Source organism: Canis aureus, chromosome 23 (genome assembly GCF_053574225.1).
Source record: "Canis aureus isolate CA01 chromosome 23, VMU_Caureus_v.1.0, whole genome shotgun sequence".
In the NCBI taxonomy this organism is placed as follows: domain Eukaryota; kingdom Metazoa; phylum Chordata; class Mammalia; order Carnivora; family Canidae; genus Canis; species Canis aureus.
Genome location: NC_135633.1, coordinates 15798595 through 16086952, shown reverse-complemented (window position 1 = coordinate 16086952; position 288358 = coordinate 15798595). Strand labels below are relative to the sequence as shown.

Genomic DNA, 288358 nt, shown 5'->3' with positions numbered 1-288358 from the left:
CATAACTACAGAGAAAGATGTGTGTGTGTGTGTGTGTGTGTGTGTGTGTGTGTGTGTGTGTGATGAGTTACAGAATTGTTTATAATAGGGAATCCCTGGGTGGCTCAGCAGTTTGGTGCCTGCCTTCGGCCCAGACATGATCTGGAGTCCTGGGATCGAGTCCCACATCAGGCTCCTTGCACGGAGCCTACTTCTCCCTCTGCCTGTGTGTGTGTGTGTGTGTGTGTGTGTGTGTGTGTGTGTATCTCTCTCTCTCATGAATAAATGAATAAAATCCTTTTAAAAAAGAATTGTTTATAATAGTAGGAAATGGGAAACAACCTATATATCCATCAAAAGAAGAATGGTTTGGATGCAGAGAAAGCATTTGACAAAATACAGCATCCATTCCTGATCAAAACTCTTCAGAGTGTAGGGATAGAGGGAACATTCCTCGACATCTTAAAAGCCATCTATGAAAAGCCCACAGCAAATATCATTCTCAATGGGGAAGCACTGGGAGCCTTTCCCCTAAGATCAGGAACAAGACAGGGATGTCCACTCTCACCACTGCTATTCAACAAAGTACTGGAAGTCCTAGCCTCAGCAATCAGACAACAAAAAGACATTAAAGGCATTCAAATTGGCAAAGAAGAAGTCAAACTCTCCCTCTTCGCCGATGACATGATACTCTACATAGAAAACCCAAAAGTCTCCACCCCAAGATTGCTAGAACTCATACAGCAATTCGGTAGCGTGGCAGGATACAAAATCAATGCCCAGAAGTCAGTGGCATTTCTATACACAAACAATGAGACTGAAGAAAGAGAAATTAAGGAGTCAATCCCATTTACAATTGCACCCAAAAGCATAAGATACCTAGGAATAAACCTCACCAAAGATGTAAAGGATCTATACCCTCAAAACTATAGAACACTTCTGAAAGAAATTGAGGAAGACACAAAGAGATGGAAAAATATTCCATGCTCATGGATTGGCAGAATTAATATTGTGAAAATGTCAATGTTACCCAGGGCAATATACACGTTTAATGCAATCCCTATCAAAATACCATGGACTTTCTTCAGAGAGTTAGAACAAATTATTTTAAGATTTGTGTGGAATCAGAAAAGACCCCGAATAGCCAGGGGAATTTTAAAAAAGAAAACCATATCTGGGGGCATCACAATGCCAGATTTCAGGTTCTACTACAAAGCTGTGGTCATCAAGACAGTGTGGTACTGGCACAAAAACAGACACATAGATCAGTGGAACAGAATAGAGAATCCAGAAGTGGACCCTGAACTTTATGGGCAGCTAATATTCGATAAAGGAGGAAAGACTATCCATTGGAAGAAAGACAGTCTCTTCAATAAATGGTGCTGGGAAAATTGGACATCCACATGCAGAAGAATGAAACTAGACCACTCTCTTTCACCATACACAAAGATAAACTCAAAATGGATGAAAGATCTAAATGTGAGACAAGATTCCATCAAAATCCTAGAGGAGAACACAGGCAACACCCTTTTTGAACTCGGCCATAGTAACTTCTTGCAAGATACATCCACGAAGGCAAAAGAAACAAAAGCAAAAATGAACTATTGGGACTTCATCAAGATAAGAAGCTTTTGCACAGCAAAGGATACAGTCAACAAAACTCAAAGACAACCTACAGAATGGGAGAAGATATTTGCAAATGACATATCAGATAAAGGGCTAGTTTCCAAGATCTATAAAGAACTTATTAAACTCAACACCAAAGAAACAAACAATCCAATCATGAAATGGGCAAAAGACATGAACAGAAATCTCACAGAGGAAGACATAGACATGGCCAACATGCATATGAGAAAATGCTCTGCATCACTTGCCATCAGGGAAATACAAATCAAAACTACAATGAGATACCACCTCACACCAGTGAGAATGGGGAAAATTAACAAGGCAGGAAACAACAAATGTTGGAGAGGATGCGGAGAAAAGGGAACCCTCTTACACTGTTGGTGGGAATGTGAACTGGTGCAGCCACTCTGGAAAACTGTGTGGAGGTTCCTCAAAGAGTTAAAAATAGACCTGCCCTACGACCCAGCAATTGCACTGTTGGGGATTTACCCCAAAGATACAAATGCAATGAAACGCCGGGACACCTGCACCCCGATGTTTCTAGCAGCAATGGCCACGATAGCCAAACTGTGGAAGGAGCCTCGGTGTCCAACGAAAGATGAATGGATAAAGAAGATGTGGTTTATGTATACAATGGAATATTACTCAGCTATTAGAAATGACAAATACCCACCATTTGCTTCAACATGGATGGAACTGGAGGGTATTATGCTGAGTGAAGTAAGTCAGTCGGAGAAGGACAAACATTATATGTTCTCATTCATTTGGGGAATATAAATAATAGTGAAAGGGAAAATAAGGGAAGGGAGAAGAAATGTGTGGGAAATATCAGAAAGGGAGACAGAACGTAAAGACTGCTAACTCTGGGAAACGAACTAGGGGTGGTAGAAGGGGAGGAGGGCGGGGGGTGGGAGTGAATGGGTGACGGGCACTGGGTGTTATTCTGTATGTTAGTAAATTGAACACCAATAAAATATAAAAAAAAAAAAAAGAAGAATGGTTAAATAAATGATGATTTATCTATATAAGGACAAACTTCTCCTGTAAAGAGCTTGAGAGCAAATATTTTCAGTCTTTGTGGGCCATGCAGCCTATGTGACAATTACTCAGGGCTGCTGTTGTAGCACTAAATCAGCCGCCGACAATATGTAAAATAATAGACCTAGATATTTCTCAAAAAAACAAATAGAACTGTATTTAGAAAAATAGATGGAAGGCCACATTTGGCCTCAGTGTTTTCCAACCCCTGATATATATGGCTGAATACTACACAGCTGTTAAAATAATAATAATAATAATAATAATAATAATAATAATAAAGTAGACCCTCATGTATTAAGACAGAAAGATATCCACAAGACCTCCTACAAGTCATAAGAAAAAGGTAAATAGCACAATAAAAATTGGAGAGAAAATACGAACAGGCAATTCATAAAAGAAAATTCAAATAGCCAGTTTGAAAAGTTGCTCAACTAATTAACTTTCCAAATGCAAACTAAAACAAGAAGATCCTAGATGCACTCATGACATCTGCAAAAATTAAAACACTGACAAAATCAAGGGTTGGTGACACTGTAAAGAAAAGAGTACTATCATACACTTTTAGAACAAATATAAAGTAAGACAATCACTTTGAAATTTTCTTTGGCAGAATCTATTCAAACTGTAAATGTGCATATCTTATGACCCATCATTTCCTCTTCTAGGTCTATACCCCAGAGAATCATGTTCACATGTGTTCAAAAAGATTGAATAAGAAAACTGACTGAAGCATTATAATAGCAAGAAAATGAAAATGACCAAAGATCCCCAATAATGGAATGGACAACTATAATCCAAAATATTCATGTGGCAAAGTACAATTCAGCAGTTAAGAGGTGTAAACTCAATCTATATTCATAGATACTTCTCAGAAATATGATACCAACTTTCAGAACAATCCTTACAGTATGACACAATGTAGGTAAGAATATGGACACAATTAAAAAAAAAGAATATGGACACAAACTACAAATCATACACTTGTTACAGGAAATGTACATGTGTATAAAGGTATTTATTTATTTTTATTTAAGTTTAATTTAGTTAACATATAGTGTATTATTAGCTTCAGGAGTAGAATATAGTGATTCATTATTTGCATTTAACACCCAGTGCTCATCACAACAAGTGCCATCCTTAATGCCCCTCACCCAGTTATCCCGTCCCCCCACCCACCTTTCCTCCAGAAACCTTCAGGTTGTTCCCTATAGTTAAGTCTCTTATGGTTTGCCTCCCTCTCTGTTTTCATCTTATTTTATTTTTCCTTCCTTTCCCCTTGCTCATGTGTTGTTTCTTAAATTCCACATATGAGTGAAATTATATGGTATTTGTCTTTCTCTGACTTATTTCCCTTAGCATACTACCCTCTAGTTCCATCCACATTGTTGCAAATGGCAAGATTTTATTCTCTTTGACGGGTAATATTTTATTTTATATATATATATATATATGCACTCATGACATCTGCAAAAATTAAAACACTGCTGAAATCAAGGGTTGGTGATACTGTAGAGAAAAGAGTATTATCATACACTAATACTATATATATGTATATGTATATATATATATATCAAATCCATATATAATCACATCTTTATTTATCTGCCAGTGGACATCTTGGCTCTTTCCATATTTTGGCTAATGTGGACCTTGCTTCTATAAAGATTGGAGTATTTAAAGAAAGATCTGGAAGGTTATGCAGCAAACGCAAACAATAGTTATCTTGAGACATAGGAGAGAAGATGAGAATTAGAAATGGTGGCCCAAGGAGACTTTAGATTTAACCATAATGTTTTACTTTTTAAAAATGAAATAACTATGTAATATCTCATAATTGAAATAAATATTTTTAAAATTTTCATGATATATTAAATGAATAGCCAAGTTACAAAACCATATATGTTGAATGATGGTATTTTACTTTTAAATTTTTACATCTTGTTTTTGTGTGTGTTTGTGTCTGTCTGTCTGTCTGTCTGTCTGTCAGGGTGATTACCACATAGTTAACAGGATTTTTTTTTAAGATTTTATTTATTCATTCATGAGAGACACAGAGAGAGAAAGGCAGAGACACAGGCAGAGGGAGAAGCAGGCTTCATGCAGGAAGCCTGATGTGGGACTCGATCCCGGGTCTCCAGGATCACGCCCTGGGCCCAAAGCGGCACAACTGCTGAGCCACTCGGGCTGCCCAGTTAACAGGATTATACAGTAGTGGAAAGGGAATTAGAGCCTCGGAAAGAATAATATATTAGTCTGCTCAGGCTGTCATAACAAAATACCACCAATTAAGTGGCTTAAACAACAGAGATTTATTTCTCACAGTTCTGGTGGCTATAAATTCTAAGATCCAGGTATTTACATATTTGATATCTGGTAAGGGCTCTCTTCCTGGCTTATAGATGGCCACCTCCTTGCTGTGTCCTCACATAGCCTTTTGCTCCTCCCTGTTTCCCAGGGAGGAAGAAGAGAAGGGGGAGGATCAAGGGGAGTAAGCCCTAAGAACTCTAATCCTATCTGATCAGGAGTCCACCCTTATGACCTCATTTTAACCTTAATTAACCTTGGAGGCCCATTTCCAAATACAGCTACACTGGGATTTGGGGCTTCAACATAGGAATTTTGAGGCAACACAAACATTCAGTTCATAAGATATACTTTCCTCTGTTGATGAGAAAGTATGGTGTGGAAACCATGCCGCAGTTGGAGTTGGCTAGATTCTAACCCTACCTGTGCCACTTCAGAGCAGCATGGCCATGTGAAAGTCAACCTCTGTTTCTTCATCTGAAAAGTTAGGATAATATTGTTGTTTAATATGGTACTTACTGTGTCTCAGGTATCCCTGGCATATATGTATGTATGTGTGCGTGTGTGTATATATATATATGCATATATATACATATACATATATACACACATATACAACGTATACAAATATACATATATACATACATGTATATACACACACACACACACACATATATATTCCTCAGTTCAACCTGTGAGGTAGGATCATATTCCCATTTTAGAGATGAGAAAACTGAGGTGCAAAGAAGTTCAGTGACTTGCCTAAGTCCTAATGCTAGAATGTGATAGACCTGGTTCCAGAGATGACAGTCTTAAGTCATAACTAGCCCTCTAAATGTAAGTTTTTGTTATTTTCACTTTAAATAATACATATAAATATGTATTTCTATAATCCTTGAATTTTATAACTTAGAATATATGTGTGTATACGTGTATATATATATACACATATATGTATGTATATGTGTATGTGTGTATATATGTAGTCTTAGTTTCTTATTGCTGCCAACAAAGTCATGCTTAAGACAATAAAAATGTATTTTTAACAGTTACAGAGGTCAGAAGTCTAAAACCAAGATGGTGCCAGGGCTATATTCCTCTTGGAGGCTTCAGAGAAAAACCTGTTTCCTTGCCCCTTCTGGCTCCTAGAGGCTACCTATAGTCCTGACTCATGCTGTCTTTCTGAATCTTCAAAGTGCATCATTCCCACCTCTGGCTACATCACCACATCTCCTTTTTCTAACTCTGACTCCTTCTACACCCTTCTCACAAGGACTTCATCCTTATGTTGAGCCCACCCAGATAAATTCAAGGTACTCCCCCTATCTCAAGATCTTTAAATTAATCATATCTGCAAAAGACTTTTTGCTATAAAAGGTAAACATATTCACAGCTTCTTGGGATGAGGATATCGTCATCTTTAGAGGCCATATATTAGACAGAATGTACATATACACATCTATCAATATAGTTTAATAGAGGAAATTTGACACTTTAACCACATGTTAAACATACATAAAGTATACTGATTAATAGCACATTTGCCTTCACAGCACATTAGACACAAATTATATTTCCATTTATATTTTTTTTAATGCAAGAAATGAGCTAAAGACAAGGAAATCTGGCTGAGCCTCCTATTCAGGAGATGAGGGCCCCAGGAGGTCAGGTCTCATGTTTGCCACAGTTGAGGAATCACTGATCTAGTCCAGCACAGCAGGTTAGAAAAAAAGTGGTGACTAACTGGACACACAAGTGTTCTGAGCCCCAGAGCATTGAAGATACTTGCTTTGGGACAGCAGGACAACTTGAAGAGCCCACCTCCAGCAGTGGGTCAGAAAGATCCAGACAGAATCAAAGGGCCACTTGTCTCAACTGGTCCCAGGGTCTGAATCAGTTTTGATACAGCTCTCTGACACCTCCTTGCTCAGGCTTTGACAATGTCTCCTAAAATAGCTTCACTCTAACCAACCTAAGCGCTAAACCTTCTGCTCCAGGAAAGAAGAGAGCTTTGTGGTTTCCTTGAAAAATCCTTGCATCTGGTGTTCAGCTCTAAGAGCCTCAGTGCTACCACTAAGTTGATTCTGTTTCTTCTTGAAAAGACTCCCCACACAATTCCATGCATTTTAATTTCCAATCGGCAATGCTTTGTCACGGTAACCACAGTGCCGCTGAGTCTCAGCAGCTGCTGTATGGATCTTCAATGATCTCCTGGCCGAGTCTGTTTCAAGGGACCATCTGTAGTTCTGAGTTACACACACTTCCCCCCAACCCCACAGGGCAGCTAGTCTGACCAACCTCCCGTCATGTGTGAGCCCCACCAGGATGTTCCTTTGCTTTGACTTTGGTCTGTGCTAGACCCTTTCCCAGTAGTTAGATATAAATATGGTAGCTTGGTAGATATGGTCAACTCTCAAACTATCACTCGCTGCACTCACAGGTGAATCTAGACCACGATAGGAAGGCATGAGGGGAAGGTCAGAGGTCAGAGGATCTGGTCTCTCTGCATGCCCTACTACTGCCAATTGGTCAAGGGAAAGGCAGGTTACCTCCAAGTGTCATATGAAGAGTAACAGATTGATACAATGTCCCTGTCACTAACCCTGTCACATCTTATGTAAGCCACTCCTACTCACTTATCAGAGTCTGAGTGTCCTTTATCAGATCAGTTTATGGGTCAACTAACATCTCTGATAACAGCCCATGGCACTATCATTTGCATTTATTTCAGATCATCATTAAGATTTCTTCCAGCTCAAAAAAATCTACATTTTATTGAGGTAGCTCTAAATTATATATGGAAAAAAATAAACTTAGACCATGATTTTTTAATGAAATTATTCAAAATTAAAAGTTTAAAAAAAAAAAAAAAGTTTTTACAACTTAAGATTGATCAAGAAGAATGTGATTGTTTAAATATGTCTTCCATTCCTTCATTCTTACACACAACTTTGAAATCGGTGTTAAAAACTGACACATGGTGTCTTCTACTGTAGTCAACTTGGAATCCTGTCTTATAAGACATACACACCTCTTGACACCATGGGCCATATGGCTGAGGGTTTTTCCCCCATATTTTTTTTTTACCACCAACCAATATGGAACCTTTATTTTTAAGGTAATTTCTGTACATCTGGAGCATGAGAGTAATCCTTTTACAAATGGAACTGATTACTAGAATAAACGATGACAAAACCAAACTGGAATTTGATGTGAATCCAGAGGAGTTTAAGCTTCAAATCCAGCCAAGAAGTTTGTGTTACAATCTCTTTCAGCTTAGCATCTGATTGTTCTGAGATCTTTCCATCGGTCCTTATATTGCCTAAGAGGGCTTGGTGATAACATGAGCCAAAAAATCATGCTCAAACTTTGTGATCTTGCTGGACTCCAAACTATCAAGATATCCTCTGACACCAGCATAAATAACAGCCACTTGTTCTTCAACAGCCATGGAAGAACACTGTCCTTGCTTCAGCAACCCAGTCAGTCGCACGCCGTGACTCAAGGGTTGTTGACACCATCAAGGTCAGAACTGAACTGGGCAAAAGCAGCAACTTCATGATACTGAGCCAATCCCAGCTTCATGGTACCTGCCACCTGCTTTATGGCACTCGTTTGGGCAACAGATCCAATACAGGACACAGACAAACCGACATTAATAGCAGGGTGGATACCTTTGTAGAACAATTCTGTTTACAAGATCTGTCCATCAGTGATGGAAATGACATTTGTTGGAATGTAAGCAGACACATCACCAGCTTGCGTTTCTGACTGCTAAAGCAGTCAAGGAGCCACCACCAAAAGAATTGTTCATTTTGGCTGCTCTCTAGCAGACGGGAGTGTAGGTAAAACACATCATCAGGATAGGCCTCACGACCAGGGGCCCGGAGGAGCAGCAGAGACATCTGACGATAAGCAACAGCCTGTTTGGATAAGTCATCATAGATGATCAAAGCATGTTTGCTGTTATCTCTAAAATATTCTCCCTAAAATCATGAATGAGAAAGAAAAGATCACTACCAACACCAAGGAAATACAAATGATTTTAAAAACATATTATGAACAGCTATACGCCAATAAATTAGGCAATCTAGAAGAAATGGACACATTCCTGGAAAGCCACAAACTACCAAAACTGGAACAGGAAGAAATAGAAAACCTGAACAGGCCAATAACCAGGGAGGAAATTGAAGCAATCATCAAAAACCTCCCAAGACACGAGTCCAGGGCCAGATGGCTTCCCAGGGGGATTCTATCAAACGTTTAAAGAAGAAATCATACCTATTCTACTAAAGCTGTTTGGAAAGATAGAAAGAGATGGAGTACTTCCAAATTCGTTCTATGAGACCAGCATCACCTTAATTCCAAAACCAGACAAAGACCCCGCCAAAAAGGAGAATTACAGACCAATATCCCTGATGAACATGGATGCAAAAATTCTCAACAAGATACTAGCCAATAGGATCCAACAGTACATTAAGAAAATTATTCACCAAGACCAAGTAGGATTTATCCCCGGGACACAAGGCTGGTTCAACACTCGTAAAACAATCAATGTGATTCATCATATCAGCAAGAGAAAAACCAAGAACCATATGATCCTCTCATTAGATGCAGAGAAAGCATTTGACAAAATACAGCATCCATTCCTGATCAAAACTCTTCAGAGTGTAGGGATAGAGGGAACTTTCCTCGACATCTTAAAAGCCATCTACGAAAAGCCCACAGCAAATATCATTCTCAATGGGAAAGCACTGGGAGCCTTTCCCCTAAGATCAGGAACAAGACAGGGATGTCCACTCTCACCACTGCTATTCAACATAGTATTGGAAGTCCTAGCCTCAGCAATCAGGCAACAAAAATACATTAAAGGCATTCAAATTAGCAAAGAAGTCAAACTCTCCCTCTTTGCCGATGACATGATACTCTACATAGAAAACCCAAAAGCCTCCACCCCAAGATTGCTAGAACTCATACAGCAATTTGGTAGCGTGGCAGGATACAAAATCAATGCCCAGAAATCAATGGCATTTCTATACACTAACAATGAGACTGAAGAAAGAGAAATTAAGGAGTCAATCCCATTTACAATTGCACCCAAAAGCATAAGATACCTAGGAATAAAGCTCACCAGAGGTAAAGGATCTATACCCTAAAAACTATACAACACTTCTGAAAGAAATTGAGGAAGACACAAAGAGACGGAAGAATAATCCATGCTCATGGATTGGCAGAATTAATATTGTGAAAATGTCAATGATACCCAGGGCAATGTACACGTTTAATGCAATCCCTATCAAAATACCATGGACTTTCTTCAGAGAGTTAGAACAAATTATTTTAAGATTTCTGTGGAAGCAGAAAAGACCCCGAATAGCCAGGGGAATTTGAAAAAAGAAAACCATAGCTGGGGGCATCACAATGCCAGATTTCAGGTTGTACTACAAAGCTGTGGTCATCAAGACAGTGTGGTACTGGCACAAAAACAGACACATAGATCAATGGAACAGAATAGAGAACCCAGAAGTGGACCCTGAACTTTATGGTCAACTAATATTCGATAAAGGAGGAAAGACTATCCATTGGAAGAAAGACAGTCTCTTCAATAAATGGTGCTGGGAAAATTGGACATCCACATGCAGAAGAATGAAACTAGACCACTCTCTTGCACCATACACAAAGATAAACTCGAAATGGATGAAAGATCTAAATGTGAGACAAGATTCCATCAAAATCCTAGAGGAGAACACAGGCAACACCCTTTTTGAACTCAGCCACAGTAACTTCTTGCAAGATACATCCACGAAGGCAAAAGAAACAAAAGCAAAAATGAACTATTGGGACTTCATCAAGATAAGAAGCTTTTGCACAGCAAAGGATACAGTCAGCAAAACTAAAAGACAACCTACAGAATGGGAGAAGATATTTGCAAATGACGTATCAGATAAGGGCTAGTTTCCAAGATCTATAAAGAACTTATTTTTTTAATTTTTATTTATTTATGATAGTCACACAGAGAGAGAGAGAGGCAGAGACATAGGCAGAGGGAGAAGCAGGCTCCATGCACTGGGAGCCCGACATGGGACTCGATCCCGGGTCTCCAGGATCGCGCCCTGGGCCAAAGGCAGGCGCCAAACCGCTGCGCCACCCAGGGATCCCCTCTATAAAGAACTTATTCAACTCAACAGCAAAGAAACAAACAATCCAATCATGAAATGGGCAAAAGACATGAAGAGAAATCTCACAGAGGAAGACATAGACATGGCCAACATGCACATGAGAAAATGCTCCGCATCACTTGCCATCACTTGGGGTGGTATCTCATCACCACAATGAGATACCACCCCACACCAGTGAGAATGGGGAAAATTAACAAGACAGGAAACAACAAATGTTGGAGAGGATGCGGAGAAAAGGGAACCCTCTTACACTGTTGGTGGGAATGTGAACTGGTGCAGCCACTCTGGAAAACTGTGTGGAGGTTCCTCAAAGAGTTAAAAATAGACCTGCCCTACGACCCAGCAATTGCACTGTTGGGGATTTACGCCAAAGATACAGATGCAATGAAACGCCGGGACACCTGCACCCCGATGTTTATAGCAGCAATGTCCACAATAGCCAAACTGTGGAAGGAGCCTCGGTGTCCATCGAAAGATGAATGGATAAAGAAGATGTGGTCTATGTATACAATGGAATATTCCTCAGCCATTAGAAACGACAAATACCCATCATCTGCTTCAACGTGGATGGAACTGGAGGGTATTATGCTGAGTGAAGTAAGTCAATCGGAGAAGGACAAACAGTGTATGTTCTCATTCATTTGGGGAATATAAATAATAGTGAAGGGAAGGGAGAAGAAATGTGTGGGAAATATCAGAAAGGGAGACAGAACATAAAGACTCCTAACTCTGGGAAACGAACTAGGGGTGGTGGAAGGGGAGGAGGGCGGGGGGTGGGGGTGAATGGGTGACGGGCACTGAGAAGGACACTTGACGGGATGAGCACTGGGTGTTACTCTGTATGTTGGTAAATTGAACACCAATAAAAAATTAATTTATTAAAAAAATATTCTCCCATAGAACATCCAGAGCAAGGAGCCAGGTAGTTAAGTGGAGCAGCATCAGAAGCAGTAGCTGACACCACAATGGTGTACTTCATGGCATCTGCATCTGTAAGCCTCTTCACCAACTGGGCAACAGTAGACCTCTTCTGACCAATAACAACGTAGATACAGTATAACTTCTTCTTTTCATCAGTTCCATCATTGAGATGTTTCTGATTAATGATTGTGTCAATAGCAATTGATGTTTTGCCAGTTTGCCAGTCACTGATAATCAGCTCACGCTGACCACGACCAATTGGCACCAAGCTATCCACAGCCTTAATGCCAGTCTTCATTGGTTCACGCACAGAGATTGGAGGAATGATCCCAGGGCCTTTCAGGCCAACTCGCCTATGGGTCTTGGAACCAATGGGACCCTTTCCATCAATGGCATTACCAAGGGCATCTACAACATGGCCCAGTAGCTCCTCGCCAACTGGAACGTCCACAGTGGCTTCTGTTCTTTTCACAATATCTCCTTCCTTAATTAGTTTATCATTTCCAAACACAACAACACCAACCTTGTCAGGTCCCAAGTTCAGAGACATACCCTTTAAGCCTGAAGAAAAAAAAAATAAGCCTGAAGAAAACACTACCATTTCTTTGGCCTGACCATTTCATGTACATGGGCAATACCATCACTGCTGTTTAGGACATGCCCAGTCTCTCCAAGGTCAACAGAGGTATCAGCTCCACGAATACGCTCTTCAAAGACAGAGGACACTTGGGCAGTGCCAGTCTTCTGAAGATGAGTGTCAGAGGCATGGAGGTTCCTTGCAGCAATGAAGGATGATCTCAAAGCCTTTTTGGAGACCAGCCCAGCCCACCGAGGGAGGACACAGGCCACAACCGGGGTGACGCGCTCAGACAGCATCTCTGCAGTTTCTCTTGGGTGGTTCCTCTGCAGCCACAGCCTCCAGACTGACTGGGCTTCCTCCATATTTTAAATATGACTTATGTCTACCAAATGTAGCAAAGATCACATGGCTAAGACAGCACAGAAAAGAAAAGGGAGGACTGTGCACTAATACTGAGCCTATTATGTATCAGGTATTGTAACAGACATTTTCTGTGAGACAGATGTTGCCCCTAAATTTCAAATGAGGAAACACATTCAGAAATGTTACATAAGTGACCTATGTCACACTGCTAATTATGTAGATGTTGGGATTCATAATCTGTCACTAAATTCCATGCTAATGTTTCTATACCGTGCTGCCTCTCCAGCATGTTAAAGCAGGCTAAGTTTTCAAACAACCACAGAGAGGAAGGTGTTGGACTTGGCCATAAAATCTGCAAGTGAGCAATATAAAAGATTATGACAAAGTTAGTTAATCACAAGCCTGAGCTTCAGTTCTCTCAACATTTCACTAGGTATTTATGAATGTATTACTCCAGAGAAAGACTCTATACTTGTAAGTATATTCTTGGAATGTGTGTGGAAACCAAGTCAAGATTCCATTTCTTCCTCCCAAATGCCCTAAGGTTTTTTTTTTTTTTTTGCCCTAAGGTCTTTCATGCCTCCCATTAATTTGTTTCTTATTTTCTATCCCTTTCTCTCATAAAATTCAGAATTGACTCTATATCAGGGTTTCTTCACCTTGGCACAGGCTCACCCTATGCCTTTCAGAGTCCTGATAGTTTGGAGGATAGAGGTATCACAGGGGCCAGTGAGAAGGAGCTTTGCAATGACTCATGATTAGATGGTATCATCTCCAACGAGTACCAGGCAGTAGGACAGGATGGGTTTCTGTGTGTTATTGGTCATGGATACATTTCATGGCATCCTCCACTTGTACCACTGCTGTCACAGAACTTACAGGATTACAAAGAACTGAGTATTACAAAGAACGGCCCTACTCTCTTTTCTACACTGCTATGTCTTTGACCCTGTCAAAAATTGTTACATTTGATGAATATAGAGCATATTTTAAAAGAAAAAGAAAAAACCTCATTCGAATAGCTAATAGTGTCAAGAGACATGCCATCTCTCACACGATAGGAATTCAGAATTGACTCTAGATCAAGGTTTCTTCACCTTGACACTATTGACATTTTGAACAGATGATTCTCAGTAAGAATTACAAAGTGGGTGGTCTGTATCCCCCAACCCCAACCCTCCTCCTCTAGCTAAGTTCTACTCATCTTTCAGGTTCCTGCTTAAACGTCATTTTCTCTGAGTAGTCTTCCCAGCCTTCCTGCACCTTAGTTGACATATCCCCTCCAATTGGCTTCCAAGGCACTCTGAGCTTTCCCCACTGAATACCGTTGTAATGGTCCATTTATTTAGAGGATGAGGCAGAGAATTCGCATAAAACTCTATTTTATCTAATTCCTCATTCATTGTTTTTCTCCTCCTACAGCATCTTTGCTAAACTGTTATCAAATCTCTACCTTCACATCTTCAGTAATGAACCCACTATGTTTTAAGACCTTCATCTTATTGCTGAAGAGGTAAAAGTGTGTCCGAATAGTAAATCCCAATCTTTCTTCTTATAATTTTCTCTTGGCCCTGGCTTTACCTCTAGGGGCCACTTTCAGAATAACAGGTAGACGTAGCAACTTAGAATTGTTCAACATTCTCAACCCAAACAGACCTCTGCCAACCACCCAATCTTTCCTGCTTTCATATCTCCTTGACTGGTCAGCCGTGTACTTTCAGAGAATACAGAGTCTTGCTTTCTGAATGAGAGATGTGTGATAAGAAAAGCAAACCACAAAAAAGAAGGAAAGAAAGAAAGGAGAAAAAATGAGTGGGAAATATCAGAAAGGGAGACAAAACATGAGAGACTCCTAACTCTGGGAAACAAACTAGGGCTGGTGGAAGTGGAGGTGGGTGGGGGGTGGGGGTGACTGAGTGACGGGCACTGAGGGGGGCACTTGACGGGATGAGCACTGGGTGTTATTCTATATGTTGGCAAATTGAACACCAATAAAAAATAAATTTATAAAAAATAATAATAAATAAATAAACCTCACCCACAATAGAAACAAAAAGAAAAAGAAAGGAAAGAAAAGAAAGAAAAGAAAAGAAGAAAAAAGAAAAGAAAAGAAAAGAAAAGAAAAGAAAAGAAAAGAAAAGAAAAGAAAAAGAAAAAGAAAACCACAGGAAGGATACATAAGTCTCTTCCAGGCCCTGCCTAGAAAATTAAGCTCTAGGTCCCAGGGATACTCAGGAGCAAAGTATCAACTATGCAACTTCTGGAATCAGCAGCCCCTCTCCTCCTACACAGGGTTTTGTGAATGCTCTTGAGATACCAAGTAGAGGCAAACCCTGCATATACGTTGGGAAGTCCAAATGTATATACCAAGCCTCAAACCTGGTCATTTACCCAACATGGGTGTCACAGCCTGAATGTGTCCCCCTCCAAATTCACAGGTCGAATGCCAACCCCCCAACATGATGCCAATTGGAAATGGAGCCTTTGGGAGGTAACTAGGGCTAACGTAGGTTGTGAATGTGGAGCCCTCCTGAGGGGAATAGTGGCTTTATAAGGAGAGGAAGAGGAGCGAGATCTAAATATGCTTACACTGAGGAAAGGCTGTGTGTGGACATAGTGAGAAGATGGGCACCTGTGAGCCAGGACAAGAGCTCTCACCAAGAACCAAACTGACCAGCACCTTGATCATGGACTTCCCAGCCTCCAAAACTACTAGAAATAAATTTCTGTTGTGTAAGTCACCCAGAGTCCGGTATCTTGTTATGGCAGCCTGAGCAGACTACTATAGCAGGCAACCCAGAAAGAGGTTCACACACTCATCGAGGAAAGTGAGCAGCAAAGTGCTTGCCTCAGCTTTCTCACCTCCAGGCTCTCCCCTCGCTCAGGCTACCAGCAGCCCTCCCTCACACACCAGGCTGCTCAAGGAAACACGTTTCTCTCCCCAGAGGGTGGTTCCCCGGGTACCATGCCAGGCTCTTCACTCTCCCCAAAGCCAACTTCAGGCCTCCCAGCACCTGCACCCCAGATGGTCCCACCATTTCTCAGAAAGGAGCAGTTACATTTGTATCTAGCCAGCACCACTAATTAACTGTGATTTCAGGGTCTCTCATGGAAGAGAAGCTTGTCTTCCTCAGGGGTTTCTGTCTCCAATCTTACTTCCCCTAAATCATTCTCCACACTGCTGCCAGAAGGGTCTTTCTAGAACACAAATATAATCTTGTTACTCCCCTGCTTAAAGCTTTTTGAATGACTGCCCACTACCTTTAGGGTGAAATCTGAACTCCTTCACCAAACTCCTCAGTACTGCCCCTGACCTCTTCCTGTGAGTCATGGCTGACCACTCACCACTTGGCCCCTAAGTTAGAGATCCCACACATCTGGAAGTTCCCCTAGGGTCCACACTCCCTAGGACTGTTGCACCCTTCCCTGAGCCAGTCCCCCACCTTCATCCCCTCTCTGGGGGCTATTCCATGACCTGCCCACTCCACTCCATATCTACCAGCTGAATTAAGTTATCCCTTCTCTATATTTCTACACCTCATATGTTTGCCTCTAATATACACAACAACTCACAAACTGTATCTGTCCTTTAATCTGTTTATTTTCCCCCTCATCCATAAGCCAAGACAATCATTAGTCTTTATTTGTAGCCCTCCTGCTCAGTACAGAGGCTGGCACATAGTTGGTGCTCATGTATGGTTTTTGAATGAATGAGTGAAGGAATAAGTGGCCTGTGATGACTGAAATAAGGAGTAATCTCGCCATTATGACAATTTCTAAGACCTGCAAGTGGCCCATGACCTGGTTAATGCTATATTAACCTCTCTTGTATATCCACTTCCATTTCACAGCAAGTTTCCAAATCCATGAAACACTGTCACTGTCCAAGTTGGTGACTGTTAGCCGCATGTGGTATTTAAGTCATATTAAAATTAAGTGAAATGTTAGTTCTTTGGTCACACCAACCTCTAATAGCTATCACGCTAGACAGTGTGGATATAGAACATTTTTACCATCACAGAAATTTCTACTGGACAATGCAAGTCTAGAATAAAGCACACGAATTGGGATTACAAAGAGAATATATACATTTTTGCCCTCAGGAAGAACAAAATCTAACCTAGTTAATTCTGGCTTGTCAGAAATTAGACAAGCATTTTTGTCTTACCTATGGTTCTGAATATTCATATGTAAATTATTTCTCTGTTATGATAAAGTAAACAATTATTTTAAAATTCCTTGCTCCTTAAAATTATCCTTTTTTTATAATTGCCATATGGCTCACTGATTTACAAGGGTATTAAGAGACTTAATTAATGTTTATTTGGAGCTTTGCCTGTCAAGGTTGTTATTAGAGGATCCACGGAGATTCTGCTAGTAACAAAAAGTTTGGTGGAAAACCCTAGCTTATTTGAATAGAGGCATGCAAACAGTGGGAAGAATTCTCTAGTTGGATTTAATTTATCATCTTCCTTTATCAACTATTTATTGAGCATGTACCATGTGTTTCGCAGTAAATAGCAGAAGGAAAATGTGGCTCCTGCTGGAAACTTGTCATTACTTCCTAGTAATGTAATCCCTGGCATCCATCAAAATTCCTATCACTGGGAGTGAAGCTATAAGGAGATGAAATGGAGATGTAGAGGGTACTGGCTCGTGGCTCAGGCTACCCCTGCCTTGATGGAGTCACCATAACCCTGGTTGTTAGCTTTGTGGTTCTAGAACTGAATTATGCCCATATACTCAAAAGGGATGGATCATGATCATGATCATCATTATCATCAACATCATCATCATGATAATCACTAACACTTAGATAATACTATTATGTGCCAGTCACTGTGCTAAGCCATAAGTCATGGATATATGACTTATTAATCAATTACTTGCCAAATGTGATAGCATGTCCCACTGACCTAACACTAGTATTTGCATCTGGGAACCTGCTTTAGAAGTCCAGAGGTTGCTTGGTGGGCTTTGACTACTGTAGAATGCATAAGGTATCTAGCACCCCCAACTTACCCTACCCAGTTTACATAGTCCCTAGAGCAGCTGCAGAGCTCTTTCACTTAATCCACCTTCTAGACATGCCTGATTGGTCAAGGTAGACGCTTAACCCAAACAGGCCATAAGCCTCCTCCTCAGGATATATAACTTGGGACAGAAGAAAGGACAGTGAGTCCCCTTGCAGTGGTGAAGACTATAAGGCAAAACCCAGAAGCCATTGGGATCTATTTTCTCTACCATTTGGAGATAGTGTGTAGAGGGAGGCAGAAGCCAGCCCATAAGAGAAGCAAGGAAAGTCCTAGCCATATTCAAGCTCCTGATCCCCTAGGGCCCTGAGTCCAACCTCATCTCTGATCCTCCTTCACAGCATTCATCTCTTCCTTGGATCCCAAGCCAATAAATCTCTCTTTTGATTTCAGGTTATTTACGTTGAATTCCTTTCACTTGCAACCAAAACAGTTTTAACACAGATGCCCTCAAAATAGGGTCTAAGTCCCTTAGCACAGAGCAAAGGCCCTGCCTGACCTGGACCCCACCTTCTTCACCAAGGTCATGTCCTGCCACTCTCCCTCTCTCAGTGCCCAGGATACACCATGCTCACTCTCTCCTCATGATTTTCTTGCCTCTCAACTAGAAGCTCAAAGATGATAGGGGCTGTATCCGTTTTGTTTACTTCTTTATTCCTAGGGACTAGCAAAGTGTCTTTCATACAGCTGGGACCCAATAAATATTTATGGAATGACTTCATGGGTCACTATATCAATGGAAAGTGAATAGTCCTGAACAACTTTCACCCAACCACTGTGAGCGCCTGAGGAACATCCCTGCCTGCAACAAGAGCACTTCTCTAGGTCAAGAACACTGTCTCCCCGACTTTCAGAGCCTCTACCCTGGACAATGTTGGACACTCAATGACAAGTCTGGCCCTAAGGAATTCCCTGTAAACCCTCACTGCAGACTAGCCTTCTCTATCAGCAAACCTCCCTCAAATGTTGACCCGCAGTTGAGTTTCAGCTGCAGCCAAGTTAACACACATAATGATGGGAGATGCTCCAGTTTGACTGAGGCTTGATAGACTTGGTACTCCTACACAGCTTTTTACTGACTATCTTTTACTAACTTCCCATTTTATGAACTCTTGGGACATTTCTATAGAGAGTTGATCTCATTTTATGACATTTTTATTCTTCCTAATTTCACTCATAGGAGGAAAGTAAACTTGACTTAAGGCTCTAGGGTTTCTATGCCTGTTATCACTCATCACTGGGATCCCTGTCATTGAAATTACTACAGCAGCACTACAGTAACCACAGCACAGAGAGGAGGCTGGCTCCACCAGCACCATCACCACAGCGTCAGTTAGCAACAGCAAACTCCAGGCAGGGTGAACAATAACAGTTTATTGAGGTTTTTTTCTTCATCATCATTAAATCCATGCAGACCTCTTCTTTTTTTTTAATCCAAATTTAACTTGCCAACACACAGTGTAACACCCAGGGTTCATCACATCCTATGCCCTCCTTATTGCCTGTCATCCAGTTACCCCATCCCCCTACCCACCTCTCCTTCTGCAACCCTTTGTTTCCCAGAGTTAGGAGTCTCTCATGGTTTATCTTCCTTTCTAATTTTTCCACACTCAGTTTCCTCCTCCCCCTTCCCTTATGGTCCCTTTCACTATTTCTTATATTCCACACATGAGTGAAACCATATGATAATTGTCTTTCTCCACTTGACTTACTTCACTTAGCGTAATACCCTCCAGCTCCATCCACATGAATGTAAATAATACATATTCATCCTTTCTGATGGCTAAGTAATATTCCATACATATGCCACAACTTCTTTATCCATTTATCTGTCAAAGAACATCTCAGCTCCTTCCACAATTTGGCTGTGGTGGACATTGCTGCTGTGAACATTGGGGTGCAGGTGCCCATCGTTTCACTACATCTGTATCTTTGGGGAGGTGCAATTACTGGATCATAAGGTAGTCTATTTTTAACTTTTTGAGGAACCTCCACACGGTTTTCCAGAGTGGCTTCACAGCTTGCGTTCCCACCAATAGTGCAAGAGGGTTCCCCTTTCTCCACATCCTCACCAACATTTGTTGTTTCTTGTCTGGTTAATTTTAGCCATTCTCACCGGTGTAAAGTGGTATCTCATTGTGATTTTGATTTGTATTTCCCTGGTGCCAATGATGTGGAGCATTTTTTTCATGTGCTCATTGACCACGTGTAGCCCTTCTTTGGAAAAATGTCTACTCATGTCTTCTGGCCATTTCTTGACTGTACTGTTTGGTAAGTTCTTTATAGATGTTGAGTTTGGTAAGTTCTTTATAGATCTTAGATACTAGCCCTTTATCTGATATGTCATTTGCAAATATCTTCTCCCATTCTGTAGGTTGTCTTTTAGTTTTGTTGACTCTTTCCTTTGCTGTGCAGAAGCTTTTTATCTTGATGAGGTCCCAATAGTTCATTATTGCTTTTGTTTCCCTTGCCTACAGGACGTGTCTTGCTAGAAGTTGCTCTGGCTGAGGTCAAAAAGGCTGCTGTCTGTGTTCTCCTCTAGGATTTTGATAGATTCCTGTCTCACATTTACATCCTTCATCCATTTTGAGTTTATCTTTGTGTATGGTTTAAGAGAATGGTTCAGTTTCATTCTTCTGCATGTCCAATTTTCCCAGCACCATCTATTGAAGAGACTGGATATTCTTTCCTGCTTTGTCAAAGATAGGTTGACCACAGAGTTGAGGGTCTATTTCTGGATTCTCTATTCTGTTCCATTGACCTATGTATCTTTTTTTTTTTTTTTTTTTGCTGGTACCATACAGTCTTGGTGATCACAGCTCTGTAATCCAGCTTGAATTCAGGCATTGTGATGCCCCCAGCTTTAGTTTTCTTTTTTTTTAATATTTTATTTATTTATTCATGAGAAACACAGAGAGAGAAAGAGAGAGAGAGAGGCAGAGACACAGGCAGAGGGAGAAGCAGGCTCCATGCAGGGAGCCCGACGTGGGACTTGATCCTGGGTCTCCAGGATCAGGCCCTGGGCCAAAGGCAGCGCTAAACTGCTGAGCCACCGGGCTGCCCCCCAGATTTGGTTTTCTTTTTCAACATTCCTCTGGCTATTTGGGATCTTTTCTGGTTCCATACAAATCTTAGGATTATTTGTTCCAACTGTGTGAAGAAAGCCCATGGTATTTTGATAGGGATTGCATTGAATGTGTAAATTGCTCTGGGTAGCATAGACATTTTCAAAATATTTATTCTTCCAATGTTTCCCATCTCTTTGTGTCTTCCTCAATTTCTTTCCCAAGTGTTCTGTAGTTTTTAGAGTACAGATCCTTTACCTCTTTGGTTAGGTTTATTCCTAGGTATCTTATGGTTTTTGGTGCAATTGTGAATGGGATTGATTCCTTAATTTCTCTTTCTTCAGTCCCTTGTTGGTGTATAGAAATGCAACTGACTTCTGTGCATGGATTTTGTATCCTACCACATTGCTGAATTGCTGTATGAGTTCTAGCAATTTTGAGGTGGAGTCTTTTGGGTTCTCCATATACAGTATCATGTCATCTGCAAAGAGTGAGAGTTTGACTTCTTCTTTGCCAATTTGAATGCCTTTTATTTCTTTTTGTTGCATGCAGACCTCTTTTATCCATTCCTTTCCTCTTTGTTCCCTGCCCTGCCCTCTCTTCACTTCCCTATGTTCTCAAGATCACTGCATTAGAGGCTACTGTGGATCAGAAAACAGGAGAAGAACAAAAAGAGGAAGGAGAGATGACAAGAGAAGGTACTCCAACCTCTCGTCCACTCTCCCTCAGGTGCTTCCTTTTCCTGAACCCTAACCCCCTTCTCTTGCCCCTACTGTCCCCCTTATGCAGATTGGCACCTGGCCCCAGCCTGCCCTCCAGTGCCCTGCCTTGATTGCAGATTCCTGGGCTGTGCAGCTAACAGTTTGAATCCCTGGGCTGGCTGCCAGGGTGTTCCACTTCTCATTACTTTTCTCACTGCAATTCATTTCCCTATGATTGGAGACAATTAGGATGCCAAGAAATGGTTGTCCCAGCCTGTTTGGCAGTTACATAACTACAAACAAGTGTGCACTGCCCCATCAGAAGCAAGTGAGCTGCTAATGAGGAGGATTAATTACAAAGTGAAGGTCACCCCAGAATGACCCTTCACCACATTTCACCTACTGTGGGAGAGAGGCCAGGCACCAAAGTCTTGGCTGCAAGGACCAAAATAACTGCACAGGGGCCCTTTTGGAGAGTGGATTGCTGAGCCCTATTTATGGGAGCAGAAAGGGGATAGGGAGGGGTACAGTTCTCCCATCCCTGAGGACCTTATAGCATGATCCCCCAAGGTTGTCCCAACATCAAAAGAATTATATACTCTAGACCCCTTGACCTATTTGCCATATTCTTCCTCCTTATGTCCCCTTGAATGACCCATGGCTTCGAGTCCTTACTTATGTTTCCTGCTTCAACATACTGAAATACATCCAGTGGTGGGGGATGAGGGGAGTCTTCAATGTTAGTCAATTCCCCCACACCTCTTAGTGGACTGTGCCCTAATGGACCACCTACCAGCTACACTGAGGGTCCTGGGAAAAAGCAACATGGAGGAACCCATCCAGCACCATCTGTGGATCCTAACCAGACCTTTTCAACAAGCCATATCTGTGCTACCTTAAAGTTTTCTCTTTTATACCTTTCTATGAAAACCTAAGCAAACTTCTTTGATACTTTCTCCCTCTTCAAGCTGCCACAAGTTATGGCAAACATGACTTTTTATGTCATGAATGGGAAGACAAGTCCCAAACCAGAAAATGGAAGAATTAGGAGAAAATCTTTATTCTGAGCATGAGGTAATTGGGTATGTGGCTCAGAATTAAAGCTAAAACATATGAATTGACTGGAAGTCCACTTGGTTGCGGTCCGACTGGTTGCAGGTATCTACCCAGGCCTTAGCTCCTATAGAGCTATAGAGTTTTCCTGTGTCTTGTAGGTAGTAAAAGTCATCTTCTCTAGTTCACTTTTGTCCATTCCTTTCTCACTCATTGACAAAATAACACTAATCAATACACAAAGTTATTTTGTGTTATTGCGTTTCTTATCTTCCAAAACTACCCCCTCCTCCAATGTTTCTATACTTTTGATTGAATAATAACATACCAAAACCAATAAATGTTTTCAGATTTGTTACCATAAGGCCATGTCTGTTTTCATCAAATGCCAAGAAATGTACTTTTCTAACATACTATAAATGTAATCTATTAGCAGGAATCTGAGATCCCACCAAATTCCCCTTTCATTCCTCATTTTTAATTTACAATATGAACTTAGTCCTTTCTTCCCCAAGAATAAATATAAAACAGTTTTAAGGACACCTGGAGGGGCCCAATGGTTGAGCGCTTCCTTTTAGCCCGGGGTGTGGTCCTGGAGACCCAGCATCAAGTCCCACATCAGGCTCCCTGCATGGAGGCTGCTTCTCTCTCTGCCTGTGTCTCTGTCTCTCTCTCTCTGTCTCTGTCTCTGTCTCTGTATCTGTATCTCTCTCTCTTTCTCTCTGTGTGTCTCTCATGAATAAATAAATAAAATCTTTAAAATAAATAAATAAATAAATAAACAATTTTAAGAGGTAAGGACCAGGAGTGTACAGTACAAGGTAGGGAGTGGCAGAGAATGAGGTTGATGGGGTAAGCATAGGCCAAATAATGAAGACTAAGAGATTTGCACTCTATCTCATAGACAAGTAGTATACTTAACATTTTTCTGTAGACCAATCATGATACTGTTCAGATGCACACTGCCAAAGGCATACCCAAATTTACACACAATTCCCCAACTACCAGCTATAAATCCCCCTTTTCACTCCCCATCAAGGAACATCTCACCATGCAAGTGATTTAAGATAATGTTATTGTAGGAATAAACATGTATCCACTATAAGATTGAAGTAGATAAATCATTCACAATCTTTAGGACTTTAACTCATTTAAAGTTTCTAGCAACATGCAGAGATTTTTGCCTATTTTTATTCACTGACATATCCCCCCTAAAGACTTTCAGTAGTAACTGATACATAATAAATATTTAATAAATACTTGTTGGATGGATGATGGATGCATGCATGCATGCATTTGCTTTAGAGGTGATGTGACAAACCAATGTGTTATGTCACCAGAGGCTGACAACCACTGTGGCCAGAAAGCATGCTTCCACTAAGGCTTTTAAGTAAAGAGTTGACAAGATCATATGCATGTTTTTGAAAGATCACTCCACCTGCTGTGTGAAGGACAGGAGAGGAAGAGCCCAACAGCAGGGAGACCAGTTAGGAGGCCAATGTAATGATGCACATAGGAAATGATGAGTTCCTGAATCATGACAGTGGTGATGGGGCTGGAAGGGAAGGAAGGAATTCAAGAAATGTTTATTAGAAGTGGAAAAAACGTAATCAAGGGATCTATTGCCACTGTGTTTTTTAACAGAATTAATTATGTAAGCCAGAGCCAAGGACTGGGAATGCTCATCATACTGAAATCATAGTGGCAAAGCCCAGCTGCCATTATATGTAGGCAGAGTAGGAAGTCACCTCCATATTATAATGTCAGGAGCACATGGAGGAGCTGCAATCCAAAAATATCCACGCCACCCACGGCCTGAAATTATACCACCAAAGCAGCATTTCTTGGTTTTAATCCTCACCTCTCCAGATGACTTTAAAGCATGCTAATATACTTGAGAAGGGGGAAAAGGAATACTTACTAAGTGCAAATAAGACATTAGGCACTCTGCACACTTTTATCAAATTCTCACAATGACCTTGTGATTTCAATATTGTTAAGGGGAAACTGAAGCTCAGAAAGATACCTGGGGTTTGAACCCAGGTCTTTGTAATTTCCTTTTTCTTGAGAGAATCCTGACTGATACCATCATCGTTACTGGGTTTTTTTTTTCCATCATCATTATTGTTACTGACACTATTTCTCTTTTGTTCCTTTTACAACTATGAAAGTAGTGGGTCCAAGGGAAATGAAAGTGGTAGAGGCTTTGAGAAGTATGAGTGGTGCAGACAAGACGGAGTAAGTGTACAAATAGTAAACATATTCAACTTCATAACTTTCCCCAGGACTACACTTCAGTGGGAAGTGTAGGCAGGCATCTGAGCCACATAAGTTAGTGTGGTCTGGGATTCTGAGCACTCTCATTCTTAGGAGCTACACGTTATCAGATCGCAGCAAAAGCTCTCAGGACAAGGTCGCTGTGGTCTCGAAATAGTGACAAAACCCAGATCAAGGAGCTGAAAATGGAGACAGGAAGTCATTTCCCCCATATTTCCCAGATAAATTGAAAGAAAGTAGCTGACCCTGACCCTAAGAGGAATACTTCCCACATTTAAAAATTCACTTTTCTCTTGAAGATTTTTTCATTTGACTAATTCTTTCTTGTTCTTTTCTTCCAGAACTCAGTATTCTTCTATATATGAGCAGTCCTTGAGTCCCACTTCACAGCTCCCAGAATTTTGCTTTCTTCCTACTTTTTTCACGTGAACACTTAAAACAGCTAACAGAGCTGGATTGTAGTATCACACTTCACCAACAGGTGCTGCCAGCTATGTTGTCATAATGTGTCCATGATGTTGTCAAACCTAAAAATAAGTTAAATTTCAGTTTATTGATATTGATATGGAGATGTATGCTGGCTTAATGGTTTGTAAATTTGAAATGTGTACATTGAGTTTACTTTATCAAGGCATACAATGGAAAGAAGGGACATAGGAGAAGTTAAGCTCAGAGGAAGAAGGGAGAAGGTCAGAAAATAGTGAGAGATTAGGCAGGACCAGCACCAAACCTGAGTGAGAGCACATGAGAGCTGGGTGAGAGCCAAACTGGGTCAGACTGAGCACCAGCGAGAGGCCCAGGTTAGATCTGTTAACTCTCTCAGAACTAATGAGGACCTCTAATTCATGCTTACCAAACTTACAAAACACTAATTGGTAAACCAAATGCAGAGCCATTAAATTTCAGAGAAAATTTTAAATTTAAGTGATTATTGGTCTGGAACCCAGGACCTCCCCTGGATAGTGGTTAAGAGAAACTGACAATATTTTAGCATCTGGCACTCAACTTTTCTAGAGTCTTTGGAACATTCCATCTGTGGGCAATATCAAACACATGCTACATGCTGGTATAGCTAAGTTAAATCTCATGCCAACCTTCACGGTCTAGAAAACCTTCCTGAGACTACACTGAATTTTCACAGCAGTTACATCCACCCACTCTCATAGAGTTATATCCACTCTTTCTTTCATTCATTAATGCTTATTGATGTCTACTACATGCCCAGCAGTGGGCTAGTGGTTGAGGGTATAACTGGTAAGGGAGAGAGGCATGGCTTCAGTTCTTTTGAAACTTAATTAGTTTGGGGAGTCAGACTGTTAACAGAGAAACGAAATCACTACAGAGTGCATGAGGGGTATGAAGGCATAGGATCCTGCAAGAAAGGAAAATGGAAGGCCTCCTTAGATGGGGTGAAAATGTGACTTTTAACCTGTGACCTGAAGAAGCCAACCTTACAAAGATAGATAGAGAATATGTAGCAGGGGCTGGGATTCCAGGCAAAGGGAAGGCATGTGCAAAGTCTCTGAATTTGATGTGAAAATAATTTGATGTGAAAGATGATCGGCGTTGCTGGAATATAAAGAGCAAGGAGAGCACACTGTATGAGATGAAGTTTAGACAGGAGGCTGGGGACAGATCATGCAGAGCCTTGTGTGCTATGATAAGGAGTTTGGATTTCATTTGAAGTGAAATGGGAGTCATGGAAGAATTTTAAGAAGTAGGGTGACGTGATATGAGTTGAGTATTTAAAAGATCACCCAGGCTGCTGTGTGGAAAATGCATTGTGGCTTAGGCGAGGGTCATGACCTTCTAGATAGAAGGAAGTAAACTGAATTGAGACAATTAAGAAGGAGAATCGAGAGATTTAGTGATGGATTGGATGTGGAAGAGGGAGAAAAGCTAAGGATGACTCCTGGGTTTTTAGGAGGTGATGGGACCATGAACTAGAGAAAGACAAATTATCTCCTAGGAGAGGTTTCTTGTACCAAGGTCAATAATTTATGCATTCAAAATTCTAGAGTCAAGCCTTTGTTTATATTAGTAAAGGTTCTCCCCCACCCCAAATCTCTGGGCTTATTAAAATCAACTACAAAGGCCAGAGTAGCAGGCACTCATGATCCTCCTAAAGAAACATCAGCTCAAATAACAATGTTAAGAAAGGACTCTCTCCCATTTTAACCTCTGTAGTATGGAGGGGCAACGCCACACATCTTTAATTTACCATCTCAATCAAATCAGACTATTAAGGTCACTCTTTAGACACTCAGACACAACATTATTAAATCCTATCCACTTATCATTACTATTGTTCCTGTTATTAAATGTTTATAGGTATCTCTGGAGACCTTTCAAATGCTATTCAAGAACTAGAATTGTTTACATTAACAGTAAGACACAATTTTCAATAGATTTCTTTTACTTAGCCACCATTTATGAATTGCCTACTGTGTGCTAGCCTTTATTAGATCTTAACAATTGCTCCGTGAGGTGGGGGTCATTGTTCTCATGTGAAGTCTGAGAAAATTCTGATGCACAGAGGACATGACTGGGCCAAAGTCATGAGCGGTCCTTGCCACTTAGGTACCTTGGACACAACAGTCATGTTCTTTTCCACTCTGCTCTTCTGAGCGTGCTTCTATTTATGATTTCCTTGGGGTTATCAACAACCTTGTGCATAAATGACATCTTTATAAGCATCAAGAAGAACAAGCCAAATGCCAGGGATAGCACACTGAAGAGCCTACTGGACCCAGACAGATGCTAATTAGTGAACAGGCCTGATAGAAGGAAAAATTGGGAGTCACAGGGACTGTGGCAACCTGGGGAGCACATGCCCCTTCCAAGGAGAGCAGCTCCTTCTGACCTTCACATGACTGCCACTGCTAGGGATGTGGCCTGTGTGACCAGACCTTCTGCTTTATCAAGTAAACAAAAATTCCAGCTTTCCATGTGAGCTCCCCCAAGTTTTAAGCTTGCAACAAAGCTCAAATATTCCTAAAAGTACTGTGTCTGCCAATACCATGCACACCTAACAAAATGGGTATGTGAGCAGAATCCAGGCTACACGCTGCCAGTTTCTGGCCTTTATTGTACAGATCATTGAAGCATTATTTACAATCTGGAAGAATTTTAAATGATCTTAATGTCCAGTGGTGTGGGCTGGTTCAGGTAACTGTGATGCAGCCATCTGATTGATTTTTTACAGCCTGTAACAGTCAGCAGTATGAAGACATGCAGCATACTAAAAAATGCTTAGGATAAACAGCAGGGTGACATGATCCTGCTATGACATTAAATTCAAAAAGCAAACTACAATATGATACCCAGCCAAGTGTTTTATATGTTGAACTGGGGGACAGTTACGAAAGTGAACACATGTGAAAAATCATTGAGCTATACAGATATGCATATCTCACAGCATGGATGTCATACCCCAATAAAAAAATTAATGATGCCTGGGCTATGATCACTATTCTGTACATTTCTGCATGAATATGGACAAGAATTTCAAGGAAGCATGGGCAAAGAAAACAATTTGATTGTGTTGGTAGTGCGTTGCCCTTTCCTTCCTATTAATTTCTATTACTGTAATACGGTATTGGGGGGGATTCCTCAAAATATAGTATCTAAAAAGAGTAAAGAGTGGAACATAAGCTGATTAAAAATAAACAAATCAGTAAGTACCTTCCTATTTCAATGCAGATTGAAAGCCCAGAGGGGAAATTCGGCATTTACTGTTTGATCTGAGTCACTTTCTTTTCACTCCTCCCCACCTAGACATATTGAGACCCCCACCTGCTGCCTCACACCATTCTTAAGTAGGTCGGAAGGGAAACTGGGAGCCCCAGCCCTACAAGATAAAAGAGACATGATATTGTCAGCCCACGGTCCCCTGATAAGCTTCCAGGAAGTCAGAAGCACCTCTCTGCCCATTGAGCTACCCCTGTCCCCACTGAATCATGTAGAATGATTTCTGCTGCAAGTAATGGAAAAGGCAACCAAACACTTAAATACTGGAAGAAGTTCATTATCTCATGTATCCAGAATTCCAAGTCACCCTACCTGGATCCAGAGGACCACAATCAATAAGTCAATGATGTCAGCAAGGGCTCAGGTTCTTTCTATATCCGGGCCTTCCCATGGCTGTCTCTCCAATCTGATAGCAGTAATAGTCAGAGGTGCATGTAGTCAGAGAGATAGCAGAGAACAAGTACTTTGTTCACATCCAGCAAAGGAGTGATGTCGTCCTCTGGTTTTTTCTTTAGGAGGGATTTTTTTCCCCCAAAAGCCCCAATTAGACTTCTCATGTCTCAGAATCAGTCACATGACTGTTTTAAAATTAGTCCCCAGAAAGTAGGATGATGAAATTACCATAAACAACTTGGACTAATCACCTCGATTGAGGCTGATGTGGGACACCAACCCCAATGTCCTTGACACCCTTTTTGATTTTACCTCCAAAAAAATATCTTAAATGTGTCTACCTCATTGGTTTCCAAGTTACCATAATCTCATCCTTGGACTATATCACAGTCCTCTGAACTAACCAATCTACAAGTTGCTCATGGGTAGGAACTGTCGTTGCACACCCAGCTCAATCAAAGAGCCAGAGCATTAAGTCAATCTGTCTAATAAAGTGTAGGAGGTAGGCGGCATCATGGCAGAGAGATAAATGGGAGGAAACTTTATCTTGGTGTTGAACTGTGCTTCTTTGCATATGGCACGGCACCAGCATTAGCTCTTGTGACACCTTAGGTTATAATGTGATTCCAGGACTAACTGTACTTAGAAATCAGTAAGCTTCTCCTGGAAATGCCAAGTTTCAATCTCAGAAAGAACCACCTGCCAAGGCAAAATAAAATGAAACACACAAACAAAAAACCCAAGGAAGTTATTCATTCATCTGATACATTTTTGAGTACTTACCCCATCCAAGGCAATGTGCTCGACCCTGAAGATAGAAAGGTGAACAAGACTGACAGTCTCCTCTCTTGGAGCTAACACTATAGCAGGAAACACAGTGATTAAACAACCAATTACAGCCTAATTATTTAATTGCAGTTTTGACAAATGCTATTAATAGGAAAATATAGGCAACTGACACCATATAATGGTTTGAGGTGGGAGGCATGAAATCAGAAGATGCTTCCCCAAGGAAGTGACATTTACTCAGAATAGAGTTCAACCAGAGAAAAGCTAAGGGACAAGCATTCAAGGCAGGGAAAACTGTGTGTACAAAGACCCTGAGACAGAATGAAACAGGGAAAGACTAAAAAGGAGTATGTCTAGAAAATAAAAGGAAGAGCAGGAGGAGATAAGCAGGAGAGGCAGGGGCTTGTAAATAGGGGTAGACCAGCAGGACCTTCTGCCCTAGAGGTTTAATAAAGTGATATGAGCATGACAGCACAAGCAATTGGGAAGAGACCATCAAAAATAGAATAAATAAGCTGTTTCTAGAGTTCTAGGAGAAAGAGGGCACCCTGATGAGAGAATGGGGCTCTGATAAATCTAGCTTGAGTCCAATTCACTTTCCCTACCCAGCTGTAATACTGTAGCTGCCACACAGCCACTGATCTCGGTGAATGACAGGATCACCTTCCCAGTGCCCTTAGGACTAATGTGCCCCATGTGTAGGCTGGGACGTATTCCTAGATACCTGGGACATGGATCTCCCCGCTGTCCTGGCCCTGGAGTCAGCCTCCTTCCTACCCCAAGATTTTGCATTCCAAACAGGAGCGTTGTCTGTTCCTCCAGTCACTGGACTGTGAGGAGGGGTTAATTTGCCTGTTAATTTTCCACATGAGGTAATATGCACAATGAAGCACAAATGAGAAGCAGGACCTCGACACTAGCTCCAGCAGAGAAATCAATTCATGTTTTAAATTGCTCTGGGTGACCCCCAGTCACCACTGGGTTCCTATTTCCATCTATCCTGATTTGTATAAAGTTGTCCTCCTGGAGTGTGCAGACCCAAGAGTACCCTGGGAGGTTTCACTGCTGCACCCTGGTGGCACACTAATGGCCCGGTGAGAAGGAACGCCACTGGGGCGGGCAGGCAGAGGTAAGGCCTGCTTGGCCAGTGCGACAGCTCAGTGTCAGCAACAGTATCAGCCAGCCTGAGCTCTAGCAGGCTACCACCAGGGGTTCAGAGGCCACTCCCCTCTCCCCACCACCTGATATCTCGGCTGATTAACTGTCTGGATCACTTATCCATTTTACAAACATATAAATGAGTGTCAGATATTGTGTGTGGTTTAGAGGAGATAAAAAGATTAAAAAGATGCCCTTGTACCTTAACACTGGAGATTGGAAGAAAGTCAAGCAACCTGGGTGTCAGTCCTAGCTCTTCCATTTAATAGCTATGCGACCGTAGGCCAGCTGTGTAAACCTCTCTGCACTTTCTTGGTGCCTCACCTGCAAAATGGAGACAACACCTATTTCCCAAAGAGGCCCTGTAAATAAAGTTTCCATGTACTTGCTTTTCACAAACTAGGTTGCATAGATCATCAGATGTGATGGTTAGAATTGGGATGATCTCACATAAAATATAAGCCACACACAGGGCGCCTGGGTGGCTCAGTCAGTTGAGCATCTGACTCTTGATTTCAGCTCAGGTCATATCTCAGGGTCGTGGGATGGAGCCCTGCATCTGACTCTGCGCTCCATGCTCAGCAGGGAGGATGCTGGGAATTCTCTCCTCTCTCTTCTTTTGCTCCTCCCTCCACTTGCATGTGCTCTCTCTCTCTCAAATGAATAAATAAATCTTTAAAAAATTAAATTATTAAATATATATATAACAAAGAAGACTAGTGGTTGCTGAGCACTGGGAAAGAGGAGAATGGGAAGTAACTGGAATGGGCACAGGCTTTCTTTTGGAGGTGATGAAATGTTCTAGAGTCAGATTGTGGTAACATCTATACAACTCTCTGCATATACTAAAAATCACTGAATTGTATACTTTGAAGGGATGAAGTTTATGGTATGTGAATTGTTTTACTTAAATGTGTAGGAATGTGTGTGTCTGTGTGTGTGTGCGCACACGCCCCATGTGGCATATACAAAATCCACTTTGGATATATCTCAGGAGGAAATATATGCAATATCAATTAATATGATGCAGGTAGGGAAAAAAGCAGTGCATTCTATCATGAGTCTAAAGCAAGAGTTTCAAGAACAAGCAATGGGGCTTGCAGGTTTATTAGGCAATCCTGATGCTTCTTGCAGAGGCAGCCCATCACAAATTGGGCCAGCCGCAGTTCAAGTGTCACTAGCTGCTTACGGCTAATGGCTATGATTTTGGACAGCACAGTTCTAGAAGGAAGACTGAAAAGAAAGGAAGGAAGGAATTGAAACCCTCCCACCAATTGAAACCTCCTGCATGCTGGCCATGCTTTCCAATACTACCTTATTCCACCTGCAAGGTAGATGGCACTTGCTCCACTTTGACATTTGAGTAAATTGAGGCTGAAAGAGGTTAAGCAAGCTTATGAAAAAGGGAATTTTGTTTTTAAGTAGGGAAAGAACATGCCTGAAGAGAGGAAACAGCTAACACAAGAAAAGGGGGGCAATATAATGGGCAGAGGAAGGTCCCAGGAGGTGTATGTGGAAGGTCACTTGAGAAGGACAAAATCTCACAAGATAGTTGTGTTTTACACATCAAGCAGAAGGTGTTGGAATTAGCTTTGCCTTGTAGAATTCTCGGATGCCAGAACCATAAGAGCAGATAGAAGGCCACTCCATTATCAGCTGGGGTCAACTTGAACAAGAGCATCAACAGAAATGTGTGTCTGCTCAGCAGAAGCTGGGATCCCAGCTGCAAGGGTTTGCAGCAATGACAGAAGCAGCCCATGCCCATGCTGCTCACTCAGCATCTCCTGGCTGCCCCCCCCCCCGACCTCACCAATGCTCCCATCCCACACCCCAACAGCAACAGCAGCCCTGGCCTCTGTCTCTTCAGACTCTTCAGAGTCCCTCTCCAATCCCTTTCTTTCCCCCTTGCCTCTGTGTCACCTGCTTCCTTTTCTCTACAAATCCTTATTTGCAAGCCCCTTTCCTCCCCATCGTCATAAATAATCCAGGAGAGGCATTTCTAGAAGCTCCTCTTTCATGTAGGTAATTAAAGTAGCCCTCTCTGAGGTAAGTCTCCTCCCTAAATCATTTCTCAGATAAGGAAACTGAGGAAAGGAGGGGGACAGAGCACCCACTCCTTCTCCGGTGGCATTTCCCAACACCGGACTGTGTGTTGAGCATGACTATTGGTTCTGCTCCAGTGACCAGATCAACATGCTCCCTGACTGCTCTCCCAAACTTCTTAAGATAATGCTTTTACAGGGACGCCCGGGTTGCCCAGCAGTTAAGTGTCTGCTTTCGGCTCAGGGCGTGATCCTGGGATCCTGGGATGGAGTCCCCCATCGGGCTCCCTGCCTGGAGCCTGCTTCTCCCTCTGCCTGTGTCTCTGCCTCTCTCTGTGTCTCTCATGGATAAACAAATAAAATCTTAAAAAAAAAATAAGCTTTTACAACTTGAGGAATAGGAAGGTTGGAATAAAGCTAAATTCTAGTTCAGCTTCCAGCTCACAATACACTCCAACCAGCGTTAAGTTAAGCAGCTTGATATGGTGAAAAAAAACCAGATTTTAGGTATCCAGACTTGAGTCTGTGTCCTGACTCTGCTACTTTTTAGCTGTGTGGCTTTGGACAAGTTACTTAACACTCTTCTCCCAACCCTCAAAAGCTTAATTGCCTTGAGTTTTAAAGGTAAATATATATATATTTAAAGGTAAATATTATATATATATATATATATATATATTTTTTTTTTTTTTAAGAATAAGGAGATTTAGGGGCACGTGGGTGGTTCAGTGGTTGAGTGTCTGCCTTTGGCTCAGGTCGTGATCTCCGGGTCCTGGGATCAAGTCTAGCATCAGGCTCCCTGCAGGGAGTCTGCTTCTCCCTCTGCCTATGTCTCTGCCTCTCTCTGTGTGTCTCTCATGAATAAATAAATAAATAAAATCTTTTAAAAAAAAGAATAAGGAGGTTTAAAAATATATATGGCTTTCCCAGTTGCACTAATAGTTAAACAAAGTACATGCACAAAAGGACCAGTTCCTCAGCTTCTCATGGCTGTTACTTTCCCTCATACCTTTCTTCTCCAAATGAAGAAAATCAGGCTAACCCTGCAGGCCAGTGTAGACACAGGGTTACTAGTTTGCAGGACTCTCAGCCCTGCACACTCCCCTGTACTCACCCCATGGCTCAAAGACTCACTTGCTTTTTCAGAGAAACACCCAAGTGGAACCAAAGTGATGCTACCTTTTTCCCTGCTCTTGCATTCTTCTGTTTATAGGACCAAAAGAAAGCTAAAAAATCCAACCCTCATTCTGAGTGTGCAGACAGGATGGCCTCCTGAGATTTCTTCCATCTATTAATGAGGCCTTGGGTACTTTTGCAGCTCTAGCATTAAAAGCCCCGATTAGTCACACATGAGAATCCTCCCTGGGGGCAGTGTCAAGAAAGGGACAGGATGGAGGAAGTTGGGTCTGCAATGATTTTGTGGTTCAGCAAACCCAGACACCCAGTTCTTTTTATACTCAGCACCTAAAATAGTGCCAAGAACATGGGTAGAGCTCAAAAAATTAAATAAATAAATGGCATTCTAGGAAAATAAGACAGGATATTAAAAAGCTTAAATATGTAACAGAATATAGTATGTTTGAGAGACTGCATACAATTTGGTTTTACAGAAATGTAAAGTGGAAGAGAGATAGGGGGGTCTGACCAACAAAGTTCAGGCAACCTCTGTGTACCCACCTGAAGGCAGACCCAGACCAAGGTCTACACCCTCACCCAAAATCCTCCCTCCCTTGCCAAAGTCTATACCCAAACCCTGCATTTCCCCATGCCCTGCTGTAGCTGGTTTTTCTTTCCCTTCTTCTGCTCATCCTTTGCCTTTATGAAATATGTCATCATAAGATTTGTGTAGTTTTATCCATCGTAGCCAAAAGCAGGAAACAACCCAATTGTCCATAAATGGATTAATGTATAAATTGTGGTATATCCATACAATGGGATACTACTCAAAAATTTAAAAGAATAAACTGATATACACAGAAACATGAATGAATTTCAAAAACGTTATGCTAAGCAAAGGAAGCTAGAGGACAATGAAATAATCATCAAAGTACTGAGATAAAAAACTGCCAGCCTAGATTCTATACATAGCAAAATATCTTCCAAAACCACAAACAGAATTACCATATTTTTAAACTAATAAAAATTGATGAATTTGTCAGAAATCTTAATGAAAAGTTTTAATGCTTTAAACTAAATGATACTGAAAACCTGACAGAGCAAAACCAGGAGGATAGGGCTAAAACTATGCTTAGAGAAAAATTATACCCTTAAAAAATATTTAGAAAATAAGAAAATTGTATTAATCTAAGCATCCTTCTCAAGAGTTAAGGAAAAAGCAAACCAAAACACCAAGAAAAGAAAGAAGGAAGAAAATAGGATGGCAAGTAAAGAAATAAACATATGATAGAGAAGATCAACAAAGCCAAAAGTTGACTCTTTCAAGACTAATAAATCTTATAAATCCCTATCAAACTAATAAAGAAATAAAAACAGAAAAGCAAATAACAAAGGATAAATAAATGGAACATCACTACAGATTCTGTAACCATTAAAAAGATAATAACTACCATAACTCACCCAAAATGAAGTAGATCAAATAGTCCAATAATAAAAGAAAATGAATTTGTAATTTTAAAATTCTCTCAACAAAAATCTCCAGATCCAAATGGTTTCATTGAAGAATTCTACCAAACATTGAAAAAAAATACCAATTCTACATAATATTATCTAAATAATAGAAGAGGAGGGAATACTTTCCAACTCTTTTAAGAAGCCAAGATTATTCTGATACCAAAACTAAACAAAGACAGTGAAGAAAGAAGAAAGAAAGAAAGAAAGAAAGAAAGAAGAAAGAAAGAAAGAAAGAAAGAAAGAAAGAAAGAAAGAAAGAAAGAAAGAAAGAAAGAAAGAAAACTACAAACCAATATCCTTCAAAAATACAGATTAAGTATTATTAAGAGAATGTTAGGAAATAAATTCAGCAATATATAAACAGAAGTATACACCATGACCAAGTAGAGTTTATTCCAGGAATGCAAACCTGGTTAATATGCAAAAGTCAGTCAATGTACTCCATCATATGTGTAAGAGGCCAAAGAAAGAAAACCACATGCTCATCATGGAAAGCTTGTAACAAAATTCATCACCTATTTATGATACAAGCTCTCAAAAAAAACCCCAAAAAACATACAAACAAAAACCCTAGAAATAGAGGGGAATTTTCTGAACTTAATAAAGAACATCTACAAAAGCCTACTATACCATTTCTACTAGATGGCGAAAGACTGAATGATTTCTCCCTAAGATTGGGAAGAAGGCAAGGATGTTCATTCTCATCATTTAAAAATCAAAACAAGGGACACCTGGTGACTCAGTGGTTGAGTGCCTGCCTTCAGCTCAAGGTGAGAACCTGGGTCCAGGATCAAGTTCTGCATCAGGCTCCCTGCGAGGAGCCTGCTTCTCCCTCTGCCTATGTCTCTGCCCCTCTCTATATATATCTCTCATGAATAAATAAATAAAATCTTTAAAAAATAAAAAACAAGGACAGCTTGGGTGGCTCAGCAGTTTAGCGCAACCTCCAGCCCAGGGCCTGATCCTGGAGACCCAGAATCGAGTCCCATGTCGGGCTCCCTACATGGAGCCTGCTTCTCCCTCTGCCTATGTCTCTCTGTCTCTCTGTCTCTCTCTCTGTCTCTCGTGAATAAATAAATAAAATCAAAAAAAATAAAAAATAAAATAAAAAACAAACCAAAGCTTTATTGAGGAATAATTGACATACAAAAAACTGTACATATCAGAGAAGGACAAACATTATATGGTCTCATTCATTTGGGGAATATAAATAATAGTGAAAGGGAATAGAAGGGAAGGGAGAAGAAATGGGTAGGAAATATCAGAAAGGGAGACAGAACATAAAGACTCCTAACTCTGGGAAATGAACTAGGGGTGGTGGAAGGGGAGGTGGGGGGGGGTGGGGGTGAATGGGTGATGGGCACTGAGGGGGGCACTTGACGGGATGAGCACTGGGTGTTATTCTGTATGTTGGCAAATTGAACGCCAATAAAAAATAAATTTATTTTAAAAATAAAAAAAATAAATTTATTATTAAAAATAAATAAATAAATAATAGAAACAGAAAAAAACTGTACATACTAAATGTGTGCAAATTAATAAATTTGGAAATAAGTGAACATCCATGAAACCATCACTATAATCTATGCCATAAATATATCCATCACCTTTCAAAGTTTCCTTCTGTCCTCTTCATATTTTGTGTGTGTGTGTATCTTTGAAAAGAACATTTAACCTAAAATCTAGTCTCTTGGCAAATGTTTAAGGATACAATACAGTTTTTGTAAACTTACTAGGCACTATGGTATACAATAGATTCCTAAGTCCTATTCATTTTGTATAACCGCAACTTCGTGCCCTTTGACTAATACCTTCCTGTTGCCCCCTGCTCCCAGTTTATGGCAACTATCATTATACTCTCTGCTCCTGTGAATTTGACTATTTTGTTTTTTGATAATAGCCATCCTAACAGGTAATAGGTGATATATCATTATGGTTTTGATTTGCATTTCCTTGATGGTTAGTAATGCTCAGCACCTTTTCATGTACCCGTTCGCCATTTGTATGCCTTCTTTGGGGAAATGTCTACTCAGTTTCTTTCCCCAGTTTTTAATCATGTTATTCATTTTTCTGCTATTGAGCTACAAAAGTTCCTTATACATTTTGCACATTAACCATTTATCAGATATATGGTTTGCAAATATTTTCTCCCACTCCATAGATTGCATTTTCATTTTGTTGACGCAGTTCCGCAGAAGATTTTTAGTTTCATGTAATCTAACTTGTCTATTTTTCCTTTTGTTGTCTGTGCTTTTGCTGTCATGAACAAGAAATCATTGCTAAGGCCAATGTCAAGAAGCTTTTTCCCTATGTTCCCTTCTGGAAGTTTTATGGTTTCAGATCTCACAAGTAAGCCTTTAATCCATTTTGAATTGATTTTTGTGTACATTGTATGTAAGGGCCCGATTTCATTCTTTTGCATGTAGATATTCAGTTTTCCCAAGACCATTTATTAAAGAGATTATCCCTTCCCTATTATGTATTCTTGGTACCCTTGTCAAAGATCAGCTGTCTATATACGCATGAGTTTATTCCCGTGCTCTCTATTCTATTCCATTGGTCTATATGTCTAGGCCAGTACCTTACTGTTTAATTACTGTACCTTTGTCATATATTTTAAAATACAAACGTGTGATACGTCCAGTTTTATTCTTCTTGCTCCAAAGTACTTTAGCTATTCAGGGTCTTTCATGGTTCCATACTAATTTTAGTTTAATTTTAGTTTTTTTCTATTTCTGTAAAAAATGTCATTGGCATTTTGATAGAGATTGCATTGAATCTGTAGATCACTTTGGGTAATACAGATTTTTCTACAATATTAATTCTTCTAATCAATAAACACAAGATGTCTTTTCATTTATTTGTATCTTCTTTAATTTCTTTCATTAATGCTTTATAGTTTTCAGTATACAAGCCTTACACCTCCCTGGTTAAGTTTATTTATAAGTATTTTATTCTTTTTTCATGCTATTATAAATGGAATTTTTTTTCAATTTCCTCTTTGGATAGTTCATTGTTACTGTATTGAAATTTTGATATTTTTTCCATGTACTTATTTATTAAGCCTTTTTTAGTCTATATAACATGCATTGCACAATACATGGCACTAGTAATTCAGTCTTTATTGCTATTAGGTCAGGTTCTCTACAACCAGAAAGGAGCAAGAATGATAGAACTTATGAGAACTCCTGTCATATAGACCCAGCAGGTTTTAATCTATCAACCTGGTCCAGGGAGGAAGATGGGGGAACATATTGATTAAAGCAGATCTGCCCATCCTCCTAGGATGCAGCAGTACAATGTTCTCTGTTTTTCCTTTGTTCCTGCAGTCCATGCCAATCCACATGAGTCTCCACTGCCTGTCTCTAAAATCCATGTTAAGCAACTACTGTAGCACTTATCTTTCCTTGAGTATCCAGCCCCTGTGCTTGTATATGATACCAGGCCTCAAATGTCTCACTCCCTGTATCTCCATTGCAGCCCTCAAGTCCATCTATCCCCTGTGCTTCAGCCTATTATCCAACTGTCTCTGTCCACATTCTGAGTGGCTCCACTCCATCTAGAAAACTAGTGTCTTCATTTACTTCTTCTCTAGCCTCTGTCTAAACTTGTGTATTTCTTCACCCTGTACCTGCAGCCCATGTGTGCAAGTTGTCCTTGCCTACTGTGTCTCACTTGGTTGCCATTTACCTATTAAAAAGCAACTTGATTCCTTCAAGATTTTGCCTGGAATATTCATTTGGCAATAAATATGCCTTATATATGTTCTTAGTGGTTTTTATATGGACATATGTTTTCACACCAGTTAGGTATATACATGGGGGCACAATTGCTGCACCATATGATGACACTATGCTCAGCTTCACAAGAATCTGGCAAGATGTCTTCTCAAGAGGTTGTGCCATTTGTATTTCCATCAACAATGAATGAGATTTCCTGTTGTACCACATCTTAACTGGCAAGTACTATTATCAGTTTTTGGTATTTAGCTATTTTATTAGATGGATATGGTATCTCACTGGTATTTCAATGTGCTTTTCCCTAATGCACAATGCATATACTTTTCAATAATTCTCCAATGCTGAGCAATTTTTACAGGTATATATATGTATATATATATGTATGTATATATGTATATATATATTTAATTAGTTTCTATTCACATTGCCCAATTTATTTTAATTTGGGAAGTTTGTTTTCTTATTGTGGAGTTTTATTAGTTCTTTGAATATTTTGCATGCAAATCTTTCTTTAGATATGTTTTGAAAATACATTTTCATAGTAAGGGGCTGTCCTTCCATTCCTTGAACTTTGTCTTTCACAGAATAGACACTTTAAATTTTAAAGTCCACATTATCAATTTCTTTTTTTATGGATCATACTTTTTGCATTGTACATGAAAACTGATTATCAAACTCTAACTCATGTAGATTTCCTCCTTCCCTGCCTCTTGCAACCACCAATTTGTTCTCTGTATCTATGAGCTTGGCATTTTGTTTTGCTGTGTCTTGTTTTTAGATTCCACATACAAGAGAGATCATATGGCATTTGTCTTTCTCTGTCTGACTTATTTTACTTACTATAATGCCCTGGAAGCTCATCCATGTTGTTGTAAATGGCAAGGTTTCACTCTTTTTTATGGTCAAATATTATTCCAGTGTATGTGTGTATGTGTGTGTATATATGCATATATGTGTGTGTATCATAATTTTTTATATATTTGTCCATTGATGAATACTTAGGCTATTTCCATATCTTGGCTATTATAAATAATGCTGCAATGAACATGGGGTGCATATATCTTTTTTAATTAGTGTTTTCATTTTATTCAGATAAATATTCAGAAGTGGAATTGCTTTTGTTGTCAAGGAAACAGAACAATTAGAACTTCCAGATTCTGCTGCAGGAAGTGTAAATTTGTACAACCACTATAGAAAACTCTTTGGCGCTGTCTATAAAATTTAGCTGCATTCATAATCCACGATTTAGCAATTTTATCAAAAGATGGAAATCTAAATGACCATCAATAATAGAAGAGATAAACAAATTGCAGTGTAACCTACAATAGAATAGAGCAATGATAATGAGTGAACTCTTGCTATATGCAACATCAATGTTGAATCTCACAACATAAAACTGAATGAAAGAAGCAAGGCACAAAGAATATTGCATGGCTCCATACAATTAGCAAAAACAGGTTTAAAAATCTATGATGTTAAATTCAAAGTCCAATTTATCTTTAAGAAGGAGAGGGGGAATAATGACTAGAAGGGACGTTAGATGTCCAGGGGTGCTGGTAATGTTCTATTTCATAACTTGGTTAGTGGTTTTATGAGTGTGTTCGTTGGTGAAATTCGCTGAAATTACTTAAAATTTATGTGTGTGTTTTGGTATGAATGTTACCTTTCAACAAAAATTTTATTAAAAAGTTAAATTTGAAGTGGTGATGATCAGCAAATACTAGACACAAAATGGGTAGAAACTTTTAGATATAGACTTCCCCAGGGAGGATGCCAGGAAATATCAATGATGCAGGGAGCCAGATGCCTGGAAATGAAGAACTGATCAAGAGTAAGCACCAGGAACCAAGAGCAGGTCGGGCCAGGAAAGAATGCCAAGATACCAGACCACAAAGAGGTGAAGTTAGAAGATCCCTAAAATACAGTGGCTGAAAGAAGATCAAAAGTATTTTAAAATGAAGGAAGTAGTACCCAGGTAAGCATTCAAGCTAGGCATTATAGAGCAATGAGATGATCTGAAATTGTGACTCGCTTTAAGCATCTATCCCAATCATTTTTTAAGTCTGGGTTCCCACCTGACACAGGTCACCTTGCAATCTTAGACTACAGAACTTAACTTTTATCTGACAATTCCCGAAGGATTTCAGTGGTGGAAGGGAAACGGAGTTGTCGCTCTGATACATACTAAATATTCAAAACCACCCTTTCTCTGTCTCTCCTTGGTCTTTGAAAAACCAAGAATGTTTATAATACAATAATGAAATAAAAATAAAGTCATTCATCAAGAACCCTGTATTTATTTTCTTTATGTCTGAAGGTTGTTAAATCCTAATTATCCTGAACTATTTTCATACTGCTGAGCAGCCTCCACTTATGAAGTCAGTAATTAATATTCAATTTGCCTAGAGCTTTCAGATTTGCATGTTAATTATTGATTTCTTAATCACCAGGATGGGTATTTGAAAGCTTTAGAGAACACTGACATTTCAGTAAATGTTAGAGTGATCATCTCTGTAGATTGGGGTTTTTAAGAAAATATTTTGCAATCTTTTATTTTCAGATTTCCTCTCCACCTGCAGCTCTGATTCTTTCCCTGAGGCATCTGCTCAAGCTTTGCACTACTGTTATTGATAGAATCATGAGTATAAATCAGGAAAGGGATAATGTCATGGTCTCAGCCTGGTCATCCTTCTACCAAGTGTCATCTCTCCAGAAGGGCAGAGTGAGTTACATTAGCAACCAAGAGTAGAGACAGACAAACCTAGGACTTATTTGACTGGATATTGGGGAAGTGAACTGGCGATAGCGGTTGGTGTAGTTGATATATCTGGATTACCCAAAGCATAGAACTCAAAGAGACTCTAGCTGAGAAATTGAGAAAATTGATGGGAGGAAATTCTGATGGTAGGGAACACCTGACATGCAGGTAACAGCAGCATCAAGTTGTGGCCAATCAGTTCTTTCACAGCAGACACCAGCCAATCACAGGAGGACCCAAGGAACAGGTCTATCCAAGCCCCAAGGGAAAGAAACTGACAGAACTGAAGATGTTTTCATTAATTTTCCTGACTGGACTGGGGGCTCAAATCCGAGCCCCAGACTGAGTTGGAAGCCTCATGTCTTCTGACCATCGTCTTTCCAGGGTTGGAGTCAGAGAAGCAATACACACATATACATACACAAGGGCTCATCGATATGGGGAAGCTCATGCGGTATTTCATGACTGAGGGTCCTGAGGAAAAAGAGGTCAATATGCCAAATCCATCCAGGTCATGCCCTAATCAATCAGAAGGAGACTACTGAGAGCCAGGAAAAGACATGCTTGGTCAAATGCTGAAAGAAATAAGGTAGAAGGAAAAGACACTGCAGGGATATAAGAGGTTGGATTACAAACAGACAAAGATAGAGGAGAGGTGGATATGGAATGTGGCTGCTGAGAAATAATTCTTGAAAATACAACTTCCAAATCCCTTTATTTGCTGTGTGACGCCTCACTGGCCAAACAGTGAACAGGTATAAAAATGAAAGGCTCTCACTAGACAAGTGTTAAGAGGGTTGGGATAGGAAATGCTATGGCTTAGGTGCTCACCAGCAAACAGTCTCCCTGGAATAGCAGGTCTGCAACAGGTGACTCATAAACTCCATCCAGAGTGGGGGTGGATACGATACAAATTTCATTCCTCCTGTCAGGTTTGGCTCACCCATGCAGTAGGCCTAAGCCCACTAAGGATGAAAGGAATGAGGCTTGACAGAAGGCTGCTATGGAATTCCAGGCTCCCAATTTCTGCTGACCACTACATTGATTCTACCTCATGTGTTGATCCAAAGATGATACTTCCCAGCAAGAAATTTAACCAATATAACAGCATATAAATATCAACATCCCCTGTATCTTTAAGTACCCAAAAGTACCTTAGTGCAGTTTTCAATAGATTGGATGACCACTCATCAACCATACAAGAGAAATGGATTTGGAGAACTTGACAGCTAGTATCTTAAATTACCTAGCGGGGTTAAACATGAATCCACTTTTTTAAGCAACTTCATGCAACACTTCAAACTGGGGGCATCAGGCTTGCAGTTATCCCAAGGTATTAAGCAATTCAAGAGGAAGCCAAATGCTTGGCCATGTGTACGTCCATCGTCATCTTTTTATTCTATTCCATTCTTTACCTGAAACATGTCTGCCCCATACTGAGCTCTAAGCCTGGCTTTGAACATAAGCTGATGTAGCAGCCACTTAAAAATGGCTCACCCAGTGTTCCATCTCGACCATCCTCTCACTTACCTGCTGTGGTAGATTGTTAATAGCTCCAATTCTTTATCCTCCCTGGGCCCATTCCCTTTCATTGTGACATTTCTGTTCCTCCTACTAAAAAGTCAAAGAATATTCCCAGCCCACCTCCACTCGGCCCCCAACTTGGGTTCTGTCATATGACTTGCTTTACCAAAGTGAACGTGAGTAGGCATAAGTTAACAAATATCTGAAAAGTGCTTTTTCTGGTTCTAAGAAGCATCTTCTGGATCTTCTGGATCTCTGACATGCTCTCAGCCTACTCCCACATCCATCTTAGGAGTATAAGAAAATACAATTGCTCCCCTACACTTTTGGGGGCAGCAGGAACCCAACAGTTTGTCTAAGGCCCTTCCTGCCCCTAATACCTGTATTTTAGTTTCCTGTTCCCATCCCATGGCAGCATGGGAATTGCTAAAACACTGTCATCTTCTAGCATTCCATTAACTCTTGGCTCCTCCATATTTTCTAAAGATGATAGACCCTTCATAACCAATTTGGAGCTAAGACACAGGAGGCTTTCCCAATGATCCTCACCTGCACATACTCTCTTCCTTCACTCCCAACTTTTCTCTCTCTCTTCATCTAAGTAGAGAGATTTTTCTTTTTCCTCTATTAGTAGAAATAGAAAAGGGAACAGGCTAGCCAAGTATTATTCCAAACCTATTTCTTTTTCTTCAAGTTTTTGTTTTAATTCCAGTTAGTTAACATACAGTGCTATATTAGTTTCAGGTGTACAATATGGTGATTCAACAATTCTATACAACACCCAGTGCTCATCACAAGTGCACTCCTTAATCCCCATCAGCTATTTAACCCATCCTTCCAACTACCTCCCCTCTGGCAACCATCAGTTTGTTCTCTATAATTAAGAGTCTGTTTCTTGATTTCTCTCTTTTTCCCTTTGCTCATTTGTTTTGTTTCTTAATTCCACATATGAGTGAAGTCATATGGTATTTTTTCTCTGACTGACTTATTTGGCTTAGCCTTATACTCTCTAGCTTTGCCTATGTCGTTGCAAATGGTAATATTTCACTCTTTTATGATTGAATAACATTCCATTGTGTGTGTGTATATAAATGTCTTTATCCATTTATCAATCGGACATTTGGGGGCTTCCATAGCTCGGTAACTGTAAATAATGCTACTAGAAACGTAAGGGTAGCCCTTTGAATTAGTCTTTTTGTAGGCTTTGGGTACTCAGAAGTGCAATTGCTGAATCACCAGAGTTTTATTTTTATTTTTTTTTATTTTTTTTTTATTTTTAACTTTTTAGAGAACCTTCATAGTATTTTTCATAGTGGCTGTACCAGTTTGCAATCCCACCAACAGTGCACAAGAGTTCCTTTTCCTCTACATCCTTGCCAACACCTATTTTTTCTTGTGTTGTTGACTTTAGCCATTTGGATAGGTGTGAGGTGATATTTTATTGTAGTTTTGATTTGCATTTCCCTGATAGTAAGCAATGATGAACATTTTTTCAGTGTCTGTTGGCCATCTGGATGTCTTCTTTCAAGAAATGTCTGTTCATGGCTTCTGCCCATTTTTAAATTGGATTATTTGGTTTTGGGGTGTTGTGTAAGTTCTTTATATATTTTAATTACTAACCTTTTATCAGATATGTCATTTTCATATATCTTCTCCCATTCCATAGTTTGCTTTTTAGTTTTGTTAGTTGTTTCCTTTGCTGTGTAGAGCCTTTAATTTTGATGAAGTCCCAATAGTTTATTCTTGCTTTAGTTTCCCTTGCCTCAGAAGACATATCTAGAAGAAGGTTGCTATGGCTTCTAAGAGGTTACTGCCTGTGTTATTTTCTAGCATTTTTATAGCCTCAGATCTCTTATTTAGGTCTTTAATCCATTTTGGATTTATTTTTGTGTACAGTATAAGAAAGTAATCTTGTTTCTTTCTTTTGCATGTTGTCCAGTTTTTCCAACACCATTTGTTGAAGAGACTATCTTTTTTCTTTTGGACATTCTTTCCTGCTTTGTCAAAGATTAATTGACTGCATAGTTGTAGGTTTATTTCTGGGTTTTCTATTCTGTTCCACTGATCTATGTGTCTATTTCTTGTGCCAGTAACATACCATTTTGATTACTACAACTTTATAATATAACTTGAAGTCCAGAATTGTGATGATGCTTCCAGCTTGGCTTTTCAAGATAGCTTTGGCTATTTGGGGTCTTCTGTGGTTTCATACAAATTTTAGAATTATTTGTTCGAGTTATGTGAAAAATGCTGTTGGTATTTTGATAGGGATTGCATTAAATGTGTAGTTTGGGTAGTATAGACATTTTGCCAATATTTGTTCTTCTAACCCATGAGCATGGAATGTCTTGCCATTTCTTTGTGTTGTCTTCAATTTCTTTCATCAGTGTTTTAGTTTTCAGAGTACAGGTACCTCTTAACCAAACCCACTGTGAAATCCTTTAAGGACTAGGTCTTTTTGTCCCTTCTCTGTCTCACTCATCTCTCTATCCCCAGGACCAGCCTAGCACAGAGTCTGGCATAGATTAGCCTTCAGGAATATATAATAGTGGTTGTGGTCAAAAAACATTTGAAACTAGGGACGCCTCGATGGCTCAATGGTTGAGTGTCTGCCTTTGGCTTGGGTCATGATCCCGGGGTCTTGAGATTGAATCCCATATCAGGCTCTCCGCAGGGAGCCTGCTTCTCCCTCTGTCTATGTCTCCGCCTCTCTCTGTGTTTTTCATGAATAAATAAATAAAAACTTAAAAAAAAAAGAGCACCTGAAACTAATTGCAGTGTCGCTTATCCTGGTCCAAATATCTGGACCATGACTTTGGGGATCTCCTTAGGACAGTTGACAAAAAGCTCCTAGTGATTTCCTGCTGTTGGCCTTCACCCGTTACCCTGACCATGAACTAAATCTCCCATGTGCTCACATGGTTCTAGTATCGACCTGAACTTGTTTCTGTTCCTCCTTGAGTCTCAGAGCCTCAGAAAAAATATCTAGAGAGGAGGAAAGGGGAATTATTTGAGTAAGTACAGCCTTGAACACTAGTCAGAGACAAGCTGTGGAAGAATAAACATCCTCCATGTAAAAATTGATGTGCAAAGCACTCTGGGGCAAGTGCGAGGTGCTGTCTGGGTCAAGGATGATCATTACCTCTGCTGTCTGGACCACTGGAGACAGGATCCATGACCCCAATGCATCTTTTCCATCTTTGACATAGATTATTCTATGAATTTTTGATGTTTCAATCTGTGTACTTTGGGGAGAATAGTGGTGATTACAAAAGAGTACTTTCCATCCTCCCGGGGATGTGATAGATGGCTGGCTTCCGAGCGTGGCTGCAGCAGGGAGACGCTGAGGAGGCATTCTCCGCTGTGAGCTGCTCTCACGTATACCTCTTTTGAAAGGCAGACTAAATCCTTTCAAGATAGAAAGCAGTGGGTTTACCTCTTCCCCATTTTGGCAATTATCCTTGGGCTGCTCTGTTTCCTACAGTTATGGAGTGGTTGTTTGGGATTAAAGGAGCAATTGAACCTATATCAAAAATAAGTTTGAGATTCCTTGCCTCCCTGACAAACATTTTATTACTGCCTTTGCAAAGGGGCATTTACCTGTCTGTCAGAAATACACTTTGTTTTCATTTCATGTGAAATCCTCTTTTACTTCTGAAGACATATCTGTGGAACAAAATGAATGCTCTGACAGATATTTCCCAAGGGGAAGCATGAGCCTTCACCCTGCCCGAGGGGTCCTGGCCCTTAAGCAGCACTATTTTGTTGATGAAATACAGTCATGGCCCCATGTGCTTTAAAAGCAGAACCCCATGGATTTCACTCATTGCCAAGGTCTCTGCCGCTGCCCTCATTCACATGCTATTTAAGAGATTCCTTTCCTGAACACTCTCCCTAGGTTTTTTTTTTTTTTTTTCTTGAAATAAGTACTTTGCATTTAAAGGGGGAAGGTGTTGTAGCTCTGTGACTGTGGAGTCCCTACCTAATTAAATACTGGGATGTGGGCTCTCTCCTCTTTCTTAAATATGCTTCGAGTTAGCAGCACACCATCCTCTGGGGTGAGTCATCCAGTTTCCAGGCTGTCACCTCCTGCACATAATGAAAACCTTGAGAGTGTGTGGTCAAGAGCCAGCTCTAATATTAGTGATAATACCTTCCTAGAGCTTTAGGTTTGCAGACAACGTCCACATCTCCTACCTTTTTGGAGCCTTTAAACAATTTTAGGAGGCTGATGTTTTCCACTTCCCAGATCTGAAAGTGAAGACCTCATGAAGAGAAGGGTCTAGCTAGAGTCCAAGAATTCTATGGATGGTCTAATCCAGTTCTCCTGAATAGATATCCCAAGCTTCTTGCACTGCCAAATAAAAAACATTACCAGTTAGACCAAAAGTTATGGGACTGTGGCTTGGCTCCAAGTATATGTTGGGCAGGTCCACAGTTTCCTGGGGAACTCTAACAAGCAGGCAGGGCTGAGAACAGCTGCATCCCCCCTGCCCCCACACACAGCCCTCCTCCAGACCCCAGCTCTGCACCCAGGGATGAGAGTGGAGGCAATGACTTTTCGCATAGCAAGAGGCTGGGATGTGCATATATGATTTTATTTCAGTTTCTCAATCTCTGCTCCATTGACAGCTGAGGCCAGATAAGCCTTTTCTGTGGTGGCTGTCCGATGTATTAGAGAGTGTTTGGCAGTATTGCTGGCCTCAGCCTATTAATGCCAGCAGCAACTCCCTCTTCCCTAGTTGTGACAGCCAAAAATGTTTCCAAATATTCCCAAATGTCTCCAAGGGAACAAAATCATCCATCCCCAGTTGGCAACTACTGTTTTATTTCATTGTATTTAATGTACACTTATTTGTCTCTCCTTAACTGTGGAGCTACTTGAAGGCTGGGGCTATGCTGTACTTACTTCTATAATCCACAAACCTAGCAGCACACAGTAGAGACCTTTCAGTTCACAGTGACCATTTAAATTGACCTGTTATTCCTGGGAGTGATCCTCTGAGGGTTTGCACTTCACAGTCCTAGTCCTTTGGCCATTGTTTATTAGACAAAAGGTAGGTGCTAATTCAAACTCAGTGAGTCAGATTCTCTCCCCTGTCCTGTTGGAACTGAGGAACTGAGACTGATAGACCCAACATCAGCATGGGTAGCTCTTTTGCACAGATGAGTTGAGAGCTGTGAGCAGCCTTTTGCACCTATCACATGAACTGAGATGCAGAAAAAGTCAGTCTTCAAAGAAATAAGAGTGAAACAGACGTTCAAGCAGAGACTAGGGACCAGATGAGAGCACCTCTGGGTTCATGATGGCTTTTCAGATATTGCCTGATGATTTTTCCAGTGCCCTCTGAGGCCCGGTTGCATTCTTGTCCTTGGGTTCTATAAAACTTCCCTCCATCTTTATGACAGACACACTTTTTGCATGTAAAATAGCTTGAATTGGATTCTGACACTTGTAATCAAAGAAACCTTATGAAAACATGAGATCTGGCACTGGGTAGATAAGCAACAAACTTTGTTTAATTAATTGATCAATTAATGAGTGCGTCAGCAGCCCACGACAAGAGGTGGTGAGAGTAGAAAGGCTCTACAAAAGCAGTACCACCAGCTACCTGAGGTCCACTGGAATGGAAAAATGGTTCATGCTTCTAGCTTGTGCCCAGCCCTGCCTGGAAACAGAGGCTGATCCAGACGCTGGGCGAGAAAGGGTTTGGTGGTAGAGTAAGAGGTGCAAAAATAAAACCTGATAGGGTGTTGACAAGAATCCAGTCCTCTGGGATTCTAATTCAAACCATTGAGTCTTTCCAAGTTGGGCCCAGCCTGGAATAGGCCTCCAACTGGCCTGCAGAGAATCTAATTATTCACTCAGCCACAACTGCTGTCCTAAAGCATCTCAAGGGGACTCCCAATTCTTAGACACCACATCACAAGGCAATTTTGTTCCCATCTCCCTGAGAGTCAACCAGGATGAGCTGAGATTGCTCCTCGATATGAGTCTGCAGCAGACTAGGATCTGAGGAACACTCCCCCGGCTTTCCTATGGGCACACCAGGATGGCATTTTGTTCTAAAAGGCAAACAGGAAGAAATGTGATACCAAGGGCAAGGAAGTACCCCTCTCATGAGGCCAGAAAAGAGAGGCACAGAAGGTCCCTGGACTGAAGGACAAGCAGATGAGTGTGGTGGAAGGACTGAATTTCAACCGTCATCAGGAAGGCTCTGTAGCGTTAAGAGTCGCTACGCATTGTGGCAGCAAATAAGTGAAATCAAAACCACAATGGCCAAGATGCTCAACCTCACTAATCACTAGAGAAATGTAATTCAAAACTGCAACATGATACCACCTCACATCCATTGGGGTGACTATTATTTTAGAAAACAGAAAATAACAAGGTGAGGATGTGGACAAGTCGGAACTCTTAAAAACTGCTGGTGGAAACGTAATATGGTGCAGGTGCTCTGGAAAACAGTGTAGTTGTTCCTTAAAAATTAAAAATAGAATTACCCTATGATCCAGCAATTCCACTTCTGGGTATATATCCAAAAGAATTGAAGGCAAATTCTAAAAGACGTATTTACACACCCATATTCATAGCAGCATTATTCACAATAGCCAAAAGGTAAAAAAAAAAAAAAAAAGCCAAATGTCTGTCAGCAGTTGAAGTAATAAACAAATATGGTACACAACCACACACACACACACACACACTCACACACGCACACACAATAAAACATCACTCCACCTGAACAAGGAGCGAGATTCTTATACATAACTACAATACAAATGAACTTTGAGGACACAATGCTAAGCCAACACAAAAAGACAAATGCTGTATGATTCCTCTTATATAAGATACCTAGAATAGTCAAATTCATAGAAACAGAAAATAAATGGTGGTTGTCAGGGGCTGGGAAGAGAGGGTAATTGAGGATTGTTGTTTAAAAGATAAAGTTTCAGTTTTGCAAGATGAAAAGAGTTCTGGAGATTGATTGTATAGCAGTACGAATGCAACTAACAGTACTGAGCTATACGTCTAAAATGGTGAAGATAGTAAATTTTATGTTATGTGTATTTTACTACAATTAAAAAAAAACAACTGTAATGCAGTACATGTTAACTAAACTGAGTTTAAATAACAGATTTAAAAAACCATAAATATAGGGGTGGTGGAAGGGGAGGAGGGTGGCGGTGGGGGTTAATGTGTGACGGGCACTGAGGGGGGCACTTGACAGGATGAGCACTGGGTGTTATTCTGTATGTTGGCAAATTGAACACCAATAAAAAATAAATTTATTATTAAAAAATAATAATAAAAATAAAAAACCGTAAATAAATAAATAGTAAAATAATAAAAACTGCAATGATTGAGAGTGTCACCAACCTGCCAAAACTAGAGAAAGTGGACAAACCAACATTTGCTCACAAAGCAGATACCTTTTTGTGAATAGTTCATTGCATAAGGCAAATTACCACCAGCCCAGAGTTTTAGGCAAGGGACTTTGCCTGAGTAATTTCTCTTGGACAACCTTTCCCTGGAAAACCCCCAAGGCGTTTGCACAGCACGTTTCTGTGTCCGCTCTTGCTAATCTATTGTACCATCTAGGGCTATCTCAGGAAGCCATGATACAAAGGCAACCCGAAGAGGGCACCTAATCCTCTCCATCAGCTTTGTGAGTGTGGACTATCCCTGTCACCAGGGGATCATAGGAGTTGGGATTGCAGAGCAGAAAACAGAGAGATAAGCGATTTTTGACACTGTTAATATTGGAGACTACTGAAACTGCTGGGTATCGAGGTAGATGCTATCATTGCTGTATATCAAGAAGATAAATTTTGGTGGCTTGAAAGAGAAACCTGTAAGAAAAGTGTATGGTCATGGAGGAAAATGCCTCCTTGATAAGTAAGGACTATCATTCAGACTCATGATGGTGGGCAGCCAGTGGAATAAATCATCGCCCACAGCCCCACTGAACCCTTAGCAGGAGAATCCCTGTAGGAATTAAATGGGCTCATCTTTCCTTTGCTCAGTCTTCCTGGGACACCCCCATAAGAGTGAGCCACTCCTTCCTCACGACCCTAGTGATTCCAGGTGTTCTAATTCAACTGCATCTGGTTTTGTCAGGACCTCCCAGATGCAGAGACAATAGGCATGAGACCTATATATCCTACCCAGACTTCCTTCCCCTACCAGGGTGGTATCAGTTTTACCCAAACTCCCATTTCCCCAATTTCTGTCCTCAGACAGCCATCAGGACATGAAGTATGCTTAGGATCACTGGTCTGAGTCCCCATCACTTACCTATATACCCCACATCTAGGGAAGAATCACCTCGGGGAGGATTCAGGAGTGTGGAATCCTACCTGGTATGGGAATACTGGGAATATGAAGACATTCAGAAACCCCAGGAAGAGGGTCACCCAACCACAGGCACAACAGGACAGCCCTTCAAAATCTTTCCACTTACAGGCCAAAGTGATTGATTTTTTTTTCCCTGAATTCCCCCTCTCCCATCTTCCTTCTTCTGAGACAGCAATTGAGGGTAGATAAGCTGCCTATTTGTACAGTAGTGCCTCCCAGTTTTATTGCAAATTAAACATGCACACATTATAAACAAACAATAGATGTCTCTAGAGCAAATATAGAGCTTTCAGACCTCTCATAAATTCTTCAAGAGGAGCTCTTTCAGTTTATAGCCTCAATACAATTGTGAGTGAGTTACAGCCCTGTGTGGGACGTTAACAAGGAGACTGCTCACTTAGGGGTGTTTATACCACAATACCACAATTCTTGGACTAGGGAAATTGTATCCAGTCACTCACTCTTACTTCCTTAAAGTTTTAAGTGGGGAAACCAAAAAGGTTGAGAAACTCACCAGTAAGCAGCAGAGCCAAGACTAGAACATAGATCTTCTGACTCCCAGCCCAGTGCTCTTTCTGATACCCTGTGAGCTCCAGGGACCTGACATTAAAAAAAAAGAGCTTTTAAGTGCTTGTAATACTCAAAACTCTAGATGATCATGTCCTGTAAAAGGTAGGAAATCAGAGAAAGAAGCTAAAAGGTAGTTGTAGGAGATAGAGTTATAATGTCAAAGACAAAATCAGGAGTCGAATGGAAGAAGCAGAATGGGAGCTGTGTGGTCAGCTTCTTATTTCTGAAGGATGATGCAGAAAACACATAGACATGCAGGACCAATCCCAGGGATTAGGAGATGGACAGGAAGCATGGGGATTTCTAGTACTGAATCTGGGAACAAGTTTGCTCTTAGAACATTCCTCTTTTCTATGGTATGGGCTTAGCGCCTTTTTAGAATATCTACCTCACAGCAATTCTTTGTTCTGGGTCTTATAGAAAGTCAACAGGGGCATCATTCAAGTAGGTCCTAGACCCAAGTGGGTTCTGGCAGGCTTTAGGAGAATGCCTTGTCTCACACAGCAAATGGCACCATGGTCTCCCCAGTAGGCATCATGTGACCCTGACAGGGGGAGTTTCCAATTAAGATAGGTGGTGGGATATTAGCTCTTGCCCTACCATATTCAAATAAGGAAACTGAGGCCCAGAAAGGCCAGCTTACTGAAAATGACATAGCTGGTAAGCAGAGCCAGAAAATTCCTTATTTAACTCTGTCTGTCAGACTCTCATTCTGGTGTTCTTCTACCCCAAACTTTCCTCTAAACTACCCCCTGGCACTCCCGTCTTTCTAAACAATGTTTTAGGTGATCATTATTAAAATTAAAATAATTATTATTATTTTCTAGTCAATTGAACTTTACTTTTTAAGGACATTGTCAGTGTCATGATGCTCCTCAAAATTATTGTCAAAATTCTAGAAGAACTTTCTCCAACCCTCACATTCATGGGCCTGAGGAAGTTTAAAAGAAAGCAGGCAGTGGTAGAGAGCAGGAGGTCAAGATGAGTGAGTGATGTTACCTCATGTCTTCCCAGCCCTCCTCTGCACTTCTTGTGGGATTGTCTCTTATGGAAAGCGACAAACACTATGGAGATAGCTTTTTTTCTCTCCTTGTCCTCTCCACAGATATTCCCATTTGACTCTAGACAGCTAAGACTATCTTTCCTAAAGGAAATAATTTATAACACTGTAAAACGTAAAAAGAAAAGATTCTAAATGTCCAAAAAGAGCGAAAGAGTCAAGAAAATCATGTTGTATTCATTAGATAGGTAATATGTAGTCATTATAAGTGACATTTATGATGTCTATAACATGGGAAAATGCAGTCTGCAGAGTCTTCAGTAGAGAATGATCACAACTATGTGAGAACTGGAAATAGAATTCTATATAGGGAAAAGGCTGGATAGAAATGTACCTAAATACTAACCATGGATGATTGGAGTGGTAAGACTATGAGACATTGTTAGTGGCTGAATATTCATGTCCCCTCATCCAAATTCATATGTTGAGATCCCAACGCCCCCAGATGTTGCTATTAGCAGGTGGAGTCTTTGGGAAGTGATTAGGTCATAAGCACAGAGCCCTCAGGAATGGGATTAGTGCCCTTATCAAAGAGAGCCTAGAGAGCTCTCTCACCCTTTCTGCCATGTGAGGACACAGTGAGAAGACAGCTGTCTATGAGCCAGGAAGTGGGCTCTCACCAGACACCAAATCAGCCAACACCTTGATCTTAGACTTTCCTGCTTCCAGAACTATAAGAAATAAGCTTCCTGTTTAAGCCACTCAGTATATATTTCTGTTATACTATCCCATATTTTCTTTCTACTTTCTGTTTCTCTGATTTTCAATTCTTTAATAATGAATATAAATTGTGTAACAGAAAAAAAGGTAAACTTTTTTAATATTGCCTTTCCAAATCATGCTAAAATTTCAGAGAAAATAGTGTGTAGTGGCTAAGACTCAAATTCACTTACTCCAGTCAGAATGGCTAAAATTAACAAGTCAGGAAACAACAAATGTTGGCAAGAATGCAGAGAAAGGGGGAACCTTCTTACACTGCTGGTGGGAATGCAAGCTGGTAGAGCCACTCTGGAAAACAGTATAGAAGTTCCTCAAAAAGTTAAAAATAGAGCTACAGTACAACCCAGCAACTGTACTACTAGGTATTTACCCAAAGGATATAAACACAATGATCTGAAGGAGCACCTGCACCCCAATGTTTATAGCAGCAATGTCCACAATAGCCAAACTATGGAAAGAGCCCAGATGTCCACTGACAGATGAATGAATACGGAAAATGTGGTGATATATATATATATCACTATGAGTTTGTATATATATATAATGGAATATTACTCAGCCATCAAAAATGAAATCTTGTCATTTGCAATGACATGGATAGAACTAGAGGATATTATGCCAAACAAAATAAGTCAATCAGAGAAGGACAATTATCATATGATTTCATTCATATGTGAAAATTAAGAAATAAAACAGGATCATAGGGGAAGGGAGGGAAAAATAAAAGAGGTGAAATCAGAGAGGGAGACAAACCATAAGAGACTCTTAACTCTAGGAAGCAAATTGAGGGTTGCTGGAGGGGAGGGGACGGGGGGAGGGAGAAACTGGGTGATGAGCATTAAGGGGGACACTAGATGTAATGAGCACTGGGTGTTATATGCAACTGATGAATCACTGAACTCTACCTATGAAACTAATAATATACTATATGTTAATTAATTGAATTTAAATAAAATAAAGTTTGAAAAAAAGACCAGGTTCGAATAGATTTGTCTGAATCCCAAGGTAAATTGTTAATTGTTGATTGCTTTATCCCTCTGTGCCTCCATTTCCTCTTCTGTACAGTTTGGATAAAACCAATACCTAATTCACATTATCACTGTGAAAATTAAATGAAGTAAGTTTGAAAAACATCTCTCCCAATACCTGGCACATAGGAGGTGCTTCATAGCATTTATTACTGTTACCATTTATTACTGTTGTCATTATTACTATTGTTGCTAAGTCCCACTCATGAGTTGGTGGCCAGAGTGCATACAGGATCAAGAACAGCCTGGGTCCTCTCTGGGTGGATTGGACCCCTGAAGATGGCAATGCTAGAGGTAACTTTGAGCTTTTCGATTCCTTCAGAGCTACCAGATGGTTTGCAGGAAAAAGAAGCTCCTACGCAAAGAACATTGGTCAGTTAGCCAAGTCACCATTCTGCTTCCCTATGAGTTTTTCTGGTTTTAGACCTTCTACAGACAGAATTGCACATTCTAGGGGGACTCACTGTGAATGAATTTTTCCAAGGAAAAGATTCCCAAGTTGTTTTCCAGATTTATATGTGTTCTTTTTATTGGAAACTCAATTCTTACAGTATAAGGAATGCTCCTGCTGCCAAAAGTATTCATCAACAAAGATGAGAGATTGGACAGGATCACCATAGAATTCCAAATTGAGTTTCTCTCAGGAACATGACTATTATGTATCCAAGAAGTTCTGCTAGCTACTTGGCATTAAGGATACATGACTGGAAAAATAACAGTCAGTCTTCTGAAGTAACATATTTCCTTAGAATAAATGAATGGTTCCCTTAATTCAGGTCCTTAAAATACTATTTGAGCAAGCTCTAGCCCATCACATCTCTGTTCTGAGAACTGTATTGTTCATTTACAGTCTTGGATTATTAGGTGCAAACAAAGATACTCCATAGAGAAAGACCCTTCCGAAGAGAAGGTCTTTTTAAGATTTTAAGATTTTAAGTATGAAACTGGTATCCAGGGTGAAGATGAAATCAGAGGATTTCTGCCAATAAATCACCTTAGCAATGGACCTATGGAACTGAAAGTCACTGTTTGCAAAGATATGTTGATGACGTACTGTTAGTTTAAAATAACTATGAGTCCACTGAGCCCAGTATTTTCTGCCATTTCTTTAAAGCTTATAGTAAGATAAGTCCATATTAGCATGCCTTCCTTCAGAGGTTTCTAGGACAGTTTGCATATGTGCATCAGTGGCACTCCCACACATCATCAGGCTGATCAGTCCTCATGGGAAAACTGAGGGAGCTTGGCACCAGAGAACAAAGACTGGACATATCCACTCCTTGTTTTATTTCCAGGTAGCAGCATCTCCTGATACATACCCCTATACTTTCACCCATTTCGAGTGCTGGTGGAATAAATAGTTATAAAGAGTAGAATCTGTTTTATGGATGCAGGTTTTAATGAATACAGAGATATGTTTACCCCCAATTTATCCTCTGCCTCTGGCAATAAAATTTGACTGCATCTGAAGGAGATTTTCATAGTTCTATAATGAAAGGCAGCTTATAGCATGAAAAAGCTTATAGTATTTCAGAGAAAAAAGAAAAATTGAAGCCAGAGGTGGTTAAAAAATATCTCCCACATCCCTTACAAGAAACAAACTATCCTATCCATGCCCAGAGTATTTGAGATTTGCAGCAGAGAATCCTTCTAGTATTTGATGTTTTCATTTCCACGGTGACTGACACATCTCAGTAGCATAGTGAATGCCTTTCTTCTGGATTCCTTTCCAGCATTATCATTATTATTGCCATCACTGTTAGGCTAGGCACTAGTTTTGCCTAAAGCAACAAACCATCAAAAACTCAGCTTTCAAGGCTCTCCCTAAGTTATCCTTATACTTATAATGGATCTTATATTATCATTGTTGCATTTTTATTTCCATCAGACTAAGACTCTCCAGAGACCTGAAAACTCCCTTCACCTCTGAGAACAGGAGGGCATGCTAGGGCTCCATAGATTTCTCCCAGGCAAATGAAAATATTATTACCTGGAGAATTCAGACCCCACTGTTGCTTTTGCCTGAACTAACAGAAAGATTTCATTCTTCATTGCCTTTGATCTTGCCTCTAGCTCTGAGAAATCCTACCCTACTAGAATGGAAATTTGGATGCAATATGTGGTAGATTCTCAGTAAATGGGCCAGCCAGCCAGGGGAGAAGTACTGTTGTGGGTAATATTGTGAGTCCCTGGATGTAGGAACTGTGACTTACTTGTTCTCCATCTCCTAGCATTTAGGAAAGGATCCTTGAGTGCTTCCTGAATCTCAGTTAGTTCAAACAAAGAAGTTGGTTCCAACAAGAGCTACCAGATGGTCCAAGACTCAGAGTCTAACAGGTTCTGCACTGAGTCAGGCAAGGCAACGCCATTGGTGGGGTGTGATAGTGGAGGAGAGAGGACAGGGGGTGATGGAGTGAGGATTATGGAAGGATTTGGTATTGAAGGATATGCATATATAGGTGATGGCAATTCTAGTGATCCATACATTATTGGCAGGACTTCGGTGTCCATCGAAAGATGAATGGATAAAGAAGATGTGGTTTATGTATACAATGGAATATTCCTCAGCCATTAGAAATGACAAATACCCACCATTTGCTTCAACGTGGATGGAACTGGAGGGTATTATGCTGAGTGAAGTAAGTCAATCGGAGATGGACAAACATTATATGTTCTCATTCATTTGGGGAATATAAATAATAGTGAAAGGGAATAGAAGGGAAGGGAGAAGAAGTGTGTGGGAAATATCAGAAAGGGAGACAGAACATAAGGGCTCCTAACTCTGGGAAACGAACTAGGGGTGATGGAAGGGGAGGAGGGCGGGGGGTGGGGGTGAATGGGTGATGGGCACTGAGGGGGGCACTTGACGGGATGAGCACTGGGTGTTATTCTGTAAGTTGGCAAATTGAACACCAATAAAAAATAAATTTATTATAAAAAAATAAAATAAAAAAACTAGTTAACTTGGGAAGGGGTGGTTTAAGAAAGGGATTTCAGCATCTCTCCATCACCATCCCCAACAGGGAGGGGAGAAACTGAACTGAGTGTAATCCCAACCACAGAGATAGACTTTAAGTCAGGCTCCAATGATGGAGAGAGATTATAATACAAGGCATGTTATCCAGGTGACTACAGGGCAGAGATTGAGACAAATGCCCAATTCTGGCAAAGTCTGATATTAAGTCAGAAAGTACCAGGACTGGGCAGCCCTTCAAACAGAGAGAAGTCATCCTTGCCAATCAAACATCAAGTCTTGGGAGTGTGACTTAACTCCAGGCCTGCCAGTGATGAATGTCAGGCTGCTAATGTAAGCTATGTCCTAGTCAAAAATGGCTCAGGGCTTTATGAGGTTCTGGATTGCAGGCTAAGAGGACCTGAGTGAGGCTAAGACATAAGCAGTGAAAAATCTACAGTCCCTCCCTGACCAGTTTCTCCTAAGGCCTCAGAACTACCAAGGGGAGTTATGGCTTGAATTAAATTGAAACAGTACATTTTGGCAGAATACATATTAAAAGATGATCTTGCCCTGATTTCATTGTTGTTATTATTCGAGGGAAAAGAACAGGTTGTACAATATCTTTTCCTAGGCAGTAAATCTAAGTTCTTCACTTCTTAAGAATCTGGCACAAGATTTGGAAAGTTTGGTTGGGCTGAATGTGTCCTGCTTTGGGGAATCTTGCCTGGCATCAGCTATGCTCCCTCAGTGTAACCAGGCAACTGGATGATTTTATCAAGACTGCAAAGGCAGGAGAGCTGACCAAGTCCCATAATCAGTGCTCTGGGGAAAGGTACGTTGATGGCTTCTGGGAGTTGGCGAGGAGAAGAAGGAGGAAAGGAACCACTCACAAAAACCTCAGCACAGAAAACAAGAAAAAAGGACAGAGGTCATGATGGGAAGAGGAAAAGAGACTTTTTCATTCAAGATCGAAGGTGTCCAGGGATAAATGACAGATGTGCCTCCTGTGACCAACTGGAATCTAAGAAAGGACAGAGTCTCCACCCTTCTCTCCTTCTACCATCATCTAGGTTTTTAAACATTATATTCTATAGACATTGTATCAGTGAGAGTTCAACCAGAAAAAGAGACTCCTCTAGGTTTTCCAAATAGGGAAGGAAGGTTTTAATATAGGGAATAGACTCTCATGTAACCAGCAGAACAACCTGAGCAATGATCAGGGTAACAATTTCCAGAGTTCATGAAATCAAGAAGTGCCCAGGAAGGTGGCTGCCACCAATCTCTGCAGTCTACAGCTCAAATCAAGTGAAACTGGACATTGCCCGGAGGTGCTACGAAACTCAAGAATTTCAGAGAAACTACAATCTCAGCTCTCTGTAGCAGGTGGTTCACAAGAACTCACTTGGAAGCTTCGGAAAACCTTACTTTTGCCTCCTTTTCCATCTGCCTACAATTGTGCTAGAGAATAATGACTTCTACTCTAACACCACTCAATTTTCATGTGGGTTTACAGAATCTAATCCAGAACCACCCTGGCAAGGAATTCCGGGAAATATATTTGCTGGCTTCTCTGTAGTAATGATGCGATGATGAAGATAATGTAGAAGCAGATAGAGAAGACACGGAGTTAACAGCAGACAATCCGGCATTGAGAATGGGGTTTTTTGCCAGTTCCACTTATCTTTGACTTGTGACTTGTAGATTTGAAGTTTGTTATTGATTCTGTTTTGAGTCTATCTCCTTCTGCAGGCTTGAACAATGGCATTTGAATATTTGAAATATGGTAGAGATTGCTAGCTTATTTATTCACTCATTCTCCTGAATATGTGCTGAGCTCTTACTAGGTGCCAGATGCTAGCCTAGTTGCTGAGGACAGAGTGGTGAACAAGACAGACAAGGGCACTGCCCTCTGAGACTTACACCCTGATCACAGAGTGCCAGACAGTAATAAGGTGAACAAATTAAACAAGGTAATTTCTTTTCCCTAACAGCTTTATTGAGGTATATTTTACATATCATAAAATTCACCCACTTTAAGTGTGCAATTCAATGACTTTTAGTAGATTTACTGAGTGGTACAACAATCACCATAAATCAGTTTCAGAACATTTTCATCCCCACAGTAAGATCGCCCATGCCCATTTACGGTTAATCCCAGTTCCCAACCTCAGCCTCAGGCCAACATGAGCCTATTTTTCGTCTGTATAAATTCACCTTTTCTGGACATTTCATATAAATGGTATCATACCATAAATTTCAATTTGAGATAAATACATGATTTAAATGAATCATCTAAATATGATAGAGTAACTAGGCAGGGGAGGGGTTCATCTTTATTTTGGATAGTGGGAGAGGGCCCTCTTGAGAAAGACTAACATTGAGCTGAGATACATCTAATTCAGTAAGTCAGGCCTATACTGTCAAAAGACTGAGGTAGAGACTACATGAATTGGCATAAAATACACTAAATACATTAAAATACACCAACAGACTAAGATCGTGGTTTGGCGATGATGTGAAGTCTCATTTCCCTGGCAGTAATCATCTATGGCAGCGGTCATGCCCAAGGAGGGGATGCTGTAGAGACCTGTGGGCTTCTAGAAGGGTACATTCTCATGGACAGAACTCAGGAAGAAGTTGGGAGACTCTGAAGAAAGGGATAAAGGGCTTTGTTCTCCATCTAAACAGCGAAGTCCTCAGATTTCATTGACAACCATGCCCCAGCAACTACCAGGATACTCAGACATAAGAAGAGACGGAACCAAACAGAACATCTGCCTCTGCTCCAGGAGCTTAGCCAGGATATAGCAAACTCAGCCCTCACAGCAGTATGGGAGAGACAAGGGCTAAGACTCTGGAATCAGGGTCTTTCCAAAACGAGTTCCTATACTTGCTTGCCTTGTGATTTCAATGACTGTCTCCTCATCTGCAAAATGGGAATTAAAACTCTTATCTTGGTGGACCACTTTGAGGGTTAAATGTGATCATACAGGCAAGTGATCAGCACAGAGTCCAGCCCATCATAAGGCCTCAATAAATGATGTGTTATTTTGAAGGCAGGAGCAGCAGCCTCAAGATTCAGGTAGACATAAGGCGACGTGAGGTTAGACACTATCAATTTTGACCAATTTAACTACTCTAGCCGCCACATGTACATAAAAAGACAGATACCGGTGCTGCTACCAGGTAGTTAAATAAATTACTGCCAGGTAATTAAAGAAAATGACTATTGTCTCAGAAGCAGCCAGGGTCAGGTGAAACTACACCAATTCTGCAAACACAGGAACTTAGAGCACAGGGGGCCATGAGACTGAGAGCCCAGACCCCACCCAGGGAATGCCCAAACATCTCGGGGAGTCTACTGGATATCTACCGAGATGGGATGAGGTTGCAGCCAATCTTATCTTGAGGGTAAAAAAACCCAACACAATGCAGGGTTAGAGCAGCTGCTGTGTTGCTATTATTATCACTATTTGTTGTTGTCATCCCCCCACCCAAGTCCAATTTAGCAGATGAGAGAACTAGCCAATAAGACCTAGGCAGACAAGGAGATTGAAAGTTCAAGAAGCTGCGGGCCAGGAAGAGCTAAAAAATGAGGGTGGGAGTAGGGTGCAAAATCCTAGAGGTCCCATGACCTGGAGATGGTCATCATCACATTCACTACATCCTTCCAAATTCCCTTCCAGGAATTTTTCTGAAAACAGAGAAATGAAAACCCTAAAAGGATTGTCCTGAGGTAGAAAAACCCATGAAAAGGATGAAAAAAGAACCTGCAGTTTCTGTGTGGGTCATTGCTTGCACAGAGTCTCATAGCAGAATTCTGCTCAGTGAGCAATTCAAATGAAATACAAGGAAATATCCAGCACTTAGCCCCAGGGTTTCCAAAAGGTGATATTAATTAGTTCTGACTAAAGAAAAGCCAGCCACCAACTATCTTTCTTTTTTTTTTCTTTTTTTATTTAAATTCAATTAGCCAACATATAGTACATCATTAGTTTCAGATGTAGGTTCATTAATTCATCACTTGCATATAACACCCAGTGCTCATTACATCACGTGGCCTCCTTAATTCCCATCACCTGATTACCCCATCCCCCTCCATCCCCCTTCCCTCCAGCAACCCAAGGCTTGTTTCCTATCGTTAAGAGTCTCTCACAGTGGGGCACCTGGGTGGCTCAGATGGTTAAGGATCTGCCTTTGGCTCAGGTTGTGCTCTCCAGGTCCTGGGATTGAACCCCAACTCCAGCTCCCTGCTCAGCAGGGAGTCTGCTTCTCCCTCTCCCCTCTGCTAGTGCTCGCTCTCTCTTTCTCTCTCTCAAATGAACAAATAAAATCTTTAAAAAAAAAAAAAGAGAGAGAGTCTCTCATGGTTTGTCTCCCTATTTGATTACTTCCCATTCAGTTTTCCCTCCCTTCCCCTATGATCCTCTGAGCTGTTTCTTATCTTTCTCTTCCATCTTCCCAGTGGGCTGTTGTCACTTCCTGTCCAAATATGGAGAAAAGACCTTTGAGGAGGCCTGCCATATGAGATTGCACCCAACTGAGCCCAGTGCTGAAGGATGATAGCACTGGCCTTCTCTGAGGGGGGAGATCACTGGAAGATGATCCATGATTAGAAGACACAGAAGAATGTGTTATCCACTTTCAAGAGCAAAGCGTCAGCAGTCATCAGAACTAGGCTTAAATCCTGGCTCTGCCACTTAAGCAAGTGACTTAAATCTCTCCGTGCCTCAGTTTCTTTCTCTGAAAAGTGGGACTATTAACAGTTTCAGCATCATAGGGTTGTAACAAGAATTAAGAGACAATTTATGCAAAGCATTTTGTAGGGTACCTGTCACAAGCTCAGTGCAATAAGAATTTATTATTACCGTTCATATATTCAAACATAATTGGTTTCCTGTACTATGCTGTGAACTGAGGTATGGATGCACTTGGTGTGGTAAAGAAAAGTCGGTTTGGGAGAATGAGCACCTGAGTTTCAATTCTGGTTCTGCTCTTTATTAGCTGTTCCAACTTAGTCAAAGCTTTAAAGCTTCTTGAGAGCCTGCTTTCTCACCTAGCAAATGGCAGTACTAGGCTATATCCCCAGTATCGTTAGGAGGATTAAATAGAATATTGTCTTTAAAAAGCATGTTGAAAAGGAGATACGGTTATTCATCTGTGGATCTCTTGGGCATTTTACTTTTCTTCTTTCCACTCCTTTTGTGCCTATTTTCTTTTCTACTTTGTTGTTGTTGTTTTTTTCTTTTCTGTTTTGGTACCAGCCAGAAGCAAGGGAAGTGAAGGAAAGCAAACTGACCCAAACCTCAGTCTGTTTTTATCAGCTACTATTAATCCTATGATATTTCTGATGGGAAAAAAAGTTGAAGATGTGATTAATTCATACACAGAACCTGGAGCATAAGTATATTTCTACTTTCCAGGGTAAATACAGGTTTGTATAAAGAAACAGATGTTATTAGGATGTCTGGGTGGCTCAGCGGTTAAGCATCTGCCTTTGGCTCAGGGTGTGATCCTGGTCTCGGGATCAAGTCCCACATCGGGATCCCTGCGAGGAGCCTGCTTCTCCCTCTGCCTGTGTCTCTGCCCCTCTGTGTATCTTTCATGAATAAATAAATAAAATCTTTTTTTAAAAAAAAAGAAACAGATGTTACAATCAGATCTGTATTCTAACTCTTAAAAAATCCTTCTTCTGTTCCCTTTATACCTCTGTGACCATGGGTGAATTACTTAACCTTTCTGAGCCTCATTTTTATTTTCAACTAATAGGGGTAAATATACCTAACAAGTAGAGTTGCTAGATTTAAATATAAAATAGGTAAAAATACATAGTCCGGACAGATAAAATGTTCAATTAAGTGGCAATTATTACAAATTGAAATGTTTATTTCAAGTCTTTCAAGTCCTAATATGATTTTTTTGAGCATTACCAAGATCTTGTCATGAAATACAATGAAGTCCTAACCAGCCAACAGATTCAAATGCAACTTCTTCATTATCCTCCCCTTCCTGTCAGACCTATGCTTCTTTCCTCCTCAGGCATGACAATATAATTCCTCAAATCACTTCTCCCAAGCTTCTTGCTTTCAAACTGGTGGTTTGGTCTCTAACAACAGCATGCATCTACAGGATTAATCACTCTCCGGAACCAATGTTCTGTCAGGAAAGGTGTGCTGAGTGCTACCATGTGCAAGCAAGCACTCTGCAAGGCCCCTGAGATAGAAAATTGCGGAATGCACAGTCCCTGACCCCCAAGGGAGAGAGACCTGTTCGCAGTGGCAGTACTCTCATAACCAACGTTCAGTGAGGACCAACACTGGACAGCCAGTGAAGGTAGCCTTTAGGCTGGGCCTTGAAGGATGGGCAGGGGTTTGAGAGGTGGTCAAGGGACAGAGAGGAATGATAATTGACATGGACATGGAGACAGGAATGGTGTCTCCAGTTTGGGTTACCTGAAACATGGTAGGTTGAAAAAGTGACAGGAGAAGAGATTAGAGAAGCAGTATGGGAAAAGATGATAAAGATCCAAACTACAGCAGTGGTGCTGACGGTAGAGAGGAAGAAGTGTAGAAGAGCCATTTCTGAGAGCGCATCATCAGTTCTCAACCAGCGGAAGACATTGGCAGAGGTTGAGGAGGGGCACCTAAGGGGGCTCTCAGGTTCAGCCTGGAGGACCAAGTGGAGCGATGGCTCCACTGACTGAGAAGGAGTCTAGGTAGGAAGAACAGGCAAGTTTTCAGCTCAGTCTGGCGTATGTTGAATTTGAGATGGATGTGAGGACCTTCCAGGCCGAGGTAGGTTCCCAAAGATGCATCCAATGTGTAACTATTGTAGCTCTGGGGGCCGTACTGGCTGACGTGTATGTTTTCCTCTCTGACAAGCGGCCCTGTCCAGTATGAATCAGACCAGCAGATGTGTCTGAACAGGACAGAGGATTTGAGCAGTCATCTTCATAAATGCAGTCACTGAAGTCATAAGGTGGAAAAGGCACTCCTCGTATCCCTATAGCTCCTAGCAGAGGCAAGAGCTTGTGGCTGGAACTTGATGAATCACATCCACCGAGTTGACTCTCTTGACACAGCTGTCCTCCCTACCCACCTCATCTTTTCTATCGTGCTCACATCTTTTTTCCTTTCATCTCCTCCTGCTTCTCCTTTGCAGCTCCCAGTGAATGCTGATGAATCCTGGCTTAGCGAATAGGCTAAACTCACCACTTAGAAAACAAGCCCTAGCTTTTATCTTCCTCTGTGGGTTTGAGTCTGCTAGAATCAAAGTAATATTAGCACGATTTGTTTGGATTAGCATGAAGACTTCTAATCCACTCTTTTGCAATATTCCATATTTTAATAACTTTAATAATTACTGCTTCCCTTTTCTAATTAAGAGCTTAGAGACAGAGACCTTGGAGAGGGACCAAAACAGTGGCGTTTGCTATTGTGGAGAATGGGAAGAAACATTTGCATAGCAGAATCAATATTCAGAGCCAGCTAAGAAGACTTGGATTTCAGTTCTGTGAGTATTTATTATGCCCCACTGTGGACAAGGCCCCGAATACTGGAGATACAGATGTGCCAGATACAGATGTAGCCTCCCTCCTGTTTGAGGTCTGACAACAATAGCATAAATTCCATAACAATATTCTTCTGATAATGTGCCTAGCAGTACTTAGAGCTTAGAAGTCTAGACCACCTTGGCTCTGACTCACTGTTCCAACTTTTAAGGAGGGACACTGGTGGTTGAGCTAAAGTTTCTGTTGGGGAGTTGCTTTTCAAACCACAAAAGTGCTTTAGAGTCCTCAGCTCCAGCATTAGCTGTGCATTTTCAGGCATGTCCTCTCCACCAGAAGCTAACCTAAAGGGCCAAGCCCAACCCTCAGGACCCTCAGGCTAATCTTTTCCAACTTCCAGACACTACATGGATGTGGAAGCCATGATGAAAGAAAGCTCTATCATCTGGGCATGGGGTGAGTCCAGAGGCTTGGCAGAGGAGGACCTCCAGAGTGGCAAAGTGCTAGCCGTGCTGTCTGAATGCCTTCTCCTGAAGAGGTTGAGGTGGGTCTTCTGTTCCATCTCAACCCAGCCCAAAACAGTTCTTAAACTGTACTTTTTCTCTTTGAAGCCCAGTTTGGGAATGAGATCAGTTCTGGGGTCCCCCAATTTTTGGACTCAAAATCACCATCCTCTTCCCTCCTGGGGAAGAGGAACAACTTTCATTTTAAACTCTCACCCATGGGATTTTGTTAAGAACCTTTCCCTCAATCATACTACATCTCTTTTAATAAAATCTATCTTTAGTGATTCTAGGGACCACCGCTCTGGTAGGAATTCCACACCCCAGAGGTAAATTGGATGCCACCTCTGCCTCAAAAAATTGTGGTCTTTTGAGGAAATCGGGTATGGGCCATTACATTTCTATAGGTAGGATAGAATAAGTGCTAAATATAGGTTCAAAAAAGCCCTCATTCATTCGGAGTTGGTGAATTGAGGCCAGTTTTGCAGAGGAAGTATTTGATCTGGTTCTTTGAGGATAAGAAGGATTTAATAGATAGATAATAAGGGAAATAGTATTCCAGGATTGGGGTACAGAGTGAGTCAGCCAGGGAAGCTTGAAAATGTTTTACTTAGGGAAAAACTATGGGTCTGGTACTGATAAAAAAGCAAGATTCAGACCAGGCTGGATGGAACATGAAGCTGAAATATATAATGGCATCCAACCACAATGCCTTGAGTGCTGCTGTAAGGAGTCAGGTCTCTATTCTGGAGGGGTTGGAAGAACCTCATGGCAGTGTTCGAGAGAGATGAATGATCTGATTCTTCCTTAGATGAATAAGATACAGGAGGATCACTGTTCATCCACATGAAGGATGAAGAAATTAATAACATGCCACTGCTTGTAGGCTATTGCTACTGCTCCAGGACTGAGAGACAAAACCAGGGGAAGAGTAGGTACTACAACGCAAAAGAGAGATGACACAGAAGAATCAGTAGGTTTCTGCAGCTGACTAGCTCAGGTATCAGTGCCTGACATATGTTTGAGCTCCCTCACCAGAGTACAAATCCCTTGAAGGCAGGAACCGTGCCTTATTCACCCTTATGGCCTTAGTGTTTAACACAAGTGGTTCTCATGTTAGTAGAGGTCTTAACCTGGTGGCCTTAGGTAGGTTACAAGGGAGTCTGCAAGTCTCCCCAAAATTATATGCAGATTTTTTTTGTCTGTGCACACATGCACCTGTTAGAGAGGGCTAACAGCTTTTCTCACATCCTTAAGGGGCTCTGTGACCCAAAAAATGGTTAAGAACTACTCTAGAAATTTGTCACCTTCATAAATGTTTCTGACTCTTGGTTTCTGTTTTTATTTCTTCTCTAAGTACTAACTTCCTATTAAAAAAAAAGACAGGGTCAAAAACATGAAATGGGTACTGTGAATGTTATTATATTTTATTTGTAGTAAAAACCCAACATATAAATTTAGCTGAGTCTAATATGCCGAAATTCTGAAAGACATTGTCCCTGCCCGTATCTGACCTCATTCTCTGGTAACATACTCCATTCCAGAACCTACTCTCTAATAGCTGATGCATCTATGAGGATGTGAATCAATTTTAATTTGGAGTTTAGCTTCTGCAGCAAGTGCCTTTGAAGAAGCACCTTCCTGAGAATGCCTAACTTGCACCTTTCAATTACAGCCAGATAATTAGGATGGAGCCTCGCCTGCTGCGGTTCCATTTCTGTGTGGGTGGTAGGGGACAGATGTGGCACTTCTGGGCAACAGACGCTTTCACCAAACATTGAAAGGGATTATATTGTCCAAACCCAAGTGGAAGAAGGAGTTTGTGCCACTTTTTGCATGCCAGAACTGTCTAGGAGACGTGTCCAGGATGCCAAATTACTGGATGCTCTGTGATAGCCCAGTGGTTTATAAGGACTACATAACAGAGTATTTACAAGTGGGACTGGCCTAGAGAATTTGGAGCATATGTTCCCTAGGAGGAAAAACAGCCTCAGACCTCAAAAAAAAAAAAATGCAGTCCAGTTGTGGGGTGGAGAGGACAAGATACACACACTGGAAGAAAAAAAAAAAAGAACCTACTTAAAGGGACACAGAAGTGTATGCTCAGTTCCTTCGGGAAAGCCCTCAGTTGAGTCCACTTGAAAAGTTCCAGGTAATATCGCAGGTTTCAGGTGCAGAACAAGAGCACTCATTCTCACTGGGCTTCAGCATCATTCCAGGGCCTTGCCACATGGAAGCTAGAATCCAGTCACTGGCACGCTGTCTCAGCTTGGGTGGCTGGCACCCCCCGGCTGCCAGCAGTAGAGATCCATCCTCAGTGTTCAGGAGGCAGCTTAGCTCATGTGGCCATCAGGGTGTGCAGAGCTTCTGCTGCTCCCAGGCCTGTCTTTAGAGATCCAGTGAGTGAGCAGGAGACAGAGGCCATCTCTAATCCCCACAGGACAATCCGTCTGCCTGTCCAACAGGCTTCTGTCCGCGGTCCCCTGAGCAGAGCTTTCCCATCAGTCCCCTGCCTAGACTGGAGCTCCCCTCCGCCCCTGTTCCCAGGCCTGCTGCCTCTCACTCGGCCCAGCCTCAGCCCCAATATCTCTGCCGCTGATGGCCATGGAGAGGGTCTTGAGATGCCCAGTGCCCTCTCACTTCTGCACTGGTTGTCCTGGATCTGAATTCACCTAATCCTCTAGCATTGGACAATTTACTACTCTTTCAGCATACCTGCCCAGGCATCCCTCTGCCAGCCTGCACTCCTCTCCTTCCCCCTGCACTAGGGCCTCACCTCACATTTCATTCATCCATTCTACAAATATTTATTATATGCTATGAACATTTTATACGAAATTGCACAATTATGAAATAACTTCCATATACATCAAGTTCTGTATTTCTATTGCGATATGGATGACAGGCTATTGAATTTTTATGAATTTATTACCATAGACTGGATATAATTCAGTCTTTTTCCTGGAAGAGATGCTCTCCCAGGTAGTTACCATTATAGTACTATAGCCCATCCCACTGACATGTCGTAACAACCAAAATATGAAATAAGTACTACTGTCATCCCCATTTTATAGATGAATATCTGGAGCTAACTAAATCACCGACAGAGCCAGTATCCAAACCTCGGCATCTGACACCAGGCCTGTACTCTTAACCACTATGGCATTCCGCCCCTCCACAGTGCATTTCTGCATCCGATCCTTGGACAGCTTCCCCAAAATTCATAAATGGCAGCTTTGGGAAAGCCTGGAAGATGAAGGGTCCAGGACCTCAAATGAGAGCAACAGCTCTGGACTTTGGTCAATGGAACTCCTTAGCAAGCTGAGTGATCTGTAGGCAGTGGGCACCATTGTCTAGCATGTTCCAGTGATGTGATGAGAGAGGTACATGGAGGCCAGTACTGAGGATACAGAGCTGTCAGTTCTGTCCTGCAGATAAGAGATGGCCATTCACACTTACTCTTCTTTCAACTCCAGTCATTTCGAAGCTCCTCTGCATGGTGGTTAAGATGTCACTTTGAGAAATAAGGGCAAGGATTCTGGGGTCACAGTGTCTGGGTCCAAACAAATCTTGGTTCTACTAGTTCATAGGTATGAGACCTTGAGATAACTTGAAAAACATATCTGTGCCTCAGTTTCCTGATATATAAAATGGTACCAATAAATGTGAACTATTTTAATACCATTCCAAAGGCCAGCTGACCACTTGGGAGCAGCTGAGACAGTGAACATAAAGCCACAACAAAAATACTTGCTCTTGTATAGGTGCTATACAAGGTGCATTTGGCGTGGGGCTAGATGGCAGTAGATTAGCAATGTGGGTAAAAATAGCTGTGTTAGTTTGTTAGGACTGAGGGAATACTACCAAATACTGAGTAGGTTAAATGACAAATTCGTATCATGTCTCAGTTCTGGATGCTGGAAGTCCAAGATCAAGGTGTCAGCAGGACCGGTTCCTCCTGAGAGCTGTTAGGGAAGGATCTCTTCCAGGCCTCCCTAATTGGCATAGACTCCTATCTTCTCCCCGAATCTATTCACATCATCTCCCCTCCATGTATGTCTCTGTGTCTAAATTCTCCTTTTTGTAAGGACACCACATCTGATTAGGGCCCACCTGAACAATCTCATTTTTCTATATGTTTATTTTTACAATTACAGGTAAAATAAGAAAAACACACAAAAAATAATAAACAACTGTTATCTGAAAACTGCTAGTGCAGTCTCGGAGTTGACAACAATTTTTCTTTTTAGATTTTATTTAAATTCAAGTTAGTTAAAATATTAGTTTCAGGGGTAAAATTTAGTGATTCATCAGCTGCATATAAACTCAGTGCTCATTATATCACATGCCCTCCTTAATGCCCATCACCCAGTTACTCCATCCCCCACCCACTTTCCCTCCAGCAACCCTCAGTTTGTTTCCTATAGTTAAGATTCTCTTATAGTTTTACCTCCTCTATGTTTTTGTTTGATCTTATTTTTCCTTCTTTTCCCCTGTGTTCATCTGTTTTGGTTCTTAAATTCCACATATGCGTGCAATCATATGTTGTCTTTCTCTGACTGAATTGTTTTACTTAATACCCTCTAGTTCCTCTAGTCCACATCATTGCAAATGGCAAGATTTTATTATTTTTGATGGCTGAGTAATATTCCAGTGTGTGTGTGTGTGTACTCACACATATATACATACCAAATCTGTTTTATCTGTTCATCGGCCAATGCACATCTGGGCTCTTTCCATAATTTTGCTATTTGTGGATATTGCTGCTATAAACATTGGGGCACATGTGCCCCTTCAAATCATTACTTCTATGAAGCCAGCTTTATCTTGATTCCAAAACCAGACAACTCACTAAAAAGAAGAATTACAAACCAATATCCCTGATGAACATGGATGCAAAAATTATCGACAATATACTAGCTAATCAGATCCAACAGTATATTAAAAGGATTATTCATTAGATGGCTGGGTTGCTCAATGGTTGAGTATCCACCTTCGTCTCAGGGTCCCAGGATCAAGTCCCACATTAAGCTCCCTGCAGAGAGCCTGCTTCTCCCTCTGCCTATGTCTCTGCCTCTCTCTGTGTGTCTTTCATGAATAAATAAACAAAAAATATATTTTTTAAAAAAGGGATTATTCACTACAATCAAATGGGATTTATTCCTGGGCTGCAGGGGTGGTTCAACATCTGCAAATCAATCAATGTGATACACCACATTAATAAAAGAAAGGATAAGAATCATATGATACTCTCAGTAGATGCAGAAAAAACATTTGACAAAATGCAACATCCTTTGATAAAAACCCTCAAGAGAAAAAAAAAAACCCTCAAGAGAGTAAGGCTAGAAAAAACATATCTCAACCTCACAAAGGTTATACACAAAAGACCCACAGCTATTATCATCCTCAATGGGGGAAAACTGAAAGCCTTTCCCCTAATATCAGGGATGTCCAATCTCACCACTGTTGCTCTGCATAGTACTGAAAGTCCTAGCCTCAGTAATGAGACAAAAAATAATAATAAAAGAAATAAAAGGCATCCAAATCAGCAAAGAAGAAGTGAAACTCTCACTCTTTGCAGACAACATGATACTCTATGTAGAAAACCCAAAGCCTCCACCAAAAAAATTGCTAGAACTGATACAGGAATTCAGCAAAGTCACAGGACATAAAATCAGTGCACAGAAGTCTGTTGCATTTCTATACACCAATAATGAAGCAGCAGAAAGAGAATCAAGGAATCAATCCCATTTACAATTGCACCAAAAAAACGAACTAGGGGTGGTAGTAAGGGAGGTGGGCAGGGGGTGGGGGTGACTGAGTGATGGGCACTGAAGGGGGCACTTGATGGGATAAGCACTGGGTGTTATTCTATATGTTGGCAAATTGAACACCAATAAAAAATAAATTTATTTTAAAAAAAACAATTGCACCAAAAACCATAAGATACCTAGGAATAAACCTAACCAAAGAGGTAAAAGATTTGTACTTTGAAAACTATAGGACATTTATGAAAGAAATTGAGGAAGACACAAAGAAATGGAAAAACATCCCATGTTCATGGATTAGAAGAACAAATATTGTTAAAATGTCTATACTACCCAAAGCAATGTGTAGACATTGAATGCAATCATCAAAATAACACCAGCATTTTTCATAGAGCTGGAACAAACAATTCTAAAATTTGGATGGAACCAGAAAAGACCCCCAAATATCCAAAGTAATGTTGAAAAAGAAAACCAAAGCTGGAGGCATCACAATTCTGGACTTTAAGCTGTATAACAAAACTGTATTCAAGACAGTTTGGGACTGGCATGAAAACAGATACACAGATCAATGGAGCAGAATAGAGAACTCAGAAATGGGCCCTTAACTCTATGGTCAACTAATCTTCAATAAAGCAGGAAAGAATATCCAATAGAAAAAAGTCTCTTAGTGACCTCATTTTAACTTGATTCCCCTTGAAAAAACCATTTCTCCAAATAAGATCATGTTCTGAGGTACTGAGAGTCAGGATTTCAACATACAAATCTTCAGGTGACACAATTCAACCCATAACAATCACTAGTGAAAAGAGTTACCATTTATTGGGCAACTATCATGTGTCAAACACATGATAAACTCTGATACTAACCCACAGCAAAAAAAAAAAAAAAAAAAAGGAACCCACAGCAAATCTTAAGGTTCTACTAAGAAAATCAAGATTCAGGGAGTCATACTGACTTACCCAAGATTATACAGCTAGTATTCAGTGGAGCCAAGGTTTGGATCAGGACTATCTGACTCCAAACCCATGTTCTTTTAGATGCTTATATAATTACATCCTGCTTAGTTGGCTCCTAACTTGCCAGTGACTTGGGATTATTTCTACGAAGATACAAAGGCTTATCTAATCTGTGTCTCCCTCTGGAGCTCCTTTGAAAAGAAGGGGCCTAGTTTTATTCACATACAGATCCATGGGGACTCCAGAAAAATCACAGTCTGGCAGAGCAGGAAGAAACTTCGGTGTCATCTGGTCCATCCCCTCCTTTACAGATGAAGAATGAGCTACTTACATAAGATCACACAGGCCGAGGAGAATAGTCTTGAGTCGGCTCTCTACCCTACCATGCCTTGCCGGAAGAAATTGTGAACTTCGCTGGCTGGTCTCATTTATTTAGCAAATTGTCCAACAGACTTGAGCCATTTATATAAAATCATGAGATTAGTCATTTTCAATCAAATAAAGTCTGACACAGTATGAAATAGCCAAGGATAGGTCTGTCATGCAAACATACTGCAGCTTTAATTACCAAATGGCCAGCCCCTCACATTTATCACAAAAAGCACTAAACTCCTTATATAACTTATTTTCTATGCCAATACTTTGAATAGTAAGAAATCAGAAAAAAAGGTAATCTGTTCTTGTCACAGGAATTATTATACAAAAAGGGGAAAATGCATCAAATTTCCACATCCATTCTCCAGACTGAAAGTGTGGTATTCCATTGCAGTAGCATACATCTTCCCTCAGTCACCAGCTCAGGGGCACAACCACCTGCCCCCCCATCTGGGGCAAGTGTTCTCTGTCATGCTGGTTTTCTCTGTCCCTGAGTATAGCCTGAGTTTCTCAGGCAGAAAGTCAGGAGAACTGAGACAGAAACGAGACTGCAGGGTGATACCAAAGGTATGATTCCAGGAACACTGTCAAAAGCCTAGCAGCTCCAGACCCAACTCTGCCTCTTAGGAAACAGGACCGCCTCAGGCAGACTCCTTTAGCCTTCAAAAACTCAATTTTCTCATCTTTAAAATGAGAGAAATGATTGCCTGCATCACAGGTAGTGAAGATTAAACACAGCACAACACTTGTGATGAATACAGCATGATGTGTCAACTCAACAAATTGCTACGTTGACTACCTGAAGCTAATGTAACCTCCTGTGGCAACTATACTAAAAAAAATAATAATAACTAAATAAAAATAAATTTAAAAATAAAATGCACAGCACAGTGGCTGGCACATAGTAGGAGCTTAAATATTTTTTTAATTGAAAGGGTATGGCAAATAATCTTCTTCCCTCTAAAACTGATTGGAGTAATCTCTTCCCTCCATATTTCATATACGAATAAGGAAGGAATTGGGAGTATCACAGAGCCTAACGTGGCCAATTTTTGTTCTAATGCTGCCACCTGCTGCTGGATAGCCAGCATCCCATGCTGTTATTTCCTGGGAATGCACTGAAATACATGAGGGACCATAGGAGGGGTGTATGTAGACCATCCCTCCTTAGCACACTTCTCTTTGTTCCAGCATTCAGATCTGAAAACACAGACATACCTGACTTATCTGGTCCTGGGGTTACAGCCAAATTTCCATAGCAGGAGGGACTTTTCAGACAGAAGATGACATTTTCCTAGTAGGTCACATTTCCAGCATTAGGAACATTAGAACAGCCAAGAGGTGAGCTGTACCAGAAGTCAAAAAGTACTATGCAGCCTGCAGACATGTTTCACTGAACCTACATAATGTTGGCCCGCACTGTAGTTCATAAAATTCAAATTAACTGCCAATGCTTAAAATTATAAGATTTCACCTTAAAATGTGGATTTTCAGATTGTCTCCCTAAATCCCAATCACAAAGACTTGCAGAGAATAAGATGGCTGAATAGAGTAAGATTGATTTACATCTTCAAGTAATAATAATTAGTAACTACCAAGCACCTCGTTTATGTCAGGCACAAAGGGGATCATTTTTTTTCTTGTTTGAATATAATTTTTATAATAAATTTATTTTTTATTGGTGTTCAATTTACCAACATACAGAATAACACCCAGTGCTCATCCCGTCAAGTGCCCCCCTCAGTGCCCGTCATCCATTCACCCCCACCCCCCCCTCCCCTTCCACCACCCCTAGTTCGTTTCCCAGAGTTAGGAGTCTTTATGCTCTGTCTCCCAAAGGGGAGCATTTTAACCCTAAGTTTTGACCTCCAAGAAATTTTCATCCATTGTGCATTCAGGTCTCATATGTCTGCTCTATACATTTACTTTGTTCTCTGGGCAAGAAATATAAAATCACCAACACATCCAATCCATAATAAATACGACTTGCATAAATAATCTACACAAAGTAAAACCTCCTATTGCAAAAGCTTCAAATAGTAAAATTTATCATTGACTAAAAAATGACAAAAAGAATCATATCTTCTAGGTAATATTGAAAACATCAAAATTTGAACTGAAAATTTTATGTAAAAAAGACAATCTTCTTCACAAAACTTTGATCTGATCATTTACCCAGGAGAACCAAACTTGTTAAAAATAATGGCCAAAAAGAAAATTCACAATAACATAAGTTATAGTCAGTCCAGCTAGATAGGAAGAAAATGCTCATTATTGAGTCTTTGTCAAAAAATGTTTATGGAAAAAATTCATCCTAATAAAAAAATTTTCAGTAAAATAAAAATTTTAATTGGAAAAAATAAGTAAATGTGGAAAAATTATAAATTTTTGAAAAATTGTATTTTGTAAAAACTGTTGAAAAATTATATTGGCTTTAAAATCTGCCCTCCCTCCAATATCACAGAAACCCCATGTTGATAGCCTAGTATGCATTCTTCTGTATATTTCTCCATATTATAATCTCACATACTCATATTCACATTGGCAAAGGCTTTTCATTCTTTGTCTTATAAAAACTGAATAATATATGCTTCCAGGCATCTTGTTTTTCTCATTTAACAATACCATAAAGAAATCCTTTCAAATCAGAATGGGTTCAATTTTATAAAAAATGTCAGTGAGGGACACCTGAGTGGCCCAGTCAGTTAAGCACCTGACTCTTGATTTTGGCTCAAGTTACAATCTCTGGATCCTGGGATCCAGCCCTTTGCTCATTCTTTCTCTCTCAAATAAATAAATAAATCTTAAGGGGGAAAAAAGTCAATGAGAGGAATTGCTAGGCTGAAGGAAAAATATATTTTTATTTTTAAAAGGAGTTGCCAAATTACTTTGCAGAAGGACTGAAATAATTTACCTTTCCTTTGGCAAAGTATGCAAGTACCTCTCTATAACCCACCAGCAGTCAGCATTGTTCCTTCTCTCCACCAGTCTGATAGAGGTAAGAATTAATTTCATTATTACTTTAATTTACACTTCTCTAACTCCTAATGAATTTGCGCAGCTTTTTCATATGTTTGCTGGCAACAAGATTTGCTCTTCCACAAAGTGCCTGTTTATATGAGTTGGCCATTTTTACTGGACAGTTTGTCTTTTGTTTGCCATCTGTAAAAGTTCTTGGTATATTTTCATTGCAAATTATATACCTATCACCTGTATGACAATCCTTTTTTTTTCTAAATCAGTCATTTGTCTATTGATCTGCAGATGACCTTTGACATACAGAAGTGTGAATTTCTATATAATTAAATATGATCAAACTTCTGGCTAAATGAGTCTTTCCCCATCATTCCCAATTCTTAGGAAATCTGGTAAAGTAGACTCCCAGATTATCTTGCAAGATATTATTGCATAATTTTTTATATTTAGTCTCTATTTTTAATTTTTTTGAATAAACATAAGACAAAAGTCTGAGTTTTTCTTCCAAATGGATAGCCAGTTTTGACAGGACCATTCATTACAGAATATATCCTTTTCCCTCAGATCTAAACTACCAACTTTCTAATGTAGAAGATGCATATATAGTCCAAGACCTATTTCCAGAATCTTTATTCTATTTTACTGATCTAGTTACCTATTCTTATGCCATTGTAATATTTAATTTATAGTATACTCTGACATCTTATAAACCCTCTCTCACTAGTCTTCTTATCATATTTTTCTGAGCCATCTTTGGGTATTTATTCTTCTGTATAAACTTTAATATCTTTTTATCAAATCTTTCCCATCCCAAAGCCACTGAGACCTAATTAGAATTGCATTAACTTTACATATTAATTTTAGAAGAATTGACTATTCTAACTTATCTTCCCATCCAAAAACATGGTGTTTTAATTTTGTTTATATCTTGTTTTATGGCCTTCTACAAGACGTGTAACTCTTGCTGATTTATTTGCTTCATATTAAGTTCTATACTTTTCTTGTTAAATTTCTTCCTATTAACTTTGTGGTTATTAAGCAGTTGCTAACATTTCTATTTGTAGCTATTTATTCTTGTAGATAAAAATTGCTGATATTAATATATTTATCTTGCATTTAGACACCTAGTCAAATTACCTTATTAGCTCTAAGAATCTTTTACTATGGCTTCCTGGATTTTTCATGCATATAGTTATACAGTCAGAAAGACAGCTTGTTTTTCTCCTCTTTCTCAGCATTTTTTTAACAATTATTTTACTTATTCATTGTATTAGCACAAATCTCCAAGACGATGTTAAATAATAATGGCAAGGGTAGGCATTTTTGTCTAGTTCTAGGTTTGAATTAAAATGTTTTACTATTTTACCAATTAGGAAAATATTTGCTGTTCATTTTGGTAAATAATCTTTATTTTGGGGGGAGTTCTTCTTAGGGACAGTTCCTAATTTTTAGTCAGATGTCTTTTTTTTTAAAGATCTTATTTATTTATTCATAAGAGACAGAGAGAGAGAAAGGCAGAGACACAGGCAGAGGGAGAAGCAGGCTCCAAGCAGGGAGCCTGACAGGACTCGATCCCAGGTCTCCAGGATCACACCCTGGGCTGAAGGTGGCGCTAAACCGCTGAGCCACCTGGGCTGCCCAGACAGAGGTCTTTCAGACTGATATCTGGATGTTTTTCCCTTAATTTGTTGATGAATGGAGCATGTTGATAGGTTTCAAGTTATATTCTTGAAATAAACCATACTTGTTTTATAGTTTATACCCCTAGATACATTATTAGAATCTATTTAATATTTTATTTAGAAATGTTGCACATATATTCCTATGGGGTCACTGTAAATGACCTGGCTTATAAACATTTGAACTGTCCTTAAAAATGAGAAAAACAACTGTGGCTCTCTCCAGGCCTGTTGTCTTCTTCAATCATAAGTTTTTAATCACCTTTCCAACATGTGTATAGTAACTGATACATCTGTATTTCCTACTTCATCTTATTCCCTTGAGGGATTTAGATTTTTTGGGAGGGGGGAATCAACCTTTTTTTCTCTGTATCCAAACATGCTGCCATAGAGGTGCATGTAGTACTCCTTACAACTATTTTCATCTCTGTCATTTTCAATTGTACATACTGTTTTTTCTCTAATCATAGAACCAGGGTTCGAACTCTAGTCTTTCTGTTTCTAGCCCCAGTGCTCATGACCTTGCTCCGTACTATATCCTTAAGATTAATTTAGGCTGAATCTATAAATGTAAATCATTTTGACTGATTTGATTGAGAAGATTAGTCAACTGCAAAAAATTAGGTTTTTACGAAGTTTAAATTATCCTAATTTTTCCTTAAAATAGTTATCTTGGCACAAATAGAATCAGCAGTAATATATTTATGCTTGGCAAAATCTTGGAGGGTTTGAATTGTCTTCAATTAGAGAGGAGACTCCTTTGTTTTCCTCCATTCTAAAATTGGTTTTGACCAGCACCAATAATTTCTATGGAGGAAAGCAAAATCCTCTTTATCTGAGACTATAAATGTTATTTAATTCTTGAAAATGGTATTCAAAGTAACATGAGATTTCTTTCAGTTTAATAAAATACTACCTAATTAGGAAGAAGCTTTACTATTATCTCTAGGGATATATTAATATCATTAAAAAGAACATATGGTTGAAAAAGTTGTATGTACATTTATAATTTTGTTCCCTTCTGAATATGAAACACTATTTAATTAAGATTATTACTATCTTTAAAGCTTTTTCTCAAAGGAAATGTTCTTCATTCTAAACTACATATCTTCTTTTGGAAAAAAATATATTTTTTTAAAATCCTGAAATTCTACAAATAGATATACTCCAGTTGTATCCAAGGGAGGACTCCCTCCTTCCTTCCCTCACTATATTTCAATAGCACAATATCAATCAGGGCTACTTGCATGTGTTTGCTTTCTTTCTCTCTCAATGACAATTTCTTTTTTTAAGATCTTATTTATTTATTTGATAGAGAGAGAACATGAGAGAGAGAGAGAGAGACAGCACATGAGCAGGGGGTAGGAGTAGAGGGAGAAGCAGACTCCCAGCTGAGCAGGAGCCCAATGTGGGGTTCTATTCCAGGTCCCTGGGATTATGACCTGAGCCGAAGGCAAACACTTAACCCACTGAGCCACTCAGGCACCCCACTGATGACAATTTCTTAACTGTTTTTTCATGAGAAAATTGAAGAGATAAACCAACTCTCCATATAACTCAGGCAAAAACAAAAGAAAAAGTGTAAGGCCTGGCAGAAGGGTACAGAAAAGACCATCCTCTGGATTTAGATATACACTCAGACTATTATTCCTCCATCCATCTTGCTTTCTCCTCATTTTAAACATCCTCTCTGTCCTCATGGTCAATATACTTCCATTTGTCCCATGTTTCTCTACTTTATTTGTTAGAGTTCCACTTTCTTATTTTTCTTGCTCTATGTATAATCTGATCGCTGCCTAAATTATTCTTCCAAAGTCCGCCTTCCCTGTTATGAGTTTGTGTCCCAACAAAATTCATATGTGAGGTCCTAACCCCAGTACTCAGTATGTGACATTATTTAGAAATAGTGTCATCACAGATATAATTAGTTAAGATGAAGTCATACTGGAGTAGGGAGGCCCCCAATCCAACATGACCAGTGTCCTTTTTATGAAGAGGAAATTTGGCACACACAGGGAGAGTGCCATGTGATGACAAAGGCAGAGATTGGGACATGCCAAGGAATGCCAAGATGGCCAACAAACCACCATAAGCTAGGAGAGAGGCATGGAGCACATTCATCCTCATGCTCTCTGAAGGAACTAACTCTACTGACACCCTGATCTTGGACTCCTGGCCTCCAGAAGTGTGAAACAATACCCACCTGGTGTTTAAACCACTCAGTTCATGTTACCTTGTTATGGAAGCCCTAGCAAACTAACATATTCTCCTTTCAAATTTAAAGGTATTTGCTCTATACTCATCCGCATTAGCTTCTCACTTCAACTGATAACAGTGATCATCAAGTCCTTCTAAAATTCTCTCCTAACCCTGCAAAACTATAGTCCACTGGCCCTCTTCTGTTGATTTTTCTTATCTTCTTCTCTGATTTCTCTCCTCCAACCCTCCAAAATGTCAGTGCCCCCAAGTTTCTGTCCACAATCATTTCCATTATTAGTGGTAATATGTTGTTTGAAATAATTCACTTTTATTGAGCATATGCCAGGCATTATACTAAACATTTTACATATACCATATTACTGAATCCTCACATCTGCTCTGAGAAAAATGCTATTTTCTATTCCATTTTGTAGATGAGGAAACTGAGGCTTAGAGAGGTTCAGTAACTTGCCCTCAGCAAGACCATGTGGCAGAGCCAAAATTCAAACTCAGGTCTGTCTGACTCCTGAGCACAGACTCACTCCCATACTTTCTCCACAGAGAACAGATCTCTCTCCACCTGTCCTCTGAAACCTTCCAGAATTCTGCTGCTTTGTTTTCTCCCCAATGGAAATGAGCCTGTATTCTGTATCTCCAGAGCCATTTCCCTCCCATACTCCAAGTCTGAATCCCACCTCGAATTTCTCTTGTCCAAAACTGAACTCCTCCCAAACCCTTCCAAATATGCTTCGCCTTCTGTACCCTCTGCTAGTTCCAAAATCTCCTCTGCCACCCATGCTTAAAAACATCATAGCATTTTTTGTTCACCTCTGTCCCTAACCCCTTTTTATAATGTTTCCAAGTTGTGTTAATTTTACTCCTGAACAACTAAGTTGCCCACCTATCTCCAATCCACCTGCCTGAACCATCCCCCAAATTGCCTCTGAATTCACTTTATATTCTATTTCTATTCAACTTGAATCATTACCACTTTCCACCCTCTACTCCAGGGATTAGTCTACATGACTTATATCTCCCACCAGACTATGAGGCGAAGAACTGAGATTCATCTCAGAAATTGCCACAGCACTTAACACAGTATCTATCATACGGTAGGTACTCAGCAGGTATCTACTGGCTTAGTTTGTAAAGTCTCGAAGCAAATTAATGTATTAGCCAAACTGACCATTTGAAATCCACAGAGCTCAGAGCAGCAAAACCTTGAGAATAGATTCAAATCACCGACATCGCCAGGAGATATGACTCACCTGAGTCCCATTCTGATCCAGTCAAAGGTTGTCATTATGCACAGCAATCCTGCTTTTTTTGTTCCTGTGGAACACTCCAGGCTACCATCCACTGGCACCAAAGTCCTTTTCCCACCACACCCTGGAAGGTCAGAATATGTCATTATCCTTCATGTTTCAGTCTACAAGATGCTAGGTAGATGCCTAAACCCCTTTGCAGTGATAATAACTCTTGCCAAAGTGCTTTGAACTTGGCAGGTCCCATTCACCCTGTTGTTATGAGCATTTTCATGGCCAGAGGCCACCACTAGGAGGCTCCAGCATGTCCCTGAAGCCAGGCTGTTCAGCAAGTCTCTGGGAATGATTGGAGAGAAACTTCAAAGTCTTGATTCCAATCTCCAGATAGGGGAATGCAGGACAATCCCAATGACCACTCACCTGAGCATATAGCCAGAGGGTGTCCCAAGGCCTGATGAGGAACAGGTGTTTATCTTGTCCCTGCATATTGGAGATTTCTGATACGGCAGTTATGTGGATGGCCCTCCCTACAAAATAAGAGACTGATAAGACCTAATCATCTCATGAAGGGAAGGGAAAAGGGGAAGGGAAGAGAGGCTTTGAAGAGTGTAGCATTACTCTTTTCTTTGGCCCTGGTCAACTAACTATGCATATTAAGAGTGTCTCGGTGGTACTGTTCAATGTTTATGGCACAAACACACATAACCAAGTATCCCCATTTAGAATGTTCTTCACTAATTGCAGCTTTTTACTTTTTACATATATCAAAGGGATCAAAGGTTGTATGTAGGAGTGGAAATCCAGACATATGAAGTATTTCAATCTTAGAATGACTGTAAAGAAAAAGGCAAGGCCAATAACTTTATTTCTTTCACAAGCTTGATTTCAAATGAGGTAATGACAACTAAAGTCATTCACAAATTTCTGTATATATATTATGTAGCATAATCTGAGAGTTGCTCCTAAATTGTATGAAGAACCAAAAACATCTGGCATGTAATATATTCTACAAATTGAAAATACTTAAGTCAGTTTTCCAGTAAGTTCCAACAAGGAACATTTGCACACACCTCTAAACTGTCTTAGCATTTACACATGCACACTGAGAAAAATATTGTATATTGTGGTGAACATAAAAGCAATATTTTAAAAGAACAAATAACCTTCCAACACCCAGTTACACCATATACTATATCATATCTATTCTCACATTGGTCAAAAGTAGTTATAAAGTATTAAATAGCATGACTTTATTACAACACAGGAACAATGTACAAATAATATTTAAGATCGAGAGTTCCCAAATAGTGAGCTTTGAACCTTAAAAATAGTATTTGGAGGGGGGATCCCTGGGTGGCTCAGTGGTTTGGCGCCTGCCTTTGGTCCAGGGAGCAATCCTGGAGTCTCGGGATCGAGTCCCACGTCGGGCTCCTGGCATGGAGCCTGCTTCTCCCTCTGCCTGTGTCTCTGCCTCTCTCTCTCTTTCTCTCTATGTCTATCATGAATAAATAAATAAATAAATAAATAAATAAATAAATAAATAAATAAATAAAATAGTATTGGGAGGGACACTTGGGTGGCTCAGCAGTTGAGTCTGCCTTGGACTCAGGGCGTGATCTCAGGGTCCCAGGATTGAGCCCCACATCGGGCTCCCTGCATGGAGCCTGCTTCTCCCTCTGCCTATGTCTCTGCCTCTCTCTCTCTGTCTCTCATGAATAAATAAATAAAATCTTTAAAAAAAATAGTATTTGGAGTAACGTTAATTTAACTTCTTTTTTTTTATTTTACATCTTAAACAAGCAAAAAAGACTAGATGATGTAATTGGGAATTTAAGCAATCACCTATTTGTACAAAAGTACTCATATTTCTAAATTGCATAATGTTTTAGAATAAGCATAGTTTTCATTTAATAGCTAAGGATCAAACTAAGTTTTGTTTAAATAAGTATTTCTCATGTGGTAAGGAAACTTAAACACAGGCTGTTTACAAGACATCAAAACTTTTGGGAAAAAAAATTAAAATGTGGTGATTTTTACATATGCCAAAAATCCCTCTTTGCAAACCATCAGTGAACAATTTGTGTACTATTCAACTGTTTCCTATAATTAGATGTGGCTCCACTGAGGGAAACTACATTTTTTTGAAACTTTTTTCTGAAAAAAAAAAAAAAAGAAACTTTTTTCTGGAAAGGTAGACAACCAACCCTACTATTGTCTATTCTTATTCAAAATGGAGGTCAACTAACATTGCCTTGTATATTTGTTGGTAACTCGATGTTAACATCCCAAGAAATTACTGTTGCCCTCATCCCCAACCCATTTTCTTCAATTTACAGCAATAAAAAAATGCTAAAATTCAAAATTATGTGTAAATGTGTGTACATATGTATCATACTAAGATTTTTTTTCATCTTTCTTTCTTTCTTTCTTTTTTTTTTTTTTTTTTTGAGAGAGAGAAAGAGAAAAATAGCAGAGGAGGAAGGGGCAGAGAGAGAAGGAGAGAGAGAATCTTAAGCAGGCTCTACACAGGGTTTGATTTCACAACCTGAGATCATGACCTGAACTGAATTCAAAAGTCGGACACTAAAAAAAAAAAAAAAAGTCAGACACTTAAGTGACTGAGCTACCCAAACACCCCTAGATTTTTAATTTTCTTAATAAAAAGTAACACTAAAACATAAAAACTAAAAAACTCTGCTTTAAATTCAGATTTGCTCATATTCCTGCATAATTTCTAGGCTTGTATTTTGCCTTGGTTATTTTCCCTAACAGCTTTCCAGGAATATTAGGATCATGGTCACTTTTGAGGAAAAATTATTAATTCCATCTTGTTGGATATATTTTATCTAATCTGTTTTTTGCAACCTGATGCAACCCCATCTTTCCCTCTGGCTATAATTACTAAGTCATTATACCTGAGTCTTCATTATTATCTTCTACAAGACTCACAATCTCCAAAACATTTTTGGGAGTCCTAAGTACTCCATCACAAGCATCCAGGATGTTACAAAATACACTCAGCCACTTTTAACCAAGCCCTGCTTCCTCCAGTCCAACTCAAATCCAGGGGCTTTCATCCAAATCTACTTTCTTTCTGAAGAGCAAGGCAGTAGCTATAGCTGAAGAACTCAAGAAATCTGACTAGCCTCCTCTTGGACGCCCACATGACTTCTAATTCTCTTAGAGGATCTTAAGTTTCTCTGAGTGAGGTGGCTGCACTCTTGAATTGTTTCTCCACTTAAAGATCTCTTCTAAATGTCTGCAGAATCACAAAATGGTGACTCTCTTCCCTACTTCTGTCCCTAAAATGTTTGGGAGTTGCTAATAACAAGTAACTGCAGTGACTACTAGGACAACTGGGGAAATGTCTCAATTAAAAAAGTCTTTTGAGTTAGAAATATCTATTGACTATAATCAAAACTATTGCCTATCTTTCTAGTGCTTGATGTGCTCATTTGAGAAACCCGCTTATCTTTCAGATTCCCCACCCAAAATTCATCTTCTGAGTTACATGTTTTCAATTCCAGCACAGATGGACTGGATGACAAAGAAAGCTCTATGCTACGAGGACAGCTGTTTATTTCAGGGATGGCAACTCCTAATACAAGGCCAACAATGATTTCCTTTGTGTGCCCTTTTCTGTTTTTTGGAATCTGCTAGGATCCTATCATCAAAATAGTATGAAGCAGTTTTAAGATCTTCATTGCTATTATCTCTAGAAGTACTAGCTATTTGGTGTTCACTGTGTTCATCTTGACAGGTGAGCATATATACTTACACAGCTCTTGGTCTTCTCTCGATTTACTTTCCTGGGAAGAGATAAGGTTTCTCTAAAACCTTTTATAAGTTATGTCTGACAATGGGTCTTGCCTAAGACTTTTTAAGTGTGTTTTTCTTGTCTTCTTTCTTTTTTGTAAATACTTGACAAGAATCAAGATGAAAGAAAAGGCTTGATCCTGATAAATGTCATCTTTGGTTGGTTTGGTATTACCTATACTCTTTTTGTCATGCTTAGTATGTTTGTTTTTAGGAGTTTTATTCTTTTTACAAGACAAGGTATGAAAGCATTTGTGATATTTTTCAAAATATTCCAGTTTTCTGAATAAAATATCATATCTTCATTTTCCTTATACAGCTGAGGTATATTTTGATGATCTAGGGGAATCTTCCACTTCTTAGTTGATTTCCTACCTTTATCCTTTCTTTGATAATGATGTGTTCTGAATTTTCCCTTATAGTCATCAGTTATCAAACAAGTGCTCATCAGGTTACAACTGATGATACTTAAGACAAGTATACTTAAGTATACTTAAGAGAAGGTAAGCTCCATTCATCTATATAACACATATTTAAGTCATCTCTATATGCACACAAATAGATACTAGGTGTTATCTATGGTCATATCTCAAGAAGGTTCATTGGAGAAGGGGAGATATAGGTCCTTGAAAAGAAAAAATTAAGCCACTATATGAGCAAGTACATAATAGGTGGTCAGACTAAAGATGGTTATATCTATAAGTAACTATGCAATAAGTATTCTTTTAGTAATATTACAGATAATACATATTATAATACTTTGATTTCAATACAAGTAGTATTGGATATATTTGGCAATACTGTAAAATAACTCAGCTATAACTGGTAGTGACTTGATGTACTTTAGGTAGAAACGATTACTTTCCTGAGCATGAGCTCCCTAAACAAAGTGCAGGCTGCGATTTGATTTTTAAGCAGAAAAAAAAAAGTTTGTTTCCAACTTGCCAATTTAGTGAAGTTTAAAGAAGAGAATGTTTCTGTTTGATAAAGTATATCAAAGAGGTATGTGATGTTCTGAGTAAGAAAGCAGAGGATCAAAGAGGAAACCTCATCTGGGGATCATGCGTCTAGATGAAACATCATTTTAAAACTAAACACATCAAATCACCAAAAATTAAAGATTCCAATTTACAATAACAGCTGTATTCATTTAATAACATACCATGAAACCAACAAAGCCATGTTCTACTGTGAGGTACTAGCAAATATCTACATAAAATCCCCTCTAAGACTTGCATATTATGAAGAACAGTAATTTACACTTGTATGGTGTTTCTGCTTTCAAAATATTTTCATATCCCATATCAATAATAATGAAAAAGGATGTTATATGATGTGCCAGATACAGCTGTAATGTAAACTGAGAGGGAAAATGTCTGGTCCATTAGGCAGTGGTTGCAGGTATGATAGCTTTGTCTTTAGCATATTGTATTATGTGAAGATAAACTCCAGACCATGAAGGTGGGCTCCAATCAAAACAAAATCAAATAAGGCTGACAAAACCAACTAAAAGCCAAGGCAAGAAAAGCACATTGGGTATGTGAATCAAATGTCTACCTACTGACCTACACAATAACAAGGAAGGAATAAAAATAGAACACGGGTCTAGATTCCACTGGTTAATTTAAACTGCTTGTCATTTCATCTTTAAATCTGCCACTCTGACTGATCAGGGTTGGCAACAAGGAAATAGAGTGTGGTTTACAGAAAGGACCTGGTAGGAAAGAGAGAAAAAGCTATGCACCAATATGTTCACTGAGCCACATGGCAGTTCTCCAAAGCTAAACATAATGACCCCAGAAAACAAAACAGAACAAACAGTGAAGTGGCTAGGGCAGCCCTCCTTTGGGAGTGCCCCCTTTCTTGAGCTATTTCTCATCTTGTCTATGACCTCCCTATGACAAATTATTAGTCCCACCACCTGATAGTCATACCCCCAAACCCCCACTCTCAGGCCTTGGAAACAAGAAAAAAGCTTCAGCATGAGTCAGTTGAGGTCAGATATTCTTAACTATAATTTAACATATAAGATCAGCTCTCTGGAAGTGACCTTAGAAATCTTTTCCTCCTAATTTTTCACCTTCTGCATCAATTCTCCTCTAATAATCTCCACACATGGAATCTAGCCTGAATAAACACCTCCCCTGACTGTAAGTCAAGGCTTCCTGGGGCAGCCCATTCCATTTCTGGACTTTTCTAACCATTAAAAGGTTTTCAGTCATGCTAAATAAAATTAGCCCCCTACAGTCTCTCCTCACTTGAGAAATATAAAACAAGTCCTTCTCTTCTTGGCAAACTTTCACTTTATTTGAAGGCAGTCACCTCCCCACTGAGTACCATGTCCCTGCAGGTCAAATAATGCCCAACTGTTCCTCATATGCCATGATTTATAGGCTCCTAACCATCTTGCTCATCCTCTCTGGGACATGCTGCAGTTCAATAAAGTCCCTCTTCAAAAGTATGGAAGACAACATTGCAGGGAGTCTCTCTTGCCCAGAATGAAAGAAAATATTGTAGGAATGGCCTCAATATGGAATGAAAGACTTTATCTGCCATTAAAAGAATTGCAGGCATCAAGGATAGACTGAACAAGAGAAGGGTTCCTATTATTATTATCAGGCTGTGAGGGGAGGGGGCAGTGGCAGGAAGGTGGGAAACAGAGTTCACCATGCTTTTCATTCTGTGATTTTGGAATTAGATTTTAAAACACAAATGAGGGGATCCCTGGGTGGCTCAGTGGTTTAGCGCCTGCCTTTGGCCAAGGGCCTGATCCTGGGGATCCAGGATCGAGTCCCACATCAGGCCTGCTTCTCCCTCTGCCTGTGTCTCTGCCCCCCGCCCCCCCCTCTGTGTGTGTGTGTGTGTGTGTGTGTGTGTCTCATGAATAAATAAATAAAATCTTTTTAAAAAATAAAAATAAAACACAAATGAGAACCGGCTGTGTGCAATGCTCTCTGCTAGGCACTTTTGGAAAAACAAATGAATAAGATATGGCCCTGAAAGAATCCCACAAACCCATCCTCTGCCCCTTATCCCTCCCCCCAACTTCATGCAGATCACAATCACACAGGTCTTTTTGATGAGGCAGGCTTGAATTACTCATCTATGTCGGAGCACTTGGTTGGGGATAGAAGCCCTCCTCGCCCTCAGGAAGATGACCTTGATCTAACCCCACAAAGGGTGTTAACATCTGTTCCCTTGGACATTAGTATTTCATATGCTTGCATCGCTGGTCCCATCGACACTCTCATCACACCAGCCTAGCGCTTGCATACTGTACCCCCTCTTCCCAGACTGAGAGGGCTCCCCTCTTCTCCGAACACCTGCTCCTCCTTGTCGGCCCGGATCCCCTGAGACTACACATCTATCATCCATGCTCCCTGACCCTGGCAGAGGTGGACTTCCCCGGTTCCTGCTGACTGGCAGCACCTGAGCACAGGGCTTGCCTACCTGTCCGAGTCCTGAGCACCTTGCATTCTCTTTGCCCTGGTCACTGTTTGCGTTAAGGACACACGTCCTCAGGCTCTTCAGCTATAGCAGACTTATAGAGAATCCAGAACCTAAAAGCCCTGGGGACCATTCATTCTACAGTCGACAAAATAAGGGAAGCCCAGAAAGCTCACTGAGCCCTTTGAGGTTAACAGAGGAACCCTCGTGATGGAGTCTATACTATCTTGATTTCCGGCTCAGGGCTCCTTCCTAGGGAGGACGTTTTCAAAATCTAAACACTTTCTGTGAATTTGAAGACTCAGCCCGGGAGCGGATGTGCCTACGTCGTCCTCTCAATATTTGAAGAAAGAAGTCTAAATCTCAACGCTCGCCACAGGGGACAGGAGGTACGCCCCCTCGTTGCTGGCTGCCTGTCAAAGAGCGGGTCAGGGTGCCGGTCTCCCACCGTCCCTCCGGCACAGGGCGAGGATTCCGAGCGCAGAACCTGGATTCTCGCAATTCAGGGGCTCCCGACGGCGCGGGCTCACCAGCGCATCACCAGGCCGGGTGCAGGGGGCAAAGCTGTGGCCGCGCTGACCCGGCCTGGCCTTCCCCGGAGGGGGCGGGCACTCGCTCCGCAGCGCCCCCCGGGGTGCGGACTCCACCCCCGGCGCGCGGGACCCGGAGGCGACCTGGGCTCCGCGCCCTCCGCCCCGCCTTGGAAGCACCTGCGCCGCGGGCCCTGCCGGCGGGAGGATGAGCGGAAGCCACGCCCCCTCCAGGCCACGCCCCCGCAATAGCCACGCCCCGGCAAGGCCACGCCCCCGGCCCCGGCCCCGCCCCCAGGCCCGCCCCTCCTTGCGCCCTCCCGGCCCCGCGGTCCCGTCCTTCCACCCCTGCGCCCCTCCGCCCCGCTCCCACTCCGAGTGCCTCTGCCTCCCCTTTCCGCCCCGCCCCGCCCCGCTCGGACGCCGCACTTCCACCCTCCGCCCCCCTTCCAGGCCCCGCCAGACGGGCGCAGAGCCCCCCAGCGCTGGGGCAGTGCCCACTGGCAAGAAGTCCGAATCTGTCCTTGCCCTCGGTTTGAGCCCCCATGCGGGAAGCATCTGTACCGCCGAGAGTGGACCGTTAAATGTAATAAGATGAGCTAACAGAGAATGTCAGGTGCCAGGCTCTGTTACCAGTTACCAGTATTGTGCCCATTTTACACATTAGAAGACTGAGGTACAGAGTGATTAAAAAGTTGAAGATCGATGGATAAATGGGAAAGTGGTATGTCCATACAATGGAATATTACTGAGAACCAAAAAGGAGCCAACTGCTAAGTTCCAGAACTTTTTTTTTCCCCAGACAGAAGTTCTGTAATATTTATTTATTTATTTATTTATTTATTTATTTATTTATTTATTTTTATTAGAGTTCAATTTGCCAACATAGAGCATACATCCCGCCAAGTGCCCCCCTCAGTGCCCGTCACCCAGTCACCCCAACCCCCCACCCACCTCCCCTTCCACTACCCCTTGTTCATTTCCTAGAGTTAGGTGTCTCTCATGTTTTGTCTCCCTCACTGATATTTTCTAAGTTCCAGAACTTGTATGAATCCCAAAAACACCATCCTAAGAATCCAGACACAAAAGAAAACACAATAATGCCATACACATGAAATTCTAGACAAGGCAAATCGATAGCAACAATAAGCAGACCAGTGGTTGCCCAGGGCCAGAGATGGGGTAGGAAGGAACTTTTGGGGGGTGATGGCCAGGTACCAAAACTTTATTGTGATGGTGGTTGCACAACTGTGTGCACTTACCCAAATGTATCAAGCTGTAGATTTCAAATGGGTGATTTCTGTGGTATGTAAAATGTACCTCAAAACAACTGCAAAAGGAGAAGAAGAAGAAGAAGAAGAAGAAGAAGAAGAAGAAGAAGCAGCAGCAGCAGCGGAGGTGAAGAAGAGACAAAAGAGAATTCAGGATAACACCAAGGATAAATAGAGAGGAAACAGGAAAAGTGAAGAGAGGTCAGAGCAGTGTGAGAAGGAAGAGAGATGGTACCGAAGCCAAGTGGAGAGACTAGTGCCTGGGGTATTGTGGATGCAAAATAAATTCTTGTGGAATGAATAAATGAGCAGTGTCTAGAGAGAGGAAGTGGTCAACATGCCACAAAGAGGTTGTTGATGATGAGATCTCTAAAGAGGCCCCTGAGAGTTGAGCTAGAACCAGGGAGAGCAGTCTTAAGAGGAAAAGTTGCCTGTTTTTGTTTTGGTTTGGTTTGCTTTTATTCTGCATCAGTGTTCTGAAAGACTCCAGGGAGAGAGATGTAGGAGCATGGTATGCTATCAGCAGACCACTTGAGTTCGGTTACTCTTAATACAGTTGTAAACAAAACCAATGGAATATTGGGCTCATGTTGATTTTCCTCTTTACAAAATCCACGTTGTTTTTTTTCTTTTTTTTTTTCCATCATTGTTTTAAAAGTATTCAAAGTACTTATTTTTAAGAGGGTTCAATTATATGTAAACATTGTGCAGTATCTTTAATGCCGCTTGGCCAATGGCTTGAAAATGTAATAAAAGATGTTCTGTCCCGTATCCTGAACTCTTGAAATACAGGCTCAAGGCTTTAGAAGAGTGAGAATCATAGAAGATATGTCCCCTGCAGTGTGAATTTTCTGACAGTGGTTTACACATGTATGATTAGTAGCATGCTGTGGTATTCAGCAAAACCAGCCCACAGCGTAGGCTTTCCAAACCTCATGCCCCAACTTGCAAGATCTGAGTCACAATGACTGATGGAAGAGGGTGTTGCCCGTTAAGTTAAAGGCTGGTGGGCTGATTAATAGTCTCAGCATGAAGCTTTGAGCCTCTAACCCTGACAGATCATTAGCTCCTAGAAAATGTCCAGCCTCTGGAGGTCACAGTTATTATTACAAACTAATACATGAAAACATAAAACAGAGCAAATGGCCTTTTTATGTACTGGAGATATTTAAAAACTAAGCTGCATATTTCCATGAATATAGAGTTCTGTTTGTAACATAAATCCTCCCTTAGCTTTTAGAAAGCAGGAGCAGGGACCATTAGAAGAGCCATACTTCACCGTTAATGTTGCATTAAATTTTAACCACTGAAGTCATGGTTAAGGAGATATTTTTATTATAATCCAGTATACTCAGGACCTTGCAACTTAACTTAATTCAACATTCTTTTTTGGCAAATTGATTATATTCATATTGGCTTTTTATTCGAAGGATATGAGTGTCTTAAGTTTGATAAAACTTAATCAGTCCTTAAGGTTATTTAAATGTTAGAAAAGATAAAATCCTCAGACACAGAATAGTACATATTATGTGAGGAAAATATTAAGCCCCTTTGGGCAGAAACATTGTTCAGCCACTGTTTCTTTGTTATTAAGTACAATATGTTCCCGTGAAAAATACATATGCTACCACTATAAGCTGATAGTATGTAAAAGCAAACAAACATACAAGGAAGCCAAAAGCTCAAGACTGTTGGAATCATTGTCAGTTTCTTTAATTTCTACTTTATATCTTCCTGGAAAAAAAAATATATGAATTGGCTAGCAAAAAGACAAATGCAGTAATAGGAAACTAATCGTGGAAAAAAGGCAGACTACAACTATTCCAATAATAGGTGCCATTTTAGTCACCAGAATGAGGTCAGAGATCTGGGCTCCCTGGTCCTAAGGCTCAAAGGGAAACTTGGTAAGCTGACATAACCGTCAAAAGAAAAGAGAAAATGTGTGTGGGGTCCCCCAGAAAAGCAAACTATTAAATTTTAAAGATCTGTTAAATGTGAATCATGTCCCATTCTCTTTGACCATTAGACTGTGGCTCTTTAGTGACACTTTGCTGTGAGCTGAATCCCACCCTCCCGAAAATAGTATTTTTAAGCCCTAACCCCCAATGTGACTGTATCCAAGGAGGTTCTATAGGAAGTAATTAAAGTTAAATGAAGTACTAAAGCAAGGGCCCAATTCCAAAGGACTGTGGTCTTGCAAGAAGAGGGGGAAAAAAAAAGAAGAAAAGGAGAAAGAGAGATCTCCCTCTCTCTACCATGTAAGGACATAGCAAGAAGGCATGCCAGGAATAGAGCACTCACCAGAACCTGACAATGCTGGCACCCTGATCTCGATCTTCCAGTCTTCAGAACTGTGAAAAAATTAATTTCTATTATTTAAGCCACTCAGTCAATGGTATTTTATTATGGCAGCCCAAGCTGACTAATATACACTTTGACATAAATGCTGTCACCCATAAAACATGAGAACACAGTATGCAATCAGGTGTCTGGATCTGATCTTAGCTCTCTATACCTCCTTTCCTGACTTATCAACATAGAAGACAGTGGTTTCTAATTAGATGTTTTTACCTGTCCTATAAATGGCAAATAAATAAAGTTGACTCTTCTTCTATGCCATGCACTAAAATCATGTGTTTTCTTTAACAAACTATGCAATAAGTCTATTCATGTCAATCTGTTTTTAACATCTTAAAAAGAAAAAGCAAGGTATCTACATAGATGTCCCACAATATGAGACTGATTAATTAAATGATGTGCTTTGACTATATAACTATGGACTCTTATTTTAAGAAATTTTTAAAAATACTTATGACATAATATTAAGTAGAAAAATTAAAATTGAAAAGACATACTCTTATTAAAATGACATAAAAGAAACTATAAAAATAATATAAAAATGGGAGCAGTAATAGGTGGTCGAAATATGAGTTACTTTTGCCTATATTCTCTGAAATGTTGCTAGATATCTTTTTTTTTAATTATTATTTACAATTTTGAAAACTAATTCAAAAGCACCTATGGAGCACTGTCTTTTATTACCAAATTGACTGTGCCTTTCCTTAGTTACTGAAGATTCCAATTGTGATTAAAGTTTCGTTTGATTGATAGTGCTGTCATTTTAAGTACACAGAGTCAAAAATGACTAAATTGAAACAACCAAATGTTTCCATTTTAATGAGATCTGAAAGCTAATTTAGCTAAATACCTTCAAAAGACAAGATCAGGATAAATGTTGGAGGGATTGGATGTAGTCGTCTCACTATAAATACCAAGACTGTCCAGTGTGTCAAGATGAAATGAGAAAGTATTCTTAGAAAAAGGAAAGCATTCAACCCCCACCAAAGCTAGATCCTGATCACTAAGCATGAGCGAATAACAAAGACCTCTTACCATTTATTTATTCATTAATTTACTTGTCATTCATTCAGTTGACATTCACGAATCAGAATAGGGTAGTGATTTGAGGCATGGGCTTCAGAGCCAAACTACCTGGATTTAAACTCTGCTCTATCACTTACCAGAGTTCTGATCCTGCATATAAGTCAAGATTAAGTTAGATATGCTCTGGTGTCTCAGTCAGTTTGGGCTGCTATAACAAAAATACTGTAGATTGGGCAGTCTATAAATGACATTTATCTCTCACAGTCCTGGAGTCTGGAAAGCCTGAAATCAAGGCACCAGACAGAGCCTGCTTTCTGGTTTATTGACAGCTATCTTCTCACTGTGTCCTGCATGGCAGAAGGGCAAGGAAGCTCCCTGGGGTCTCTTTTATAAGGGTGCTAATTCCATTCATGAGTGGGATCTGCCCTCATGAGCTAATCACTGCCCTGACCAAAGTCCCTACCTCCAAATATCATCACCATGGGGATTAGGTTTCAACTAATTGAATTTGGGGGAAAGGCTCTAAATTTCAGTCTATAGCATGTGTAGCAGATGACAACTGAAATCTCAGTGACTTAATACACTTCGATTTATTTCTCACTCAAGCTACATTTCCTCTGTGAGGGAGAGAGCTGTGCTCCACATAATCACTCAGCGATCCAGGGTGATGGAGACCCTAGCATCTTTGAACTGTGTGTGCATGTCAGCTTTTTGAGCCTGGAGAGTCTCATACCAGCAATTAAATGCTCCAGCAGAGAAGTGATCCATAGCACAGAAGTGACACATATCAATTCTACTCAAAGCTTATTGATCCTTACTAGTCACAAGACAACCTAACTGCAAGAAGGCAAGAAAATTATCCTCCTACATACTGAGAGAGAGAGAGAGAGAGAGGAGACTCAGGGGAAGGATGAGCACTAAATACCTCTATGACAACTTGGGCAAATTACTTAACCTCTTTGTGGCTCCAATTCTTTATCCATAGAATGAAGATAATAATAGGAGAGGGGGAGGGGCAAGATGGCGGAGGAGTAGGGTCTCCAAATCACCTGTCTCCACCAAACTACCTAGAAAACCTTCAAATTATCCTGAAAATCTATGAATTCGGCCTGAGATTTAAAGAGAGAACAGCTGGAACGCTACAGTGAGAAGAATTCGCGCTTCTATCAAGGTAGGAAGACGGGGGAAAAAGAAGTAAAGGAACAAAGGCCTCCAAGGGGGAGGGGCCCGCGACGAGCCGGGCTGAGGCCGGGGCGAGTGTCCCCAGGACAGGAGAGCCCCGTCCCGGAGACGCAGGAGCTGCACCGACCTTCCCGGGCGGAAAGGGGCTCGCGGGGAGGTGGAGCAGGACCCAGGAGGGAGGGGATGCCCTCGGGCTCCCCGGGACAGTAACAGCAACTGCGCGCCCAGGAGAGTGCGCCGAGCTCCCTAAGGGCTGCAGCGCGCACGGCGGGACCCGGAGCAGCTGAAGGGGCTCGGGGGCGGCTCCGCGGAGGGGGCTGCGGGGCCCCGGGAGCAGCTCGGAGGGGCTCGGGCAGAAGAAGAGGCTCCGTGCGGAGGGGGCTGCGCGGTTCCAGGAGCAGCTCGGAGGGGCTCGGGCGGCAGCTCCGCGGAGGGGGTTGCGCGGCCCGGGAGCGCGAATCCACCAGCGCAGGCTCCGGAGCACAGGGCGCCGGGACACAGCCCAGGATCCCGCCTCCCCCGGGACAGGCAGAGGCCGGGAGGGCGCAGGACAGCGAGGACGCTCCTGCCCCAGCTGAGCACATCAGCGGCCCCGCCCCGGAGCCTCCAGGCCCTGCAGACGGAGTTCCTGCCGGAGCTGAATCCAGGTTTCCAGAGCTGCCCCGCCACTGGGGCTGTTCCTCCTGCGGCCTCACGGGGTAAACAACCCCCACTGAGCCCTGCACCAGGCAGGGGCACAGCAGCTCCCCCAACTGCTAACACCTGGAAATCAGCACAACAGGCCCCTCCCCCAGAACACCAGCTAGACGGACAACTTCCAGGAGAAGCCAAGGGACTTAAAGAACACAGAATCAGAAGATACTCCCCCGTGGTTCTTTTTTTGTTTGTTTGTTTTTGTTTTTGTTTTTGTTTTGTTTTGCTTTTTGATTTGTTTCCTTCCCCCACCCCCTTTTTTTCTCCTTTCTTTTTCTTTCTCTTTTTCTTCTTTTTTTTTTTTTTTTCGTTTTTTTTTCTTTTTCTTCCCTTTTTTTTTCTCTTTCTCTTTTCTTTCCTTCTTTCTCTCCTCTCTTTTTCTCTTTTTCCCAATACAACTTGCTTTTGGCCACTCTGCACTGAGCAAAATGACTAGAAGGAAAACCTCACCTCAAAAGAAAGAATCAGAAACAGTCCTCTCTCCCACAGAGTTACAAAATCTGGATTACAATTCAATGTCAGAAAGCCAATTCAGAAGCACTATTATACAGCTACTGGTGGCTCTAGAAAAAAGTATAAAGGACTCAAGAGACTTCATGACTGCAGAATTTAGAGCTAATCAGGCAGAAATTAAAAACCAATTGAATGAGATGCAATCCAAACTAGAAGTCCTAACGACGAGGGTTAACGAGGTGGAAGAACGAGTGAGTGACCTAGAAGACAAGTTGACAGCAAAGAGGGAAACTGAGGAAAAAAGAGACAAACAATTAAAAGACCATGAAGATAGATTAAGGGAAATAAACGACAGCCTGAGGAAGAAAAACCTACGTTTAATTGGGGTTCCCGAGGGCGCCGAAAGGGACAGAGGGCCAGAATATGTATTTGAACAAATTCTAGCTGAAAACTTTCCTAATCTGGGAAGGGAAACAGGCATTCAGATCCAGGAAATAGAGAGATCCCCCCCTAAAATCAATAAAAACCGTTCAACACCTCGACATTTAATTGTGAAGCTTGCAAATTCCAAAGATAAGGAGAAGATCCTTAAAGCAGCAAGAGACAAGAAATCCCTGACTTTTATGGGGAGGAGTATTAGGGTAACAGCAGACCTCTCCACAGAGACCTGGCAGGCCAGAAAGGGCTGGCAGGATATATTCAGGGTCCTAAATGAAAAGAACATGCAACCAAGAATACTTTATCCAGCAAGGCTCTCATTCAAAATGGAAGGAGAGATAAAGAGCTTCCAAGACAGGCAGCAACTAAAAGAATATGTGACCTCCAAACCAGCTCTGCAAGAAATTTTAAGGGGGCCTCTTAAAATTCCCCTTTAAGAAGAAGTTCAGTGGAACAGTCCACAAAAACAAAGACTGAATAGATATCATGATGACACTAAACTCATATCTCTCAATAGTAACTCTGAATGTGAACGGGCTTAATGACCCCATCAAAAGGCGCAGGGTTTCAGACTGGATAAAAAAGCAGGACCCATCTATTTGCTGTCTACAAGAGACTCATTTTAGACAGAAGGACACCTACAGCCTGAAAATAAAAGGTTGGAGAACCATTTACCATTCGAATGGTCCTCAAAAGAAAGCAGGGGTAGCCATCCTTATATCAGATAAACTAAAATTTACCCCAAAGACTGTAGTGAGAGATGAAGAGGGACACTATATCATACTTAAAGGATCTATTCAACAAGAGGACTTAACAATCCTCAATATATATGCTCCGAATGTGGGAGCTGCCAAATATATAAATCAATTATTAACCAAAGTGAAGAAATACTTAGATAATAATACACTTATACTTGGTGACTTCAATCTAGCTCTTTCTATACTCGATAGGTCTTCTAAGCAAAACATCTCCAAAGAAACGAGAGCTTTAAATGATACACTGGACCAGATGGATTTCACAGATATCTACAGAACTTTACATCCAAACTCAACTGAATACACATTCTTCTCAAGCGCACATGGAACTTTCTCCAGAATAGACCACATATTGGGTCACAAATCGGGTCTGAACCGATACCAAAAGATTGGGATTGTCCCCTGCATATTCTCGGACCATAATGCCTTGAAATTAGAACTAAATCACAACAAGAAGTTTGGAAGGACCTCAAACACATGGAGGTTAAGGACCATCCTGCTAAAAGATAAAAGGGTCAACCAGGAAATTAAGGAAGAATTAAAAAGATTCATGGAAACTAATGAGAATGAAGATACAACCGTTCAAAATCTTTGGGATGCAGCAAAAGCAGTCCTAAGGGGGAAATACATCGCAATACAAGCATCCATTCAAAAACTGGAAAGAACTCAAATACAAAAGCTAACCTTACACATAAAGGAGCTAGAGAAAAAACAGCAAATAGATCCTACACCCAAGAGAAGAAGGGAGCTAATAAAGATTCGAGCAGAACTCAACGAAATCGAGACCAGAAGAACTGTGGAACAGATCAACAGAACCAGGAGTTGGTTCTTTGAAAGAATTAATAAGATAGATAAACCATTAGCCAGCCTTATTAAAAAGAAGAGAGAGAAGACTCAAATTAATAAAATCATGAATGAGAAAGGAGAGATCACTACCAACACCAAGGAAATACAAACGATTTTAAAAACCTATTATGAACAGCTATACGCCAATAAATTAGGCAATCTAGAAGAAATGGACGCATTCCTGGAAAGCCACAAACTACCAAAACTGGAACAGGAAGAAATAGAAAACCTGAACAGGCCAATAACCAGGGAGGAAATTGAAGCAGTCATCAAAAACCTCCCAAGACACAAGAGTCCAGGGCCAGATGGCTTCCCAGGAGAATTTTATCAAACGTTTAAAGAAGAAATCATACCTATTCTCCTAAAGCTGTTTGGAAAGATAGAAAGAGATGGAGTACTTCCAAATTCGTTCTATGAAGCCAGCATCACCTTAATTCCAAAGCCAGACAAAGACCCCGCCAAAAAGGAGAATTACAGACCAATATCCCTGATGAACATGGATGCAAAAATTCTCAACAAGATACTGGCCAATAGGATCCAACAGTACATTAAGAAAATTATTCACCATGACCAAGTAGGATTTATCCCTGGGACACAAGGCTGGTTCAACACCCGTAAAACAATCAATGTGATTCATCATATCAGCAAGAGAAAAACCAAGAACCATATGATCCTCTCATTGGATGCAGAGAAAGCATTTGACAAAATACAGCATCCATTCCTGATCAAAACTCTTCAGAGTGTAGGGATAGAGGGAACATTCCTCGACATCTTAAAAGCCATCTATGAAAAGCCCACAGCAAATATCATTCTCAATGGGGAAGCACTGGGAGCCTTTCCCCTAAGATCAGGAACAAGACAGGGATGTCCACTCTCACCACTGCTATTCAACATAGTACTGGAAGTCCTAGCCTCAGCAATCAGACAACAAAAAGACATTAAAGGCATTCAAATTGGCAAAGAAGAAGTCAAACTCTCCCTCTTCGCCGATGACATGATACTCTACCTAGAAAACCCAAAAGTCTCCACCCCAAGATTGCTAGAACTCATACAGCAATTCGGTAGCGTGGCAGGATACAAAATCAATGCCCAGAAGTCAGTGGCATTTCTATACACTAACAATGAGACTGAAGAAAGAGAAATTAAGGAGTCAATCCCATTTACAATTGCACCCAAAAGCATAAGATACCTAGGAATAAACCTCACCAAAGATGTAAAGGATCTATACCCTCAAAACTATAGAACACTTCTGAAAGAAATTGAGGAAGACACAAAGAGATGGAAAAATATTCCATGCTCATGGATTGGCAGAATTAATATTGTGAAAATGTCAATGTTACCCAGGGCAATATACACGTTTAATGCAATCCCTATCAAAATACCATGGACTTTCTTCAGAGAGTTAGAACAAATTATTTTAAGATTTGTGTGGAATCAGAAAAGACCCCGAATAGCCAGGGGAATTTTAAAAAAGAAAACCATATCTGGGGGCATCACAATGCCAGATTTCAGGTTGTACTACAAAGCTGTGGTCATCAAGACAGTGTGGTACTGGCACAAAAACAGACACATAGATCAGTGGAACAGAATAGAGAATCCAGAAGTGGACCCTGAACTTTATGGGCAACTAATTTTCGATAAAGGAGGAAAGACTATCCATTGGAAGAAAGACAGTCTCTTCAATAAATGGTGCTGGGAAAATTGGACATCCACATGCAGAAGAATGAAACTAGACCACTCTCTTTCACCATACACAAAGATAAACTCAAAATGGATGAAAGATCTAAATGTGAGACAAGATTCCATCAAAATCCTAGAGAAGAACACAGGCAACACCCTTTTTGAACTCGGCCATAGTAACTTCTTGCAAGATACATCCACGAAGGCAAAAGAAACAAAAGCAAAAATGAACTATTGGGACTTCATCAAGATAAGAAGCTTTTGCACAGCAAAGGATACAGTCAACAAAACTCAAAGACAACCTACAGAATGGGAGAAGAGATTTGCAAATGACATATCAGATAAAGGGCTAGTTTCCAAGATCTATAAAGAACTTATTAAACTCAACACCAAAGAAACAAACAATCCAATCATGAAATGGGCAAAAGACATGAACAGAAATCTCACAGAAGAAGACATAGACATGGCCAACATGCACATGAGAAAATGCTCTGCATCACTTGCCATCAGGGAAATACAAATCAAAACCACAATGAGATACCACCTCACACCAGTGAGAATGGGAAAAATTAACAAGGCAGGAAACAACAAATGTTGGAGAGGATGTGGAGAAAAGGGAACCCTCTTACACTGTTGGTGGGAATGTGAACTGGTGCAGCCACTGTGGAAAACTGTGTGGAGGTTCCTCAAACAGTTAAAAATATACCTGCCCTACGACCCAGCAATTGCACTGTTGGGGATTTACCCCAAAGATACAAATGCAATGAAACGCTGGGACACCTGCACCCCGATGTTTCTAGCAGCAATGGCCACGATAGCCAAACTGTGGAAGGAGCCTCGGTGTCCAACGAAAGATGAATGGATAAAGAAGATGTGGTTTATGTATACAATGGAATATTACTCAGCTATTAGAAATGACAAATACCCACCATTTGCTTCAACGTGGATGGAACTGGAGGGTATTATGCTGAGTGAAGTAAGTCAGTCGGAGAAGGACAAACATTATATGTTCTCATTCATTTGGGGAATATAAATAATAGTGAAAGGGAAAATAAGGGAAGGGAGAAGAAATGTGTGGGAAATATCAGAAAGGGAGACAGAACATAAAGACTGCTAACTCTGGGAAACGAACTAGGGGTGGTAGAAGGGGAGGAGGGCGGGGGGTGGGAGTGAATGGGTGACGGGCACTGGGTGTTATTCTGTATGTTAGTAAATTGAACACCAATAAAAAAATAAAATAAAATAAAATAAAATAAAATAAAATAAAAAAAAAAAAAAAAGAAGATAATAATAGTGTATAGCCTATAAAGTTATTGTGAGGATTAAGTTAGGATACATAAAGCACTTTGAACTGTGCTTAACACCTAATACTCAATGAATGCTACCATTATTATGTACCAGTCATTGTGCTCAGCAGTAGGAACAAAAATGATGAATTAGACAGCTCTCCCTACCCTAGGAATTCACACATTAGCAGAGAATAGATACATAGATGTAATGATTCCACAGGAAATCTGATTAATATCACTCGGGAAAATTATTTTAGTTCTGATTATCCAGTAATGCAGAAAAACAGAACATCATGGGAAAGGGGAACACAGGCTGTGGAATCATCAATTCTTGATTTGACCCTTGGCTTTGCCACTTTTACTGGCTGTGACTTAAGACAAGTGACTTAACCTCTCTAGGCCTCAGTATCCTTCACTGTAAAACAGGAATTTAAAAACATTCACCTGAGGTTAGTTATGAGGATTCAATGTGAAGCATAATGCATACCATGTACTTCAATTAATAGGAGCTACGGTTCTGAATATATGCAACATTCTAGATAGAAACTTTCTGTGATCTATTCACTTCAAGTCAGTCAGCATGCAGAGAACACCTATGTGCCTACCCATACTCATTGAGGGAATATAAATTTAGCTAGCTTGTTTTTTTCAGGTCACATCAGAGCAAAAAAGAAAAAGAAAACAGAATAAACCTTCATAATCCAGAGCAATATATTCCTTGATCTAGCCTTCCCTCTGCTCCCATCTCCACTCTCCAAAATCCAGTCCCACTTAGAGTCTTCCCAGTCATTTTGCAAGTTTCTCCCCGATATAACCTTCCTTCCTTCCTCTTTGTTCATCTTCCTGCATTGAAGCCCTAGAGAGGACTCTCCACCTCACCAACTCCACTGCCCCCCAACCCCATCCCACTGAAATGCATAAGGTGGTACACAGAGAGGAGGACGAGATGCTTTGTAGTAAATCGCTATTGTGGATATCCTTTAATTAACTTTTGATTTACAAACAATAAATTCTCAAGCTCTACATCACATTCCTATGAATACCTACTTGTCTTTGTTCAAGAAGCTTCTCTGTAACCAATCTTTCATTTTGTGCAGATATTAGGACAATCAGGAGGAGTATTCACTGTTAAACCAAAGTCAAGTTACAAATCTACCCAACCAGATGACACCTCTTCTATCACAAGTTAAGAAAAAATTACCTCAAATACTATAAAAAGATAGACAGTTGGTATTTCTTTGATGTGAGTTCCAAATAAATAATTTCCCATATACTTTTCAATTGTATAATTCCTAATATCCTATAGATAATAGATATATAGTAATAGCTTATAACATAGCTATAAATTAATAAATAATCTTGTTGAAATATTTTCAGTGGAATTAAATCAGGTCTTCCCAAGCCACCAGCCTGAGCATAATGGCTATAAGCACTAGAAAACCAAGAACATCAGAGGAGATTGGGGCTAAAGTTTCTACCCCCCTTATCCATTCAGTTTCTTGATATCTACTAGGAGTTAGAGAGGGATGTTTCATGCTCTTTGCTTGCTCTGCCCCTGAGCCCTGACAACCACCAAGGACACCACATGTTGCATTTGCCTGAAGTCCATGGCCACCTCCTCCACAGCACAGTGCTGCTCTGAGGCAGCATCCTGGGCCTCTGGTTGAGGCTCAGTTACTGAAATTACTCCTTCCCTACCCATTTAACCTAAATTTGGAGAGAACCTTAGGCTTCTATCTGTCTTTTTCCCCAGGAACCTGTGTGTCCCAGGAAGCTTTATCTGCCTCTTTGCCTCTCTGGCATCAGCCAAGTTCACTGAGAAGCCGCATGGAAGCCCCCTCCCCCCTCCCCCCAGAGGAGGTGAGCACCGGTGTGCCTGGCTAGGATAAGGCTGTGTCTCTCTCAGTTGGTGACCAAGCCCTCAACTACCAGTCACCTGATCTAAGACACCTCCTGTTTCCTTCCTGCTCTGGCAAGATTCCTCTCATTGGAGCTGCAAATGTTTTCCTTTTATCCTTTTTTGGAGAGGTACTGAACGTAAGTGCTAGTATGTGTGTCTGTGTGTGGGTTTTCTTTTTTTTTTTTATAATAAATTTATTTTTTATTGGTGTTCAATTTACCAACATACAGAATAACACCCAGTGCTCATCCCATCAGGTGCCTCCCTCAGTGCCCATCACCCATTCACCCCCACCCCCCGCCCTCCTCCCCTTCCACCACCCCTAGTTCGGTTCCCAGAGTTAGGAGTCTTTATGTTCTGTCTCCCTTTCTGATATTTCTGTGTGTGGGTTTTCATGTAGGGCAGTGTCTAGTACTATTTCTCAGTATATATTCATGTTTACTTTAAAAATGTGAACTTGCTTTCCCGATTGACTTTTCCCTTTTATAACAAACACTGGTTTAGAAATATTATTCTTATTTTCTTTATTCATTCAAGAGATATTTATTCCTGCCAATGCTGTGACAGTGATGAATAAGCTGGCTCTAATGGAACTTATGTTAGAAAAACGTTGAGGAGCCAGTACCATAATTTTTAAAATTACAATTATGTTAAGTGCTAAAATGTAGAAAAACAAATTGCTAAGAGAGGATATGACAAGGCACCTGACTTATCTAAAGAGGGAGAAAGGCTTCCTAGAGGGGCTGCTGATTAAGCCGAACTCTGCGGGGTAGGTAGAAAAATCTCTGGGCAAAGGACATGTGTGGGTGGGAAAGCACCACACTAGAGAACATTGCAGGAAGTTGAAATAACAGGTGCAAAGGGCCTGAGGAAGGGAATCAGTGAGGACTCTCAGGAACTGAAAGAATGTGGTTGAAATGCAAAGAGTCAGGAGGACCATGCCCAAGAGGAAGCTGGTGAGCAAGTAGAAGCCAGATCCCTAGGGGCCTGTTCACCACACCCAAGACTCTGGTCTTAACCTTATGAACTATGGGAAGAACTGGAAGACTATAAGCAAAAAAGTTATATGATTCTTTTCTTGAGAGATAATTCTAGCTGCTGTGTGGCAAAAGGATCAGAGGAGAGAATGGAATTAAGAAGTTACTTTATTAGTCTTAACTGAGAGGTGATACTGGGTTGGCTTAGCCTGTGGCAATAGAGATGGGGAAAACTGGGCAGTTTTGAGATATGTTTAGGAGGTAGAATTTAAAAACAACGAAGGCCTGAAGCTTCAAGCTAGTAGACATAAATTTAAGTTTAAAAGGGGAAAAAACTGGGATCCCTGGGTGGCGCAGCAGTTTAGCGCCTGCCTTTGGCCCAGGGGGCGATCCTGGAGACCCGGGATCGGATCCCACATCGGGCTCCCAGTGCATGGAGCCTGCTTCTCCCTCTGCCTGTGTCTCTGCCTCTCTCTCTCTCTCTGTGACTATCATAAATAAATAAAAAATTAAAAAAAAAAAAGGGGAAAAAACTTAGCTGGAGGAATGTCCCTATTTAGAAAGGGCGGTGGCAGAGTTTACTTTGAGATAATAATGTTTATGCAAAGACTAGGGGGTGTGATGGCAAAGTCAGATTTTTATGCCTAGAATCTAAAATTCTGGGTTGTTGGATCTGTCTATCCTTTATGTTACATTAAATGTAATAATTTATAGATTATACATTCTTTTCATAAATATTCATGTATTATGTGAATACATATTCATATTACATTTATGAATATCTGTGTATTCCACATGTACCCTTAATAACAATGAGGAACTCGGAGGTGTTCAGCTCACATTTCTCTTGAACATTGGGCTACAGTGACTGGGCTATTCAGCCTCCACAGTGTGTTTGGGAAACAATGGAAGTAGTTAGAGAATGTGTTTATATTACATATTTTTAAACTGTATCTGCATATTTATTGCTACTTTGTTTCTTCCTCATTCCTTGGAGAAGAAGGACCTGTAACAACTAACGCTACGGGTTCCCAGGGAAGCCAGACACAAATACAGCAGTTAGAAAAATTTCTAACATCTCCATTTCCTTCAGCCTTCTGGAATCAGATTCATTCCTGGCACTTGAGGAGGTCTGACGAGTAAGAGATGAGTTGTGGCCATCTGGTACTTCTGGCGAGGTGCCATTGGATCATGAAGAAAACACTGGATGAGGAGTTAGGAAATAGGAGCTGTTCTAGACCTGGCTTCCTGGCTTGCCTTGAGTGGATTACTTGACTCTTTGAGCCTTGGTTTTTCAGCAGGAGAATTTGAACTAGATTGCATCTGGTATCCCCATAATACTCATTCTATGATTCGAAGGGAGACTACAAAGTCTCCTACCTAATAGTTCACAGACATGGTTTCTCTAATCATTAATTCATTTGACAAATGAGAACCGCTGTGTGCCAAGCATTACTATAGGCATTAGGCACACAGCAATGAGCACAAGCAGACAAATATCCTCATGGAATTTACTAGTGTTGGCAGTGACTCTATTCAAACTCTGGTATCTTTTCAGGCTCCCTGCTCAGCGGGGAGTCTGCTTCTCCCACTCTGTATGTTCTCTCTCTCTCTTTCTCAAATAAGCAAATAAAATATTTTTTAAAGCGGGGAGCATGCCTGGGTGGCTCAGGCAGTTAAGCGTATGCCTTATGTCATGATCCCAGGGTCCTGAAATTGAGCCCAATGTTGGGCTCCCTGCTCAGTGAGGAGTCTGCTTCTTTTTTTTTTTTCAAGATTTTATTTATTTATTCATGAGAGACAGAGAGAGAGAGAGAGAGAGAGAGAGGCAGAGACACAGGCAGCGGGAGAAGCAGGCTCCATGCAGGGAGCCCGACGTGGGACTCGATTCTGGGACTCCAGGACCAGGCCCTGGGCCAAAGGCGGCACTAAACTGCTGACCCCCCCACCAACCCCGGGCTGCCCAGGAGTCTGCTTCTCCCACTCTCTCATGCTCTCTCTTTCTGTGTCAAATAAATAAATAAAATATGTTAAAAACAAACAAAGAAACTCTGGTATCTTTAATAACCAAGTAAAAGAAGATGGTTTTTGGTTTTTGGTTTTTTTAAACACTAATCAGAGAAAGTTGTCCTTTCAATATTTACTTATCATCCCATGCAGCATCTCCTTCCTTCAGGAGACCGTCTCTCTGAAGACCCGATTAGGGCAAAGTAGTTCCTCCTGTAGGTTATAGCATTCTGTGCTATGGGATTTATTCATAAATCATATGTATACGTACATACTAATAGACATAAATAAATAACTCATTGAAATTTGAATATTGATGTTAGTCACCTCAGTCAGACTAAACTTGCAGAAGTGACCACGTCCTCTGAGCCCCTTAGCACAGTGCTGGGCCGCAGTAGGTACTGAATGGCTCTACACTGTGGGAACGTGTTGGAGCTGGAACCCCAGAGTTTCACAGACCTGCCCAGAAGAGCCTTCAGAGCAGGATTACGCCTACAGCTGAAATCTGGCACATGGGGTTTTGCCAGGTTTCCTTTGCTCTTCCTGCCCTTTCTCGCCCCCAGTTTCTTTCCCATCCCACAGCTCAGGCTTGCTCAGGTCCTGCTTCCATAGCTGTCAGATGGTTCTCCACGGCAGGCTATGGATCTCTTCCCAGCAGTGCATTCCAGCACATGGGCCTCCCAGGTGGGGTGGGCGCATCACAGGGAACACCCTAGAAATCCACTGAGATGTGAGAAGAAAATATTAGAATACACATACACATACACCTTTTATCCCCAAAAAAGAGGAAAAATTAAGATTTACTTACACTGTTTGTGTGGCTTGACTCCAACACCCCTACTAGGCACATGTGTCTGATGGCCTCTCAGCACATACTGTACACAGATCACTTTAAGGGAAAGGGGTAAGGGGAGTTTCCACAGTAAAGACAGGGTCACTGAAGGTTCAGTGAGGTAGATTTACAGATTACGTTATCTAGTTTTAACTAACTTGTCCTACAACAGAAAGATGGCTTTAAAAGATTCTTGCCCCCAAAAAAACCATGGTCGGAATATAATGTCAATGATATATGGGATACTTACATGGGATTTACTATACGCCAGTCACTGCCCTAAGTGCTTGTCCCTATTAATGTATTTAACCTGTACAAAAACCCCATGAAGAAGGGACTATTTTTATTCCCTCCCCCACTTTTTTTAAGTAGGTCCCATGCTGAGTGTAGAATTTAATGTGGAGCTTGAACTTACAACCCTGAGATCAAGACCTGAGCTTAGATCAAGAGTCCAACGCTTAACTGACTGAGCCACCCAGGTGCCCCCTTTTATTCCCATTTTAAACATGAGGAAACTAGGGCATAGATAGTTTGTTTCTAGTTCTTAATCCAGCCCAGACTGCCTGTCTATGCTCAGTGCTGTTAAGTAGGAATGACATCCTTATAAGCACAAGGAAACAAAATAGCAGAGTGAACCCTTCTCCTCCTTTTGGTACAACATTTCAGACATCTCAGGAAGTTAAAGTTTTGACCAGTATGATAGTTAAACACATTTTTTATGAAACTATCAAGAAAGTATTTGAAATATGGATTTACATTCACTATCCCTAACGATGAACTTTGCCTTGCTTATTATCTCTTGGGATATCAGCCAACAAAAGTAGGACATGTGTTAAATTTAAAAATAAATGAATCAACAGGGGAACCATGGGTGGCGCAGCGGTTTGGCGCCTGCCTTTGGCCCAGGGCGCGATCCTGGAGACCCGGGATCGAATCCCACGTCGGGCTCCCAGTGCATGGAGCCTGCTTCTCCCTCTGCCTCTGTCTCTGCCTCTCTCTCTCTCTCTGTATGACTATCATAAATAAATAAAAGTTAAAAAAAAATAAATAAATGAATCAACATATGTTAGTGCTTTCTTAAATAAGCACCAAATCAGAACAATTTGGAGATCACTCTCCTAGAGATTAATGGATAGCTAAACAAACAACTTTCTATGAGGGTTCAGAAGCTTGCACACCATATTGTTTGTTGTGGTTACTTTCTGGGAACTGAGATTATATGCAAGAAATAGTGTTAAGATAGAATTTCAAAACAAAAAACAAAAACTAAAACAAAAGATAAAATCTCCACTTATTATCTCTAGATTTAAATAGTGTTGGAATTTTCCAAACTATCGTGAAACATTTTATAAGGAGAATCTGAAGGATAAAATTTATTTCTCAGGTCTCTGCTAACAACCCTAAAGTGCCTGACTTCTTAGCATGGCATTTAGGCTCTTCCATGATGTTTGTAGTCCTCTTCTCCAGCTCTCAGAGTTCCCAGGTCACCTTTGCTTTCCACCAATCTCTCCTCCGCAGCCTCTCTATTGCGCTGTCAGTATTTGGTTGCATATGGGCCATTGCATTAGCCATGTGCCTCAGATTGGGCCAATCATAAAGGGACCCCTTTTCCTCATTGTAACACATCTTTCCAGTTATCTGAGGCTCAAATGTCATGTCCTGCCAGAACCTACTTCTCTACATACTCAGGATTTTATGTATAGGTCTATTATATATTTTATTTTAAAAAAATATTTTTTTATTTATTTATGAGAGACATGGAGAGAGAGGCAGAGACATAGGCAGAGGGAAAAGGAGGCTCCCCGCAGGGAATGGGGACTCAATCCCAGGACCCCGGGATCACGCCCTGAGCCAAAGACAGACGTTCAACCACTGAGCTACCCAGATGTTCGTATAGATCTATTATATATTTTAAACATTTGTTTCAATTATAGCTAAAGCTTCTGCATGTGAGTGTACAGGTTGTGAAAAGTACACAGGTGCCCAGCTGAGGTGGATGGAGTCTGAAGTCTAGCCCAAACATTCTTCACTGGGCTGGGAACCTAGAGACACCTTTTCTTAATTCACACATTGGATAGAGCTATTCAAACTAGATTGTAAACTCCCTAGGAGTAGAGAGCATTCTTGTTCATCTCTCTGGCACAGTTCCTGGCAACATGCCTTGTCAAAAAACTCTCAATAAATACCTGTTGAATTGAATTCCAGAGTACATCTTCAGACATGCTCCATCATTTTTAATCTTCTTTATTCAATTATGCAGGAAATCAGCCACCACACTGACTTTATGCTCTTTTAAGCATCTATCACAGTGTCAAACACCTTAGGGATATTTAGTGGAGATTAATTTATTATGATAAATGACCCTTGCTCTTTTTCTATTCTTTTCATCACATTTTCTTATCTATTTTTATGGTCTACTTTCTTACTTTTATTTATGTTTTATCTTCCAAAGAATCTTACATGAGTATAGTACTCACACATAATAAATTTTGAAGTTTTTGTAGTTAAATCAAATGAGACATTGAATCTGGCTAAGAATTTATGATTCCTCATAAACAGTGCCATATACACAGCAGGAATCCAATAAATTTGATTATCGACAAAATAAGATCCTGGTTGAAGATCTTGAAAAAATTTTTAATTAAAAAAATGGCCTAATTATCTGTGCATGTATAAAATTCTATCAACAACTAACAAGTGTTAATTTCATTGGTTTTCTACTAGAAGTCTTATGTAACCAATGAGAAAATATTCCTTTACTCATGTGTATTGTTCTGTTAAAAGGTCTTGATAGGCAAATTTAGATGATGTTATGCAAAATAAACAACAAAGAACAATATGAACAACAACAAAAAACCCTACCTGCTCTATAAGAAGTGGGAAGGTGAGGAAAGGAATAACAATTGCTATTTATCTTTTTAAAGAAAGAGTTTGGGATGACTGGGTGGCTCAGTCGGTTTAGAGTCCAACTCTTGGTTTTGCTCAGGTCATGATCTCAGAGTAGACCCTCAAGTCTATGTCAGTGCTCAGCAAGAGGTCTGCTTGAGATTCTCTCTGTCTCCCTCTATACCCCCACCTTCACTCATGCACATGCTCTGTCTCTAAAAAAATAAATCTTTAATAAAAAAAGGTTCATATTCAGGGTATGTAGAGATTCATAATCTCTCAGAAAAGAGCAACTATAAGGATTAAATAACTGAAGGCTTTTTTTTTTTTTTTTTTTTGAATAAGGTCTATACTCAATGTGAGGCTTGAACTCACAACCCCAAGATCAAGATTCACATGCTTCACTGAGGCAGTCAGGTACTCAAAGGATTAAATAACTAAATCTTTTAAAAATGATAAAAAAAATTGGATCATTTAGTGAAAACTATCAAATAATTGAAGATTAGTTTGAACATGTAGGATGTAAAGAATCAAACTGCAAAGCTCATGTGCTGAAATGTATTTTTGTTAAATATTTTATTTATTTATTTGACAGAGAAGGAACACAAATGGGGGAGGGGTAGAGGGAGAAGGAGTTGCAGGCTCCCAACTGAGCAGGGAACCCCTATGTGGGGCTTGATCCAGAACCCTGGGATCATGACCTGAGCAGAGGGCAGATGCTCAACCAACTGAGCCACCCAGGTGCCTTTCATGTGCTGAAATTTAAAAGAAAGGTCCAGGGACTTTGAATCGCCCAACTTAGTTAAAAATTATGGGCAGCCCATGTGGCTCAGCGGTTTAGCGCCGCCTTCAGCCCAAGGTGTGGTCCTGGAGACCTGGGATCCAGTCCCATGTCAGGCTCCCTGCGTGGAAGGGAGCCTGCTTCTCCCTCTGCCTGTGTCTGTGCCTCTTTCTCTCTCTCTCTCTCTCTCTCTCTCTCTCTCTCTGTGTGTCTCTCATGAATAATAAACACAATCTTTAAAAAAATGTTATTAGTCATCAATTTCCTCAACTGAAGGTGAATTATATTCATCACTTAACCATTAAGGAAGTTATGGAAATATATTCTATATGTTAAAATATTTTCTATAGTATCTATAGAAACAAACAAGGCTTTCTCTATGATCAAAGACTATGGGGCAGCCCGGGTGGCTCAGTGGTTTAGCACTACCTTCGGCCCAGGTTGTGATCCTGGAGACCCTGGATCGAGTCCCACATCGGGATCCCTGCATGGAGCCTGCTTCTCTCTCTGCCTGTGTCTCTGCCTGTGTTTCTGCCTCTCTCTCTCTCTCTCTCTGTGTCTTTCATGAATAAATAAAATCTTAAAAAAAAAAAAAAAAGACTGTGGAGTCAGACTGATTGGGTTCCAATCCTGTCTACACCATTTATTTGTCTTGTGACCTTGGCAAGTTACTTGATTTCTCCATTGTTTTCTTTTTTGTAAAATGGGGATAATGATTGTACCCAACTCAGAATGTTGTTAAGGGAGAACAATGAAATACAGTATGTAGAATATTTAACACAGGGCCTGGACCATAATAAATACTCAACAAAAATTTGTGTTTGTCATTAGAGATATAATTAAGAACTTATTAATCAAAGCTGATAATAAAAAACCAAAAGTTTTCAAGACACCTGGGTGGCTCAGTGGTTGAACGTCTGCCTTCGGCTCAGGGTGTGATCCTGGGATCAAGCTTCCCATTGGGCTCCCCACAGGGAACCTGTTTCTCCCTCTGCTATGTCTCTGCCTCTCTCTGTGCGTCTCTCATGAATAAATAAAATCTTAAAAAAAAAATACCAAAAGTTTTCAAATACTGAGCATCTACAAGATATCAGTCACCATGTTAGTCAATTTCCGTACCATAGTTTTTTAATTAGTTGCTTTTAAATTATATAAGACACATATGTCTCCATGGCAAAAGAATTAAAAGAACACAGCATGATTTAATGTGAAAGTGAAAATTAAAAGATCCCAGTCAACACTGATGTTGACGTTGACAACCTCTGTTCCAAGGACTCAGAGATAACTACTGTAAACTTCCTTTTTGGTGGAATAAGATCATGTGCTCCCAGAGATTTCTATGCCTATAGTAGTATATATATATATATATATATAATCCTCATCTTTTAGTACACCAATGCTGAACATACTATCCTGCAACTTGCTCTTTTCCATTTTTTATATCTTGATTTTCTTTCTATCTCACTTTTTAAATGTAAACTTTTCATACTGGAACAATTTTGGACTTACAGGAAGTTGTAAGTTATTGCACTTCTCTTTATTGCACTTCACAGATCTGAAGTTTTTACAAATCAAAGGTTTGTGACAACCCTGCATCTGGGAAGTCTGCCGGCAACATTCTTCCAACACGGCAACATTTTTCCAACACATTTGCTCGCTTAAGGTCTTTGCCCCAGATTTTAGTAATTCTTTCAATATTTCAAACTCTTTCATTATTATGTTAATTACAGTGATGTGTAATCAGTGATGTTTTGTTGCTATTGTAATTGTTTTGGGGGCACCATGAACCATGCCCATATAAGGCAATGAATTTAATTGATAAATGTTGTGCAGGTTCTAACTGCTCCACTGACCAGCTATTCCTTAGCCTCCCTATTCCCTGAAACACAATATCAGGCCAGTCAATAACTATACAATGGGTTCTACGTGTTCAAGTGAAAGAAAGAGTCACATGTCTCACTTTAAATCAAAAGCTAGAAATAATTAAGCTTAATGAGGAAGACACGTCAAAAGCCAAGATAAGCCAAAAAGTAGGCCTCTTACAACAGTTAGTTAAGTTGTGAATACAAAGGAAAAGTTCTTGAAGGAAATTCGAAGTGCTACTCCAGTGAACAGAGGAATGATAAGAAAGTGAAACAACCTTATCGCTGATATGGAGAAAGGTTTCATGGTCTGGATAGAAGATCAAACCAACCGCAACATTCCTTTAAGCCAAAGCCTAATCCAGAGTGTGGCCGTAACTCTCTTTAAATCTAGGAAGACTGAGAGAAGTGAGGAAGCTGCAGAAGAAAAGTTTGAAGCTAGCAGAGGTTGGTGTATGAGGTTTAAGGAGAGAAGCCATCTCTGTAACATTAAAGTGCAAAGCAAAGCAGCAAGTGCTGATATAGAATCTGCAACAAGTTATCCAGAAGATCTAGTTCAGATAAGCCATGGAGGTAGCTACACTAAACAACAGATTTTCAATGCAGGTGAAACAGCCTTCTATTGGAAGAAGGTATCATCTAGGACTTTCATAGCTAGAGAGGAGAAGTCAGTACCTGGGTCAGAGCTTCAAAGGGCAGACTAAAAATAAAATAAATAAATTAATTAAAAAAGGGCAGACTGACTCTCTTGTTAGGGGCTAATGCAGCTGTTGACTTTGAATCGAAGCCAATGCTCATTGACCATTGTGAAAATCCTGGGGCCCTGAGGAATTATGCTCAATCTACTTTGCCTGTGCTCTATAAATGGAACAACAAAGCCTGGATGATAGCACATCTATTTACCACATGGTTTACTGAATGTTTTAAGCCCACTGTTGAGAGCCACTGCTCAGAAAAAAAATTTACTTTCAAAATATTTCTGCTCATTGACAATGTACCTGGTCACCCAAGAGCTCTGATGGAGATGTACAATGAGATGAATGTTATTTTCACACCTGCTGACACAACATCCATTCTGCAGCACTTGGATCAGGGAGTAATTTCAACTTTCAAGCCTTATTGTTTAATAAATAGGTTTCATAAGGCTATAGCTGCCATAGATAGTGATTCTGCTAATGGATCTGGGCAAAGGAAATTGAAACCTTTTGGAAAGGTTTCGCCATTCTAGATGCCATTAAATGTTTGTGTTTCATCCTTTGTGGTTCATAGGAAGAAGTTAAAATATCAACATTAGGAGTTTGGGGGAATCATCCAACCATCATGGTTGACTTTGAGGGGTTTAAGACTTCAGTGGACACCTGGGTGGCTCACTGGCTGAGCATCTGCCTTTGGCTCAGGGCATGACCCCCGGGGTCCTGAGATCAAGTCCCGCATCAGGCTCCCTATGGGGAATCTGCTTCTCCCTCTGCCTATGTCTCTGCCTCTGTGTGTCTCTCATGAATAAATGAATAAAATCTTTAAAAAAAATACTGCAGTGGAGGAGATAATTCCAGATTGGTGGAAGAGCAAGAGAACAAAAATTTGATGTGGGGCCTGAAGATGGGATTGAATTTCTGTAATCTCATGATAAAACTTTAATGGATAAAGAGTTGCTTCCTGAGGGGAAAAAGAGAGAGAGAGAGAGAGAGGGAGAGAGAGAGTTTTCTTAAGATGTAATCTGCTCCTAAGGCTGTGAAGACCGTTGAAATGACAACAGAGGATCTAGAATGTTACATAAACTTAGTTGATAAAGCAGAAGCAGGGCTTGAGATGATTGAGTCCAATTTTGAAAAGTTAACTGTGGGTAAAATGCTATCAAACAACATCACATGCTACAGAGAAATCATTCGTGAAAGGAAAGGTCAATGTGGCAAACTTCATTATTATCTTATTTTAACAAATCGCCACAGCCACCCCAACCCAACCACCACCCTGATCAGTCAGCAAACATCAACATTGAGAGAAGACCCTCCACCAGCAAGATTATGACTCATTGAAAGTTCAGATGATAGTCAGCATTTTTTAGCAATTAAGCATTTTTAAATTAAGGTATGCACATTTGTTTTTTGGTTGTAATGCTACTGTACATTTAATAGACTACACTATAGTGGAAACACAACTTTTGTATGCACCGGGAAACCAAAAAATTCATTCATTATTGAGATGTTCACTTTATTGTGGTGGTCTGAGGTCTGCAGTATCTCTGAGTAAGCCTAAATATCTTTGTTCATTTGTATGGTAGGATAATCTTAGAAATAGAACTGCTGGGTAGAAAGATAATGTACATTTTGTGTATAATTTTGATGTACATATTGCCTTCAAAGAAGTTTAATTCGTATTCTACAACATTTAAATGAGTTATTTCACTATAAATCCTGCTGATCTGAAAGTGAAAATGGCATTTTGTTTTTTTTTTTTTTTCATTTGCAGTTCTTTAGTAATGAGTAAAGCAGAGCATCTTTTCAGATATTTATTGGCAAGTTGTACTTCATTTTTGTACGAAACGCCAATTTTTCTCCTTTATGCAGAAGTTGTTCATCTTTTCCTTATTGATTTATGAGAGATCTTTTATATTAAGGAGATTAGCCCCATTTGTTATATTTGTTGCAAATATTCTTCCAGCTGATATTTTGTCTTTTGACTTTATTTATATCAATATTTTGCTACACACAAGTTGAAAAGATTTAATTACCAACTTTCCTTTTACACTCTGGGTTTTTTATTTTTGTTCCATGACAATATTTCTATAAAATATTCACCTCTGTATACATTATTCTAATACTCATAATTTTGTGAAGTAATTATTACAAAGGACACTTGACATCCTCAAGGAATATTGGGATGTCTTCAGACACCAACTTTATAAGCACTAGTCTATTACAAAGATCTTATGAAATCATTTCAAAAGATTAACACCATGACTCCAACTTTGCTTTGTTGGATTCCACCTTATTTTGGACCTTGAAGCTGAAGTGTTTGCAGAGACCTAGAGAAAGCTAGGGTGAATCATGATCAGTTTGTCTTCAGTTGCGTTAAACTCTGATATTTGTGTCTCTTCCTTTGATATATCTGCAAGGCATTTTCTGTTGATGTGAGCCTCCTTTTTTGTTGTCAAACATACTAACCCATAAACAGTTTCTTTCATTAACTTCATAAGCTCAGGGGGATCCCTGGGTGGCGCAGCGGTTTGGCGCCTGCCTTTGGCCCAGGGCGCGATCCTGGAGACCCGGGATCGAATCCCACATCGGGCTCCCGGTGCATGGAGCCTGCTTCTCCCTCTGCCTGTGTCTCTGCCTCTCTCTCTCTCACTGTGTGCCTATCATAAATAAATAAAAAAAAAAATTAAAAAAAAAACTTCATAAGCTCAGAAGGAGGCAAGCACTTCCGAGGCAATGATTATTTATTTTTATTTTTTTAGTTTACATCAATAGAAAAATGCTATGTCAGGTCCTTGCACCAATCTTTCTTTGAGGCCAAAGTGGATTGAGAGCTCCACTGATGTCCTCATTAATTGCATCATAAAAGTACTTGTATATATTGCTAGGTTTCTCTTGGATTACATTTTCTTGAGCATCATGCTTCCTATTCTTATCTTTACACCAAGAGTTAGTCATCTTTTTAGTGTTTACTAGGTTCTCTACTCAGTTGATGCCAATTTTTTTTTTTTAAATCCCAGTGGTGAAAGCAGTCACTGATTATAGTTTCCCAAATTGTTTTTTCTTGCTTCTTTGTTGATGACGTCATTCCGATCACAAATATAAGCCTTTGACTAATTTTACATTCTGCTCTCCAGCTTAATCAGACTATCTCATGACAAAGATCCATCACTTTATTCAGTTCTTCAAACTCATTGCTAATAGTTGAATTTTGTTTCAGAGCCATTTTCAAAAAGAGAACATTTTTAGCATTTTCATGGAGATACTACATAAGTGGAGAAGAGTGGGCAGTAAAGATTGGTTTATTTACTCATTTATTCCACAAATATTCAAAAGCACCTACTATATGCCACGTATTGTTAGGGCTGCATAATCCCTTGTGGAGCTCAGTCAAATGGTGGGATAATTAGAGCCAGTATATATTGATTGTTTACTATGTGCTGGGCAGTGTGAGGCATGCTTCAAAGGCTAAATCTATATCAGGTTCCTCACTTGCAAGATGAGGATAATAGTAGTAGTTATGCTTAGAAAGTAGAAAGAATTGAATGATATAATATGCATAAAGCTCCTAGAACAAGACTGAGTATAAACACATATCTTGTTATAGTTTTATTATTATTATTTTCTTTGCTCTTTAACATGCCTTGTAAAGTTGTGCTATTATTATCCTCATTCTACAGATAAGAAAATTGAAACTTAGTGAATTTAAGAAATCTGTTCAAGGAAGACCACACAGTTAATAATAACAGAGGTAGGATTCAAATTCAGGTAACCAATTCTCAGCTTATTCTTTCAACTACTCAACTTTCCAGTTCCCTATACTTTGGCTAATGTGTGAAATTTAAACTTCCTCTTTAGCACAATTATGGACAGTTATACATATCAAGGGCTTTTCTGGTCAAAACTGCAAATATTAAGTTGACAAATGTTAAGGGTCCACTTTATTACCCCCATTTTCTAGTTGAGAAAAAAAAAGAGGTTCAGAGAGGTCTTACATGGAAAAACTGTCTGAGCTTAGATCTCAAAACAGGCGTCTAAAGCCATATTACACTGACTAATAGATCTTTTTAACTTTATTAAAACATAGTCATGGTAAAAATTTCTATTCACATTTATGGAATACATTTAACAATATTACTGATAGTTATAGTGGTGAACATCATCACTAGCTCTTAAATTGTACAAGATGACTGACTATATGGCTTTAAAGAAAGAGTTTAAAATATAGAAAGGTTTTGTAAAGGGTCCTGAAGTAAAAAAAAAGGAAAAAGAAAAAAGAAGTGTCTTAAGTATTACTATGGACATTTCTAAAGATTTGATTGATTGATTGATTTGAGAGAGAGAGAGAGCCGAAGAGAAGCAGAGGCACAGAGAGACAAGCAAACTTTGCATGGAGCATAGAGCCTGAAGTGGGGCTCAATCTCAGGACTCTGATATCATTCATGACCTGAGCTGAAATTAAGAGTTGGACGCTCAACAACTCTGTCACCCAGGTGCCCCCTGCACATTTCTAAATACACTTTTTATTTTGGAGAAATTTTAGATTTGCAGAAAAGTTGCTAAAAGAGTCCATATGTACCCGTCCCAGTTTCCCCCTTACATTGCCAGTGTACAGTACCATCGTACACTTGTCCAAACTGAGAAACTGACATTGGAACATTATTAGTAACCAAATGACTCATTTTATTTGGTTTTCACCAGTGTTTTCATTAATGTTCTCTTTCTTTCCAGGATCCAATGCAGGGTACCCTACTGCGTGGGGTTGTTGTGTCTCCCCTGTCTCCTCTGGTTGTGACAGTTTCTCAGTCTTTCATTCTATTTCTTTCTTAAAAAAAGAAAAAAAGATTTTATTTATCTATTCATGAGAGACACAGAGAGACACAGAGAGAGGCAGAGAGAAGAGCAGGCTCCATGCAGGGAACCTGATAAGGTAATTGATCCCGGGACTCCAGGGTCATACCCTGAGCCAAAGGCAGATGCTCAACCACTGAGCAACCCAGGTGCCCTTTCATTCTCTTTCTTGAGCTTCACTGTGTTGAGGAATAGTAGCTAGGTATCCTGTAGAATATCCCCCCGTCTGGGTTTGCCTTATGTTTTTTTCATATTTTGACTAGGTTTATATTGTGAACATTTTAAAGTGAAAGGAAAAAGAAAAATAACCTTAAAAAATATATAAGGAAAAGCAACAAGCTTCTGACCTATACTAGTCCTGACAATTTTAAAAATGTGAATGTCACAAAAAAAAAGTCATTAATTCAATAAAAATGTATTAAGCACCTACTATGTACCAGGCACTATTTCAGGAACAGAGAACACGTTAGGATCGAATGGTCATGAAAGGCCTCTTTGAGTAGGAAATATTGGAGAGGCCCAAATAACAAGATGGAACTATATAAGAGCAAAGATTTGGGAGAAGAACATTTAGAGAACGAAATAACTGCAAAGACTTTGTTGCACAGGGTAAACTAAATGTATTTAACAAGCTTCAATAAGGGCAGAGTGGCTGGGTCATTGGTATAAGAGGAAGAATGGTAGGTGAGATGAGCCAGGTAGTCAGGGGCTAGCTTGCACTGGACTTTGCAGGCCATGGCAAAGAATATGGATTTTATGCTGAGTGGGATAGGAAATCTTTGAACAGTTTTAACTAAGAGAAAGCTTATCTGAGAATTATATAGAATGTCATGTACTTTAAAAGGATCATTCTGGATGCTTTTGGAGTATGAATTTTGGAGGATAAGAGTAGAAGTTAGGAGCCCTGTAAGGACACCATTGCAGTAGTCTAGGCAAGAAAAGATGATGATTGGAGCAGGATGGGGGAGTGGTGGATTTACAGAGAACTGGTTGGATTGGTATATAGTTCAGTGGATGAAGCAACAGCACTTAGTAATGAATTGAATGTGAGATCAAGATTCTCAAATGTTCAGCTTGATAAACTGAATTGATAATGATGCAATTTATTGAGATGGAGACAACTGCCAGAGCATATGTTGCAGAAGGAAGATGGGGGAAGCTCAGAAATCAAATAGATCTGTTCAAGTCAAGTGAAATTTGAGATGTTTCAAGTCATCAGACAGGTAGATGTAACTATCAGTTTGGCATCCACATATGCATGTAGTATTAGTAACTTATTAGGAAGAGTAGCCATACATCAATATTTGTTCATCTATCAGTCAACTCATTGTTCCATATACTTATTCCAGAAATATTTATTGCAGAACAACAAACCTATGAGGCTTTAGTACAGACATGTCAATGGCCTCTAAAGAGAATAATACAACCAGAGAAGGTAGATCATGAGACAAAAACCATTAGAATCTTTAAAAAATATTTATTTTTATCTAAAAGCAGAAAAAATTAAGTCTTGCAAATATTTAACATATAGGTTGACACTTGTATCTCACTATTAATGAGTGAAAAGTGTGAGTTATGCAATGTGGAGAATGATTCAGGGATTTCTTAATTTTCTTTCATTTTAATATATTGTGATTTATGTGTTTGTGTGCTGAATTAAGTAGATTTGCCAATTACATTATTATTTCATTAAACTGACCCCTCACTAAAATGAAAGTAGCTAAAAAGATTTCTGGAAAGAAAACATGAGTTGGAGGTAATAATGCAAACATAAGCAGAAAAGATAATAGGAGAGATGACATGTCTACTTCAACCATGAGCTGTACAGAAATCATCTTATTAAGTAGTTGGGATAACACTTTGAAATGAAAGATTTAGAAATATTTCTATTATGGGATTTTGATGCAAAAATAACGTTTGTTTGCAACCTAAGGCTAAAACAGTGGTAAAATAAGTGAAGCATTCACCTTGGGAGCAAAATTTAAGGGGGTAAACTCAGTAATCTAGATAAATAATATCTTAATACCATATTTTAAAGATTCAAAATCAATGCAAAAATCTATGAACAAAACATCAAAATTTTAAATAAAGACAAGATCAGTACCCTAAAAAAAAGTATACTTGTACACTAAAACTTGAAGGCAAAATTTTTTCCAAGCTATTGAAAACTCTTCCAAGCAATGCATTCCAAAGAGTTCTGAACCCATTTGTTAAAAATATAAAAATGCAACATTTTCTGGCTGACATCAGGGAAGACAGAAAGTTAGTAGTTGAATTTCAATAAAAACTTTTCACGATTGGTGGATGGAAGAGATAAAAATGGATACTTGCATTAGTAAGAGCCGCCAAAGATGTACTTCTTCCATTAGGATCTACATATCTTTGTGAGTTATCTTTCTCAGCTTATGACAGCTATTAAAATGAGGTACAGAAATAACCTGAACGTTGAATCAGACAATTTAATAACTGCTTCGCAAAGTATTAAAGATTTCAGAAACCACTGAAACCTAGTCAATCATGTTTCTTTCACTAAATATTTTTGACAGAGCAACAATTCTCCATACCATTAATGTCCAAAAAAAAAAAAAAACTCTTAGTTACTTTTATTTCATTTTATTTATTTTTTAAAGATTTTATTTATTCATGAGAGACGCAGAGAGAGAAAGGCAGAGACACAGGCAGAGGGAGAAGCAGGCCCCATGCAGGGAGCCTGATGTGGGACTCGATCCTGGGACTCCAGGATCACGCCCCGAGCTGACGGCAGATGCTCAACCACTGAGCCACCCAGGGATCCCTACAGTCACTTTTAAATGTCTATTTCATTTTTTTTTTTATCTTATCCTCTATTACATTTCAAAAACGTTTTAAGTCCACATGTAGCGAGAGGTGTATACAACTTACAGAAGTGTACTAGACTTAGTTTTTTTTTCTTTTTTGCTAATAAGGAAGTGCAATCACTAAGGGTTTGCAGAGCACAAGTGCGAGGTAGTTAGTACTGTGCAGGATTCTCTGACTTCCGCACGGGGTGAAACCCCTTGTACCCACAGAAGTCTTCCGGAGGGGCACCCCGGCGAGGCTTCATACTGGAGAGTTGAGGGCAGCCCAGGTGGCTCAGCGGTTTAGAGCTGCCTTCAGCCCAGGGCCTGATCCTGGAGACCTGGGATTGAGTCCCACGTCAGGCTCCCTGCGTGGAGCCTGCTTCTCCCTCTGCCTGTGTCTCTGCCTCTCTCTGTCTCTATGTCTATCATGAATAAATAACTAAAATCTTTTTTTTTTTTTTTTTAAAGGAAAGCTGAATGAGCGAGGTTTGGAAAAACAACTATTGCATCATTTTGTTTAGCCTAAAACTGAGCCCGGTGCATGCAGGCAGAGCAGACTTAGGTACTCTGAAACATCCTTGGGGGGGGGGTGGCGAAGTGCAGAGTGCAGCCCCAGGCTGGAGCCGGCGGGAGCAGGAGGTTCCAGGGAGGGGGACAGGGGGGCGCCGCTGTACGCAGGGGAGGGGGCGGGGGGTGCAGAGGTGACGCCGCCGCCTCCCCTCCAGGCCCCTGGGAGGGCAGCCGGGCCGCCCGGAGGCTGGGCAGGGGGGAGCCGGGCGGAGGGGCGGAGGGAGGCCGGGAGCCCGCGCGTGCCGCCCGCCCTTCCAGGACGGCGCCAGGGCCGGCCCCTCCCCTGCCGGCAGGGGGAGCCCCGACGAGCACGGTGCGGAAGGCCTCCCGCGGAGGGCGCCGCTGCCCGGGCCGCTCGTCCCGCCCCGCGCGCCGGGCGCTGAGCTGGAGCCGCGGGAGCAGCCGGGCGCTGGGCTGCAGCCGCCTCGGCACCTCGGGCGCGGGGCGCGGGGCTGCGAGCCGGGCGGCCCGAACTCTCGCGAGAGCGGCCGCCGCCATTTTTCCATTGATTGCAGCGAGCGGGGGGAGGGGCCGACGACGACGGCGGCGGCGGTGGCGGCGGCGGCGGCGGCGGCGCGGCCGTGGGTCGGTGTCTGCGCGCTGCTGCTCGGGGCCCGCGGCTGAGGCCTCCGCGGTGTTGCGGGAGCGCGGGCGCCGGCGGCGATGACGGCTGCCGCCCTTCTCTCCTGAGACCCAGAGCGCTGCCAGCACCCTGCGCCCCCCTCCCGGCAGGGCGGAGAGGAGCGGCCGGAGTCTGAGCCATGGTGCCCGGCGAGGAGAACCAGCTGGTGCCGAAGGAGGTGAGGGGCGGGCGGCGGCGGAGGCCGGGCCCGAGGCCTGAGGGCGCTGGGGGCAGCGCAGGCCGGGCCGGGGGGGGGGGGGGGGGAGGGGCGGCGAGTGCGGGCCGGGCCGGGCCGCGGCGGGGGAGGGGCGGGGGCGGGGGCGGGGGGCAGTTGGGAGACCCGCCTGGATCCCGGGCCCGCGGCGGCGGCGGCGGCGGGGAGGGCAGGGGAGGGGAGGGGGGGAGAGGGGAGGGGGGAGGGGAGGGGGCGAGGCGAGCGCCGGCCTCCCCTCTCGGTCCGTCGGGCCGGGACCAGCTCGCCCTTCCCGTACTCCCTGAACGTGTCGAGCCGAGATAACCTCCCAAGAAAAAAGAAAAAAGAAAAAAAAAAGAAAACAACAACAACAACAAGATTCTGTACCGACGGGCGACACGGGCTGCCGGCGCCGCTCCTGCTTGCGACCGCGGCCGAGAGTGTAGCTGCCCCCGGGGCTCGTCAAGTCTACACCCGAGGGGAGATCGTGGGAGGGCACAGTTTTGCTTTTTTTTTTTTTTTTTTTTTAACTGTTACTTTTTTTTTTTCTTTTCTTTTTTGAACTCCTCTGTTACTTGGTGAGCCTGTGGGGGGCCCGTGGAAGGAAGATGGATGGTGGTGGTGGTGGTGGGGGACATAAAAAAAAAAAAGTAAATAGGACTTTTCAGGTAAAAGGTAAGAGAGAGCCGGACGTTAGCACCTGGAGAGCGTAGCTGCCCCCTCCCTGGGGTGGTGCGCGCTCAGTTTGGGTGACTTCTTGAATTCTTTAGAAGCAAGCGATACGGGAAGGCCCGCACTTCTTGGCTTCTCTCTTGAGCAGTAGTAGAAGATGAGTGGCGCATAGAATCCAGCACCGGCCAGTGAATTTCAATATATTAATAGTATCCCTGTCGGCTTTATAAATATCTTCAGCATATCCAAATGTGTATTTTTAACTGGTTGATCATCAGACTGATGTTTGGCATTTTTTTTTTTTTTTAATTTGTCATATACCGTGCATAGAGGCAGGGTCCTGTTGCAACGGGCCCGTGTAGAATCTGGATCATTTGGAAGTGATGTTCATTAAAGATTTTATTTATTTATTTATTTTTTGCTTTCTGTTAGCCGCTTCGTAGCAGTTGGTTGCCACTTAAGCAAGCTCTGACACTGCAAAAGTCGCCCTGGAGTTAAGGATCTAGGATAAAACATTTTTTTTTTTTTCCTAACTTTATCAGATAATGGTTGTTTTCTGGATTATTTAGAAGTGATGTTCATTAAAGCTTTTATTATTATTATTATTTTTTTTTGCTTTCTGCTAGTTGCTTCCGTAGCAGTTGGTTGCTACTTAAGCAAGCTCTGACACTGCAGAAGTCACACTGGAGTTAAGTATGATAAAACATTTTTTTCCGACTTTATCAGATAATGGTTGTTTTCTGGATTATTTAGAAGTGATGTTCATTAAAAATCTTGATTATTTTTTCGCTTTCTTTAGTTGCTTTGTAGCAGTTGGTTGCTACTTAAGCTCTCTGACACTGCAGAAGTCACACTGGAGTTAAGTATGATAAAACATTTTTTTTTCCGACTTTATCAGAGAATGGTTGTTTTCTGGATTATTTAGAAGTGATGTTCATTAAAGATTTTATTTTATTTTTTTTTGCTTTCTGTTAGTTGCTTTGTAGTAGTTGGTTGCTACTTAAGCAAACTCTGACACTACAAAAGTCGCCCTGGAGTTAAGTATCTATGATAAAACATTTTTTCCGACTTTATCAGATAATGGTTGTTTTGCAAGGACAGTTGTTTTTTGTTGTTGTTGTTGTTGTTGTTGAACTTCGTTATCATGTGTCAGTATTTATTCATGGAGCATCACCAACTCTGTGCAAAGCAGATAAACAGATGAATTAATCAGAATTCTTGCCTTGGGAGCTTTCAGAGCTACTAGGAAAGAGAATGCTGATCATATTTGTTGAACTTCGTTTAAGGGAGAGGTATTTTACTACACAAGTAGCTGTTACACAAGGACAGAAGTGATAGGTGCTGTAAGAACGATAAACATGCATTTTCTTTTAGAGCTACATACTGCTGGTTTTCATTCTTACAAAACCAATTTGTCCTTTCTTAATTTTTTGACCGTTAGAAAAATACAGTATAGGTGGAACTCTGCTTTAAGAAAATGCAACATCAGATTTATTTCCCTAAGAATTTGATGCCTAAAACAAAAAACATGATATGGATATACAGTTCCACAGGAAAATACTTGTGTAAAAAGTCAATACTGTAATACTGCTCTTACCTTTTTTGGATTTTAAAGATTAATTGCCTCTGCTTTAAGACAAACTCCTTACCTGAGGCTTCAAGTACATTCCAATACTTCGATACTTTTTTCTTATACACTTTTTGGAACATATGCCTATATGCCTCCCCCACCCTCCCCAATCCATCTTCCGGCTGTTTTTTTCCCCTGACTCTTCTCTTGATTCCTGGAAGCATGCACAGTAGTCTTAAGACTGTCACTTTAAGTTTTTGTCTTTTTTAGCTTGCTAACTAGCTCCTTTTTGATTATGGTCATACTTTTCCTGAATTATTCTTTCTTCTCTTCCTTGGGTTTTCTGTTGCATTTGATAATTTAAAAAAAGTCCTTGATTTTAGCAATACTGTACTTTTTTGGTCTTTTTTTCCTATATGTGTTTTTTCTTATCCGACTGCTCATTCAGTCAGTTCCTTTTCTCTCCTATGTCCTTAATTATCACTTTTGTCTTTGTCATTCCCTGTCTTTTTAAAGTTGGAGTAGAATCATACAGTGTTAAAGCTGAGGGAGAGTATATAGTGATCTTCTAATAACGTAAACCCCTTCACTTTACAGATGAGGAAATTAGGGCCAGAGGATTGAAAGTGACTTGTTTAGGGTCACATAGTGAATAAATGACAGTGTAAGGACTAGACCTCATATTCCCTTCCCTATTTCTTGACTATATTTTATCCATTCATATGACCTGGACAGTCTGTAAGAGTAGTTTGTAAAAAAAAAAAAAAAAGAGTAGTTTGTAACTCTCTAAGTACATTACTATGTGAAAATAAATTGCAAAATTAAAACAAAATTGTGCTTCTGTTCTAATGGCTTATTCTAGAGGGTCTTGTTGTTGTTGTTGTCTAGGGCACCCGTGACCCCTACTAGATTTAGATCTTTGTTAGGTGTGTGCATTCATGCATGCATATAGTTGTTGAATGAATAAAATACTATTTTGGTCCCTGAAGCTCAAGAGCAAATGTATCTTAGAGGACTCCAATGAAGGCAGCTGAGTGTACTACAGGTATTGGCAGATCCCGTGGACCGAATCCAGCTTGTAGCCTGTTTTTGTATGGCCCATGAGTTAAGAATGACTTTTATATTTCCAAATTGTAAAACATAAGTAGAATAATATTCCATGACACGTGAAAATCTATGAAATTCAAATTTCAGTATTCATAAATAAAATTTTATTGGACCACAGCCATGCCCATTTATTTCCTATTGTCTATGGCGATAGCAGAGTTGAGTAGTAGCTACAGAAGCTGTTTACAGGATAAATTTGAAACTACTTAGCTTGGTATTCAAGGCCTAGTACACTTGATTCTGGCCACAACCTTCCTTTTCAGCTTATCTCTTTTCCCAAGAAACTCATTTTTAATGCAGCCAAACGGGTTTCTCTCTAACTTGCATTTCACTTCTTTTTGTACTGTCCCTTCTTTCTTATTTCTCTGTTCAGAACCTTCTTACTTGTACATTTTTCCATAAGTACCCCAGAGCTTGTTGATTCTAAAAATCTTTTTATGACCATTTTAACCTTAGGGATTTCTCCTTCTGAGAAGACCTTTATACATGACTAGAATTCATTTGGCAATTAATAAATAGTGCTTGGTAACATCTATTATGGTCTAAAACTGTAATATACCTTTTATATATTATTATGAGTTCCTTGGCAGCGGAGATCTTTGTGAATTTCTCTCAGTTTTCTGTTTTTTTGTATGCCTTATAGGTCTAGGACAGTATCCTTTCTGGAGCAGATACTTAGTAATATTTATTGATGTGGTTACAGGGTTGTGAGAAACTTAAAATTCTAACCAGTTATCCCCTACTTGGATGTTTTCTGAGGCACCATTTGTTGGCAAGCTGTTTTCCAACCTTTGCTTGACCGCCTTCATGACTAATCTCTGATAACATCTTTGCCTTAGAAGAGATTTGTTATTTTAAGTTTTTGAGTTGAGAGAAATCTACACCTCTGTCTTTTGATAATTGCCTTGGACAACAGAGAAATCTTAAATCATTTCCCATAGTACAGTTTTTTCTTATTGTTGACAGTGGGAAGGGAGGGGGGGATAAGGAGGGCCAACCCCCTCTGTTCTACAATCTCAGGATCCTTAGTTCTTTACTTGTTTCTCAGTTGCTCTCTTTTAGACACAGTCCAGTGTTTTTAGTATTTCTCCTAAATTGTGCCCAAAGAAGAGCAAAGGGAGTGTGGTCTGTTCATTGTGATTAACAACAAAGCTTTTCACCTCATTTTTTCATTCTATCCTTTGCGTTTGGATAGTATTGATACTGGCTTTTAGATCTCTTGGTTTTACGGTCATCCCACTTTTTGCTTATTGTTTTGTTGTTTTTCTTATTCTCTTTCTTTTTTATTATTTATTTATTTTTAAGATTTTATTTGTTTATTCATGAGAGACACAGAGAGAGAGGCAGAAAGAAAGGCACAGGGAGAAGAAGCAGGCTCTCTGTGGGAAGCCTGATAAGGGACTAGATCCCAGGATCACCACCTGAGCCAAAGGCACATGCTCAACCACCGAGCCACCCAGGTGCTCCTTATTCTCTTTATTAGGATTTGTGACACTAATATTATTGAGTCTTCACTCAATATTATTCTGTCATGTAAGGAACATTTTGAGGAGATAGCAAAAATTCATTCTTCCCTCAAGTATCTTAGAGTAGAATTAAGGATGAGGTACATATTTACTGATGGTTTTAAAATAATACTTAAAGTGATGTCCAAGTATATAAATGTAGAGAAGATGGAAAAATGGAAGACAAAAGAGTATTTAGTTTCGTATCTCAGGTTTTTTTCTGCCTCTTTTCTATGCAATAAACAGTTTTCACATGGAACTAATGGTGATGATAGTAATAACATTTATTAAGCATTTATTATATGTCAGATTCTGTTATATGTGTTTTGTGTATATTAACTCATTTTGAGTTTCACAGTGACCTTACAAGTATATAAAGACCATTGATGCTGAGAACTCCTAAACATTAAAGCAACTTGTTTTTTTATCTCTATTTTCTGGTTTTTAATAAAACCCATCAATATTTATTATGTTCCATATCAAATGAATATCCTTTTAATTTTATGTCTCCTAATTATACTACTTAAGAAAATGTGCTGCTTGTACTTGAGGAAATGGTCTTTCTTGTGTTTGGTCGTTCTTTAAAAATTAGCCTTTAAAAGAAATTGGGGATATTGATTCTCCTTTACTAGCAGGAGGCAAATATGGCAGTTAGGTCAAGTGACACTCATCGGTGGTTTACATAAATTGGAGTGTTTAATAAAAAGTCATTGGTGTTTCAGGTACCATTGGAAATACTGATTTAATAAAGCAAAAAAGCTGAGTGCAGTTGTATGATTCCAAATTTGTCAGGGAAAAAATGGATAATTTATGGTTATATGCATTGAAAGATTAGAAGGAATACTCTAAAATATTAACAGTTGTTGTTCCTGGGTATCATTGGGCTTTGTTTAGGGTTTCTTTACCTATTTCAACAATGGGCATATTTACTAAGCATTAATAAAAAAAAAAGAAACTTAGAACTAATTGTAGTTTTTGAGGTAATTATTGGTATCATGTTAGAGTGTTTTTCGTGCTCATGATTTTTATCTTTCCCCTTTCTTGTTGCTCTGTTTGCCACAGAGTAATCTGATCCACTTGCATGGCTTCAGCCTTTGATTGTAATATACCCATTTCTGTCTCCAGCCCTGACCTCTCTTCTAGATTCAGATTTCCACCTGCATACCTGATCTCTCTATTTGGTTGTATGCCACAAATTACATGTAGGTAATATCAAGCTCATAGCTCTTTCTCCTCATGTTCTCTTCTCAGTTCTTTCTGTGTTCAATTCAGTTAGTGTTGTCAGCCTCTGTTTATTTGCTTAATTAAGTTAGGAGATTTTTTGACTCCTTTTTCCTTTTTCTCATATTTAAATTAGTTCATCACTTTGAAAATACCTCTTGTACCCTTACGTTTCACTTTGTAGCTCTGCCTCTTTTCTCATTCAAATGTAGCCCTGCTAAGAGGTCTCTTTGACCTCTAAGCTCTTCTCTTTCCAAAGCCATCCTCTCTGCAACTGTCAGAGTTACTTTGTAAGACAGGTGAGATTATGATTTACTTACTTTAAAGTTTCTAGTTATTACTCTCTGATTGCAAATTGAGTAATAGGTACTATTTATAAATACTGTATGCCAGACACTGTCTTATTTCCTATCATACTTCTTGGCAGCTATTATTTTTCATTTTTATAGATGAAGATTTTTATAGATAAAGAGATTGAGGACCTTGCTCAAAGTTGTAAAGTTTGGTTCTAAGTCAGTATGGCTGTAACCAGTGAAGGTAGTACTTCATAATCTAGCTTCAGTTGGTTTTTTTAAGTTTAATTTTTATCAAAGTTATATGCACAGATTTAAAAGAGTCTAATAGTTCTGCAGGACTATTGACAAAACAATAGTCATCTGCAAATTCCCCCTTTTATTTTGGACTCTTCAGAGACAACTACTTTCAACTCATTACTTTGATATTTATCTCTGTATCTCAAATGGCATGCTTGGAGTGTTCTTTCTTGAATTTTCAGTTTAAGGCACTATCTGCTGACTTACTATAGTAGAAGATATGGTTTCCTGCTTTCCCCAGCCACACACGTCTCTGTCCTGCTCAGTAGGACATACTGAGTATTGTCATACTCCAGGGAGTTCGGTTACACCATTACTCAGTATTTATCAGTGTGACTAGAAGCTTTTCATAGTTAAGTCCTGTAGTTTACTGTAGTTACTTTCCTTTCCTGTACATTTTGTTTTTCCTGGGTTTTTTGTTTGTTTTTAATTTGCTTTTGTTCAGTTTTCTGTATACTCATTGTTAATTTATCCAGGAAATTCTCCAGAGGGGCAACCCAGTGGACATTTGGCAATGTTGGGTGGGTGAAGGGAGTGCAGGGAGTGTGCTCCTGATACCTAGGAGTGGAAGCCACCATGCTGCCAAACATCATCCTTTGCTGCACAGGACAGCCTCCCACAACAAAGAATGATGTGGCCCAAAATGTCAATAGTGGCACTGTTGAGAAGCCATGATTTCGTCCAGCTCTCTCAAGTGTGTAAATCTCCTCTTAATACGTTCAAACCTACTAATTTTTTACTTAAATTTTCTTGAATTGCAGCTGTTGCCTTAGATTTTCCTTTACTAACATCTTAGCGGTCCTCCTCAGGTGTCTCTTGTATTGGGGCTCCTGGTTCTGTATCTGATGTCTTCTTTCTTTGCTTGTTTTCTCATTTTGGAGGACCACTTTCAACTGCGCTCTGGATGGGATATAATTTTTTCCAGACCTCACATATCCTCTTGCTTTATAGATCACTTGGCTGGGCAGAGAATTCTTGGTCAGAAGTAATTTTCTCTCAGAATTTTGCAAACATTGCCCCATTGTTTTCTTTTTTTCAGTGTTGCTGTTGAGACATCAGATGCCTAGAAGATTCTTTTCCACAATTTTGAAACTTTTTTTTTTTCCTTTCTGGAAGCTTAGAGAAATTTTTCCCCAGAGTTCTGAAAACTCTGTATTATGTGCATTGGCATAGGTCTTTTTAAATCCATTTCTGTTGAGTTCAGGGTAGTCTTATTCAGAAATTAATTTCATCAGTTCTGAGAAATTTCCTTAATTTCTAAAAAATTATTTATTTATTTATTTATTTATTTATTTATTTAAAAAATTTCCTCCCTTGGTTTTCTCCATTCTCTCTCCTGAGTTCCTATGGTTTAGGTTTTGGGCCTACTGACTGGTTTCTCTAATTTTCTTATCTGTTTTTTATCTATTTTTCATTTCTTTCTTCCCTGCTTTCTGGGAAATTTTTCTCAACTTTTATCTTCCAGTTCTTCTACTAAGATTTTATTTTTGCCATCATTTTTATAATTTCCAGGCACTCTTTTTCTTCTGAAAAAAATTTAAATATCCTGTTTCTGTCTTGGGATGCCTTATCTTTCTTAGGAAATTTATAGTTTTCTTCTCTGCATAATCCTTCTTTCCTCCAAATTTCCATTTTGTGTTTATTTTCTTGGACTTTGTCTTTCATATGAGATGCTTTCTGGAAGTCTGGTGATCCTTCAAGTCAACTCTTACTTAAAAGAGAGGACTTAAAAAGCTTAGAAGCACTACAAGTGGGAGATTATAGTTTTGCCTGTAGAGTGATGGGCTGAATAATTTCCGTGCAGACTCCCAATGACACGTCTTTTCTCTTGTGCTGGATTGATTTCCCAGAAAAGATTTCTGATCTTATGCCTGGAGAGGAAAAGCTTGGGAGCTGAGTAGGAAAAAAAGGATTTGGGTTTCATCATTAAGTATGCAAATACATTTTCATTTGTTCTCCAGTTTTCAGTATAGCATTCCTCACATTTATTTGTGCCTGGCATTCTCTAGTGCAGAGATACTGTCTCATGCTCTCAGAGGTCATTTAGCCTTTTGCCGGGAAGGGTCAAGGAGCAGAAGAGAGGTCTGGGGGTTCTAACTGCTTCTTAAATAAACTTCAGTTGGTTCTCCTAGTTTGGACTCCACCCTTATTCCCAGAGTGTCTGAAACTGAGGTTTTTTTCACCATTATCCTTTAATTTTTTTTGTGGAAGAGTCACACAAAGGATAGAGAATTCTCATATACCCTTCACCAAGCCTCTCCTTATTTTAGCATCATATATAAAACTATAAGATTCTTATCAAAAGTAAGAAAAAGGGCCACAAAAGCCATTTTTGTTGCAAGATCCGAATTCAGGATCTTACACCGCGTTTATTTGTCTTGTCTCTTTAGTTTTTTCTTATCTGTGACAGTCCTTACCCTGTCCTTCTCGTTTGGGACCTTTACACTTTTGAACAGTCATTTTGTACAATGGCCCTCAGTTTGTGTTGTCTGACATTTTCTCATGATTTATGACCTATCTTAAGAGGTTGTGAATTAAAGAGAGGGATATTACAGATATGTGCTTAGTACATCATATGGAAGCTGTGGGGGAATGTGATGTACTGTTAGTGATGTTAACCTTGATCACTTGGTTATGGTGCTGTGCTGGGTTTCTCCACCATTAAGTTACTATTTCATCTTTAATAATTACTGAATATTTTGAGACTGTGCAGATACTGTGTTTAGGCTTAAACGTCTGCCCACTAGTTTTAGCATCCATCTATGAATCTTGTCTTCTTACTGCATTTTAATGGTGATTTTTCTATTTTCCTCATTATTTCTGCATTTATTAATTGGAATTCTTCTGTGAGGAAGAGTTATCCCTTCTTTCCATTTATTGATGTAATTATTAATACTGGTATAGGCCATTCGGTATTTATTTTATTCTTTGTATTATAACCCAATACTTATAATTTTTCTTGTTTTTCAAGCTGTTCCAATATTGGCCAGGGGAGCTCTTTCTGGTTGGCACCTGTGTATTCATCCTTGCTTTCTGAGCACTTACTTTCTGGCACCACATTATACTTCAGCCCATGGCATTTTTTCTCTGTCCCAACCCTGGAAGCAACCATGTCTCCAGGGAGTATAGGGAGTCTTTTGGTGTAATTGTAAATGTGACATAAACTAGGTGTCTTTGGTTTTCTTCTAAGTTAATGTAGCATTCAACCTCTTCAAATGGAATGGTCATTACCATTTGATCTGCTTTCCAGCTTTTGTTTTTGTTTTTAAAGATTTATTTATTTATTTATGAGAGACACAGGCAGAGGGAGAAGCAGGCACCATGCAAGGAGCCCCATGTGGGACTCGATCCTGGGTCCCCAGGATCAGGCCCTGGGCCAAAGGTGGCACTAAACCACTGAGCCACCCGGGCTGCCCTGCTTTCCAGCTTTTGAAATCATGTTTTTGGTTTCTTATGGGTTTGTGTTCTTAAAAAAAGAAAATCTTCACTCTTTTTCAGAGCTATCTTGGGAAGCTTCAGAGCTAAATGCTTACTTATATTCAATCTATCCTTTTAAACAAGATATTCGTAACTTAAGTATTTGTCTTCTGCTCCAGGCCAGTTTTGCTTTAGCCATATTTGACTACATTAGTTGCTGTTCCCAGTGTGCTCTATGCTTTCGTGTGTCACTTCTATATGCCCTTGCCCTGAGTGACTAGTATAAAGTATTATCTGGTTTTTAGGAAGTTTTAAATAGGTGAACTTCGATTTTACATGAAAACTAATATGTAAGTACTTTCTTAGGATTGCCTCTTTTTTGTTTTCTAGTTTTTTGATTAGTCACATAAACGTTTGCATCTTAGTGTCAAGGTACTATCATTTTTTGCTGAATTGAAGGGACTGTGTTAGTACATTTCCAGGGTACTAGAGTATCATGATGACCCAACTTGGAAAGAAAAGATTGTATTGAAAATAGGGGGCTGTGAAAAACATATCATTAAATACACATATTTAAATATCTATTGTAAATTAAGGTTCCGGAAGACATCTACTTTTAAAACTGGTTCAAGGATCTTCTTCAATTCAGGCAACATGTTTAGGTGTGCTGATATGCAGAGGCATATTCTTTTATGAGGTTTACAACACAGATTTTAAAGTGTTCTGCCTGGATAATGTTGGCTTAAACTCTGATTTTGTACAAACATCTCCATTGTACAGAGTCTTTGTATAAAATGATTGAGATTGGCAGTGATGGCAAATGATTAGCAAAACTGATACAATCAAGATTCTCAAAGAGAATGCATTTCTCCTGAGCATGATTTGCTAATGGTAGAGTGGAAGAAGGGGTGAATAGAGGTGTAGTGTAAGTAAACAAGAGGCTCCTTTCTGTCTTATTACATACTTCCGTTTGCTTTGTCTCTAGGTGTGGGAGCAATAATAACTTATCTATTCTTTCGTTTAATAGAACTGAACTGAACTATGCATGTATAAAGTAGCCACGGATATGAACATTTTCATTTACATAAAACTATTGCTGTTGAGAGATTATTTTTGTGAAAATTACTGAGATATATGTCTTGAATTTTGATGTTGTATAAAAACATGCTCTTATAATATTATTCAGCCAGCAAAATCTAGCCCCTTTTACTTCCCACAAGAAACCTTTCCTCATTCTCCTCTTTCAACCTAATTGCATTTCCTTAACCCTGGAACCCACTGCACTGTATCTTTTGACATTTGAAAAATTGTATACCCCATTATTATAAGTTACATATTACTGCATTAATGCTTTTATTAGACCAGAAAATCTTCAAAGTCAGAACATGACAGCTAAGAGTGCCTGGGTTCAAATAGTAGCTTTGCGACCTCGGGCAGGTTATTTAATCTCTTTGTACCTTAGTTAAATGAGAATACTAGTAACTATGACCTAGGCTTGTTGGGAATAGGAAATGAGTTAATGCATGTAAGGTGTCTTGCATGTAATGAGCGCTCTATAAATGCTAGCATACCCCTTCATTATGTTGTTACTTTCATCCTGTTTTCTTTCTAGGGGCTAGCGCAATGTGCTATGCATTGTTGTCCAATTAATATTTATTGATTAAATGAAAATGAAGTCATATTTAGTTATTAAATATGCTAGCATTACAGCTATAGTTCAGATTATGATCTGTCAGCTAAATATATACGTGTTTGTGCAAATCCTAAATGATTGTTGTATTTGACAGGTCCTTTTATATCCTCAGATATTGCTGATATAAACATACGGCTAAAAAAAACATACTGCTATTCTTACTGCTTTAATTGAAGACTGGAACATGTAACATAGTATAAAGGTTAAAAATAAATTTTTGAGTCTCTTGAGGTTCTGAGAAAAATTGGTTTAGTAAATATAGATATTTGCCAAGATATCTTATGAGATTAACAAATACTGCTTTTTAAGATTCAGTGTGAAATGTTACTTTAAAGCAGGATCCATGTTAAGGATAGTTTGTTTCTGAAAGAGCTTTATGTATGTGATAATTCTGATTTTCTATAACTCTATAGTATACTGAACCAATTGACATGAATGGAAGAGACTCTGTTCCTGTCAGTTGTACATTGATTGTGCTCTAGATCTGATTCTGTGTAGTTGACTGATATGAGACTTGCAGAGTGTTTGAAATATTAGCATAATATGCTTATATTCAGTAAATATAGTGGCTTTCCAGTAGAGAAAAATTAAGGGCTTTTAAGTAACGTAATTAAGAAGTCTGGAATTTAAATTTTTCTGTGTACAGTAATCTAATACCTTTGGTAAGATTATAGGTTTAGCTTTAGGAAGACCATCGAACTCATTTATGACTTAAGTGAAATTTTCTAGTATAACCAAAGCATTGTAGTTTGACTAAAAACCGATACTTTGCTGTTTCAAATGATACTTAGCTATTTTTATTTAATCACATCTTTTAATTTTTCTTAGTGTAGGTTTTTATAATTCCTGATGCAGTAGAATTCATTCATTCAGTTAAAGCATTGAGTTTGTAGCTGCTAGGAATCCCAGATTCAAAGATAAGAAAATGACCTAGTTCTAGATGCTATCCAGTTAATTTATTTAGAAGGAATAGCATTTAAAACACAAAAGTTTGTACTGATTTTAGAAAGTGACAAAAAGTTTATAGTATATATGAATGAGTTGCCTGGGATTGAGTAGAAGATGGTTCTGGAAAGTTATGTCTTAAGAATGCTGACATGCCTAAAAGGAGTTTAGATTTTTTTTATTGTGTAGATATTAGGGGACTTGAAAAAGTTTTTCCAAGAAAAAGGGTTAATAGTTAATAGGTTTGTATATAATACTTATAAAGTTTAATTCCTGAAACTTTTTCACTGAAACATTTTTTATTTACATGAATGTTTTACGTCCCTGCATCGATATTAAAAATCTACACACAAATGAAAATGGGGAAGAGGGAGCTTTCTAATACCTTATTCTCTTACCTGTTTCCTTTTCATTTGCAGTCATTTAGGTACTTTTTTGTTTTTTAAGAATAGAATGTTTTCCGTTGTCATGCATCTTAAGTGCTTCCCCACCTAGGAGTCATGCTGGTAAAATATCTTTTGGCATAATTGTTACATTTTTATATGGGTAACACAGAGGTAGGCATCTTCAAATATGCTAAATAGGTAGGCTTCATTTGCCTCCAGAGCTGTTTGAAGTCCTGAGCAATTTCTTAGACTTGATGCTTCAAAGGAAATTTCCAAGTGGGGAAGTCCAGTGTACTTCTGATTTTCACTAACAGTACAAGGCTTATAATAATATGGATTCTTCACATATAAGTACATTCTTGTGAGTGACTTTTGTAGTTGGTTGCTTGCTAAGTGCTTTACCACTGATCTATTTGCAGGCTTGGTGTAAGGATCATAGTATAGAGAACTCCAGTGTTTGCCCCCCTTTCCTGTGGCTGAAGCTTAGCAGGCTAGAGGTGGCACTGGCACTGGAGAACTGAGACTCGCCTGGTGACGTTATCTCATGGTGGCAGCTGCACAACAGAGAACACCAGAAGGAATGTTATTAAGTGGAAGATTAATGAAATCTTCCTGAAGAAATCTCCAATGTTCCAAATAAAATTAAATCTTTAATATTTAACCACGAGGAACTCTTGATTACAGCCCCAGTTCTAGGTTGCATTAAAAAGTAGAGTTTTTGTATGACTCATCTCCTAAAAGCTACGTATTGATTTTACTAAATATAAGTGAACTATGAATTTATATACATTTATTCCATTTTATTGGTATAAAATGTCTACCATCTTGTGTGTTTAGGTGTTTTAATTTTATTGCCATTAAGTTTTAGTTTATACCAAGTTGTATAATTTATTACATTATGTTTATTTATAGTACTTTGTGGTAATGTAAGGGAATTGGTGAAAAATTAGATACTTAACAATGAAATCTCTTATTAAAAGACATTTGAGAAACATTATTGCTCTAATTTTGACATTTTTTAAAGATTTATTTATTTATTTATTTATTTATGATAGACCTAGAGAGAGGCAGAGACACAGGAGGAGGGAGAAGCAGGCTCCATGCTGGAGCCTGATGTGGAGTGACTCGATCCCGGGACTCCAGGGTCGCGCCCTGGGCCAAAGGCAGGCACTAAACCGCTGAGCCACCCAGGGATCCCCTAATTTTGACATTTTGTATTCACATGTCTTATATTTATTTACCATCACATTATTTACCATTAACATAGCACACATGCAGACACAGAACAGACACAGAGAGAAATAGACACAGAAAATGTTTCTATGATTCAGTGATATGATTTAATACTGGAAGGGATGTAGTGGTTAGGTATTATAGCCCCTTTGTCTTTTTTCCCTCTTTATTTTTAGATCTGGAAACACAAAGGCCATAAATCTCAATAACTTAACTCAAGGTCTCAGCTGGTGGAAGAGCTTGAATGAAACCTTTTTCTTAAAAGTTAAGTTTACCCAAGTATAATTTATGTAGTAAAATTTGCCCTCTTATGGTATACAGTTTTGTGAATTTTGACAAACTTAATTCAGTTGTATAACCACCACCAAGATACAGAATATCTCCATTACAGCAAGAGTTTCTTAGGCCCCTTGTAGACAACTCCTGCCCCCCCGCCCCCCCCACACACACATTCAAGGCCCTGCAACCACTGATCTGTTTTCTGTCCTCATATTTTGCCTGTCTAGAATATCATATAAATAGAACTCATATAGTATGTAGCATTTTGAGTCCCACTTCTTTCCTCTAGTATATAAAACTATGAGATTCATCCATAGTGTTTCATGTATCAGTAGTCTTCCTTCTTAGTGCTGAGTGCAACAATTGTTTCTCCATTCACCAGGTAGTGGACATTTGTTTCCAGTTTTTGATGACTCTGAAGAAAGCTGCTACAAGTATTTGCATACAATTTTTTGGGCAGTAAGTGCATGCTTAACTTTGTAAGAAACTGCCAAACTTTTCTGAAATGACCTTACTGTTTTGCATTCTGATAAGCAGCGCATGAGCATCTTAGTTGCTCTGCATCCTCCTTCTTGGTACTTGGCAATGTCTTTTTTTGTTGTTGTTTATTATTTTTTGCTTTTTTTTAACCATTCTAAAAAGTGTATAGTGATATTTTGTGGTTTTTAATTTGCATTTCTTTAATAACTGTTGATGTAGAGCATCTTTTCGTGTGCTTGAGGATTTTTATTAAGCATGATCTGAACAACAAACTTTATGCAAGTATTATATTTACTAGGTACTGATAGGAGAGAGAAGGTAAGAGTCCCTGTTCCTAAGGAGTTTATGATTTACATAGGGACCACTGGTAATTGTGTGGTCTGGTGAAAGGAAATGATTTAGGAATCTGAAAACTCAGTGGTTTGACTTTGCTGTAGTCAATTAGCCCTCTTTTTTTTTTTTTTTAAACATTTATTTATTTATTCATTCATTCATTCATTCATTCATGATAGACATGGGGTGTGGCCAGAGACACAGGCAGAGGGAGAAGCAGGCTCCATGCCGGAAGCCTGATGCGGGACTCGATCCCGGGACACCAGGATCGCGCCATGGGCTAAAGGCAGGCGCCAAACCAATGAACCATCCAAGGCTCCCCCGATTAGCCCTCCTGAGTCTTTGTTTTTACCTTCTTTTAAATGAGCGACTTGGGCCAAATAAAGAATAAGATTTGTCTCTATAAGCCTACAGAGACTTTTAAAGTAGTGGGTGTTTTTACTACTTTTATAGTAGTAGGTTTTTAACCTTTGTGAGAAGGCTATGCAATCAGAAAACAAAAGATCTTTGTAGATTTTTCTTGTTTGATGAAATTCATATTCTCGTAAGATAACCTTCTGCAGTTTTAAATATTATAAATTATAGATTTTATAGTGGAGGATTATATTTTTCTTAAGTCTATTATAAGGATAGTAACTGATAGTTCTATAATACCTTCTATTTGATATTATTATATTATCACTTGTATTTTCAAGATATTTTCTTTTGATCTTCAGAAAAACTCTTTGTGGGCCTTAAAAGTGACAACTAAATGACTTGCATAAGATTATATAGCTAAAAGAAAAGTAGCCAGCTTGTTTGGAGGGCTTTAGCCTTCCTTGATACTTTGCCCTGTGCAGTACATTTCTCTTTGCATTATAGGCCGCTCCAATAGGAAATAAACACTCTTCTAATAGTTTTAAGTAACCTTTACATTTTTTTCAATTGTACAATTTCATGTTCAGAGGATTATAAGAATGTAATATTCCTACATTAAAATTATTATTCATGCTTCTAAATAAAAGCATGGTAACAGACACAATAAAATAGTTTCTTTGATTTAGTAATAGTGCTGTAGAACATTCAAGACCTGTAAACAAGTCAGTTGTATCACAAGCTGAGTCACTGCTTGTCAACAACAGCCTACTCACAGAAGAAAACTTAGCAGTAATCAAAATAAAGATAACAGGAATAGTAAAGGGCGTACTATTTCCTCTCCTGAGAGTAGTTTGTTTAGCTTCTAAGTTTAGATACCTACAGTATATTATTAGTGGGTCACTCGTTACCAGTAGTAGAACAACTATTAGAAGGAATAAGGCAGAAATGAGAAGAGTATTAGGGTAGAATTCAGGAGAAAAATAATGGCATTATAACTTTATTGCCACAAATACGTTAACATTATAAAGTCATCAGAAAGCCTCTATTTCTTAGGAGATCGATGTTCATATGTAACTTTAAAGCAAGTCACTTTAGGTTCCAGAATTTCTTTTTATTCATCCGTTAAATAAGGAGCTGGATCACATGTCTAAACGTCCATCCAGCCTTAAATATTATAATTCTGTGTCATGTGTGATGTGTTATCTGATTGATGGTTTCTTAACTGTCAAGTAAAATATATTGCTCATAGTTTGATTTAAACTTTTTTCTTAAAGTTCTGAAACTTTATGTTAATTTTCTAATTGAATGGGTACTTGATGTAATTTTTACAAGTAAAAATAGTTTACATAGAACTCAGTTTTATATAATTAGTATTCTGATTATAATATGATGGGGTTCTGAGAGCTTGTTTTATGGGTATTTTAGAAGAAAATAGAATGCAGATATCAGAGGGACACTATAATAGAGCACAGAGAACAAGTATGAACATAGGTATTTTTACAAAAGTTTTAAAACATGCTGTAAGTCATACTATTATACTGTATTACTTGAGATGTTATATGATTTGGAAACAAATGTCGTAAATTAACAGACAGTTCATGTCATATCTTATTCCGTATTAGTTTAAATTCACAAAATCCATATCTTGATATATTGAATAAGCACCTGTAATTAATGCAGATTAGTTTATCACAGAATTTGCATTTAACTAAGATAGTAAAATATAATGTAGCTATATGTACAGTTTTTTATGCTTTGAACTTAGCTTTTATAACAGGTGCATTGTTGTCTTTTAGAAAATTCTTATATGAAGATTTGAATTTAGAAAATAAGTTAAAGCAGAGAGTGATTATTATCAAATTTCCTTTAAATAGCAAAAGCCTGGGACACCTGGGTGGCTCAGTGGTTGAGTGTCTGCCTTTGGCCTGGGGGTCCTGGGATTGAGTCCTGCATCGGGCTCTCCATGGGAGCCTGTTTCTCCCTCTGCCTCTCTCTCTGTCTCTCATGAATGAGTAAATAAAATCTTAAAAAAAAAGTAATAGGAAAAGCCCTTGCACTACAAATGTTTTAAAATTTAAAATCAGTTTGGAAAAGTTTAAAACTTTCAAAATCAATTTTTATAAATTTATTGAAGAGTTTTAAGAACATATTTTATGCTCCAACAGCAGAAACTATGTATTAATAAATTATTTTCCTGAATTTAATTTCCCAAATGTATTGTTTAGCAAATTCCCTGAAAGACTTAGACTTAACTCTGCTGTGGTCCATTTTCAGTAGTAAAGATTCTAAATTAGCCATTTTCATTTCTTACCTAATAAGCAGAATCTTGCATATGAATCTGCTTATGTTTTTTTCTTATGTACTTGTTGGTCTTTATTCATGTTCATGTTGAATTTTTATGATTCTCTGAAGTATTTATGTATTCCTGGCCAGTCTTCTCAAATCTTTGGATGTAATTGTTTTCTTTGAGTATATTAACAAAAGAAGCGAAATTCCATTAAAAAGCTAAAACAAATCCTAGATATATGAAAGACACTTCTTTTGAGAAATTTGAACCTAGAGTATAATTTCACGCTGATGAAAAGGTAGGGTTAAGAAGACTGAACCATTTGGGGGAAGTTGTAGAGGGATACTAGTGGGAATGGAGTTGAGGATAATTGTATCTAAGAAAGTCTTTTATTTTTGTTAGTATATGGAGCTTGTATCATTTTCTGATTATAATGATTCACAGAGATGTTTTGTTAGAATGGTTTAACTGTTTAGGAATGCTAAACAGCAAGAGGAATGGGAAATGTGATATATTTAATGATGTACTTTAACTTCAGTTTTCACCCACATTAAAACGGAAACAGGAAATGATTTAATTCTTGAGAAGTTAAAAGTTGAAAAAATGGCTAAAAAGTTATAACTTGATGCATATCAAATTTGATGATAATGTCCTTACTCTTAATTCTCTTTGATTTACATATTCCTTCCTAAATTAAATATTGAAAATATACTGAATAAAAAAGTTCATGATCAGATTTTTTAAAAGTATGATTAAAATTTTTATATTTAATTTAGGAACTGAGCTTCTTGGCAATTAACTTCTGTAGTTAGCATTTTAGTTTTAAAGTGAACAAGTGAGATTTAAATTCTGAAAATTAATTTTTTTCTAAGGGATTCTTATGAGTACTAAGTTAGTTATAGCCATTCTCTAATTAGACTTACTGTCCATCATCAGTATTTTAATATTATTCAGGAAATAGAACATTTTTAAAGATTATTTATTTACTTATTCATGACAGAGAGAGAGGCAGAGACACAGGCAGAGGGAGAAGCAGGCTCCATGAAAGGAGCCCAATGTGGGACTCGATCCTGAGACACGAGATCACGCCCTGAGCTGAAGGCAGATGCTCAACCGCTGAGCCACCCAGGCGTCCCTAGAACATGTTAACTATTAAATTTTCAGCTTACCTATGTATATATTTTTAGTCATTTAATTACTTCCTGATACAACAATCTTTTAATGTAAACTTTCAGTTGAATAAATATTTATTTTGATGTTCAAGTTACTCCAGATTTGGCCAGTGAGAACCTTTTCAACTGGCTTCTGAGTCCTTCTGACATATCTCACCATTCTTGGAGTACTTCCTTACTTTCTGTGACAGTGCAGGATATTCCAAGCTATTGTACTTTTCCAACCCTAACACTAAGATCAGTCATTTTACAAAGACCTCTGAATCCTTTTGGTGGAGAATGGTATTCAGAAATCATGATCTGGGGACTAGATGTATTTATTGTCACATGGGTATCCTTGCTTCTAGATCTTCTCAAAGGAGCTAGAAAATATGCACACTTACATATATAAATAAATCTGCACTTATTTCTATATCCTATTTCTCTCTATATATGCATATATACAGTCAAATTATGAAAGCCCTTAATAGGCAGATTTTATATTTTTTGAATTAGAAGAGAAAATAGAAATGTATTCCATGGTTATACATATATTTACATATATCTATAATATGTTCTTATGACTATTATGTGTTTGTAACGTAAAACCATTAGAAACCCAGTTTGCAGACATATTTGCTAATTCCACAGACTTAATGGTCATAAGTTCTATATTTAATTGAAAAATATTTAATTTTGGTAAAATACACATAACAGGGCAGTCCCGGTGGCGCAGCAGTTTAGCTCCTCCTGCAGCCTGGGGTGTGGTCATGGAGGACCCGGGATTGAGTCCCACGTGAGGCTTCCTGTATGGAGCCTCCTTCTCCCTCTGCCTGTGTCTCTGCCTCTTTCTCTCTCTCTCTGTGTGTATTTATGAATAAATAAAATCTTTAAAAAAAATACACATAACATAAAATTTACTTTCTTAACCAGTTTTAAATATACAGTTTGTTAGCATTAATTACATTTACATTGCTATGCTATTACCATCACCCATCCACAGAAATCTTTTCATCTTGTGAAACTGTACCCATTAGCAGTAACTCCCTGTTCCCATACCCTCCCATCTCCACGACCTCAACCTCTGGCAACTACCATTCTCTCTGATTTTGATTACTCTGGGTACCTCAAATAAGTGGAATCCTACAATATTTGTTTTTTTTTTGTGACAAGATTATTTCACTTAGTATCTATTCCTCAAGGTTTATCCATATTGTAGTTTGTGTCAGTATTGCCATCCTATTTAAGGCTAAATAATATTCAATTTTATGTATGTATACATACAGACCCATGTACACTATACACACACACACACACACACACACACACACCCCACCCTTGTATTTCCTTATATTTAATCTTATATCTGTATAAATATTTGCTTCCATCTTTTGGCTGTTGGGAATAATGCTCCCGTGAACATGGGTGTACAGCTATCTATGAGTTCTGCTTTCATTTCTTTTGGTTATAAACCCAGAAGAGAAATTGCCAGATCAGTAGACAGTTTTAGCACTCAGAGCAGGTCATGTATTTGGAAAACTTGTAAGCTGAAATGATATAAGTTGAATTTTAGTTTGCAGCATAGTTATAGTCTTGACTAAGAACTCATGAAGTCTAGCTTTTTGTGGAAATAACCCAAATGTCACATTGAGTCAACTCAGTTATTTTATGTGTGGGGTTTTGCACAGTGTATTAATCGAGAAATGCTCTAATTACTTAAAATAGCAGTGCTCTAATTACTAATACAAAATACTTCTATGAAATATACATTATCGTAGAATGTAATATTTCATTTTTAATACAAAATGATTTCTTCTCATTATCATCATTTCTATTTAGAGAACTTCCTTTAGCCATTCTTCTAGGGTAGATCCGCTAGCAACAAATATTTTAGTTTTCCGTCATCTGAAAATGTCTTTATTTCCCCTTCATTCCTGAAGGATATTTTCACTGACTATAGAATTCTAGGCTGACAATTCTTTTCTTTCAGCTCTTGGTAAATATTATGGAAAATATCTACCTTTGTGATATTTGATGAGAAATCTGCTACATTTGAATTGTTTTTGTCATTATAGATAAGCTGTTATTTCTGTTTTTAAAAGCTTTCTCTTTGTCTTAAGTTTTCAAGGATTTGTCTAGATTATGATATGTCTTGGCATGAATTGCTTTGTATTTAATCTGTTTGGGATTCATTCAGCTTTCTGAATATCTGGGTATATGCCTCTTGCCAAATTTGGGGTTTTCAGCCATTATTTCTTCAATTATTTTTTCACATCCACCCTCTTTCTCCTTTCCTTCCAGGACTTAGTTGACAAGAATGTTAGTTAGGTCTTTTGTTATAGTCCTACAAATATTGAGAGTAATTTTTTTTGTCTTTTTTTTCTTTATTCATATAAAGATTTCTGGTTTTTTTTTTTTTATCTTCAGATCATTGATTCCCTTGTCATCTTCATTTTACTATTGAGCTCCTATGAGTTTTAATTTTAGTTATTTTATCTGCTATTGTTGAGACTTTGTTTTTTCATTTGTTTCATGTTCATGTTGAACATTTTTATGACAGCTGCTTTGAAATACTTGTCAGAGGGGCACCTAGGTGGCTCAGGAGTTGAGCATCTGCCTTTCACTCAGGTCGTGGTCCTGGAGTCCTGGGATCGAGTCCCACAGCAGGCTTCCTGAAGGGAGCCCACTTCTCCCTCGGCCTGTGTCTCTGTCTCTCTGTGTGTCTCTCATGAATGAATGAATGAATGCATAAATCTGTAAAAAAAAAAAAAGTCCTTGTCAGATCATTCTAACATTTGTGTCATCTTGGTGTTGGCATCTGTTGATTGTCTTTTTTTCATTCAAGTTGAAATTATCCTGGTTTTTGGTGTGACAAGTGACTTCGTTTTATTCTGGATGTTTTGGGTACTGTATTATGAAACTCTGAATCTTACTTAAACGTCTGTTTTAACAGATCTCATCTGACACCATGCCAACAAGAGAAAGAGCGTGCTCCTTCATTACTGAGAGGTGGGGGTGGAAGTCCAGGTTCCTCCTCCCACCTTTATTTACAGCCTGGGGTGGGAGTGGTACCTTGTTACTCCTGGATGAGGACGAAGTTCAGGTTTCCTTTAAACTTCTGTGGATACCTGCTTTGCTGGAATGGGAAGAAGGACTATTTCTCCCATGAGGGCTCTCCTGATAGAGAAGTGAGGAGGTGCTTCTTATCACTGGGATGTAATGAAAGAAAGTCCCATTGCCCACTTGGTCTTTAATGCCACTCTAGTGGAAGAGTATGGGAGTGCTTGTTTTAGCCAGATGAGAGTGGAAATCTCTTGGACCTTGATGATGGGAGTGGAAATCTCTTGGACCTTGATGATGGGAGTGGAAGCAGAGCAAGTTATTTATTTATTTTCTACCCCTGTAATATTTGGCCATAGTATGATTAATGTCTAAAAGTTTCCTGTTTTGTGAGGCTGTCCCTTTTCTGATCCTTTAGCTAGAGAAGGACAGTCTTGTCTTGGGGCATTTTCATTTTCAGTCTGTGCCATTCAGACCAGGATGTATTAGGCAAAAAGAAAAACAGGGAATTAACCACCATCTCTTTCATTCTTTGGGTCCTGAGGTCCCTAGCCAGTCCGCTTCCTCTTCACCTGTCAGTGTTTTCTTATTTTTGTTTAATGCATAGTGCTTGTAGTTGTATTTAACAGATGGAATAGGGAAAAGTGTCACCACTTGCTCTTATCCCAGAAATGGAAGTATTAGATATTTTAATATGTAGAATGTTATGTGTGGCTTTAAGACTATAATCAACATTGATTTTTTTTTAAACTACTACCTAAATGAATACTATTTTCTTTTTAATTTCCTTTTAAGAGGCTTCCACCCTTCCTTCTGGCCTTTATTTTTCCAGAAATATATTACTTGAAGTAGAAGAATCTTAGTAGTAGAAGTTTATCATCGTAAGTCTTCTGTATTTTAGATATCCTTAGTTCCTTTAACTATTTTCCTGTGTAGTACCTATACATTGCCCACAGTCTGCATATTGTCTGTTTATGGTACCTGATCTTGACTGTGCTGGTTTTTATTGTTTGTTAATGTGTAGACACAGCAGTCTGTTGGTTGTACACACTGAGTGTAGTTCTTCAACTCTCCCTAGATATCTTTTCCATGTGTATTGTTACCTAGGCAAATTGCTTTTGTTTTCTAATTGTGCTCTTTGATTGAGGGATAGGTATTTTGTCTCTTTTGTTTGAGAGGGTAGGAATAGGCTAAAACTTTAAACATTTTACTTAATATATTGACCAAATTTGCTGACTGTATTTCGTATGATTTGCATATAAATTATAAAAACAAGTACACGTGCAGTGCTAAATATTTGGAAGCTCCAGAAAGCATAAAGGGAAAAAACACCTCTAGCTCTTATCCTCAAAGACAATTCTATTAATACTCTGATATGATTCTTTTATTCTGAAAATTTTCCTTCCTTCTCCTTCCCAATATAGACTCTTAAAAATGCAATTATATTTCATGTTTGAAGGTTAGCATTGCTTCTTAGCAATATATATTGGATATTTTCCCTTATCTGCATATCTCATATGTTACTTTTATTTTTTTATTTTTATTTTTTTTAAAGATTATATTTATTTATTCACAAGAGACACACACACAGAAAGAAAGAGGCAGAGACACAGGCAGAGGGGAGAAGCAGGCTCCACGCAGGGAGCCCGACGTGGGACCTGATCCCGGGTCCCCAGGATCAGGCCCCGGGCCGAAGGCGGCACTAAACCACTGAGCCACCCGGGCTGCCCCTCATACGTTACTTTTAAAGACTGCTTGGTATTCCACTGCATGTTATTTATTATAATTTTCTTATAAATTATTTCTTTTTTGGTTAGACAGCTTTTGATACGTTCTTTTTACATTTATAGTAATGTTCTACTGAGTATCCTTTTATATTCACATCTGTACATGCGTTGACTATACCCTTGGATGAATTTTTAAAGGTAGAATTGGTGGATTATCACCTAGGTCTAGTTTATTTTTTGAAAGAAAATTGGTTTTATTTCAATTTAAATTTTTTGTTTCGGGGCACCTGGGTAGCTCAGTGGTTCAGTGTCTGCCTTTGGCTCAGGACGTGATCTTGGGATCAAATTCCGCATCAGATTCCCCGCAGGGAGCCTGCTTCACCTCTGCCTGTGTCTCTGTGCCTCTCTCTGTCTCTCATAAATAAATAAATAAAATCTTAAAAAATTAAAATTTTGATTTGGCCATATCTATTGAGATAGGTTTGAAATTGGTCCTTTTTAAATTTTTTTTTTTTATTTATTTACTTATGATAGTCACAGAGAGAGAGAGAGAGAGGCAGACACAGGCAGAGGGAGAAGCAGGCTCCATGCACCGGGAGCCCGACGTGGGATTCGATCCCAGGTCTCCAGGATCGCGCCCTGGGCCAAAAGCAGGCGCCAGACCGCTGCGCCACCCAGGGATCCCTGGTCCTTTTTATTGTAGTAACTATTCCTTAGATTTTTCTTTAAATTTGATCATCTTTTTTCATGGCTTTGTCTATATAATTACTTAAAATGTTGAATATAACAGAACCAAAGATAGATAAGGTGTGCTTTTCTAAGTCAAGATATTTTGTGCCTTTTGTATTTGTTGATTTATCAATCTCATACTATCAAAAATAAGATGTGGGGTGCCTAGATGGTTCAGTTGGTTAAGCATCTGCCTCTTCATTTTGGCTCAGGTCAGGGTCTTAGGGTCATGAGAATGAGCATGGAGCCTGCCTAAGATTCTCTCTCCTTCCCCTCCCACTTGTGGGCGTGTGCACTGTCAAAATAAATAAAATATTTTTAACAAATAAGCAAGATGTGCATTGTTTGTAGTAAATTAAACTCTAAGTCATCTGTGTTTTGTTCCCATTTTGATTTCATTTATTATGAAGAATAAGACACAAAAACAATATGTTAAGTACAGTTTAAAGAATAATAATAAAATACTCAGGCATCTTTTACAGAATATAAAACATTACTGGTACCACAGAAATTTTGTATAACTCCCTCCTCAATTGTGTCCCTGCCTCTACCACCATTCTAAATTTTTGATAACTATGTTTTTCTTTTTTTTTCACCACATGCTGTGTCAGTAAACAATAAGATGACTAGTTTATATGTTTTTGAGCTTTATATAAATTTTGTGGCTTTTAGTCTGGCTAATATTTTGCTGTGACTTGGCTCTTTCATTTTATATTTTTGAGAGACATTCATGATGATGTACCTCATAGCATTTCATTTATTTTCACTGTTAGTCTTCCATTTTGTGAATAGACTACAGTTTATCATTGAAGGACACTTAGGATATTTACAGTTCTGTGCTATTTTGAGAAATGGTATCATAAACATTTCTGTACATATCTCTTGTTCCTTGAGACAAGAGTTTCTTTAGGAGATAGATGATGGCTGACTGGCTGGCTGGGTGGCCAGATAGATAGATAGATAGATATTCCTAGTGATGAATTGATGGAATGTAGGATAAATACATTTTCAGATTTATAAGTAATGGCAAAACTGTTTTCCTAAAGGGTTATATCATTTTACATCCCCTCTAACAGTGAGTTAGAGTTATTGGTTTATAGCCTTATTCACTTACTAATAATATTGTACATTCAAAAAATTTCTTTGTGAGCTCATTCTTTTCTTACAATCTCCTGTTCATGTCTTTGGCCATTTTTCTATTCGATTGTCTTCATAGTTTTATGGAATTTATTATCGTTCTGGGATACTGGTTTTTGTTACGTTTGTTGTAAATGTCTTCCCAATTTGTTTATTTTTTCACCCTTTTAATTTTTAAAATCAAGAAGTCCATAATCTTAAATTTTGTGTGTGTGTGTGTTTTTTTTGTTTTTTGTTTTTTTTGCATACCTAAAGCTTTTCTTTCCTATCCTAAGATTTAAAAAACCACATTACATTTTAAAGGATGTGTCATGAGGCTCCTGGGCAGCTCAGTCAGTTAAGCATCCAACTTTTGATTTCAGCACAGGTCATGATCTCAGGGTCCTGAGATCAAGCCCTGTGTCAAGCTCGATGCTGGGTGTGGAGCCTGCTTGGGATTCTCTCTTTCTCTTTAACCCTCTGCCCCACTCTGGACCCCGTACCCCCCATAAAGAAGGAAGGGAGGGGAAAGAAAGAAGAGAGGGAAGGAGGGATTAATTTATAGATATGGGCTTTTAATTTCTTATTTGGGCTTTTAATTCACTTAGATTTTTTTTTAATGTATGATATGAAGTATGCATCAAATTTCTGTGGGTTCCTTTGTATCCCAAGATCATTTACTAAAAAGTTTAATCACGTTTCTATATATATATCTGGCTCTGTTTTGGAGGTAACATGCTGCACCAATGTCACTATCCTAATTCCTATAGTTTCTTACTAATTTTTAGTATCTGGTAGGATAAGTTCCTCAACCTTATTGTTCAGGAGTGTCTTGTCTATTCTTGTAACTTTGCACATTCATATAGATTTCAGATTTAGTCCCTCTTACACCTCTAGTAAACACACACATACACAAAGTTGGAATTTTGATTGGAATTACTTTGAACCTATAGAAAAAGTTGACTTCTTTATAATACTGAGTCTTCCGCTTGATAAACTTAATCCATGTTTTATTAATCTTACCCTTTCTTTAGATCTTGTTCATTTCTTACAAAGAGATTTGGTTACATCTATTCCTGAGTACTTTGTATTTTAAGATGCTATTGTAAATTATATTTTTATTGGATTTTAAATTTATTTCTGATACTTTTTTTAATGACATAGAAACTTTTATAAGCTTTTATTGATAGTAATAATTTATATGTAAATTCTTTGGGTTCTCTAGATAGACAATCATGGCATCTATGTATAAGGACCATATTCTTTCTTTCTAATCCATTTAGGTTGTTTTTCATTTTCTTGCTTATTGTACTGTCCCTCCAGTACAATGTTAATCAGAAGTAGTGACTAGTGTGCATCCTTGTTTTCTTCCTAAAGTAAAAGCTTTTAGCATTTCATCATTAAATATATTTGCTATAAAATTTTATAGATGCACTTCATCAAGGGAATTCTCCTTCTGTCTTGTTATGCACTATCATGAAAGGATGTCCAAGAAAAGATTTAATTTTATTCAAATGGCTTTTTTGGTATTGTATGTATTGACATGATTTTTTCTCCATCTGTTACTGTGTGGCATATATATATATATATATTTAGATTTTATTTATTTATTCATGAGAGGCACAGAGAGAGAGAGAAAGAAAGAGAGAGAGAGAGAGGCAGAGACACAGACAGAGGGAGAAGCAGGCTCCATGCAGGGAGCCTGATGTGGGACTCAATCCCGGGACTCCAGGATCACACCCTGGGCTGAAGGCAGGCGCTAAACCACTTTGCTACCCAGGGATCAATCCCCTGTGATATTTCCACTGTTAAATGAACCTAGTTATGATATATTAAGTTTTAATACATTGTAAGATTTAATTTCCTAAAACTTTGCTTCAGACTTCTTGCAGTTTTCATGAGTGATATGGTTTATAATTTTTCTGTCTTCTATTATTAGTCTTTTTAAAGTTTACTATCTTACTAGCCTCATATGATTGAGGGAGCAGTTCTCATTTTTTTTTTTAAGATTTTATTTATTTATTCATGAGAGACAGAGAGAGAGAGAGAGAGAGAGAGGTGCAGAGACACAGGCAGAGGGAGAAGGAGGCTCCATGCCGGGAGCCCGATGTGGGACTCGGTCCCGGGACTCCAGGATCGCGCCCTGGGCCAAAGGCAGGTGCGCCAAACCGCTGAGCCACCCAGGGATCCCCTCTCATTTTCTTTAAAAGTTGAATTATCTTTGAGTATTTGGGAAATCATCCAGGTCTGGAATTTTGTTGATGTTATTAGGAGATTCTTAACTACTGATTCCATTTGTTTAAGAGCTTTAGGATTGTTGAGATTTTCTTTATTTCTGGAAGTTTATCCATTTTATTATGTTTTCAGATATGTTGATTTGCAGATTTTTTTCTACTATTCTATTCATTACTTTATCGCTCTGTTGTCCTTTGATACATGAAAGTTTTAAATTTTGATGAAGTCCAGTTTATTTTTGTTGTTGTTGTCTGCTTTTGGTATCCTGGCCAAGAAATCGTTGCCAACTCCAAAGTCATGAAACTTTTGTTTTCTTTTAAGAGTTTTATAGTTTCAGCTCTTATACTTAGTTCTTTGATCCATTTTGAGTTAATTTTTGTAGTTTTTATATTCATTTCTTTTTATATTTCACTCCTTTGTTAAAGAGAAAATAACTCTGGAACCAAAGTGTAAACATTGAGTAAAAATTGTACTGCCCAGGAGGGAACCAGATCCAGTACAGGAGGTGGGGAGTGAGAATAAGACTCAAGGCTCAGAAGAGCAAATATGGCAGGTTTTTTAAACCCCAAATCCATGAATAGTCTCTATTCCATATTAGATAAGCAAAGTCTCTCCATGCCTCTGATTTGCTGGCAACATATGAGCTGTTTAGCATTGTGTATTTATTGAGTTTATGGTGGTTTTTTCAGAAAATTGTTTTCATGGTAGACATAATTACGGTGCCACATGATTATGGCACTACAGTAGTTGTTTAGTAGAAATTAGGTAAGCATTATGGTCATCAGCCTAGATAGCCAGATCAGAATTCATTACCTTCTCTCTAGGATCACTTTTCTTCCTGCCTATAATAGATTTTTTTTTTTTTTGAGAGGTTACTGTGAAATATAATTCTGCATATTGTAAATAGACTAAAGAGGATATATCCTGTCTTTCTTCAGGTCTTTCAATAAAGTTCTAAAAGTATATGACTCCTCAAGCTTTGATAGCCTTTCCAAGCCTCAGGGGTCTATGAGTTGATCTGCCTCAAGCAAGTGATTCTCACTTGAAGTCTCTCATGTAGTTGCAGTCAAATGGTCACTGGGATTTTAGCCTGCAGAAAACATTCTTGAATGGGAAAAAAGCATGGATTCCTGGCAAAGGAACTGGTGAAGAAGGAAGAGAATACTTTTTTTTTTAAGTTTCTTTAACTGTGATCTACTGGTCACAAAAATCTCTGCTTTTGCATTCTTGAAAGACACTTTTACTGTATATAGCATTCTGGGATAGCAGGTTTTTGGTCCCGTCCCCCCCCCTCCCCCCCAGAACATTAAAGGTATGCTTAAGTTCTGGTTTCCATTTCTCTGGTTGAGAAATCAGCTGTCAATCTAATTATTGTTTATTTGAAGATAATCTGTCATTTTTCTGGCTGTATCTAAACTATTTTTGTTTATTTTGCTTGGCATTTTGTTGGTTTCCTCAATCTGATTGTTCTTGTAAGTTCTTAGCCATTATCTGTTTAAATATTCCCTCTACTTCCATTCTCTCTCTTCTCTTGGATGTTAGATTTTCTTACTATATCCTTCATGTCTCTTAATACCCTAATGTTTTACATCTCTATGTCAGTAAAAGTTTAGGAAATTTTAGTTCTATTGTAGAGGTCATTAATTCTTTTTTCAGATATTTTAAATATACTGTTAACCTTTGTGTTTTTAATTTGTTATATTCTTTTCTAGGAATCTTATTCAGTACTTTTAAAAGCCTGCTAATTGCTAACATTTACTTAAAATTTCAAAGCTCTCATTTCTTGGAGCATATTAAACAATCTTTCATGATGTGACTGGTAGTTTCAATATTAAAACTTTTATGTGTGCCATCTGCTGTATTTTGGTCTTTGCTGTCACTTATGGTGCCTTTTTTCTTATGTAATTAGCGATTAAAAAAATTTTTTTGGGATCCCTGGGTGGCGCAGCGGTTTGGCGCCTGCCTTTGGCCCAGGGCGCGATCCTGGAGACCCGGGATGAAATCCCACGTCGGGCTCCCTGCATGGAGCCTGCTTCTCCCTCTGCCTATGTCTCTGCCTCTCTCTCTCTCTGTGTGACTGTCATGAATAAATAAATAAAATCTTTAAAAAAAATTTTTTTTGAGCCATTTTTTTAGAATTATGAAAATAATTTTCAGGGAAATTGAGCTTTGAAATAGAAGTGGGTTCTCCAGAAAAAAAAAATGTGACTGTTTCTGTTATGTACTTGGGAAACTACTGTCTTAGAACCATTTTCAATGTAATTCATGGCTTGGGATTTTTCGTACCATTTAGTGTGAATTGGAACTGCAAATCCATTTGAAGGCTAACTTGTGACTACACATTCTCAGGAGTACCCCATTTCACATTCTACTTCTATTCAGCTTCAAGGTTTAAAATATGCAGCCCTCTCTTAGTCTCTACGAGAGAGAGAAGAGTAGTATACTACTACTAAATAGGACTTATTATTTATTAAATTAAGCTTTTATTTTCAGGTAATTGTAGACTCATTTGTAGACAATTAAGATAACTGTATTCTTTGCTCTATTTTCCCCACTGGTAGCATCTTCTAAAACTATAGTTTTCTTCATTTCCCTGTGATATTGTTGAAGACGGCAATTGCTGGGTTGAATGGTAGTTGCGTCATTAGTTTTTAAGAAATTACCAAACTGTTTTCTAGTGTAGCTGTACCATTTTACATTCCCATCAGGAAAAGTATGAGAGATCCAGTTTTTCTACATCCTTGTCAGCATTTGATATTGTCACTATTTTTAATTTTAGCCATTCTGATAAGTGTGTGGTAATATCTCATTATGATTTTAATTTGCATTTCCCTAATGGCTAGTGATATGGTCATTGACCATCTTGTGCTTATTTGTCATCTGCTTATGCTCTTTGAAATGTCTCATGATTTTTGCTTAGGTTCTAATTAGGGTTTTTTTATTTTTGTTTTGGTTCTAATTAGGTTTTTTTGTTTTGATTGTGTGTGTGTGTGTGTGTGTGTGTGTGTGTGTGTGTGTGTGGTGCTCAGAGTCCTTTATAGTCTAGGTACTAGATCTTTGTCAGTTATGTTGTTTGAAATATTTCTTCCTGGTCTTTAGCTTGTCTTTCATCCTTGTAGAGTCTTTGTAAAATAGACTCAATTTTGGTGACATTTAGTTTATCAAATTTTCCTTTTATAGGTCATGCTTTTGATGTTGTCTAAGAACTCTGCCTAGCTTTAGTTCTGGAATATTTTCTCCTGTTCCCCCCCCAAAAAAAAAAGTTTTATAGTTTTATATTTTTCATTTAAGTTTATGATCCATATTTGCATATAAACTAGTGTATACTCTAGTTATATAATGAGCCTTGAAATAGAGTAGATTGAGTTCTCCCACTTTGTTCTTTTGGCTACTTTAGTTTCGTTGCCTTTCCGCAAAAATTTTAGAATAATCTTGTTTATATCTTCAAAAACTCTTACTGGCATTTTGATAGGACTTGCTTTGAAGCTGTATCTGTTTGGGAAGAAATGAAATTTTTAGTATGTTGAATCTTCCAATTTAAGAAGACATTATATTTATTTATATTCCGATTCTCTGTTATCCACAGTGAGCAGAGAGTGCACTCTAATAGCACTTCAATGCTTTTAAATTTAAGTTTATTTTGTGGCCCAGAATGTGGTCTGTCTTGGTATGTGTTCCATGCACATCTGAAGAGAAAGTATATTCTTTGTTGGTTGGAATGTTTTATAAATAAACATTTAAATAAATAAAAAACATTTATAAATGTTGATTAGATCTTGTTGGTCGATGGTATTATTTTTTTCTATGTCTTTATTGATTTTCTGTGTAATTGTTCTAGCAACTGTTAAGAGAGAGGTGTTGAAATCTAAGTATAATTGTAGATTAACTTAATTCTCTTAGTTTTATCAGTTTTGACTTTGCACATTTGCTGCTCTGTTTAGTTCATACACATTTAGGATTGCTATGTCTTCTTTGTGGGTAGACCCTTTTATCATATAATGTTTGTTTCTGTCTCTAATAATTTTCTTTGTTCTGTAGGCTATAAGATATTAATTTTTAAAATTAACTCTTGCTCTCAATTAATGATTGCATGATTTATTTTTTCTATCCTACTTTCATGCAAAGTATTTTATATGAAATATATTTAAGTATTTAAAAATATTTTATAGATCGTATATTTGACTTATATTACATATATGTGTATATCTATATATGTGTGTAGTGGTAGTGAATTTTTTGAGATAGCATGTTGGGTTGTTTGTTTTAATCCACTCTGGCAGTATCTATCTTTTAGTTGATGTATTTAGATAATTTATATTTAATGTATGATTAATATGTTAGCACTTAAGTCAGCAATTTTATTTTGTGTTTCCTGTTTGTTCTCTGGGTTTCATTTTTCTGTTGTCTTTTACTTGCATTCCTGTGCATTTGCTTGAACATTTTTTAAAATTCCATCTTATCTATAGTGATTTTGATTGTATCCTTCATGATAGTTTTTTTAGTGATTCCTCTGGGTATTACCTTATATATACCAACTTAACGCAGCCTACTGGTGTCATCATTTTATCAGTTCAGTTGAAATACAGAATCCTCACTCTTTTATGTCCCTTTACCTTCCCTTGTTACAATATAATGGTGTCAGATATTTACTCTATACATCTGTAACCATATCAAGCAGTCTTTTCATTTTAACGTCAACTGTTAAACTTATTTGTTTGTTTGTTTATTTATTTATTTATTTATTTATGATAGACAGAGAGAGAGAGAGAGGCACAGAGGGAGAAGCAGGCTCCACGCCGGGAACCCAACATGGGACCCGATCCCAGGACCTCAGGGTCATGCCCTGGGCCAAAGGCAGGTGCTGAACCGCTGAGCCTACTTAGGGATCCCCTAACTGTTAAACTTTTAATAAAAACTTAAGAGAAGGAAAGTGTACTGTAGCTAGCCTTATTTTGCATGCTGTCACCTTTCTTCCTTCCTGATGTTCTAAGGTTTTTTTTCTTTGATCATTTCCTTTTTGTTTAGAGAATTTCCTTTGTCCATTCCTTTAGAGTAGTTTTACTGGAGACAAATTCTTTTAGTTTTCCTTTATTTAAGAATGTCTTGAATTCTGATTGACTACTGAAACAATTTATGGGTCATTCTTGAGGGACATGTTTTTCATTTTAGGATTCTGGGCTAACCGTTATTTTCTATTAACACCTGAAAAATATTGTGCAACTTCCTTCTAGCCTTTATGGTTTCTGTTCCACTTTTTGGGTTTCTTGTTTGTGTGTATGTTATTTTTTTCCTCTTTGTGTTTCTCTCTCTCTCTTTTTTCTTCCTAATTTAAGTAGAATTGACACACAATGTTACTTTAGTTCCAGGTGTACAACATAGTGATTTTGACAAGTTTATTTTATTTTTTTAATTAATTAATTAATTAACTTATTTATTTATTTATTTATTCATAGACACAGAGAGAGAGAGGCAGAGGGAGAAACAGGCTCCATGCAAGGAGCCCAATGTGGGACTCGATCCCGGGTCTCCAGGATCACACCCCAGGCTGCAGGTGGCGCCAAACCGCTGCGCCACCAGGGCTGCCCGACAAGTTTATACATTATGCTACATCACCAGAAGTGTGGCTACTGTCTGTCCCCATACATTGCTTTTATAATACCATTGACTGTATTCCTTATGCTGTGCTCTGTATTCCTGTGATTTACTCATTCTGTAACTGGAGGCCTGTATCTTCCACTCCCCTTCACCCATTTTTGCCTACTCTCCCACCTCTGTCAGCCATCAGTTTGTTCCCTGTATTTTTAGGTCGGATTCTGCTTTTTGCTTATTTTTATTTTTTTAAGTTTCCACTTTGTCTTTCTTAGCCTTACTTATTGCACTGAGCATAATACCCTCTAGGTTGCATGTTATCTCAAATGATGCAATCTCTTTATTTACCCAAAGAAAACAGAACACTAATTTGAAAAGATATGTGCATCCTTATGTTTATTGCCGCATTATATACAATAGGCAAGGTGTAGAAGTAACCTAAGAGCCCATCAGAAGATGCATGGATAAGGAAGATGGGTGTGTTTGTGTGTGTGTATGTGTGTGTACATAGGAGTATTATGCAACCATAAAAAAGATGAAATCTGAGTCTCATTTTTTTTATAGTTTCTATTGTTATGTCTTCAAGTTTATTTATTTTTAAAGATTTTACTTATTTATTTGAGAGAGTGAGAGCGAGAGAGCATGAACTGGGGAAGAAGCAGAGGCAAACTGCCTGCTGAGCAGAAGCTGTATTGCCCTTTCCCCCTGGTCTTGAAAGTCATGTTGTATATCCCAAGTGCCCTGTCTTCAAGTTTTTTTTTTTTTTTTTTTTGAGGTCATCAAGTTTATTAATCTTTTATTCAGTGTACCTAATCTGTTAATCCTATCCATTATATAGTCATTTTAGATTGTACTTTCCTTCCTTAGAAATTTACTGGATCTTTTTAATACTTTCCATGTTTTTTTTTTTTTTTAACATCCTCATCTGCCTTCTTTCTTTTCTAAAGATTTTAAGTAATCTGTACACCCAATGTGGGGCTTGAACTCAAGAACCCAGAGATCAAGAGTCACATGCTTTACTGACTGAGCCAGCCAGGGGTTCCCCTTATCTACCTTCTTGAGATACAGAATATGATTGTAAAATTTTTATATCATTGTCTGCTAATTCTATCATCTATATTGTTTCTGGGTTGGCTTTCATTGATTTTTTTTTCTTCTTATTACGGGTTATAGTTTCCTGCTTTTTTTTTTACATGCCTATTTATGTTTGATTGGGTAGCAGACATTGTGAATTATACTTTGAGCCTATAAATGTTCTTGAACTTTGTTCTTGAATGCAGTTAATTGTGAACAGTTTGGTCTTTTTGAGGCTTGCTTTTAAGCTTTGTAAGATTGGGCTAGAGTAGCCTTTAGACTAGGCCTAATTTGGTCCCACTACCGAGACAGTACTCCTTGAGTACTCTTGTCTGATGCCTTGTATATTGCAGTTTTTAAATTCTGGCTGGTGGGCACTGAAACAAGCTATGAGGATTCTTTCCTGTGGCTCAAGGGGTTGTTCACATGCACTTACTGATGAGTGCCCAGCCAAAATACTCAAGGAGGACCCCACTGTAGACCTCTGGAGCTTGCCTTTTGCACAGCTTTCTTTTCTTCAGTATTTTGCTCTATAAATGTTAGCTGAATTGGCCCCTTTGAACTCCCACCGCATTTTTTTCAACTCAGGAAATTGCTGGACTCTAGCTGGATTCTCCCTCCCTGCACTGTAATCTGGAAGGTTAGCTCATCATGTTTGTTTTTTACCTTCACAATGGTCACTGTCCTACATTGCTTGTTGTTTAATACTGTTGAAAATTACCTTTTCATATACTTTGTGTAGTTTTTTAGTTTTAAGTTGGGAAGGGTAAATATTGTCTGTTATTTCATCTTGGCTCATAGGAGAAGTTTCTTGGACATAGACAATAGACAAGTAAAATATAAAGAAATATGTCAAGTGGCTAAAGTACTGTGGGGAAACTTGAAGCAAGGAAGGGTGACGTAAACTGTAAGTGGATTGTAACTTAACAAGGATGATAAGAAAAAGACCAGATTGAGAAATCGACTAGTCTGATCATCTTTTGCTGTATAACACCCTGCCCAACTTAGTGACTTTTGCTTATGGAGTTGTAATTTAGGAAAGACTGAGCTGGGACAGCTCATTACTGTTCTGCTAGGCATCAGCTGGGCAGCTGAAAGGTTAGGGACTGGAATTATCTGAATGTTTCCTCACATGTATGGTGGTTGATGGTGGTTGCCAGCTGGGATCTTATTTGGGCTGTGGCTAGAACATCTATGCATGACCTTTCTAGGTGGCTGCTTGGCTCCCACACAGCTTAGTAGCCATGGTCCAAGGGCAAGTGTCTGAGAGAGAGCCAGGCAGAAGCTGTATTGCCCATTCCACCTGGGCCTTGAAAGTCATGTTGTGTATCACAGGCAGTCACTAAGGCTGACCCATAATTAAGGGGACTGAAGTTAGACTCCATTCTTGCTAGAAAGCATGTCAGAGAATCTGTGGACATATTTTGAAGCCACCACAATGATATTTGAGCAAAGGAAGTAAGGACATCCATGGGAAGAACATTCCAGTTAGAGTGGACAGAAATGTAAAGACTCTGAGGTTGGTGGATACCTCCTGACTTAGATTTGTTTATGGTTGAGTTCCCACTGTAAAGTGGCAGCTCTTTGAGGGCAAGGGTTTTATTTACTGTTATATTCTGAGCGCCTAGTGGTTGACACATATTAGCAGTTCGGTTCTTATTTGTGGAAGAGATAGCCTTTTGGCACCATGTATTAAAAGCCCTAAAAATGAGTATATAACCTTTGATTTAGTAATTCTTTCTTTGGGAAATTATCTTTAGGGAAGAAAATGTACAGATAAGTAAAGCTGTAGTGGAAATTTGAAAGTGTCTAAATGCCTATTAAAAGCAGATTAAATAAATTATGGTTTTCTATGTAATGGAACACTGTAGTTTTTATTTTTATTTTATTTTTTTAAAGATTTTATTTATTTATTCATGAGAGAGAGAGAGGCAGAGGCACAGGCACAGGCAGAGGGAGGAGAAGCAGGCTCCTTGCAGGGAGCCTGATGTGGGACTCGATCCCAGAACTCCGGGATCACGCCCTGAGCCAAAGGCAGATGCTCAACTGCTGAGCCACCCAGGTGTCCCAACACTAGTTTTTTTTTTTTTTTTTTTTTAAGATTTTATTTATTTATTCATGAGAGACACAGAGATAGGCAGACACAGGCAGAGGGAGAAGCAGGCTCCATGCAGGGAGCCCAACGTGGGATCCCAGGTCTCCTGGCTGAAGGTGGCACTAAGCCACTGAGCCACCCGGGCTGCCCCCATCACTAGTTTTAAGCTAAATGTTTTGACATAGAAAGATGACTGAATATCGAGGGACAAGGAGCAGAATTCAAATGATGGTGTACCGAATGATCTTATTTGGTTAATAATTAACAATCTGTATAATAAATATATGCATGGAATGGATAAGGATCTGATAGGATGTATATCAAATTGTTAACAATTGCTATAGGGGTTATTTTAGAGTTACTTGTTAAAAATTACTACTGCTATTGTAATAGAAATATGTTTCTATTGTAAAAGCAAATAAGAATAGAATAGTATCCAAGTTACTGTGAGTAATAAAAAGCACGTTTTGAAATAATACATTGGCCTGTCTTTTTATTAATTAAGGAAGGTGGGGAAAACAAGATTCATAGAGAAAAAGTGTGAAATGGTCTAAAACCAAGATTTTTCAGATTATCTCTTGATTATAGGTTATCTTTATTTCCTTTTGCGTATTTCTGTATTTCTATTTTTTCTTTTTAAGATTTTATTTATTTATTCATGACAGAGAGAGAGAGAGAGAGAGGCAGACACAGGCAGAGGGAGAGGGAGAGAACCAGGCTCCATGCAGGGAACCTGACATGGGACTTGATCCCGGGTCTCCAGGATCATGTCCTGGGCCAAAGGCGGCGCTAAACCGTTGGGCCACTGGGGCTGCCCTCTGTATTTCCTTCTTTGGAAAAATAAGCTTGTCTCATAATAAGGAAAAGATTTACATTGAAAGAAAATAGCTGGTAGTGTTAAGCAGCCCTGCTTGATTGATTACTTATCATGTGAGAAATCCAGATTTACAAACCAGCTAATTCAGGGATCTCTAGGTTTCCCTGCAAAGTTCCTTTAATGGACTCAAAATATTATGTGACTTAGGAAAAAAGAAAGGTATATTGTCTGATACGATTTATATGTAGAATCTAAAAAAAAAAAAAAAAAAAAGAACTCATGGAAACAGATTGGTGGTTGCAAAAGGAAGAGGGTAGAGGAAATAGGTGATCAAAATTCACAGACATCCAGTTGTAAGATAAATAAGTTCTGGGGATGCCATGTGTGGTGTGGTGACTATAGCAATACTGCACTGTATATATGAAAGTTGCTAAGAGAGTAGATCTTAAAAGTTGTCATCACTAGGAGAAAACATTGTCACAGTGTGAAATAATAGATGTTAACTAAATTTATTGGGTAATCATTTTGCAATATATATACATATATCAAATCTTTATGTTGTACACTTTAAATTATTACCATGTTAGATGTTAATTATATCTCAGTAAAACTGGAAAAATATTATATGGCTCAGAACATTTGATTTGCAGATAGTTCTAAAGCTACCACTCCTTTAAAATGTGGTTGGTCTTTTTTTCCATGCTAATATTAATCTTTATCACTATAGCACAGGTTTTCAGTAACCTTACAAGAGTAAATGAGGCTTAAGGTAAAAATTACAAATGTAATTTATAAATAAGATCCTAGGTGGTGTACTACTTAATACATATTTTGTTGCAAAAATGTTTTTAGCTAAATTGTTCTTATTTCAAGTAGTTTGTAATTCATTTTGTTCTTATATACCATAGGATGTGTTTTGGAGATGCAGACAAAATATCTTTGATGAAATGAAGAAGAAATTTTTACAGGTAGACTGCTGATGTAATTGCTTTAGTATGATAATCAGCAGAGCAAATAACAGCATGTTAGTATTTTTATTTAATAACAAGGCATGTTTTAAGTTTTATGCTTGTTTGACTTACTTGAATTTCTACTTGATTTGAATAAGACGAAAGTCACCTTAAATGAATATATATGTCTAGATAGTCACTTGTTTTCAACATGTAAGTAAGGGAGAAATCATAAAAATGCTATAGAATCCTTTATTTTGACTTTTGGGTTGGTGGTTTACTTTTTATACAGATATAGTTCATTTTCTGAAGTGTAAATGGTGCAAGAATGAAATCATTTAATAGTTTATAGAGTCAAAGCCCAGAAATCTTATTTGAATAATTAAATAAAACTATTACTTTTCCAGCGGCCTGAATGCACTGTAACCTAAACTTTCTTGTGATGATGAAGCATCCCATTCCAACCTTTACTTAATACCTCATTTTCCTCAGGTCCTTTCAACTCCAGTTTTTTCTTCAAGGTGGTTCCTTGAGTCTCTTGCCTTCTCTAAGTGATCTGTGGCAAAAGACCACTTAGGAAGAGGTCATATAACATTGTGGAGTTTTCTTGGGGGGGAGAGGGGATGGCCATAGGGGAGGAATAGAATGGCATGGAGGGAGGACCTTAAAAATGTCCTCCATTTAAAAATGTTTTTTTAATGTAAGTTAGGACCCCCATCACTGCCCCAGTTATTGTCGCTTGTTCAATTGAAAATGCAAATCTGAGTGAGGCTGATACATTTAACAAATTTCAATCAGCAAAAATATTCATACCCTCTAGTTCTCTTTTTTAATCTATGGCAATATTAACCGTGGATGTCCAGAAGGGTAATGTACTGAGGCCTGTCTTCTTAGCTTGTAGCAGCTCCTGCACCAAAAAGCAGAAAAAACGGGTTTTGTGCATATGTGTAAGTTTGCAACCATAATATTATTCTTTGTAATAATATTGAAAAGAAAGAAGTCTTAAGGGAAAATGAGTTGACTGTTACATTTAGAGGTAAAATCCCTTTGTAATGTTTTAAAATTCTTTATATATTTTTTCTTAGAAAAATCTGAATCTTGGTAACTTTGAATTTTGGTTGATATTGTTTTCTACATACTAATAATATTCTGAATATATGCCACCAATTATACACCTTCCTTTTAAATAAGAAACACCTAGGAAGGGTTTTTTATGAAACAAAAATTACGGTGTTAATTTCAGAGAACTTCGATTTGAACTTAGATCTCTTTAGGAAGGCCAGGAAAAGGAGATGACATGACTTAAGAGGTGAACGAACATACCTTCAAGCAGGCTGTGAGATTCCACAGAATTATCTCATGTCGACCTCTACAGGATGTCCCTAGCAGCAAAACTTTCTTTGGAAGAAAATGTTTAGTGTTTTTATCCCAATATATTTTATCTTTTGTAAATAAGACTGTGGTTTATTTATTTATTTTTTACTCTGTTCTTTCAAGGATTCTTCAGACTTTGTTAGGAAATCTAGCTTTGTTTCTTCAGTGAGCATAGACAGGTATGGACAGAACACTCTCCTAGTGTTCTTGTAACTGCTGTTGATGTGCCCCTTATTCTCACAAGTATAATATTGCCATGAGTTGTCCATAAAATAAATAGCTTTAATTTTATACTTTATACCTGTTTTGTAACTGGCTAGATTTTTTGTGTCGGGAACTTTGTGCCCTTCTAATAGCTCACCTAAGATAGATTAAATATTTTCCCAAGTGGATCATGCTAATTTAGACTTCTCTAAAACTTTGCATTTATTTTCTCTTATCTGTTTTCTCTTACTCATCATAAAACTTTTAACTCAAAAATTGTGCTGTCTTCCCTATGATATATCCTCTGATGGCTTACCTTAATGTTGGGTGTCTTATTTAAATGGATACCCTCCCTCCTGCTACCAACACTACCATCACTACATCCTAATGCTTGGGTGTGTTTTGATGTGTGTAAGTGTATTTTTGCTATCTATTGCTGTGGAACAGCCTACCCCTTAGTGGCAGGGAACAACTAGTTTATTTGTTCATAATTCAGTGGGATGGGATTTGGGCAAAGGCTTAGCTGGCCAGTTTTTCTCCTTCTTGTGGCATCACTGGGGATCTTACTTGGCTGCATTTAGCTGGTGGCTGGCTTTGGATAGAATGTCTGAGAAGACTTTTCTCCATATTAGATACTCCATTGCACCACTAAGTGGCTATTTTCTCTCTGTGTGGATTGTTAGGGCTTCTTTGTAGCATGTGGTCCCAGGGTAGGTGGGTTTTTTTTTTTTTTTTTATTTTTTTTTTAAATTATAAGATGGAATCTTCCAAGGGGTATGAAAATAGAAGCTGCTGATTTTTTAAGGTTGTGCCCCAAGTCACAGTGTCACTTCTGTTAAATTCTGTTGGTCCTAGCTGGTCAATAGGCCAGTCCAGATTCATGTGAAAAGGCAAAAGAAAATGGATGGCAAAAAATTTGTAGCCATTTTTCATTTACCTCAAGGTGATTGCTTTTTCCTTTGGGCATAAGTGGGATCGACCAGGGTCAGAGCTCCAAAGAAAAGAAGAAAGATAGCTACCCTATTTTTCTAATTCTAAGAAACATCTTTTGATTTGTAAATGCTCTATAAATCTGCATGTTTAATATAACATTGTAGAGTCCAGCCTGAGTCAGTAAAATGGAACTGATAGAATAAATTATTATTAATCTGTAATAAAATACTATCCAGCTGTTAAAAATGGTAAGTTAGAAAATGTTTGACAGGAAAAGATTACATGATATATTTATAAGTAAAGAAAGAAATTACAAAACAGCATGTATATTCTAACCCAGTGTGTGTGTTCAGGAATGTGCATGTATATGTACGCATGCGGACAAAATATTTGGAAGGATGTGCTCCAAAATGTTAATATTATCTGTCTGTTATGGGATTACAGATGACTTCCCTGTTTGCCTCTATACTCGTCCTATTAAAAAAGGGAGCAAAGTTATTTATGTGCAGTACACAGAAAAGAAAGCTATTTTCATTCAAAAGAATAAAAGGCACACATGAGACTAAATTTTGTGTTTGCTATAGTACATTTAGTCTTCAGATGAGATTTCTTTGGGGATAATTTCCCCACATGTTTGGGTGGAAAGAGTGGAGGTCCAAGAGTGCCTATGCCTTGTGCTGATATATTTTAAAGAAAGCTTATAATGTTGTTACATCACCATTCTAATGTATACTGATGTATTCTGAAGTAAATCACACTTTGGATTCTGAATTCTTTGGTAGGTTCATCTTCCTTGGACTATCAGTTCCAGCATATCTGAGGTTTTAAAATCTGGCCCTGTGGTATTTTATACCTGGAAAACTTGAATCTACTTCTGAAGTTTACTATTAAAACTATGAAAGTGGATCTTTGTATTTGAAATTTATTTTGAATTGTTCATTATTTTACTGTAAACCAGAGTTTTAAAAGGTCCAGTTTAAAAAATAAAATAAAAGGTCCAGTTTATGTTTCTCAGTTTGGGATTAAAAGGTGTGAAAAAATTAATTACATGTGTAAATATAATACCTTAAGTTTATAGGTGAAGGCTTTTTTTCTCTTTTCTGAGAAACATATTAGTAATGCTCTTACTATCCTGTTTATTTTATGGAAATGTATTTCTATTTTATAGAAATGTATTATCCTTTTCATTCTTAAATGGATTATTATTTTTAATTAAATATTTTTATTTGTCTGAAATATGCTAACCAGTCTGTTTTAAATATTATACATCTTTTGTAGAAATTTATTTCTGTTCTAAACTACTTGGATTAACCTTAATTTGAATAATATCTTGCAAATCCAAAGTTGTGTATAGCAGAAACAAATTACAATTGTATTACTCCACCAAACGAAAAAACCTTGTGGCTATTCTGTCTTCAGCACTAGTCAATGATAACTATTATTTAAAAATGGGTAATATAGAAGCAACAAAAGGGGAAAAAAAGCAATAAAGGCCTTGATATTGTTGTAAAAGAGAAGGAAAGAAATAAATTATTGTATACAGCAGCAGTTTGTGCAGTTCATACTTCTGTAAGCCTATTATGGGGATGGTGATACATACCCCAAATAAGCAACTGCTGCACTTGATTTTGAGGGAAAGCAAGAGATTTAAATAATCAGATTTGCATGTTATTCTGGATGGAAGGAAGACAAGATTAGAAAAAGTTAAACTCATGAAGCCATGGCCATGATCTCGTGTAAGATTTTGATTGCTGTCGGCAGGAATGAAGAGAAAGGGGGTGGCTCAAGATATATTCAGAAGGTGGAATTGATAGAATTTTGGTGATTGTGTGAGGTGTAGAAGAGGAAGGAGATGAGGAAGATGCTCAGAACTCTAGTTTCAGCAGTCAGTGGATGATGATGCCATTCATGGAGTTTGGCATTATAGGAGGAGGGAAAGAACTTGCACTCAGGTATCTGATGCAGCCTTCTACCTCTGTGGAAGTTGAAAAGAAAAGCAGTGTCCTTCAACAGCTTGAAGGGAAGGGCAGAGCCTTCCTGAGAAAGTCTCCTTTGAAGACTTTTTGTCTTAATAATTACTGAGTTATATGTTAGATGGAAAAGTTGGAAGGAGAATTTGTGACCCTAACTTTCTTCTACATTGGTAATTGAAAAGTTTTTTTCCCTTGCCTTTCCTTACCTCCCTCTGCTGGCTGATCTGTTTAAATAAGCTTGTCAGCTCCCAACGCGTTGATAAACGGGGCTCTTAGACATCTGGCCTCTAGGAACAGTAGCATAAAGATCAGAAGGGTGGTTACCTGTGTCCCTTCGTTAGGGATTTTGCAAGTTGAGATGATCCTCATAGTTTCCTTTCTGTTTTTTTTTTTTTTTTTTTTTTTTTTTCAGGAAACCCAGAAATGCTTGATTTGACTGTGCTAGTGTGGTAATAACACATTTTTAAGGATGAGATTTTACTATTTTTCAACTGAAAATTACTTGAGTATACGGTCTTCATGGCTTGTTGACTGTTGTACAGTCTTAAAAGGCGAAAGCAAATGTCCACAAGAATGACTCTTGATTCTTAAATATGCTGCAGTTTTTCCAAAACAAATATATATATATATATATATGTGTGTGTGTGTGTGTGTATGTGTGTGTGTGTGTGTGTGTATATATATATATATATATATGGAACTTTCTTATGTTTGACATATCCATTATGGCATATTTCAGACATAACAAAACAGTAAACTAGCTAGGAGAAAATATTTTGTGGGATATTTTTACATTTAATAAGAGAAAATGTGGCTAATTATAATTGTTTTTTAAAATATAAATAATATTTGTTTGTTTTAATTTCAGATAGAAAATGCTGCTGAAGAACCTAGAGTTTTATGTATAATACAAGATACTACTAATTCAAAGACAGTAAATGAACGGATCACTTTAAATTTACCAGCTTCTACTCCACTCAGGAAGCTCTTTGAAGATGTGGCCAACAAAGTAGGCTACATAAATGGAACCTTTGATTTAGTGTGGGGAAATGGAATCAATGCTGCTGATATGGTAAACCCTAGACATAAAGCCTGTTCTTTTATTTATTTTTATTTTTTTTTATTTAAAAAATTTTTTATTTTATTTATTTATGATAAGCACACAGTGAGAGAGAGAGAGAGGCAGAGACATAGGCAGAGGGAGAAGCAGCTCCATGCACCGGGAGCCCGATGTGGGATTCGATCCCGGGTCTCCAGGATCGCGCCCTGGGCCAAAGGCAGGCGCCAAACCGCTGCGCCACCCAGGGATCCCCAAGCCTGTTCTTTTAAACTGCTATTAATATCACAGTCATTATTGTTGTTGTTATTAATGAGTATATTAAATCATGGAATCTTTTTTAATATCATAAGCAAAACTATAGGGATGCCTGGGTGGCTCAGCGGTTGAGTGTCTTTGCTTTGGCTCAGGGTGTGATCGCATGGTCCCAGGATTGAGTCCCACATCGGGCTCCCTACATGGAGCCTGCTTTTCCTTCTGCCTGTGTCTGCCTCTCTCTCTGTGTGTCTCATGAATGGATAAAATCTTTTTTAAAAAATTAAGTAAAACTATAATAAATAATTTAAGAGCCTATTTGCAACTCAGTAATTGGATCCCTTTTCATCTCTTTGCCTTCATTCTGGATTTAGCATTTGCTTATCCTAAAGTTTGTATGAGGATATTTTATTAGTTTCTTTGTTCCTGTAAGAGGACTAGCATATTATATCAACTATGGAAAATTTTCCAACTTTACTGTGTGGAATGTTAGTCATATATATATTTCATAAAATTTCATTAATTAATGTATTATTAAGATTTCATTTATTTATTTATTTGAGAGCGTGACAGCATGTGTGTGAACTGGGGAGGGCCAAACAGAGAGGGAGAGCATCTCAAACAAATTCAGTGCGGAGCCCTATACAGGGCTTGATCTCATGACCCTGAGATCATAACGTGAACCCAAATCAAGAGTTAGATGCTTAACTGAGCCACCCAGGTGCCCCTATTCATCTTATAGTTTTAAGCAAAAAAAGCAGGATACGGAATCATGTGTATTTTATAATCTAATTTTTCAAAGAGAAGAGAAAAATTTATGTAGAAAGAAAAAGGAAAGGAAGGATATTCACTCATGCTAATAGAGATTATGTACCAGATAAAGTTAAGCACTTGATTAAGAAGGTTGGTGGTATCATGACTTTTGTGTCAGAGATCTCACAGTCCTGTTGTAGAAACAATTGTATTGACAAATAATTACATTAACATGTTTGAAATACTACGTTGTAAGTTTGTTCTGAGTGCAAAGTGGAGGCGTTGATCACTTTTGCATGTGAGAGTAGCAAAGGACACCATTGAATTGGATGTCATCTGCACTATTAGAATAATAACTGGAAATGTTTTTTTTTTTTAATTCCCTGTCTCTCTGTCCAAATTACCCTGCATATTACTGTTAGAATTGTTTTCAGTCATCTTAAATTGTAGCACTTATATCACCTACCAATTCAAAACCTTCTGTGAGCACACTGCCTGCCAATTTAAAATCAGATTCCCGGGGGCACCTGGGTGGCTCAGTGGTTGAGTGTCTGCCTTTGGCTCAGGTCATGATCCCAGGGTCCTGGGATCGAGTCCTGCATCAGGCTCCCCGCAGGAAGCCTGCTTCTCCCACTGCCTGTGTGTCTGCCTTTCTCTGTGTCTCTCATGAATAAATAAATAAAATCTTAAAAAACAAAACAAAACAGATTCCCTTAGGTGAGCAACTTGTTAGACAAGTTGCAATGGGTCCTTTAAGACTTTTGTAATCTCAACTCCCAGATACTGGGCTAATTTGTTTTCTTAACACAAATTTCCACGTTTTTCCATCTCCATGTTTTTGCTTACATTACCTTTTTCTGTCCTGTGTCATTGCTACTTTAAAAAAAAAATTTTTTTTTAATTTAAAAAAAAATTTTTTTGTCATTGCTACTCTTAAGTTTTCCAGGAAATTGCCTCTGATGGGAAATGAAGTTGAATGTGTTATCTCTATAATATTTGAAGGGCAGAGTTTTAACTGGGTCCATACAAGAATCACAGATGTTTGATGTTGCTTCATTTGCCCTTAAAATCCATGATATTTTGGTTTCTATTCTATAATATATTTACATTTTTAAAATGTGCAACTAATGTTTTACATTAACCAACTTTTTCCCCTCTGAAATTGATTAGTAAAATCAGGAGTCCAACAAAATATGCAAAGAGAACTAATATTTAATCCGAAATTCTGAATACTCCCTGTTACATCACCATGTAACTTCTAATGTTGCCTCTTTTTTAATTTAAAGGATAGTTCTATACGGTCATGTGTGTCTCCTCAAGACTTATTTATCTTGTACTTTTAAGAAACCTTACATGATGTTTCCTTATGCCACTTTAACAGTAATTTCTTTCTTTGTCCCCAACTGTATATTTTCTTCTTCTGCTATGCCACTTATCATAGCATTTTTTAAATTATAGTTGTTATTCATTTGTGTCTTTTCCATGTGGTAAAATGCATATATTTTGGTGGCTGATATCTCATAGTATTAATTTTGCATCCTCCATCTCTAGTCTCCCTAGGCACTCCAAAGATGGGTGTTAAATTAACATCTATAATAGCTTTAAATCTATGTCAAGATTACCTATTTCTCTTTCTTTAGCTATGACTGTTCTCAAGTACTTGACTTCTGTATTTTTATTTGCTTACTGTACATTTCTGTAAATACACTCTTTTACCTGGTTACTGCACTGTGCTACATGTTGCTTTTGTGCAAACCTAACCCACTTAGCTACCCACCACCTCATACACATAGATACATATATTTGTTGAGGTAAAATCCCTATGTATTCCTGCTATATTATCTGGTTTCTTATCAGAAATGTAAAGGACCCAAACATATCTTTCCTCCTTCCATGTGGCTTCTCTTAGCCTCTGATTTTTTATGTCCCATTTTTCTCATGGACTTCTAGATGTGAGCCAGTTAAGAGAGATCATATGTTTATTATTTTATTTACTTAACACTTTAAACTTACTGTGTACTTAGAATTGTTCTGGTGTGAGGCTTTATACAAGTATAAACTCATTTAGTCCTTAATAACCATTCTGTGAGGTAGGTCCTATTGCAGCCTCATGACATAGGTAAAGAAACTGAGTCATGGGGAAATGGAGTTAACTTTCCCAAAGTCACACAAATAGCAAGTGGCAACATCTTTCACAGTTAGAGTTTTTGTTTTTGTTTTCCTTAGTACTTATTCATACTTTTATATAATGTTAAGTTCCTAAGAAAGGCATTGCAATAAAATAAGTCCTCCTAAGGAGGCATTTCTCATGTTTTGGAAGCATTAAAAATATTCTTTAATATAATAAAATAGTTTTTTTTAATAAAATAGTTTTAAAGCAAAGAATGGGGTGTTCATTTCCATCTCTCATTTTTCTCAACAATGTACTAGCCTGTGAGTGAGTTCCTAGTATAGACTTAAAGCGTGCAGAGCTCCATCTATCATCCACCAACCAGAGTACATCAGAATGAAATTGCCTTACCAGATAAAGAGTTATGTAAAGACTACATATCTTAGGTGTTTCATTTTCAAGAGTGATCACTTCTGTTCCTGGGATCCTCTGGATCCTGGCAGCGGACTTGAGATAGGCTATCACTTCCTTCAGGAGTTCTTAAAGTGCCCGTGTTGGTATATTACAAATTATTTTGGTTGGATTTTTAGTGTGTTGCTTATCTGGAAATTCTCATATTCATATATCAAAATATGTTTTTACAGTTACATAAAGTTATCTTTAGCTAGTCTTCATGAAAATCCATTATATATTGTATTGAATATATTTTAGAGAACATAGAAACATAAATGTTTGTACTTATTTTTTTTTTTTGTATAATACTTACATTACTCCTTTACCTTTTTTTCCTCCAGGTTTTTTTTTTTTTTTTTTTTAAGATGTTAGGCAATATGCACATCTGGGATAACTGTCAGTATATGCACGGTCATGGGGTTAGCCACCCTAATACATGAGTAAATAAGTTAATTCCAAGTCCAGATTAACAGAATTTACCAGAATCTTTATTTAAAAAAATATGTTGATTCAAAAATTGTGGATTCATTTACATATTCCTTGTTTTATTTTATTATACTTAATGTTCCTTGTAATCTGAGATATTTTATTTCATGCCCATAGGCTCCACTGGACCATACCAGTGACAAGTCTCTTCTTGATGCTAATTTTGAGCCAGGAAAGAAGAACTTTCTGCATTTGACAGATAAAGATGGTGAACAGCCTCAAATACTGCTGGTAAACTTTTTTTTTTTTAAATATCTTTTTTTTTTTTTTTTTATTGGTGTTCAGTTTACCAACATACAGAATAACCCCCAGTGCCCGTCACCCAATCACTCCCACCCCCCGCCCTCCTCCCCTTCTACCACCCCTAGTTCGTTTCCCAGAGTTAGCAGTCTTTACGTTATGTCTCCCTTTCTGATATTTCCCACACATTTCTTCTCCCTTCCCTTATATTCCCTTCCACTATTATTAATATTCCCCACATGAATGAGAACATATAATGTTTGTCCTTCTCCGACTGACTTCACTCAGCATAATACCCTCCAGTGGTAAACTTTTTAGAAGCCTTGTATTCATAATTTTTCTGTACTGTCACTATTGGGAAGAAGTATTCCAAAGGAAGGAGAGAGATAATTTGTAATTTATGTATAATAAATTATTTTTCTGTTTTATGTTGGCTTACTGTAAGTGTATATGTTAACATGGCAACAGTGGGCATCTAGAGCACTGTTGCTTGTGTTTGTAGCATGGTCTGTTGCTGCCCTGGAAACAGGGGTTGCTGTTTTCAAGACTACCACTACAACAGGTATGGGGTAGATCCAGAATAAGTGAAAACACTGCAGAGAGTTCCTATTATGTGTCAGTGGTTTCTCCTTTGGTTAAGCGTTTGCTTGGTTGCTGTTAAGTCCTTGGCAGTTATGCCTGGATTTTTCTGTATTTTAGGGTAGGGACAGACCCCCAGAATTCTCCACTCTGATAATTTTGCTCCTATTCTCACCTGCCTTTCTGGAAAAATTACTTTTTCAAGTTACGTGCTTTTTATTTCTAATCTTTTAGTATTTTGCCTCAGTTCATATTTCTGTAGGCTTTCCGATATGGTCCAGTGGCCCTAGAGCTCATCTAATCCAGTAACTCCCAATTTGAGGGTTACTCCTAAAAAAGATTGAGAAAACTTGGTCTGATTTACCTTGCTATTTTACAGGCTGAGGAAACTAAGGCTCACAGACTTTATCGACTTTTTCAGAACCCTCCTCTTCAATGAAACTTCACTCAGGAAAAGTTCTTCTATTTGATGCTTTTCATGTAGAAGTCTGTTGTGAATTAGAATACTTGTCTGGTCAGTAGACAATAATTAAATACAGAGCATCCATACTGAAGCAATACTAGAATATGCTCTATCTCATCACTTATTTTTAGGACATCGTGAGAAGATTTTTATTAATCTGAATGACATTGAAATATAAATTACCTATTTTGGGAACTCTAAATCCACAGTTTGGGAATTTTTAAAAATGCACAGTAATTACTCTTCAGCTGTGTCTTAATTATTTATGCTGATTTTATATCCCTGAATCCATTTTAACATCTTCGTTAATAGGAAGTTTTATTGGAGACAATAGGAAATGATCCATTTTATCCAAAACTTTTTAAGTATGGCCTACCTGCTAAGTCTACTTGGCAAGGATGTTATAAAAATAAATGACAGACCATGTCATCAAAGAGTTCACAATGGAACTTTCTCCTTCTCTCCTATAAACAAAATTTGAAAGAGAATTAAGGGAAATTGCAAAAGTAAGAACCTTGAAAAGAGACATGAGCACCTCTCCACAGTGTTTTACATTGGGCATCTATCGAGCCTTCCTATGGGAAATGGTGAGAGTATGCATGCCTTTGAATATTGTGGTGGTAATAGTAATGCCTTGTGTTTTTTTCATTGCCTCAGCAATTAGTATGTGTTTTTTTTTTTTTTCCCATTGTTTCAGCAACATATGCCATTCAGTAAATATTGGTTATGCTGCATTTTAGGAGGATTCCAGTGCCGGAGATGATAATGTCCATGACCGATTTATAGGTCCACTTCCAAGAGAAGGTTCTGTGGGCTCTACCAGTGATTATGTCAGCCAAAACTACTCCTATTCATCTATTTTGAATAAATCAGAAACTGGTAAGATTTATTACTATTTTTGTGGTCTTTTCACAAAATCATGGTGTGTTAGACTCAGTAATCGGAGAGCTCTCAAGCCTAATCCTCTCATTTTATGGATTAGAAAATTGAGACCCAAAGCAAGATCACTAGTTAACAGAAATAGAACAATAATGTGGCTTCTCTTTCCCTCAACTCGTCGTTTCCCTTACTATATTGTTACTGCCACTATTTAGTAATAAAGTAAAAAAATATTGAATACTGTATTTTGAGGGAAGACTTTTCTTTTTGTTAGTTTTCTATTTTGAATCTAATCTTAAGGTGACTTTCTTTGGAAGGAGTTTCTATTATATCTCCATGGATTAGGATAGACTCTGGGGGGATACTTCCATTTTGAAGCAGATGGGCCAAGCTTATTAGACCTACTGTGTCATATTTTAGTTTAATCATGTGTTTGAAACTAATTGTGTAATTTTAAAATTCCTGTTAACTTTTTTTCTGAGCATTATTAAACTTAGAATTTTGATTTTTTTCAATTTATTGAGCACTAAAATTGCTTGATGTAAGAATTTATCCCTTTATCTGTAAGGTTGATTAATTGCCTTACATATAGTCTGAGTACTTCTACATAACATTTGATCTCACAGCAAACCTTTGCAGTAGATACTATTATTCATGTTAAAAGAAGTGGAACCTGGGTTCTGAGAAGCCTTCGATTGCACAGCTGGTACTGCTAGGTGTGACTGCAGAATCTCTAAGTACTTCAGAAACAGAGATGGTTTTAAGTACTATATGCAAGTATCTAGTATGAAAATAAAACTATAGCATAACATTGCAAATGTTGTCCTAATGTGATCTGTAATTTTCTAGTTAATATATTTTGTAATTAAAATGTAGAATAATGTCCTCATAGCTGATCATTTGTACAGGCTTACTGGCGTATTTGTTCTGAAAATACCAGTAAAAGCTGGTCATGTTTGGTATTTAGAATCATTTGTATCAGTAGAACATTCTATAGTTAAGTACCAGGAATAAAAGAGGGTACAAAATTATTTTCTGTTTCAGATAATAGGAGATAATAAAGCTGTTCATTGTTACACTATCTGTCTAGAATAGTGATTCTCAAATTTTTGTTTCTTTAAAAGTCATTTGGGGACACTTGTCAAAAGTGGGTTCCAAGGCATTACTTCTCAAAATTTCTGGTTAGATAAATTCCATTTTGTTTTAAATAAGCACCCTAGGTTATTCTGAGATAGTTGGAATACTTTGAGAAAGTTCCAGATTTAACAAATCAGGATTCTTGAACTATTTGCTTTGTATTCTGACAACCAATTCAGTCCTTTATGTAGGAGTATTTACAGAACTCCTACTTTGTGCTGTATGCTCTATGGCTCTATGATGCCTATAAATTCCTAGAGACTGACTCATACTTTAAAAAAAGTTCTTTCTCTGATTATACAAATGTAATACATGCTCATTGTCATACTTTAAAATGAAGAAAGTGAAAATCACTATACTACTAGCAGAAACTACTTAGTGATTTTGCTTATTTCTATTTTATCTTTCCTCTCCATATGTGTGCTTTTAAGAAAATGGGGTATCATATGTTATGAGCATTTTTTACTGTGTATTTTTCTTTAATTCTCTATGATAAACATTTTCAATGCTATTATATAGTATTTTAATATAGGATTTTGAATGACTGAAAAACAGTATTTCATTGAATGATTTAGATATTTAAGCAAATTATTACTGATGTTATAATGAACATTTAAAAAAAAAAGATTTTATTTATTCATTCATTCATGAGAGACACAGAGGCAGAGACACAGGCAGAGGGAGAAGCAGGCTCTGTGCAGGGAGCCCGATGCAGGACTCGATCCTGGGACTCCAGGATCATGCCCTGGGCTGAAGGCAGGTACTCAACTGCTTAGCCACCCAGGCGTCCCTATGATGAACATTCTTGTACATAGGTTTTTATTTTTATTTCTGATTATTTCCTTATTTTTATTTCTGATTCTTTCTGTTCATTGAATTACTGTTGAAGTTTATTTAAAAAAAATTTAGAGGCCTTTGTTCTAAATTGTCACATAATAATAGCCTTCATTCCCAATTATATTTCTCATGCACCTCTACTCCACTCCTTTTTCCTACCTGTATATTTTTCCTCCAGTTTTCTAGGGGTCCTGCCTTTCTGAACTAAAATAGTTTATAAGTATCCAAAGTAGTTGTGTTTCAAACATAATGTTGTTAGTGACTATTGAATTTGCATTTTCCTTAAATTATTGTAAATCTTGGCACGGTGTACAAAGTATTTTTATTGGAAAATGCCATCATGATTTTGACCCAGGGCTCCAGGAACACATTTCTCCTAATGCAAGAGGTTTAGGGATTTGATATATTCTTTTCTGTCTCCCTTGCCTACCAACCCCCTCGGGGTAGCTAGCCACTGTTGATAGGAGGTACTATGAGCTGGCCAGGGTGGGGTATTGTGTATATGAATACTAAGGGATAAGGAGCAGATTGAAGGCTAATATGGACTTGAGGTGATCCATTATCTGAATCTATGATAACTGTCCTTGGCCAGTTTCTTTAACAATTCTTTTATTTTATCAGCTCTAGGAGTTGGCCTGTTGCATTCTATATTCTTCATTTGGACCGTTTGATGGCTACTTCATTACCTGCTGGTTCTGTTCAGGATTTCTTTCCACATGTGCCCCTCACAGAATCACCTTCTTTTCCCTTAGTGGCTCACATTTACAGTATTGATTCATAGCTGTTTAAGTTATAGGACCCTTTTTATCTTTAAGATTTTATTCATGAGAGACAGAGAAAGACAGAGACACAGGCAGAGGGAGAAGCACGCTCCCTGCATGGAGCCCAATTCAAGACCCCAGGATCATGACCTGAGCCAAAGGCAGACACTCAACCACTGAGCCACCCAGGTGTCCATACAGGACCCATTTGATAACAATTGTCATTTGAAGTTTTTTGATGTGGACAATGCTTAATGACAAAAGATTTCTATTCAGTAGCGCTTTTATGAATATTACTGAAATCTTCATAGTTTTGCAAATAATACCTTTACATGAGACACTGTTCATTCTCTGCAAATATGGTGCGAAATCAAGTACAAATGACTATATGTTTTTCTATATGATTTTTATTGCTAATGAGAAAATAAAGAACATTGGTAATAATTAAGTACTGCCACTCCCTCCGCTTAAACTCTCTTCTCCTATCATCTTTTTTTTAAGCCTGGGGAAGGGAAACAAGTCACCCATAAATGATACATAATTGGTATATGGGTACACAAAGGACAATAATAGTATTCATCCTGACTGTTGAGTGATTACGGGAGGGAGATGGAGAAAAAGGGAAATTCCAGGCAGTCTTAGCCAACAAGACGTAGACCAGCCTTGTCTCCTGGCCAAAGCACTGTTGTTTGTGTCAAAGAATCTTTTTATATGAACTAAGAATGAAATAATACTTCATTATTAATAATCAGGGCAGATATCATACAAATTTGTGTTTCATATGCACTTTCCCCTTAAGTGCACCTGCTGCTATGCTAAGTAGTAGGATAGAGAGATTAATAAGATTTGATCCCTCCACTCACAGTCAGATAGGGAAGACATATAAGTAAATAGGTCATTACAGAATAGTGAACTGAAGGCTCCAATATAGGTTAAAGACAGAGTGCTATGAAAACAACTCAGATCGGGGATGGTTAGGAATTGAAGCAACTTAAAATTCTAAACGATGTACAGTAGAATGCACACACACACACACACACACACACACACACAGAGTAGTTTTTTTCCCCCTTTTTTTGAGAGGGGGGTGGGGAAGAGAGACTCTTAAGCAGCTCCATGCCTGGCATGAAGCCTGATACAGGGCTCCATCTCACAATCCTGATATCATGCATGAACTGAGCCAAAAATCAAAAGTTGGACATTTAACCTATTGAGCCACCCAGGCACCTCTATAAACACAGTATTCTTAAATATGAAAGGCATTAGAAATAAAAACTTTTTTTTAATTTATTTTTTATTGGTGTTCAATTTACTAACATACAGAATAACCCCCAGTGCCCGTCACCCATTCACTCCCACCCCTAGAAATAAAAACTTGAACCTTAGTCCAAAATGAAAACTGAGCAGCTACTTGATCTCTTCTTAGAACCATACAGATAACATGAAATCTGTTCTTCTTTTCCGCAACTGACCAAGTTTTAGCATGCATATTTGTCCTTTCATCACTTTTGGCAATATAGTTATCTACAGAGCCTAGCTTTTCTCAAGACATTATAGTTGGGAAATTGAAAAAGTATTTTGAAAAACTTCAGTGAACACCTTCAGCATCTGCTGAGAAGAGATTTGATTGATTGATTTGAAATACCCAAGTCATTCAGTATTAGCTGGGAGTAAATAAGTTTAATTATTAAGCAAAGTGTTTACCACATTTTGCTCACTTAATGAGGTATAACTAAAATGATGGGACTGATATTTTTTTGGTGTATATGTATCTCATAAACTGGGCCTAAAGTCTACTTCAAAGGAGAAATTTCAAAAATGTTCTCAACAATGGTAGCCATATCCAAACAAATATATAAGCCTAAGTAATTTTAAACATTCACTTGAACTTTAAGTTGCTATGAGCTTCTCCTTTTTTCTCCCTCTTCCCTTCCCCATTCCCTCTCTCTATTCTTGCCTATTTCTAACTTCTTACTTTGTAGTCACTCTTTGCATAGTGTGCTGAGGTAAACAATCTCATACTTCATGTGCTTGTTAAAATAGAGGAAGTCATTCTAAGTTATATGTAAAATGAATTTATCTCCTATGTTATTAATTCTTGGCATAAATTGGTTTATAAGGCCTGATAGCATGCATACCTGGTTCAGTTCAGTCTTCCTGTTTCAGATGTGTGATAGTTAAAGTAAATGTTTATACTTTTCCACTTTAATCAACAAGTTATCAATTTGGGGAACAAAGATTATTTTTATATCAAGTAAACATATTGAAGTACTCCTCTTTAAATTTTATTGAATGCTGCATAATATCCTTGTATATCTCTGGACATTTAACAAGATATCCTCACTTTTTCTGAGAAACAAGATTTACATAGTACAGCATTTTAGAAAAAGGGGTCTTTCTTAGGTATTGTTGAAAAAATTTAAAGTAATTTCCAACTGAGTAACCTTAACCTCTCAATTTTTACTGTTCATTAAATTCTTATTTTTTTAAATGTAAATGCTGATTTATATATACTTGTGTTTTCTTTTTAAAGGATATGTGGGATTAGTAAACCAAGCAATGACTTGCTATTTGAATAGCCTTTTGCAGACACTTTTTATGACTCCAGAATTTAGGAATGCATTGTATAAGTGAGTATTCAAAGAAAAATTTTATAAATAAAACCGATATAAGAATGAAAGTACAGGTTTTAACTGATAAAATCTAATTTACTTTCTTATACTTATTTGTAAAGTTTGGGGCATTTCTCACTTGTAAAACACATCTTGAATACTATATAAGAAAAAGATCTTATGAGAGATTGACATATAAAATATTTGTGGAGAGAGAAAACCGTCCATGTGTAGACCAGAAAAGGATAAAATTAATAAGATTTACATTTGGGATAAATTACCATATTAAAGCTTCCCTCACTTACATCTTTAATGTCTTTATAAAGAAATGTTATAGGGGCTTTTAGGCTTTTTGTGATAATCTAGATATTTAAACCATATTCTTCTTTCCTTACACTTCTCAATTTAAGACACAGTTATCTTTTTAAACCTGCAGACTTTGTTTCTAATTAAAATATAATTTAGAGCTGTCCTTTGAGGGTTGTGTGTGTGTGTGTGTGTGTGTGGTGTAAAAGCCAGTATTGTATACGTCAGGTACTTTAAAATGCTCTATGAAGGAAATCCTTTTTTTTTTCTATGAAGGAAATCCTACTTAAATAAACCGTAAAAGACAATTATTTTTATGAGTATCTTATTATAATACGTTTAATATATCTTGTGTATTTTCTTTAAGGTATGCATACTTATTTTTCAAGACATTTTAAAGTACAGATTAACTAATTTTACCCTTGTGTTATTTTGAATAAGATCCTTGAATATATATTTAAAGTATTTTTGGAACTTTTAATATTGATTGTGTTGCTCAGACAACATTATATTATCATTCCATTCATGTGGAAGGTCATCATCTGAATTTACTTTTGAACATAGACCTTGTAATGAATCCCTCTGTACCCATCACCTAGCTTTGTATATTATCAACTCGTGATCAGTCTTTTTTATTTAATATCCTCTATTCTGATTATTTGGAAGCACACTCCTGTTGTATCATCCACCTGTAAATATATCTCAGGTTATTGCTAATAAGGTTTCCTTGATTGCCTCATAATTTTTACAATCTGTTCAAATTAGGATCCAAACGAGAGCCATACAGTCAACTGACTGTTAAGAGTCTTAGTCTATTTAATTTATTTTTTAATCCCCTTCCATCTTTTTTTCCTCCTTGCAGTTTATTCCTTGAAAATAAATATATTGAAAACTGGTATCATTTATCCTGTAGTTTTCCACAGTTTGGATTTTGATAGTTGAATGCAATCGTGTCATTTAATATTGTTCTGTTCTCTGTATTTTTATGAATTAATAATTAGAAAAAGAGACTTGATCAGATTCAGGTTTTATGATTATTTTTAGATGAGCTTTGCCTTTCATTCATGTTGCCTTCTTATGCTTTTTCTTGTTAAAGTCTAAATTTCTTCTGTATTTATGAATTAGGGAAAGGCTGCTATTTCATTAGATAATAATAGCTTCAGTTAATAGCCAAATTCTGAATACCCCCAGAGTCAAGGTCTTACATTATTATCACGTTAATATTAATGATAGCTTTAAAGAATAAAAATGTTTTATAAATAATATTCAAATATTTTATTTCAATAGGTGGGAATTTGAAGAATCTGAAGAAGATCCAGTGACAAGTATCCCATACCAACTTCAAAGGCTTTTTGTTTTGTTACAAACCAGCAAAAAGAGAGCTATTGAAACCACAGATGTTACGAGGAGCTTTGGATGGGATAGTAGTGAGGGTACTAATTTCTCTTGTAATGATAAGTGTTTCTAATATTCAAAGGAATTCTGGGAGACAATATTATAAACAAGATATATTAATAACTTAGTTAACTTTACTATAGACCTCATTGCCTTTTGTTGGAATTTAAAAATAGCTTATTTTTAAAATTTAAGAACTAGGGGTAAAGTTTTGATCAATTAAAATTTTCTTGTGAAGAAAGTTTAGTTAAACTCTTAATTTTATGTACGTAAACTAAAATTTTTAGTTTGTTGTCCTAGATTTTTCTTAATATCTTTCTTAACTCTCAGTGAAAAGTAACAAAAATAGCAAATATTATAGCATTGTGAAGCATATGTTACTTTCCCATGTTTTTGACAATTTGCTTTTAAACAAACTAATGTTTAATTACACTAAATTTATTGCTGTTTTTAATTAAATTTTATCTTAAAATAGCTTGGCAGCAGCATGATGTACAAGAACTGTGCAGAGTCATGTTTGATGCTTTGGAACAGAAATGGAAACAAACAGAACAGGTAATTCATCTCAGGTTGAAGGGAATGTTTTCTAATAAATTATTCATAAGTGACTTTTGTTCTATTGTAACATTTTTAAAACTTTGGCATTAGTCCAGTATCAAATGGGGAATTGAAAGTACTAGGTTCTCACTTAGCCATTAACTGAGTCCTACAGATCCTCATTAAACCACCCTAGACCTCATTTCCTCATCTTTAAAATAAGGAAGTTGGTTTCTATGATCTAGGTGGTGTCTTTTTAACTGAAAACTGTATAATTCACATATAAATATATACATACATGTGTATGTTTGGTTTTGGGGGATTTTTGAACAATATATTCAGATATTTACCAAGTAAATTATATGTATTGTTATCTATAGCAGGTTAAGTATAGTTGAATATTACCTTCATTTTGACCAAGGAGATACTCTTTTGACTTCTAAGATTCCTGTTAATCTGACTCTTTTGCCAGTAGAAAAAGAACAGGTTAGAAATGGGGAGAGCATTAGATACACCATTGTGGGATGAAGAGAAGGCTGAACTGGGTGGGATTCAGAACTCAGGAAAGAGGAGGTTTTATACTGGCTCTAATTATGGGGGTTGGGGTATCATAGGGCTAAAAAGGGAGGAATCTGTAAGATAGGCTGGAAGGTCAGCTGTCTGGTTATAATTATGATGATGGCTGGGGCCAGAGTTTTCGAACTGTAGGTTGTGATCCATTTGTGGGTTATAAAATCAATTTAATGAATCTACATCAGCACTTAAAAAATGGAATAGTATAGAAAAGTATAAGAGTATCACAAAAGTAAGGGTACTATTGTGCAAATTTTGTTAAGTTAGATGTACTAGGTTGTGATATAACATTATTTTCTTACTGTGGGTTATCAAAACTTCGAAAAACACTGATTTGAACCACTTAGAAATGCCCTCCCAGATGCAGAAGATATAATCAAATATGACTGAGGCAGATGAATGAAGAAAGCTTCATTAAATAAATGACATAGTATAGATGATGATGATGGGTTATAAGCCCTAGACATTTGAAGAGATGTACATTTATGAAAGAGGTAAATTGTAATATACTTTCCTTTTCCATTCTTACTTAAGAGATATTAAATAAAAATTAAGTTTACTTAGTGATCTAGTTTCTTTACCTAGTCCTATTGCATTTTAGTAAATTTATGTATATAGTAGGGGCTATTTCTTCTTCATAGGTCTGAAGTTACTCTTGTCCTTATATCCCTTTTTGGGACAAGAATTTTGAGGCAAGACATTCACTTGGAGGCTCCTTACTAATGGAGTTACCTGCCTTTTTTGGGACAGAAGGCCCAGTTGGCTAAGTTTGGGGACTTAGAGATTCATTCACGCTTTTATTTTTTTTTTCCACTATTCACATTTAAAAAAAATTAAATTCAATTTGCCAACATATGGTTTAATATCCAGTGCTCATCACTTCATGTACCCTCCTTAATGCTTGTCACCCAGTTACCCCATCCCCCTACTGACCTTCCCTTCCGCAACCCTTTGTTTCCCAGAATCAGGAGTCTCTTGCAATTTGTTTTCCTTTCTAATTTTTACCCACTCAGTTTCCTCACCTTCCCTTATGGTCCCTTTCACTATTTCTTATATTCCACATATGAGTGAAACCATATAATTGTCTTTCTCCACTTGACTTATTTCACTCAGCATAATACCCTCTAGTTCCATCCACATGAATGCAATCACATCTTCTTTATCCATTTATCTGTCAAAGGACATTTCAGCTTCTTCCACAGTTTGGCTGTGGTGAGCATTGCTGTTGTGAACATTGGGGTGCAGGTGTCCATTGTTTCACTACATCTGTATCTTTGGGGTAGATAGCCATTACTGGGTCATAGAGTAGTTCTATTTTTAACTTCTTGAGGAACCTTTTCCAGAGTGGGCTTCAGCAGCTTGCGTTCCCACCAATAATGCAAGAGGATTTCCCTTTCTCCGCATCCTCACCAACATTTGTTGTTTCCTGTCGTTAATTTAGGCACTCTCACTGGTGTAAAGTGGTATCTCATTGTGATTTTGATTTATAGTTCCCTGATGGCAAGTGATGTGGGGCTTTTTTCCATGTTTTTGTTGGCCATGTGTAGGCCTTCTTTGGAAAAGTGTCTGTTCGTGTCTTATGCCCATTTCTTGATTGGGTTCTTTGTTTTTTGAGTGTTGAGTTTGATAAGTTCTCTACAGTTTTTGGATACTAGCCCTTTATCTGATATGTCATTTGCAGATATATTCTCCCATTCTTTTGGTTGTCTTTTGGTTTCATTGACCATTTCCTTTGCTGTGCAGAAGTTTTTTATGTTGATGAAGTCCCAGTAGTTCATTTTTGCTTTTTTTTCGCTTGCCTGTAGAGTTGTGTCTTGCAAGAAGTTGCTGTGGCTGAGGTCAAAAAGGTTGCTGCCTGTGTTCTCCTCTAGGATTTTGGTGGATTCCTGTCTCTCATTTACATCTTTCATCCGTTTTGAGTTTATCTTTGTGTATGGTATAAGAGAATGGTCCAGTTTCATCCTTCTACATGTGACTGTCCAATTTTCCCAGCACCATTTATTGAAGAGACTGGATATTCTTTCCTGCTGTGTCCATAGAGTTGAGGGTTCTTTCTGGGTTCTCTATTCTGTTCCATTGTCCTATGTATCTGTTCATTGACCTATGTGACAATATGACAATAGAGTTGAGGGTTCTTTCTGGGTTCTCTATTCTGTTCCATTGACCTATGTATCTGTTCATTGACGTATGTAACAATATGCTGGTTCTATATTGTCTTGATCACAGTTTTGTAATTCAGCTTGAATTCAGGCATTGTGATACCCCCAGCTTTGGTTTTCTTTTTCAACATTCCTCTGGCTATTTGGGGTCTATTCTGGTTCCATACAGATCTTAGGATTATTTGTTCCAACTGTGTGAAGAAAGTCCTTGGTATTTTGATAGGGATTGCACTGAATGTAAATTGCTCTGGGTAGCATTGACATTTTCAAAATATTTATTCTTCCAATGTTTCCCATCTCTTTGTGTCTTCCTCAATTTCTTTCCCAAGTGTTCTGTAGTTTTTAGAGTACAGATCCTTTACCTCTTTGGTTAGGTTTATTCCTAGGTATCTTATGGTTTTTGGTGCGATTGTGAATGGGGATTGACTCCTTAATTTCTCTTTCTTCAGTCCCATTGTTAGTGTATAGAAATGCAACTGACTTCTGTGCATGGATTTTGTTTTCTGCCAGATTGCTGAATTGCTATATGAGTTCTAGCAATTTTGAGGTGGAGACTTTTGGGTTTTCCATATACAGTATCATGTCATCTGTGAAGAGTTAGAATTTGACTTCTTTGCTAATTTGAATGCCCTTTATTTATTTTTGTTGTCTGATTGCTGAGGCTAGGACTTTTAGTACTATGTTGAACAGCAGTTGTGAGAATGGGCATCTCTATCATGTTCCTGACCTTAGAGGAAAGGCTCTCAGTTTTTCCCATTGAGAATGGTACTTGCTGTGGGCTTTTTGTAGATGGCTTTTGTAATATTGAGATATGTTCCCTCTATCCCTACGCTTTGAAGAGTTTTAAGAAAGGATGCTGTATTTTGTGAAATGCTTTTTCTGCATTAGTTGAGAGGATCATATGGTTCTTGTCTTTTCTTTTATTAATGTGACCTATCACTTTGATTTATGAATGTTGAACCACCCTTGCATCCCAGAAAGAAATCCCACTTGGTCATGGTGAATAATCGTTCTAATATACTGTTGGATCCTATTAGCTAGTATCTTGGTGAGTATTTTCACATCTATGAATTCTTCATAGAACCAGCTCCAAGGGCAGCCCTGGTGGCTCAGTGATTTAGTGCCACCTTCAGCTCAGGGCGTGATCCTGGAGACCTGGGATAGAGTCCCACATCAGGCAGGGCTTTTCCCTCAGCCCGTGTCTCTGCCTGCCTCTCTCTCTGTCTCTCTCTCTTTCTCTCTCTCTCATGAATAAATAAATAAATACAATCTTAAAAAAAAAAAAAAAGAGCCAGCTCCTAGTTTCATTGATCTATCTGTTCTACTGTTCTTCTGGTCTCTATCTTGTTGAGTTCTTCTCTAATCTTTATTATTTTTCTTCCCCTGCTTGGTTTAAGCTTTATTTGCTGTTCTTTTTCCAGCTCCTTTAGGCCTAAGGTTAGCTTGTGTATTTGAGATTTTTCTTTTCTTTTTTTTTGAGAAAGGCTTATTTTGAAATGTGTTTCCCTCTTAGAACAGCCTTTGCCGTATCCCAGAGATTTTGAACAGATGTGCTTTTATTTTTATTCATTTGCATGAATGTTTTAAATTCTAATTTAATTCTAATTCTAACTTCTTGGTTGACCCATTCATTTTTTAGTAGGATGCTCTTTGACCTCTAAGTGTTTGAGTTCCTTCCAGATTTCTTGGTGTGATTTAGTTTTAGGTTCAAAGCATTGTGGTCTGAAAATATGCAGGGAATAATGCAAGTTTTTTGGTATTGGTTGATACCTGATTTGTTACCCAGTATGTGGTCTATTCTGGAGAAAGTTCCATGTGCAGTTGAGAAGAATGTGTATTCTGTTGCATTGGGATGGAATGTTCTGTATGTATCCATGAAGTCTATCTGGTCCAGTGTACCATTCAAAGCCTTGTTGATCTTCTGCTTAGAATATCTGTCCTTTGCTGAAAGTGAAGTGTTGAGGTTGCCTATTAATGTATTATTATCCTTGTGTTTCTTTACTTTGGTTATTAATTGGTATAATTGGCTGTTCACACATGAGAGGCATAAATATTAATAATTATTAAGTCTTCTTGTTGGATAGACACTTTATGTATGATAGTGTCCCTCTTCCTCTCTTTCTACAGTCTTTGGTTTAAAATCTAATTATCTGATATGAGTATTACTACCCCACCTTTCTTTTGAGGTCTGTTTGCATGGTAAATAGTTCTCCACCCCCTCATTTTCAGTCTGAAGGTGTCTTAGGTCTAAAATAAATCTCTTGTAAAGACAGCATGTAGATGGGTCTTGCTTTTTTTATCCAGTCTGATACCTTGTGTCTTTTGACTAGAGCATATAGCCTATTTATGTTCAGAGTAATTGAAAGATAGGAATTTAGTGTCATTGTATTAGCTGTACACTCCCTGTTTCTGCAGATTGTCTCTGTTTCTTTGGGCTCCCTCTTCGATTATAGGATCCCCCTTAATATTTCTTGCAGGGCTAGTTTGGTGGTCACATATTCTTTCACTTTGTCTATCCTGGAATCTCTGTATCTCTCCTTCCATTCTGAATGACAGTGTTGCTTGGTAAAGTATTCTTGGCTGTGTATTTTTCTCATTTAGTACCCTGCATATATCATGCCAGCCATTTCTGGCCTTCCACGTCTCTGTGGATAGGTCGCTGTTAATCTAGTACTTCTCCCTCTATATGTTAGGATTCTCTTGTCTGAAGCTGCTTTCAGGATTTCCTCTTTACCTCTGAAAGTTGCAATTTTCACTGTTATAAGTTGCAATTTTCACTAATATATGTCAGGATGTTGATTGGTTTTTGTTGATTTGGGGAGGGGGTCCTCTCTACCTCTTGGGTATGAATGCCTGTTTCCTTCTCCAGATTAGGTAAATTCTCAGTTATGAATTGCTCAAATATACCTTCTGGTCCTCTCTCTCTATGCCCTCTGGAATTCCAATAATACGGATGTTATTTTTCAGACTATCACATTTCTTAGAGCCTCTCCTGTGGGCTCTTGTTTTTCTCTTTTCCTCAGCTTCCTTCCTATCAACTCAGTTTCTGTGTCACTTATTCTCTTTCCTGCCTCATATACCCTAGCTGCTAGAGCATCCAGTTTAGACTGCATCTCCGAGTTTTTTAAATTTCAGCCTGATTAGATCTCATTTCTGCACTAAGAGATTCTCTAGTCTTTCATGCTTTTTTTCAAGTACAACTCGTAACTTTGTAGTTGTAATCCTGAACTATTTCTCTGACATGTAAATCCATATCCATTAGATCTGTGACAGAGAGTATTACCTGTTGTTCTTTCTTTTGTGGTGAATTCCTTCTAGTCATTTTGTCCAGTGCAGAATGGCTGTACGAGTGAGCAAAGTAAAAAATATCAACCATGACCCAAGCAAAATACACACTAGACAATTCTGAAGAGGTCAGGGACCAGAAAATAAAAGAAAAAAGACCAAGAAAAAGAAAAAAGAGAGAGAAACAATAAGAACAAAAAAGGAAGGGGTAAAATGGAGAGAGAGAGACTATAATCTCACTCAGTGGACCAAAACAGCGATCCACTTGGTTCTGAGTGTATCTTGGTCTGTATGTTAGAAGGCACTTAATTCCAAAATTTTATATATGTATAAATATAAATTTTATATAAATATACATATTATATTTAAATATATATTATATAAATATGTATATTTACAAATATATAAATTATATATAATTTATATTTTATATATATACATATACATATATATATATATATATATATATATATATATATATATATGCAAAAGTTCTATAGGGAAACAAGAACAACAAAAGGGTTGGGGGGGGGGGTTGGGAAGAGAATATAATCTCACTGAGTTACCAAAACGGTGACCCATTTGGTTCTGAGTGTATTTTGGTCTGATGTTAGAATGTACTCAATTCCAAAATTATTAAAAAACAAAAGAAAACTTACATATATACAGAAATAAAATTGTATACAGTGAAAGGAAGCTGAGGTTCTGCCCCACTTCATCTCTGAGCACCTTTCAAGCAGGGAAGTCTCTCACAGGAGCAGATTTTTAAAGGTCCCCGTTTTAGCTCTAGGACTGTATCACTTCACTGCAGCTGGCTTACAAAGGCACCCTTTCCCCACCGTTTGTCTTCAGTATAGCACCTCCATTTCTCTTCTCTGCACTCCTACCTTGAAAAAAGTGGTCACTTTTCTATTTGTAGGGTTCCAGCCATTCTTTCTTTACATCTCAGGTTGAATGCATAGGTGTTCAGGATTGTTTGATAGTTATGTAGCTAAATTTGGAGGACCACATGAAACGAGGACCCCTCCTCTTCTGCCATCTTGCCTCCTCTCTCTGGGAGATCCATTCTTTTAAATGAGGATATTTTGATGAAGATGGAGTTTAAGATTTTTTTAAAATTTCTGTATATATATATATATATATATATATATATATATATATATTTTTAATTTGCAGTGTAATGTTTCCCCTTGAAAATGGTTTTATGTATATTACTGAAAGTTAAAAAGTTTCATTTGCATCTTGAGCTAGAAGATAGAACTTTAGAAAATCAGAATATAGTATTGTATGAGAGGTGGTATGCGTATGTAAAGCTGTAAAACTAGCTGGTTATTTGGTTATGTAATTGTCAACATGACTAAAGTGGTAATGTATTCTCATCCTAATGAAAAGATAACATGAAGCTTAATAGTATAATAAATTGGTAACTGACTTCAATAAAATGTGGAGTTTTTAGCGATAAGAGAATTAATCTTGTTAATTTTTATACATTGATTCTTAAATTAATTTTAATCTAATTTTATTGATTTTTAGTTGATTGGTTAAGCTTTCATTGTTTTTTTAAACAGAATTCTAGATAAATCAAGGCCTTCTAAAACTTCAACAGTAAAGAATGAATATCCTTTGAAATTTATTTTTAAAGCAGGAATTATTGTGTCTTTTGTATTTTACAAATTATTTTTAAGGAGCACTTTTTAATCTTCTTATTTTTAGGCTGATCTTATAAATGAACTGTATCAAGGAAAGCTGAAGGACTACGTGAGATGTCTGGAATGTGGTTATGAGGGCTGGAGAATCGACACATATCTTGATATTCCATTGGTCATCCGGCCTTATGGGTCCAGTCAAGCATTTGCTAGTGTGGTGTGTACCTTTCAGCTGACTGCTTGTGTATCCATACACAGAATACATAATAGCACAGTGGTATAATCTGTTGTAAGGTAAGTATCATCCTAGATACACCTTCTTGGGTTGTTAGTAATTCCTGCACTTAAACTGGCAAGATCTAGAAGATTTTTAACCCTTCAGTGAGTCCTAATAGTGCATGTATAAAAGGGAAAGTGAATGCAAATGTACTGCCTCATGGTTTAGTATTTTCTCCTTTCTGATAGATGACTAGGTTATTTCACTTTATTCTTTTTTTAAATCTCTAAATAGTCTGTTTTAGAAATGCTATTTTGTGACCATTTTTGTATTGGAAAGTACTTTTTGTTTTGCGTGCATTGTTAAGATTTTATTTAAGAGAGAGAGAGCATGACTGGGGGGAGGGGTCGAGGGGTCAGGAGGAAGGAGAGGCAGAGGAATAGGGAGAAGCAGACTCCCTGCTGATCAGGGAGCCCGATGTGGGTCTTGATCTCAGGGCACAGATAGATCATGACTTGAGCCAAAAAGACAGATGCTTAACCATCTGAGCCACCCAAGTGCCCCTGTTCCATATATTTTTAAAACTGGAAAAAATAACCTCTGGTTTTTATGATAAACAGAGGCCACATTTTTAAAAAGAACATCCTTATTCTAAAATTTAATTTAAAAACCATACATTGTAGGAACACAAGAACTTGAAGAATCTGATATGTTAGTTAATTGATTAATTAAAAATTAGCTTGATTATGTATATACTGAGAATCCAAGTGGGAGATTATGTAAGATTTTCTTGTTCTTCATATTATCCATTTTTAATTGCTTTTTGATAATTTTGTTATTGCATTTTATTGTGTTTACTGATACAAAGGAGAGCCATGGAAAGAGTTGATTTTTAAAATTGGAATATTCAGAAACATTTATTGTGAATCTGTTAGGAGCCAGGGGAAACTTTCAGAGAGCTATATTGTTTTGGGCCTTATTTATGTTATTACCAAGCTTACGGTGGCTTGTAGCTAAAATCAGTGTTTTTAAAATTACTCCATACTTTATCCTCTAAAATAGTGCTTCAAATATGGTTTGGTCCTCTGGCCTCTAAGACAGTTGGTTCCCTTTGCTTTTTTTCTCCTACTTTCATTTGGCTATCAATAATAAATTATGGAATCACTTGGTTGGAATCCAAGAAGGCTTTTTCTATATCATATAACACCAAGTCTTCTTTCCTGTACTATGTTTCAGTTTCCTTTATAGATTTGAAAAATTTTGTTAACAGTACCTTTTGTAAACTGCCATCCTAGATGTATGAGCTTGGCCTTGGTTTGAGTGGCTCATTTTGTTTTTCTTTTTTTTTTTTAACCCTCCCTCCCTCCCTTCTTTCCTTTCTTTTTCATTTTTTAAACTAACTTTCTTTCTTTCTTTCTTTCTTTCTTTCTTTCTTTCTTTCTTTCTTTTTCTTTCTTTCTCTCTCTCTCTCTCTCTCTCTCTCTTTCTTTCTTCCTTTCTTTCTAATAGTTTAAAGTAGGAGTGGCATAATGAAAAATTATCAACATTTGTCTTTAACTTATTTTCTAACTCATTTTTAAATATTGGCACTTCATTAGCAGAATAAACTAGAGAAATATTTGGTAGTCCCAGGTGATAAAGACAATATTTTCTGCTTTGGTTATGAAAGTATTTTTTTATGAGAGATTTTTCATACATATGTGCAGTTTAGTGTTTTTACAGATTGTATGTTGAGGAAGCTAGTGATATTTGTTGTGTTATTTTGGAGTATCGTATTTGAACAGTCAGTAAGTCCAGTTGCTTAGCTAAATCTTTGTGTCCTCATTTTCTCACCTGCTGAATTCCCACCACTGTCAAGTATGTTATAGACATAGCAGCAGTGGGGCACTTTGGAGGATAGTTTTGGAGAAGTGAGAAAAAGACACATTTCCAAATGGAGTTCTCCGAAGGTGGTGTCTTCCGTTGATATATGGATGGTGGTGGTAGTAGTGGTGGTGGTCATTCAGTGAGAATTGAAGTTAGAGCTATGAAGCAGTATGTGAGCAAGTTTATATAACAGACATGCGCTAATAGGGCTTGCAGAAGGGAACTTAAAACTTGCTAGACTTTGCTGGAATCTCTTTAGGGAAATTACAGCAGGTAAACTACCCAAGATAGGGGTTCTAAGGAGGATACTACCTTCAGAGAACTTTAGTTAGAGGTAAGTGAATTCCCATCATTTTCTGAATTCAAACCTGTAATCTACACTTCTAAATCCACAGAAGTCATCACACAGCATCTAATAATAGTTTTATATCACTGCTTGCCATTGTGTATTTTGTTAATTCAATGTGTTTTAAAAAGAATTAGGTGGATTATAAAAAAATCTAGTTATATATCACTCAGACTATATATAATACTTAGCTTAATTTGGATTGAACTCTTTTAAAATTTATTTTCCTATTTTTATTGATGGATTCTGGTATTTTTGTTTTATTGGATATATGTATACACATAACACATGTACATACATACACAACATTGATAATTCTGTGTTCTGTTTACTGTACATTCTTTCAGTGAGCCACAATATAATAGATATATATAATGAGGTTAACAACCTGATGCTTAATTTCAGGCAATTAAGTGTGAGTGAGGTTCTATTAAAAATTGAAGTGTTTTTATTAACAGTCATCTGAAACATTCCAATTTCTAGAGTTGTTTTATCCTCTGTGTTCAAATAAGTTAACTTGAGATTAATATATAAATGGAATTAGCACTTAATTTATCATTATGATATTTATAATAAATGTTTATGGTCCTCTTTCAGCTTGATTGATAGCAGACTGCTTTTTTAATGATTGCAAGAAATTGCCTACAGTTTTTAAAAAAAACTTTTCATAATTTCTTTGTTGAACTATTTTTTAGTCATTATAGCTAAGATATTATAGCTAAGATTATTAAGTTTCTGGCCTTTTTACTTGAACACGTAGGGAATCCATGATTAGGGGCTCTTTTGCCACTCTTAACCTCTCAGAGTTCTTTTTCACACTCCTCTCCCACAAGATTTAATAGAAGTTTAGGAGAATGCTTCCTTGATTAAATTTGGGAAACAATGCAACTGTAATCCTCTTTGAGATGTTTACTGTGCATATTTTATTTTAAATGCCCTGAGGATCCCTGTAATAGAGAAATTTGCTTAACTGTGCTTAACCTAACGTTTTCTTTCTCTGTGGGATATTTGTGACTATTTTAAGGGACACTAGAATTCTGAGGAACATATTTTGGGAAGCTCTGGACTAGAATAAGGTGACTTAAGGATTATCTGTACTTTATTACATTACTGTTTATGTCCTTGGGATGTTGAGGGCGAGTGAGAATCCTAAAATATGTGTTATAATTTACTGTTGTTTTGCGTATCTCCTTAATCCTGAAAAATTAATATCAGCTGAAAAATTCCTTGTATTAACTTTTTAAAGAAATTCGTTTCTAATGGTTTGTGAGAGAAAACCAGAACCTTTTATTTTCATTGATTAGAGCTGTCTAAACTAATCTCTCTGAATTTCATTATCAAAGAAACCTCGAATCTGCTTATTGCCAAGCACATTGAAAACATACTTTTTATAATGAGATAGTCCTAAACACATACTAGTAATACATAAAAATTGGAAGTATAATTTTTATTGGTTGACTATGAAAGCATATTTCACAAATTATAAACAATAGAACCTCTTATGTTTGACATTAACTAGGGAGGAGCTTTTCTATTTAACAGTAAATTTTAGATACTGTCTTTTCATGAGTATCTTTTATCATATATTTATTGAGTTGCCTACTCTATGCAGTGGGTACTATTATAGACCATTTTCTTTTAATATATTGTAAATTCTATTATTAGATAAGTACACTTCAATATCTTTATTATCACAAAATGTTCAGAAGTCTGAGATTGGGGTCAGCTATATAGTTCCATATAGTGTCTTTGGAAAGATCAGATATGTGAAAGACTTCTGTGCCCTAAGTAAGCATAGTTTAATGATCATTTTAAAGTTTGAGTGAAAAACTGTTAAATTCATAAGTATTTATGAAATCATAAGCATTTCAAATGTTTGGTGTGCACAAGTTTATATCATACGTTCTACCTGGAATTAACAGATGATTTGGACATTCTTAAATGTCTGGCTAAACCACATAACTCATTTGGATGGTGAATTGGTCCATATTTGTCCAAATATGTAAGCATCACATAAAGAAAAATCTCTTCCACAGACTCTACCCTCATTTTTCCAGGAATTTGTGTGGTTGGACATAGTGGGAACCAGTTTAAAAAGTGGGGACTTCTGCTTTCAGGAAGATGGAGTAGATGTACATTGCCCTATTCCTCCTGCTAAAACAACTGAAAGTCTTGAACAGTATATATAAAATAAAACATAAGAAGACTCTGAAAGGTGGAGAAAAGGCATAAAGACTAGGGACCTCAGGACTCAAGGAATGACATGGGGTGAGTTCCCTGGGTTTTCTTTTTGCCTAATATAGCCCAAACTTGGAGCTCCAGCAGCCTGGACACAGCAACAGGCATAGACTGAAAAGTCTGCTGTCTCCAGCCAGAAGACTAGGAAAGAGACAGCCTAGCAAGGCAGAAAACTTTTAGACAGTGCCCAATCTGCTCTAGCCAAACACCACAGAAAGACTGTGTCCCCCATCTCACCCCATGCCAGCTGAGGCTGAATAGGGAGCCCAGACTTCTCTTCTCATGAAGATGTTATTAGGCTTTCTAGCCCCTTGCCTGGTGGTTACAGAGAAGGCGGAGTAGATAGCCAGGGGTTTCATCCCTCTTGGGCAGTAACAAATCTCCCCACAACTACTCTCCTGTTCCTCTGGTTCACTGTCATTAGAGACACATGGGGAGCCTAGCACTCTTACCTCATCGTGAGGAGATGCTTCTATCTGTCACCATTGATGTCAGAAGAAGCCTAGTAAAGAGTCAGGATTTTGCTATCTTTGAACTGTAAGGAGACTAGCCCCTTCCCACTACGGTGTCAGTGGAGGCTGTAAGGGGCTTTAAGGGGATGTACGGAGACCGCCTTACCCCTCATAGCCAAGATTATATCAGCAGAGGCCTACTGAGCAGCCAGGACCCCAACCCTTGCCCTGCAGTAATGAAGAGCCCCTCACCTCAGGTGTCATTGGAGGCCAAGTGGGAAACCTGGACTTTTCCCACTGGCAGTAATGAATCAGGAACCTTTTCTCTCACTGGAGCAGTGTCAAAGGAAGCCAGTAAACCAGAAGATTTAAATATGGGTCTAGAAACTCATAATATCCAAAATGTTCAGGTTTCAATAGAAAAAAAAACACTTTTTATACTAAGAACCAGGAAAATCTTTTTTCGAATGAAAGAAGAGACAATCAGTAGATACAAACACTAATATGATAGATGTTAGAATTATATGACAAATATTTTAAAGCAGTCATCATAGAAATAGGAGATCCCAAACCCAAGTGAAATAAATGAGAAAATAGAAAAAAATACAGATAAAAAGGAAATGAAGGGAAGAAATACTGATAAAAAAGAAGAAATACAGATAAAAAGGAAAATAAAAGGAAAATGAAATGAAAAAGGAATTTAGAACCGAAAAATGCAATACCAAAGTGGAAAACTTGACCAATAGACCCAATAGCAGAATGGAGATGACAGCAGAAAGAATCCATGAACTTGAAGATAGAATTTAGAAATTGCCCAGTCTAACCAGCAGAGAAAAAACAGATTGGGGAAAAAATTTAAAAGGTCAACAGGATTTTGGGGACTATAATAAAAGATCTAAGATTTGTATCATTGGAGTCCTGGAAGGAGAGGAAAAAGAAAGCAGTGCTGGAAAAATACTTGAAATAATGGCTAGAAATTCCCAAATCTGGCAAAAGGCATAAAGCTGTAACATCCAAGAAGCTAACAAACCCTAAATAGGATAAGCCAGAATCACTCTGCATTAAGTCCAGCTATAGTCAAACTTCTGAAAACTGAAGACAAAAAAAAATAACTTAAGAGAAGCAACTGAGAAATACGCCTTTTCTTATAGGCTGAAAAGTACTCTGATTTCTCATAAGCAAATGTTTCATCAAAAACAGTGGAGACCAGAAGAAAGTGGCACATTTTTCAGGTATTGAAAGAAAAGCACTGTCAACGATAGTCTTATACTCAGTGAAAATATTCTTCAGGAATGAAGGGGAAATCAATCCCATCCTGGATAATGGAACACTAAAGGAATTTGCCACTAATAGACCCACCTTAAAAAATGGCTAAAGAAAATTCCCTAAACAGAAAGGAAAAAATAAAAGGAAATCATCTAGGAATGTTAGAAATGAAGAAAGAACATGGTAAGCTGAAAATCTGGGTAGATACAATAGGCTTTCCTTCTTGTAAGTTTCCTACATTATTATTATTATTATTTAAAGATTGTATTTATTTATTTGACAGAGAGCACAGGCAGGGGAAGCAGAGGGAGAGGGAGAAGCAGGCTCCCCACTGAGCAAGGACCCCAGTGCGGTACTTGATCCCAGGACCCTGAGATCATGACTTAACTGAAGGCAGAGGCTTATTAACCAACTGAGCCACCCAGGTGCCCCCCTACATTATGTTTGATGGTTAAGCCAGACTATAACATTGTTTGATATGGTTCTAAATGTATGCAGAAGAAATATTTAAGACAATTATAAATGGGAGAGGATAAAAAGACTTAAAGGGAAGTAAGGTTTCTGTACTTCATTTGAACTGGTAAAAGGATAAAAGTTATGTGTATATAATATACCTAGAGCAACCACTGAAACACTCCAAAAACCTAGATAAATCAAAATAGAATTTAAAATATATGTACAAGTAATCCACAGGAGAGCAGGAGAAAGAACACACACAAAAAAATAGCAGTCTTGGATACATGTAAATGGTCTAATTATACCAAATAAAAGATAGAGATTTGCATATCAGATTTAAAAACATGACCCAATTGTGTGTATACTTGATATAAAAACTCCCTTCAAATATATTGGCATAGACAGGCTGAAATGTAAAAGGATAGAAAAATGTTATATCAAGTAAACATTAATCGAGGGAAATGACTATATTAATATCAGTTAACGTAGATGTTAGAACAAAGAAAATTACTAGAAATAGGGGCATTAATGATAATGATAAAAGGGGCATAGGGATCCCTGGGTGGCGCAGCGGTTTGGCGCCTGCCTTTGGCCCAGGGCGTGATCCTGGAGGCCTGGGATCGAATCCCACATCGGGCTCCCGGTGCATGGAGCCTGCTTCTCCCTCTGCCTATGTCTCTGCCTCTCTCTCTCTCTCTCTCTCTCTCTCTCTATCATAAATTAAAAAAAAAAAATTAAAAGGGGCATAATGATAAATGGGTTATTAGTTCATCAAGAGGACAGCAATCCTAAATGTGTATTTACCAAATAACAGAGCTGAAAAATATATAGGAAAAACTGTCCAAAATGAAGAGAAATCGGCAAATCTATAATTATAGTTGGAGACTTTACTGTCCCTCTGTCAATAATTAATAGATAGAACCTCTAGGCAGAAAATTAGCAAATAAAGAATTCAACGCCATCAACAACTGGAACTAATAGACATTTATAAAACATTCCACTCAACAACAGCAGAATACACACTCTTTTTAATGGACTGTATATATCAAGAAAGACCATATACCTTGGACCATAAAACAAATCTCAACAGATTTAAGTGAATTAAAATCATTGTATGTTTTTCAACAATGGTAGAATTAAGTTAGAAGTCAGTAACAATAACATAACTGGAAAACCACCAAGCACTTGCAAAACACAGAATACACTTAAATAATCCATGAGTCAAAGAGGAGACCTCAAGGAAAATTGATAAAAACAACAAAACACTTCGAAATGAATGAAAATATATAAAAAATTTTGAGACACAGCTGAAACATTTCTGAGAGGGGAACTTAAAGTACTAAATGCTCACCTTTACTAAGATGCTTACATTGGTAAGAAAGAGGAGAAGTTTTGAATCCATAATCTAAGCTTTCGGCTAACCTGGAAAAACAAGAGCAAAAGAAACCTAAAGTAAGGAGGAAGGACAGAATCAATGAAACTGATATTAGGAAAATGAGAGAAAATTAGTGAAACACAGAGCTAATTCTTTGGAAAGATCAATACAGAAGACCAACAGGAAAAAAGACAAAAATTTACAGTATTAGAAATGAAATGAGTACTACTATGGATCATACACATATCAAAAGGATAATAAGAGACTGCAACAACAAACTGCTCTGCACACATAAATTTGATAAATAAATCAATACTTCGAAAAGCACAAACTATAATGCATCCAGTGTGAATTAGGTAATTTGAATAAGCCCTATAACCGTTAAGCTATCAAATTCATAATTAAAAATTTCTCAAAAATGAAGTCTCCCACACTGGGATGATTTCACTAGAGACTTGTATCAAACATTTTAGAACAGTGAGCACCAATTCTACACAATCTTTTTTCAAAAAATAGAAAAGGAGGGAAGCCTTCCCAATTTAATTTATTAAGTTAGCTTATCCTGATACTAAACCAGACAAAAAAGTTAAAGCAAAACTGACCAAGCCAGTATCTTTAATTCATATAGGATGAGAAAATCCTTACAATATCAGTAGACAGAATTAAACAGTATGTGAAAGAATTATATACCATGATCCAGTAGGGTTCATTTCAGGTATTCAAAACTGGTCAATATTTAAAAATCAGTTCGAGTAATCTACCATATTAATAGGCAAAAGAAGAAAATTCACACCATCACATCGTTGGACTCAGGAAAAACACTGGACAAAATTCAGTATCTACTCATGATAAAAAAAAAAAAAAAAACTCAGAAAACTGAAAGTAGAGGGTAATTTTCTCAACTTAATAAAGAACATGATCCAAAAGCCTAGCTAACATAATATTTCATGGTGGAAGACTAAATGCTTTCCCCCTAGATTAAGTTTGTTTCTAAGCAAGGATTTCTGTCTGCTTTCACCATTCTTAATCAATATAGTACTGGAAGTCCTAGTCAGTACAATAAAGGAAGAAGAAGAAATAAAGAACATTCCAATTAAAGGAAGAAATGAATTTGCCTCCCCCCCCCCCTTTTTAGGTAACACTTTTTTTTAATGTAGAAAGTCCCAAGGCACCTACAAAAAAAATATGTAGAATAAGTCAGTTTAGCAAGCTAGCAGGATATGAGATAAACATACAAAAATTAGTTACATTTCAAAATACTAGCAAGGGTAGCCTGGGTGGCTGAGCAGTTTAGCGCCGCCTTCAGCCCAGGGCGTGATCCTGGAGACCCGGGATCGAGTCCCACATCGGGCTCCCTGCATGGAGCCTGCTTCTCCTCTGCCTGTGTCTCTGCCTCTCTCTCTCTCTCTCTCTTTCTCTCTGTCTCTCATGAATAAATAAAATCTTTTAAAAAAATTAAAAAAAAAACTAACAAATAACATGTGGAAAATGGCATTCAAAATACAATACCCATGGGGCAGTCCAGGTGGCTCAGTGGTTTAGCGCCACCTCATCCCAGGGCGTGATCCTGGAGATCCAGGATCGAGTCCCACGTCAGGCTCCTTGCATGGAGCCTGCTTCTCCCTCTGCCTGTGTCTCTGCCTCTTTCTCTCTCTCTTTCTCTCTCTCTCTGTCTCTCATAAATAAATAAAATCTTAAGAAAAAAATACAATACCATTTACAAACATGGGGGGGAACGCTTTAGGAGTAAATCTAACAAAATATGTATAGGACTTAATGTACAAGAAACAACTAATTCTGAAAAGAATATTTCAATAAATGGAAAGACAGTGTGTTCATTGATTAGAAGATTCAACATAGTAAAAATGTTGGTTTTCCTCAGTATTACAGTTTTAATATACCCTTCTCAAAATAATGGCAAGATTTTTTGATGATATAAACAAGCTCATTCTAAAATTTATGAAGAAGCCAAGGGAATAAAAATACCTAGACTTAGGTTGCCTGAGTAACTTAGTTTTAGTGTCTGCCTTTGGCTCAGGTCATGACCCCAGGGTTGTGGGACAGAATCCCATGTCCGGCTCCCTGTTCTGCAGGGAGTCTGCTTCTCACTCTGCACCCACCCCCCCCACACACACACACACACACTAGTTCTCTCAATCTCTCTCTCTCTCTCTCTCTCTCTCTCAAATAACTCTTTAAAAACAAATAGCTAGACTTGTGAAGAGAGTTTTGGGAAAAGAATAAAGTGGGAAGAATCAGTCTACCTGATACAACTTACAAATTACAGAGCTACAGTAACCAAGACTGGGTGGTGGTGGTGGAGAGGTAGACACATAGATAAATAGGACAGAACAGAAAGCTGAGAAATAGATTTGCACAAATATGCCCCAATGGATTTTTGAGAAAGGCCCAAAAGTGATTCAGTGAAGAAGGATGGCCTTTTCAACAAATAGTGATGGAATAATTGGGCAACTATATGCACAAAAGTGAACCTCTACTTAAACCTTACACCTCAAAAAAAAAAAAAATAAAAAAATTAACCTTACACCTCTACACAAAAAATTTGCTCAAAATGGATATTTTAAATGTAAAGTTACAACCTTTTTTTTCTTTTTTTTAAGGATTTTATTTATTCATTCATGAAAGACACAAAGAGGCAGAGACGCAGGCAGAGGGAGGAGAAGCAGGCTCCATGCATGGAGCCCGATGGTGGAACTCAATCCTGGGAATCCAGGATCATGCCCTGAGCCCAAGGCAGACAAGTGCTGCCTTTGGCCCAGGGCCTGATGCTGGAGACCCGGGATCGAGTCCCGCATCAGGCTCCCTGCATGGAGCCTGCTTCTCTCTCTGCCTGTGTCTCTGCCTCTCTCTCTCTGTGTGTGTCTCATGAATAATTAAATAAAATCTTTTTTAAAAAAATAGGAAAAAGTCTTCCAGATCTAGGGTTAAGCAGTGAGATCTTAGATTTGATACCAAAAGTACAGTCCGCAAAGGGAGAAGTTGCAAGTTGCATCTCATCAGAGTTAAAACATTTACTCTCTGAAAGCCCAGGGAAAGAGGATAAAAAGAGGAGCTACAGACTTCAAGAATGTATGTGCAAACCATATATCTGACGAGATGATATCTAGAATATATAAAGAAGCCTCAAAACACAGTAGTTAAAACCCACAATCCATTTGGACAATTGGCAAAAGACAGTATTTCATCAAAGAGGATATACAGGTGTCAAGAAAATTCAGGAAAAGGTGTTCACTATCACTAAGGGAATTGCAAATTCAAGCCACAATGAGGGTGATACTCTACCTACAGAATGGCTAAAATAAATAATGACAGCACAGAAAGCTGGTAACAATGTGAAGAAAATAGATCACTCAAATATTTTATGGGAATGTGAAATGTTACAGGGAATTTTTTGTAAAACTAATATACACTTACTGTAAACCCCAGCAACTGTCCTGTTGGTTGCTTTATCTAAGAGTAATGAAAATTCATGTTCACGTGAAAACCTATAAGCCAGTGTCCATAGCATCTTTATTTTTAGTATCCACAAACTGGAATCAGCCTAGATGCCCTTCAGTAAGTGAATGGTTTAATAAACTTTAGTACATACAAACCATAGATACTACCCAGCAACAAAAAAGAACAAACTATTGATACACACTAAACTGGAATGAATCTCTAGAGAATTATGCTGAGTGAAAAAAAGCCAATCCCAAAAGGTTATATATGATATGATTCTATTTATATAACATTTTTGGTTGGCAGAAATTTAGAATTGGGGGCAGATTAATCAAAGCTTATAGGTTTAATAGGGCCAGGGGAAGGACAGAGGCTGGGAAATGGGATCCTTGTATAGAAACTGTTGAGTCTCTTGACTATGGTAGTGAATACTGAACCTATACAGGGGATAAATTGTATAGAACTTAATACACATGTATAGACAAAGGAGTACATTAAAAGTGGAAAAACCTGAATAAGATAATGTAGATTATATCAATGTCAATACCTTGATTGAAATATACTATAGTTTTGCAAAATGTTACCATTGAAGGAAATGGGTGTACAAGGGATTGTATATTATTTCCTATCATTGTGAATTTATAATCATCTCGAAAATTGCGATTAGAAAAAGTGAATGGCTTAGGAAAAAGTTCTTTTCCTAATTAAAACAAAACAAAAAGTATATATCCTGGGAAGATAGTTGAGCATATCTGTAAGGAAGACCTGTTACTTTATATAAATAGCACATGATTGCTATGTACATTAAAATCAATTAGGAAGTAGTTACCAGTGGCAGTTCTGATTTATCTTTTTTCTTTGTTCGATTTTAAAATAAAGTATCCTATTTTAGCACCCATCTCCTCATTCAAAATAGACACCAAATGATGAGAGAAGAATTTTATATACAGGTTAAGAGTTAAAAAAAGAAAAAGGAGAATTCATAGTGCCATTCCTTGGGTACGCATTATAATTGCATTGTGTCTAGATTTTCTGCATTAACTATGAAATTGTAATAACTCATGTTAGAATTTTCTGTGTTCTCTTCTGAACTCTGAAAATTATAATCTAAAAACATGCAAATTAGGTTTTAAATAATAGTGAGGAGTAAGCTCTAGAAAATAAATCTATTATCTTCACTCTGGAATGATGAAAAACAGCCATAGTCAACCCAAAGCTAGTTTAGAAGCACGATACATGAGTAATTTAACATACTTAAGAGGATAGCTGTTGGTAACCAGAGCAAAATTTTTTGTGTATATTAATCATGGTACAGTATTTGTAGTATTTTGTTCCATTTTTATGATCCATAGTTTATTTTCTTTAATATGTAAAATATAGTTTGGCATGATGTTTCATAATCTCCTACATCACATTAAGGTGAAGATAAATACATACAGCCATGTTAGCTCATCATTTATATAATTTATTTGTTCAGTGGGAGATGAATTGAAGCTAATTTTTATAACTGTCTAATCTTATTTATAATTAACCTGGAGCCATCTTGTTAAAAAGTGAATTAGGAAGCCACAGAAAATTATTATTATATAATTTTAACTGGCTTCTGGATTTGGAGGATAATGGTGGCTGCCTGAATCTGTATATCTCTACACATTCTACCCCCAAAACCATAGACTAAAAGGAATACAGATAAAACCCAGGTAACCCATAAATTCTGCATTACTAGGAGACTAAGTACCCTAAACTTCAAATTACCTGTAAATAGCAAAATAATCACCACGTTCAACAGTGGAAAGCCTTTGAAACTATGAAATAGAGAAGAGATCGAAGGACGTAACAGAACAAAGACAAAACTCACCTTCAAAATGAGAAGGTACGATAGTACATGCCAAAAGAGTGAGTGCCAAATGTGACTCGGGTAGTTTATAGCACCAGCTACAGGGAAGGAGTTCTAGAGTGAGAAGAGGAATTTTGCCTTTGGGAGAGAAGTAGAGAAGCATGATGCATCTAGATGAGTCATAGTGGTGAAGAGAAAACAAGGACAAAGAGAAAAATTAAGTTTCCTGCAGAATGAAAGAAGACTTCAAGCTCTAAACTCCCATTACCCATTTAAGAACCTTTGCTTCACTAAGTTGATAAAAGTTTGAGGTACTCTCAAAATAAAGAATGCTGTCCACAAAATGTTGAGGTGGGTGGGGGAATCACATTTACACAGCACGGTTGTTAAAAGAAAACAAAGTATGTGTTAAAGCATTTCAGCTGATGAAAATCTACCCTGCTTAAAAAAAGAAAAAAGCTCTCAGGAAAATAACCACACATAAGAATACTGTAACACAGTACTCTAGACTAAATGAAATATTCTCAAAATAAAACTTGTTATCCAAAAATTTAAGGAGAGAAATTCAAAAAAAAGGAAGTACATTATGAATTGATCAAGCTCAGGAAAGAAATTGAAGAAAAAGACAAAACTATGAAATGAAGAATAAACTATAAAATGTTCAAGAGACTAGAACAGAATGGAAATCTAGAAGGGATATAGAATGAAAATGAAAGGAAAGTAAAAAGGACCTCAGAGAAAATGACTGAAAGGGAAGACTGGCAAAGGATGTCCAAGGAGTCTGAAGATTAAAACCATAACAGTAGAACAAAACTTAGGAACTACAAGTCAAGTAAAGTTTCTGGGAATAAGGGAAATTTCAGTCTACCTTTTGAAGGACCTACCATGTACTTGGAAAAACTAATGTAGAATACTCAACTCAGACATATTTTGGTAAACTGCTCAACTTTAAGGTAAACTGGGCTGGCATCATACTTTTGAAGAGCAGCATGCAAATCTGGCAACAGGATAGTAATTTCCAGAAACTCAAGAAAGTACGGGCCAAGGATTTGACACCTAGCTGAGTTTTTCTTTAATTATGATGGCAATGATTAATTCCATTCTTGAACATGACTTACTGAATATTGTATCCATGAGCCTTCTTGAGTTTATTAGGGGATAAGCTCTAGCCACTGAAGAGATAGATCCCTGGGGAAGCTTCAGCAAAAGGACTATGAGCACTTAATATATTAAATTATAGAAACAAAGACTAAATGAACAAAGATAGGGACATAAGTAGAGAATAGTATATGTTAGAGTAGGAATATCATTCAAAAAAATGGAAGGGGGAAAGTAAGTGAAAGAATGAGATCATAGACTGCTGAATGAGTAGGAGACAAAGGATAGCATTTAGTAAACCAGACACTAAAACCTTAAGTAAGAAAAAGGGAGAAAATGAAGATTAAGGGCATTAACAAAAGTATAAATTCACGAGAACAAAATTCTAACCTTTCTAAATACCAAAGGAAAATATAAAAGGTGTAGCAAAATTGTATATTGGAGACATATTGTATTGGAGATAACACAGTAAATATTACTCAATACACAGTAATTATAATAAATTAATTTTGATGAAACAAAACAATGTCATAGCAAATATGAATGTGCTTAAGTTTCCTACTAAAAAAATGATTTTCAAGATGGTACATAAAACATATTAAAAATTGATTTAAGCAAGTATCCATTAGTGGATGCTAAATCTAGGGTGGAAAGTTTAAGACACAGAATTTTTGCATGGTCTCTAAATACCTCCTTTCAGATTGCATATTAGCTGGAAGGATAAAAGAGTATGTAGTGGAGAAGCTGGATAACACTTTGACCAGGTGGTTGAAGTTCATATCACCATAGGGAGGTTGGAGATATTATGGCCTGTGACGGTGATACCTCAGGACACATCATAACTTAAATGGTAGTCTAGCAAGGAATACATAGAACTTGAACCTAATTATGAGGAACATCAGACAAACCTAAATTGCAGACATTTTATAAATAACTGGGCTCTTACAAAAACCATTTATGCCCTGAAAGGAAGAAAGGCTTTGAAACTGTTCCAGACAAAATGAATCTGAAGAGATGGCCAAATGTAATCTGTGATCCTGGATTCAGTTCTGTATTGGATGGGGAGAAATGCATTATTAGGATTGGGACAATTGACAGAATTGCAATATGGCAAAAGTACTTTTTATCAGTGGTAAATTTTCCTGAGTTTGATAACTCTAGTATTTATGTAAGAATAGTCTTCCTCCTAAAAAATCACATAGAACTATTAAGAGGGAAAGCATGATATGTAAACCTACTCTCACATGCCTTAGAAAAATATATGATGTGTGTGAGGGTGGTAGAATGATAAAGCAAGGGTAACAAAATATTAAAAGTTGGTGAGTCTGAGTAAATTATGAGAGTTTTCTTTAAACTTTTCTCTGAGTTTTAACTTAAAAAATTAGAAAAAGTGCTAGCTATGAACTGTAGCCAGAGACCAGTACACATCACACAGTTAAGTAGAATTTGAGTTCCATGATTGTCTCACTCTACACACCTCCCCTTGTTTTAAGATATTGAGTGTTTCAGTTTCTATGTGGAAAGCATGACTAATTTGATATCAGCCTATGCTAAGCTATATGATTTCTCTTCAAGCTTTTTCTGTGTTGCATTTTTACAGGATTTGCCTTTTTCATGCTTAAAACATACTTTAAAGAAAAAAAATCATTCTGAATGTGCCCCTTTCTGTGACCTCCAGTAAAATGCTTGGCCATGTGGGAAGAACCCCACTCTTTGATTCTCCTTCTCCTACCCCCGCCCCTTGCTTCCTTGGATTTCTGAGAACAAAATAGGAGATGGGAGAGGTTAGAGGCATTTTAAAATCTTTTCATATTTTTTATTCTTATCCCAGAATGAACTGTATGTGGATAGTAGTTTTATTAGTATTGTCAGCTATTTTATGTTTTGCCAGGTCAAGTTCCTTTATCTTTTGAGAACAACATGTTCTGAATCAAAAGAAAAATATTTGAAGATATTTTGTCTTAATGATACAATTTTTTTCTTTGTATATAGTAAATGTGGTCAGTTCTGATTAGACCAAGTGTGAAGCGATCACAACAAATGAAACTTGAGATTATACAGTCCAACCTTAACTGTCGTATTAATGACAATTTATTTTTTATTGTGAAAAATCAGTGATTAAAAATTAAAAACTTTGGGCAGCCCCGGTGGCACAACGGGTTAGCGCCGCCTGCAGCCCAGGGTGTGATCCTGGAGACCCGAGATCGAGTCCCACAGTGGGTTCCCTGTGTGGAGCCTGCTTCTCCTTCCCTCTGCCGTTTCTCTACCCCCACCTCTCTCTCTCTGTGTCTCTCATGAATAAATAAATAAAATCTTTACCAAAAAAATTAAAAATTTTATGCCCACTGATTCTTCACCAGTATTCATACTAAGTTTCTTGCTCCTGTCTTAAGGCTGTATGGAGAAAAGAGAACCATGTGATTCCACTAGGTGAACAGTCCAGGAGCTCATACATTTTCAAATGGAACAGTATCTGACATGCAGGGAGAAAGCTACCCAGTGTTTTCCAGTCTTTAGTGCAGTAGCAAATTATGGACTGATGCTAAATATGGTGGTAAATGATGGTTATTAGATTTTTTTTTTTTAGTGTATGGATAGTTTGAATTCAGAGTTCTCTGTTATTTATTGTACAGTTTATAAATGTCACCTTTTACAAGAAGATTGAAGTGATGCATGTAACTGCTTCTCTAAGAAGTATAGAATTTTTAATCTAAAGGCAGGATTTTTTTTTTTTAAGATTTTATTTATTCATGGGAGAGAGAGAGAGGCAGAGACATAGGCAGAGGGAGAAGCAGGTCCCATGCAAGGAGCCTGACGTGGGACTTGATCCTGGGACTCTAGGATCATGCCCTGGGCCTAAGGCAGGTGCCAAACTGCTGAGCCACCCAGAGATCCCCTAAAGGCAGGATTCTTATTAGATTATTTAGCCAATTCCACAATGTAAAGTCCATAAAAATTAGGTAGCGGTAACTGTGATGTGCAGTATTAGGAAAGACAGATTTTGTGCAGAATTAAGGCAATTATTTTGTTGCTCAGTTTTTATAATGACATTATATTGCTGTTGATTTTTTTTTTCCTTTTTGCATTTTGAGTTCCTAATTTTCTAGCCATTCTACTTCTAAGTATTTTGATAATTGGAAAATTTTTACATTCAGGGCTTTGTCATTAATATTATAACACTTTTTAAGTAATTATAAAACAATTTTTTTTCTTACTAGGAAGAAGCACTGCATGCATTTATTCAGCCAGAGATCCTGGATGGCCCAAATCAGTACTTTTGTGAACGTTGTAAGAAGAAATGTGATGCACGAAAGGTAGATGCCATGTAGAAATTAATACTAAACTATCTGAGATTATATTCAATATTCAATAGGTCCTTTTTTTTTTTTTAGGGTCTTCGGTTTTTGCATTTCCCTTATCTGCTCACCTTACAGTTGAAAAGGTTTGATTTTGATTATACAACCATGCACAGGATTAAATTGAATGATCGGATGACATTCCCTGAAGAGCTAGATATGAGTACGTTTATTGACGTTGAAGATGAGGTAAGATACTTATTCATATTTTTTTGTTAAAAAACATTAGTCAATTCATTTTGATTGATCATGTGTTTAAAAGAGCTATTTGGGGTAAAACACCGGTAGTGTTTAGAGTGTCTTCTTGATAGAAGATACTCCTTTCCTCCCGTATTTTATAATGCCAAGTTCTATAAAAAGATCTAGATTTGTATAAGCTTTTTTTGTCCACCATAAATTATATGTATGGTATTCTTTTTTGATCAGAATAACTTACGATATTCTTTGAAAAGATAAAAAGGATCTCAAACTCTGGAATTATTTCTTTAAATATGAGCGATAATCTTACATTTATAATTTAATTAGCAAAACAAACCAATCTAGAGATGGGCTGCACTGTGCTTCTGGTATGTAGTAAACAGAATACATGTCAGTGAAAAAATGAGCAAATTGGGTAGTATGGCCTCTATTTCTTGTATTTATCTTAGTCTTTTTCAAGGACTACTAACTTTTTCAAGTTAAAGTTTGCCACCTCTTAAATAGGCCAGGCTAGAAAGCTAGAAAATAAAGGCATTTTGTCTGTTTTCCCTTTTTAGTTAGTTTTTTAGTTAAAACGTTAAATATTTTGAGAATGGGAATTTGAAGGACACCAGTAATGCTTATCATTTTCTTCTACTCATTAACCCCCCCCCCCCCCATGTTTTCTGGTTCCCCTAACCTTATTCAGTAGAAGATTCTTAATGTCCCACTCTATTTGGAAACTTCTGATTTCATTATAGATTGTAAATTATAATTACAATCACTGGACATAGTTGTTAGTGATAAATCTTTATATTTTTCAAAACCATCATGAGTCGTTAGTTTCTGATCGGACCTGATCACTGTAGTTATAAAAATACCTCTTTCCAAAAGCTCAGAAATGAGCTTAATTAAGTTTAGTTAGTGCTCTTAAGTATTAAGAGATAATGTAGTATAGAAAAGCAACCTTTCTGAGCCTTACTTTCTCTGTTAAGTAAGGACAATAATTGCTTTGTATGGCTTTTATAAAAAGAGAACTCTTTAAATAAAGTAGATGTTCATGGAGTGGTATCTATGACCAGGTTTACATTTTGAAACATTTAATTTAAAATAGTATTTTCAGGGCTCCTGGATGGCTCAGTTGGTTGGGCATCTGCCGTCAGCTTTGGGTCATGATCCCGGGATCCTGGGATCAAGCCCCACATCAGGCTCCCTGCTCGGTGGGGAGTCTGCTTCTCCCTCTGCCTCTCCCCCAGCTAGTGCTCTCTCCCTCACACACACTCTCTCAAATAAAAAAATAAAATCTTTAAAAAATAAAATAGTATTTCCAACGGTTGTGCTTAAGCTAAGGACTCTCTGCAAAGTATATACCAGGTTTAAAGTAGACATAGTCTTTATAGGAGTCCACACAAACAGAGATCAGTCAGGATTGGATTGGTTTTTCTATATGTACCTAATATATTTCTTGTAAAAGGAGATCTTCTACAAATAAAGATAACCTAGATATAATTTGACAGGAACTTTTAGGAAGTTCTAGGTGCATTTGTTGGGAGAAGAGATGTTCCAACCTCGAGGAAGGTCAGGAATGATCTCTTTGGACTTAACGTAGAGTTCTAGAGTAGGTTTTCACTTTGAACCAAACTTTATTGAGGAGTGAAGACTATATTATATGTTAGATGCAATCCACACAACAAAGTTCTTGGCAAAAAGTTGGTGCTTATTATTATATATTGCTTAGTTAATTTAGGAACTCCTGTACAACCTGTTAAGAGCCTACATCTTAGAGATGAATTCTCAAACTATTAAAAATATTTTAGGTATGTATATTAAAAATTTTAAAGGGGCAGGGAGTTTTTTGGGGATTTCTAAGAAGTAGAGTCCTTCAAATAAAATTTGCATGAGAGGGGTTTAAAAATCATAAAAGCACAAAAGAGTATGATTTTTTTGTTGTTATATTTCTACCTCTATGCACTAGAATATAAAGTTGTTGTGAATAGATACAATGTTGTTTTTCTTTCTAATTATCTATAATACCTACCACAGTGATAAATTGAACTTTTTGTTCAAGAAAAGAAATGATATTCTTTTGGGATTTGAGAACAAAAGCTCACTTTGGTACTTATGTTCTCTGCTTTTATTATTATTATTATTATTATTTTTGTTCTCTGCTTTTCTAGACTTTGATGAAAGACGGTAATTTAATTACTTTGCAACTATAAACATAAATGGGGTTTAATTAGAAATCTGAATCACTAATTCATTGTATTTAAATTTTAAGGATTGATGGAGATGCTTTTACAATACACTGTTTTGGCTTAATTTTACTAAAGGACTCAGAGAAGACAAATTTATTTAAAATAAATACTTTTATTAATAATATCTGAACTTACATGAAAAAGTTAGCAGGTAGACAAAATATTTTGCTGTGTATGTGTTTTCCCTTTGTTCAGCTTGTAATTGTAAGATAATTATGTTTTATTAAGAAATCCCCTCAGACGGAAAGTTGCACAGACAGCGGGGCAGAAAATGAAGGCAGTTGTCACAGTGATCAAATGAGCAATGATTTCTCGAATGATGATGGTGTTGATGAAGGGATCTGCCTTGAAAGTAATAGTGGAACTGAAAAGATTTCAAAACCTGGCCTTGAGAAGGTACCTTTTATAGTTTATGGGTTTTAGTTGAAAGAATAAAATAATCTCCTAGCCGCTGTATAATTCTATAGCTACTGTGACCAATAAATTCTCTTTAAGAAAAGTAACTTTTGAAAAGGAATACCTTTTAAAAGATTTTCTTATGCATATATGTGATCATAATTATACTTTAGGAAAAGGTACTTATAGGCAGGGGCATGAATTTCTGAGAGGCTCAACTATAGCTATGTGACCAACCTGAGTGGTGGTACGGAAAGGGTGTTTAGTGGTCGGGAAACCACTCTGCCTTTAAAGCTGCACCTAGCCTCTAAATCTTAATATCAAAGTCTTCTCATATAGCGAAATGAAAGTATTAGGCTAGACCTGTTGATTTAAAAAATTTTGGATGTGTACTCCTTATGAAATAGAACCAATCTTTTAGAGATGGGGGAAAGCTAAAGCCCTCAGCCTCCCTCCCCTCCCCATGACAGCCCTTAAGACACTTTAAAAAATGATATAGTTCAAGGGCCCCTAGGTGCCTCAGTGGTTGAGCATCTGTCTTTGGCTCAGGTCATGATCCCGGGGTTCTAGGATTGAGTCCTGCATTGGGACACAGGGAGCCTGCTTCTCCCTTGCCTATGTCTCTGCCTCTCTCTCTCTGTGTGTCTCTCATGAATAAATTTTTAAAAATGGTACAATTCCATGCCTCTCCCTCTGCCTGTGTGTCTGCCTCTTTCTCTGTGTCTCTCATGAATAAATAAATTTTTAAAAAATGATATAGTTCCATGGATTATAATTTGACAACTACTGGACTTGATAATCTGTCATAAAATCTTTTATGTCACTGTGTTAGTGATTTTTAAAGATTTTATCAAACTATTTCTTTCGTATTCATATAATCTGCTTTACTGAGGGGAGAGTTATAGGTCAGGTATCTTCAGCATGTGTGAATTGTGAATCACTAGCCTGAAGACTGATCAGTAGTTCAAGTCTTGCAGAGTCCTATTAACAGTATTTAAGAATGGCATTTCTCTTACATAAATCTATTTTTAGACCAAGACCATTATTCTAACTACTATTGTCATTATCCTTTACTTTCTAAAATTATCTGTTTCAGGGCATATAGGTAGGTGATCATGAATTGCTATGTATGAATAACGTTATGGACACATCATAGCTTAGTATAAAGAACATTGTATCAAGTATGGATTGGCAAACGATTCCCTGCCTGTTTTTCTACATAAACAGTTATGTCTGGGGTGTTTTGTTTTGTTTTGTCTTTTGGGTTTGTTTGTTTGTTTGTTTGTTTTTTTTTTGGTCTTACTGCTAAGTAAGACTTCTTACACAGTATTGAAGAAGAGTGGTAAGAGAGGACATTCTTGCCTTGTTTCCAGTCTTAGGAGGAAAGTGTTCAGTTTCTCACCATCAAGTGTGACGTATTCCTAAGTTTATTTGTAGGTATTCTTTATCAGGTTGAGGTTTCCCTCTTCCTAGTTTCTTTAGAGTTTTTATAATGAATAACTATTGGATTTTGTGGAATTATTTTTCTGTCGATTGATAGGATCATGTAATTTTTCTTCTTTAGCCTGTATTACATAGATTGATTTTCTAATGTTGAACTATCTCTGCATACTTGAGAAACCAGTAGATCACTGTATCACAGATATTACATAAATACATACAGATATAACATAAATACATTAGATGTTCCAAATCATTTTGTCACTCAGCTCTTTTACAAAGAAAATAGAATAATCTTACTTGAATAAAAACAACTATGTTATTTGGGACTTCTTCATCTTGACTGTACATATCAGAACAGTCTTCCATTTAGCACCTGCTTCTAAAATTTCAGACTATTGTTTTTTTTACATAAATAACATTGTATTTCAGATGTACATAGTTCCAGAGGTTATAACATAAGTAAAATGTGAAGGAATGCACTGAAAGAAACTGTCTTATATGAAATTATGTGGTGACTTGCCATTTTAATGATCTAAGAGAAAAGTGTACCTACAATAAATAGCTAAGACAGCCAACATGTTATTTTATTTTGTATTAATAGATAATAGGAAATATACAAATAAAGGTTTTATATTTTTCCTCTTTTGAGTTACTTTTATTTTTCCCCCCTCAGAATTCCTTGATCTATGAGCTCTTCTCCGTTATGGTTCATTCAGGGAGTGCTGCTGGTGGCCATTATTATGCTTGTATAAAGTCCTTCAGTGATGAACAGTGGTACAGCTTCAATGATCAACATGTCAGCAGGGTAAGGAGGGTTTTTTTTTTTTTTTTTAAGATTATTCTGAAAGACAGGAGTAGAGATGTTTCTAATTAAAAGCAGGGTTTATTAAAAATGGGAGACTTTGTCCAGTGAAGCGTTTTAAGACACATGCTAAGTCAGTCTTTTGTTTTGGTTTTCAGTGAATATCCTAGTTTGTTTTCATAATTACTTCTTTTGTTTTGTTTGAGGCTTGATGAGTGTTTCCAGAGATAGACTCCCCCCTCCCTTTTTTTTCTCTCTGAGCTGTCATGCAGGCTACCTGTTGAGGAGCACTAGACCTGATTGGTAGCGGCCACTGATTGTGATTAGATTTTGTGAATTGGTAGTTGTGTGGTCCATTTAACTGAGGTTAAAAATAGGCTTACCTGTTGACACAGAGGTGATAGTATTATAAACTTTACAGAAAGGCAAATAATGTAATAACTTTTTAGATAACACAAGAGGACATTAAGAAAACACATGGTGGATCTTCAGGAAGCAGAGGATATTACTCAAGTGCTTTTGCAAGGTAAATAACTTCCTAATTTGTACTGCTTATAAATTAGAATTAATTACAGCTTCTCAACATTTTTTTTTTAACCATGAAAGAGGTTTAACCTAGGGGTCAGCAAGCTATAACTCAAGGACCAAACCATGCCTGCCTCCAGTTTTTGGAAATAAAGTTTTATTGGAACACCAGTGTACTCATTTGTTAAGTATTGTGTGCTGATCTTTTCCTTTAACCACAGAGTTAAATAACTGCAACACAGAAATATGGCCCAGAAAAAATTTGCTGACTCCTAACTCAGTTATATTAATTGTTATAAGACAGAAGTTTTTCAAAGAGGAGATGTGGAAATCTCATAAATTCATTGCTAAGAACAAAGTACATTTTTCCTTTTTTTCTAGAATATTTTAAGCTTGAACCTACGAACAGTTACATGGTGTTCTAGTTGTTTGAAATAACAAAAAACTATTTAAAAAAAATATTGGTGCTAGGAAATGGAACCTTTACATCTCCATTTTGTTGACATTAATTTTTTTATATTTCTACTAGCTCCACAAATGCATATATGCTGATATATAGACTGAAGGATCCAGCACGAAATGCAAGTATGTCAATATGCAGTTATTTGATTTTAATCTGTACTAATTTCTCCTTGCAAGTTTTGCAAACCTTAGATAACTACTTTTATCTTTATTTTTTTATTTTTATCTGTTCATGATAGAGAGGCAGAGACACAGGCAGAGGGAGAAGCAGGCTCCATGCTAGGAGCCTAATGCAGGACTCAATCCCGGGACTCCTGGATCATGCCCTGGGCCAAAGGCAGGCACTAAACCGCTGAGCCACCCAGGGATCCCTGATAACTACTTTTAAATGATAGGATGATTAAGTTTTTTTATGCCCAGAAAAATTAATTATAAAGACTGTCATGAGGGACCCCTGGGTGGCTCAACAGTTGAGTGTCCGCCTTAGTCCCGGGTCTGACAGTTGAGTCCCCCCAGGGAACCTGCTTCTTTCTCTATGTCTCTGCCTCTCTCTGTGTGTCTCTCATGAATACATAAATAAAATCTTAAGAAAAAAAACCAAAAACTAAAAATAAAGACTGTCATGAGATAATACCAAGTGGCAAAAACACTTGGAAAAAAGTTGAAATGTTTTTTAATACACTAAGAGACAAACTCTACATTAAAAAATTAGATATTTATTTACAGTAAGTATATTCAGTGATAACCCCTAGACCTGTATAACAGTCATAATTTGCCATCTAGATGGCGTAGAGCTAGTTATTTAATTTTTCTAAATCTTAATTTCCACATCTGTAAAATGGGATTACAGTATTTTATAGGATTGTAATGAAAAGTTAAATGAGATAACAATATTTTTGTTACACCTGGTACATAGTAAAAACTCAAAATTAGCTATTATTTTAATTATAAGTTTTTGGGGTACTTTTGGGGTACATAAAGTTTTATGATTCTAGTATGTATCCTTTATTGTGTTTTAATTATATTGAGAATCCTCGAAATAATCCTGTATACACAGCATGCAGGTTTTCTTTTTTTCTCCTTTTTTATTTTTAATTAAAAAAATCGCAGTTCCCCTTTTTTCTTAATGCCAACTTCTGACTGAAGCAGTATTGCAAATAAGTACGGATGTGTGAGTGTACCTATAGATATATACACAAATGGTATGTTAACTCACATTTTTTTCACAATTGTTATAATCATTGTCCTTAATTTCAACATATTTCCCTTGTTTAGCAACTACCATACTGTAAAATTTATTTTAGGTAGTGCGATGTTTTGTTTACATTTTTGTAAACTCATTATATTTTAAATTCAGTCGGTCAAGGCTTAGGACTTAATTTATCTTTTCACTAGTGATAATTCAGAGTCCGGAGTCTGTCATATAGTGACTGTTTAATAATTTACTATAAAATTAATGGGGTTGTGAAAAAGGAAATTATAACAAGAAGTCATTTCAAAACAGATTTCAGAGTAGTCATTCTGACTTTACAGATAAAATAATAATACTCCACGGATAAACTTGTCCAAAGTCATAGCTTCCTGGAGGTAGAGCCAGGATTGTAGTTTGTGTGTTCTCTGTAGCACCCAGCATTCCACACACAGGTTTCCCTTCATTAGGTCAGTAACATAGCTTTCCTTGATTACTCCCCTTAAACTGTAGTTTTGTGATGAAGCACCAGAGGGCGCGCGATGTATGATTTGGAGTATTTTTACAACACCTAGAGCTCATTTCTAGAAATAGTGGATTTTTACCTTCCACAGGGATGTGATTTATATATATATATAAAATATATATTTTTATATATACGTATATGTATATATAACATGCATATGTATATATAACATATATGTTATATATGCATATGTTATATACATACATACATACATACATATGTGTTGTTATCCCTATTTAGTGCCTGGTAATCATTGGCTTTATTAAATAGTGTCATAATCTCATATTGTCGCTTTTAATGCTTTGAGTTACATAAAATTTTGTGGATAGAAGGTAGCTAAAAGATTTCTTTGAAAACAAAGGAAAGAGGAGTGTATTAGTGAGTAATAATAAGCAAATAGCATTTGTAATAGCAGCAGCAGCAACAATATTTATTGCATTTTATTATATTCCAGGTAATTACTCTGTGGGATAGGTGCTGAAGGTGCTAATAAGCTGAAGAAACTGTGGTCTGGACAAGTAAACTTGCCCAGGGTCACATGGTTTCATGGTGATAGCACAATTTGAAATTAGAAATGATTTTATTTCCAAGTTTCAGAGAGGCTTTTTCAATCTAAAAGTCTTAATCTACATGTTACAGTTGTCCTGGAGCCAAGAGATACTATGGATTAAATATATGGCTTTTTAAAATATGAGACCTAACCTTATGTCATTATCAACTACCTCTTTACCCCTGTCTGGAAGAAGCTGATGTTCCAAGTTGAGAGATTGATGGAACTGAGATATATTTTGATGAGAGCAGTTATAGAAGTATATACTATGGAAACATAGTAGAACAAAATTAAGTAAAGGAAGATCAATTTTCAGTGACTCTGTCTTACCCTGTTTTTATTACAATAGAATTTCTAGAAGTAGATGAATATCCAGAACATATTAAAAACTTGGTGCAGAGAGAGAGAGAATTGGAAGAACAAGAAAAAAGACAACGAGAAATTGAGCGCAATACATGCAAGGTTAGATTTCATAATTTTACTTTGAATTAAAAAGTGCTATTGAATTTTGCTTGATTGCAATTCTCATAACAAATTCATTGAGTTGATTCTGTAGACAGTTATGCTATCATCATTAAGCAATGTAACCAACTATATTACTGTGAGGTAACTTATGGTTTTGTTTTATATGTTCATAAACACTAACATGTAGTGATAATACTCAGTGCTGGTAAGGTTACAGTGATATGAACATTATCACATTCTGCCACAAGAATAATAAACTGGTAAAAACCTTACTGCATAGAAATTGAGTAAAATTTATCAAGAGCCTTAAGCAAATTCATTTATTTTTATATAATTTTCTTAAGGAAATACCTAATGAGATAACCACACATGCTATACAAACTTTGACCACAAGGACATTCATCACAATATTTTCCAAAGTAGAGAAAAATTTGAAACACCTAACTATATATCAGTAGGAGAATGATTATTTAAGTTGTGATATGTGCTTATCAAGAAATGTACAGTTGTTAAAATTAATGTTTTTTAATTCTTTTTTTAATGAGACATAGTCACTATCAATTACTGAGAAAAATAGACACAGGAGAGAATGATCTCAATTATGTTTTTTAAAAATTACAATATTTGGGGGTTCCTGGGAGGGTTGGTTAGTTAAGCAACAGACTCTTAATTTTGGCTTAGGTTGTGATCTCAGGGTCATGAGATTGAGCCCCCTGTTGGGCTCTACACTCGACTGGGAGTCTGCTGGAGATGCGCTCTCTCTTTGCCCCTCCCCCTGCCCACTCTCTTTCACTCACTCTGTCTAAAATAAGTAAATCTTTAAAATATTGCTGTATTTTGACTATTAGGATAAAAATGCTGTCTACAAAAGATTTATGTTTTGATTGATGACCTGCTGAGGTGATGATGATATTTTCCATTTTCCAGATAAAGTTATTCTGTTTGCATCCTGTGAAACAAGTAATGATGGAAAATAAATTGGAGGTTCATAAGGATAAGACATTAAAAGAGGCAGTAGAAATGGCTTATAAGGTATGTCTAATTGTCCTATTTATAATATCGATATCTCAGATAACAGTATTAACATTTTTTCCAAAATTATTATTAGAGTTAGTAGTAATGCAAGCACTTGCAGTTATGTTCATAGCCCATTTACAGAATCTGTCTCTCTCAAGTGTGTAGTTCATACCTCTTCTATAGAACATAGAACAGATGCATTTGAGGAATTCATTACTCTGAAAGCCAGTTCAATTTTGTAGAACAAGAATTAGAGTTAGAAACAAAAATTTTTTTGTTCCTTTCATTAATTTAGCAGATATGTATTGAGAGCCTCCCCACAATTTGCAAATATGTTATGGTTTAGATGCTATAAAGTAAATCAGTAATATATTCAGATTATTTCTTCTGATACATTAACCAGGAGAAGGAAGCAGCTATGCAGAAAGTTAGGGAAGAATATTTTAATAGAGACGACAGCATGTGTAAAAACTGAAATGAGGACTTGGCTGGCATAATCAGAAAACTGAAAAAGGGAACAGTATATTCAGAGTGGCTTGACTGAGAATAGAATAGCATGAAATCAAATTAGAGACTTTGTATGAGTAGAAGTTTGCAATTTATTCTAAGAATAATGGGAAATTATTAGGGTTTTGAAAGGCATTTAGAAAAGGAAGCATTCTTTAATCAGCTTGTTCTAAATGTCATCTGTAATACTTGACAAAAATATCTTTTGCCCATTCCATATAAATATTAACATCACTGAACTGAAACTAAAGTAATTAGTTAGGGAAAAAATGGCATACTACATCATTTCATTTATAATTTATGTGTAGAACCAATGAGAGAACTAAAGGTAGTACACAAGATAGCTGACATTGTTTCTTAAAGCGTGATTCATATTTGATTGTATGACTATTCTAATTAATGCCACTGTTCCTTACTAAACTATAAGCGATTACAATGGCAAAGAGTGTTTTGGTTTGGCTCACAATCGCATTTCTAGTACTTTACCTGGTATGCAGAAGAATCAGAATTTGGATGGGTATGTGGATGAGTAAATGAATGACCAAATAGTAAAATGGATGGATGGTTCTAGATTTACCTCATTAAAAGTAAAAATCCTTTAAACACAGTGATGGACTCTAAGTATCATCTTTGCAAAACAATAGTGAAGCCAAATGAGACTAAAATGGAGGAAACATCTTAATTAAACTGTTTTACAATTAGTGATAGCAGTAACAGTAGTTTATGTATTCCAGCAGTTTTTAATCCAGGAAGGAAAAAAATGTCTTAAAAATAAGAAGTAAAAGTTCATAAATAGTCAAATGGAAGAGAGAAATAAGTCAATCTTATGTACCAGAAAGAGAGCTCTATCTTTGGGGAGAATTGAGGGTGAATAAAGGTCAGTGGGGACACACCGCAAGGCTTACTGTTTTTCTTAAAAATCAGTAATAATAATAATAATAATCACAGACCATAAATAAGTATAAAGTACTTTGAAGTAATCCCATGTGTCTCCAGGCCATTTATTTTTCACTTAAGAGATGTTGCATCCATAGTATGTCATCTACCAGTGATGTGAGCTAGGGAGAAATTGATGAAATTCCTGTGCCCTGAACCATAGGGACTCTGGAGGCTCATCTGGAAAGGGAGTTGCAGAGTGGTACATGGGAGACACCAAACTTGTGGCCTCTGTGGTGGCTCTCCGAGGCATGCTGTTCCCCTGAGCTTAGCAGAATGGTTAAACCCAAACATGTGAGCTGCCAGTTCTTCTCCAGGTTGGGTTAAACAGAAGCCTCATATTCTCACTGGTGATTCTCCCGTGTTCCAGTTTAGCGATTATAGAGCAGTAGCTTATAACACATAGATTTTTAATCTATCTAAAGTTTAGAATGTTAACTTTCTTTAAAACCAGATATGTCTTTAAAATTTGTTGGTGCATAAATTGTATGATTTGGGGGATAAGAAATAATGATTATTTAAAAATAGCATTGGCATTGTGCCTTTAACTTTGATGTCTTTGGCTTTGATGCAAATCATAAATACATGAATTTTGTTAGGAGCTATTGGTAGTGCAGTTAAACATCAGACTAAAATACTGTATATATTTTTTTCTTGTTTCTTGGGCATTGTTTCCTTTTAGATGATGGATTTAGAAGAGGTCATACCCATGGATTGCTGTCGCCTTGTTAAATATGATGAGTTTCATGATTATCTTGAACGATCATATGAAGGAGAAGAAGATACACCAATGGGACTTCTACTAGGAGGAGTCAAGTCAACATATATGTTTGATCTGCTACTGGAGACGAGAAAGCCTGATCAAGTTTTCCAGTCTTATAAACCTGGAGGTAAAGAATTTTATGGTATTTTTAAGTTGTACTAAACTTAAAATTTGCATAAGAAGGTTTTTTGCTACTAAAAATGAGTTTAATTTTAAATTTTATATGTTCTTAAAATGCAGAATAATTTTAATAGGTTAGGAAGTAGTCAGCAACAAGCTTGCCAATGAGGTTCTAGATTACTTTCAAAGAGCTATACACAAAATTTTTTTAAATAGGGTTTTTTTTTTAAAGCTTATAATTTTCAGTGGGATTTTTCTCTTTTAGTACTCCCTTCTCTCCTCCTGTTTCCCAACCCTCTCTATTTATAGGAGAGACCCTGGTCCAAGAAAAGCATATTCCCATAAAGTTTCAGAAGTAGAGTCTATTTTTCAGGGCCTCCTTGAAGAGGTGGTTTCATAAGCCATCACTGCCAACACTTTTTATTTTTCTCCATACTCTCCAGGGACTTCAGCTTTTTGTTTTGTTTTCATTAAAATCTAGCACATTCCTCAATATCTTGGTTGTTTTTTTCTTTGCTTGAGACTGATCTTAAAAGCAAATGACCACACCCCTAGCTGTACCAGGAGTAGTCCCTAAAGACAGTTACATGTCCAAAGTCTTCTAATAATCACTATATGTAAACTGTAACAAATAGAAGACAATCAAAACGTTTAGTGAATTCTTACTATTGTTGTTGTGACCCTAAATCCCTTGCATTTATTGTTAATCAGAATTCAGACTTATATTCTCTACTTTTACTCCTAAAATTTGAACTTATAAAACCTTCTACTCTTTCAAATTCTGTTCCTCTTTGGATCGATCCTACATATCTCTCCTCTCTCTCTCTCTAATCAGGGCTCCTCTTTTCTAAATAGATTAAGTACCATATTCTCTAAAGGGCTTCATCAGTCAGACTCTGCTCTATTTATTTTTTAAAAAATATTTATTCATGAGAGACACAGAGCGAGAGAGGCACAGACACAGGCAGAGGGAGAAGCAGGCTCCACCCAGGGAGCCTAACGCGGGACTCGATCCCAGGTCTCCAGGATCACGCCCTGGGCTGAAGGTGGCGCTAAACCACTGGGCCACCAGGGCTGCCCTCTGCTTTGTTTATAAAGAGTTCCTTTGGAGCATTTCCTTGCAGGTGATTTTTGGACTAGCTAACAAAAATTATGATTACAAGTGTAACACAAGTCAGGAATAAAACCACTTTTTAACAAGAACTCTCCATGTGAGTATGGATTGTAAAATTAGGATTTTACTATCCAAATATGGATTGATAAAGTATTCTTTATTTATAAATAATTAATTTTAGAATATTTTTTCTGATTTCAATTAGCAACTTAGGGAAAAAACTGAGGATTTATGTATACTTCATAAAAGAAATTAAAACATTTAAGCCAATGTAGTGTTTGAAGATCGTTTGCTTTCCTAGTTACTGAAAGTTTAGTTATCTACAATCTGAAAACAGAAGAGGAGAATATAGGATTAAATTGTAAAATGAATTTAAGTGAAAAAAACCATGTACCAAAGCAGTTTTTCTGTAGAATTTTCTGTAGGATGTAGAGAGTATTATTTTGAGGAGAGGAAGTTTTTGAGTATGAACAAGATCTGGAGTGGTATAATGAAAGTTGTTCAAAAGCAGGTAGGCTGCTGTGTCCCCTTTAGAATTTGTTTTATGTTCTCTAGTTATATTTATTTAGTGTTGTGGTTTGGGTCTGTATTTTGGAGCTTTGGGTGTTTTTAATATGCTCCATAAATTTGATTGTGTTATGTTTTACAAGGAAACAAAGTATATACTTTTAAAAAATCATGTTTTGACTGTTGTTTTAAAGAGATAGGAGAACTTTTCCATTAGCTTCATTTCTATTTCTTTTTTTAGATGTTTGTAATATGATAAACTGTGAAAGAGAAGTTTTAACTTGTATTATTACATGTATAACATTGTGTGTTTACCATCTTGGTGATTAGAAAAACATTCTTTGCCATTTATTGGAAACACATTAAAAATGCAGTGCTCATGTGAAATATGTTTTAAAAATAACCTCCAGTTATGTTTTTCTGTTTTTCAAATGTGACAGAAGTGATGGTGAAAGTTCATGTTGTTGATCTTAAGGCAGAATCTGTAGCAGCTCCTGTCACTGTTCGTGCTTACTTAAATCAAACAGTCACGGAGTTCAAACAACTTATTTCAAAGGTAAGTTTTAAAATTGGTCAGTGAATATTTTTTAGTGGCCTCTCTGTATAAAGCATTATGTGATAGTTCGAGTAAGGTAGAGGAATTAATATATACTAGCAGGAGGCAAGTATAGTTAGAAGGACTCTTCAAGGGGAAGACATCAATTGACAAAAGTATGGAGGTCAGGAAGTGTGAGGTAAGTGCACATAGCAATGGCATATGGATTTGGCTAGATCTCTGTCAAGTACATGCCTAGAAGTAGAAGGTAGTTTATTTCACAGAGAGTCTTTAAGTGGTAGACACAAAAGGATGTGCTCTATTTGACGTAGGCAATAGGAAGTAGGTTGTTTTCCTAAAAGTACAGCGGTGGTATGATGAGAACTCTACTGTAGAATGGTTGTCTAGTGACACTAGGCTCGTATTTCAAATGGATAGAGGGAGGGGAGGAGTCAGGAATGTAGATGAGGAGGCTCTTGAAATAATTCGGGTGAAGGCATAGGACTAAAATGAGAGAAGGTGTGGCTTGTTAGAATGGTATAAAAGGTGAATCTGCCAAACTTATGATTGGTTGGAGTCAGGCAGGAAGGAGCACAGATGACCTGAGAAGTTTCAGACTTGGGTCACCACGAAGAAGCAATGAACTATTAATAGATATGGAGGGGCACATTTGACAGGGGAGGTGGTGAATTAAACATTGGCCACATTTGGTGACTTAGTGATAAAGAACATAGACTGATTCAGAATCTTTGACCTGGAAAAGTATGATGAAAACATTCCAATTTCCCCTGACCTAAAGCTAGTCCACTGCAAATGAAATGATTATACTGGTCTCTGTAGGTAACATAACTAAAATTGTTCAGAGTTCTTGAGGCCCAGGTTCAGATGCCTTCGTGTAGTGGAAATTGTTCAGTAATTGCAAGACAAGAAGTTGATCCACTTTCTAGGCATTCATCTTATGCAGTATTGTCTGTTATCTCATCTGGGTTTTTTAATGCCTATTTTAACAGGGTTGGTGTTAATGGAACAAATAAATGCTTTGTTTGTGGGGGAAAAATGATAAAGTATTATATAAAAGTTGGGTTTTAAATATCATTATGTTAACAAAGCAATGACTTCTAACTCTTCTGCCTAAGTAATAATTGGAGGAGACAGATCCCGTTTTGAAGTTACATTTTACAATTAAATTTCTCAGAAAAGGACTACATTAGTGTGCTTGCTCTATATTACAGTTTAATCTAGAGTTTGAGCTCTGAGGTAGACTGCGTAAGAAACACGTGATGTTCCCTTCCCTGTAAAAGCTAATACAATAATAATAATTTGTTGGGGAAAAACACATCTGTAGAGAATAAAGGCAGTTTCAAAATATTTTGCCAAGAAGTGCAGTGGAGAAGGTATAACTAGACTGCCTAAGAATTAGTTATCTGTAATTGTGTTGAAAACAAATCATGCTTTTAAAATGTGAATTTTTTTGTCTGCTCATTTCTTGTGAAATTCCTATAATGACACCTCAAATTAAGGACATGTAATTTTAGAATAACTAAATTTTACTTATTAATTTAATGCCATTTTTCACAGAAGAAAAATGATTTAGTGGAAGTATTAATAACTGTTCACAGAATACAGAATAACCCATCAAAAGTTAAGAAGTTAAACAGGGTATTGGTTTGATATCTGCTCTCAGTTTTTGTTTCATTGGAAGCAGATCACCTCATTTACTTTGTGCAAGTATGAGAGGAATTGAATTTTTAGTGAAAAATCATTACCTTAAAAATAGTCTCAGAGCATACATTTGTAAGGGATACTTCGTTTACCTAATGTACAGCATAATTAATGTGTAGGACTAAAATTTTTCCATAAATTCTTAAAAGTTTTTGTAAACCTCTGCAAAAATTATTTTCTCTGAATTTTCTTTCTATTTTTAAGAACTCAGCAGTATCTCATTGTCCACATTTCCATGTCAAGCAGAATTATCCTTGTGAGACCTTTTTTTTTTTTAAATCAAATCTCTTCCATTACAGGCCATCCACTTACCTGCCGAAACAATGCGGATAGTGCTGGAACGCTGCTACAATGATCTGCGTCTTCTCACTGTGCCGAGTAAGACCCTGAAAGCTGAAGGGTTTTTTAGAAGTAACAAGGTATGTCTTTTAGTTTTTCGTTACTATTTTCTATGCTGATAATAGTAAATCAGGTTTTATATTACAAGGCTGGCCTATAGAGCTATCCACCATTTGTCTATAATTTACCTTGTTGAATTCCCCCATTCTCTCAGTAATTACCTTCTTTTGTAATCAGGTGAGATCAGACGTCTTTCCATCCTTCTCAGTCAGTCCTGCTGGTTCTTCTCTGTCTTGTTCATGAGCTACCCCCACCTGCAGTGTTCTTCCCCCCCCTCCATTTTTTTTCAAGCCCCAGATTAGTTCCTGGTGAAGCCTTCCTAACTATTTCTATCCACAACTGTCCGGTCCTCTTAATTCTTGAATCATGAATTCTGTGAATTTTGTTCATTCTTGAACTTCTCCCCTAAAACAGTACCTCATGGTGAAAGTCAAACATATGCCTACTCTAGAGAGGATTGTCACTTTGAGTTTGCCCAACATTATTCCCTTTGCCTACTTATTTATCTCTGATAGAAAAAGGAAGTTCACATTGATCTGTTTGTTTCATCTCTTGATAGCATTATGTGTTCTGTCATTTATTGTTTTTCCTATTTTATTCCTAATGCCATCAGTTTACTCTGGATAAATTGCATCCAAAGTTTTCCTTGTTAGTCATGTTTTATTTATTGCCTTTTCCAGTCTCATTCATCTTAATGCAGTCTTGAGACTTTTATATCATTTAACCTTATTTAGTGTTGTCATATTAATCCCAATATGTAATTTTTACTTACCTCTGATTTCTTTGGATACTTTCATGCACTGTTTGTGTGCATATCATTAAAATCTCTAATCTATCCTAATAGCATTCTAGGGTGAAAAATGGGAGGGATCTCCCTTTATTTCTTCTTTAAATGATCAGCTAATAGTCCTGATTTGTAGCATTTATTGAACAGTTGTCCACTCCCGTTTGATCTATATTTAACCACCTACTTCCCCCTAAGATTATTTGAAAAACATCCCCAGATGAAATATTTTATTTATAAATAATCTTTATTATATCTCTAAAAGGTGAGAACTTTTAAAAAAAACATAACCGTAATTATATTATTACATCTGGAAAATTAACAGAAATGCCTTAATATCAAGCAATCTCTAGTCAGTATTCAAATTTCCCTGGTTATCTTGTAAAATTTTTTTCTGATAAGATTTTTTTGTTCAAAAAAAAAAAAAAAAAAGATTTTTTTGTTCAAATAGGATCCAAATAAAGTCTAGGATATACCGCTCAAGTCTATTTTAACCTAAAGATCTCCCTATGTGTGTTTATTTCCTTGCCATTTTTTCACTCTAGAAATCAAGTCATTTGTCCATTAGATTTTTTTTCCCTATAATCTGGATTTTGGTATTGCATTCCCAACATGTCTTTTACACATTCCTCTATCTGTATTTGTGCTTATTTTCTTTTTTTTTTTTTTTTTTAATTTTTTTTTTTATTTATTTATGATAGTCACAGAGAGAGAGAGAGAGGCAGAGACATAGGCAGAGGGAGAAGCAGGCTCCATGCACCGGGAGCCCGACGTGGGATTCGATCCCGGGTCTCCAGGATCGCGCCCTGGGCCAAAGGCAGGCGCTAAACCGCTGCGCCACCCAGGGATCCCTGTGCTAAGCTTATTTTCGTAATGGGCAAGATATGGAATACAGAAACATTCTGAAAGTGGGCAATTCAGTATAAACAAGATAATCTGCGTATGCATGTGCGCATCCCAACTGTCTTGTCAGTTTTATGGCTAATTAAAAAGACATGAACATAATATTAATTTTATTTAGTCTCCTAAAATAATACACATTCCCTTTAGAAATGTTTTCATCCCAAATTTTACAACTTACTATGCTCTATCTTGTAATGAGATGATATGAATGAGAATGAATGTCACTAAAATTAATGATGTAATGTAACTTTTTGGCTTACTGTTTAGGTGTTTGTTGAAAGTTCTGAGACTTTGGATTACCAGATGGCCTTTACAGATTCCCATTTGTGGAAACTCCTGGATCGTCATGCAAATACGATCAGATTATTTGTTTTGTTACCTGAACAGTCCCCAGGATCTTATTCCAAAAGGACAGCATGCCAGAAAGCTGGGGGCGATTCTGGTAATGTGGATGATGACTGTGAAAGAGTCAAAGGACCTGTGGGGAGCCTAAAGTCTGTGGAAGCTATTCTAGAAGAAAGCACTGAAAAACTCAAAAGCTTGTCACTACAGCAGCAGCAAGATGGAGATAATGGGGACAGCAGCAAAAGTACTGAGACAAGTGACTTTGAAAACATAGAATCACCTCTCAATGAGAGGGACTCTTCAACATCAGTGGACAATAGAGAACTTGAACAGCACATTCAAACTTCTGATCCTGAAAATTTTCAGTCTGAAGAACGATCAGACTCAGATGTGAATAATGACAGGAGTACAAGTTCAGTGGACAGTGACATTCTTAGCTCCAGTCATAGCAGTGACACTTTGTGCAATGCAGATAATGCTCAGATTCCTTTGGCTAATGGACTTGATTCTCATAGCATCACAAGTAGTAGAAGAACTAAAGCAAATGAAGGGAAAAAAGAAACCTGGGATACAGCAGAAGAAGACTCTGGAACTGATAGTGAATACGATGAGAGTGGCAAGAGCAGGGGAGAAATACAGTACATGTATTTCAAAGCAGAACCCTATGCTGCAGACGAAGGTTCTGGGGAAGGACATAAATGTATGTACTTAGAAAGAAAAAGGCTCTTTGAAACAGCACCAGTTGTTTTCTCAGTTTATATAAATTTTTAGTTGAGAAAAGAATCAGCTAAGAGTTAGATACTTTGTTCTAAGACCACCCATAACTTCCTGGATTTTAAGAAGGTCCTCTGTTGCCTTTGCTTTCATGTTCGGTGCAGTTGTAGTAGCAAGTGTTCTTGGATGTCTGCAACACGTCAGACCTGTGACAACTGCGTTGTCACAGCTCTGGGAAAGATAAGTGAAAAAAAATAAAAGAATTAAGAATTTTTTAAAGGCAAAGAATTATGATAAAATACTAAGTATGAACTTAAGGAATAGCTTAAAAAGTAAATGATATACCAAAAAAAAAAAAGAAGAACCAGACACTAGAATTTTTTTTTTTTTTTTTTTTTTGACCAGACACTAGGAAATTTGATAGTCACTGATATTCACTGCCCAGGAAAAAATTTTTATTTGTGCATCCCCTTTCTTTATCCCACAGTTCAGCTAACTCCCTTCCTACATCCCCTCAATAGTCCATAATTATCTGGGAAAGTCGAAAAGGGGGCTTTTTTTTTTTTAAAGTTTATACTTTGGGGGTAGGAAAAAAAAAACAAGTTGATACTTTGAAATAAGCTCCAGGCAAAGTAAACTAGAAATTCTCCATTGTATAATCACAAAAAGATTGAAGAGATCTGTCAATTTGGGCCTTTGGGATAAGCAACAACAACAAAAACACACCAACTTTAAAATAAATAAAATTAAACTTTTATGAAAACATGAGACTAAAAACAGCCAGAGAATTAAGATAACCAGGTTCAATATAAAAAATTTTTCTTCAGGTTTGCAAGGGATAGCTCAAATAAATACTTTGCATTAGTCTTTAACAATGCAAATATTGATATTACCCCTTATATTTTTATATTTTAGTTTTCAAAACACTTGTTTGATCTTACTTGAAGCTTCTTTGAAAGTTTTAAAGCAAACATTGATATCCCCATTTGACTGATAAGAAAACTGAAGTTCATAGAGGATGAATGACTTGCCCAAAAGTACATGTGTAGCTAGTAAGTAGCAGAACCATTACTAGAATTTAAGTCTTTGAATTGAATGCCTTTGCTCCATTACCTTTGTAACAGTGGGAAGGGAGTCCCACTCTTTATCCATCTGTTCATCCACCCACCCAATTAATTTTTCCTGGATCCATTCAATATGCCAGGCCCTATGTAGATTTTAGAAGTAGAGATGACAGAGATTCAGCCTCATGTTTCATCTGGTAGTGAAGGCACACAAATAACCAGTATAAAAGTTAAGTGCTATGATGCCTATAGTCCCAAAATTTAGTCTTTTAAAAGGAAGTGGTAGAAATTATGAAATCAGTTGTGAAAATAAATAAATTTGTGTTTAATTAGTTCTAAATAACACTGAAACTATGTGACACCCATACATAAATATCTTCCAGAAACTCAAATGGGAAAATAATGAATTAGTGAGCCACAGTGGAGCAGAAACTCTATAATAATGCTTTAACTTCCTATGTAGCTTTTTTTTTACTTGATAAGGCTCATTAACTTTATTTCATGTAGTTCTCAATAACTGTGTGAAATTGATGTTGTTAGACACTTATCACTGATGAAGAAACTGGCACACACTCACTAATTTGTCAGAGGTCACACAGCTAGTCGGTCACACTGCTGGGATCAAGCTCCTGTATTCTGATTGTAAGCCTGGTATGCATTCCTCCACCTCATAACTGCTACCATTGTCGCCTACTTTCCTCACATCCTAGTAAAGGAAAAATAACTAGTAGCTACTCTGCTTTCTTACCATCCTCAACCTTTCAAGGGCATTGGAAAAATTAGAAACAGCTCCTCTTTAGGAAAAGGTTAGAAATTCCAGTGGTTTGTTTTATAATGATATGCTGGATATTTGACTGCATGAGAGTCTCAACCTTAGGAATTTAACAAGAATACTTAGAATTATAGTCTGAGGAGTCTTATTCCACTTTTCTGGAAATTCATAGTGAACTAACTCACTAGCGTTAATTGAAATAGTAAACATGATCAAGAGAACCCATTTACTACAGTTTACTTCAGCTTTCAGATGCTTGTTTGAAAAGAAAAAATGAAAACCATGGAAACTGGTTTAGAGGGAGAGCAGTAGGGATGATAGCCAGCAACCAGGTGTTTCAGGAGTCTGTACTAAGAAAGACCAGTTCATCACAGTTCCTCAGTGATCTGAAAGTAGGTGCCTGGGTAACGTGAATAATGAATATAATACAGATTCTTCAGAGGGATGAAATGGCAAAGTATAGTAGACAAAGAATTTGATACCTACAAAATGACATTCTGTGTACAGTATAAGCAATTAATTTAGGTAACAACTAAAATACACTTAAGAGGTGGGTTTTTTGTTTTGTTTTTAGAGTTTATGTATTTAAGGAAGAGAAGAGTATGTGAGAGAGCACAAGCGGGGGGAGGTGATGTTGGGGGGGGGAAAGAAGAAGGAGAAGCAGGCTCCCCACTGAGCAAAGAGCCTGACTCAGGGCTCAAGACTGTGGGATCATGATCTGAGCCAAAGGCAGATACTTAACCAGTGGAGCTACCCAGGCTCCCCAAAGAGGTGGTCTTTAAGCTATCTGTTATAATCCAGAAACTGTTTAAAGGAGTAATTACAGACTTTCTCTGAAAATGCTATTCCACTGTGACCTAGTTGCAGTCTACAGGCATTCAGGTGTAAACAAGGAGGTCAAGGTAATAAAAATGGCAGTGCATTTGCCCTGAAAATTCTTTGTACAAGTGAGGTTACCACCTTGTTCAAGAAATACATCAAAGAAAGGAAAGAAAAGGAAAAACCTTAAAGATATTTTGAGGTTGCAGCATGAAGAGACTGAATTCTTTAGTTTGAAGAGGTAAATAGGAAAAATGTATGATGGTAATATCTAAATTATAATTATAGCCAATCAGTTAAGCCAACAATTTTGGCCAGGGCTGTGTTAAGCATTTTACTTATACTGACCCCAAAATACATGAGGTTATAAATACTCCTGTCTCCACTATACGAGAGGCAATTGAAGTACAGATCAGAATCACAAATCTAATGTACAAGGAGGAGCCAGGAATTCATTCAGGCCAGGCCATTTCACTGCAATACCACTTGGTGTCCTAATCACCATATTGGACCACATCAACACTTGTGTCTTCCCGTGATACATTACTACAAGTTATCACAGAAATCAAAATGGCAATAATAGCATATTATTTGAGTAATGATTTAGAATTTGCTACATTTGTCAGCAGCAATCAGCGAGACTTGTGTAATGATCCCATGAGAAAACTGGCTCAGGGACATTGGATGGCATAGTGACAGCCATTTATCAGGCAAAAGTGGTAAAGCTAAATCCAGCCATTGACTTACGATTTCTAATCAAGTAATTTTTCCTTATACTCTTCTCTCAGGAACCTGCTAGGTGGTATAAATAGAGGCTTATTTGCCAAAAGCTGCATTAACATTTAGGGGCCACTCCTTAAAGTTTAGAAATGGACATTTTAAAGAAATTAAATGCTGCCTAAAACATATATAACAAAATTCATCACGTTTATATTCTAATTCATACTTGTCACCTTTTCTGTAGCGGATCTGAATCTTATAACCAGAAAAACAGTAAATGAACATTAATTTATTTGAAAAAGTCCACTCAAAAATTCATCAACCCGAAAGTTGGGATGACCTGAGAACATAAACCAGGCATGTTTTAGATGTGAATTTCACAGAAAACCAAAGCCTACCCTAGAGAGAGCCTTACAGCTTATGGCTGCAGAGGAACTATGGACCCACAGCAGCATGGCAGCTTGTGTATTCTGCATGGCCTATTGTAAGAGAAAGAGAAAAATGAGTGAAGTTGTTGCTCTTTACTAGATAGAATATAAAGACCAGAGTATATAGAAATATTCCAGAAGTATGTTTATGAATGGCTTAGGACGAAAGATAAATAAGTATTAGAAGAAAAAAGCTTGCCAAAAATAATCCTAATACAATACCAAGAGAGCTTATATGGAAGCTTGAAGAGGTAGGAGTTTGTGATCATTTACTCTTCCTATTACAGTCCAACCATGTAATAAAAGACCTCTTCGTATACTAGTCTTGACATTTTTATTCTTGTAGAAATCCCAGAACTAGATTTACTAATAATTTCTGAGGCACTTACTAGATACCTGGCACGGTGCTAAGAGCATGATAAACATATTACCTCATTGAATTCTCACTGCAGTACCATTGTTTAAATGAAGAAGTGGATGTACAAAAGCTGGGGGCTTGCTCCATGGCACATAGCTAGTTAGGAAGGAGAAGAGACAGGGTTGGAGCCCAGCCAGGGCCTACATTATTACTGTGTAGAACTAGAAATCTATGCAGTTGAAACAAATTCCTGGAAGTTTGGTTTGGAATCAGCAGCCTAAATAAATAAATAAGCAATTAAATGTCTCTGAACATTTGAAGCTGTTGGATTTTATCTATCATATGCTCAGTGTCCATGTTTTTTGTCCATTCAATGTTGTGTATATTAGCTAAAAGTCAAATAATTGAAGGGGGTACTTTATTTTCTGCTTACAGTATAATAAAAAAGCATATAATCTGTTTATATTCTCAGAGGTTTCTTTTACATTTTTGTTTCTGTTTTGTTTTGGTTTTTTTGTACTTAGGGTTGATGGTGCATGTTGATAAAAGAATTACTCTGGCTGCTTTCAAACAACATTTAGAGCCCTTTGTTGGAGTTTTGTCCTCTCACTTCAAGGTCTTTCGAGTGTATGCCAGCAATCAAGAGTTTGAGAGCGTCCGACTGAATGAGACACTTTCATCATTTTCAGATGACAATAAGGTTGATTAAAATAATTTTGAATAATTAGAATCTGTTTTAAATGATAGATTTGAGAACATCTTGCCCTGTTTCCAAGTAAGGTGAAATACATAACCCTAAGAGGGTCATTTTATTTTTATGTTTAGTGGTTGTTTTTGTTGTTGTTGTTTCTCATTCATCTAACAAACATTTGTTAAATGTTAACTGTGTGTCAGTTACTATTCTAGGTGCTGGGAATCAGAGGTAAAAAATATACCTGTTCTCAAAAGTCCATAATCTAGAGAATTTTTGAAGACCAAAAATTGTGTGGGGAGAATGGGTTGTTTATTCTGCTGACATAATGCATCTAAAAAAATGTTTTAATTTATAGATTACAATTAGACTGGGGAGAGCACTTAAAAAAGGAGAATACAGAGTTAAAGTGTACCAGCTTCTGGTCAATGAACAAGAGGTAAGGAATACCCTTCAGAGCATTGTAAAGTCACTTTTGGTAGTTAATACAAACATAATAGTACAGAGATTTTATTACTAGTCATTTCTTTTTATCTCTTTAAAGCAGAGATCTGCACATTATTTCCAGAAAATACTTTAGTTGTACAGGCCATACTGCCTCTGTTGAAACTACTCATCTCTGCCACTGTAACACAAAAGTAGACATAAACAATCATAAACCAGTGGGATTAGCTATGTCCCGATAAAATTTTATTTACCAAAAACAGGCAGCAGGTGAAGTGGCCCTCAAGCATTTTTTTGCCATCCTTCTGCATTAAAGTGTTATTATAAATGCTGGAGTGAAGCAAAAATATCCTGCTTTTAAAGGGGGAATTGTTTGTACTTGTTTTCTAGATATGATCATGTAGTGCTATAGCAGTTAGCACTATCTTATAGTTAGGATAGCAGTTAATCTGTAGAGTCCTTATACAGAACCTTTTGTGTTCAGAGAGTCATTTTTGTATTTAGCAAGCATTTACCTATTAGCATTTACCGTATGCTTGCAGAAGTTAACTCCTTTAACCCGTGTCTGTTAGCTATGACATGAGTACTATTTATTATTCCCATTTTATAGATAAACTGAGGCACAAAGAAATTCTGTCATTTGCCCAAGGTCATACAGTATATACCAAACTATGGCAAATACCCAGAAAAAGGCAAAGTCCTTGTTTTCAGGATGTTTATAACATCTTATTGAGTACCTAGACAAGTATGAAAACCAAATAGCAAATATAATAGTGGCCCCACTCCTCTTATCCAGAGGATATGTGTTCCAAGATCTCCCCTGCCCAGTGGATGCCTGAAACTGGATACTACCACACCCTACATATACTGTGCTTTTACCAAGACATGCCAACCTTGATAAAGTTTAAGTTAGAAGTTAGGCATGATAAGAGATTAACAGATACCAGTAATTAAATAGAAGAGTTACAACAATATACTGTAATAAAAGTTTTGTGAATATGGTCTCTCAAAATATCTTTTTAAAGTATCTTGCTGTGCTATATTTACCCTTGTGATGATGTGACTTGATAAAATGCCTGTATGATGAGATACAGTGAGGTGAATGATGTAGGCACTGTGACTATTACAGTGTAGCATTGGGCTATTATGAGCCTTCTAACGATTTGTGAGAAGCAGGATCTTTTGCTTCCGGACCCCAGTTGGCTGCAAGTAACTGAAAATGCAGAAAGGGAAACATATTTTATTGAGCACCTGTCATATCTCTCATATGTGGATGTTTCTTTTGAGTTTGGGGTTTGCAGAGATAGTGTCCCTTCTGAGACAATGAATAAATGTGTTTGGAGAATTAGTTTGCATTTCCCTCATTTAGTCCATAAAGGTGATTCTTTTTACTTTCAAAATTGTGATCATTTTGTTTTGAGAAGAGAAATATGAATGCATAATTTAATCTTCCCAATGACCCTGTGAGGAAGACATTGTCCCCAGTTTACAGATGAAAAAAAGGAGGCACAGAAATGTTGAGTAAACTTGGCCAAGATAGCAGTGTTAGTAAGAAGTGGAGCCAAGATTTGAACCTAGGAAGATAGACTCCTAAACTCAGGCCTGTAATTGTTACACTATAAAGTGCAAATAAGATATCTCATATATCCCTATTTGAATGTGTAATTCAGTTCTCTGATGATTATATTCCTAGCCATGCAAGTTTCTGCTAGATGCTGTGTTTGCTAAAGGAATGACTGTACGGCAATCAAAAGAGGAATTAATTCCTCAACTCAGGGAGCAGTGTGGTTTAGAGCTCAGTATTGACAGGTAAAGTAAAATTAGTGTCCTCAGCAATTGGACGGAAGACTGTGTGTGGTCAGTTGGTGTGGATGGAGTGGTATAATTTTCTAAAACTAGAATTAAAAATTCCTGAACTATTCAGAATTTCAGTACTATTGATTAATTTTTAATAGAACTAAGCAAAACTATTAGAATTTGTTTGGACTTCCTCTGGCATACTAAATTTGACATTTAAGGAGTATCTTACTATATTTTCCCCAAATTTTAGTGAATAAATACTATTGTATTTAAACATAGTTCATTTTTCCTTAATGTCAGATTCATGTCATTTTTTTTAGGTTAAGAATCTCAAAATACAGTAATTTAAAATGTCTTATGTTCGTAGATTTCGTCTAAGGAAAAAAACATGGAAGAATCCTGGCACTGTCTTTTTGGATTATCATATTTATGAAGAAGATATTAATATTTCCAGCAACTGGGAGGTTTTCCTTGAAGTTCTTGATGGTATTATCCGTATTTTTGTGGGGGAAATATCAGTTAGAAATGCTCTAATAGAAGCCTGTAGTTTTTATCAAATACCAGGTTTTCTTTATCTTTAGTCTGGGTTCCATTTGCCTTTTAAATATTTATTTTCTCGGGGATCCATGGGTGGCTCAGTGGTTTAGCGCCTGCCTTTGGCCCAGAGTGTGATCCTGGAGTCCCGGGATCGAGTCCCACATCAGGCTCCCTGCATGGAGCCTGCTTCTCCCTCTGCCTATATCTCTGCTTCTCTCTCTCTCTGTATCTCTCATGAATAAATAAAATCTTAAAAAAAAAATAAATAAATAAATATTTATTTTCTGTAATTGTGAGAATATTAATTTCTCCTTACCGGAAGTTCCAGTTTCAAAGTTGCATTTTTAGTACTTTTTACAGAAAATTCTGCCAACATTTTCTTACCTGGGTTTGTTAGTTTCCTTTTTTTTCTTTTAAGAATTTGTTTGTTTGAGAGTGTGAGAGCACAAGTGGGGGAGGGGCAGAGGAAGAAGCCCTCTCCTGGCTGAGCAGGGAGCCAGACTTGAACCCCGTACTCCAGGATCATGACCTGTGCCTAAGGCAGACACTTAACCGACTGAGCCAGCCAAGCACCCTGTTATTTAATTTCTTTCTTCATTATGGCTTATTTTGTTAGAGGGTGTGGTATTGATAATTGATCAGAGATTTTGAGAACAGTAGCTGTATTAGTTTCCTAAGCTGCCATAGCAAAGTACCACAAACTAGATGGTTTAAACAATAGAAATTTATTGTTTCACGGTTTTAGAAGCTGGAAGTCTGAGATCAAGGTGTCAGCAGGGTTGGTTCCTTCTGAGAACTGTGAGGGAAGATTTGTTCCATGCTCCTCTCTTAGCTTCTAGTGGTTGGTTGGCAAGGCTTTGGCATTTGTTGGCTTGTAAATGCATCGTCCTGATCTCTGCTTTGATCTGCACATGATGTTCTCCCTATGGGCTTGTGTCTGTTTCCAGATTTCCCCATATCATAAGGGCACTGGTCATATTGGATTAGGGCCCACCCTAATAATCTCATTTTAACTTGATTACCACTGTAACAACCCTATTTCCAAAGCAGGTCATATTCTGAGGTACTAGGGTATAGGATTTTAAATGTCTCTGACACCGTTCAACCTGTAACAGTAACCTAGTCGAGGAGTGTGTTTGTCAAACCTCCTGGTGTTAATGTTCAACATTGGAACACTTCAAGTATTGTTTTTTTTGGAGGAGGAAATGGAAGAAAGATTGGCTGTGGGGAGATCATATCAAGGAAACAACTATTCTGTGTTCTTTTGTGACTGCTATTGCCTAGAAAGATTTTAATTTAACTTTTTTTTCCCATAGAAATTAAAATATAAGATTATGATAGTTTTCAGAAGGTTCAATAATACTGATACCTCACCTATTTCAAGCTATTTTGGGTCCAATTTGTTTTAAATTTTAGTTGTTAAAACTATGATTAATTGATAAGTTAATGGAGGAGACAGGATCAAGTAGGACACTGTCTACCATGCTGTGGTGGGCAGGTGCTCTGGATTGTTTCTTTCTCTGAGTATCTGGGGCCTTAGAGAATAATCACTGTGTCTGGGTAGGTCAGGAAGAGATTATGAAGGACATGGAAGTTCCCCTTGTCAGGAAGGATTGAGTGTGTATTGGCAAAGATGGATTAGCTGCAAGATGTTACTGGATGGTAGGTGCCTGCCTTAGTATCATTTCAGTATATATTTTAGCATCAAAATAGTTGAGTAAGCCATAAGTTATGTGATTAAGAAATATTTATTGACCTGTGAATTGTCAGCCATTGCTAATCTCTGTTGCTACAAAAATGAGTAGGAACAAGTGATTGCCCTCCAGATGCATAGTCTATAAGAGAACCAGAACTGTAAATCTGTAATATCAAAATCATAGGTATTGAGGACCAAATCAGTAGTTGCTTTTGTGTACACCAGAGAGAAAGGTGACAATTGAGCTGGGTTTTGGAGAACAGTAAGCTTTGAGTAAATGAAGAGAGGGGTTAACTAATGATAGCCTGAGTGAAAAAAGATTAAAGTGAAGATGATTTGATCATGATAGATTGTGGGGGTAGTAGCCAACACGAAGTAAAGATTGGCAATCCAGAGAAGAGAGTAGTTGGTAGAGCAATGTCCAGTGGGACTCAGGATGGAAGAGAATTAGGAGTCCTGGTGGAAGGAGAGCTTGCAAAAGAGTAATGAATTACTCTTCAGAGACTGGAGGGAAGAGAGGAAATATTTTATTCTCAAAAACTCCTTGGGATAATTGGGTTCTTTTATGTCCCCTATCTAAGCATAAAACTTGAAGTAAATCTTTTTGTTCAGTCAGGTAGTACAAAAAAAGCCAAATTATGAACCTCTAGAGAAAAGAGAAAGATGACCTAATCTTGTATCTTCCTAGGGGTAGAGAAGATGAAATCCATGTCCCAGCTGGCTGTTCTGTCAAGACGGTGGAGACCTTCAGAGATGAAACTGGATCCCTTCCAGGAGGTTGTGTTGGAAAGCAGCAGTGTCGATGAGCTGCGAGAGAAGGTAAGTTCATTTTAAACAAATTGAACTAACATGTGTTTTTCTCTGTGTTGCTTAAGAGAGGAACTAGGAAGTGAGTGCCAAACACTAACATGGCAACCTTTCTCTCTCGCACTTTGTGACACCTTGTCACACACCCTTCTGTTTCTTCAGGCTTCTGATGCTGTGAAAAATTACACTGGCTTTTAGCCATCAAGAAGTGGACCCTCACTTTTAGTTACTTAAATCAAGTTTGCCCTAAGTAATTAGGATTAGTTAGAACTTACTAGAATAACTTCTATGGCTCTCTAGGGAATAGGTGAATCATTTATAAGCAGTACTAAAACAATTAGCATCTTGAAAAAAAACTATTTCCATAATTCATACCAATTTTTGGGACTGCACCACCCCCCAAATAAATTCTAAATATAAAAAATGCAATAAACTTATAATTGTACTAGATAAAAATATTGAAAATATTTTTATGTCGTAGAAAAGGAAAGATATTTGTAAGCATAATACCAAAAACTAAAAAAGAAAAGATCATGTAAAAGCATAAAACTTCCACACACAGCCTCCTCCCCATTTTTTTTTTAAACAACCTGTAAACACAGATAAAAAAACAAGAAAGGGGGAAAATACTTGAAACAGATATGAAACTATGAAACATGATGGTCTGTATTTATAAGGAGCTACTACATTAATAAGAAAAAGATGAACAATCTAATTTTAAAATAAAGAACTTGATTAGGCGATTTGTTGAAGAAATAGAAGTTAAAACAGTAACAACATTCTTTACTTCTTAAAATGGTGAAAATTTAGAACATCAAAAATGCCTCGAATCATAAAGTGGGGAAACAGGCAATATCATAACTGGGAAAAACTAAAAACAGGCTTGATGTCCATCAGTAGGGTATAAAATAGTATATTCAACTGTTGGAGAGAATGAGGTTACTCTGTGCCCTATTCTTATAAATAGGCTATATAAAATTATTCTATAGAGATGTTTCAAAATATATTTTATGTATTTTAGAAATATGTGATGTAGTTTATATATGCATAGGAAGGTCTGGAAGGAATATACTAAATTGGTATTTCTGGGACATGGCATTTGCAGAGTGGACAGGAGACCATTACTCTTTCTGCTTTTTTTTCTGATTTTTTATATCAAACATTTATTACATTTTTGAAAAAATCAGTCTATATCTGTGTGGGTTAAAAGGTTGACTTATTTTAGCAAATTTATTTTTTAATGAACTCATATAAAATGTTTCCTTTTATAGCTTTCTGAAATCAGTGGAATTCCTTTGGAAGATATTGAATTTGCCAAGGTAAAGCTCTGAGAATGTTTGCATTTGGGTACTAGTGCTCAATAAACATGGCTAACATCATGATTTACTCATTCACTCATTTTTTTCCTTTAGGGTAGAGGAACTTTTCCCTGTGATATTTCTGTCCTTGATATTCATCAGGATTTGGACTGGAATCCTAAAGTTTCTACCCTGAATGTCTGGCCTCTTTATATCTGTGATGATGGTGCAGTCATATTTTATAGGTATGTTAACAAACTACTTGTTATTCCTAGTGATACAACATTTTTTGTTGTGCATGAGTATCTTCTTCTCCATAAATACCTTAACTATGTTTATGATATAGAGTAATCCTGATCAGTAGTTAATACAAGAGCCACATATTACATTCTGAATTTTTCTAGTAGCCACACTTAAAAAAGTAAAAAGAAACCGGTGAAATTAATTTTAATAAATATTAAAATAATAAAAATAAAATATTTTAACCCAGTTATATCCAAAATGTTATCATTACAACATGTAATCAATATAAAAAGTCATTCATGAGATGTTTTACATTCTTATAGTAAGTCTTCAAAATAATGTTACACTTCCAGTAGGTCTCAAGCATTCAGTAGGCACATGTAGCAAGTGGCTCCTGTATGAGCCAGTACAGATACAGAAGAAAAAGAACAGTCATTAGTTAGAGCCTGGCAGATAAAGAGTTCACATTAAGCTTTGTTCCTTACTTTGCTCCTCATCTCTAAAATGATGACAATGATGTGAGCCTTGCAGAATTTTATAAGAAATAGAACTATTGCATTTTTAAAAACTGGCATAGTACTTAGTATATATAGATGTGCAATAAATGATAAGTATTATTATGTTAATACTAGCAATGAAATTATTCTATGCCATTTTTAAAAATGAGTGCTCTGTTAATAAACATATTAGAGGGGATCCCTGAGTGGCTCAGCGGTTTAGCACCTGCCTTTGTCCCAGGGTGTGATCCTGGGGTCCCGGGATCGAATCCCATATTGGGCTTCCTGCGTGGACCCTGCTTCTCTCTCTCTCTCTCTCTCTCTCTCTCTTTCTCGCTCATGAATAAATAAAATCTTTAAAAAATAATAAATAAACATATTAGAAATCCAAGACATCTTAGTGTGAGATTACTTAAATTCACCAGTGACATTCAGATTTCATTTTCTACCAAGAAGCATTACAACATTCAAGCATAAATCAATGCGGATAGCTATACAGATCTAATATGTAATTAATATTTTAAATACAGGGATAAAACAGAAGAATTAATGGAGTTAACAGATGAGCAAAGAAATGAACTGATGAAAAAAGAAAGCAGTCGACTCCAGAAGACAGGACATCGTGTAACATACTCACCTCGGAAAGAGAAAGCACTAAAAATATATCTGGATGGAGCACCAAATAAAGATCTGACTCAAGACTGACTCTGCTAGTGTAGCATTTTCCCTGGGGGATTTTTGGTTTTAATTAGATGGTTCACTGCTACTGTGTAGTGCCATTATGGCCGGACATGGTTAGGGGTAACCCAGTGACACCAGCACTGATTGGACTGCCCTTCACCAATCAGAAGCTCAGTCAGTGCCCAATGGGCCACTGTTTTGACTTGGAATCATGTTGTGCACTATAGTCAAATGTACTGTAAAGTGAAAAGGGATGTGCAAAAAAATAAAAACAAAACAAAAAAACAAAAAGCAAAACCTGCTACTAGAAAAGGGGGAAGGGGAATGAGTACACTTCTTTTATTGCGGACAAATGTGCACATAGCCGCTAGTAAAACTAGCCTCAAACAGGATGCTCATAGCTTCATAATAAAAGCTGTGCAAAGGCCATGAATGAATGAATTTTCTGTTTATTTCACTGATACACACATTACCTCATTGACAATTCGGAAGTAAATGCAACGTGTGTTGACCTTTGGAAAGCAGCAAAAATAGGAGCTGAAGAAAGAAATTCTTAGAACCAGCCATAACCCAGTAAAGAATTGTGAAGTTGTGTTTTTATTTTGTTTCATTTTTTGCAAAGTATTAAGAACATTATTCTGGAACATCAAAACGTTTCCCTTAGACCGCTCCCAGCAGGTAGCAGCTCAAATTGCTGCAATATTGTAATTATAATTGATTGTACTTAAGTTATGGATGTAGAGAATACGTTTCACTCGTTCATTCAGCATGTAAATAAAATTGATCCTATTGAGTTATCATAATTGCAATTCAACTATTTCCCATGGTTATTCTTTTCATATATCATTCATGATGTACATTTGTGTACATTGAGGAGTATAGCAGTCTATGTAAATGTAATCCTCAGTGAGGTTCCTCAGTGCTGGGTCCCATACGATTGTATTTGCCCTTGTTAATGAGGTTTTTCTGTTCAGTGGCTTCAGTTTTTTTCTTTGTACATTTATCTTTGAAGATTTACTTCAAGTTTGAATCTTCTAGAACCCTTGTAAGTCTCACTTTAATTTTTGGAGTTGATTTGTAGTTACATGTAGTTTAACTCTGCGGAAGCGTCTTAACATCGTGTTGAAAAACTTGCTAGTAAGTCAGGTCATGGCACAGGCTGATGCAGTCAACATGATTTCATTGCAAAGTCTATTAGAATTGGCAAGTTTTTGCTTTGCTAAATATGACTTCAATGAACATGATTCTACATAAATTTTTGAAAATGCCATCTAATTTATAAAAATCAATAAAAAGGTTTTGGTAAAACTTTTTCATGCCAGATGCTGTTTACAACAATGAACATGCCAATAAAACATTTGTTCATTCTGTTGTGTTATTTTAGTCATTAAACTTTTGTGGATGAAGAATCTGGATTAAGAATAGATTTGTTTTCTTTAACATTTTGTAACATGTACTCAATAATTATCTTATTTCTGTAAGATACATTTACAGTAAAGTTCTCATAAGAGAGATGAAAAGATGTTAATATTTAACTTTGGAGGATCCTGTCAATATTTTAAAATCAGGTTTCTGCCTTATTTCCTTTTAAGAAAGATAGAAAATAGTATTAGCAGATGTTGGCTCTGTAGTTTGAATATAATAATTGAGAATTCCATAATATCTTTAAAGTTTCTTGAAATCCACAGGGGGAAAAAAAAAACTTTTCTATGGTATTTTTCTGGCTAATTTTTATTCCATGTAAACTGTGTAGCATTCTGCTAAATTTCATTGAAGTATGTTCCAAGTTTGCATTAGTGGCACTGAGTTGGTGTTCTCAGAGGAAGAAGTTGGAAGCATTTGTGGGTGCATTGTGTTTGGATCACTTGGATTTTCTGATGTAACACGATAGCTCTTTGGTTCTGATACGGGCCTACTTACTTGGAATGTAGGGGTTAATAGTTTCTGCTTTGGAGGACCCACTCTCTGAGCAGAAGAGTCTGATTGTAAACAAAATGGGCTCTGGGTTTGGTTTGGGGCAGTGTTCCTTTAAGAGTAAATGGTAAAATTCTTCTCACACCTGCTCCTCATTCTGTGCCTTCTGCCCTGCTTTTTGTTTTTGTGTTTGCTGTTTCTAATTGCAGGCATACTACAAATATCAAGAGTAAAGAAAATATATTTCATTATCAAAAAGAAAAAGCTTCCTGCTTTTCAGTGCCTGTTAGAGTGAGAACACAATGTTGCACTTTAACAATTTCAGTAAAGGGGGTGGCAAACTTTTTAAAGATTGTGGTGATGGGAATGGTAATTTATGTGAGGGAGGTTAATGTGTGTCTACCTGCCCCCCATCAGATTCAGAAAATCTCGCGAGTACCCCTCAGCCAAGAGGCAGAGCGCTGACTGTGTGGTTCAGGTGACACAAGCCACATGCAATAAATTGTGACCCTGTTTCTCACAGGTCACGCCAAAGTTTGGAAGAGCTTCTACCGTGGGAGAGATGGGTTTGCGTCAACCAGGCATGCCACGTGAGGACCAAGTACTGACATATCTGAGGCAGGTGCTGAAGGTGAGGGGAGTATCCTGGTCAAGGTAGCAAACGCTGTGGTTTCAGGACCATCCTGTGTCTAGGTGGTCTGTGCAAAAGCTTGCTAGCTGGAAGTCCACCTGCCAAACTAGGGAGTGTAAGTAAGGGCTAATAGTCATAATGAGATTAAAATAGTGAAGAAGCCCTACACTAGAGTATTCGGTGGTCTCTTTGCTAATGGATGGAAAGTACTTACATAAGATTCTGGGATGAGGGTGGGCGGGGGGGGGGGGGGGGGGAGCTGTGGAATCTGCCACAGCTAGAAAATCATTGCCAGACTACACTGTTAGAAAGGGTGTGGCATCTCTAGGCCAGAAGAGAACTAAAACTTGCAACGCGGTCTAAACTAAACGAGTGCACAGAATCAGAGCATTGCTAATCAGTGTTGTTGCTAACTCTGGAAGTGACCTGTGAATGTATGGAATACAATAAAATCGTTTATTCTGGTTCATTCGCCAGTATTTCCTTTCCGATTGGCTACTTTAGTTCTCCGAGTTGTGTCCCTTTGTTTAGCATCAAGACGCTAACCAACTCTTTTGCACTTGTGACTTACAAATTGTAGTCTAAGGTATATGGAATAGAGGATAATCTGAAGTAGGACTTTTTTTTTTTATTTGCTAAATAAAACTAAATTCTGTTTAATTTTTGAAAAATCATTATGTGGTCACTAGTAGAAGACTTACAAGGCAATTCAGGTCTTTTACAAAAGCAATACTGTGCGTAATGTAGTTTTCTAGGGGGTCTAGTCAAATATTTTTTATCAGGTTTGCAAAGGAGTTCGTGGCCCAAATAAAGCTTGTGGCCATCAAGCCTGGGTGTACAGGAAACCAGATGTTCCTTTAGTCTCATTCTTGGGAAGAAGGGTGCTATACAACCACTTGGTTAGATACAGTGTTTTCAAAACTTGGCTTTTAGAAACAATCAAGAATACATGGCAAAATCAAGTGTGTGAAAGCATGTGTGACCATTTAGAAAAACTGCATCAATCGCAGTGGCCAAGCTGGAAGGGCAAAAAAGCATTGGGGAGGAGGGCCCTCCCCCTCCCGGTGACAGCACCGACTTCCTCACTTACCAGCTACTCTGTACTGGAGAAGCAGGTCTTCTGACTGGTCATAGCCTGAGAATTCACCAGGCCAAGAATTATCAGTGGACCCTTACAGCCTTGCTTGAGAAGTGGGGACCATGCTCCCTATCTGCTTCCTTTGCTCCCAACCTGCCTCTTTCCCCAGTACAGAGAGCACAATGTTCACCCTCTTACAATGCTTAAATAACCCATTTAATTAAGGAGTACCATACTCCTGGTTAAGGAGTATCTCAACCAAGTCTGTTGAGATACAGAAGTGGTTCTGTTTTTCCAGTAACTCTGCCAACTGTGTTATGTCGATTGCAGTTTCCCACTGAAGTGGACTCTGATGACAAAGTGGAGCAAAATATACCTGCACATAAATTCCATGAGGGAGGGACCTCGTTTTATCTCATGTACCACCGTCTCCTGGCAGCTAATGTAGGTAGTAGGGCCTGACATACAGTAGGAACTCAATAAGATTTTTGTTGCATGATGAAACCATTTTAAACCTCTTCTCCAAACACTTGTTGAAATCTATCTTGCCTCCCAGCCACTGTGAATTACTTTGGTTCCTCTGTTTACCATCCCTTTTTCTTGCCTCCCTCCCTCTGCCCCTGGCTCAGAATGTTCTTTGCTATTCCTTCTGACCACCTGATAAACTCCCTTGATCTTTGAGTACCCATGCCCATGCCAGCTCTCCCAAACCAAGTGCTCCTTTGAGGCTCCCATAACACGGTTAATGATATCGGGTTGACTGCTTTTGTTTTGTGGGTGCTAGGTTTAATGTGTATCCCTCATGAGGCTGTGATGTGTTCAGGGTATGACCTTCACACCCTCAGAGCCTATCGCAGCACCTGGTTCTGAGCAGGCTCTCAATAAATACCTGTTGAGTAATAAGGATGTAGAGTGGTTGTGATCCCTTCTGACAATGAATAAGAGAACAGCTCTATATTTGGTCTTAAAATCGTCAGCATATCCTGGGCAGACCATGTTAGATACTGTTTTTGTTGGACTTTTAGCTCTATCACCTAATTTTTGAACTTGCATTTTTTTCATCTGCTAAATGAAGAAACTAGTCCTGGATTCAGTGAAGGTTATATAGGTAGACTGCCTAAGCTGGCACCTGCCACCAGCTGACCTTAATATATAGTAGTTTTATCACAGCTCCTGAAGATGTGTTATAGTCCAGAACTACATTTGAGTAAAAAGAAGAGTCGGGCGCCTGGGTGGCTCAGTCGGTTAAACATCTGCCTTTGGCCCAGGTCATGATTCCAGGGTCCTGGCATTGAGCCCCGTATCCGGCTCCCTGCTCAGTGGGGAGTCCGCTTCTCTCTCCCTCTTCCTCTGCCCCACCCCCCAGTCATTTGTACACACTCTTTCTCAAATAAATAAAATCTTTTTTTATTTTTTTTTATTTACTTATGATAGTCACACAGAGAGAAAGAGAGGCAGAGACACAGGCAGAGGGAGAAGCAGGCTCCATGCACCGGGAGCCCGACGTGGGATTCGATTCCAGGTCTCCAGGATCGCACCCTGGGCCAAAGGCAGGCGCCAAACCGCTGCGCCACCCAGGGATCCCTAAAATCTTCTTTTAAAAAGAATCCTGGGACGCCCGGGTGGCTCAGCGGTTTAGCGCCTGCCTTCCACCTAGGGCATAATCCTGGAGACCCGGGATCAAGTCCCACGTCAGGCTCCCTGCTGCGTGGGGCCTGCTCTCCTCTGCCCATGTCTCTGCCTCTGTGTGTGTGTGTCTCATGAATAAATAAAACTAAAAGATAATTATAATCATAAAAATAAAAAGAATCCTATCCATTCCATTTACTCCTTCAGAAGACAGTGAAGTAGGGCAGCTCGGGTGGCTCAGCAGTTTAGCACCACCTTCGGCCCAGGGCCTGATCCTGGAGACCCGGGATCAAGTCCCACATCAGGCTCCCTGCATGGACCCTGCTTCTCCCTCTGCCTGTGTCTCTGCCTCTGTGTGTGTGTGTGTGTGTCATGAATAAATAAAATCTTTAAAAAAAAGAATAAGCAAAGGACATTAAAAGAAATTGAAGTATTCACACTCTTAAGACTAATCCCTGACAAAAATGGTTAGCATTTCTAAAATACTTTGATGCTAAAACAGGTATGCCTCACTTGTCTGGAAAATTCACTTAGGTGGAAGAGTTTTTTGGGGGGGTTTGTTTTTGTTTTTGACAATGCAGTTCATTTCCATGTTTTTTTCTGGCTAAAAGGGTATTTATTCAAAGTCAAAAGGAAAAAAGACACCCGGGAACTACAAAGGAGTAGTTTCAGTGATTTATGCTTGATTTTTTAAAATGCAACACAGGTGTTTATACATAATTTAAAACTCAAAGAAAGCATGCTTATACAATCATGTGCAATTTTAAAATTTAATAACTGGATGAATACATGATGGAAACAGTCCATGGCACCTGAAAATATCATTTATGGAATAGCATCCAGTCCAGTGCTCTCAGTTTGGATATTACAACCATATTTCATAGAGCCTTGCTTGGTTTGATTTTCTCCATGTGGTTGATAATGGTCTTCAGTTGCTGGTAAGTGATTTTGCAGATTTCACTTATAATCCTGGCCCTACGATTACTTAAGTACTATTTCTGGCAAGTTAACATATATACTATGCACCAGTCATGTACCTTCAAAGTCACTAACACAACTAACTGCCATAGGGGGACAGGGTCAATATCATTTGTCTCCACTAGAATGATGGCCACCCCCACATTACGGATAATGCTATTTCTAACAGTACAAGTTTAATCTTACAGTGAACTAGTTTGACCTTAATTCCAGATATGCCTCAAAAAAAAAAAAAATCCCATCTATCCTCCTTTTAGAGGGTACTTCTGGTGGCAATGAGGCTGGCAGGGAGTTGTAGGGAAAGCATGCACTTGGAATCACACCTGGATGAAATCCTGCTCTGGTCTTCACTGTGTGACTTGGGCAAGCAACTTGATGTCTCTGAGACTAAAAGATCCTGACAGATGGGGAGACCACCCCCCTCCTCGCCAGACTGGTGAGTGATACAAACTGCTGCCCTGGCACAGAGGTAGGAGCCGAGTAACACTAAGGACAGGACAGGAATGCACGCGATGCACAGTGAGCAGAACACGTCACTCGCGGCAGCTGAAGGCACAGCTTGCCTGTGCCCATGGGAAGAAGTACATGGAAAATTCATTTGTTACATTTTCACCAGGTTTATGTTTGCAAAGCAGGACACACTTCTCCGTATGTGAAAGAGTCAACATTTCCCCAAAACCCGTCATGGGGAAACCTGCATCCTTTTCCATCCCATCCCCACCCCTCCAACAATTCCCAAGGTGATGTAGAACAAAATGAAGTGTGCCACATGCCAACCATCGGAGGCAAAGTGGCCAATAATCGGGACCAGTTTAGCAGCCCTCCACCTCCACCCTCCCACACAGCCCTGTCTTCCCCAGGCACCCGAACTGTGACATGTAGGGTGTACAGCCTGGGGGAGCTGGGCAAATGCACAGCACCTCATTTTATTTAAAGCCAGAGGGAAAACGTACTGGGAAGAGGCCATGGAAAAAAGCCCGGTAAGCCCACACCTAGAGGACACGGCTGGGGAAATAAATTAGCTATTTCTATCGCACGTCTACCCGCACAACGGGCCTCGGTCTAAATCTCTCCTCCTTCCAGCAGCTCAGAGGGAGCATCGGGCTCCCCCAGGGCCATCTCCACAGACAGGCTCCTCTCCAGATTCTCCAGCTCCTGGCGCACCTCTTCAATGAAGCTGCCATCCTCGTACTCGCTGGGGGCCTCTCTGGGCACCGGGCTCTCTCCGTCTTCACCACGGCTCCCCATGAAGGCCGGCTTGCACACGTAGACCAGGCTGTGGCTGGGGAGAGAGGGGGGCTGGGGCTCAGCCCAGGGGCCTGTCTCCCGTGGTGGGGAGGAGTGACACTGGGCTCTCTCTCAACATGGGGGCAGCTCCTCCCTTTGAGCTCACCCTCACACCTCCTCTAACACCTCAATGGGATCTCCCCTTCCTGTCAGGATCTTCCAGAAGATTGCTGAGGGAGGGTCACTTTTTAAGGGGCGGCTCCCCCACCTCCATGGAGAGGTCCGTCTGCCTGAGAGACTCTCTGGGGCAAGGCCTGCAGGGCCTGACGGTGTATGGCAACGCGTGGCCCCTCCAAGCCGCTTGCCCCTCTGGGCGTCCAGGTAAGAGCAGCCCCTGACGGCAGGGTGGAGCCTGGGGGCAGCCCGGGGCAGGGCCTTCTCTGTGTCTGCCCAGCCCCACTGGATTCTGCTGGAGGGACAGGTGAGTAGACTGCCAGGGGGCCATACTCAGATGCCTCACGGTCTCTCAGTTTCGGACATTACTAGCGGTGCCCTCCCACTGGGTGGCCCACTCTCTCCTGGTTTCCCTTCTACCTCTGACTGTGGCCTCTGCCTCAGCTTGTCCTTCGCTGTCAGGGGCCTGGGCTCCTGCCTCAGCCCTCAGCTCTTCTGTCTCCATGCCCTCTCCCTGGGTCACCTACTCCTAAGGCTTCAACCACCACCCAGGTGAGCTCCAAATCTGTACCCCTAGCCACACCTTCCCCTGAGCCCCAGGCTGACATCTGACAGCTCGGAGACCCTCCACCTAAATGACCCAAGGACACCTCAAATTAACCCTACCTTAAACTAACTGCATCACCCCCTCTGCCTCTGAGATCCCACTGGGTGGCAGGTCATCTGCTTTCAACCTCTGATAGGGAGGGCAGGTGGGGCCTCACCTGTGGGGCTGGCAGAGAAGGCCACTGGCACACGGGCATCGGTCCAAAGCTCCATCAGGCTCTAACTCCCAGGTGATGAGGTCCAGAAGCCGGCTGGCGGGGTCATGGCACAGCTCACCCTCCACAGGTAGGGGTGTGCACACAGGAAACAAGAGACCTGGGGCCAGTGGACAGTCACCCCTGAGTGCTCAGCATGGAGCAGGGAGGCTCCACGGAAGGGAGCTGACAAATGCGGGGGCAGCCCCGACCTTCCACCCTCAACCGCAAAGTGGAGATTCATTACAATGGAAGAGGTGGGATGAGAGGAAACTATGGCGGGATGGACTCAGGAGGGAATGAGTCGGGAGGGCTGGAGCAATTAGGGAGGACTGTCTGGAGGCGCAGGCTTATGCTGGCTTTTGAGGCCAAAGTTCTAGAGAAATGTGTAAAAGCACTTGAGGCCGGGACCCAGCACCCATAAAGGCCTGGCGGTGGGCGTAGCGGGAAAGTTTGGGAGCCCCGGAGGGAGAAGGTGCAGGGGAAGCTGCAGCTGGCCGAAGCCTTGAGAGGCAGAGGAGCCTCCTCACTAAGGAGACAACAGGGCAGCTGCAGCCCGAGGAGCCACACTGAGAGCTCAGGAGGGCAAGTGGCTGAGCAGCCTCCCCGGGAGGGGCGGTGAGAGTGGAAGCGGAGTAGAAGGGGGCCTCCATCCTCAGGAAACAGGGGAGAGGGTGGAGAGGGGCTGCTCAAATCCCCCCATCTGGGGGTGTCCTCCTGCCCTGGGCTCGTGCATCCTGAAGGGATTGAACTCTTCTAGATGGCAACCGGGGGCAGAGAGAGAGACGTGTGGCCCAGCGGAGGCGGAGGCTGCCTCGGGCAGAGGTGGTGGGGCTGGCACACGCGCAGTGAGCCGTCGGGAGCCTGCCCAGGAGGCGCGCCCCTGGAAAGGTGTGTTGGCCTGGACCGGGCGTGCCCAGTACTCAGCCGAGAGCCCACTCACCTCTCTGGAAGGCACAGCACAGCCCAGGCTGGCAGTCCCTCTGGTTGTCACAGATGGTCCCGTTGCCACCTCTGGTGGCTGTTTTGGCGCAGTGACCCCAGACGCACAGCTGGTCCCCACAGCACTCACCGTCCCGGGTGCAGAGCTGCAGGGGGTGGGGAGGGAGGGCAGACAATGGCACCCCGGCTCTCGGACCTGAGAGAAGCCGGCTGGCACGCTCCTAGCCCTGAGAGCCTGAGCACACCACAGGAGGGGCCCCGTTACCCTGGAGGGGGAAGGGGGGGCCAAACGAGGTCTGAGGTGTGCGGGGCTTTTAGTGCAAGTCAAGGGGGCAGAGACAGGAGGGGTGAGAACACTGGAAAAATAGCACCTGGGGGGGGGGCACCTGGATGGCTCGGTGGGTTAAGTATCTGCCTTTGGCTTGGGTCCCCATCCGCTCGTGTGCTGTCTCAAATAAATAAGTAAAACCTTAAAAAAAGTCTAAAAAAAATAGCACGGGGCGGGGGGGCGGTCACATGTCTGAATCTCCTATGCAACGTCAGTTTTTGCAAAGGACATAGTGTGTCTTTGCAGTCAGCCCCCAGACTTGCCTCCTTTCTATTAGGTCCCTAGGTCAGGGGCCCACAGATGCAGGCAGCAGCCGGATTCTGAGAGCCCGGAGGCCTTGTGGATGGGGAGGGCGCATGGGGCTTCCCCCTGGGGCCTGGGACTGACCACTGCGACCCCACAGTCGTGCTCCGACGTGGCAGGCGGCAGGGAGAAGTGCAGCTGCCTAACCACAGAAGGCACTGGATGGGGGAGTAAGAAGCCCTCTATTTCCCAAACTTGTTATCCTGCTGTGTGACTGTCTCAAGAATGAAAAGACAGGAGAAGTCTATGAGCCCATATGGCTTTGTCCAAAACATCTGTCGGGTGGAGGGAGTTTCCGCTTCCCTGGCTCCCAGCTTCTCGGTGAAACGTCTATCGGGGAAGCACTCTGGCTCCTTCCTGGCTCTCCTCCTGCCTTCTCTGAAAAGAATGGGATCTGGAGGACGGGAGTGGGGGCTGCAGTAGGGTCACTGGCTGTATCCAGGGGGATGGGTCTGCCCCAGGGGAAGGGACAGGTGGAGGGCCTCCTGCTGTGTCTTCCTGCCCTCCCTCTGCCATCCAGGAGGCAGGCAGTGGAGCCAGAGACCATGCAGCAGATGGCTTCCCAGGAGTCAGTCCCACTGGGCACCATGGAGAGGCTCGCTCAAGCATGGACGTGGTTCTGAGCCCCACTGAAGGCTTCCAGAAGCCCAAGAGAGGAGAACCCATGGGGCTCCTGGCCTTCTCCCCCACATGCTCTTCTCTGAGACCCAGCCCAGCCCCCATGGTCCTGGTGCTACAGCCGCAGAGGCCTCTGGGCACACTCACTGTCTGCTGGTCCCGGCAAGACTGGCAGGTGTACTCGAAGCTGGCAAACTGGCAATACCTGGTGGGCCCGCAGTCCTCGTCAATGATGCACTCCTGGGGGGAGGGAGGGAGCAGCTTCATCAGTAGAAGGCAGAGCAGCACACCCACAGCGCCCCGGAAGGGCAAGGCCCCGTTTTATCCCAGGCCCCACAGGCTCTGGATGCTCCAGAAGGGTGTCCAGACTCCCCTCACTCCCAGTTGGCTCCTGCTCCTCAGCATCCACACCCTGCAGGCGAGGCAGAGCCCTCGCCCACACAGCGTGCTCGCCCGTCTGCCCTCCAGGATGCCGCCCCAGTTCGCACAATGGCATCTGTGTGCAGCCCCCCGCCACATATCCAGGGCGGGGAGCACAGAGACTCGGGCCAGTCTCCATGCAGAGCAGATGGATTTAATAAAAGAGCTAATGAGTTCCAGCCCCAGGGCGGCTGCACAGGAGGAGCCGGAGCCCAGGCTGCTGCCCATGCCGGAAGGGGCTGCAGAGGGCTCCCTGTGGCCCCCCTCCTCCGAGGCCTGGGTCTGGGTCTGCCTGGCAAAGGCAGCTGCTGGTTTCCAAAGGAAGGAGGGGTGCGGCTGCATGGGCGCTGCAGCCCGGCTGCCTTCTCATGGCTGCCAGCCCATCAGGCTGGAGAAATGGGGGAGAGAGGGAGGCCATGGGAGAGGGCTGGTGTTGGAAGAGTCCCCGTACCCCAAACTAGCCATATCATGTTGGGGGGTGGGGCCCCTGGCCTCTGAGAGCCTCCATCTCTAGGTCAGCAACAGGGGAAAGTAATCTCTACCTGCTGCCTGCTGGGTGAGGTCACGAGGTAGATTGACCCCCTGGGGCTGCACCATGCCAGGTCACCATGCCAGGTCATGTGGGTCTTGTCATGGCCTCACCATGGCAAGGTGGGTGGCCCAGCAAGAGGGGCTCTCCCTCTCAAAAGGAGGGGTCAATGCTTATCCTGTTCCCATAGCAGCAACCCTAAAATGCCAGAAGGGCTTAGACAGGGGCGGAGGGCTGCGCACCATTGGACCCCAAAGCCCATCATGGCTTGAGAAGTCCACAGTGCAGTAGGCCACAGACCATGACACCCTCCTAGACACACCCAACTCAGCCAGTTCAGCTGGAAGCATCCAGGTCCAGACACCTTCCAAAGCAGAAAAGCAAGAGAATGGGGTGGGAAGGCCAGAGGGAAGGCCGACAGGCATTGAGGAGCTTCTCTGAATCTGGCCACATCTTCAGGCACTGGGAAGTAAATGTGAGTATGAAAAACTCCTTGCCCTCAAGACTTTATAATTCAACTGAAAACAACCCCTCCCAAAAAAAACCCAACCAAAGTCAACCCAATAGAAAAGGAGACAAAAGACACAGACAACAATAATAGAAACCTTCCACCTCTTCACACAGAAAAAGATGTTGAACCTCACAAATAATTGACAAAATGCAACTTAAAAAGGCAGGACATCATGTTTTCACTTAGTGGACACAACTAAAAAGGTTGATAACATCTGCGTAGGCAGAGGACTGCCCTGCGCCCAAATGTCCACATCCGACTCCCTGGAACCCATGGACGTGTCGTGTGACCAGGTAAGGGGACATTCAGGTCACAGGTGCAATTCAGGGATGCTAGTCAGCTGACCTGATAAGGAGAGAATCCTGATTACCCTGGTGCACCCAATGTAATCCTAAGGGGCTCAGAAAATGGAAGAGGGCACAGAAGAGTCAGTGTCAGGGTGAGAGAGACTCCCAAAGCAAAAAACACATATTCCACTAATTGGGCTTCTCATTTCCCAGGAAGTGAGATTTAGATTATAGATTTGGCATTTGCACTATATGCTTCCGTTTCCAGATCTTAAATTAAAAACATATGAGCTAAAAAAAAAAACAAAAACATGAGCTAATAAGACCCTTTCAGCACCAATCCCTGTGAGGCACTGCTACTTCCCATTCTCCATCAAGAGGAGTGCACCTTCATCCCTTGGAACATCGTCCTTTCCCTAATGACAAAGTATTCCCTGCAAAGCCACAGTGAAGCAATTCATGTTCTTCCAGGTATGAAAACATTTTTGGCACAGAACCTTGCCAAACACTTTTGAAAATCTCGGTACGCTAAACCTATAGGTTTCCTTTGGTGACATGTTTTTGCTAACTACCAGAGCTCTGCTAGGTTAGCTCAGCAGGACTTCCTCTGGAGAAAGCCTGGTGCTTTTCTTCTAATCATCTGCCAGCCTGTTTGTTGTGGATGTGTCTGCTCAGTGGCCCCTAGAAATGTTCTGTAAGAATTGTGATCATGCTGGGACACCTGGGCGGCTCAGTGGTTGAGCATCTGCCTTCGGCTCGGGTCATGATCCCGAGGTCCTGGGATCGAGTCTCACATCAGGCTCCCCAAGAGGAGCCTGCTTCTCCCTCTGCTGATGTCTCTGCCTCTCTTCTGTGTGTCTCTCATGAATAAATAAAATCCTTTAAAAAAAAAAACTGTGATCATACTGGAAAGCCTGGAACTCTAAGGTATGAAGAAACCCTAGAGGCCAATCCTGGTTTTGTCATTTAATAGCTGTGTGACTTTGGGATACGGATTCAACCTCTTTTGAAAATGAGGGTGGAGGTGCCTGGGTGGCTCAGTTGGTTAAGTGACTCTTGATTTTGAGTCAGGTCATGATCTCAGCGTCCCAAGGTTGAGCCCTGTGTCGAGCCCATCCTGGAGCCTATTTAAGATCTTCTCCCTCTCCCTCTGCCCACACCCCCACCCTCAGCTCACACTTTCTATCACTCTTAAGAAAAAACAAATAGGGTGATAACAGGACCAACTCCACAGGGCTGTGTGTTGAGTTAGTGCCCTGTGAACAGTAGCCATGGCAACAGAAAGCTGTGCAGCCTCCGCCCATCCAGCACCTTATTCCCATGGAGCACCCCTGCCAGGGGACCAGCGTGTCAGCAGAAGGGCAGTCTCAACAGCGCCTCTCTGTCTCTGTCCCTGGCAACACTTGGCGATTTCACATCTAGCCCTGACTTATCTCTATCCAAAGAGTGTCAGATCAATGGGCAGTGGCCTGTACACCCAATAGGAGTAAAGTTCCTGGAGCAGAGAGGCCTCTCCTTGTACGAGGACCAGGCTTTCCATATGATAAGGCTGTTAGTTTGGGGTCTCCTCTAAATATTCCTAAATTGAAGGAGACAAGGTCCTGCCTTTCCAGTGTTAGAGACCTGGGAGCAGGTCAGGACCTCCTGCCTTAAACAGAACTCAGTGGTCGGGGGCTGGGAGCACACCGGTTGGTGCCTCCCTAGCAGAGTCAGGCCTGGAGCTGAGAAATCCAGGATTTTATTCCATTCAGTAGTTCCAGCTTCTCTTCCCTTGTTCCCACACAGGCTGATGTTGTAAAGGGGCCTCTCGGCACCCAGCTGGGCACACACAGGCTGGCTGAGGAGTTAAGTTCTGGAGGACTGGCTGCTCCCCTATCTAAAGGGCGTGGAGGTTCTGTGCTTTGGGGTACCTCTCAGACCATTAGGACTGGAAGAGGGGACTCCATGCTACACCAAGGCAAATGAAAGACACACCCCGGTGCAGACTGTAGGGGTCACCTGAGTGCCACAGAGCCGCTGGGATGAGATGCCACACCGTGTGCCCGTCCTCCAGAGCCATACGGGAACCCATGGCGTCCTGACGCAGCCCTGGCCCGGGGGGGCACGAGTGCCGGCCACCTGGCACACAGTCTCTCTAATCCCCTCAACAGGGGACTTTGACCCTCACTGCACAGATGAGAAACAAGTTTAAGATGAAGGACCTGCCATCACTCAGCTCAGGTGGAGCTGGGAGCTCAACCCTGACCGCAGGCTCTTTCCTCCTCCTCAGATCATTTTTCTCCTCCTTCAGGAGAGCTGACCCGTCTCTTGTCCCTCAGTCACAGCAGAGCCTGCTCGGGACAGGGCCCCAGACCCCAGACCCCCCAGGGACCGAAGGCAGGAATGCAGGGCCACAGCCCCTGGGCATGTGGGCCTCAGTGTCCCCTGTCTCCAGTCCTGGCCACTCCCTGTCTACTGCTCCTCCCTCCCACGAACAGCCTGGAGGCTAAGCCTCAGGACGGAAGCCACGCAGAGGCTCTGGTCTTTGCCGTCTGGAGGTCTGGAGGAGGAGGAAGCTATATTTAGAAAGCTCTGGCCCAGGCCCCGCAGCTCCAGCTCTGTCCAGAGGCTGTGCGAGGGGCCGGGGGCTGGGCCTGCGGACGGCCCTGCTGCTTCCTGGATTTTCCAGCTCAGGGTTTCTCAGAGGAGAGCAGCTGCGGGGAGAAAACAGCCCCAGCCCAGGGCTTTCCTCAGCACCACGTGGGGCGTCTCCAGGTCCCCCCCCCCCCCCGTGCCCACACTCCTAGGGAAACTGGGCGCTCCCGCTCTCGTGAGACCCCACGGAGCAGGCCACCTGGGTGGAGCCCCCGGGGCCCAGGGCCATCCGTGGTTTCGGTGTCAGCTCAAGCCCAGGGCTCTGGACAGGACACCCTCTGGGGAAGGAGTGAGGACACAGGAAATGGAGGCCCAGGGGGGCCTCCACCCACCGAAACCGGCTCACCCTCAGAGCTTTGCTCACTTTGCTCACTGTGGCTGGAGGGGGCCTCCCTCCAGGGGACGTTCAGAGAGCACCTACTGCGTGTCTGCACCTGCAAGGTCCTGGGCACCCAGGAGAGCCCCCGCCACGTGGAGTGCATGCTCCCACACCACCCTCTCCAGCCCTGTCCTGCACTCCGCACACCGCTGCCTCACTCCCTGTTTCCTCCACCCCCTCACAGCCCCCTGGCACCAAGTGTACCTGGAGCAGCATGAGGGGTGGACACAGGTGCAGGGCACATGCCTGGGCTTGAATACAGGGTCACTTACAAGCTGGGGGATGTTGAGCAAATGACAGAGTCTCTCTGTGCCTCGGTTTCCCTATCCGTAAGACGAGAACCTCCTGTGGTTGTTGCACAGATTAGAAGGGATGACAGGTCCGGGTGCTTAGGACAGTGCCCGGCCCCCAGGACTTGGCCGCCAGGACTTAGCCCCCAGGGCGCACCTCCATCGGCAGTGCTTACCCCACGCCAGGAGCTTAGAGGTGCCAATGGAAACACTTGAACAACCTTCTGAGCTTAAGCCTGAGCCAGTGGATTTCATCCTATGAACAGAATACCGTTCTACTGAAAAGGCCCAGAACATCAGGTCAAGCCAGGGATCCTCATGCACCACAAGACTACCTCCCGCGTCACCCTGGAGCCCTCTGCTCCAGTCACACAGAACCACGAGGAAGCCCAGGACTTGCCATCTGACAGAGGAGGATAAGCAGGCGTGCAAGGAAAAACAACCCCCTCCATCGCCCACGGGTGCCGGGCACCTTGGCACCCACGGTCTATCCCCTCTGTCTTCCAAAGAGAACAAGAGGAGCCCCATTTTATAGACAAGGAAACCAGGGCAGGGAGCTGACATCGCTCATCAAGGTCATGGGGGAAGAAGTGGCAAGGACCGCGCACAAGCCCAACCCAGGGCTCTACGGAGCTCGGTCGGACCCCGGGGTGCAGGCATGCTGGGGGCCTGGGTGCTGCTTCTGCAGGAGAGCAGGGTCCCCAAGGCTGGGCCCTGGTGCCAGGCTAGGAGAGGTGCTGTGAGAAAGCCGCAGGAAGCCTCCCCTTCATCCCACGAGATTCCCAAGGCCTGTTTTCCCCTTCTGCAGCCTTTTTTTTGACCTTAAAAGCAGGCCAGTCGCAGGAACATGTAAAATGCACATTTGTCTCGAACGCAGCAGGGCGCCCCCAGCCTCCCCTGGACGCTGTGCTGGAAACTTTAAGCCAGCTCGGGCCGGGTGGGGGCCCCAAGCCTCATCGAGAGTGCTGGCCTGACCCACGAAGCAGAGCTGGCCCTCTGGAGAAACCCGGGCAGGAGCCAGCAGGGACGCCAGCTATTCTTATCCTGACGTTGCGATGTCTGCAGAAGCCCGGGGCTCCTGGGGCCTCCCCCCAAGTTGCACAGCCCATGAAAGAGGAGCGCGCGTCCCGCCTGCGCTGGCACACCAAGTACGGAGAACACCCGCTCCCCGCCCTTCAGTGCCAGGGATCCTCGGGAAATGGTCCTGAGCTCTCCCTCTCCTCCTGCCCCTCCCTCGCTCCCGTCCCTGCCCCCCCCCCGGGCCCCCTCCCCGCACCAGCCTGCTGGGGAGGCCTGCACACCCACCGAGCTTCTGCAGACGGGGTGTTCCAGACGAAAGCCTGGGTCCTCCTGCCAGCCTCCAGAGACGGCCAGCCCCACGCTCAGAACTTCCCAACACATTCTTTAGGCCTGAGTGAGGTTTCCCCTGTCAAAGTCATGCCTGTATTTAATTCCAAAGGAAATTTCTCCATGAGCCGGAGTCCTCCCTAACCGTACGAGCACTGTCGCCCCACCTAGGCTAGAAACAACGCAGGGAGCCCTTTCTAGCACCCACCGCTTCCAGGGTCTTGGGGTCTGCACTGCCCCCACCCCCCATTTCCCCTGCAGACAGTTGGGGTGGAACCACTGGGCCTTGGCTGGGTCTGACCTTTGCCAAACTCACCTAGGATGCGGTCAGCGTGCCACATGCACGAGACGCCTGCTGCTCAAGTCATCAGGAGCCTGCCAGGAACTCCGGGTCCCAAAGCACCAATAATGTCTCTGAACCCAGTCCTGACCACCGGGACTCCTGACTCCTCGTTCGGACTTGCATGAGACCCCTTAGTTTTGGGCCTTGACAGTGGGTAGGACTGCTGGGTTCAGCAAATAAAGATACAGGATGCCCAGGGAAATCTGAATTTCAGGCAAATGAATAATATTTTAGCAGAGTATGCACCAATGACTGACTGCACGGGACAGACTTATACTAAAAATGACTTTAGTAGCGTCCAAGGCATCTTGTGTTTTATCTGCCAAATCTATTAACAAGGAGAAGATTCAACAGGAGTGTTTCTCGGAAGACAGAGAGGGAGACTGGCCCTGGGAGAGGAGGGATCAGTGACCACAGAAGAGGGGTGGCCTCCACGATACCCATGATGACCAGCCAACAAGGCCATCGGAGAGCCCAAGACGCGCGGAGGGGCCGAATGTGCAGGCACAGCCTCTGTACTTGGGGGAAAGGCCCCGGATTCCCCACGATGATCGCGATCACAAGGAAACATAAGGCCGGGCTTAGGTCCCGTGGCCTGGCGGCCGGCGCTGTCCTGCGCTCGACGCACTAACTTGTGGTCCCCCCACGATGCGCTGAGAGAAGTGCTGCTACTGTTCCACTTTACAGGTGCGGGAACAGATGTCCGGAAAACTCCAGGAAGCTGCGTGACTCACAGAGGTGTGTGAGCAGCGGGAACCCAGAAGCCACACCTGCCGGCTCCTGGCGAGGTCACGGAGCGGGGGGCGTCCTGCGGGGCCCTCCCTCCACGGCCCCCCTTCTACCCCCGTCAGGGAAGTCCCGCTCCCAGGACTGCCCCGCCCCGCGGCGTGGTTGCTGCAGCCCTGCACGGCACAGGAGCCGTCTCTACTCCTGCCCTGCTCCTGCGAGGGCCTGCAACGTTGGAGAGGGGCTCACTCTCAGACTCCGAACACAGAGGGCCCCCCCGGACCCTCTACTGAGGTCACGCCTCACTCTTGGCACCACAGTGGTAGCCTAGGGGCTGGTGGCCAGCCTCCCCACCGGGCTCCTGCTGCAGCCTCAACTGTCTTCCTAGAACACAAACCTGATTACGCACGTCCCTCATCATAATTGTTCTGAAAGCTGCTCCAGCAGAGGAACCCTCGAGAAAGCTGAGCTCGGACTAATTCAATCTACACCTAATGGGAGGAGACAGACGGCCCTCCAGGCCTGGGAACCGCCAGACTGCATCTGTGACACAGCATAATAAAGTAATGTGACAAGGGCGGAGTGAGAAAAAAAACAGGTGTGTCCCCCGGTGACCTGGCAGGCGGGCCTGGGGTTCAGGCGGTAGGGAGCTCGCTACTCCAGCTGCAGCAGCAAAGCCTGGAACCCATGAATTGCCCCCCACAGTATCAACCTCCCGTGGTTTGAATTCTTACCCAGCAAACTTCAAACAACCAACCTGGCTCCCCAGGACCTCAGCACCAGATTGGGGGTGTCCTGGATGGGGTCTCAACATTTCTGCCACTGAGAAGAGGTGCACTCACTCTTACAAAATAACCTTGCTTTTTGGTGTACGCATCAGTAAGGTCCGGATATAGCTGGCGAGAGGTCCAGGAATGCCGTCTCTGTATCTACAGGGCTCGGAGGTCCTGGATTCTAGCAAATTCATGAAGATTGTTGAGTCCCCACCAGACCTTCAGCCTGAGGACACTCCACCTTGCAACTGATTCTTTCCACCTTCCCTGCCAACCATGACCTGGAGTCCAAACTCTGCATGGCGTCCAGAGCCTCTAAGTTCAGGTCAGCTCCCAACCTGCTTTCCCACTGGAGTTCCTCACCACCCTCCTAAGGTCCAATCCTAGTTCCTACTTCTAGAATGCCCTCACTGATTCATCTTTAGGGAGCGGCACAGATGGCTCCTCCTCGATGAAGCCCTCCCTCGCTCTCCCCCTGGGCAGCCAGCACTTGTCTCTTTGGTGCTGCTGGCCCTCCACGTCCACTCCAATAAAATTGGGGTGAAGAGAGGAAAGGCGTCTGGACTCAAAGGACCAAAGGAGGTTTTTAAGACTTGTCAAGACCCACTATGCAAAAGCCAAGATTCAGGTTGTGTGAGCGTAGGGGGGGGGGGATCTTTTCTCTCTGATGGGTAGGCCAAGGTGACCCTTGGGTGTTGGTCATTGGTGTCACTAGGCTACCCCAGCTGGGAAACACTGCAGTCCCCAAAGCCCCCTGAGACCTGCACTTGAGGCCGTGGCATCTTCTCACCCAGAGCACTTATAGCTCTTTGGACCCACGGATTATTTCTAGAAATAAATAGGAGAAACTGGAAGGGCAGCGTACCCAACACCTAATCATCCCATCCTCACCGCTACAGAGTACACAGGCTCCAGAGATTCACTTGAATGGACTGACAGTGAAGGGAGTGGCACCGCATGACTTACAGAGCCAAGTCACAAGAGGCAGCATAGCTTCCACTTGGCTCTTTCCCTCTTCAGATGTCCTCTGAACTACGCCTCCATGTTGGGAGGAAGCCCAGGCTGCACAGAGAGGCGAGCAGCATTGGCGAGGGGCCCAGGCAACAGCTGAAGCTGAGGGCAAAGAGACCCTAGATGATTCTGGTCTTAGCAACTGAAGTCAGCTGTGGCTTCAAGTCCGAGCTCCCAGACTGTGGAGCAGAGATGAATTATCCCCACCATATTTTTCCCAAACTCCTGACCCTTCATCCACGAGCATAACAAATGGTTGTCCTGCACCGCTGAGTTTGGGGGAAGAGACAACTAGAGCAACGTTTCCCAAAGTTGTGGGTGCCTCTGCTGGGCCCGCTCCCCTGCGGGTAGGCTGCTAAGAAGTATGGCGGGTTATGGGCTCTCGGCAATCGCAAGCCGCCACCTAGATCGAGGTGGCCATTTCCACGTCCCTCTGCTTACTCGCCTTAGAGCTTGCGGGCTGGCGGTATGAACCTTTTGTCTCCACTTCGGTCCTCTCTGGACTCAGCCACTCTCCAGCCTCTGTGGCCCTTGGCTGCCCTCCAGGCCAAGCAGGTTTGCTGCCATTTCCATTGGCTGGATAACTCCACTCGCTGTTTAAAAGTCCAGCAGAGCTAGCATTTCTAGGAATTCAAGTGATTTTTCATAAAACACCAATCCTCGTTGATGCTGAGTCTCTGGGATTGGCTGCTAGGGGTGCCCCCCCCCCCCCCGTGGTCCTAACTGGTCTCTGAGGAGGAGGCCACCCCCTAATCCTAGTCTTGACCCCACGGTGCAGGAAGAGAAGGCCATGGTGAGGGTCTTGATGCTTTCTGCCTTTTAAAATAAATGTTCTGGGGATCCCTGGGTGATTCAGCGGTTTAGCGCCTGCCTTCGGCCCAGGGCATGATCCTGGAGTCCCGGGATCGAGTCCCATGTTGAGCTCCCTGCATGGAGCCTGCTTCTCCCTCTGCCTGTGTCTCTGCCTCTCTCTGTGTGTCTCTCATGAATAAATAAATAAATAATCTTTAAAAAAAATAAATAAAATAAGTGTTCTAAGCAAGGAATGTCAGGTGTCAGAAGCAACATCTGGGGAGCGATGGTGGGTCCCCCTGGGTCATGCTGTGCCTCAGGAGCCAAGAGTGCTCCTTGACTACGATGTGCCAGGGGTCTGGAAGGAGACACAGAATTGTGAGCAGCCCTCCAGTGGGGAGAGGGATCGGGGATTTCACAGGTAGGTCTCCTAGGAGACGCCCCAGGAAGCCATGGCAGTAATGTCTTGGGAAGGCAGGTCGTGGTTCTTGTTTCTCACGAGCTTTCTGGCACTGGTCTGAAGGGCTGCAGCTGCTTTATAGCTCCTGGCCTCTCGTCTACAAACTGAGCTACCTCAGGCATCTGGGCGTCATCGCCTTCCTCTTCCTTCTCTAGTTCTGAACTGATGGAACTGTCTGGCTCCCATTCTGCCTCCCTTTGCCTCCAGTCTCGCCAGGCCTCGGCCACTTCTTGTGACACATTCAACCAAAATCGGAGCTCCCCGTGGTGCTGGCATCTGCCCCAGACAAACAGTGCTCAGCCTTGGAGGGCAGCAGAGCTGTTGCCTTGGCAGCGGTGTCCTGGGCCTTTTCACTTCTGACTGGAGACCACAGCCAGTGTCTTGGGTTGCAGACCAGCGTGCTGCTCCCACGTGCCCATGGCAGGTGGGAGCCAGCCAGGGCCTTGGGGGGTAGCCGCCACTCTGTGTCCTCAGCCTCAGAAATCTTACACGGCCCCTAATGAAATCACCTTGCTTTCCACAAAGCAATTAATGGGATTAAAGTTAGCCACGTTCCCATCATTTACCTGTGCTCACTAACCCTGGCCTCATTCATGCGACTGGTTATGTGACTCCTTCATTCCCTCAAGGGGAAGAATAACATGGAAAATGCAGAGTAGGACCGGGGCAGGTTTCAGGGCAGGGTGCAGGATCTGCTATGCTTTGCAGTAATTACAAACAGCTGACTGGGTCGTGAGAGTGTTCCTACTGCTCAGACACATCTTGGTTACACGCACAATCCTTCCTCCGTCATTGGGGATGGATAGAGTTTCACAGTATTTACTCAGTTGGTATCTCGTTTACTCATTTCATAGGAGTCCATGAGCTGACTCAGCCTAGCCCAATCCCTTCGCAGGGATTCTCCTTTGCCTTGGGAAGAAAGTAATAAATGTGTCGTCATGTCCCTTCTTACCCTTAGTCCTTGGAGATGGTGCCTATAAAAGATCTAGTTCCTCAGAGTCTGGTGTACTGAGACTCGGCCCCCTACGCACGTGTACTGGAGGGAACCGCGAGGCGGTGAAGACTAGCTCAGCTTTCTTCCCTTCTTGTCCATCCCAAAGGCTGGAGTCTTCAGGGGAGCGAGTGAGGTCTTCTCTGAGAAACAACAGGCTCTGGGGGCAGTGCAGTGATCCTGCCGACATCCTGAATATCTCCAACTGGACGTCTTTTCTGTATCCTTGAGCTGAGCCATCAGTGACACAGGCCTCGGAGGGAGACAGAGGTCAGGGGATATTTCAGGAGGCGGTTCACCTGCTGAGCAGCGACGAAGGCCTCCAGCCTTCCCAACTGGGCCACACCGGCATCAAACAGCAGATCGGGGAGCACCAGACACTCCTCCATCTGAGATGGATGCCAATCTCAGCATTTTCAAGAACCCCCACAATGTTGGTGACCAGGATCTGTTCAAACTTCAGTGTCCTGTGAATGGGTCTTCATGGTCTTTAGGATTCAAGCCACTTGAACGGAGGCTGGCATTCCTCGGAGACTGGCGGTCAAGTTCCATCTCCGATGGTGGGGATTCCACTCCAGGAAGAGCAACAGATGGATCCCCTTCACACAACCGCTCTGCCCGAGAGGCCATGTCTAAATCCAAATGACTCAGAGGCTCCAGTGTGGGCACTGGCCACTGGCCTCTTTCAAAACAGGAGGTTCTTAACCCTTTTTGTGCCAGGGACTCCTATGGCAGCTGAATGAAGCCTACGGACCCCTGCTCAGAACAACGAATTTAGGTGAACAGAGGAAAACACACCAGATTACAAAGAAAGACTGAAATACAATTACCAAAGTATTTTGAGATACGGTGCTATGAGCTTCTTTACTAGCTCACTCCGTAGTAAGACCCAGCAGCAGGCCTGACCACAGCCTCAACTTCTAAGGAGTGAGGAGGGCAGATGCTATTTCAAGACATCTGGAACAGTTAAGGGAACAGAAAACCGACACCGGCGACAAAGGCACTGCTAATAACACTGCGCTTCGCTGCCTACCCTCAAGATCCAAGGAAGCGCCACTTTAATTTCAAAGTCAGTGAAGACAAATGTCTATTTCCTTTCCACAAGTTCTATCCAGGTTAAGGAGGGGCTTCTTATGCACATCCAAGGTTAAAACACCACTGCTTTAGGGACGCCCGCGTGGCTCAGCGGTTGAGCATCTGCCTTTGGCCCAGGGTGTGGTCCCGGAATCCGGGAGCGAGTCCTACACTGGGCTCCCCGCGTGGAGCCTGCTTCTCCCTCTGCCTGTGTCTCTGCCCCCCCCCCCACCGTGTGTCTCATGAACAAATAAATAAAATCTTAAAAAAAAAAATCCAACAACAACACTGCTTTGGTGCCTCCAATCTCGTGCCCTCTTTTAAAGATACAGCCCAAAGAAATCCTTCCACTTAAAAAAACAGCAAAAAGACAATTTTAAGCAACATGACACAAACGCCAAGCTGTTTCCCCGCAGAAGCAAGTCCTCTCCAGCCCCGCAGCCCCGGCCTCTTTCGGGCCCTGAGCAATGACCCCCTCTGCTCCCCAACACCCCACCACGTCCTACGACCTCGAGGGCGGCAAGGGGGCCGTTGAACCGTTCATGCTGAAGGGCGCGGAGCGGGCCTTAGCGTGCTCCAGGCGTGGGCACACGGGCTCGGGCCTCCTGTCCACAGGTGGCCGCGGCGGCCCGCGCTTGGCTCCGGCGGGCGGGGCGAGGGGGGAGGCAGGAGCGCGGGCAGGCGCCCCGGAGCCAGGCCCACGCCCCCAGGCGGCGCCCCCGGGCGGGGCGAGCCGGGCTAAGCGGGTCACCACCGCGGGCCCCAGCGTCCTCACCTGTGAGAGGCCACGGGCCAGACCCCGCCGCCCGCCGCCCGCCGCGGCCCCCATCTGCCCTCCTGGCACCAGGCGCCCAGCGCAGCTCCGCCGCTGACCGGCTGTGCCACCGGCAGGTCTTCGCATCGGGCCAGGGCCCCCCTGTTTGGGGGGTTGGGAAGCGGTCAGGAGCAGAGCTTACAGGTGAACCGGTCACAGTCCGTGGCACCCAGTGGGTGCCCTTCACCCTCAGGTCCCAGCAAAGCTCTTGGGGGGCAGGGGAGCAGCTGGGCCAGGCAGGCACGGAGGAGGCCGAGCGGCCTTTCCCGCCACGGTGTGACCCCTCGGGGGCGGGGGGCCCGTAGACCGGGTCGGGGCGTCCGGGGGGCTGTGCCTGGCGCTGGGCCTACCTCCTTCCAGCCGGGGTGCTCCCTCCGGCCACTACTCACGAGGCCCCGGCTCCCTCTTCGGGGGGCCCTGACCCCTGAGACCACGGGAATTCGGGCTGTCACCCCGCGGCTGTACCTTCCACATCACGTCGCTGAGATTCGTCGGTGGCCAACTTGGCCAGATACGGGCGGATGCCACCCACTTAAAATGCTTCTCTCCAGGGGTTTAGAACGTTCCCGTTCAGTGGCAGCGGGGCTCACGCAAGAACAAAAGTGGGTGAGACATTCCACGGTTTCCCGAGTGCCCTCCTCTGCCCTCCCCTCTCGGTGACCCCAGGGGGCTCTGCCTTGGGGTGGGGTTCTGGGGTTCACTGCCACGGACTGGGACTGGTGCTTTGGTGAGTTTGGTTTCTCATGTTTTGGGCATATTCGGGGGTGGGGGGTGTTCAATGACTCGATATAAACGACAGGAATGTAATGAGGGGTGGAGGGGTCGTGACAACCCCTTCAAAAGCACTTGGATTCACGGCTGCAAACTTTCATGATTTTATCACAAATATTTATATATATATATATATTTTAAGATTTTATTTATTTATTCATGAGAGAGAGAGAGAGAGACAGAGAGAGGCAGAGAGGCAGAGGGAGAAGCAGGCTCCATGCAGGAAGCCTGATGTGGGACTCGATCCCAGGACCCCAGGATCAGGCCCTGGGCCAAAGGCAGGCACTAAACCACTGAGCCACCCAGGGATCCCACAAATATATCTTCTGATTGAAAAAGCCAAAACTTATGCCCGGGCTCACAGTCCAATTCTACTGTTCAACCAACCATCCACCACAGACCTGGGAATTTAACTTCTCTGAACTCTGGTGTTCTCTTCTGTAAAATGGTATCTACTTCTCAGGGTTCTAAGGATTAGAAAGTAAGACACATAGGGGCGCCTGGGGGGCTCAGTCGGTTGAGCATCTGCCTGCGGCTCAGGCCATGATCCCAGGGTCCTGGGATGGAGCGCCACATGGGGCTCCCTCCTCAGCAGGGTGTCTGCTGCTCCCTCTCCCTCTGCTCCTCCAGCTGCTTGTGCTGACTCTCTCACAAATAAATAAATCTTAAAAAAGAAAAAAGAAAGAAAGTAACACATGGAAGAGCACCTGGGATGCAGCCCAAGAAACAGGAGGTGTTCAATAATGTAGACACATGCACAAAAGCAAGAAAACCCAGAGGGGATCTTCTTTTCTAGCAAAGAAGTCCTTTGCATACTTGTAGTTCTTTGCTGAACCTTATCTTCAAGGATTTCTGCTCCCAAGTTACTCCTTGGTCATACAGCTTTCATCCCTAAATCCGTTCACTCCACTACTAAGCACCTACCCCTTGTCCATATGGAGGTGAACGTGACAAGGTCCCTTCCTTCCCGGGGCTCACCGTCTTCTAGACCCTTCTCCCGGCTGCCACTTTATGAACTTCTGATTCTTCTCCGCAGCCCTGAGAAGACCCTTCCCCACGGGTCTTCATCATCTTTCTCAGTGTTAGACAGACCACTTCTCTGCTACGAACCGTAGGAGAAGTCACAGAAACAGCGGCCCCTAGACCCTGCTTCCTGAACAGGAAACAACTGAACAGGACAAGAGGTCCTGACTCCAAAAGCTACATGATTTGGAGAAAATTCATCTCTGCTTTCTCATTTGTAAAATGAGAGGTCTGGTCTAGAGCAGGGATGAGAAATGGATTTTTAATATGCTTCCCATGGATCATCAGTGGCTGCTTGAAGTGCTGGGTTGTCTCAAGCTCTGAGGCCCTGTCTGGGCTCATTAGGAAACGACTGCAATTGATTAGCGATGGTTGCCATAGTCACGGCGGGGGTGGGGGGACAATGCCTGTGCCACAGGCTTTCCTCCCTGGTCTATAGGAGCTCGAGGGTCCCTCTGATTTCTGCCACTTACAATTCTGTGATTCAGTGCAATACCGCTTTACTTTAATCTTTGGCACAAGGACTATCTTCACAATCAATAGCTTTTTCATCTGCTTTTGTCCAGCACCTTGGTGGCCATCATCTGAGAAAGTTTCTCAATTATTGTGTTTCAAGTGACAGTACAACATATACTGACTTGACGCACTCATATTTAGGAAGCTACTGTTTCCTGCCCCGGGGTCTGGGAAAGCATGTCAGAAGAAAGAATTTACGTTTACTAAGCATCTATTAAGTATCAGATGCTTTCCACGCAATGTCTCTTCATTTTTTTTTAAGGATGTTATTTATTTATTCATGATAGACACAGAGAGAAAGAGAGAGAGAGAGAGAGGCAGAGACACAGGCAGAGGGAGAAGCAGGCTCCCTGCAGGGAGCCCGACGTGGGACTTGATCCCGGGACTCCAGGATCGTGCCCTGGGCCAAAGGCAGGGGCTAAACCGCTGAGCTACCCAGGGATCCCCAATGTCTCTTACTTCTAAAACACCCCTGGGGCAGTCACTAAATCCTACTTTAACAGAGCAGAGACCAGTGCTCAGAGCAGTGAGGGGAGCTCCCCCAGGAGCGGGGATTTGACCTGTGGCACTTCAGACTCCAAATCCCACTGCACGGTCCTCCCCTAAATGTACCCAAATGTCTTGTTTATCCTTTCTCTTCCAGGAAGTGGAGGTGACAAATGAAACTGACAGCGGCCATGAGATCTGTGCAAACATTTCCGTGACCCCAACCCCAATTATTTTTCCTACAGGCCGTTGGACATGGCACCGCGAGCAGGTGTTCCCTCCCGCCTGACAGGGAGACCAGGTAAGCTCATCGGATCCCAGGCTGATGGGGAGTCCCCAGCCTCACCCAGGTCCCTTCCACCAGCCCTACCTGTGAGCCAGAGGAGGACAGGGCATGACCAAGGTCTCTACTGGCCCCCTCCTCTGGCCCTTCTCCCAGGAAGTGCTCCCTACACCAGTGGGAATTAAAACACTGCTGCCACCACCACAAAACCCTCTCCGTGGACGTCCTGGGGGAGGAGAGGCCGGAGGGAGTTTTGGTTTAATGCGTACGGTGTTCCAGTTCTGCAACATGAAAAGATTTCTGGAGACTGGTGGCACAACAATGTGAATGTACTTACTACTCAACTGCATACCCCCAAAATGATCAATTTTAAGTTGTATATATTTTGCCACAATTTAAGAAAATATTCTACTAAGAACACGGTTTTAAGAGTTTAGGAATCCACAAGACCTAAGTGATTTGTTTTGGTTTTTCCTTTTAGTACTGGCTCTGCCACGTACCTCTGTTGTACAACTTCTCTGAGCCTCAGTTACATCATCTATAAAATGGGGTCAACAGGATATCTGCCTTATATGGCTGTCATGCATGCGGATCATGGGAGGGGAAGTTGGTTGGATCCCAAGCAGGATGCCTGGCACACAGCCAAGGATGGCACAAATGGCAGCTCTGACCTTCATCCTCATCATCTCTATTAATGTCATCATGGTCACTAATTATTAGTGAGCACTCGACATCATACCATGATGGGGTTGGTCTGAACTCTTACCAGAATTTACCCTGAAAATGAGAAAGAGGTGGATCTGGAGAGGGGGTGGTTCATCTGGTCACTTTCTGAGCCATATAGACTAAATGAGAGGAGCTGGTGGGATGTTGTGGCCTTTGATACTATTTTTGTTTTCCTTGATGTTATTTTTAAAACAAAACAAAATGGACTCATGAGCTTTGTGGGTTTTCCAGAATAATGCCTAGGGGCAAGGGCGGGCAGAGCCACATATCCTACCGCCAGGATGCAAAGGCTCTGTGGTGCATGTTGCCCAGGCTGCTCTGGAGGGGTCCTTGGGTCCACGTAGCAGCAGACAGCCACACACCTGCATGGGGAGCTTTTCAGCCCCCGACATGCTCCAGCTACCCAGCAACCACAGAAACCGGCTTGTTCTGCAGCAGACGCCATCAGCCTAATGAAATTTCAAATTAAATCACTGTCACTTAGCTAGTGGCACCAAGCAAAAGCAGACTGTTCCCCTTCTAGGTAAAAATTTCCAGAGTCTAATCTCTGAGGCCAGGCAGTTTTGCAGGGCACGAGGGACTCAGACCTTGAACTTCAGCAGGATTAAGCAAAACTTTGTCTCCACCCATGTTTCCACCATTTAAACCGTCTTCCTGGTTCTTTCCTCTGGGGATTATGTGGCACCTCAGTACACTGTACATACAGCACAGGGCATGTTGAAGTGTTTCAGACGAGGATGTTACTAACTCAACATGTATTTCCAACACTTTGGCTGGGCTCTGGAAGCCCTGGCTGATCTAATTTCTGCCCCTCCCCCACCTCATTTGCTGCTCCCCCAAGCACACATCCAGCTCTAGCATTCTTTTCTTCTTTCTTTCTTTCTTTCTTTCTTTCTTTCTTTCTTTCTTTCTTTTTTTTTTTTAAGATTGTATTCATTTATTCATGAGAGACACAGAGAAAGAGGCAGAGACACAGGCAGAGGGAGAAACAGGCTCCATGCAGGGAGCCTGATGCGGGACTCGATCCCAGGACCCCGGGACCAGGCCCTGAGCCAGAGGCAGGCATCCCCCAGCTCTGGCATTTTAAACTATGTTGCGTTCCTCAAACATGGTCTTATTGCCACATGCCTCCATGACTTTGAACAAAGAATGCTTCTGCAAGGAACGCCCTTCTTTCCCACAATTGAGAATCCTGGACATCATTCAAAATACTGTTCAACTGTCACCCCTTGCAGGAAACCTGCCGAGAAATGTGAAGGGTCTTCGACTTCAGCCTACTTGCAAGATGACGAGTGAGCCTTCCACAGTTTCATGGATGGCAGCAGAAGACATGAGCTGCCCGGCTCAGAGACAAGGGACCTCATTGCCGACAGCACAGAAGCAGCACGTCTGGAACAGTTCCCAGTCCCATGGGGCAACACAGAGGGGCCTCGGTGGGTGCTGTGCCCTCAGTGGGCTCAGGAATGTCAAGCTTAGAGAACTCAAATCTTCTATAATGAAATGCAGTCACACCTGCCCTCTGCCCAGGAAGATGAGCTATCTCTGTCTTCCAAGGCTGCCTGCTGTACCAACATCCTTGAAAAGACAGTCTGGAGCAAAAGGGCTAGGAGTGTCTCTGTTTATAAAATGAGAAGAAATGCCATAAACTATGAAGGACTGTCTCCCAACAAAATCTTCCCTGGTTACCTGATCTGGCACTTGCACAGTGCTCCCACCATGCCCCGTACGACCTCTGCCTTAGGAAACAGAAATTCACATTGCAATGGCCTTGTATTTTTCTGATTCACTACCAGCCTGGGGGCTCTCTGATGTTAGGGACTGTCTTTTGCATTTATTTGTCAGACACGCAGGAAGTGCTCAATAAATGTGCAAATACAATGAGTTGAATACGTAATACTGGGAATTTTGATAGCTTTGGTTTTGGGAGGCAATTAAATAATAACAACAGATGGCTGGCACTTACTGACTGCTTACTCTTGCATTCCAGACAACCTATGGTGGTTTTTGTTTTGTTTTGTTTTGTTTTGTTTTTTTGCGTGGATTGTTTTATTCACAGGGTAACAGCATATGAAAGGTACTTTTATTAACCTGCCTGTATGTATGGGGAAACGAAAGACTTCAGAGCAGTTAAAGAATTTCTTCAGGGCAGCCCCGGTGGCTCAGTGGTTTAGCATCGCCTTCAGCCCAGGGCGTGATCCTGGAGACCTCAGACTGAGTCCCACGAGTCCCACCTCGGGCTCCCGGCATGGAGCCTGCTCCTCCCTCTGCCTGTGTCTGTGTCTCTGCCTCTCTCTCTCTCTCTCTCATGAATAAATAAATAAATAAAATCTTAAAAAAAAAAAAAAGGATTTTCTTCAAAATCACAGGGCTCCTAAGCAACAGAGCTGCACTTGGACCTGGATCTGCCTGTACCCAAGCCTGCAGAGGTGCTTCTCGTACAGGAGGCATAGAAACATTTGTTCCGAGTGTTTGTGGAGGGTAGGGGGAGAAGGAAGGAGGGAGTGCTGTTGTCTCGAGCCAGCATGTCACCGTCACCCACTCCCCGTGTGACTCATGGCCCATCAGCCTCCTCCCTCATATGGATGCTGAACGCTCAGCTAGTTCCCACTGGAACATCACGCCTTCCTAATCGGCCCCGCAGTGGGGCAGATGGTGTTTGGCCTTGGGAACAGCCTGGAATGCAACAGTGACCTTTCTTCCTGAAAGAGGAAATAAGGAAGAAATCTGTCTGTGGAGCCTCCGTATTTGCTACAACTTACAACTCCCGAACAGCCATTCCCCTTGACTTAATAACCAAAGAAACAGAAACAAGAAGATCTGATGATCGCCCACTGTAACACCCCCACAGGTGAGGGCCCGTGAAACGGATGGTCTCAGCATCCGCTACTAAGGGTAAAAGCAGTACAGCCTTTCTGGAGGAAAACTTGGCAATAGCTCTCCAAGTGTTAGATATGTCCACCCTTTGTCTTAGCCACTTAGTTTCTGGGACTTACACAATGAAACTATTTGTAAAATCACTTGAAAGTACAGAAAGATGTTTACGGCAAAACTATCAACCATAAGCTCCTTTTTAAAACATCAAAAATATTTTGAAAAATAATTTAAAGAAATAAATAGGGGATCCCTAGGTGGCTCAGTGGGTGAGCGCCTGCCTTCGGCCCAGGGGGTGATCCTGGAGTCCCTGGATTGAGTCCCACGTCGGGCTCCCCGCATGGAGCCTGCTTCTCCTTCTGCCTGTGTTTCTGCCTCTCTCTGTGTGTGTCTCTCAGGAATAAATAAATAATAAATTAAAATAAATAAATAAAACATTAAAAATATGTATACATGGATACAGGAAAAATGTCTGCACATTTCAATTCCTCCACGGATTACTACTGTTAATTTTTTTAGCATATATTTTTGCTTAGCTTTTCACACACACACTTCTTCTTTCTAAAAATGAGATATTTTTAGATGCTGTGCATGTAAAGTGTACTTTCTATATTTTATATAATGAGCCATACACGGCTCTGCAATTGCTTTTTTTCACTTAACGTTTTATTGAAGGCATCCCTTCATATCAACTTATATGGAACCCATATGAAACTGATTTGTGAACCTCATAGTATTTTGATTTTGGATGTAGAATCATGTGTATTTAATGAATTCCCATTGGAAGGATTTTTGGGTTGAGGAGAGTACAATGTGATATAGTTAGGTTATAGGTAAAAAGAAATGCCTACTCCTTCTTCGAGTCTGCTCACCCACCTCAACTTTATTTGGGGATTGTTTATCCACTTCTCAGAAACATCCAGAACTCCTCAAATTTTCCTATAGTTTTTTTTTTCCTACTGGATTAAGGCACGAGAGCCTTACACTTGGCCAGAAATCACAAAGTCAACTCAAAACTGTAAGTCTAGAAATGCAAACGTACCCAGATGTCTGATCACAAGACTGGAGACCTGCACGTTCGCACAAGACTAAGTTATCACTCTCACAAGCAGAAGTCTCTGATTTCTATAGAAACCGGCCTACATCCTGCCAACTTCCTGCAGCTTGTCAGCACCCGACCATGCCCTGTTCTTGCCATTCCCTGCGGCCCATCCTTCCTTCAGTGTGTATCCCCAAAGCCCAGAACAGACACGAATGGAATGAATGCCTCGCAAGGACAAGTTCAGCAGGGTGAGTCAACCTGAGCGAAGAGCTTCTGGCAAAGCCGGTGACTCAGAGGGGGAGGCGGGCCTCTGGAGAGCTTAGCCCCAGGCTACACACATCAAAGGAGAGAAGCCCTCGGAGGCCTCACGCAGACCCCCAGCTCCCAGGCAAATTCCATTCTTTTTGCAGTAGGTTGCTGGGAACCGAGGAGAAGCCAATTAGAACCCAGTTTTAATTACTTTTCAATAATAATGAGCCTTACACAAAGAGCTTTTATAAACCTTGCCTTCCCTTCCTAGATTCTCACCCAATTTTATCAACCCAGGATTCTCAGCCACATTTGGTAAATGAAGAAACCGAATCCCAGAGGTCAGGGTTTGCGAGGGTCAGGGCGGGGCTTGAACCCAGGTGGGCCTCACACCTGTTCAGACTTCGTTCTGCCTCGACAGTGACGACAGACAGACGGGCAAGGACTGCATTTCCTGGGACTTGGCGACCAAACCCGCCCACCCCCACCCCGCCCGACAGACAGGACTCTCCAGGAGGCAGGGCCCTTGGGAGCTGATGGAGTTTCCCTAACAGACTCTTGCCCTCCCCGATGCACCTCTTTTAAAATAAACCCCCAGTGACTTGTTATCATGGTGCCCCCAGCAATCCCACCGTAGTGATGAGGGTGACTCCAGTGTCAAATGTCGGGGTATGGGGAGCACACGCAGCTGGTACCCCACCTGTGCCCTGATCCTTCTCTGGGACAAGGTAGTCTCAGCCACTCAAACTGCGACCACGTGGCTGTCTGGGGTGTGAAATGTACCTGTGGCCTCATGAGTCTTGAGCAACCCCTTGGAGTTGGCTGTACATGACTGAACCTGTTCTTCGAACTAGCTATGCTCAGCTGGCGAAGCAAATGAGCCCACTCTTCTAGATCACATTCTGACGTGAAAACAGAAAAGCCGGCAAATGCACGATGGGCTAATAAGCTTTGTAGCAGTGAGCCGTATTTTAATGAGAGGACATGTCCCTTCAAAATGGTGCCTTGGCTAATTGGGCAAGATTCTTCATGTTTAGGGACACAGTTCTATAAATAAAAGCTTCTCGTTCATGCATAATGGCCTGTCCGCTCTCTGGCTTCCGGCATGCCACTTTCTTCCTAACCCCTCTGCTCAAAAGTAGCCCAACATCAATCAGCCCACCCACTGGCCCGTGAAGGGAGCCGGGCCGAGGGCTCCCAACAAAAGCCTCACAGAAAGACGTCAGACCCCATCACTGTCGCAGGGGCACTCAGGTGAAATAACAAGCCCCGCTGGCCTCTTCCCCTTTCACATCTGAGTGTAAAAACAGACCAATACTTGCACATGCTGTGCTGAATTTCCTAGACAGGCATATAGTATTACTGTCCGTAACTTTCCAAGGGCCTCCTCGGGTTACCATACATATTAATACACATACCAGCATTCAAAGAAAGGAAAAGAGGGGGTGCTTGATTATTTTAAATTGAATTCATCTGGGAATTTTAAATCCTGAAAATTCAGCCCCGGGTTACGGTATTTTTTTTTTAATTTTTTTTAATCTATTTTTGACAGTCACACAGAGAGAGAGGCAGAGGGAGAAGAAGCAGGCTCCATGCAGGGAGCCCAACGTGGGATTCGATCCCGGGTCTCCAGGATCACACCCTGGGCCAAAGGCAGGCGCTAAACCGCTGCGCCACCCAGGGATCCCCGGGTTACAGTATTTTAAGGTTTGAGCTGCGTAGGATTTTATCCTTTTGAACAGCAAATCTCTCTTTTCCATTTCAGAGAAAGTTTCTTCAGCGCCTAATGCATCTCAGAGCCAACTGTAAAACTCATTATGTTCAGAAACTACAGAATGGGACAAGGATGACGATGTTTGTCCATACGCATCCCTTTGAAGGCAATCTAGGCTTTACAGCTTCCTACTCGCTTCAAAGGAGCCCTGCGTCTCTGTAAAGATGATGCTCAAGCCCCAGCCCTATTGTGTTGGGACAATGGTGAACCAGGAACCAAAGAGGGGTTGAATGGAAGACTTCTGTGGGCACTTGAAACTAGACCTCGCTTCTCTGACTCTTCTTGGCCAGCCACAATGACAACGAGAGAAGCTGTTGTAAGGTACACATGCCACCATTCCTGCCACATGATATCCCTTCCCCAGGTGGCGTGAAAAGTCTCCAGTCTAGTCTCTCAAGACCCATGGGATTTGCCAGACACTGGCCAGTCAAGCACCACATGCTCCACATCTCCCTTCTAGCCATGCAAATTGGAATTTATTCCCACAGAGAAACTCAATGAGTTAATATCCCAAGGGCCTAAAGAGAATTCAAGAAAAACTGGATTTCTGTGATCTATCTTTTCCTATCACCCTTCTGCACTCCCAAGACCGTCAGGTATGGGAATTTGGATTACACACTGTGCAAAGGCACCGCGTGCCCTCCATCACAGGATGGACCTAAGACACTGTGTGTGTAGGTGTGGAGATTCTGGGCCTTTCCAGCTGGGGCCGAAGCATGAACACACATGGGCACACAAGACCATGCACAGTGGGGAAACCTAGTAAGCAAACTCCCAGGCAGCAGCATGGACGGGTGTCAGCGGCTCCCTGACCCGAGCAAGATCTCGCCTCTCCCCTGCCTACCTGTCCCGGAGCCTCAGTCCCCTACTACAGGGCTCAAAACCTGACACAATCACCTCACCTGGGGGCCAAAAGAGGCTAGGCATGGGTGTGGGTGTTGGAGGCCGTCTGTGCACCCGGCCTGGGACAGGTGCAGGTGTGCTATTCATAGTCAGGCTTGCTGCCCTCTGGGTTCCGAGAAGCTCCCCAGAGCAAAGATGTACCCCTGTGTAATAATATGCATTTGTTCGTTTTTTTCACTTGACAACAAAGACTTTTTGTCTTTTTGTCTTTTTCAACAAAGACTTTTATGAACCCTAATTCATAGCCCTGAGAGTTGTTTCCCCTGCCCTTTCTATTCCATGGCTCAAGGCTTTCCTTGCCCCATGGGCCCCAGAGACCTAAATCTGGAATACTCTGAAGCTTTTTCCTCTTGGTACCAGACCATATCCTATGGGTGTTTGTTTTGTTCTGTTTTTCCTTCCCTCTTCCCTCCTACCTTTGAAAGCTAGCCTATCTTTCCTCCTGACCTTAGTCGATCCTGCCCTCACTTCAAAGGCTTCTGTGACCGGGATGACCCAGCACGTGACAAACTCATGCTTCCAGCCCCCCCCTGCTAGAGCTCTTTCCATTTCACCACAGACCTTGCTCCCAGGCCCCTTGGATGGTGGGTCACCTATCATCACACAGGACCAACCAAACTCTTCCCTCAACCCCCAGCCTGAAGTAAATGTCTGAGTTCTGTGCCAGAAACAATCAAAAAGAACCCACCAACTACCCACCACATCGCAACCTCCTCCCTAGCTATGACCGGCACCCTGCTTCTCTTTCTGTCATGATGCCAAAAGGGGTGAGGAAAAAGTCCTTGACCCCCTCTGCAGGCCAGGAACAAATTCTGCAGCTCGGAGGATAAGAACTTGCAGCTGAAGTTTGTGTCAGACACCTGGACAAAGAAAGACCAGGTCTTGGGGTCCCCATAGAGGAGCACATTTTCACTGCTGGCCACGTCACACAGCAGTCACCTTGTCCACGCCTCACCAGCCGTGTGCGTCTGAAGCCAGCCACCTCTTTGAGAAGGTCAAGTGCAGCTGAGTCCCTGAGGCCTGGGAGTCTGGAGACCAGTGACTTCCGCTGGGTCATCTCCTGACCTATGCCCAGGCTTTCCTTCTGTGAAATGATGCCCCTTTCCAGCATTAGGACTCTGTAATCTTATAAAACAGTCCCGCCACTGGACAAAGCAACAGGTAACTGTGTCGTAGGAACACCACAAGGGGACCAGAGCGTGAAGCCTGGAGCGGGATGGCACCCCCTTTCCCTTAGGCCATCAGGCTCCACCAACTAAGGTTCTCTTGCTCTCACGCTGCCTGACCAGGGCTGAGATTGTACAAGGCCTGGCCACACCAGAGGCTCTGGGGAGTCCAGGCTGGCCGGACACATCTTGCTGCCAGGACCCCCGGTCATTGTACCTGCTACTTCCTTGCTCCCTTTGGGGCTGAGAGGGAGCCACGCCCATGACAACTGAACTTCGTTTCCCTATTGTTTCTGAGGCAGAGAGCATTCCGCTCCAGCCTGCTAGCAGACCACATCATCCTGGTGGAAATGTAGGCCCCGGGCAATCTCCGTAGAAAGGAGGCAGGAGAGGTGATTGAGAGTCAGCTCCCTCGGCCCGTGGCCTGAAGTCTGGGTCACCCTTTGCAAGCTAAGAGGGGGAGCCCAGGAGAGATGACAACTCACGTGGCTCTTTTTGCCTTCTTCATCTCCCACAGATGTGATGACCGTCTCTGAGAAGACTGTTCGTCCAGTCTGGTTGTTGGTGACCTACGGCAGAGCAAACACAGTGAACGTGAAACAGAAGGAATTCTGGGCAAATCCCGCACGTTTTCTTGGTTCCATTCTCTGAAGCAGGAGCATCTGCCGAAGTGGACAGGATGCCCACTCCCCTTTGCTTTCTGAGTTCCAGCAGCAGCCGTCAGGTGGGCAACCCCTTCTCTGTGCAGCAGTCAGAAGCCTAACGGAGTCTACCTCCCAGGATTGCTCTGCAGGGAGATGAGCAGGCTAGGGCAAGGCGCTCAGCACAGAGCCTGACCTGCAGCAAATACTCAGCAGTAGCTGGTTGTTTTTTTTTTTTTTTAAGGTTTTATTTATTTAGACATGAGAGACACACAGAGAGAAGCGGAGATATAGACAGAGGGAAAAGCAGGCTCCTCTCAGGGAGCCTGATGTGGGACTCGATCCCCGGACCCGGGATCACGCCCTGAGCCCATGGCAGATGCTCAACTGCTGAGCCACCCAGGCGTCCCCCAGCAGTAGTTGTTTTTACTGTGCTTGAGGCTCATCACTTGAAACTCAATGTCAACATCCTGATTTTCAACGATGACAGGTCTGGGTGTCTCATCCAACATGTTTCATGAGAAGCAAGCAGGTTTTAGCTACAGCTGCCCCCCTCCCGGTTCTGGTGAAATATTTCACCAAGAAAGTGCTTACGTACAACGGGAGGCTCCCCTATCTGCTGTCTGGATCGGACTCTGCTCGGCAGCAGCAGGTACCTCAGAGTGGAGCCTCTTCATCCTGACGTGCCCCCCGGGCTGCTCCTGCCCTGACAGAGGTCCCGTCTAAGGAATGCTTGTGCTGGGCACGAAGAACAGAAGAGACGCCGGCCCAGCAGGTAGGAGATCTGTGTTCTTTGAGCCTTGGCTCAGCTACCAACAACCACCTAGTGTGTAACCTGGAATAAGTCACTTCTCTGATTCATGATGTCCTCATTTCTAGGACATCTGTAGAGCTCCCGCCAGCAATAACATTAAAAGGAAGCTGTGTCCAGAACAGAGTGGGAACTCAGCCATTTTGTCATAATGGACCAAATCCCAGTTCTGCAGAGATAAGGATCATGTCTTCATAAACAAACTTTAATACTTTTAAGTAAGTAAATCCTCTCCCAAGTGAAGAGGCAGTGTCTTCTTCCTCTCAGCCAGATTTTTGCTGAATTAACTGATGGTATATGTATTTTTTAAACTGTGCAGTCCTATAATGCAGGTACGGGTTGCAGGACTTCTAAGAGCCTTCATTATACTCAAGTGCTTTTTTCTATCTCTAAGAGAAGAAGTAAGTAAGATGTTTCCAGAATATGCTTAACCACAACCCAGCCTCTCTTTAATGAAGCATTGCACAGGACAGGTGCTCCCTGGAACCTACTGGAGAGCTGCTGCCCAGTGCCAATAACGTAACTTTATGGAAAGAAACGAGTATAAGAACAACTTGCTGCTGCAAGCACTTTGTAGTTTATAATGAGCTCTTATGTATTTTAGATTATTGGACTCTCATGCCACTGTCATGTACGTATTGATGTCCCTAATTCATATATATGGATAGTGAGGGATGTACATTTAAATAATTTTTCAAGATCACACTAGTTACTGGGAGGACTCATGCTTGCGTATTCCAACATCTACAAGAAGCAACCTTAAGAAGAGCCAAACCTAGTAGCTAATTATTGTCAAAGAGAACGACTTAATATTGGTTTTGACAAAAATAAAAGTGACCTTTGGAAACATTCTCCAGCGCTCAGATGAGCGATGCTAAAGGATTCTGTTCAGCAGGTGACTCATTCATTTATCTGGGGGTGGGGTGGTGATGGGGGTACATCCTGAAGCTGGGTGCATCAGTCTGCAGTGGGAGAAAAGCCACACAAAGGCTACATACAGTCAAGGCGATGGCCCATAAAAATTGACCTGTTTATGCTCCATGACACAGAAACACTATTGTTTCAACCAAGTCATGACCTGGGCATTTGAACAAAAAGTGAGACTCTCGTGAGAGCCATTGGGCCTTGCACATATGAGTTGGGATGAGATCCGAGGTCAAGCTCCTTGATGTGCACAACAGAACATCAACTCGACAGCCTCTACCAATGACCCTGACTATGTGCACACCAGACTCTCTTCAAGAGAAACCAGGCTCACAAGGTTTGTCCTCCCAGTCCTGCCTAAGTTATGCAAGACACATCTCACGCCAGGGCAGGTTAATGCCAAGTGCCTCTGCATTTGTGATGTTTTCTTCCTCAAGTCAGGTGGGCAAGGGACCTGCTTGCCCATCATGCCAGATATCAAACCAAGAGACAATTAGACATGTGGCAGGCTGGAAAAAACTCTGCTACAGAAGTCTGAATGGATAACCAGCAAACAAACTTCAATCTTATGACAACAGAGGCTTTCCCTTCCAAAGATGTAGAGTATATCACAATCGAGTTCCTCCAAAGGAAGCAGGGGAGATCTATTCACCACCATGGGATCTATTTCCATTCTCTACTAAAACACACATTAAAACCTAGGAGATCGGGATCCCTGGGTGGCGCAGCGGTTTGGCGCCTGCCTTTGGCCCGGGGCACGATCCTGGAGACCCGGGATCGAGTCCCACGTCGGGCTCCCGGTGCATGGAGCCTGCTTCTCCCTCTGCCTGTGTCTCTGCCTCTCTCTCTCTCTCTGTGACTATCATAAATAAATAAAAATTAAAAAAATTTAAAAAAAATAAAAATAAAACCTAGGAGATCAATTCCTTGAATTCAATACTAGAGAAGTACTATCTCTAGACACTTGTTTGCACCTTTTTATCAAATGATAACCCCCCCTCCGCCCCACGGCCATTCCTTTGCAACCGGGCTGGCAGGCAGCCTAGAGTTAAATTTATTACTTAAATACAAAAGCAATTTTGGTTTGATACACAATGCTCCCTCTTAAATAGCTCCCTTGTTCCCTCTGGTTGTTGTTGTTGTTGTTCTTAAAGATTTATTTATTTATTTATTTATTCATTCATTCATGAGAGACACAGAGAGAGGCAGAGACACAGGCAGAGGGAGAAGCAGGCTCCATGAAGGGAGCCTGATGCGGGACTCGATCCCAGGACTCCAGGATCATGCCCTGGGCCGAAGGCAGGTGCTAAACCTCTGAGCCATTCAGGGATCTCCTTCCCTCTATGTATTTTATCAAACTCACTTGTATTTTTGGCTTGTAGCCTTAGTTCTCTGATGGAACAAGGTGCTATAGAGGGGAGGATATGCTGGCCGTGACCCCCCTTACCTTGTGAATTTCTCGGTGCACATGGATGGTATTATTTCCAACCCTGGTTTCCGTGTTGGTCTCATTGTGATAGCTGGAAGGTAAGTTTGCCAGGTTCACTTCTGATGTTTTAGCAGCAGCTTCTTCGGCTTCCATCTATTAAATCAACAAACTTAATGAGCAAACCGGTTTTCTCTGGATATAAATCAGTCCATTAGAAATAAAGAACCACTTCTCTTTTCCTCTTCCGCAATTACAAATAATGGTAGTGGTAAGAGGCACCGCTAACTGCATGTCCACGAGGATAAGATATTGTACTAAATGTTTTACATGTATCATAGACTTAAATCTCATAGCCTCCCTAGGAGGTGGGTGTGAATGTACCCATTTTATAAATAAGGAGAGTAAGGCTCAGGGAGACTGGATAATTTCCCAAAACTATTGGTGAAAGACATCACTCATCATCAGGGAAATGCAAGTCAGAAACCACAACAAGATATCAACTCGCTCCTGTCAGAATGGCTAAAATAAAAAACACAAGAAATGACAAGTGCTGGTGAGGATGTGGGGGAAAAGGAACCCTCCTGCACTGTTGGTGGGAATGCAAACTGGTGCAGCCACTGTGGGAAACGGTATGGAGGTTCCTCAAAAATTAAAAATAGAACTACCATACAATCCAGTAATCACACGAACTGGGTATTCACCCAAAGAACACAAAAACACTAATTTGAAGATATATGGACTGCTATGCTTACTGCAGCATTATTTACAATAGCCAAACTATGGAAGCAGCCCGAGTGCCCATCAATAGGAGAATGGATAAAGAAGATGTGGTGCATATATACAATAGAGTATTATTCGGCTGCAAAAAGAATGAAATCTTGCCATTTACAAAAACCTGGGTGGACCCAGAGGGTATAATGCTAAGGGAAATAAGTCAGACAGAGAAAGACAAATACCAGAGAATGTATCACTCATATGTGGAATTTAAGAAACAAAACAAATGAGCAAAGAAAAAAAGAGACAAGAAAACAGTCTCCTAATCCTAGAGAACAAACTGGTGGTCACCACGGGGTCAGGGGGGGTGATGAGGGAAACCGGTGAAGGGGAATAAGAGGACACCTATTATGATGAGCACTGAGTAATGTGCAGAATTGTTGCATCACTGTATTGTATGCCTAAAACTAACATAACACTACGCTCACTGGAATTAAAATTTTTTATTTATTTTTATTTTTTATTTTTATTCTTTTAAAGATTTTATTTATTTATTCATGGCAGAGAGAGAGAGAGAGAAAGAGAGAGAGAGAGAGAGAAGTAGGCTCCATGCAGGGAACCCAACGTGGGACTCCATCCCTCTTCTCTAGGATCACACCCTGGGCTGAAGGTGGCGCTAAACCGCTGAGACACCGGGGCTGCCCAAATTAAAATTTTTTAAATTCACTGTGGGATATCCACAAGACACATAAGAAAGAAAACAAAAGACTGTCAGGGAAGGGCAAGGGCAGAGTTGGTATCTGAGCAAGCTTCCGTGGAACGGTCTCAGCCCTGTACACCTGCTGTTGGCGACCTTTCCATCTCCCTGTGACCTAACCTGGAAGTCACCTGCACGCACCTGCATTCACCTGCCTCACGGGCAGCTCTGATGCTGGGGAGCTAATGCCCCAGGAACCGTCCTCCATCAGTGAGGGATGGGCTATGGGGCAAGAACCCCAGCTTCCTCTCCCCTCAAAGGGGCAGTCTCTCCGAGGACCCAGTGGGACTGAACCCCAGCAGCACCGGCCACTAACCTGTTCATCAGTGCAGCCTTTATTCCCTCTCTTCTCTCCCATCTTATTTCCCCACTTCTTCCCGGTGTTTCTGGGATCACTTACCAAATAAATTATTTGCTCCTAAACCTTTGTTGTGGCAGGACCTGGTGGTGGGGGTGGGGGTGGTAAGACCCAAACAGCCCCCCAAGACAGCCCCTTACCTGATCCAGGTAGGGCCACAGATATGTCTCCTTCCCCACCCCACCTCTTGGGTACAGCGGGTCAGCTGACTTGTTCCCAGGACCCACCCTCCTCCTGGCTCTTGTTTGGTGCCGTTCCTGAGGCTGCTACTCCCAAATCTTCCAGTGTCAGGAGCCTCCATGACATCTACCACATTTATCGATCAACCTGAATCTATACCCAATTTCCCCTCGTGCATTTACCACTGTGTCCCACCCCGAGGGGGCAGTGGACAGTGTGACCAGGTCACAGCTGACTGCACTCAAAGAGAGGCCACATCATGGGCTAGCTGAGCCAATCAGATACTCTCTCGAGGAATTTAAAACGAGACACAAAGAGAAGTTCTAGTTGCTGGCTGGCAGTTTTCCAAACTGGGCTATTTTTACTTCTTAAAACTAATCCTCAAAAAGATTCTATTTTTAAAAAAATCACTATCTTCTATTCCCTTATGTACTAAATGAGGCACCTCTTTTCCTGTCTCCCAGCTAGATTTGCCGAGCTGGGCTGGATATGGGGACAGAACTGCCATGCCTCAGTGCAGCACAAAAACCCTGAACTAGAAGTGGAGAGAGTCTGGTACTCCCAAAAGCTCAAATGATCAAACAAGAACTTGAGTCAGTTATTGCTGTGTTTGACCCTGAGAGGGTTGCTGAGATGTCTGAGACTCGATCACTGGCTTCACCATCATCACCATCATCATCATTACCATCACCACCATCATCACCACCATTATTCATCACGATCATCATCACCCCAACAACCAACATGTTTGGGCATCAGCTATGCCTGCGCCATCGCACCATATCTTCCATGGCTCCTTGGATATTCAAGCACTCCCACAAGGACAGTGTTGGGGCCCTCATTCTGCAGATGAGGAGAACGAGCTGGAGAGGAGTGAAGGGACCTCTACGGTCATCACGTTGTTAACAAGTGGCAAAGCTCAGATAGAACTCAGGTCAGTCTGACTCCAAATTCTGGGCCTTGTCCAGTATGTGCTTCTGTCCTGCCTGAGTAGCTCATGCGTCTACTGGGGAGAGAGCAGAGCCCCACAACTAAACCAGTTTGAGGGTGATTATGATGGTTTCTAGAAGCAAGCCAGGGCTCAAAGAAAAGAAAGGTCTCCAGGAGGAAGAGGCATGATTGAGCTGATTTCTAAGGATGAGTAGGATTTGAACAGAAAGGAGCATGGGGGAGGCCAAAGCTGTGGCAGCCTGGACGAGAACGGGGTACGCCGTAGGCCAGGGCACAGGGTCCATGCTGGGCGTGAGAGAACATGGTGGATGATGAATTAGAGAGGGACTGGCGGGCAGATGCAGGAGCAGTTCTATAAACTGACAGGGTGTTGACATGGTGAGGAGAGTGCATCGGAGTCACGTCTGAAACTCTAACATCAATATCATAGATCTAGAACCAGGAGATTTGGGACTATATAGTCTCACACACACACACACACACACACACAGATCCCTTCTGAGACCTGCTGAATTAGAATTTCTGCAGGTGAAACCCCAGGTATCAAAGAGCTCAAATGAAGAGGCAGTCCCTCTGGCTACTTACCCAGGAGAAAATCTCTCTCCAGGCCATGGGAAGTTGTAACAAGTTCTAAAGACTGGTTGGTAGATAATATATGTTCTGGAGAAGATAAAGAGGGGAGTGAGGGAACTGGCCAGAGTGAGGGGCGGGAGTAGGAAGTTATACCTGGGGAGAGGCCTGCTAAGGCAGCAGAGGTTACAAATAAGTCTAGGTGGGCCAAGCTACTGCGAGTTAGCCACAAGGTGAGGCAAAAGTTGCCTGTGGCATGTCACAGGGCAGCATGTCACAGGGCAGCACGGCAGGAAGTGCCAGGGTTCTGGAGTTAGGTAAGGCGGGGGCAATCCCAGCTCGGCCAAGAAGCAGCTATGTGACCTTGGGCAAGGCATCAAATGTCTCTAAACCTTAGCTTTCTCGTTCGTGTAGTGGAGATGGCCCCACTTCGCTGAGTGGATGTAAGAATTATGGACCGCGAAATCCAGGTGCGTGTCACAGCACCTGCCCACGCAGCACAGATGTAGTAACACACAGCGACCTTCAGAAGGCTGTCCTTGAAGAAAGCAGTTTTAGGAGAAGCTAGCGTGCTAGGGAATGTTCGGGTGGAGGTGGAAAGAGCAGACAGCAGATACTACACGTTTGAAGAATTCGCCAACAAAATGGAGAGGTGGAATGGAGCTAATATAGGAGACAGGGTGAACACAAAAGGGACTTCAAAGAAAATATTTTTTAAGTGAGAGATCTTGGCATGTTTAGGGATAGAAAAGATGCAGCTGGAAAAGAGTAGGAGAAAAAGAGGCCGTCCAGAAGCAGAAGGGGATGTTTTCGCATTTTTAAAATTCCCACTGGAACCTGAATCTGAAGTTTGGCTTTCAAATAATTGACGAGTTACCAAATCTAGAGTTTGCTTTGGGGTGAGCAGATAGTCTTTTTTATAAAGGCTTCTCCCTCTCAACCAGTGGTTATTTCGATAGAATGAGCTAATAGTCCTCCAATGGCACCACGAACTCAAAGTACAGTTTACAATGGAAATTTCAACCACAACTATTACTGCCACTAGCAAGAGAAACTGAAGCCTAAGGCAAGAGGAGTTGTTTCATAGAGGAGGAATGCGCATGTTATAAAAAATGGCATTTATAGTTGGTTGACTCCGTGTGTCTGTTAAAGGAGTACAATAGGAAAAATCGGACAGATAAATCAAAGCTTGGTATTGGGGTTCTTCCTAGGAATAGGTGAGGTGATTAAGAACATTCTAGAATACGTCAGTTATAGATATCACAATTCCCTTCCCTTCCCCCTGCTCATTGGGGAGGGGTAGAAAGTGGTGGTTATCTTCAAAACACATTCGTCAGCAACACAGAATCTTAAGACAGGAAAATGGGAACACCCTCGATTGAACCATTTGAACATTTGTCTCTCCCAATAATGATCCTACAGGCAGAGTTAGTTTCATCTTTCCCCTAAGAGCAATCAACAGCTTGAGTCAGCTGGAATATTTAAAATGTCAGGAAGTTACTTGAAAGCAGATTCATGATGCAGCTATGTAAATAACTAATTCATCTGACCTGGTCCTTCCCCCAGACAACAAATAAATAGCTACTATCCTGTGTTTATGAGACCTAAGGGGCTTCCTGACAGTCTCTTTTTAAAAAATTAATATCAATAGCCACAATCTCTTGAGAGTCTATCATATACCAGATCCTGGTGGTTCTTTGTCGTCATCAGGATGGGACTATTGAGATGATAATAATAACGGCCATGAGTCATCGAGAACCAACGATCTCCCATAATCCTGACAACAACCTCAAGGGATGACTTACGTTACACAATTTTTCTTACCCCATTTTAGATGGTCAGATATGTTGCTTTACTTGCATCATCTCATTTAAATCACCCCTTATCCTAAACGGGGGAGGAGGGACATGTCTTGGATCCTACCACGTAGTAGAGCTAGGGTCAGATAAAGGAAGGTTGATCCCCACGGCCTGTTCTCCTGCCACGCAGGGGTTCAGGCTCTCTCAACCTGTCCCCGCTGCCGTTGAGGATACTCTTTGGGGAATGACCCCTGAGCAGGACAGAGGTAGCAGCCAGTAACTCTACTGGTGGCAAACTTTCAACCAGTCCATCTTCACAAGCCTAGCTGGGACCCTGGCAGAGCCAATGAGGACAACTTCCACAGAATAGATATGCCACTCAGGTCCCTCTAGTCCCAAACTGCTGTGATCAATGAAGAGACTAGCAAGGCCCCTGCTGCTCCCCTGTCTCCTTCAAGCAAGAGCTACCATCAGAAGACCACGCTGCACAAACAAATTCACACAAAATAAAAACATGGCATTGACCTCAACAGTCTCACCCAAAATCCATGTGCTGGAGGGAAAATCCTGGAGCCCAGATAAGGAAAGCAGCTGACCTGCCCTGGCACCAGAAGGATCATGAGCTCCATTTAATAGGAAGGGGTAGAGTTAAGAGACATAGGGGCCCATCTGATTCCCATTCCCTTTTAATTATTCCATGTCATGATCCTTTTGCTTTCACAGGAAACAGAACGTCTGTCCCTGGGTTTTGGAATCTGGCCTGTCCAGCGGATGTTCAGGACAGCTTCCCACACAACTGCCTCCCAATCCAGGGTCCCCTTCACTGTATACTCCACCAGGCTGACTGCTGTGGGAGGGAGAGGGAAATACCCCCAAAGGACATAGGTTGTGGGGAGAAAGCAGCCTCTCCTGGTAGACCAGAGCTAGCATTTAAGGCTCTGTCCCAGTGAAATGTGGAGAAGAAGCAGGGGTGAGAAGACGCCTCACCCCGCAGCCTGGACATCTGGTCTCCTGCTGACTCCTTCACTAGGACGGCTGGCTTCTCCCCAAAGACAGGCTGGAGCCAGAGCCAGACCCGACAGTGACCATGCCCACCAACCCCAGCCACCAGGGACAGCTCCTGACACCTGGGCTGGGCCAGGTAGGCCAGCTGCACCTCCTGCCCAGGCAGCCCTGACAACACTTAGGTGCTCACCCTAGAGGATGCCACCCACAGTGCGGGGACCTGGGAGGTGATGGAAGGAAGAAGCCAGGCCAAGCTTTGCCAAGGTAGGTGGTATCTGATAGTAACCGCTTATGTCTATTGCCCACCTACTATATGCCAGGTGCCCACACATATCAGGGCATTTAATTCTATCAGGAAATCGAGGTACGATGTCACCTGCTGGTCAGCGGCCCAGGAGAACTCTGAGCTCAGGACTGACTCCACAGCACCCCTGGGGTGGAGGTGGGTCGCCCTTCCCATTGTCCGCCCCTCCCCCATCTGAAAATTCACGGCGGGATTGAGGATTCTGATTTTCCTTCTTGGCCTCACGTGCATCTGGGGAAGCCCAGACAGACCAGCAGCAAAGCTTTCCGGGCTTTTTGTCCCCACCCGGCCTCCGAACTGCGTCTTGGGAGGATGGCACAGGCTCAAAGCCCAACGTACAAGCTAGAACTTGAGATCCCTGGGGCTTCCCTGGCCTCTCTGCGAACCCCCGGCGCTGGGATACGGGCCGCGCCAGCCTCCGCTTACGACCGGCGGGGGGGGGGGGGGGGCAACTGCACACTAGAAGACAGTAGCGGGGTGGTGGCCGGCAGCCTGCACAGGTGGTGACCCGGGTGCCCCTGCGCGAGTCCAGCCGCAGACTCCCGGCGAGCGGGCTCAGATCCCGACCCTGGGGCAGGCAGTCGCAGGTGGGAGTGGAGCTCGCCCTGCGCCGCCGCCGCCGCCGGATCACTCCGAATCTGCTGCCGGCTCCTCGCCGAACCCAGGGAGTGACCCCCACCGCCCCCCCGGCGCGCGGAGCGCTCCCCCCCACCCCGGCCCGGCTGCCCCGCGGCAGGGCGCTCCCCCGGCCCCTCCCCCCGCCCCCCCCAGCAGGGCGCTCCCCTGGCCCCTCTGCCCCGAGCAGGGCGCTCCCCCGGCCCCCCAGCAGGGCGCTCCCTCGGCCCCGCTGCCCCCCCCCCAGCAGGGCGCTTTCCCGGCCCGGCTCCCTCCAGCAGGGCGCTCCCCCGAGCAGGGCGCTCCCCGCCCCGGGCCCCGCTGCCTCCCCCGCCCGGCAGGGCGCTCCCCCGGCCCCGCTGTCCCCCCCCCCCCCCCGGCAGGGCGCTCCCCCCCGCCCCCCGGCCCCGCGGCACCCCCGGCAGGGCGCTCCCCCCTCCCCGGCACCCCCGGCAGGGCGCACCCACCTCCTCCACCGCGCTGCGCAGTTTGTGCTGCGTGTCCTCCATCAGCTCCTCCACCTCGCGGAACATCTCGTTGAGGGTGGCCTCCTCCTGCGGGTAGCTGAGAGCCGGGCCGGCCTCGGCGGGAGCCGGGGGCGCCGTGGGGGCCGGCGCGGGGGCCGTGGGGACCGCCGCCGCCAGCAGCAGGCACAGCAGGGTGCCCCCGAGCCGCCGCATCTCCGCTCTGCGCCCGCCGCCGCCTGCGTCGGGAACCGGTCAGAGCGCGCCAGCACCCCGCCGCCCCGCCGCCCCGCCCCTCTTCCCCGCACCCCCCGGGGCACCAGCCCGAGGCCCCCGCGCCCCCTCCTCCCGCCCGGGCGGGGCTCCTCCCCGGCCCCGGGGGCGGCCCCTCCCCGCAGCAGCTACCGAGCCTAGTCCCCCACGCCGTGGCGCCCGCTCAGCCCCGCGCCGACCCGGGTTCGAGCCCGGCCCCTGCACCACCGGGTCGCCCCCCCAACCCCCCCCGGCCCCGTGCGCCCCCCCCCCCCCCAGCGGACCGAGCTGTGCGCGGGCTGGAGCTGCCGGGCCTCGCCGGGGACGCCGCCGCGGGCTGCGCGCACGACACGGGAGCGGCGCGGAGGGGAGCGCGGGGATGCGGCGGCGCCGGGGCCCGGACACCCGCAGCGCGCCCCGCCCGCCCCGCCCGCTCCGCCCGCTCCCTCGCCATTGGCCGGCGCCGCCCGCGCCCCGGGCCGCCCCCCCGCGTGCCCCCGCCGCCGCCTCCCGCCTGGTGGTCGCCCCGCCCGGCAGGACCGCGCACTGTGGCCCCGCGCGGGCCCAGGATCCGACCCCCCCGCCCCCCGCGGCAGCCCCGGGGACCCAGCTCTGCTCCTCGCGCCCTTGCCGACCTCCGGGTCCGGCCAAGGCCCCAGACCTGCGGGCGCTCCGCGAGCCCGAGCCCGAGTGGGGGATGGAGGTGAGAGCAGGGGTGCGGTGGCCGGGGCCTGCGGCAGGTGCGGCGCGGCGGGCGGGCCTCCCGCGCCCCGACCAGGGCCACGCAGTTTCCTAGCGATTTTTTTAAGCGTGTGAGTATCCAGAACAGGAAGCGCTCACATATTTTTTTAATAGCCGAGTGTTTTCTTAAACCTCCTGTATTGCTGTCTGGCCAGCCCCCCCCCCCCGTTGGTCTAGCGGACTCCCCCCATCTTTCAAGAACTAGGAGTCTCTCGGGCTCCTCCCCATTTCTCCTGGGGGGGGGGGGTGCCCGCAGCGCCTTGTGCCCCCCTTGCCGCAGACTTGCCATGGGCTTTCTGGACCCTGGCCCATTTCCCCCCAGTGGCCAGGGGGAGCCCTTGGGTGGCAGAGAATGACCTGCTCACCTTCGTGTCACCGTGGCCACAGCCGTAATACACATTGGGCTCCTGAGGAATGGATGAGCTAATCAGTAAAACAAAAACTATTTTTTCAAAGATTTTATTTATTTATTCATTCATTCATTCATTCATTCATTCATTTATTAGAGAGAGAGAGAGAGAGAGCAACCCGAATGGGAGGGGGGCGGGCAGAGGGAGAGGGAGAAGCAGGTTCCTTGCTGAGCTGGGAGGTTGAGGTGAGGCTCCATCCCAGGACCCCAGGATCATGACCTGAGCCAAAGGCAGACGCTTAACCGATTGAGCCCGCCAGGTGCCCCAACAATATCAATAGCTATTGCTATTCTGAAGTATTAGCAATACCATTACTGAGTGCCATGTGCCAGGAACAAGTGTGAACTCATTTAATTCTCAGACAACCTCTGAAGTTGGTACTTCTAGTTTTATTCCCTTTTTGCAAATAAGGAATCTTTTCTAAGGCCACATAGCAATTAAATGGTTTGAACTGGGATTTGAACCCAGGAATCTGGCTCCAGGGTCTTCATCCTTCTCTGCCAGACTCCTCCGCTCTCAACTGGCTGGGAAGTGTTGGGGCTGACTTGGGAGTATTAAATGAACAATTTCAGTGCAGGTGCAGGTGACCACTTGGAAAAAATGTGTTTGAGGATGAAGGAATTCAGGACATGCCACCTCAAAAACTGATTATTTTGAGCTGAGGGCACTTGAGAAATAGCAGATGCAGGAAAGGCTCTGAGACTGTTCCTTTCTACCTAAAAATAGGCCATGAAATGCCACGTGAGAAAGGTGCCTTCCCTGTACCAGCAAGAAAAGAATGTCCTTATCATTAAGTAGGTACTGGGACCTGATATCAAAATGGGACCTGATATCAAAATGGATCTGTACAAACAAATTTACCAAAATGACCCTATCTTCTACTAGGTCCCTACCCCCACCCCCATTTGGTCACTTCTCTACAATTTACCATCCTGAGCCTAAAGCCCTTTGCCTTGTCATTTATTCACAAGTTTATTGTTTCTTTGTCTGAAAAGTCTGTAAGCTTTCTGACCTGGTCACTCTCTGGGGTCCTCATTTTCTTGTGAAGGCTCTTATGTATGTGTGAAATTTTAGTAAAATTTATATACCTTCTGTTAATCTGCCTTATGTCAGTTTAATTTTTAGGCATGGCTGGAGACCCTACAAGGGTAGAGGAGAAATTTTCTCTTCCCCTACAGGGCCCATTGCCTCTTTGTCCTGTTCATACACTTGAGTCCATGGGCCTTCTTACCACTGGACACCGCGCACACCCCAACTCCATAGTGAGGGCATGGAGACTCAGGGAAGTTAGGCCATCCTCTCAAAGCCAGACAGCAAGCAAGGGGTCATCTGGAAGGAGACTCAGGTGTGGCTGACTCTAAATGGCCATTGAAAGGTGAGGGGTCCAGGGGCACACAGGGCAGGGAGA

The 288358-nt window shown here is 40.3% G+C and overlaps 2 protein-coding genes, 1 long non-coding RNA gene and 1 pseudogene across 6 annotated transcripts; 2 read left to right on the top strand and 2 right to left on the bottom strand.

Annotated features, from left to right (window-relative positions):
* Positions 1-8025: 8025 nt before the first annotated feature.
* On the bottom strand, positions 8026-12935 carry LOC144295265 (ATP synthase F(1) complex subunit alpha, mitochondrial-like; annotated as a pseudogene).
* Positions 12936-122366: 109431 nt separating this feature from the next.
* Positions 122367-239621, top strand: USP47 (ubiquitin specific peptidase 47). 3 transcript variants are annotated; one of them, XM_077866465.1, is made up of 29 exons: positions 122367-122592; positions 161187-161246; positions 166581-166784; positions 170944-171057; positions 172849-172987; positions 178256-178352; positions 179928-180073; positions 180511-180590; positions 188303-188452; positions 206064-206159; positions 206238-206390; positions 208862-209029; positions 211146-211277; positions 211724-211800; positions 212329-212384; positions 214876-214988; positions 215919-216023; positions 218134-218341; positions 220396-220511; positions 222512-222631; positions 224566-225343; positions 230043-230218; positions 230568-230648; positions 232347-232462; positions 232821-232939; positions 235375-235505; positions 236765-236812; positions 236906-237036; positions 238062-239621. In XM_077866465.1, the coding sequence occupies exons 1-29, from the start codon at positions 122554-122556 to the stop codon at positions 238234-238236; spliced, it is 4128 nt and encodes a 1375-aa protein (XP_077722591.1). In that variant the 5' UTR covers positions 122367-122553; the 3' UTR covers positions 238237-239621. The 3 variants fall into 3 exon arrangements, with proteins under 3 accessions (XP_077722591.1, XP_077722593.1, XP_077722592.1); XM_077866467.1 differs by lacking the exon at positions 188303-188452; XM_077866466.1 differs by lacking the exon at positions 161187-161246 and having other exon boundaries at positions 122368-122592.
* Positions 239622-244126: 4505 nt separating this feature from the next.
* On the bottom strand, positions 244127-285778 carry DKK3 (dickkopf Wnt signaling pathway inhibitor 3). Its single transcript, XM_077866463.1, has 7 exons — positions 285551-285778; positions 277849-277983; positions 274511-274594; positions 248982-249074; positions 247587-247731; positions 246608-246764; positions 244127-245724 (listed from the first exon to the last, which is right to left on the bottom strand). The coding sequence occupies exons 1-7, from the start codon at positions 285761-285763 to the stop codon at positions 245505-245507; spliced, it is 1047 nt and encodes a 348-aa protein (XP_077722589.1). The 5' UTR covers positions 285764-285778; the 3' UTR covers positions 244127-245504.
* Positions 255849-272994, top strand: LOC144294655 (uncharacterized). 2 transcript variants are annotated; one of them, XR_013362030.1, is made up of 3 exons: positions 255849-257398; positions 265257-265312; positions 271948-272994. It is a non-coding gene; the product is annotated as an uncharacterized LOC144294655 (long non-coding RNA). The 2 variants fall into 2 exon arrangements; XR_013362029.1 differs by lacking the exon at positions 271948-272994 and adding an exon at positions 267256-267907 and having other exon boundaries at positions 255850-257398.
* Positions 285779-288358: the final 2580 nt, after the last annotated feature.

Coding starts and splice junctions, on each gene's coding strand:
- DKK3 (XM_077866463.1), bottom strand. CDS start 285,763: ATGCGGCGGCTCGGGGGCACCCTGCTGTGCCTGCTGCTGGCGGCGGCG. Junction 277,984..285,550: donor TGCGCAGCGCGGTGGAGGAG/GTGGGTGCGCCC, acceptor TTGATTTAATAG/ATGGAAGCCGAAGAAGCTGC. Junction 249,075..274,510: donor AAGAAGGCAAAAAGAGCCAC/GTGAGTTGTCAT, acceptor CCCTCCCCCCAG/GAGTGCATCATTGACGAGGA.
- USP47 (XM_077866465.1), top strand. CDS start 122,554: ATGGTGCCCGGCGAGGAGAACCAGCTGGTGCCGAAGGAG. Junction 209,030..211,145: donor CAAAACCTGGCCTTGAGAAG/GTACCTTTTATA, acceptor TTCCCCCCTCAG/AATTCCTTGATCTATGAGCT. Junction 232,940..235,374: donor TTTCCTTGAAGTTCTTGATG/GTATTATCCGTA, acceptor GTATCTTCCTAG/GGGTAGAGAAGATGAAATCC.